The following is a 288,358-nucleotide window of genomic DNA, read 5'->3' as shown; positions in this document are numbered from 1 at the left end:
TTTTTTTTTCTTCTTCAAGACAGGGTTTCTCTGTGTAGCTTTGTGCCTTTCCTGGAACTCACTTGGTAGCTCAGGCTGGCCTCGAACTCACAGAGATCCACCTGGCTCTGCCTCCCGAGTGCTGGGATTAAAGGCATGCGCCACCGCCCGGCTTGCAGTGTCTCCTTTAACCCCACAAGAGCCCCATGGCAGTTACCATTTTTCATTCCTATTTTATAGCCAAGAAGATCAGGGTTCCTAGAGAATGGTGATTCATTCCAGTATCCCAAGTAAGTAATGGGAGAGCAGGGTTTCAACTCATCCACGTGCACGACCTGCCATTGTGGGCGGTCTGTACCACTATCCCTCCTGTTATTTGCAAGACTTGACCTTAACCAGTTGCTGAAATACTGGGGGAAAGAGTCCTCAGGCTTCTTTTCCACACACACACACCCAAAGCCTTTTGGGACCAAATGCAGGTGGACTCCATCTGTGTCTCTAGGGAGGATCTTACTAACCAGAGATGCCAAGACTTGAGCACAAGACAAAAAGTATATCCACAGCTCGGAAAAGATCCCCCTGGGAACTCCGGTAGAAGCCAGGAGGGTGAGTGTCTCATGTGCCTGCTGCAGGAAAATTCCAGGGGCTCACAACATTCCACTTGGACCCTAATGGTTGAAAATTCCATTCTCTTTTGCCTGAATTTCTGTTTTTCTTAAACTTCTGCTGCCCGGAGATGCAGAAGTCATCAGTGCCTGGGTGGGACAACCTGACAGTTGGTGATTCTACACCCTCCCTGGAGCTGCTCGGTGACTCGTTTTAGGTTTTATAGAAAAACCAACAAGTACCATGAGGGACAGGTGGTACAAACCTGCCGTCCCAGAACTCCAGAGCTGAGGCAGGAGATCAGGAGTTCAAGGCCAGCCTAGAACACATGCTGAATTCCAGGCCAGGCTGGGATACATAGAAAGACTATGTCAAAGGAGGAGGAGAGGGGGGGAGGGAGGGAGGGAGGAAGGGAGGGAGGGAGGGAAGGAGTGAAAGAGGGAAGGAGGGAAGGAAGGAAGGAAGGAAGGAAGGAAGGAAGGAAGGAAGGAAGGAAGGAAGGAAGCAGACACACAGAGCACTGCAGAGTGAGATGATAAGATAGGAAAAAGTATGTATCAATCCTCATTATACTTACTTCAAGGATAAAAACAAAGCAATCAGATGGATGGACAGAAGAGAGTATGTGAAAGGAGGGAAGGTGAGAGGAAGCCACTGATGGAAACAGAAAGGAGAGAGGAAACAGAAGAGGTCGGATACGGTTCTGCTCACCACAGTGCTGACTTTGGGGGAAGAAAGAAAAAAAAACCACTTGATGATACTCAAATGGACAAAAGAAAATCTTCCTGTAGTGAGAGCATGCTGTACTTTCATTGGCCAAAAAAGATGCAAGAAAGTTTAAATCCTTAATGCACAAAATTCCCCAGGAGCCCCCGAAGAGCTTCCGAGCTCACTCTATCATGTATAATTGAGTCCATTTCGGGCGGCCCCACAACCTTTCCTGTTTCCACACAGATTAGCTTTGGAGCCTCCAGCCTCAGCTAATGTGCCGCTCCCTCCCTCACGGAGCTCTCCGCAGCAATTAAAACAGTTCATTCTGAGTGGTGGCTGCGGCCCATCCCAGCATCTGTGTGGGTTGCAACAGCACTCAGGGTTACTCACTTCAACTGTGTCTGCTCATCCAGCAGCATCTCTTCAGGTAGCACTCCCTGGTTGTGGAGGGGAGGCACGTTAAGTTTTTTCCTTCCAAAAAGAAAAAAAGATTGTTTTGGATAAGCCTTTCCGGTTTCTCACTTGTCGGATGGAGGCAGAGAAACTGCATTGTGTGTGGTCCTGACCCTTCGGGAACAGTTTACTTCCGAGAGATCAGTGGTGGAACCCACCTTCCGCACACAAAACCCTAACTCGGTCCACAAATGGTGTGTTGATTTTTACATCGTAACTGTGACACCGAGTCTCCAAAAGCAGAGAGGGAAAGTGTTGCTGGAGGGCTTCTCTCCAGGTTCCCCAAGCCCCGCAGTCCCACAATCCACTTATAAAATGATCACTCAGACGCTTATATCACTTATAAACTGTATGGCCGTGGCAGGCTTCTTGCTAACTGTTCTTTTATCTTAAATTAACCCATTTCTTTAAATCTATACCTTGCCACGTGGCTGGTGGCTTACCAGAGTCTTTACATGCTGCTTGTCCTGGTGGTGACTGCAGTGTCTTCCCTCCTCAGCCTTTCGCTTCCCAGAATTCTCCTCTCTCCTTGTCCCACCTACTTCCTGCCTGGCAACCTACTTCCTGCCTGGTCACTGACCATCAGTGTTTTATTTATATAGAGCAATATCCACAGCAGGAAGGGCTGTCTTATTGGGCTTAGAGCAGAGTTATTCCGTGTCCAGTTCCACAGACCAGTGGTAGCTGGGGTCTTCTAGAAGTGCAAAACACTATTCTAGCATCATGACACTAACTGAGGTGACTGCCTCCCAGGGGACACTGGACACATTTGATTGACACAGCCCCTGGCAACCAGGAGGTAGGGACTCCTCCAAAGCACAGGACACCCCCCAACGAGAGAACCACCCTGCCCTAAAATATCAACAGAGTCAAGCAGAGAAATACATATTTAACCCATGTAAAAAGCCGGACATGAGGGCTGGGGATTTAGCTCAGTGGGAGAGTGCTTACCTAGCAAGCACAAGGCCCTGGTTCGATCCTCAGCTCCATAAATAAATAAATAAATAAATAAATAAATAAATAAATAAGTAAATAAATAAAATTTTTTAAAAAAAGCCGGACATGGTGGAACATGGGTATAATCTCACATTCCTGCAAAGGGACGGACGGTAGGGAGAGACAAGAGAATTACCTAGAAAATCATGTGCCAACTGGTCTGGATGGAGAACGCAGCTCTGCAGAAACAAGAGGCCTGTCTCAACCAAGTGAGAGGAGAGAACCAACTCCTAAAAGTTGTACTCTGACTGCCACATGTGCCTTGTGACACACACACACACATACACACACAGAGAGAGGCATATACACACATGCACATACATGTGCACACACATTCACACATGCACACACTACACACACATGCACACACACGTGGACACACATACAATTATTGTTATTATTATTCACCATTATGTGATCTTCCCAAGACGCTGAACCTACAGTCAGTTCTGAGTTAGATGGTTGGTTAGTGAGGATTACATGGTTAAAGGTGCCTTAGCACTGATCTGAGACTGTCCGTGACTATTTAAATGACCTTATACCCTCCTGGCAGCATGCATGAACACTTGGAGGATGATGGTGTAGAGACAGGGTGGGCAAGCTTGGCAATAAACTCCTCTGGGTCCAGACCCAATCCCATGCTTCATTAACAGTGGGATGTTGGGCAGGTGGCTTGAGCTCCATGAGCGTGAGTTGCTGTGGAAGTCAGAAATAAGAGTTAAAGCGCATGTCAGTGTCTGAGGTAACCTCAGGACCCCCAACCAAGTCTTGTCCCCGCTATGTGCCTCCACTTCAGCCTGTGACGGACCTGATGACTTGCTCATCAGCAACAGGGATGCTGCAGCAGTGATGGAGTCACTTCTGAGACTAAGCTGTAGAAACGCTCTCCCGGTCCCCCTGCCTCCCTCCCGCTGGGGGATGCTCTGTATGGCAAATGTGTTGCTCTGATTGGTCAATAAATAAAACACTGATTGGCCAGTGGCCAGGCAGGAAGTATAGGCGGGACTAACAGAGAGAAGAAAGGAGGGTACAGGAAGAGAGAAGGAGTCACTGCCAGCCGCTGCCCGGACAAGCAGCGCTGGTAAGCCACGAGCCATGTGGCAAGGTATAGATTTATGGAAATGGATTAATTTAAGCTGTAAGAACAGTTAGCAAGAAGCCTGCCATGGCCATACAGTTTGTAAGCAATATAAGTTTCTGTGTTTACTTGGTTGGGTCTGAGCGGCTGTGGGACTGGCGGGTGACAGAGATTTGTCCTGACTGTGGGCAAGGCAGGAAAACTCTAGCTACACCTCCCCTTCTCTGCCCTTGTTCTGAGAAACTGGGCTGCTATGACTAAACACCTATAATGCAAGAACTAATGCCTCCCCTCAACAGTTAGCAAAGACATGGGAACCAAAGAGCAAAAACAGCCAGACAGGGGGAATGAGCACTCTCTTTGCTGTGACTACAGGGTAACAGGGGTCTAGTCCTAGAGGGCTCCAAGTCTGGGCAACTTGGCTTTGATGTATTTCAAAAACAAGCTTGAGTGGATATAGGAGGGAAATGTCCCACTTTCTTTAACTTTGAGACACTAGAGTCTATTGTACAAATCCCATTTTAGGGTAATTACAACAATTTAGTCTTTCATAAGCCAACTCGGGCACCTTATAGTTGGTTATGTTGAAATCTATCTGTGTCTGGGGCTGCCCTAGAGGCTGCTAACCTGAGCACTGGGTCTCATTACTGACTCCTATAGCAACTCAGGCTTAAGAAGATTAAGTCCAGTTGCTTCTCTCATATTATGTGTGTGTGCATGCACATATGTGTGTGTGGGCACATGAGCATGTGAGATACATAGCCAAGTATGTACATCCATACCTCTACCCTGCTCACTTCCATCTCTCCTGCCTAGTGAGCTTCTATCCTGATCTTTACACACCTACTTCTTCTCCCGCTACATGTCTCAGCTTAAATATCCAGCTAACATCTGAGTGAGACCTTCCCAGTTTCTTGTTTTCTCGCCACACTTGGGGATGGACCCCAAGACCCAGTGAATGTGAGGTCAAGCATTCCACCGCTGAGCTATATCTCCCACCCTCAATAAGCCCCTGTTACTAATCGGACGCTTCCCATTTGGACCGCCTATTCCCAAATACCCAGCAGCCACCTCCCAAATTGACCACCTGGTCCCAAATAACTGACTCAAGGGCTGAACATGAATTATAAATGTTCGGCCAATAGCTCAGGCTTGTTATTTACTACCTCTTACACTTCAATTAGCCCATATTTCTACTTATGCTTTTCCATGTGGCTCATGGCTTGTTACCTCACTTTCTACATACCCTACTTGCTCAGAGGCTGACTGGCAGCTCTCCTGACTCAGTCCCTCTTCATCCCAGCATCCTTAGTTTGGTCATCCCGCCTATACTTCCTGCCTGGCTATTGGCCAATCAGCATTTTATTAAACCAATTTGAGTGACAAATCTTTACAGTGAACAAGAGGATTACTCCACAGCACTATGATTTGTCTCTGGATGCACTCTAATTTGATTTTCTGTTGCTGTCATATGAATGACACCCCCAGTAACACACTTCCTCCAACAAGGCCACACCTCCTCATCCTTCTAATCTTTTTAAATGGTGCCACTCCCTGGGGACTAAGCATTCAAATATATGAGCCTATGCGGACCATTCTTATTCAAACTAGCACAATTAGTAATCAAGAAAATGTCCCATAGATATGCTCACAGACCAATCTGATGGAGGGGATTTTTCAACTGAGGTTCCCCCTCTCCAAGTGTGTCAAGTCCATGACTGTAGTGGATAGCTGTTCTGTCTATGACCTTGAAGCACTACCCCTTAGAAATATAGGACGTAACTGCTCTAAGTACCTGCCCCTGAGGTGTGGCTCAAGGCTACCCTTAAGACCTGAGATGCATGTAGGCCAGGTCTCTTTGATCCCTCATGGGACTTGAAATTCCCAGGCTGTCTGCTGTCTGATCTTGCCAGAAGAAAAAATATGGAAAAAAAAAAAGGAGGGCTGGAGAGATGACTCAGAGGTTAAGAGCACTGACTGCTTGCTCTTCCAGAGGTCCTGAGTTCAATTCCCAGCGTCCAAGTCGTAGACAGAACAGCTATCCACTACAGATGACTGAAGGTAACTAAGATAGGTTGTCAGCTTACTAAACCTCACCAGATATCTACCGTATGCCAGGCATGGTTTAGGCTCTGAACAAAAGCCAGATCAAAGCTCAGAACTGAGACACATTTTGAAGTGATTTGTTCACACATTTTGAAATAATTTTGATCGCTTTTTTTTTTTTTTTAGAAAGGAGCTCACTTACATCCCCCCACCCAAAAAATATAACTTATTTTATCATGATACACATCCCTAGCTCCTAACATAGTTCAAGGCATTTACAGTGTTTGCAAACAACTCAAGGAAGAGGTGACTCCTTACTTCCTTGGGCTTCTCACCTGCTCATTAGTAGACTCAAGACAATGGCCCTGAGTTGAGGGAAACTCTCTCCCAAGGGGTTGGAGTTTGATCCACAGTCACTGACTAATCAATCACTAGGAACCAGAGTGGGTAGGCGGGTGGATCGGACGAAGTCCTCTGGTGGGTCCCTAGCTTTGTCTGCTTAACCACTGGTTAAGCAGCCTGTCTGCTGTCCTGGGATCTGCTTGTCTATCTCTCCTTAGAGCCCGTGGAATAAATCTTCCTCTGGATAAATTTCCCCACGTCAACTTTAATCACTCTCCAGATCTGACAGCTGACTAATGCAACTAATTAGCACAAAAGAACATTAATTAACTCATCTCCAGATATAGTTTAAAACTCTTTAAGGATCTCCTGATGTTCTTGGAATAAAAATCCAGACTACACCCAGACTGGAGAGGCCTGACCTGACGCAGCACCCCTCATCTCTCCGACCTCATCTCCTTCCCTCAGTGGTCTTCTCGCCGGTGTTGGGACATTCAGAGTCCTCCCCGCTACTTTTTAAACACTGAGTTCTTTTCCACCTCAGGATCTCTGCATGTGCCATTGCATCGCCTGGGATATTCCTTGTGCAATTCTTCAGGTGCCTGGCTTTTCTCAGTCACCGGATCTCTACTTAAATTGATGTTACTTCTAGGATAGAAAAACAGCTCATTAGGTAAAGCACTGGTCATGCAAATATGAGGGCCTGAAATTAGACCATAGAAGTCATGTGAAGACAGACGGAGTAGTGTAGTTCTGTAATCCCGGCATGCCTCTAAAAGACTGGAGGCAGAAACCTCACCGTTCCAAGGCTCATGGACTATCACAGAAAAGGGGACAGAAATATTCTAAGAGCCAGAGGTCTGGAAGAGCTGGACCGAAACAGTGACTTCTGGTCATGACAGGAGTGATTGCCTACATAAGATCAAGTCAGTCACCATTCTGCGTGGAGGAAAGAGGAAATCATGAGCCCCCATCCTGAGAAGTTATTGACATTTAGTAGCTTTCTTCTGGAAAGGAGAAAGTCAGATCTCTTTAAGGGTGTGGTCCCTGGTAGTCAACCACATCCCAGTGGACAGCCCCATACCCATGACTATATGGGCATCACAAATTGAACTCAGTGGATTATCTTTAAAAGAGGACACAAAGGGAGGTAGAGGTGGATCTGGGAGGAGTTACAGGGAAGAGCAGAGTGATAATGATCAAAGTACACTGAATGGGCCGGGCGGTGGTGGCGCACACCTTTAATCCCAGCACTCAGGAGGCACAGCCAGGTGGATCTCTGTGAGTTCGAGGCCAGCCTGGGCTACCAAGTGAGTTCCAGTAAAGGCACAAAGCTACACAGAGAAACCCTGTCTCGAAAAAAAGAAAAAAACAAAAAAACAACAAAAAAAAACCACTGAATGGAATTCTCAAAGATCAATAAAAATATGCAGAAGAGAGGTGGGAAGATTTTAAGAGCCAGAGGTGGTAGGTGACTTCAAAGAAATGGTGTTTTCTGGACCATGTAGAATAAATATGCAAACTCAGAGATTATGACAACTTGCACAAGACCTATAAAGCTCAATCCAGACAAAACCCTAGCATAGAGGAGGGGAGGTAGGCATGAAGTCCTGCCCCTAGACAAGGAGCTATTGGCATTTGATTGATGGTGGAAAGGAGAATGTCGGTTTCCTTCAGTGGAGTGACACCATTATACATCAACCACACTACACGGTAGGCCTTGTGCCTGGGACTGATAACACAATCTGAGCTCCATCATTTGTTTTTAAATAAGAAGGAGAAGAGAGAGGAGAAGGAGGAAGAGGAGGAGGAAGAGAAATAATATGTAGCTGGGTGGGTGGGTGGGTGGGTGGGAAAGGATCTGGGAGGAGTTGGGAGAGGGAATGAATATGATCAAAATACACTGTATGAAATTCTCAAAGAATAAATAACAACATTATAAAACACCTTTTATAAGACAAATCTTTATTTACAACAGCAGACAATAGGCCATAGTTCTCAGGCCTTTATTGTAGAACATTAATGGTGATATTCTGGAGCAGAGGATAGGGTAGAAATAGGAGAGTAATGCCTGTGGAGTTGAGAGCTAAGTCTATCTAGCATGCTTCCCCAACCATCTTATCTAAAGCTTTCGATATAGTTTGGATGTTAAGTGACTCCCAAAGCCCCATGGGTTAAGGCTTGGTCCTCAGTATGGCATTATGGAGAGATGGCAGGATCTGTAAGATGTGGGACCTGTTGGGAGGTGTTTAGGGAGATGGAGGCATGTACTCAGAGAGCAATGTGATGTCCAGTTCCTTCTTCCTCTCTTTTATGTCCATGTCCATGAGATAAGAGGGTTTGCTCCACCACACACCCCTATGAGCCAATAGACCATGGACTGAAACCTCCAAATCTGTGAGCCAAAGCCAACCTTTTCTACTTACAGGTCGATTATCTTAGGTGTTCGTTACTATGACAAAAATCTGTCTAACACTGGGTTGTAGCCATAAGTTTTCTCCTGTCCCACCTGGCCCCGCCAATCCTGCAGCCACTTATAACATAATCATTCAGAGGCTTAATATTATTTACAAACTGTATAGCCTATGGCAGGCTTCTTGCTAGCTAGCTCTTATAACTTAACCCATTTTTATTCATCTATAAGTTGCCACGTGACTGTGGCTTTACCGGTCTGTTGGCATCTTGTTGCTCCTTATGGCTACACCCGGTTTCATTTTTCTCTCTGTTGATGTGATAAACCATCTGAGCAGACACAACCTAGGAAAGGGTTTGTTTTATCTTACACTTCCACCTCACACTCCATAGTTGGGACAAGTCAGGCTTGTCCCATGTAGTGATACCTCGGACCAGGGAAATCATTCACAGCCCAGGATAGTACAGCAGGAGCCATGGAAGAGCCTGCGTGCTGGCTTGATCCCAGACACACACTTAACTAGTTTTATTATACAGACAAGGACAACCTGCCAAGGGAACGGTGCCACCCACAGTGGCATGGATCCCCCTACGTCGATTAATAATCAGGACAATCCTCCACAGATATGCCTATAGGCCAATCTGATCTTGGTAATCACACAATTAAAACTCCCTTCTCAGGCGGCTCCAGGCTGTGTCAAGCTGATAGTTAAGTGAGGATACACAGTACTCCCTTCTATCAATACAACATTATCTTATTTTATACCCTATATCAGAAGTTATAAGTATCTTGTCTATGTAAAGGCACAGGAATCACGAGTCTCTTCCTCTCCACTCTATGACTGGCACCCAAAATAGTGCCTGGTAGATGGCAGGCAAATAAACCCCTTTGGATGAGTAAGTAATTAATATAAAGACACAGGTTGACAAAAATCCAGACTATCTGGTCGACCTCGAGTTATATGCACCAAGTAATATGTTCCAAAGGCAGAAACCTAACTCTCCCCTTTCCTGGGCCACACTTAAGTACAGTTCTCGTTGATTCCATTTCTATCTTCTCTGCGCCAAGATCGCCCACCCTCACCCCTGTGCCTCCACTGTCCATTAATGAAGGCTGCAATTCTCCATGTCAGCGTTCAGCCTTTTAGGCTGTAAGTGGTTGGGAGTGCAAATGTTTTTTAAATAAGTCTGCTTCGTGGGACCTCTCCCCCATCCTCCTGATGTGGCTAGCCAGAGCAAGCCTGCTCTTACGTTGCCATTTCATCCAGGGAAGCCAAGGCAGCATCCTGGGCAGGGCAGTAGGGGAAAAAAGAAAAAGAATGGGCTGATGAGAGTCTCTGAAATTCCCCACACCCTCTAACACAAAAGGGAGCACTCTCCAACATTGTTCAGCATGAAAGAAACAGTCAGATCATCGTAAAATATCAAAGTCCTTAAAAATGATTAAGCAGAGAATAAGGTGGGAGATGGGCCCTGGGTTATAAAGACTCAAGACACAGAACGGTGCACGCAGCTTCACGGCAAGGATGCAGAAAGCCGTTCCTGTAAACAAGGATGGTGGGGAGCATGGGAAACATCAGTGGCTGGAGTGGTGAAGTATGAGTGATTTCCGTCTGTCCGTTTCTCCCACCTAAACAAGTATCTTAGCCCTAGTCCCAACCCTGGCACTTCTGACCTCTGGGACCTTACCTAAGTCTTCTCTAGTTGACCCTAGATGTCCCATCTGTAAGAGGGAAATCTAGCTTACAGAAGCTGCTGTGGGAACCAAGGGTGTGCACACAGAACACAGAGGGCACAGAGTAGGTACTTAACTAGATGTGAGGCAATTCTTGAGTGTTGAACTCGCACTGAGCATTTGAGCAGTCCCTCACCACTGTCCTGTTGGGCTAATTATCATAAGGACTGTAGAGTGTGGTCCAAGGTGCAGGGGTTTTATGCCATCCAGTCCGCAGGAAGAGCAACGGGGTGGATAGGCACTTTATTATTGAATACAGTGGAGGGTGAATGAAGAAGAATTACAGTTTAAGCATTAGCGGGTTTGGTTTTTATGTCCCACTGTCCTGAACTGGTTTTACTAAATTGCTCGATTTAAGAAATTAATATCCAGAAGACTCTTTGCTTTCATAGCTCCTTTCTCTCGATTTTGCTTTTTTTTCCCTCCCTTGTGAAAAGTTGCTGGAAACTGGGAAGGTGTTCTAATAATATTAGCCAAAAAGCCATTGTTCTCTTGTAGCAACCCCCTGAGACCACAGCAGTTACTTTACGACTGCTAAAGGCTGGTGCTTGAGACTAATGTGAAATTTGGCAACAAATACACTCGACCTCTTATACCATTTCCTAAAGATCTGGACTCTCTGGCATTTCATAGATCAGCAGATTCATAGGGCAGTCTCTCCCTCCCTCTCCTCCCTCCCCCCTCCCCCCCACTCTGTCTTCAGTCTCACTAGCTAGCATGCATGCTTCCTCTTGTTTTCTGGCATCCTGTGCACATCTATTGCCTGAAACCCTGAGTTCCAGCATGACCCGTTGCATATCAGGGGTCCACCAAGAACTGTGACATCAGTCTCTGCCTCCTTCTCTTTTCCTCTCATCTCATTTCCATAGTACACTGAATCCAGGATCATTTTATTTAACCTGATTTTTTCTGGCTCATGTCTTACCACCTCTCCTCTGTCAACCATCCTGTTTTTCTTGCCCTTACAAAAGTTGCCTGGGTTCCAGCCAACAATCCCCTGCCGGAGCTCACAGAAGCCACCCTGACAGAAACTCAGAGACCCAAAAGGAGAAAGACGTGGGAAAGGAGGAGGACTGGTCGGGAGGAGGAGGATTCACGGAGAGGGCAGTGTGAGAGAGGTGTTGAGGGTTAAATAGATGAAAATACACTGTGCATGTGTGAGAAACTGTTAATAAACAAATAAAAATAAGTTAAGAGTACTTGCTGCTCTTCCAAAGGATCCCAATTCAGTTACCAGCACCCATATCGGGGGGCCCACAACAGCCTGTACCTTCGACCCCAGTGGATTCTACATGTGGGCCCCTGCACTCATGTGTACACATACACAGACACACATACTACAGAATAAAATACACATTTTTCAAAGATTGACATTTGTCCTGTAGGATCATGAGTCACAAAGCAATTGTCACAAATGCAAACCCATGGGTATCAACCCTGCTCACCGCAGTGTTTTTCAAAACTGCGACAACAACAATAATAAATACTAAGACAACCTAGCCCTCGTGGCCAGGTCATGGCGGCAATAATAAGAAATAACCCGTGTAGTCAGTGGGAAATCCCAGGGACAATGACAGCAAATCCGCAAAGAGTATTTAGTAGCCAGATTCTCTTGAGGAAGACAAGGGGAAATAAGAGCGTAAATCCCATTTTAGTGAAGAAAAGTGTGTACACGTTAGAAGGCAAACTAGAAGCGAACAGGCCATGCCTCTGTGGCAGTCACCATTGTAACCCTTCTTCTTCATGCCGCTCTTCATTCCCTGGTTCTCTAGGATGAACTCAGTTCCCGTGTGGATACAAAACTCTCAGCAAACATCAGGAAGACGTTTTGCTCCCGGGGGCTCCAGGCGCTTCCCTCTCCAGCATGTTAGGAATTGCTTTCTCCCATCACCCCTTAAAAGGGAAGGCAGTGCCACATCACTAAGCAACCAGCCAGGAGGGGTCCTCCAAGAGCAACAAGCTGACCTCTGAAAATCAGTGAGCCTCCGGATCCTGCACCTGGAAACCCCAGCCGGATGACCTAACGCACATCCCTCAAGAATCTGCACCGTGTACATTATACTTTCTGGTGTGAGCACTTTCTTCTCAATTTCATTTTAAATGTTTCAGGTCACTGCAGTTTCACGGCTACACTTTCGACCAGCCAACAAGCTATTAATCCGTCTTCCCTGAGTAGAATAGAACAATGCCAACAAACTTCCAAGATGTCCATCTAACTTTCTTGTGTGGACCTTATAGCGGGAGAAAATGTCTTAATCCTAGTTAAAATGCCTGTCCTTCCACTTGGACCCTACAGGAGACTTCTTATCAAACTCATCCTAGGTGTCCCCATTTGTGAATGGATACCTCACCATCTAGCTAACAGATGTTGCAGGAACTGGAGCAGGGGAGAAGGCTCAGCAGTTAAGAGCACTTCCTGCTCTGGCAAAGGACCCAGGTTCAGTTTCTAGCACCCACATCAGGCAGTTCACAACCACCTGTAACTCCAGCCCCAAGGGATCCAACACCCTATTCTGGCCTCTGCTTGTACACACACAGGTAGCCATACATACACACAGACACACACAGGTAGCCATATATACACACAGGCAGACACACACACTCACATACACACACACTCACACACATACACACATAAAGTAATTTTTTTTTAGTTGTAGGGATTAAATGACATGGTGCACGTAAGGAATTCATTGTGTGCATACAGGAATCACTTATTAAATGTTTGATAAATTTGATAAACTGGACTGTTGTCTGGCAGAGGCACCAACATCTTGGTTTTCAATTCCAAGTTGATACTAGTAGGTTAGAGTTGATGGTACAGCTCGTGACCTTGAAAAAGCAAAATTCCACTTGGTATCCTAACAAGATGAAATTGCTACCAATCCATGGAAACAGCTTAATGATTATAGGAATTTATTGGGGGGGGGGTTAACTCACGATACAGGAAACTCACAATATAGGAAATAGGTATTGAGGTACGATCCAGCACTGTTCTCCAGAGAGCTTATCAACCTAATCTGTCCTAATCGGGCCCCAGCATCCAAGACTACAAGGTCGTGATGAGAGGACCAGGTACTTCATCCCAGGTCTTAAGGGGTCCCTGAGAGAGCCACGCCCCAGGGGGATAGGTACATAGGAATTACTTGCTGCCTCACTAGGGGTGGTAAGGCACAGACAACCACCCCTACATCATCCAAACCTAAAGTTTGGTCACACTACTAAATTAGCCAGCCTTGGATCACAGAAGGGGTACCATTGAGCCTTCCCATTATTGGTAATAGAAAGAACTGGGACACTGGCTCTAGCAAAGGGGAAAAGAAGACAGAGTGAAGAGTCACATTTGAGATAGAATCAATAGGGTTTGATGAATAGCCCTTAGAGAGGTTGAAGGAAAGAGAAGAATGGAGTCCCCAAGCATCTGACTTGGATGATTAAATACAACTCTTATTCACTCAATGAATTATCTACTGTGCACTTACCACGGTTCAGGTGCTGTTCTGGGTGCTGGGGCAATCATAGTCCACCAAAGAGGAAAAAGATCTGGAGAGTTTCCTGGTATGTTGGGGAGACCAGCAAAGAAACAAAGAAAATGGCTGACTGTGAGAACTTAGACAGAGACAATAAACAAGTTAATGAGGTGGCGAATAATAAGACAGGGTCTATTTAGGACAGGATGGTCCCCTCTGCAGAGGTAACCAACCCGTGAGGTTCCTGAAGGAGGTGGAGCCAAGAAGCAGGGAGGAAGGGAAACATTCAGCAGGTGTAGAGATCGTGGGGTGGGAAAGGCACTGTATTTGATAAGGGTGAATAAAAGCCTATTCAGCTGAACTAGAAAGAGGGAGAGACTAGCAGAGAGGCTGGAGGAGAAGTCAGGGGCAGTTAGTCAAGGATGGGCCTTGAGAAGCAGGTTCTAAGATAGATCTTATAGTACTTGTGGAAATCTCCAGACTAAAGATTCAAGGCTACAATGTAAAATCTACAGCTGATACTGAATTGGAGAAAGTATCTGGTTGCACCAGAACTGCCAGATAATTTCAGAAATAACGGATTTCTCAGGCACCAAAAATATAGGTTTCTAGATCTAGAACTGCCCAAGACCTGGAAATCAGTTTCTTCAATGCTCTGGTCCACTCCTTCAGTAATGTTTCTTGTCTCCCTCCCACATGCTGGGATGCACCTAAAATAGCTTCTGAGGTAGAGAAAGAACACACCGTAAATGAGCATTATGACCCTCACACACAAAAATCGCCAATGCTAATAAAATATCACCCAACAGTAATCGGACCTACTCTTGATAAGACCAGTCTTGAGAAAATGACTTTGAACTGACAGATCAAAAATAAGGACAGGCTGTCTGAGAGGAGAGCGTTCTAGGCAGAGGGAGCCACCCTGGCAAAGGGCAAATGGAAGGCTGGGTGGGTGTGGTGGTACACCTCCCAGCCCATGAGATATTGAGGCAGGAGGATCACTGTGAGTAAAAGGCCATCCTAGGATACAGAGTGAGATCCTGTCTCAAAAACAAAATACAACGAACCCACAAAGACTGGGTCTAATCCTCTGGTTTATCCAAACTCAATTAACCAACCAAAGTAAGAGAAGAAGGCATAATGAAGAAGATGCCAGTCCATCTCCGGGTGTTTCTCAGCAAGCTCGCCCTGGGCAGTGTTCCCCGCACTGATACAAAAGGTCAGAAGTGTGATTGTTCTCTCCCCTTTCTGTGTCTGTGTCTGCATCTGTGTGTCTCTCTATGACTCTATGACTCTCTGTCTGTCTGTGTCTCTATATCTCTGTGCCTGTCTCTGTGTCTCTCTGTTTTTCTCTCTCTGTCTCTGTCTCTGTCTCTCTCTCTCTCTCTCTCAGAATTGGCAGTTCAGTGAAGCAAATAGGTAAGTGCAGTCCAATAAGTATGACCCCCATGCCTTATAAGCAAGAGCATCCTAGACAATGACGCTCGTGTTCTGAGAAAGCCGTGATGATTAATACCTTTGGGTATGGCGATGTAATTGCTTTTGAAACCGTGGGTTAATGTTATTGTTTTATGGTCCTAGCAAGCTCCAAATATCTGGATTTCAGATGGAATTTCTGCAGCAGTGAATCCTGGGTCTGAAATACTGTATAAACATTTCTACTTTAAGAAATCAGAATCCTGGAAAATGATAACATTTATTTATTGTGTGTATAGATTTGCCTGGTTTAATGTGCAATCTCATGCCTTCCTTGCAATGTCCAGGTAAGGTATGGACCATAACACTCCCCAACACACACACACACACACACACACACACACACACACACACACACATACACACACACACACACACACACACACACACACACACATACACACCTTTTTTCAAATGCAGAAACTGGGTAGGTGATGGGGACTTCCTTTCCTGTGACCAAGCTGCATCTGGGCCAAGAGTCTCCATTTTGATTTCTCAGGAATGGCTAAGATCTTAATGTAGCTGCTCTCTTGGACCCAGGACCCAAAGCAGATCTCTCTCTCTCTCTCTCTCTCTCTCTCTCTCTCTCTCTCTCTCTCTCTCTCTCTCTCTCTCTCCCCCCCCCCCATCTGTCTGTCCAGGTTGTATGCACCAGCCAAAACTACGCCTCCCATGTAAAAGGGAAAGTAGAGAGAAGACCTCCTTGTTTCTACTGGAGGATACCAAGGTGCCTACTCCAGCCTCCTGAGCCTCCTGTGGAGTGGAGGAAGTGTACTAGAAAGACTTTTTATCAGCTAGGTAGGAGGATCTTATTCCCTCTAATGATTCAAATTCGGTGGTATTTTAAAAGGTGAGATGGTCCTTTGCAGCCTGCACAACACACACACACACACACACACACACACACACACACACACCAGTTTAAAACTTAAAAGGCCTTGTTTCTTCTTTTCCTGATCCCTTTCTTGCAAACTTCTCAGTGCATCCACAGAAGGGTCTCTAGATGTGAGGGAAGTTAGTGTTTCCCGCTGCTCCTCTGCCTCCCAGAGTCTGTCTGTCTGTCTGTCTATCTATCTATCTATCTATCTATCTATCTATCTATCTGTGTGTCTATCTGTCTCTCTCTCTTTGTGTGTCTGTATGTGTGTGTGTATTTGTGTGTGTATGTGTCTGTCTGTCTCTCTCTCAATCTCTGTCTGTCTCTCTCAGCCTCTTTCTCTGCCTCTCTTTGTCTCTCTGTGTGTATCTCTCTGTCTCTGTCTCTCTCTGTCTCTCTCTCTCTCTCTTTGTTCCCCGCCTTCCCTCACTTGCTTTCTCCCTCCCTCCCGCCCTCTTTATGGGGAGGCTCTTGGCCTAGGTCCCTGAGGCCAGGCGGGCGCAGGCAAAGGACCGACCTACAGGAGGAGTGAAGTCACATCTCCCTTGAGGCTGGAGCTACAAGCTTTTCAGAGCCTCTGCTCGCCATGAGCCGACAGCCACAGCCCCAAGCTGCGCGGACAGTGCGCTCCGCGTCTCTCCCGGTGTCGCCGACTTTGCCCATGTCCCAGTATGCGTCCCGCTCAGACTCCAAGGGCGCTTTGGACAGCAGCAGCCCCGATGCCAACACGGAAGATGACAAGACCGAGGAGGACATGCCTGCGCCCAAGAACTATCTGTGGCTCACCATTGTCTCGTGTTTTTGCCCAGCGTACCCAGTCAACATCGTGGCTTTGGTCTTCTCCATCATGGTGAGTGGGGTTGGTACCAAAAGTAGCTGCAAAGGAAAGAGCGGGCGGCGCTGTCTCTCACGGACCTTGTGCGCTGGGTTTGGAGGTGCATACCTCCTCCTTGCCTTTCTTCGGCTCGGCTCGGGGGCTCGGCTCTCTCTCTGAGCTCTGCCCAAGACCATCAGCTCTCTGCTGCACAGCGCTAACCAAGCCTTCCGCAGAAACAACTTTGCGCTTCGTTACCCCAGCGCTCCCTCTCCAAGTTCCCTGTCCCCAACTGTTTTCCTAGGACCTCATTGCGCAAGCCCTGGCAAGCCCCAGTGCGCCCCATGCTGTGCGCTGCTTGCAGGCTGTGTGTCCCGGGCTTGGCCACATTGAGGACCCCTGCCCTCCAGCCCCCAAAAGTGCCCCGATGATGGCGGGTTCTTTCTTTTCGCTGCACGCCGGGCACTGCCTCCATGGGGTCCCCCGGAGATTATTAAGGCTCCTCCTTGAGTTTGCCGCTTTTTTGCCCAGAATGCTTTCTCTAGTTTCAAAGTTCTTTCTGTCTCTTCCTACACCCAGAACCTCTCCCTTGCTTCTCGCTGGCACCTGTTTTCCAGCTCTCTGGAGGCTGTCACCGGGACATTTCCACAGGACTTTCTTGATTGTACCCTGCGCTCCGCTCCTCTCACAAGGGGAAAGCCTGTTCGCTCTTTACTCTCCCTCAGGTTGCCCCAGTCCGACCCCACTTGGCTGCACGGGAACCTTGTCGGACTATTCCCAGGAGCCCCTCCACCGCTCTATCCTATGCCTAGGGCCTCCAGCCAGTGCACTTGGGGACTCCTCCATGGAGCGGCACCCTGGGGCTCCGCTCCGTTGCCTTCTTCAATGCTCCCAAGAACCAGATCCTCCCTTATTGACTAGAGCAGCTGGTCCCGGGTGGTGGCGGGGGGGGGGGGAGGGGGTGAAATTCACACAGACACTGTCCCGGGACAACCCCAGCAGTTTGCGCTCCCTCCCCCACAGGCTCACTTCCCCAGCGGCTAGCCAGTGCGACTCCCACCAAAGACAAGACTCCTTCAGCTGGGCTGAGGTTCGGCAGCCTGCATCAAGTATTACCCGCCCCCCGTAAAACCTTTCCTGGGTAGAGCAGAGACTCCATTTGCACCCACCCACTGCCCTTCCCCAAAGCTGGCTTCCTGCACCAGCGTGCAAGTGCGCAATCGCTGAAGTTTTGGACTTGGTTCAAACCCCAGTGGCACCACTTCTTAGTCCCAAGGTGTCCAGAAATCGGTGCAGATCGCTGAACCCGGGCTTCTTTATAAAACGGAAATCATCATAGCCCCGTTTTACAGCGATCCTAAGTATGAATGAGATAACTGTGACGTGCCTAGAACGGTGGCCAGCACAATAATATTAATATTATTTACCTTAGCCAAATGTCACTTTGTGAGCCCTGACTCAAAGTTTAAAACAGAAGCCCTCCCCCGAGCTGTAGGTGCCTCTTCCCTGTTGCTTTCGGTACAAGGTACTTCTCTCCACCTGATACGGTATTTAAGACTTCTAAGTTTTTATCTGGGGGGGAGCACATGAGTGGAGGTCAGAGGACAGCTTTCTGGGGTTGCTCTTCATCATCTTCCACCTTCATGTGAGTTCCCGGGGATGGAACGTGGGTCACCCGGCTGGCACAGCAGGAGCCTGTACTGGCTGGGCCAGCTCTCCGGCTGGCCCTTATTTCATTTTTTAATATGTCTGTTGCCCCCTCATTACACACAAACTGCAAGCTATATGAGGGCAGGGATATTTGCCCTGTTTATGAGTGGGTGCTACAGAAGCAGTCAGAAGAGAATGTGACACGTGAATAATCTTATGAAACCAATGCATACTTGAAGGGAGGTGTTGATGGATTCACATGTCCATTTTGCCCCTGTTTCCAAGTCCCGGAAGTTGAAGCTATCACACCTGTTTCCGTAATACCAACCAGCGGACTTCCCCACTTCCTTCCTCTCCCTGGGTATCTGATCCTGGGTTGGTTTTGGGTTTTATATTTACTTTTAGAGAGGCTGGAAGAATTGTGAGCAGCCAGACTCTGCCAGCAGCCGACTCCCAGGCTGAGCACCAGTGCCCACATTCCATCCTGGTTTATTCGTGAAGCAGCTAATTTATCCTTCCCGGTGCCACGTAGGGAAAAGCACCTACAGAGACTTGTTCCCTCTCACTCGTCCAGAATCAGCTAACAGCTGGTGGTGACAGGCTGGATGCTAATGATGCAGCTGGGGTGTCCTGGGGGGTGGGGGTGAGGCTTAGGATGGAAGCCTCTCCTAATCCCCTCACTTCCCAAGCTTTTCTCCAAAGTTTCACAGCATGATACTTGACCCTCAGAACACAGAAGGTTTGGGGAACGTTCCCTACATTTTTTTTTTCTTTTAAGCTTTAGTTGTTCATTTGACAAGTGGGGACGGGATGTTGGTATGTGCTGCTGTCGTTTCCTGTGGTTTGGAGTTTTAATTTAATTCTATTTGTTTGTGTGAGTGCCCCTGCCCGTGATATCAGATGCCAGCTCTGTGGAGTTGTTTCTCTTCTTCCACTTTTACGGGGCGTTCTGTGGATGGAACTCAGGTCATCAGGCTTGTGTGGCAACCACTTCACCGGGCTGAGTTGTCTTTCCAGCTGTGGTTTTGTTGGTCTTGTTTGTTTCAGGCTTGGAGGTTGCTGGTAGTGATGCTGGCGTGGCTGTTTTTTGAGAGGGAGTTTCACTTTACAGTCCAGGCTAGCTTTGAACTCATGAGCCTCCTGCCTCGACCTCTTGAACTGCTGGGTTGACAGGTCCAGGCCACTGTGCCTGGCTTGTGTACGTTGTTTAACACTGAGTAGTACAGGCATGGGGATGAGACAAAATGTATGGTGCCCATCACGCCGAGCCCGCAGCATTGTGCTGGGCACGTCCAACCGTCATCGCACCGATGGGTAGATTTGGTATCTGGAGGCATCACATGTTCCATAGGGAAACGGGCAGAAAATGAAACAATGGAAGCCCAAATTCTAAACAGCACCTCTTACATGCTTGCTATTGTGCCCTCTCTGAAGTAGGATTGGAAGTCATGTCCCATGCAAGCAGTGCAAACCTGGGCTTTGATGAATTTCATGACAATGATTACCAAGGGCAAAGAGAAAGAAGGTTGTGCAGGGGGAAGGGGGGAGTCTGGCTGTGTCAGTTGTTGAAAGGGGAGAGGGAAACTGTATTTGTTCCAAGGTCAAAGCAAAGACCTTCTGGCTGGCAGGACATCATGAGAGTAGAGAGATCGAGAAAGACCCAGACACATTGGCTTTCTGTTAGACCCACTCTCAGAATTTCTCATTAACACACCAGTCTATTGATCATGTGATCAGATTCACTCATTCATGAGGGTAACACCCTGCTTACCTTCTAAAAGCACCAACCTCTTGATGGCTGGTAACGGGGCCTGAATTCCAACATGAGGGCTGATGCGACACCATATTCAAACCATAACAGTGATCATCCAATCCTGCCATGGATGCACAAGATTTAAGGTGTCATCTGATGTCCTGTCCTGGCTGTTTTCTAATCTCACTCATCTATAAATTCATGGCAAGTACATCAATGTGTCTGGGGGTCTCAGCTGGGAGTTGCACATTCCCCGTAAAGACATTTGGAAATGTTGGGGTCATCTGTAAGAGCCACAGTGATTTGGGGAGTTTGGCATTGATGAAAAGAGTCAAAATACAAATGTCCAGCAATGCTTCGGGTTTTCTCCCAGTGCTGAACTAATATACCCCAAGTACCAACAGTACCCTAACTGTTGCTCTCTGTTCATGTGATCAAACAGTCTCACCAAAGGCAACGTGGGGAGGAAAGGGCTTATTTCAGCTTGTAATTCACAATCTTCCTCCAAAAACAACATAGTCAAGTCTATCACAGTTTGATTTCTATTGCTGTGATAAAAAAAAAAAAAAAAAAAAAAACTTGGGGAGGAAAGGATTGATTTGGCTTTCACTCCCAGGTCACAACCTATCACTGAGTGGAGTAGGGGCAGAAGCTCAAGGTAGGAACCTGAAGGCAGGAACCATAGAGAAATGTTGCTTGATGACTCTCCTTGGTGCATGCTCAGCTACCTTTGTTATCAGCTGAAGTCCACCTGCCTAGGGATGATAACACCCACAATGAGCTGGGCCCTCCTACATCCAATAACAATCTAGACACTTCCCCACAAATGTGCCTACAGGCCAAATTGATCTGGGTAGCTCCCCAGTTGAGACTCCCTCAAATGACTCTGGGCTGTGTCAAGCTGACAGCCAATGATAACTAGGACACACTCTAATAATAATAATAATAATAATAATAATAATAATAATAATAATACTGTATAATGGAAGATGATGTAAACATAGTGTGCTGAAATTATTGAAAAGACTCCAGACAACCAGTTTCAATGGTGGTTAATATTCATATATATATATATATATGTATATATATATATATATATATATATATATGCAGTCTCAAAACAATCAACACCTATACTACTAAGCCAAGCCTGAGGTGCATTCTATAACATGTACATGGGCGTAAAACTACTTTGAAAAAATACAGAAGATTGTTCAAGCTGTGGGGATCTGTGTTCTTTCTAACACCCATTGTGGAACCAATGGAGTCCTGGGTTAAAGACACCACACTCACAGGTAAGCGGCAGGACAATACCCATGCGATATTGGAAAGCTGATATGCTTAGCATCCCCTGTGGTGGAAGCATGGACGTTCTCAACACACTGAGAGAGTACTTGTCAGAAGTATATTTCACCTGTGTTCAACGTGGAGCCTTGTACTGTGTGACTTTTCCTAGGGTGACATGAACAAATGTCTGTTCTTCCCAGACAAGGCACCAAAGACAGACAAAAGAGATAATTCCACCCAGGTCTAGCTGAGTGAATCTGTTGTAGCTAGAGTTTTCCTGCCTTGCCCATAGTCAGGACAAATCTTTATCACCCGCCAGTCCCACAGTTGCTCAGACCCAATCAAGTAAACACAGAGACTTATATTGCTTACAAACTGTATGGCTGTGGCAGGCTTCTTGCTAACTGTTCTCATAGCTTAAATTAATCCATTTCCATAAATCTATACTTTGCCATGTGGATCGTGGCTTACCGGCATCTTCACATGTTGCTTGTCATGGTGGTGGTTGGCAGTGACTCCTTCTGCCTTCCTGTTCTTTCTTTTCTCCTCTCTGTTAGTCCCGCCTATACTTCCTGCCTGGTCACTGGCCAATCAGTGTTTTATTTATTGACCAATCAAAGCACACATTTGACATACAGACCATCCCACAGCAATCTATGAGTGAGTTTGAGGGTACTTCCAGGAGCATGGATGACTCAAAGACAGCTGCATTACTAAAAAACCCAAAGTTTAAGCTGGGCAGTGGTAGTGAACACTTTTAATCCCAGCACTCGGGAGGCAGAGGCAGGCGGATCTCTGTATGTTCAAGACCAACCTGGTCTACAAAATTCCAGGACAACAGCCAGGGCTACACAGAGAAATCTTGTCTGGAAAAAACTTTAAAAAAAAAAAAAGTTTCCCTCCTCCCTTAAGGAGGCAATGTTTCAATAGCAAAAAAAAAAAAAAATGACTACAACACATATATCCCAAGAATTTCCCTCTAGAATGAGTTATGGCTAACCCACACGGTGTTCGCACTTGAATTTGAATACAGCACCTTCCTCAGCATAGGCTGAACCAGGGCACACAGCTCAGCAAGTGGAGCACAGGCTGGTTTTCAGGTTTCATTCAGCATGCTCCCTTCTGTCCCCACTTATTTCTATTTATTACATCTGAAAGGAGCCCCATCACTTCTCAGCATAGCCCTCCACCCTGGAGAAAGAATGCTTGCCAATTCAACAAACATCTCTATGCTGGACTTTCTGCAGATACTGGTACCATCTGCTATCTCTATACTAGACTTTCTCCAGGTACCAGTACTTCCCCTGTCTCTATACTAGACTTTCTCAAGATACTGGTACCTTCCCCTATCTCTATAGTAGACTTTCTATAGGCACCAGTACCTTTCCCTATTTCTACAGTGTTAATAAGACCAGCAGCCGGGCGGTGGTGGCGCACGCCTTTAATCCCAGCACTCGGGAGGCAGAGGCAGGTGGATCTCTGTGAGTTCGAGGCCAGCCTGGGCTACCAAGTGAGTCCCAGGAAAGGCACAAAGCTACACAGAGAAACCCTGTCTCGAAAAATAAAAAAAAAAAAATAAAAAAAAATAAAAAAAAAAATAAGATCAGCAAAGATCTCTGTGGATCTGTAGATCTGGAAGAAGTGAGGTCTCCAGCGAGTTGTAAGACTGCTGACAAATTTGGAGTTCACCTTCTATCGGTATTAGAACTAGAATTTGATGGCTGCCTCAGAAGACTGTGGCTGAGTCCACACTAAGCCTCCATCCTTCTTGGCATCCTGATGCAATGATTTCTAAACGGTCACTGCAGTCATGGATACAGAATAGCCCCTGACTTCTGACTGGATGGCTTTCAATCTTCTTTCACCAGGGAATCCTCCTTCACACCTTCAGAGCCTCCCTACAGACTCCAGTGAGGGTCACATCCTGTGCTGCTTATCCTTTATGGTTCCATATAAGTGTCTCAGTCTTTCTGAAGCTTGGGGTTTTTTTAACCCTGCAAGATGGGGGCTGAGATGATACTTAGCCAAGTGCACTTGTGTGGAGATTAAAAGATAAACATTTACAAGTTCCGGTTTACGACCTAGAATCCAAGCAGAACACAGTACTGAAAATGATGACGGTGGTGATGGTGACTAAGGTGATGGTGATGATGATAGTGATGGTGATGGTGGTGGTCATGATGGTGATGATGATGATGATGATGGTAATGGTAATGGTGGTTGTGATGGTGTCTATAGACTAGAGGCACAAGTCATTACCTTTCCCAGTGGAAATTTCGCTGATTTGCTGTGTGACTAGCAAATCTAATATTAATAAAAGCAATGGCACACCTCCTGAATAAGTATTTCTTGCAGCCTCAACATAAACATTAAAGCTAAACTAAAATACACTAATAAGCCTTCATCTCTGCATGGAATAACGAAAGTTCTTGTTTTTCTTACTCTGCTCTGAAACCACTCAAAGTGCTGGTCAGGGAACTTAAAAGTGCATACACACCCAAAGACAAACTAAGAGTACAGGAAAGGGAGAGAGAGAGAGAGAGAGAGAGAGAGAGAGAGAGAGAGAGAGAGAGAAAGAGAAATGGTTGAGCACTGATTAACTACACAGGGTGCCACTGTGAAATCTAGATCCTACGGAGTAGCCAAGAAGAAAAAGTCAAATTTCCCTGCAAAACTCTAAAGAGATTCAGAAATTAGAGGTATCCATGAATATATATTGCCTTTGGAGGTAATTAAAAAATGGTATGGCCAAAGAAAAGAGAAATCTTTGAAAGCCTGTTCAAGAAGTGATTAAGGAGCTGGGGAGATGGCTCAGTGGCTAAGAGAATTTGCTGCTCTTACAGATGACAGTGTTGTGATTCCCAGAACCCACACAGAAGCTCGGCAACTCCCTACAAATCCAGTTCCAGAGACTCCGACACCTCTTTTGAACTCCAAAGGTGCCAGGCACTCAGGTGGTGCATGGGCACACATGCAGGCAAAACACTAATACACATAAAAAAATAAATAAACAGCTCTTTTTATGAACAAGGAAGACAGAAGATACCTAGACATCATTTATGGCCTTATGAAGTCAGGCAACTGCATCCTTAGCATCTGTGACCGAAGGTGGATTTGCTCTCTGTCAAGAATTAACAGAAGGTGTCTGTCTAGACACAAGTCAGGGCAGAGAGTAGCGTGCAGGAGCCTCCTGAAATCGGGATTAACGGAGAGTCACTGTGTTCAACAAGGAAGCCTGTGACCCTACTTCACTGATCCCTTACTCTGGCAACCAGAGAGGGGACGGGAGAATTTCTCTCCAAGGATGTGACCAGTTCAAACACAAAGTTGTGTTAATGGCTGATCTTAGTGCCATGACCAACACACGACGTAAAGGAAAGAGTGCCTTATTTCGGCTCACAGTTGGAGGGCACACTCCATCACGGTGAAGGAGCTGAGGCAGAAGGTCACATTGTAGCTGCAGTCTGTGTCTGAACTGTGCCCCACAGACTCACGGTTTGAACCGTCGTCCCCAGCTGATGGTGAACTTCTGGAAGGATGTGGCACCTTTGTGAGGTCAAGGCTGTCCTATGGAAGGAGGTCAGTAGGTGTGGGTCTTCATAGGCTGTAGGGGGCCTCTGGCTCCTTTACACTCTCTAGGCTTCCTGGTCTGCCATAATGTGAACAACAACCGTTGTACATCCCGCTGCCGTGAACAGAGCTCCACTTTCCTGCCGCCGTGGGCTGAACCTCAACGAGACTGAGCCAAAACAAATCTCTCCTCCCTTGAGGCATTTCTAACAGGTGTTGTGGTCACAGCAATGTGGAAGTAACTAATATACATGGCGTCCAGCAAAGCTATCCAATATAGAAAAGAAGCAAAGAGACACACTACTGAGGGCAAGACAACTGGCTTGATAAAACAAGAGAAGACGTCGTTGATAATGGACGCTTGGGCCACAGTCATTTGCAGGAAGCCACAGACCTTCCCTGAACTCGACCACACCTTCTCAGGATGACAAGATTTGTGGTCACGGAGAAAATAAATGCCCACAGAATGAAATACAAACTGAACTGTGTGTTCTCTCCATTTGACCTAGGATCTACCAGGCACTGGCTCATCCATCAAAACTGAATTTCAGGTGAATGACAAGTAGTTTGCCTCATCTATATAGTGACTCCCAGGATAGTCAGAGATGTGTAGAGAGAACTGCTTCAAAACACACACACACACACACACACACACACACACACACACACACACACACACCTAAAAAATTATGGATACCTGCCAAGCATGGTGGTGCATGCCTTTAATCTCAGCATTAAGGAAGCTGAGGCAAGGCAGGTCTCTGTGAGTTTGAAGCCAGCCTGGTCTACAAAGTCAAGGCTATATAATGAGACTGTCTCAAAAATAATAAATAAATAAAAATAAACAAGATTATGAACAGCTGTGGCTTAGTTCCTATTTATTTCTATTTCTGAAGTCTAAAGCTCTGAGGAACATGTAGGTAGTTCCAGAGGACAAAGACCTGAGTGAAATCCACCATCATATCAAATCATTCCTCTAGACACACACCGAATTTATGTAGCACTGTACATTGTCCAAGCAGCTCCTGCTTCATTATTTCCAAAGTTTGATCACCGTATGGGAGAGTATCAGTGAACATCTGTACTTAAGAACCTAGAATTAAGTTGCTATGGCAGTCCTTTTGATCTGAGATCAGAGGTGTGGAATACATACATTGCAACATGATACTCCATGTTTCTCTACCAAAGAAGACATGTTTTTAAGTCCTGTTTGGATTTACTGACAAAATGCTGATACAGATGGGTCTGTCATAACATGCATGGACATGGACATATATGCACACTACAATGTAATATGTGTGTATGTATGTAATACATATTTATACATGTGATTGGCCACTAATGGATGGTTATTGAAGTGGGATTATAGGAACATTAAAATGCATTCTGTTATGCCGTCAATGTTTACGTACCATTGGAATTACACATAATAATAGAAGGAAAGGAAGAAGGACAGATGGACAATGGGATTAGAAAGAAAAAGATGGAGGGTTCTTTCCAAAGGCAGTAAACACTGTCTGGATGATGAGCAAAATAAGAGCAAAGTATCAGTGGGCTGAGTCACTAACCAGGCCATGGCTGAGCTGAGGTTGGCCATTCCTTAACAAGCAAGTGGTTTCCGACTTACCGTGTGTGTGTGTGTGTGTGTGTGTGTGTGTGTGTGTGTGTGTGTGTGTGTGTGTGTATCGTTCTAATGGAACACCAAGGACAAGGACGCTTTCAAATGTTCAAGAGAGGGCCAGGGAGGAGTCCCTCACTAAACAATGCTTCTCAAACTCCAGTCACCCAAGGAGCTCGTTAGGTCATGAACGCCACTGCTCTTTTAGCGCCCACTTGGGAAATCACCTCCTCTGTGGCCTCTCCCGTCTCTCTCCATGCCCCACATGGGGAGCTTGTCTGTTTCTTCCACTCTTTATATCACATATCCTATATGAATAGAGAAGAAAGTGTCTATATTTAGCTCCTTTTGGGAAAACTATCTATTCTTTGAAAAGTCTGGGGTTACTGTTGTCACATGCGTTGTTCTTCGAGTGGTCTGGAGTCGCCCTTGGCATCGGTGTGGCCCTTTGTACTGTGCTATTTTACAACATACAAAGTTCTGCTTTTGGAAGCACTTGATATGCATGAAAGTTTCTCTCCCTGTTTAGGCAGACTCAGGAAGGCAACACAAGGGGGCCAAATCAAAAGCCATCATCCTTCCACATTCCACTCAGTCACTTGGAACGCTGCGAAGAGATGGTCATGCACAGCCCTCTGACAGGAACATGGCTCCGAACGCTGTCTCTTTTAATAGACATGCCTTGTCAATACGGGAGCATCATTTATTACTCTCCCTCATCCCCGGCTGAATTCCTCCCTGACGTCTCGCTTTAATGATGGGCAAAAGGACAATTCTCATTTGTCCTTGAAGATATTTATGGAGCAAAAAATACTAAGAGCCTATGAGGGGACAGATGAGCATGAATGAGTTCACGTAATAAGAGGAAATACACCTTGCCCTCTGGAAGCCCGGTCTCAGAGTTCCCAAGAATACTTTCAGGCTAAGAAACTCAGGAGCAAGCAAAATCTAAACAAGAAATTCCCAAATGATGAGAAAATTCAGGCATCATTACTAAAAATATCCACTAAGTACCCACATACATCAAGATGTTTTGATGGAAGTCAGCTGTCTAGGGGTTTGGAGTTCAAAATGCTGATCTACACAGAGTTCTTGCATCCGGTCCAAAGGACTCAGGTTGTGATAAGGTATTAATGTAACTCTACCTGCATGCTGAGAGGATGCAAGGAGAGAGAGAAGCAGAGAGTCAGGATGACAGCTGCAAAGAGAAAAACCCACTCCTCACCAGCCGCATCCACGGGGAATTAAGGGGTAAGGCAAGGCAGTGCCTTTGGTTTAAATAAGAGGGAACATATTACGACATTAAGACTTCAGTGTGGCAACTCACATGATCAGAGGGGTAGTGAGATGGCTCAGAGGGTGAAGGCACTTGCCGACAAACTAGACGATCTGAGTTCAACAACTTCATCCCACTTTGGTGGAAGGAGAGAACTAACATCCAAATATAGTTCTGACATTTACATACATGTTGTGGCATGTGTGAACCCAACACACACACACACACACACACACACACACACACACACACACACACACGAGAGATAGAGAGAGAGAGAGAGAGAGACAGAGACAGAGACAGAGAGACAGAGAGACAGAGACAGAGAGACAGAGAGAGATGTTTAATTAAACATCGGTTTTCTTTTTATTCTTAAAGGACAAATATTAGTATATTTAAAATAGCCAATAAAAAATATTAAATACTCATGACTGAGGCTACATGGCTACAGCCCTTGCTGAGTAGGCATGAGGACCAGACTTTAGATCCTCAGAACCCATGCAGAAGCTAGGCAAGCGTGGTGGCCACTTCTATTCCCAGCCCTCAAGAGAACCTCTCCAGCAAGCCGGCTAATTATACTAGCCAATCCATGAGCTCTGGATTCAATTGAGGGACCTGCCTCAGTCAAAGCAGAATAATCCAGCAGGACCCCTGACATCAAGCTCAAGTCTCCACACACATGCACACATGGGACCATACATACATGTACAAATGCCACACATACACACAAATGCTTTAGATTCTCAAAGCAAATGGAGGATACGTGTCAGACTTATATTTTAAAAAGCTACTAAGAGATGAAAATTGAAAAAGAGCAACTGAGTGAAAAGCTATCCCGTGACATGCTAGAGATTCAACCAGCGTTGGCAGTGGATTATAGTACATGCCAATAAATTTGTAAACAGAATGCTTAGAATAGTAACTCGTTGATATTTTTGGTCTCCTTATTAGAAGTATGAAAAAGCTTTAATAATAGCTTGATTAATTCTTTGGTAATATAATATATATTGATCCTATTCAATCCCCTCCCCCAACTCCTCCCTCCCAGATCCACCCCTCCACCCTCACCTCCCTATCCATCGAACTTGGCATCATCATCATTATTATCGTCATGTTCCTCCTCTTCCTTTTCCTTCTCCTCCTCTTCTCCTTCTTCCTCCTCCTCCTCCTCTTCCAAACCTACTAAGTCCAATTTGTGTCACTGAACTGCTCTTGAGATTGGGACTTGCTCAGGGGTGCTGTCACCCTACCGCAGGACACATTAAAGAAAAGTGACCCTCCCTCTCTCTGCAACTATCACACACCAATATCTCCTCAGCTAGAGGTGGGACTTCGTGCCCATTCCTTGTCTTAGTTAGGGCTTCTGTTGCTGTGACGAGACACCATGACCACAGCAACTCTTATAAAGGAAAACACTTGATTGGAGCAGCTTATAGTTTCAGAGGTTCCGTCCATTATCATCATGCCAGGGAGCACGGCAGTGTGTAGGCAGACATGGTGCTGGCTACATCTTGATCAGAAAGCAACAGGAAATGGTCTTAGATACTGCATGGTATCTTGAGCATAGGAAACCTCAAAACCCACCCCCACAGTGGCACACTTCCTCCAAATAGGCCACACCCACTCCAACAAAGCCACACCTCCTAATAGTGCTACTCCCTATGAGCTTATGGGGGCCGATTACATTCAAGCTGCCACACCCCTCCATGCTGGGACTTCGTCTTGCTGGAACTTGCTTAGGCTTCGTGCATGCTGTCATAACCACTGTGAGTTCCTATGTGCAACTGTCCTTCATGTACAGAAAACTGATTCCTGGAAGTTATCCATCTCTGGCTCTTCCAACCCTTCTGGCCTCTCCTGGGGAAGAAGCTTGAGAGTTGAGGGAAGAGGTGTGATGTGTACGTGTGGTTTAAAGCTAAGCACTCCACAGCCTGCTGTTCTCTGCACTCTGAGCTGCTATGGGCCTCTGTGTCAGTGGCCATCCACTGCAAACAGAAGCTTCTCAGAGGAGGGTGGAGAGGTGCGTGGTCTGTGGGTACAGCAGCAATCCTCAGGGTCCGTTTAGTAGAAGAGTACTAGGTTCCCCCTAGGGTCTCTGACCTCTCTAGCACAGGCCCTTGGCCCCATGGTGCCAAGTATGAGTTCCATTTTAGATCCAGCAAGTCTTAGATTGAATTGGAAAGTGGTCTTGAGATGGATATAAATATTGATTCCAGTATAGAAATTTTACTCAAGTGTAAAACACCTATGTGCGGCATGAGACCTCACGTAACAGTGGGCATTACATGGGAAGCTTAGGGTGAAGGATCGAATGGGAAGGCAGGTCAGAACACAAAATTGTCTGAACAGTGAGACCCCCACATAGTTCATCAGTAAAAAGTGTCCATTCACCTCCATCACTCCGAACACGGACCGAGGAATAAAAGGCTGGAAGCATTTCCGAACGCTTGTTGGCCATGCACATTTTACCAAGTCAAGGAGATCCTTCCAGAGAGTGACGAGCCATGGAAGGAGAACGAACAAGCAGCGGGAGAGAAGGACAGGCGGGAGCAGTGGTGGAGAGGGGGTTTTATTTAGAAACAGTGGTGGGCAAAGGCTAGAGGGTGAGCTGAGTCTCAGGGGCAGACACAAGCTACGTGGACACGAGGGTACATGCGTCATCCACAGCATCACTTAGAACGCGCTTGACTTCTTCAGGAAGGAACCGTACCATAGAACGGGTCACAAGGAGCTGGGTCTTCAGTCACCTGGTGGAGGGTCCCAAAACAGTTTTTAACAGGCCTTCCTTATGGCCTGCCCTCAGTACAATTCTGTTCACATATCCAGTACCACGTCACAGTTTGCTCTTTCTTCCACCCTCTTTCCAACCTGGACCTAATTACTCTAAACTAATGTGCTCCTGGCGGAAGCAGGGTCTATTTTTGCATGGGTGCTGGTTAGCCTATGTGTTAATGAGCTGCGATTTAATGGGGCTTACGTTAATCAACAATAGCTGGGCTTGGATGGTTCTTGTCCTTCACTGCCAACCCTGCTCCTGGTAAAGCACCTGTCTCTCTTCTCCGGGGGTGTTCTAGTTAGCTCTGACTGACAGTGTAATACAGTTTAGAGTAACCTGAGAAGGAAGTCCCAACTGAGGGATTGTCTGGGTTAGACTGGCCCGTGAGCGTGTCTGTGGGGAACTGTCTTGTTAATTGATGAAGGAGGGCCCAGCACACTGTGGGCGGCACCATTCCCTGGGAAGGTGGTCCTGGGCTGTAAATCGAAGCTAGCTGAGCATGAGTCAGAGTGAGCCAGCAAGCAGTATCCCCCCCCCCCCCCGCCCTGGTTTCTGCTTCATCTTCCTGTTTTGGCTTCCCTTGATGATGGACCGTAACCTGTAAACTGAAATAAATCCTTTCTCTACCTAAGCTGCTTTGCTCACAGTATTTGTCACAGCAACAGAATGAATCTAGAATAGGGGGTGTGTCTCAGGGGCTCCCACAAAAGTCTAATCTGCTCATTCTGGCACCTGCTGGGTCTTGCTGCAGCTCCCAGTGGGCACCTGAGGAAGTCACTGTGCCCATGGGCTGTTTCTGAGCCCTGCCGCCATCTCAGGAAGTGGCTAATCCCTGGAGGGCTTTGAAGACGCTGACATTCCATCACTGGACATTTTCCCTTCTACCATCTGCTAACACAGTGAGGTGAGGTGTAATATATCTAAAAAGTTGTAAAGCCATCACCACTATCAGATTCCAGTGAACTTTCAGACCCCCAAAAAGAAACTTTCATCCAGCCAGGTGTTTGGCTCAGACTAGGAAGGTTGAGGCAGGAGGAGCCTGAGTTTGAGACCAACTGGATTAAAACAAGAAGAAGAAAGAGAAAATATAAATATTGAAAATTCTATACTAGCATAGAAATTCCATTTTCTTAGTCAGGCATGGTTTTGCGTGCCTGTAACCACAGCACTTGGAGGGCTGAGGTAAGGGAGACTGCTACAAGCCCAAGGCCAGCCCTGGCTGTGTAGAAAGACCTTGTTTCAAATAAAGAAAAGACTTCTGGATATGACAGGGCTGTTAGACTCATGGACATAGTGGCTATGGCTGCCTATGTAAGACCCACATAAGGTCAAGTCAATCAATGTTCCAGCTTGGATAGAGTGGGGGGTCACAGGCACTACCCAGAGCTGAGAGCTATTGGTACTTGATGGCTGCAGGAGGTAGGGGTGAGAACCAGTTTTCTTCAAGTGTGCCCTCCCCTAAGTTGCCTATACTTCGGAGAGTGGCTCTGTACCATGTGAATATGGGTAGTACCAACTGGACTCCGTGGGTTATAAAGAGAGGGAAAATGAGGACATGAAGTTGGAGGGGGGAGTCGGTGAGGAGTTGTATACACAGACACACATGTATGAAACTCTCAAAGAGTAGATAAATAAAAATACAATGTTTAAAAGAAAGGAAAAGATCCCATGTCTGTCATCATTCGCTCCCCAACCCCACCAGGCAACACCAACATGTCTTCTGTCCCGATACATTTCTTTACGCTGGATATCCCCTTAGGTGGAGCCTTACGCTCCGTGGCCTTTCACATCTGGCTTCTGTCATTTTGCACCCTGATTTTCAGGGTCCACTTACATCGCCCAGCAGCAGCACTCTCTTCTTTTTAAGGCTCGACAATATGCTGAACCCTTTTTTAAGGCGAAGCCCCAGCAAATTATACCTCTGATTAAGTGTTGGATAAATTGGAATTGCTGTGGGACTCCACTCAGCACTCTTAATGAAGAGGGAGTTGTGTGTTTAGTTACTAATTTCATCATTGTTCAAGTGTTGCAGGATCATAATGTGCATCCACTCCTGTGCCAGCCCTGGGGGCTAAAACACAATATATACCTTGATGCTGCTTTAGATATTGATTTCTTTCCAATTTTTCTTTTTCCTCTATCATTTGTTGATAGACATTTGGATTAAATCCACTTGGGGCCTATTATGGTTTGAGTCTAAAATGTCCCCCACCGGCTTGTGTTTGAATACTTGCTTCCTAACTGGTGACACCGTTTGGAGAAGCTGTGACATTTTGGGATGGGAGGCATGGCGTGTGAGGTGAGCCACTGGCCTTTTGGTTATAGTCCAGCCGCACTTCCGGTGAGTTCTCTGGTACCTGATCAACTGAGATATGGCAAGCTGAGCTGCAGCCACTGGCAGGACCCCTACCACCATGCCTCCCCCATCATGATGGACTGTGCCCTCCACACCAGGAGCCGAAATAAACCCTTCCTCCCTGGGCCTGTCAGGTGTCCATCACAGGGACACCTAAGGAACCAATGCTGGGCTCGAACAGATAATGCTGTTACGCACCTTTGAGCCCAAGCTCTGTGTGGTCACATACTTCAGTCTTCTTGGAAGCATCCTATGAACATCCTTGTCGAAGCATGTGGCGATTTGGCCTTCTGAGGACCTGACAGACTGCCTGAAGAGCAGCTGTGGTGATTCCGATTCCCACAAGTCCTTAATGAGGGCTCCAGTGCCTCTGGATCCCCAGCAGTCTTTCCCATTGCCTGTCTTCTCCAGTCTATCCCAGTGAATGTCAGTGGTGTCTTTTTGTTTGCAGATGACCCATGACCTTGAGCATCTCCTTATTTATTTTTATTGGCCATTTGTCACCTTTGAAGAGATGTCTATTCAGGTCTTCAGTGTACTTTTAATCTGGGTTAGTTTTGTTGTTTAGTAACTAGAGCTCTTTACATATACTAGTCATAAGCATACATTGCTAGCAAATGTACCCCCTCCCCCATCTTATGGGTGATCTGGGATTTCTTGTCTCTCTGATTTGTGATCCTTGGAGAGGTCTGGTTAATCATGGAGAGGTTTTAGTGCAAGTGTTGCTTTCATTGTTTTGTTTATATACTTCCTCCCTCCCTCCCTGGGCTCTAATAGATACACTGGGTTGGGGACAGACTCAAAGACACTTGAGGCTTTGGACGCAATGCTAAAACTCTGAATCCCAGCTCTGCCCCTTATCCTAAGTTCCCTGAGCCTGATTTCCCACCCATACGTTGGGCGTGTGGATACCAACCTTGCCTGCACATTGTTTCCAATAGGAAATGAGACAGAGCCGGGCTCCATTCTGCTCTATCTCAGCCTCACGACTAGCTGGCACTGCACTTCGGACGCTTCCCCCATCTTACAAGGACGGAAAACTCTGTGCTTTCGTGAGCACAGCTACTACCGTCTCAAAGATCTGTATAACTCATTTCTCACATCGTTCTCAAACAGGGCTTAGTGTAATTCACATACACAAACACCAGCTGTGGGCTGTGGGGTGTGGGGTCTGGGGTGGGGAGAGTCTCCACTCCAAAGAAAATCATCAGTAACTCAGGCTTAAGAAGCAAAGATCCAGCAACCTGTGAATTCTCCCCCCACGTGGGGCTCTGTCTTAATTCCTTCACAGCCTTATTTCCTTCTGAGCAATTCTCATGTCGTAAGTTCCCACTTTCTTGTAGGTACTATTTGAAATTTGTTCTTGGTGTTTCACCGGGGCTTGTCTTGAACCCCTGGATTAAGCAATCCTCCTGCCTCAGTCTCATGAGTAACTGGGACTACAGGCACACATCACCACACCCTGCTGCCATTGTTAACGTTGTGTCTGGGTGATAAATGTACGGTTCACCTCTTTGAGGGCAGGGACCGTGCCTGCCTCGTTCGTACCTGCCTAGTGTCCCCAGAACTTACTGCACTGCTTATGAAATGGCTGTGACTTAATAGTTTTGAGTGGATGGAGAATGTGGCTTGCAATGTCTTCACGCTCTGGGGAATGTGCTGATAGGCCAGCAGTCTAACTTCCTTCTGGTGGCTGGAAATAGAAAACAGTTGCTATTGGTTGAATGTTCGTGGCAGAGCAGGCATTGAGAGCCCATGCATTCATGGAATATGCTGGAAATTCAATGAAGTGAACACCCACCCATTTGGAGATGGCACACAGAAGTAAGGCAACTTGCTCAGAATTCTGAGTAAAGCTCTGGGGTGGGGCTCAGATATGGAGCACTTGCCTCTCATCTTCCAGGAACTGGGTATGAACCCTAGAGCCAACAATAACAACAACAAATAGTCATTAGCAATTTCTCAGGCGTGGCGGCACACTTTTCTAACCCCAGCACTGGGGAGCTGGGGCAAGAGGAACATTGGATTCACAGTGACCCTGGGCTGCAAAGCAAAACCCCACAGTACTCCTGTAAACAACACTGATGAGGCTTACCAGGTCACACACACAAGTGCACAGACACACACACACACACACACACACACACAGACACACACAGAGAGACACACACAGAGACACACACACAGATACACACATAGACACACACACACAGACACACACACATACAGACACACACAGACAGACACACACACACAGAGACACACATTCATACACAGACACACACAGAGATACACACACACAGACAGAGACACACACACGGAGACACACACACATACAGACATACACACACAGAGACACACAGAGAGACACACTCACACACAGAGACACACACACATATATATATACATACACAGAGACACACACAGACAGAGACATACACAGAGAGACACACATACATACATACACAGACACACACAGAGACACAGACACACACACACAGGAAAGCAAAAATAAAGGCTAATTAAAAAAGGAAAGGCGGTTAGTGGAAGGTGAGGGGGGCAAGAAAGTATCACGGGAACAATGAACGTGACTGAAAGGCATTAAGAATACATATAGAAAGTCAGTGAACCCCATAAGTACGTATAATTAATGTATATTTAAAATGTGAGTCCCAGTCTCAGAATGGTAGCACAGGCTCCTGACTCATCTACTCAGGAAGCTGACATAGAAAGATGGCAAGTTCAAGGCCAGGCTGGACAACTTAGTGAGAGCCTGTCTCACAAAGAAAATACCCAGAAAGCTGTGGGGGTGGGTTCAGCTCAGTAGAGGGCATCTGTTTAGCACTCACAGAGTCCTGGGTTCACCTCTCCCCTCTTTATGCTCCCAGGCTTGGCATTACCCAGTATCGAGAAGCTACTGCACATTAACACTGGGAAGGATTATAAGAGAGAAAACTGGACGAGGGGAATGTGGAACATGAAAGTGTACATAAAGGAGCTGGAGAGATGGCTCAGAAGTTCAGAGCACTTGCAGATCTTGCAGGACATGTGGGTTTGGTTCTCAGCATTCACATCGTGGCTCACAACCATGTATAGCCTGTAATTCCAGTTCATGGGGATCTGGTAGCCTCTTTTAGCACCAGGCATGTATGTGCTATACATACATACATGTAGGCAAGCACGCATGCACATAAAATAAAAACATGCAAATTTTTTTTAAAAACATATTTAGAGCTAGAGAGAGGGCTTGGTGGTGAAGTACTTTCTGGGTAAATGGGAGACCTGAATTCAGATCCCAAGAATGCACATAAAGCTGGACATGGTAGCACGTGTCTGCGATCCCAGCACTCCTATCGCAAGATGAGACACAGAGACAGTAGAATTCCAAGAAGCTCACACGCCGCTGCCTGTCCAGCAGCAAACCACAAACCCTGCCTCAAAAGCATGATGGAAGGAAGAACCAATATCCGATGTTGTCCTCTGAATTCCATATGCACAGCTCAACAAGCGCCTGCCCACTTATGCACACAAGCATGCCTGTGCACACACATACACATGCACATCTCAGCACATGCCTGCCCACTTATGCAGACAAACATGTATACACACACATATACACATGTATATCTCAGCACATGCCTGCCCACTTATGCACACAAGCATGCCTATGCACACACATACACGTGCACATCTCAGCCAGTGCCCGCCCACTTAGGCACACAAGCATGCCTGTGCACACACATACACATGCACATCTCAGCCAGTGCCCGCCCACTTATGCACACGAGCATGCCTATGTACACACATACACATGCACATCTCAGCATGTGCCTGCCCACTTATGCACACAAAGATGTATACATACACATATACACACAGTGTTCTTTTAAATGTGCATTTATTTTCCTCTTTGCCAACACTGGGGAGGGCTGAGGCTATTAGCCTATTCATGAGACACAGTCCTGAGCACTTGGCATGAACTGGCTCTCTTAAACCAGAATGACCGGGCAGCTAAACTACAAAAGACCTCTTAACGTCTTTCCATCGGTCACATTTAGTGTTCGAGAAACCTGTTTTGCTTGAGGGTGAACATAGAAATTTCACAGCAGTTAAGGACCAGGAAAATGAACAAGCTGTCAATACCGTGAGATCAGAGGCACAGCTTAGAACCATTTTTCCCTGTTTCCTTAACCAGTGGACCACACTGTCCGAAGTCAGAATCCAGTCAGCTGTGTGGTATGGATTCCTCTCCTAGCTTCTGGCAGGAGGCAGGCTGAAGTAGTTCAGGAGAAGGCTTGGTCAATGGGGTGTCTTTGGCTTAAGTCTGTGGCCCCCACCACAAGTCACGTTACTTGTGTCTCTCTCTGAGCCTTGACTTCCTGATGTGTGCAGAGGGCTAAAATTCTTTTTCTCAGCCCCACGAAGTGCCTGGCACAGCACTTAGCACATACAAATGATTAGAGCAATATTATTATTACTCTGAACATACCCCCTTCTCTCTCCCTTACATCTCAGCCATATTGAGTTTCCCAGCAGAAGGGGGCGGGGGGGGGAGGGGGGCAACAGCTCTTCCCCACCTCTGCCCCTGTTATCCTCCCAGCCACGGCCCCTCCCTCCTGCTCTCTACACACCTGACTCCTCAGCTCCCCAGGTCCAACATCCCTGCCTCTTAGAGTTCCCTTCTCCTTATTATTCTTGCCGTCCTAACACTGTGCGTGTAATCCTCTCATTCATCAGCATGTTTACTAAAGTATTCTCTCTCCCCGCCGTGGAATGTAAGCTCCAAGAGGGCCGGAGCAGTGGAGGTGTTTACCTGAGAATCACTGGATGAGTGTATGAATGAACGCCTATCCGTCTGAGACAACAACTGTCAATCTGCCACTCCCCAAAAGGACTTCCCAAGCTCCCAAAAAACCATATAGAGCATCTAAGTAAGATGGCACAAGCCAGTCATCCCAACTCCCTGGTGGCAGGAGGCAGAAAGATCATAAGTTCAAGGCTAGTGTGGACTCTGTCTCCAGAAAGCAAACAAGCAAAAATCATCGGAGCCTATTGGTGAAATTATTAAGGCCACTCCACGTAGTTAAAAGGGAGGTTTATTTTGTGGGGTAACTTACAAGTGAAGGGATAGTTTACAGGGTCTGGGAAAGGTGTGGTGCAGCCCGGCAGTGTTCTCTGGAGAACTCTGCTCGGTCTACCTCCAGTGTCCAGGGTCCAGGAACCAAGAGAATTGGCACATCTGGATCTCAGGTCTTCAGGGTCCTCCCTTGGCCCCGCCTTGTAGGCGTGACAGTTACCGAAGCCTCAATGGGGGTTGGAACTTCCAGATCCAAGCTGAAATGGCTACCCACTACATCTCCCCCTTTTGTCTAAATAAGAAGGTTCTAACCTAATACAAGACTATATACAAAGGAATGGTTATCAAATATTGTCCAGGAGTAATGAGGGATAATGACCTAGATAAGATGAAACTACAATCAATGTGAACAATATCAAGCAAGAAACACATACTAAAATCCAGAGAAGTCTAGAGCATAGGTAAATGGCATGTTACAAAGATCATTCCAAAAGGTGTCCTATCCTAAAGAACCTGAATCTAATACTTAATATGTTCTATCTAAGATAATATATATACTAAGTTGTAACTATAACTGCTAGTGTTCAGTCCCATCAAAGACCTGAGAAGGAATATAATGGTACCTGAAAAATGGAAGGTGGATGCAAGCAACTTTCGGGAATCTTGCAAGAGTAGACAGAGACAGCTGGCAGCCTGGACAGTCACATAATGTTTCTCAGCATTGTTGGTGCATTCAAATTGGCTACAGGCCTAGAGTATCTGACAGACCACTTTCAGAAGCAGGAATTCTGAAAGACCATCTTACCCTGTCTTGGCAGAGTTCAGAAGTCACTTTTCCTTGTGTCCCACTTGTCCAGAAGGACAGCACTCGTATTGTCAGCAGTTGAGGCAAGGGCAGTTCTTTGCCCAGTAGGCCATTTTGTGCCAAGAAGACAAACTTCCAAATGGAAATGTCTTAGAAGCCCAACATTCTCTCGGGATCAAATTGGCGCAGCCAGGAGTAATTGTGTCTCATGTCAACAGAATTCTAAGTTATTTAAATGCCATATTCTCCAGGTCTATGAAGTGTTTGAAGATTACCTGTCCATCTGACCTATGTATATGTAAATCTGGATAACCTAACTAATGTAACTATAGAGATGATAGGCATAGGTGACTATAAATCTATAAGTCTTATCTACCGAAATAACCTAAGGACTAAGGCTTCATGTAAACAAGGTAAACAGTCTATAAGCAAATGTATGGTAAAGGATGATGACTTCAAAATTGTGACAATACACAAGATATTTATAACAGAGGTAGGAATGTATAGTGTGATATGCAATATGACAATAATCTTAAATATATATCAATATACCGAATATCCTAAACAGAAGTAGAACATAAAGTATGACAGATATAAATCTATATTTGTATCAAATATATATGTACATTATAACAAATATAGTTCTGTATTTGTATCGATATACAAATTATCTTAAACAGGAATATAAAAATAGTTTACATTTGTATCAACATATAAGAATCCATAACTGTGCAAATTACAGTGCAAATTATCTAAGGCTGCTATTTTACTAAATTTGTTTACTAGTACATACAATAATCTACCATAATATCTTATACCTAGGTGTGGTGGTGCACACCCTTAATCCCAGCACTCAGGAGGCAGAGGCAGGCAGATCTCTGTGAGTTTGAGGCCAGCCTGGTCTACAGAGCAAGATCCAGGGCAGGCTCCAAAGCTACACAGAGAAACGCTGTCTCAAAAAACAAAAAAAAAAAAAAAAAAAAAAAAAAAGATCCTGACTTAGTCTTAGTCTTGAAGAAGACTTGAACATGGGAATGTTTTAAAGCAGACCCCCGCCCCTCCCCCCACCCCCCCACCCCACCCACCCCCCCACCCCCGCCTCCAAGCAATCCTAAGGTTCAGCCAGCGTTAGAAATTACTGATAGAAGGGAATGTAAAAACAGCTTTGGAGGACTTCACTTCTTGTCTCTATGGTAGCAACCCCACAGAGGATGCTGTCTCACCCAGGTACCACGTGGGATGTAGCAAGAGCTCTGCTCTGAAGAGCAGAGGGAATGGACCTTCACATTTTCCTGGCTTAGAGCAGTGTGGCAGATGCGCCGTTCAGCAGCAAGTGTCAGGAATTCCTAGACAGTAGATCCACTAACATTGAGATGCAGCTACCAATATTTATAGCATCTTTGAGATGCCCTCCAACGGGAAGCCAAGAGTTGCCGCTGCAGGACACGATGGACTTGTTGTTCTCTGCTGCAGCCTTCTCGAGGCTCAGCATAGAAGGAGTCCTCTCTTCTGCTTCCTGACCAACTCCCTTTCCCTGGTTATGAGGTTCACGTGTCTACCCATGGCAAGTGGGTGTGAATAAGCTCAGAGTGACCATGTGAGGTGACCATGACGTCATTAGATTACCACGGGAGAGGTCCCTTGGCCTGGGTTTCTGTTGAAGTGTGTGCGCCGTTTACAAGTTCACAGCACCTGACCAAGATCTGCATGCTGTGGTGATGACTGCATTTTGCCTGTAGGATCCCACAAAATAAAGCATGTGACAGAAATGCACCCCGTTCTACACTTTGGTAAAGTTGCGTTATTACCCCCAGAGGGAAACATACACCGAGGGGACACTAACAGTCTCTCTCTATCTATCTCTCTCTCTCTCTCTCTCTCTCTCTCTCTCTCTCTCTAGCATTTTGAGATGGATGAGACTCAACTGACGGCTGAGCTTAGAGTTGTTCATTTGTTACTTTTCAGGCTTTGGGCTAAGATGGAGGGAAGAGTTATTCATTTGTGAAATTATAAAATCTATAGCTTAGAAGGAAATCCCATGCCATGTTCAGGTCCCATGAGTATTAGCTTAAAAATAATGGACACAGAGGCCGAGACAGGAGGATCCCTGGAGCTCTCTAGCCAACTAGCCTGGCCTACTTGGTTAATGCCAGGCCAGTGAGAGACCCTGTCTCAATAAAAAGGTAGGCACCTGAGGAATAACACTTGGGGCTGTGTTCTGCACCCTCACACACACTCACACATGCACACTTACCACCCCCTATATACATACACACAAATTAAATAAATAAATATAAAGACTAGATGGCCAGGCATTGTGGTAGACACCTTTAATCCCAGTCCTCAGGAGACAGAGACAAGAGTATCATTAGTGAGTTCAAGGCCAGGCTGGGCAACACAGGAAGTCCTTGTAATAATAAATAACTTCTCCCCAAGAATACAACGATGGCAGGACATGAAGAGGAGGAAGTCTGTCACTCTAACTCAGTCTCTTGAATTATGAATGGAAAACAGAAAACAGAAGCAGGGAAAAGCTAGAAGCACCAGCCTGGAAGGCTGTCTACCCTGGGGCAGGTGGAAGCCAGCAAGTTATATAAATAAAAAATAATAGTAACCAAAGGCCCATCTCTCTCTCTCTCTCTCTCTCTCTCTCTCTCTCTCTCTCTCTCTCTCTCTCTCTCTCTCTCTCTCTTTCACACACACACACACTTAAACAAATAAGCCATGCTAGCTTTTTTGTGAATGGCTTAACCTTGTGCCTCAATTTCCGCATCAATAAAACAGTAGTGATGAACTCCTTACCTCAGAGAGCTGAGGAGAAATGAGACAACCCTTGGAAAGCATTTAACGTGATGTCAGGCACTAAGCAATGCTCCGCAAATGCTGTCCATTATCTTCGCTATTTCGTCACAGGGTAAGCCGGAGGCTGTGCCAGCCAGCTCTCCACTCACTGCAGCAAAATACCTGCCATCAACTCAGAAGGAGAAAGGGTTTGCCTTGGCTCACAGTTCTAGAGCATTCTGTGCACTGTCTGTCTGTCTGTCTGTCTGTCTGTGAGGAGTCAACTGCATGATAGAAACACAAGGTAGAGGAAGCGACTCTCCTCACGGACGCTGGGGAAACAGAGAGAGAAAGATGAGGAGGAGAAACCAGAACCCCACGAGTCCCTTCGAGGACACACCCTCAGTGACCTGACGCCTCCCGGCCTCACCTCTTAAGGTTCCACCACCGAGCCTGCAGCACGTGGCTCATTGTGGAACATTCCAGAACTGAACTATAGCAGGAGCCAAAACATACAGAAAAGGAGCAGAGAAGGGAAGGGAAAAGAGAAGAGAGAGGGGAGAGAGAGGAGGGGAAGGGGGAGAGAGAAAGGGAGAGGAGACCTACTTAGAAAGACATGCGAGGAAGTCCAATTCAGAAGTTCCAGCCAGCCAATGAAAAGCACAGACGAGTGTTTAAAGGAAATGCCAATGGCAGATCTGCCAAGTCCACCAGGATTTACAGTCGTCTGCTCATAGTGAAAACAAGACATCCCTCTACAGCCTATGCTGTGCCACCAACCTTGCCTGAGGGAGGATGAAGCTGCCTTCACATGTGAGGGGTCAGGATTAGACACGCAGACTTATTACCGTGGCTTTATCTTGGGGTGCGAATTTCCTTCTCCTAACCTCCGTTGAAGCGCGCTTAGTCATCACGGAAGCTGGAGCGAGTGTCGGGATTATTTTCGCAGGATTTGTGGACGCGACATCTAAAAGGCATACCAAGCTGCTTAAGACTGAGAAATGAGATTAAATGAAGTTTTATGTTCTGTTTGTTTCTGTGGTGTTGAAATGATTGGCATGTATCCAGATGGCATTCATAATTTTTAGAGGAATGAGTAAGATCGTATAAATTGAGCCAGGGAGGTGGCCCAGCAGGCAAAAGCACTCGCCGCCAAGCCTGATGCCCTGAGTTCCAGCCACAGGACCTAGACATCAAAGGAAGCATCCACTCCGACAAGATCACGTACATCTTAGACAGCTAAAGCCATCCAGGCTTCTCTCTCGTCCTTTCCTATCAGATGGCAGAGTTTGCCTTCTGAGCTCTTCAGAAGAAAGGACTTACAGAGCATGCATTTTCTCCAAAACCCATTTCCACCACGTCAGTCTGCCCCCGCTGCCAGGAGACCCTTAGGATGACACTCTAATCGGAAGGAGGACAGAGTTACTGCAGCCAGGGCTGGGGAGCACTTATCCAGCACCGGGCAGGGCCGGAGGACTCCTCCCTCTGTTACTGGCTCTCCACTGTTAAAGGTTGGGGTGTGAAGTGTCCACCACAGGCTCACGTGTTCGAGCACGCGGTCCCCAGCTGTCGCTGCTGTCCGAGGAGGCTGTGGGAACGTTTAGGACGAGGGGCCTAGCTGGCAGAGGTGGGTCATTAGGGGCGGCCCTTGGAGGTGGTATCCACCTCTGGTTCCAAGCCCTCTCTCTCTCTCTGTTTCCGATCTTTGCCACAATGTGAACAAGCCACCACCCTGATTGCCCTGCCACTGCAGGAGGAGCAGCCCCAGCCACCACGCTTCCCGGCCATGTTGCAGGGAGACTTTTGAAGCCATGTGCCAAAGGAAACCGCCCCTCTTTTAAGCTGCTTCCGTTGGATATTTTGTCACAACTATGAGCAAAGTAACTCTGGCGTCAACCCTTAAGCTGATCCCCCTACCATAACACAAGTCCCTCAGACTGGAATCTGGGAGTTCTATCGTCTTCTGCCCTGATCCTTCCCCCCCAATCTTTACAATCACCCAGCAGATAACCAGGGAGAGCCCTTCTCCAAGAACCAGAGGGGAGACCAGACTCAGAGTGGGAGTCCTGGATACAGAGGAGAGAACCCTCCTTGGCCCTGAAAGGGGCTTCTCAAGGGTTTCAACTCAGTGGTGGCCTCACTCAGATTCTCTCTCATGAGTCTTGGAGAGAGGGTGGTACCAGAGGAGGAGGGTCACAGGCAGGATGCCAGGCTGGCTGCAGGTGAGGAAGGATGTACCATAGCTTGTACTCAAACCCCTCAGCCGGGTGGTCAGTGTGGCTTCGCTGACCTGCACCAAACAAGCCAAAGAGCCCACACACACACACACACACACACACACACACACACACACACACACACCTTTTACCTGAGCCCACAGGTGATGCCCTGAAGATACCTATGACCTTCAGTATGCCCCAGGCTGGCTCTCTTCCCTACTGCTATTAGAGAAAGTGAGGGGTTTTTTTTTCTTCTTGTCTAACAGTCAAGAGTTAACATTGTTTGGAGGTCTCATTATTTTTCCTTTTCTTAATCAAATCACTATGACTGATCCGTAGATTACGTTTTCCAAGGACACGCAGAAGAATGATGATTTGTCAGAGGTGGGTGGTCTGAATTGTCATCACCTTAGGCTAGATTATAAGGACTGAACTTGAACTCCTAATGTTCTGGACACTGACTTTGACTGTGATGCCATCTAAAACACTGCCTGAACTTGGATCCTTGTGATCACCGAGGTGGTCAGAGGTAGAGAGGAGCCTGTCACACCCATCTCCACCCAACGACTTACAATAAGAATGAGGTGGAAGTAGCAACCAATTCACAGTAAAGGCCGGAGTGCATCGAGCACACAAGGTCAACGCTGCCCACTTCACCCGTTAATTCACGGGATCCTCTGTGTCAAGCTGCTGCCATTCCTGCCCCAATGCACAGACAAGGACAATGGTCCTTGGAAAGGTTGGTGACATTCTGCACTTATCACTGCTTCTCAAACAGAATCTGAACTCGGGCCTCTAAGATGAGATCTTCAGCTTTCTCAAGCAGCCCCAGGCGGGCCTAGAGCTGGCTGGGGGCAAGGACTCGCCTGAAGTCCTGATCCCAGACCTTTGTGCCTCCACCACCCCCATTTTAGGTGTCTCTGGGGATCAAACTAACCCACAGAGCAGCGTTCCTGATGGAGTGGGAAAGGAGGCTCTGCTGAGCTCAATAATAACCCTTAGCATGCCAGTTCCAGGAGAAGTCACAGGTGATACAGAGAAGGACCCAGGATGCTGGGGGATGAAGGAAGGAGGAGCAAGGCGCAGGGTAGCATTTCTCATCCACTGCAGCATTTTAACAGCCTGAGAAGCTGTGTCTGTGGGGACTACTTAAAAGGTGGCCTTGTAGATCTCATCCATTTCTCCGTCATTGGGTGATCCCCGTGTCTTTCTTGGAGTCCTGTTTTCCAGGTAGCCTCACTGGTGATGTGAGTAGCAGTCCAGTCATCCTTGTTCCACATCTAGTATCCTCCTATGAGTGAGTACATACCATGTTTGTCTTTCTGAGTCTGGGTTACCTCACTCAGGATGATTTTTTCTAGATCCATCCATTTGCCTGCAAACCTCATGATGTCATTGTTTTTCTCTGCTGAGTAGTATTCCATTGTGTATATGTGCCACAATTTATTTATCCATTCTTCAGTTGAAGGGCATCTAGGTTGTTTCCAGGTTTTGGTTATTACAAACAATGCTGATATAAACATAGCTGAGCAAGTGCTCTTGTGGTATGATTGAGCATTTCTTGGGTATATGCCCAAGAGTGGTATAGCTGGATCTTGGGGGAGATTGATTCCCAATTTTCTAAGAAAGCGCCATATTGATTTCCAAAGTGGTTGTACAAGCTTGCATTCCCACCAGCAGTGGAGGAGAGTTCCCCGAGTTCCACATCCTCTCCAGCATAAAGTGTCCTCAGTGTTTTTGATCTTAGCCATGGACGTGAGTGGGATCAATGAACGGTCGAGGGAAAGAGAGCGGGAGATCCCAGCTGGATCATGAACAGAGAGGGAGAACAAGGAATAGGAGACCATGGTAAATGAAGACCACATGAGAAAAGGAAGAAACAAAGTGCTAAAGAGGCCCACAGAAATCCACAAAGATACCCCCACAAAAGACTGCTGGCAATGGCCGAGAGACAGCCAGGACTGACCTACTCTGGTGATGGGATGGCCAAACATCCTAATAGTTGTGCCAGAAACCCCATCCAAGTACTGAGGAATCTGGATGCAGACATCCACGGCTAGGCCCCGGGTGGAGAGCTGGGAGTCTAATTAGCGAGAAAGAGGAGGGTTTATATGAGCGAGAATTGTTGAAACCAAGGTTGGATAAAGCACAGGGACAAATAGCCAAACGAATGGAAACACATGAACTATGAACCAATGGCTGAGGGGCCCCACTGGATCAGGCCCTCTGAATAGGTGAGACAGTTGATTGGCTTGATCTGTTTGGGAGGCATCTAGGCAGTGGTACCAGGTCCTGTGCTCATTGCATGAGTTGGCTCTTTGAAACCTGGACTTATGCAGAGACGCTTGGCTCAATCTGGGAGGAGGGGACTGGACCTGCCTGGACTGAGTCTATCAGGTCGATCTCAGTCCTCAGGGGAGGCCTTGATCTGGAGGAGGTGAGAATGGGGGGTGAACTGGGGGGAAGGGGAGGGGGGCGCGAGCGGGAGAACAAGAGAATCTGTGGCTGTTATGTAGAACTGAATAATATTGTAAAATAAAATTTTAAAAAATTTAAATTAAAAAAAAAAAGGTGGCCTTGACTTGGGCATAGAGGTGAATAATTGAGGCAAAGTTTTTAGTGTAGGAATGGCTGGATGTCTTCTGTGAATAACCCAACAGCAGATAGTTTGGGTTTGGCAAACGCTACGACTTCTGTCCCAAGTTCCTGACGCTGTCACTGTAGCTCAAAAGCGGCCACTGGCAATAGAAAAACGAGTCAGTGTGGCTTTGATCCAAACGGGCAGCAAGCGGGCCCGGGCTGTGGGTGAGACTTGGCAATGACTCCCTAATGCCTGACACAGGCATGTTCTACCCATTCTACAGACATGTGTCTTCCACTTGACAAGTACGGCTCTGGGGGCTGACATGCTGGACTGAATGAAAGAGACGAGCGTTACCACCCACATACTCCCTAGAGGGGTGGGCGAGACAAAAAATCAGCCCTCTGGTGGAAGGAAGGAAGAAATCCAGAGGCCTTGGGAAAGCTTCCTGGGAGATGACGGGCTGTTTTCTCAACAGCCCGACACTGAGGGGAGTGCTCACCAAGGGCTCATTAAGGGTTGTTCCATCAGGACAGCCTGAGAAGGCCCACGCCTCTCCTCCTGGGTTACCTGTGGTCACTGGCTTTTCCTTTGTGTGTCCTCCCCCCCTCCCCCCAGTCTCAGAACAGCTACAATGACGGAGACTACGAAGGAGCCAGGAGGCTGGGACGCAACGCCAAGTGGGTGGGCATCGCCTCCATCATCATCGGCCTGGTCATCATCGGTGTGTCATGCGTGGTGCACTTCTCCAGGGCGTAAGTAGGCCTTCTGAACCCCTCCTTCTCCTGAGTGCTTTTCTCGAATGCTCGTGGGAATCTACTAGGTGAAGATTGGCTTTGATAACAAAATCGACAGGGTCTTCACGTTCTCCCCATGTTACACAGACCAGGCAGGGCGGGTGCAAGGTCTGCCTCCAACACAGTCATTCGGAGACCCACGCTGTCAATCACTCCACTGTATTCTAGCAATTCCATCAGGGAAGAAGAGATGGGTTCAGCTTGACATGACTGTAGCCATCTTGGGTCATGGCTGCCATGACTGTCCAAAGAATGACCCGAGTCAGTTGTTCCTGCATAGTTTCCCATGAAACTACAAGTAGACAAAACCATCAAAGGAGAAAGTCGAACTTTACAATCAGAGCCAGGCTTGAGGGGTACACCTGACCCTTCAATAGCATCTGAAGAGAAACTAGGCACACCCCAGCAAGGATGAAGTCACCTCTTCCCTCCTTGTTGACCCAAGAAGTAGGAATCCAAGTGTTCTTGTGCTGCCTGGAACCAAGGTTTCATCAGCAAGTCCCCCCAGGAAAGTGCACTCCGCAGTCCTTGATCTGGCATATCAAAGCCGGTCTTCCCACACGGGGACTAGATCACTTTGGCGTGGCAGTAAATATTCCAGGCCTTGCGGGGCGTGTGGTCCCTACCACCCCGCTCTGTCATAAGCACTGAGCTTGCCGCTGGGACGAAGCAGCAGCCATAGACATAGAGCGAATGATCGGTGTGGCTATGTTCCAGCAAAACTTTATTTACAAAAGCAAACATTTTTATCTGTGGGTTGTAATTCCCCAACCTTCGTTTCTAGAACAGGAAGTGATGTCAGGCTAAGGCGGGGAGTGAGGAAGATCAGAGAAGCTATGCGGGGTTTTCCGCTGCCAGAGCAAATGTCACTTAGGCTCACAATGGGATGACTGAAGCCTGTCTCGTGCCCCACCCCCCGGCTGTCAGAGGGTAGGAGATGGGAAGGTGTAAATGGAGCATCTAACACCTGCCTCACCACATGTCTGCAAAAGTATGCCCTGCGTGACTTTGCATTGTGCTTGCCTCATTCCTAGCTCAAGGGCGGAAAAGCCATGGGCTTTGGGGTCACCCCTGAGCTCTCCTGTCATAAAGAGAGGGACGTTGATGCTTCTCTCTGGACTTAAACATATTTTTTCTGAATTCTCTAATAAGCTGAAATGAACTTCCCCTGATAGCATCAATGCCACTTTCCATCAGAGTTTTGACAAGGGCAAAGGACACGTGGTGTGTAGCCTGGGCCCAGAAAAAAAGAAGCACAAACCCACGGGGCCAAGAACACGTTAGCTTTTCTTCCTGGGCAACTAATTCTTCCACATCCTTGACCAAAGCACTTTGCCCCTTAACCTGAGAAGGCCAACCTTTATTTTTTGGCTTCGTTGACCAAAGAGACTCACATGGGTGGATGAGGGAGGAAGTCATATCCTTAATCTGGATAGATCAGCCAGCCCAACCTTGGCAATCGAGGGGACAGCGGATGCCACAGGAGATCAACTTCCTGTCAGATAAGCCAGAGATCCACCAGCAATGAGGACCGGGGGGATGTGGGAGCCCACGTCCTAACAGAAAGTGTCCCAGGGGAAAAACAAACATATTGTGTGTCCCAAGAAAGGGACACTAGAAGAGCAAAGGGAACTCAGAAGTTCTGTTTAGATGACACTGATGTCATCATCAGGTTCTTTAAAACCTGCTGATGTTGCCCTGGAATCAGGGGAAGATGAGAATGTTGGAGCACAGATGAGAACATGCCGGACATCGTTCTTAAAGAAGGCACTGTGTGTGTGTGTGTGTGTGTGTGTGTGTGTGTGTGTGTGTGTGAGAGAGAGAGAGAGACTATGGAGCATGAGTAATAGTACGAGCTTAGTACTGGCTTGCCTGGACCTAGGTCGTCACTTACCACTTACCCCGAACCAACTGTTTTAACTTTCTCAGACCTCAGTTTCCCCAGCTGTGACTCACTGTCAGTCCATAAAGCTATCGTAAACATGAAGCAGGTGACAGAGAACGTGTACAGCTTGGGGGCTGCGTCTTAGCACACTGAGAACGCAGAGCACTTGCTGAAAGTTATTATTACTCTCGCTATAGACAGGGCAGGAGAGGGCCTTGGGTGTTAAGAAAACTCTAAAGAGAGTTCAGGACTGTGTACCATGAGCCAAGCTCAAAGGACAGTGTTCCGGGGGAAGGAAGCCAGCCTCGGTTTCATTTCTGAGGACGTGTGAAAACACACACTGCCCAGATCAGACTTAGAACTAGGTAGGTTATAGTAATAGCGGCTGTCATTGGCACAGATCCTGTCACACCCCAGGCAACACTCGGAGCTCTCACGGGACAAACTCATGTGAACACTCCAAGCAGCCCAAGAGGTATTGCCATGTTGCAGAGAAGGAGACTGAGGTACAGATGGTTGGCAGAAAAGATAGGATTTGATTGCAGCTCTTTGTGCTGGGTTCCTGTGTGTGTGTGTGTGTGTGTGTGTGTGTGTGTGTGTGTGTGTGTGTCTGTGTGTGTGTGTGTGTGTCTGTGTGTGTGTCTGTCTGTCTGTCTGTCTGTCTGTCTTTGCGTGTGTTTCTGTGTGTGTGTGTGTGTGTGTGTGTGTGTGTGTGTCTCTGTGTCTCTGTGTGTTCTCGGGTGTGTATTTCACATGGATGCATATGTGTGTGCAGGTAGATTCACCTCTGCAGCTCACATGGCAGTGAGGGGTTGATGTTAGGACATGCTTCTCACCACCTTACCACCTTATTGTTTGACACAGAGTCTCTCTGTGAACCCAGACAGATATCTGTGACCCCGGCGCTGGGGTGACCGACTCACACTGCCACACCCGGCTCTCACACTGGTGCTGGAGGCCTGAAATCATGCTTACAGGGCAAGCCCTTTACCCACCGGGCTGCATCCCAGCCTCTGGGCTGGGCTCTTAACTACAGCTTCACACGCTCTCCATCCATGCCTCCTTTTCTGGTCTGCCCATGGACAGGGATAAACTGTCCCTCTTTACGGTCAACTCCAGCATCCGTGGGTGGGGGTGACAGTACCATGAGGTGTGTAATGAGTCACAGCCAAAGCACACAGACGTCAGGGGTCGGGCAGGGAACACACACGAATGCAGTGGCCTGCTGAAGAAACACTAGGGAGACATGGGACTGGGGAAGCATTGGAAAGGGAGCAACCATCCCTCAGGATGCTGACCCCATTTTTATTTTTGGTTGTGAGCCTAGCCTTTAATGGCTGAGCTATCCCTCCAGCCCAGGGGTCAGAAATCTGATTTAGATGTTGACAAGTACACTGTTTAAACCCGTGATTAAACATAAAACGATGACCTCACCTGTGGTTGGAACCCGTCTGCTTGGCAATCTGAGGTGGACGTTTCGATCAAACATCAGATTGCCGGGGCTGGAGAGACCCACAGCTCGTTGGTGAGGGTTGCCTCCTGCTCTTAACCAGGAACTGGGTCTGGTTCCTAGCACCCACACTGGGTAGCTCACAACTGCCTGTAACTCCAGTTCTGGGTCATCACACCTTCATCTGGCCTCCACTAACACATATAACACACACATAAACACGCACACACATAAACACATACACACACATACTTAAAAAATAAAATAACTTTAAAAAAAAAAAGATGTTTGTCCCTAAGATATCACCACCCAAGATTTTTTTGAACAAGGGATCCAGAAGTCATCACACATGAGGATTCCCACTATTCATAATATAAATGTTTCCAGATGGTGTCAAGGCGTGTGTGCATGCTTATGGTTGAAGCTCTCCTAATACAAATAAAAGCTATCAATTGGAGGTCACCTCCCCATTCTTTCTTCCTCGGGGGTTGTGTCTCACAATGGTTAGAGCATGGATTTTGTCATCAATTTTTACCAGGATTCAAGTTCTAGTTCTGACCTGGGTTGGTGATGTACACCTTTAATCCCAGCAGTCAGGCTGCAGAAGCAAGCACATCTCTATGATTTCAAGGACAGCCCGTTCTACATATCGAGTTCCTGAGCTACACAGTGAGATCTTGTCTCAAAATAAAACCTCCGGCTCACACGCAGACCATCTGGGCAAGCTGTTAAATTCTCAGACGTCTTTTTTTCCCTACCTATCTGTAAGGTCGGATTCCTTTTAGATACATTTCTGTCCGAAGCTTTTGATGAAAACAAAAGAGGGTTTCTAGAAGTTAGAATCCCAAGAGGAAACTCAAATGACTTAGAGCTCTTTGCAAGGGTGAGATGAGGAAGTGTAAGGCCAGCCCAGGCTACATACTAAGACCCTGCCACAGAAAAATGTGTTGTTCTTTGTGGATGAGAGACAGAGAGAGAAAGGGGGGGGGGCAGAGCAGCCTATAGAGAAAGAGATCAATTGAAATCTTCTAGTAAGTGGAATAATAGGGCTGAATTCTCTGTGATCCCTTAAATAAAATATCCCTGCCCTACTTTATGGGAATTGAATGGCCACATGAAACTATTAAACAGGGGTCCCCAAGCTTCACACCACCAAAGAATGACCTGGAAAGGTTTATAGGTATTCTTATCCAAAACATGCCCAGAGGATTCCAACTGGGGAAATCAGATGTGAGCCTGGGGATCTGCAATGTTTCAGCTCTGAACACCAATTCAGTGTTTAAGAGATTCCTTATGGTCCAATCCTAGCAGCCTTCTTCCTCCAAAGTCCAGAGGAAGAGGCACACTAAGGGTAGCCCTCGGCACAGTGGTCAGTTTTCCTTTACATCAGCAAACTCACTGCCCTAGTTTGCTCTAAGTCAATGCCAAGGAGGGGAGTAGGGTTACGGACATGTGCCTGTCCCCACGGCAGGCTCTGCTGGAACAATCTGGAAGCCAGCAAGGACTTCATGGAAGGGAAATCTGACAGCAGAGGACACTGAGGCTGGGTGAGGCAAAGCCATGAAGGTAGATTTCTGAGTTTAATTCAAAACTCCTCTCTAAAGAAAAGGAGAGATTTTTAAAACCGTAAAGTACTTACTTGTCTTTTAAAAACAAGGGAGCCAGGCATGGTGGCCCACACCTTTAGTCCCAGCACTCAGGATGTAGATATGGGAGGATCTCTGTGAGTTCAAGGCCAGCCTGGTCTCTATGTAGCTAAAGAGCTCTAGGACAACCAGAACTACATAGCAAGACCCTGTCTCAAACCAAAACAAACAAAAAACACTAACAGGAGCTGGGGAGATGGTTCAGTGGTTAAGAGCACTGGCTGACCTTTCAGAGGTCCTGGGTTCCGTAGCACGAATCTTAACAGGTCTTATTAATAAAGCAAACTCAGGGCCTGGTATTGGGGTGAATGCTGGAAGATCAGAGCAGAACAAACCACAGCCACCTCACCTCGCCAGTTCCTCAGCTGATCCTGTTTCCTCAGACTGGAGGCCTCTGAGTCCTCATCCAGAATGAATCTCAGCTGAACTGCTACTAGAAGCCTATAAGCTTAACCAGCCAAATGCTGCTAGTTTCTGGTCCTCATGCCTTATATATCTTTCTGCTTTCTGCCATCACTCCCTGGGATTAAAGGCTCACTTTCTGGGATTAAAGGCGTGATGCTGGCCGCTTCCAATGTGGCCTTGAACTAACAGAGATCCAGAGGGATTTCTGCCTCTGGAATGCTAGCATTAAAGGTGTGAGTGCCACCATTTTCTAGCCTTTGTATCTAGTGGCTGTTCTGTCTCTGACCCCAGATAAGTTTATTAGGGTGCACAATATTTTGGGGAACACAATACCACCACAGGGTTACATTCCCAGCACCCAGTCAGGTGGCTCACAACTGTCTGTAAATCCAGTTCCAAGGAATCTGATGTCCTCTTCTGGTCTCCAAGGACACCAGGCATGCACACAGGGCAAACACATATATGCAGACAAAACACTCATACTCAGAAAATAGAAGTAAATAAATCCCAACAAACTAATAATAAATGGGCTGGAGAGATGGCTCTGAGGATGAGAGCATTGGCTGCTCTTCCAGAGGACCTGAGTTCAGTTCCCAGCACCCACATCCAGCAGGCCCACAATCATCTACAACTACAGCTCCAAGAGACCCAATACCCTCGTTTGGCCTCCAAGAGCACTGCACTCACATGCAAATATACACATCCGTAAATAAAAATAATAAACTTTTTTAAATAAAATAAACAAAAATTTGATCTTGGTAGCTAGCATGCTGGTACAAACCCCAGCACTTGAGAGGCAGAGAGACAAGGCAACAAGACCAAGAGCTCAAGGTCATCCTCAGCTACATAACAAGTTCAAGATCAGCCTGGGCTAGATGGGTGCTATCTCAAAAAAATTAACCTAAAAAAAAGTAAAAATTAATGTAGCTCAGTGTTAAAGTATCTGCTTGGCATGAGCAATATCCAAGGTTTGGTCCCTGGCAATGAAAAATATTATCATTATTGTTGTTATTATTATTACTATCATTATTATTATTATTACTAAAAATAGTTAGTCTTTATCCTCATCAAGATAGAGAATAGAACTCAAATGGCCTATGTCTTCATTGTGTTTCTTTAAATAATCCCAAATCGTGAGTCTTTAAGCAAATTCACAGAAAGTTCTTGTTCATTTAGTTCTATAAACTACCTAAGTAAGTCACGTGATGTTTGAGGACAGTTTTATGTCATCAAATTCAGAAGATCTGGGAAGCATGCAAATATTCAGTAAGTTGCATAGAACAATGTCTTATCGGATGGTTCTGGTCCAAGCAGCTTCAGAAACTTGAAGTCTCTCAAAGTCAGGGACTTCTCTGCCCTCAAGTTGCCAGAAAAAAGTGCAGAGATGAATCCCACAGATGAAAGGTGGTATTTCTCATCCTGAATATATGTAAATCCCTGGCCCAAGCCAACATGGCTGCAGGGTTTAGCTTTCTCCTGAGTACCTTGAAGATTCAAGCGAGCTTAGGCTAGTCTCAGTGGTCATGTTTTTCAAAGCACCCTCAGCTCTCAGACCACCTGTAACAGATTCAGCTGGGGGCCTTGTAAATGTAGATCTCTGGGTCTCAGACAAGCCCTGGAGTGATCTTAAAATATGTATCCTCTCACAAGGGATTGATTCTAAATATTCTAACATCACATAACCACTGCCCTACAGTTTTCACTTAATGAAAATCATTCTCGCCCAGGAGCGTGTGCCATAAAACCAGACTGTTTACGTGCCTAACATACGAGATAAAAACAAGTTTTCCTTTTTCCTCTACATTCCAGGCAGCACACTTCTGTAGCCAGATGTAGCTTGGTAGAGTACCACACAAAACAAGCAATTCCTTAGCAAACACCAACTGGGTGCCCTGCAATTCAGATCCCCCCTATCAAGAGGTACAGCCAGATCCCACCGACGGAGTACTCAACTGCTCAAGATGTCAGTCCTAAGCCTCCAATTAGATGTGGCTTTCTACCAGACAGAAACCAGGGTTCCATGACCCCTCTTCAGACTCCTTTTGTTTGTGTAGTTGGCTCACAGAACTCAAGAAACACTAGTGGGTCCTTACTCGCTATGAAGTACCTCACTGAGGGAGTGTAGATGAGCATCCCGATGGAAGAGAGGAAAGGTGTGGGAGATCCCCTGCCACTCGGTGTGCACCATCCTTCAGGCACATGTGGGCGGCAATCTAGAAGCTTCTCAGACCCTGTCTCTTTGAAGGGTTACAGGGGCTTCATAATGCTGGCATGAAGAATTATATCAACTCAGCTTTCAACCTATTTCCCTTCCTAGGGAAAAAGAAACAGGACTGAAAACTACTGACCTTTCCATCACATGATTGGTTTCCGTGGCAACAATCCAGCATCACTAGGCTATCTAGGACCAACCAAGAGTTGTTTGCTAGAACAAAAGATAATCTGATTACCCAAGAAATTCCAAGAAAACTTGAAGCTCTATGTCAGGAATGGGGGTCAGAGAGGATGAAGGATTCTCTAAGTGACGCTATCTGCAAGGGCTTAGGGGATTTCTCACCTACCTGGGGCAGAAGTCATGTCACACCCTAGACACCCGCTGACACTTCATCTCCCGCATCTTCTCCTCCTTCCTCACATGGCCTGTCTCACGGCCACATGTCTGATGTCCCATGGGACCAGTGGAATTTTGTTAGCAGCAAGACAAAGCTTGGGCATAAAGGTAATGACTGTGCTGTGCCACAAATGTGGGATTTTCGGGTGACCCAACTAAGTTTAAGGCACATCTTACATCTTCTCTGGTGTTGAGTGCAATCGAACTTCATGTTGGAAGTTCCTAGAAGAGGGTGCCATTTTACACACTCAGGTAGATCTGATCAGCCCCAGGCAACTCCCACCTACACACACACACACACATTTCCAAGGATGGGAAGGGACTGCAAGCCAAGTCACTGGCTGTGTGTAGAGCTCCTGGTGGCTGCCTAGGCACTACACACTTTAGGCTCACATGAAGAGGGTAAGGGCTGCATTCCCATCCACGATCATGAATACTGAGTGTCGTGGCAGCCAGGTTCTCAGGTCTTTGTGGAACAGCATGGATTTGCCATTAAGTAAAATAAATACACAATATGATCCCCAGACATTACCTCTATGTGGTCTTGGGGATGTCCAAATGGCTAAAAATTGCTTCCTAACTGTATCCAAAGTGATCGCTTGGCTGGGCATGGAGTCACATTCATTTCAGTCTCAACTGAGAGTGGAGGATCAGGAGTTTGAAGCCAGTCTGGTATAGCCAATGAGATCCCGTCTCATAAAATGAAACACTTCCACAAACTAGTGTTTGCTTGTCATTTGTAGCCACAGAGCCTTTGTGCCCAAAGGTTCCTTTAAGGACTTGCCATCTAAGAAGGGTAGGGGTCCCAGTGCCCCTTAGGAGGTGCACAGTAAGGAGGTATTGCCATCTAAGGGGGCCCCGTGTCCCGGGTACCCATCAGGAGGTGCACAGAAACTACTAACCTACTCTCCATTGCGAAAGCGTCTGTCTTGTACAGCTGTGGGCAGGAACCCATCCTTTCCTGCCCTCAGAATAGGCTGTAGCTGTATCAGGAGTGAAGGGACACATGCCACGTTCTGAGGTGGCATAAAACAAGAACCTGGTCCTTTTTTTTTTTTTTTCCAAAAGCCCACAAGCAAATCTGGGACTGACAAGATGGCTCAGTGGTTAAGGGCATTTGCCTTCAAGACTGATGGCCCGAGTTTGATCCCCAGGACCACACATGGTGGAAGGAAGGAACCAGCTCCTATAGTTGTCCTTTGACCTGAGTACACACACACACACACACACACACACAGAGAGAGAGAGAGAGAGAGAGAGAGAGAGAGAGAGAGAGAGAGAGAGAGTGTAAATAAAAGCAAAATTATGTTCTTTATTGTGTAACTGGACACAGTAAAGACTTCCTGGGTATTGTTTTTATATAAATATGTCTTCACTGGAGTTTTTCTATTCCTAATAAAAATAGGGATATGACCTATTTCTCAAAGATTGGGCAGGCTCAGATAAACTAAGACAGGGAAAAATCCAAAGCTTAAGTATCCCACAGTAGTAGTTGTTTTTTTTTTTTTTAATTTTGAAAAAAAGAATATAAGCCAGTGGGATATGATGAAGAAACATAATACATCCCATACAGTAGCTAAGGCCTGTAATCTTAGCATTGGAGAGGCTGACGCAGGAGGATCGCCTCAAGTTTAAGGACAGCCGGGGCTACAGGGTGAGAGTCTGTCTCCAAAGAAAAAGAAAGGAAGAATCTCACTAGTGAGCAAGGAAGCGCGGTTTAAAAACGTGAGTTAAATGCTGCGTTATTTCCTCGGCCAGCTGGAAGCGGCTGAAAAGACGGATATCAAGGTCGGCAGCGTGTGAAACACTGGCCACTTTCCTATGGGTACAGGAGCAGCTTGGGGCTGTCTTCGCGGCTGTCTCTCTGGATGGACAGTCAGGCCTCTGCACCTGTGGGTCCCTCATCCTTAAATTCAACCACCCTCAGGCCCAAACCCTCTAGAATGATACTGCATCTTCATCACACACGAGCTGAGGACATTTTTCTTGTGGGTTCCTAAACGATACAGCCTAGCAACCATCTCTACATTGACATTGTATATTCAGAGTGATAAATAATCTAGAGATGAGAGGATGCATGCAGGTTCTACATGAGCGACAAGCCACTTTATGTGGGAAACTTGGGCTGTCTGGATGGATGCTGGTATTCCCGGGAATGGGAGGACCTAGAGCCAATCCCCTTGGGATACAGGGAATAACTGTGTTCCCATGTACCCACCAACACTCCCATTCCGCACCTCAAAACCCACCCTGAGGGCTAAGGAGATGGCTCAGCCAGTAAAGTGCTTGTTGTGCGAGCCTGATGTCCCGAGTTCAGATCCTCAGCACCCATGTGAAGATCCAGCTGCCACAGCATGCTCCTATCATCTCAGCACCGGGAAAGCAGAGACAAGAGGATCCCTGGTCTTGCTGGTCTGTCTGTCTGCCTGTCCTAGTGGGAAGGGTTCAGTAGGAGACCTCAACTCAAAAATGAAGGTGAGGAGGTGATTGAGGATACCTGGTAGAACCCTGACCTTCACAAGGATAGATGAACACACACGCACGCACGCACGCACGCACGCACACACATGCGATGCAAATGCACAGAGGTGCATGAGAAGCAGTGATTCTCTGCTCTTGCCATGCTGGGTTGCTTTAACAACTGCTAGCCCATGGTTCACCCTAGGCTAAGCTAGAATCTCCAGCTGCTAGGGCAGGCGCAGTGGGTTTTAAGGCTCTCTGGGTTACTCTCCTATGCAGCCAGGGTTTCCAGCCTTGCCTGTGCGAGGATGCTCCAGGAGGCTTTGTCTGGAACAAGGGAGGCCCTTAAAAGAATCTAAAAATGTCCAGGGGGAGGGGCTGGAGAGATGGCTCAGAGGTTAAGAGCACTGGCTGCTCTTCCAGGGGTCCTGAGTTCAATTCCCAGCAACCACATGGTGGCTCACAAACCATCTGTAATGGGATCTGGTGCCCTCTTCTGGTGGACAGGCAAAGTTGCAGAAAGAACACTTTATATAGTAAATAAAATAAATCTTTTTAAAAAAAGAATCTAAATGTCCTTCATGGCACAGGTTAAACAAGCAGTGCTTTGTTTAGGAAGGACAGCCACATGGCAACACAAACCCGGAACCTTCCTTTCTAAGGCTCTGTGCGGCTTGGTTGCTGCCTGTCCTCCCTCCTCTCACAGAACCTCTCCCTGCATTCTCTACTCTAGCCAATCGCATTCTTCCGTGGGAGCACCACAAGCATCCTCCTGCTTTGTGGCCTTGGCACTTTCTGTCCCCAGCACCTGGAGCGATCTTCCTCTTTCTACCCACACACCTTTGCTTCGATTTCTCCATCAAGTGCTTGTCCTGAGACCAACCCCCAGTGGATACTGAATGCAACATGATCCCATTAAGTACACACACACGTGTACACACGCTCACACACAGGCTACATACACATACACGCTACACACACACACACACACACACACACACACCTGCCTATTCATGGATTTAAATGTGGAAGAAAAATGCCCACAGGATATATACAACCCAACACTGAGAACTAAGAATCATGAGTGAAGAGAACGAGGCACTGGGCTGCTCAGTGAATGCAATTCCATCTGTATCATTCAGGGTTTTTGCACAGACCACACATAAAATTAAATACATTTTTCAGGTGAAAAAAAAATTTTTTTCCAAAGTAAGCCAGTGCTTACAGTCAAAAGCATAAAAGCCTGCTAGCCCACGACAGCATCCTCTAGTCAGGGACAGTTCATCAAAGAAGAGCAGCGAGCCCTGAAAAATCTATCCCAGAAGTTCAGCCCATTCATTGTCTTTGTCTCTCTCCTCCTCTCTGTACCACACAGTTCCTGAAGAGCCAGCCATCAGCCGGGAGCGTGGAGGATGGTCCTCATCCGCACACAGCCCAAGAAGTTTCTGAGGAGTGGATCCTTGATTTTTAGACTGTGAGATCTTTTCCTCCAGGACTCTCCAGAGGCAGGCCCCTGGCGAATGAACACCAAGTCCGGAACATAGGGAATCAGAACGGCACAGACGTGCCCATCCGCGTCACTGACTGATAAAAAACAAGAAAACGGTGTCTCGATGTCTCAGTTCTCGACAAACCCTTTGCATCCATTCCTCTTCTGTGGGGATGAACTCCAGAAACCTCACGACATGTCACTGGGAGGTCTGGATTTGGGGGGAGCAGGTGGTTTCCAAGGAGAGCAGTGAATGCCGGTGTTTACAAAATCAAGTACAATCTTTGTAGCATGCTAAGGTTGTCTAGTAAGTTGAACCCATAGATTTATTTTTCCCATGTTGTAAGTTCTCTCCATCTCCCTTCGCAACCCCAGAGTTCACGCAAGACTTTCTAGACCTTTGTCCCATTTAAATTTTTCCCAGTAGTCCACCCCTTTTGCTGGTATATGTATTGACCAGTCGGAGCCTGAGAATGAACCCAGATCCTAGGCATAGGTGCACCCTCTCCACCCCAGATGTGGAAATAAACTGGCTATTTTATGGAATGTGGCTTTCTTTTATACCTATTTTGAGCAAATCTTGAGCAAGAACTTTGATTTTCCTGGATGCTATCTGGAAGAGTTTTAACCTTGCATTTTCTTTTCCTGTCCAACCTCAACTGTGAATGCCCTGGCTTCATGATACCATTACCCCACCTGCCAGAGCATGCTAGCAGAGAGATCTTGCAGTGTGCAAAGCATGTGCCATGGGTGGTACACAAGGTGATTTCTAAGTAACTCATAAACACAATGGTAAATAACACTGAATTTTGAAGAATGCTTCATGCTTTATTTTTTTCTCATTCCTGGTTGCTGCAAGGAGAATGTCTCTCTCGGGTACCTGTGGGTCCTTTGCACCTGCCTGCCAGTACAGACACAGCACTCAGTCTAGATAGAATTCAGTGTTATTATTAGCTTCAACTTTGTGTTTCTCCATGGACTGATGCTCTGTATTATTCGAGTAAGTAAACTCAGTGGTAGATATCAAGTGATCAACCTAATAGGCAATATTTATGGCAAAAAAAATCTCCAGAATTAATGTCAAAAACACAGTGACAATGAATTTGAATAAAGAAAAGAGACCCTGTTCTAATTGAATGAACAAGTGATTGAGAGTCCAAACACCTGTTTCAATGCCTTTGGGGGGGGATTTTCTTGAGTAGGGAGCTCTCAGGCAACCTAGGCTGGCTTTGAATTGCTATATAGCCAAGGGTGACTTTAGAAATGATCCTTCTGCCTCTGCCTCCTGAATGCTGAGATCACAGGCTTCTTCAGCCATGCCCGGCCACTCTGTGTTTACTTATTTGACACTGTGCAAGTCGATTTTAGGTGAGTTTCTTCTTCTGAAGAATGGAGACAAGAACGGCTACCTCCTTCCCTCACACTGCTATGAACATTAATTGCTATGACAGACGTGCCCCTGGGGGGGACTCTATGCACTAAACAAATATGAAGCATGGTGATCGTGGATCTAAGGCGCTTGTGGAAACGCTGGCCCCTAGTGACAAGAAGAAAACTTGGTAGGCATGAGAATCTATCGTCATTTCACCCAGGTGTGTCACGAGCCAGCCCTTGTCCCAGGAGGAGACTGACTCTGGGACAGGATTCTCAGTGTACAGGGATGCCAGCGCCATTCCAGCATATTAGATCCTGTGTCTCACATCTTGGTGTCTGTGTACGTTTGGGTCCCTGGTCTTTTGCCCAATGGAAAGTGTCGCTGAGAGCGCAAAAATAAAAATGGCTTTAAGTAATTCCATTTACCATGCTGTATGAGTCTGTTTTTCTTGCTGTGTTCATCCTTCTAGAAACTTCCATAATCAAAATGTGCTCATCCACCACAGCCTTCTTCCATAGAGAAAATCATAGAAAGGACGGAGGTGGGTAGAGAGAAGCCCCCATCACTAAACTAGCTTATGCCTGACCTATGAGGCATTTAAAATGTTACTTTAGCTAAAGTCAAAATAAGATGAAAGTCTTGTCAGTGGGACCTACAGGGTTAAGAGGGGCTCTAAGCACTGGGATCCATATGGGACAGTTCTCTTCCTTGGAGTATTTTTATAAAGTCTGGATGTCCCTCTTCCCTGGAATGTATAACTGTGAGGGATTATCTCTATTCGGTTAACTGAGATGGGAAGGCACACCCACTGTGGGCAGCGGGATTCCTCCGGCAGGGTCCTGGAGTGAATGAAAAGGCGGAAGTCAGGGAGAAGGGAGCTGAGCACGTTACCCAGCAGGACTGATAAGGGGATGACTTGACCACGGGCGTGGTTACCAGGTGTTTGGAAAGGTCTGCACTTGACTGTGTGGTGTGCTTTGATCTAGCAAGGAGGAGGTCTTTCGCCCCGCCCCTTGGCATTGTTATAAAAAGTCCTTTTGAAGAGACAGAAGGGGCCGTTGGGTATTGACCCAGGTCCTCCCAAAGCTATCCTGTGTTTCCGTCTGTCTCCTCTCCACTATTTTTTTTTTTTTTTTGAAATCTAAAATGTTTCTTATTCCTCTCAACTCCTCATAGGAACCCTATAAAAAGGTGGGAGCTGGCCTCCCACAGATGGGGCCCTGAAGAGGGACTTAGGTTCAGGGGCCCCCCACACCCCACTCCCTGAGGAAGGAATGTAACCAGCTCTCTCTCCTGGTGCTGGGATCGCCTGACCATGAGGGGGCTGCACCCTCTGTGAGCCAAGAACAAGCTCTTCCTCTCTTCAGTGGCCACTGTCAGGGAATTTCATCACAGCAACAGGAAAGGGGCTGGGACCGATCAGCCAAGGGGACCGGTCCACCAGCCAATGATACGGACAGGCTGAAGCAAAAAGTGGGGGCCACTGTTCGTGTGACTGAAAAACTCCAGGGAGGGAGAATGTGGAGAGTGGCTAGAGAATGGTGTTCTGGGTTGTTGGAAACATTCCCTGACTTTTCTTCAGCCCCACTCCGGGTGTTTGCTCTAGGTTCATAGCAATGAGATGGCTGCAGACAGCAGCTTTGGACTTTTCCCTACTGTCTGAACAACACCCATGGAGCTGAAGCGTTTCCTTCCATAATGACTGGGTAGGAGGAGAATTAACTGTACAAGATAATGGACAATTGGTCAGGAACAGGGGAGGGAAAAAAGCCCATAGAGTATCCAACCATCATCAAGCAGGTATGCCCAATAAAAATTGATGCTGCAGTCAGGAGTGTGAAAGTCTCTCCCCTCCCTTCCTCCCTCCGGGTCACCGGAGCTGAGTGGGAGGTTAGGGCCACACCATCTCCACAGATGGAGGGTGTGGGAAAGGTGACTCCCCAGAGAAAAACCAGAGAGCTTTTACCAGAAGGAAAGACAGATGCTGGGCAGAAAAACTCAAAGCACTGTCCACATCGGGCCTTCTGCTCTAGCTACACCTTCCAAGAGCAGGAGCAGAGTAACGGCTCTCAGAGCCATTGCCCAACTGTGTGGAGACTCATCTCATCCGGCCGGCATTCGCTGGGCACCTGCTCAAGCACAGACACTGGACTCGGCTTTGAAATTCGAATCCCGCTATGGGAGACCCCGGGAAGTCTGCCTGATGGGGACCAGAAGCAAAAGCAGGCATGGGAGGAAACTATGAGGGACGCACACACACACACACACACACACACACACACACACACACACACACGGCACCCTGCAGCAGGGAGAGTCGGCTGGCTGTGAGGGGCTGACGTCCAGGGAGCACAGTTCCCATCCGCTGCCCGCTCTGAGCGCAGCTCAGGCGGGCGGACGTCTTGAAGCGGCTCTGTCCCTGCCCACAAGTTATGGGCCGAGGCAGATGCAGACATAAAATCGCTGGCCTCAGCTCCTGGATCAGCAAATTAGCTCTGGCAAACGGCAGGACAGCTGCAATCAGCAAAACAGCTCCCTGCACGTATCCTGATATGTAACCCTAGACCCATGCTGCTAAATATAAGAGACAGTTTAGGGCGACCGACTACTTCCCTGATCTAAAATAGCATCCATATTCATGGTTTACTACCAATCCTGGAAAAAAAAAATACATGTTCCTGTTATTATTAGCCGCTGGGAGTTATCTTAAAAGTAGATGCCTACATCCAGACATTTAATCCCTGTTCTACTGAACCCAGAATTAGAGATGCCATTTAAGTGCTACTTGTCATCACAGAGAAGTCACACAGAAGGAACCCCCCTCCCAAACACTGATCGTCCCTTATCAGAGGTGTGGAGAAGGAAGCAGCTTCGAGCCTTGTAAAGCATCCGAATTTCGGCCCGGTACCTGTTTCCGAAGCGTGGATGAGCCCCCAGTCAAACTGACAGTGGCTGGACCATGATGCTCTTCCCACATATAGGTGGTTCCCAGTCCACACCCACACAGCGGGCCATGGACGAGCCCTAGCAATTTCCCAAGGAGGCCACTCCTAATGCTGCCTCAAAGTGTTCACTCCCAGGGGTCGGGGGGGGGGCAGGTGACACAGAATTCACGGAAATAGGAATGAGTTGTTTGACTGCTTAGAAGGGTAGCAAAGGGTCTGATGAGCAGTATGAAAGAGGACCTCACACAAATTGCCACACATAAGAGAGAAGGTAAATAAAAAAATTTTTTTAACCTTTTTAGAGCTTTATTAGGAGGAAGGAGAGAGAGAGAGGCAGAGAGGCAGAGACAGAGAGACCTCACGGAGGGAAAGTATAGAGAGAGCTTAAATAAAAATTCTAATGTCCATATTTTTTCAAAACAGAGTTTCTCTCTGTAGCTTTTAGAGCCTGTCCTGGAACTCACTCTGTAGACCAGGCTGGCTTCGAACTCACAGAGATCCACCTGTCTCTGCCTCCTGAGTGCTGGGATTAAAGGCATGCGCCACCACCGCCCAGCAATGCTGGTCTTATTGGAGGAAATGTGTCACTGTGGAGGTGGACTTTGAGGTCTCCTTTGCTCAAGTGTCCCTCAGTGTGACACTCTGACCACATCCTATTGCATTCATATCAAGCAGCCAGCACCATCTCTGCCTGCACGCCGCCATGTCCCACCATGACGATAATAGATGACCCTGACACTGTAAGCCACTCAATTAAATGTTTTCCTTTATAAGAGTTGCTGCGGTCATGGTGTCTCTTCACATAAATAGAAACCCTAAAACAGGTTCCCTCCTCTCAGATGACTCTAGCTTGTATCAAGCTGACATGATTGGCCAGTTGAAGAGAACCAACTCCTGAAAGTTGTACTGTGGCCACCACATGAACGCCATGAGACAGGGACATCCACACTATGCAACATACACACACATGCACACATACACACATATGCTAATAATAGATAAACACAGTAAATGCTAGATACAATTTATGTAATTTTCATTTGGCGCCGGTTTTCTCAGGCATAATATAGGCTCTCTGGCGGTAGGGGCCATGCTGAGTGTGTTCACCTCTGATTCCTAGAAAAGGCAGGAGGTGGCACAAAGACTTTCCATGAACATTCATTGGATGGATAATGGATGGATGATGGATGGATGGATGGATAGGAGGATGGATGAAAGGATGGAAGGATGGATGGATAGATGATGGATGAATGAGTGAGTGAAGAAGAAATGGAAGAGAATGTAATTGAAGGTTTCTCCACCATCTTGTCATTGTTAACCAACAGAAAACCTAAATTTTAAGTCAAGGTGAAACTAAATCTAAGTGTTAGCTGAACATTCCATCTCAAAACACATTCACTTTTTTCTTTATCACTTATCACGACAATTCAGCAGAAGGACGAAATGAAAATGCATCTATACAGAAGTTATTTCAAGATAACGTGCCTATAAATCTCCTGAGTGGCCTTTCCCAAGCCTCCTTTGAGTTTAGGCTGCCCTCTAGTGGGGAGCGATGGAAAAGGGCACTCTAGGGTATTGCTTTGCTGAATGGCACTGGAAAGAATTGTGTTGTCAAAGTTCCTTCCCAGGGGGTGGGGGGGTGAGGGGTAAGGGGGGCGGGGGAGAGATGTAACTAATATCTACCTCTTCTCCTAAGGACCCAACGGCAAACCCAGGCCCAAATCAGCCAAAGTTCACTCTGGGGAACCGATGAGTTTATCGGGCTTCCTTACAGAGCATAGGTGAGGGGTACTTACAGGGGTGCGGGTGTTCCCCCCCTGAACATGCCTCACCTGAAAAGCCTTTACCCAGAAAGGACAAAAGCTTCCTCTAACATAGACTCCCTACCCTACTCTTTCCTCCATGTGTACCCTACACACACACACACACACACACACACACACACACACACACACACACACACAAATAGCACCTCTCCCAGGTCACATGCAATGAGGCTGGGCTGTCTAGCAGATGGGAGTGCACCTCACTTGTACCCACATGTACACCTGTACCCACATCCTCACCTGTGCCCCACCCCACCCCACCCCTATATGGAAACCAACAAGCCCAGCTGGGATGATCTGCTAAGAGGGGCAGCTGAATGCCCCAAGATGGCAATTACTTCTCTCAGAGGGCGTCTGCTCAAACAAAACGGCATGGCTTTGATACGGCAAAGCAGCAACAGGAGGCTAGGCATGTGGGTGGGTGGTTCAGTGCATGTTTACATGTGCAGCTGAACCCCAGACCAAAGGAACCAGAAAATGCAAATTAGCCTCGATATGTTTTTGATGTATCAGTGCTGGGAAATGGCTCTACAGCATCGGGTATTAAGTACTTGGTGATGCGCTACAGCATCAAACATGCTTGGGAACCAGCTTGGGGGGCGGGTCTCATTTGCTCACCTGGGTCACTAGTGAAAAATCACTGCGGTACAGGCCAACACTTTTGAACTAGACTTTAGGCTGATCACTGCAGTGGTTTTCAGTCTCACTGATCGGTCTCTAGCCTGGAATGCCACAAGAGTGGCATTCACACTGCTGTTCCTTAGAAATTCCTGATGTAGGACTGGAGAGATGGCTCAGTGGTTAAGAGCACTGGCTGTTCTTACAGAGATCATGAGTTCAATTCTCACCAACCACATGGTGACTCCCAACCATCTGTAATGAGATCTGGCGCCCCCTTCTGGCATGCAGGCAGAATACTGTATACTTTATTTTAAAAAAAAAAGAAAGAAAGAAAGAAAGAAAGAAAGAAAGAAAGAAAGAAAGAAAGAAAGAAAGAAAGAAAGAGAAAGAAAGAAAGAATGCCCCATGTAGATAAGGTAATCAAATGTCCAGTATTATGGAAGACAAAGGCCAGCCACAGAGCTGGGGGAGGTGGTGAACTCCTGAAGAGGACCTGAGTTCAATTCCTCAACATCCACATAAAAGCCAGGTGTGGCTGTATACAAACTCTTGCAGGCAGAGACGGGAGGAAGGAGAATATAGAGGCTTGTTGGTGACCAGCCTAGCTCAGGCTCCCTGTCTCCAGGAAGCAAAGAATGCTGGAGCAGGATGCCCCATGGCCTTCTCCGGCTTCCACGGGGACAGGAACACGCACATGTGCCTGAACCCACGAACCAATGCACATACAACACACACATTTCAAAACAATCGACTCCATTGCTCTGCAGTCTCCATATTCACCAACAGTGTTTGTGATGTATCTTTCCAGAACTTTCCATCCTCAAGAACGATGATGAGGTACCAATCATGGAGTGTTTTCTAGGGTCAAAAGCTAACCCCCTCTCATGAACGTTGACAATTTTGTGTCAGGACCGCATTCACGACTGGATCGCTGGCCCGGACTGCAGGGGGCAACACACCGGAAGGTTTTTATTTGGGCAGGGGTTCAAGAGAGACCCCCAAAATGGATTGCTGGGGAGTAAGCATGCATTAGAAGAGCTATTAGCGCCCTGGGCAGAGTGGTAACAGCATGTTGGAGCCTCAGAGGAGAGCTCAGTCCCGGCAGCAGAGACCAATAGCGGATACCCATTGCAGAAGTAGTCTCTCCTTATACATCTCTGAGGATGAGGGAAGCTTTCACAGCACAAGCCTGAATCCAGACTCCCCGATTCCCAAGCAGGACTTGGGGACAGTGAAGCGGGGAAGGCAGGGCTCACCAATACCCCTTTATATAAACTCAGTTCCCGTGGGAGAGATACTGGCAACAGGAAGTCTGTTAGCCAGGGACTCACCAAAGGTGTCTCTGTAGACTGCCTGTGGGTACCCGTGAGATGAGCAGGCTGCTGGGTTCTGATGTTACATTCAGAGAAGTACCATGGGAGGCATCTTTAAAAGCATGCTGTCTGTGGTCTACCCATTCTGTAATTTTTGTTGTCTTGGCAACTGTCCTAGTTAGGGTTTCTATTGCTGTGAAGAGACACCATGACCACAGCAACTCTTGTAAAGGAAAACATTTAATTGGGGTGGCTTACATTTTCAGATGTTTAGTCCAGTCCATTTATCATCATGGTGCGACATGGTGGTTTGCAGGCAGACACGATACTGGAGAAGCAGCCAAGTGTCCTACGTCTTGGCTTGCAAGCAACAAGAAATGGGGCTGGAGAGATGGCTCAGCGGTTAAGAGCACTGATTGCTCTTCCAGAGGTCCTGAGTTCAATTCCCAGCAACCACATGGTGGCTCACAAACATCTGTAATGATATCTGGTGCCCTCTTCTGGCCTGCAGGCAAACGTGCAGGCAGAACACTGTATACATAATAAATAAATAAAGCTTTAAAAAAAAAGAAAAGAAAGAAAAAGAAATGGTCTGAGACACTGGCCGTGGCTTGAGCATATATGAGACCCCAGAGCCCACCTCCACAGTGACAACACACTTCCTCCAACAAAGTCACATCGTGCTTATGAGATCATAGGGGCCAGTTACATTCAAACTACCACAGCAGCCATTTGCAAAAAGCACCCCCAAGTTCTTCTGCAGTTCCGGAGACTCGATCTAATTCTCTTACTTTTGGAAAGTAACTTTCATCTCAACGCATACATGAAGGAGGGAAGCAGGTACGTGCCCCCTTACTAAGAGCCAAACACAGCTCAGAAAAGACCTCACTGTGTAAAACCTCATCGCTCTGTACAGAGTAACTGCCAAATCAGAAAGGGGATCCCAGGAAGAGTTAGCTGAGATGCCAGAAACGAAGAAACAAAACCAAACAAAACATACTGTTGAGGTTTTCAGCTTCAGATATCTTTAGACTACTTTTCAGTTCTTAAAAGCTTGTATTGAATGTGTGTGTGTGTGTGTGTGTGTGTGTGTGTGTGTGTGTGTGTGTGCTCAAGGAGGCCAAAAGAAGGTGTCCAATCCCCCAGAACTGGAGTTATAGGTAGTTGTGAACATCCCTACCCGGATGCTTACATCTGGTCCTCTTGAAGAGCAGCAAGTGCCCTTGACCCCTGGGCCATGTCTCCAGCCCCAGACAACTCTTACTTTTTGCATCGGAAGTGACCACGTTAAAATAGTGAGCCAGTAAAAGCCGCACTCCCTTCCTACCCCAGTGCACACCAGGCAAGGCCCTCCATCACTCACTCCCCGACCGAACTCATCCATCTCTACCCCTTCCCTGACCGCTCACGAAATGGATAACACCCACTCAACCATGAGGTGACTCTTTAGCGTTCTCTGCCTCCTGGAAGGGAACAATCATTATGTCTGTGGCCTTGATTCAGTCATATGAAGTCAGCGCATCAATCTGAATCTGCACTCTCTCTCCAAGTTCGGCTTTGTATCAGTCATCACTGGAAAAACTCTGAATAACATTTGTACAAAACTGTTAAAACAAATCTTATTATTTTGAAACTTTGCACTTTGGGGGACCCAGGTACCCCGGCCACCCCATCTGTCTGTGAGGATTCTCTATGGCCTGTGAGCAGACAGTGTGCTGCTTTTCCTCACCCAATCTCTACTTTTTAAAACGATTTATTTTTATTTTATGTATTTGGATGTTTTGTCTGCATGGATGTCTGTGCACCACATGTGTGCAATGCCCGTAGAGGCCAGAAGGGGGCATCAACTTCTCTAGAACTGGAGTCACAGATGGTTGTGGGCAGACATGTTGGTGCTGGGAATTGAACTCAGATCCTGAGAAAGAGCAACCAGAGCTCTGAACCACTGAGCCATCTCTCCAGCCATCAACAAATGCTTTGTTCTGTTTTGTTTTGTCTCAGACAGGGTTTCTCTGTGTAACATTCCTGGCTGTCCTGGAACTTGCTTTGTAGACCAGGCTGGCCTTGAACTCACAGAGATCCAGCTGCCTCTGCCTCCTGAGTGCTGGGATCAAAGGTGTGCACCACCACTTTCTGGCTCAACAGATACTTTTAGGTGAGGTTTCTGTAATATCTGTTAGTAGAGCCTGAAGGTTATTGGCTTTAAATGTGTTCACTTTGGTTGAGGTCTCTTTGGAGTCAATGGAGAGAACTGAAGCTATTTTTGATACTGAGATATTGACAAGTGTCTTTTTTGAAAAAAGAAAAAAATAAGTAACACAATGAGCTTGGGCACAGCCTTGTCTAGCATGCACAAAGCCATAGATTTGATCTCCTGTACCGTAAATAAAAACAAGTACCACAAAAAGTGACCCCACAGAGACACTAAGTAGACATCTGTAAATGGGGAGTCCACCCTACCTGGACTTTCCACACAGGCCAGCAGCTGATACAAATGTTAGTTCTCCTGTCCATGAAATGTAACATAATACAGCAAGATTCCAATCAGTAATGATCCAGACCTCTGATCCTCAACTCTATCTCTTTGAGATCTTACAGGGTGTATGTCTGTGGGGGGCCTGCCCCTACTTTTTCCCTCGGGGTACTCTTGAGGAGGAAGAAGTGAGAAATATGTAGATAGAAATATAGAGGAGAGAGAGACAGTAACATAGGATAGCCTCGGGAGGGCCTGGGTCAAAAACCCACCAGCCCCTTCTGGCTCTACTAAAGGTCTTTTAAAGGAATGCCAAGGGGTGGAGCAAAAGACCTCCCCCCCCAGCACAGCCAAGTGCAGACCATCACAGACACCTGTAACCATGCATGTGGTCCAGCCATCCCCTAATGCAGCCCTGCTGGGTAAAGCAAGCTCAGATCTCACTAGGAAACCTTTGTGGGTTCCCATATATGTTGAAGTCAGTTTTGAGAGTACAGTGCAGCATTTTTTTAGATTACCTCCAACTTATCTTCTAAGTTCATTGTACATCTATCCAGTGCCTTCAGGGGATGCAAGAACAAACAGACAAACTGAGCCTTAAAATACTCCGAGGTCCGAAATAACCAAGATGTCTCTCTTTGAAATTTCAATGTGATTTCCTGGAATTTAATTATTAGAATCATGTTTAGGGCAGATGCCAAGCTACCTCTAATACTTTAAAAAAAAATTACTTGTCAACTATTGGGAGTTAGTTCTTTCTACCAGTTAGGTCCTGGGGCTTGAACTGCAGTCATCAGGCCTGGCTGTAAAGGCCTTTACCCACTGAGCCACCTCTCCAGCCAATCCCTCTGACTCTTAGGTTGCTTGGTCCTCTTGGAAAGGGGCTAGTGGCTAGCATTAGCCTATGAGGTATAGTTCTACAAGTAAGGAAGACACGCCCTTTCCCTCAGACAACACAGTCTTGAGAAGAGAGCTGAGCAAAAATCTCAGCACCCACTTACCTTCTGCAGCAGGCATCCCTGAAGCAGGGCTCACCTGTGCAACCCCGGGAACCGGATTGTCTCGTTGACTGGAAAACACTGAGCACATCTTCGGGATATGCGCACGGTGTTTGGCATCGTGGGATTGTGCTATTGCCGTTATCTGAGTAAGAGCAGAGGCTTCCTTGGCACATCAGAGCATGTGCGGAGCTCAGAGAGACTCCTGCCTTCGGCCCTGTTCTATTCTCAGCTGCCCAGCTGTTTCAGAAAAGAACCCATAGCCCCGGGGCTCCACGCCGATGACGTGAGGATAAAATATAAAAGAAAAGAAAAGAAATAAAATATAAAATAAATAAATAGCCAACCTCAACCTCACTGCGTAGGCATAGCATACATACATACATACATACATACATACGTACATAATACAGGAAAGGCCAAATGGTCAACCTCCTTTTTAAATAAAAAAAAAAAAGGAAAAAAAAAAGAAAAAGGGGGCTGCCGTAAATTTTCTTTTTAATATCTATCTATCAATATCAATAAATTTTTATTAAAAAAAGTCCAGCAGGGATGGATGGATGGATGGATAGATAGATAGATACATACATACATACATAATATAGGAAAGGCCAACTGGTCAACCTCCTCTTTCAATAAAAGAAAAAGAAAAAGAAAAAAGGGGCTTCCGTGAATTTTCTTTTTAAATATCTATCTATCTATCTATCTATCTATCTATCTAAATTTTTATATTAAAAAAGTCCAGCAGGGATAAATAAATAGATAAGTAAGTAAATAAGTAAATAGATAATAGATAGATAGAGAGAGATAAATAAATAAATAAATAAATAAATAAATAAATAAATAAATAAATAAATAAATAAATAAATCTAACTAATCTCGCTGATGACGTGAGGATGTCGTCAGAACCACAGTTAGAAAAACAGCTCATCTGTTCCAGCTTGGCTTATTCAGTCCAGCAGGCACATTCAACAGTCCTGACTCCACTGAGTAAATTCGGATTGTTGGTCATTAGTTCCAGAAAATCTTCCCTGGCCCCCACACAGCCCTTGCCCTGGCTGAGGCACAATCCTTTGCCTTCCTGTGACCCGCTCCTCTTCTATGCTGTATTCCTTTAGAATTTGGAGCATATCTTATTTATTGTTGCTCATAGCCTCACTGGCAAAAAAAAAGAAAAGAAAAAAGAAAAAGTATATAAACATATAAACTAAAAAGCAAAAGCTGTCCTTCTGTCTTTTCCAATTTTAATCTCACTCCTCTCCTCATCCACAGTATTTGTTACATATTCTTCCAGAACTTTCCATCTTCAAGAATGAGGATACTAATAAAAGTGCCAACCACTGTGTGTGTCCTCGGGTCAAGATGCTGGCCATTTTTCATGAATGGTCTTTTTGTTGTTGTTGTTGTTGTTGTTGTTGTTGTTGTTGTTGTTTGTTTTTCGAGACAGGATTTCTCTGTGTCATTTTGGTGTCTGTTCTGGATCTCACTCTGTAGACCAGGCTGGCCTCGAACTCACAGAGATCTGCCTGGCTCTGCCTCCCGAGTGCTGGGATCAAAGGCGTGCGCCACCACCGCCCGGCTCATGAATGGTCTTAAGTGAGTTACAAAGCAGGCCTATAAGACTGGCGTTGTTTCTACGGCCATTTCCCAGTAGAAGCCACTGTGGAACTTACCAGATGTTAAAATCAGAATTTGAGATCAGGCAGGCTGACTTCAGAGCCCATGCTCGCCTGTTATTTTGTCAGTTAATACATTTTCATAATTTTTCTTTACGCTTATAAAGAGTGTGTGTGTGTGTGTGTGTGTGTGTGTGTGTGTGTGTGTGTGTGTTCACCAGCATGTAGGTGCAGTACCACAGCACATGTATGGAGATCAGAGGACAACTCTGTGGAGCGGAGCTCTGGGGATGGAACTTAAGTTTGCCACACTGGCTTGGCAAGTACCTTTACTGAACCATCTTGAAGCTCCCCAACCTTCACACACACACACACACACACACACACACACACACACACACACACTTACCCATCTTTGACATTAGTTACCACTATGTAGCCCAGGCTGGCCCCAAACTCATGGCCACCCCCCCTGAGCTAGGATTTTAGGGGTGTCCCACTACATCCTGCTATTGACTTTTTTTAAATGTTGCCTCAATATGTTGTAAAAAGCAGTTAGCCGTTCTTGCACCAAAAAAACTTCTGGGGTTTTAAATTTCTCTATTTCATCAAATCTAAGATTTTTTTTTTTATGGCTAGAAGCATCCAATTTCAGAGAGATAAGATGTCTTAAAATGTGCATCTTAGAATTGGTATAATAATTAGAATCAATGCTTCAAAAAAGCATGCTTGTACATAATTTTCATGTGTGAATTTTTATAGTGATTCACTAGAAGTATAATTGTTCATAAAAATGAAGATTCTTTTTTTTTAAACATAGATACTGTCAAATTCTCTCTAGAAGACCATATGTTAGTCATCAGGGTCCCTGGTTCCCTTAACGAAAATGTGTCACATTGCAAGTAATAAAAAAAAATACTAAATAAATGTTCAGTGGATGAAATGCAAGGCATGGGCTAGGAAATCCAATGCATTTTTAAAAAAATAATAAACGCACGACAATGTTTTTAAAACGTGAGTGACAGTGTGGAAGACGAGAACATTTTAGTAAAAGGGTCTGTATCTCTACCGAAGCCCTAAACACTAACACATTTCATGCCTACTGTGTCCAAAGTCGTTCCAAGGCACCTTTCAAAATGCCTCATCAACAGGTCTTACCCTCAACTTCAAAGACAACAAAACCACACCGATAACCTTGTGAGCTCGGAATCGAACCCGGGAACTCTGCAGGACCAAGCGCCCCCGACCGCCTTGCCATCTCGCCAGCTCCTGGTTTCTTAGTTCTATTTGCCCTTTACAAAGACCCCCCCCATTAACTGGAGAGCGCACACACTGGGAGTGGGGTAGGCGGCCCCGGTCAAGGGCATCCCCGCTCAATCCGGAGCGGGACGAGGCGGGCACACGAGCGCCTCCTGCCGGCCGTCGGGAAGCTCGTCCTGGGAGCGGCCCGGAACGACCCACAGCGACTGCGCGCTGCGCGGCCGGAGGAGGCCGCGGGCGAGCGGAGCCCCTCTCCCAGGACGGAAACGGAAGTGACGCCGGGCTCGCCTGGAGCGCTCCGTCCGTGTCCCCCGTCCCCCCCGTGACCATCCTGCCTGCGCGGGGCCCGGCCGGAAGCGGAAGCTGCTAAGGGGTGGGAGAAGTTTGCCCGACAAGTGTCAAGTTACGCTCCGGCTCTGGTCGGAGTTGTAGCCGCGGCTGCCGCCGGAGCAGGTACAGCGGGGCTGGGCGAGCGCGCGCGCGCGGGGGCCGAGGGGCGTGGCCCGCGGTCCCGGGGGTCCCGGGGGTCCCGGGGGTGGGGGGTCCCGGCTCGTCCCTTCCCGTTTCCCTGTGTCGTCCACCCCCCCGCAGATTCCCCGCCATGGGCAACACGAGCAGCGAGCGCGCCGCGCTAGAGCGCCAGGGCGGCCACAAGACGGCGCGGAGGGACAGCTCCGGGGGCGCCAAGGATGGGGACAGGCCCAAGATCTTGATGGACAGCCCCGAGGACGCCGACATCTTCCACTCGGAGGAAATCAAGGTGCTGAGTCGGGGGGCCTCCGAGACCCCCTCCCCCCTTTGCGCCCCCTTTGCGTTGTTCCCGCCACATGCCCAACTTCGCACCTGGAGGGAGCTGCTGGCCCCGTCACCGCCCTCGTTGGCTGTCCGGGAACCTGTGCCTAATTACCGATAGGAGCGTCACCCAGGGCTCCGTGGAACATCATTAAGGAGAAAGCAGCTCTGGGACCGGAGTTTCAGATTCTTAATTAATTGCGGGGCGAGCGAGCTGTAATTGAGCACCGGCGTTTCCTTTCCCTCTTAGATGTAATTGATTGCACGGCTTTGCGGAAACTTGGCCTCAGCTTCAGGCCGATCGGGCGTTTGCAAAAGTTGGGCGGGGAGTCTGGGTGTTCGTTTTGGAGGTAAAACAGGGAGCACATATGTTAGGCTGAAAATGAAGTTGACTAGCTGACTGGCCCGGGGTGTTTGGTTCCAGACACTCTTGGTCCACCTTGCTAACCTCCCTTAGACCCGGCTGTTGCATTTGAGGTGGTCAGTGGCCAAGAGTCACTCCGAACAGCAGCCAGCAGCTAACTGCTACTCCACCTCTCCTTTACTGAAACAGTGACCTGGACTGGAAGCAGACCAGAGCAAACCATTTTTTTTGCAGGTCAAGCCTGAAAGTTCCTGCTTGAGCCACATCCTCTTAACCACAGCGATGTGGCCAGTGCTTCCGGCCCAGTCCAAGGACATTTGGTGATTTAGTGGAAGGAGCTAATTCCTTAGAATAAACTGCAAGTGGGAAGGTCGACTCTGACCTGCACAGTCTGTTAGTGTCTTGTTGCCTATAAATCCCCATTACTTAAACAGACTAATTTTCCTGGTCACTCAGTCGGCTTTTACTCACCCCCGCCCCCAAATTGGGCTAGGTAGATCGACATTATTATTCTTTGGCTCTTGATTTTGAGTCTAACTTTGAAGAACTCTTATGGAGACTGCATCTTGTTACTGTAACTCATTTTCCCGGCTTGCTGCTTTGGGGGAAAGGTGTGTGTTGTGATCTTTGGAGTGGTGTTTTCTCCAGAGTTGAGATTGTCCCCACCCCTAGAAGTAATTTTGGCCCGAGGCTATTTAAGAGGAAGTAAGTGTTGTGGCAGGTGTATATTCACCGTGCCCTCTGCTCTCCTTGCTGTGAGCCAAGTAAACTTTGTTTTAAAAAAGAAATGGGGGTTGTTGCTGTCCAGGGAGTGGGGATTTAAATGGCATTCCTTCTCATCTCATCAGTAGTAACTGGGCCGCCTGATCAAGTCAGAAATTCCTCCCAATTGTGGTTACAGTGATCGCTCTAAGGCTGTGGGTCACGACCCCTTTGGCAGCCTTCTGTGTAATATATATGTATGTGTGTGTGTGTGTGTGTGTTTACATTATGATTGATAACAGGAAATTACAGTTATGAAGTATCAGGGAAAACAATTTGATGGTTGGTTGGGGGTCAGCACAACAGGTGGAACCGTGTTTAAAGGGTGAGAACCACTGCTCTAAAACAATTGTAGATCCAGAGACTGCAGGCATCTTTTAGATAAGAGCAGATCAGCATCTGGAAGTGAAAGCGATAGACGCTCCTAAACTCCCCTCGGGGCGGTTTCCCATCCTAGAAATCTAGTCTTTGGCTTTTCTTCTGACTAGAGAACTGTTTCACCCCAGGGCTGGCTGTCGTCCTTTCTCTCTGTCTGGAGTCAGTCAGTCACTCTCTGAAGTCACTGGATAGTGTCGTTTGTCATAGTGAAGGGACCAGGGCGTCTTACTAATCTGTTTCTCCGGTGCTTGGTGAACAGCTCCTCCCTCGCCATCTGAATTTGCCAGTTGTAACAGCTCTGAGAGCGTCCATACCCGGAAGTCTTGCTTACTGGAGGGAAATCACATGTCTTAAACTCACCTTGGATTCATGGCAGTCTTCTTCCAAGTAGACCGTCTGTCTAGCTTCCTCTAGAGTTTTTGTGAGGTCCAGTCGCAGTAACAGGAGCTAATGATTAAGCACCCAGTGTGTGTGTCAGACTATCTCAGTCTTCACAGGACTGACAGAAGCCGTTGTTTTTACTATCTCCAAATGCAGGTGGGGAACAGACGAGTAGGACTAAGTGGTGAGAGCCGCCTGATTAGAGTGTGTGGTCGATCTTAGGCTGACAGTCTGGTGTGGGCATGCTGCCTGACCCTGAGTAAATGGCTCTGCTTCTTAGGCTCCAGAGAAGGAGGAATTCCTGGCCTGGCAGCATGACCTGGAAGTGAATGACAAAGCCCCCGCCCAGGCTCGGCCCACTGTGTTCCGCTGGACAGGGGGTGGAAAGGAGGTCTACTTGTCTGGGTCCTTCAACAACTGGAGCAAACTGCCCCTCACGAGAAGGTAACTAATGGCCTGGGACTCTCCTCCTCGTGTGGCCTTAGCTGTGGGTCTGCTCTCGTTTCTCTGGGTGAGCGGCGCAAAGTGTATTTTCCTAAGATAGATGGTGAGTGAGGAAATAGTTCACTCTATGAGGTGGAGTTCAGATCTCCACCCCAAGGGTCTCGGTCTCTAGTGCATGGTTGTGGAGGACAGCAGTGTCTCAGGAGGACATTTCTGAGCCATCCTCGACACTCAGCTGCCGTTTCTTCTGAAGAAGTTGTTCCCGGGGCAATGGAGGGATTGTGGGGCTGGGAACCTCGGAGGCCTAGATCCGAGCCCACATTGCCTGCCCTCAGCAGTCGCCCCGTGAGGGACTGTCGACCAGACCACCTCCCTTCTGTTACTTTTGGAAGGTTGGAAGGTACATGTTCTGAAGACGTTAGCAAAGATGTACTGAGACACTTCCTCAGAAACCCACACACTCACTAGTGACCACTTGTGATAAATGGAGAGCAGTGCCCTGCTGTGCCACCTGACGATTGTCAGAGCCCCTGTGTCCCCAACGGCTGACACTGAAGCGGGGAACCACTGGGCCCCGGAGCCACAAGTCAGCTCAAGTCAGGCCAAGAAATGGCCTGACAGCTAAATGGCAAGGGCTCAAGAATTGCTGGGTAGTTAGTTATACACGTTCGTGTGTGTGTGTGTGTGTGTGTGTGTGTGTGTGTGTGTGCGCATGCATGTGTGCGTATATGTGTGCATGTGTGCCCTGTTACACTGGCCGTCTCCCTGCCCGTGTATATATACACGTGTGTGCCCTGTTACACTGGCCGTCTCCCTGACCGTGTATATATACACGTGTGTGCCGTTACACTGACCGTCTCCCTGACCGTGTATATATACACGTGTGTGCCGTTACACTGGCCGTCTCCCTGCCCGTGTATATATACACGTGTGTGCCGTTACACTGGCCGTCTCCCTGCCCGTGTATATATACACGTGTGTGCCCTGTTACACTGGCCGTCTCCCTGTCCACGGAAAACTGACGAAGGGAAAGCTAGGCAGCTGTGTCTGCCTTTGTGGACCCCTCCTTGCAGATTTGAGAAGCATGAATTACCATTTGTTGACCTTTCGGGGTTAGGATTCTGGTTCCTAGTGTCTGAGCAGAGGGAGTTTTCTGGAAACTCTTGCCTGCTGCTTCATTAAGTGGCTGTCCTAGGTTGAGACCGAGACCGTGAATTGTCTGAATTGGTCCAACACGTCTGCTCTCCTGCAGCCGAACTCTTGGTTGTACCTGGAGCCAGAGGTCAGCCACCCCCACCCCCACCCCACCCAGCTGAAACACTGCTTCCTTTCTTTCTGCAGCCAAAATAACTTTGTGGCCATCCTGGATCTGCCTGAAGGAGAGCATCAGTATAAGTTCTTTGTGGATGGTCAGTGGACCCACGATCCTTCCGAGGTACTTTTCCTGCAGCCCTGGCCCGCTGGGTACCTGCACAGCCAGCAATCACCTCCCTTGTGACTTCCCCGCTGTGGCTCCAAGTTAGATAGCGCCAGCTGCTAGGCCGTTGGTATAATTGACCAAGAGTAGCTAGCCAGGCGGTGAGACCTTCCAGCCAGGAATTCTAGTCCTCTGGAAACTCCACAGACCTTCCATGTTATGATTTCTGCCTGTCTGTCTCTTCCCAGCCAATAGTAACCAGCCAGCTTGGCACAGTTAACAACATCATTCAAGTGAAGAAAACTGACTTTGAAGTGTTTGATGCTTTAATGGTGGATTCCCAAAAGTGCTCCGATGTGTCTGGTATGAACAGTTACTTTATCCCACGTGTGTGCAGGCTGGGGCCCTGCACATACTCTGTTTCCCTTGCCTCTCACACTTGAGCTAAAGCTGCCCGGCCAGCTAGATAGTTGTGGCTCTCTGGGCCAGAGCAGTTCATTCCTAATTCCGTCCGCTCTGGCTGTTGGAGTTTAACCCCAAAGAGGTCGTAGGTCACCGCCCTTGTCTGGGGGCTACTCGGTAGTTCTACTTGGCCGTAGAAACACAGCCAGACTGGATGATATGCCACAGGCAGGGCTGGAGAGGCCCTGGAGGACACAGCGGGTCAGAAATGAGCCAGCGCCAGGGGAGCTGCCAGCTCACAGTGCCTGGAGAATTGCAGGCGGACAGGTGATAAACGACACCTCAGTGACCTTGGCCGTCACTTGTGCAGCCCATTAGCCCCTTGTCAGGCTTCTGAGAGAAAGTGGCTCCCTGTAGAACATAGGCTGCATCGCACAACTCTCGTTTCTGGAAACCCGTTCTGTTCGGTCCTGGTAAACCAGAGTCTTCTAACCACGGAGCTTTCGGTGCCTGCGGTCCACCCACACCCCACAGGAAGAAACCCCCTGGAATGTCCCAGGGACAGTTGAGGAGAGACTGTGTCGTGGTGCAGGTGGTACACTTGTAGCGTCACAGCTGTAATGGACGGCTGGGCTGGGCTGGCTGTGCCTAACGGGTCAGAGTGTGGATCTGGCTTAGAGATCCAAAGCCAGTGCCCCTTCCTCGGGATCACTGGTTGTCCCCAGATGACCAGTCCCATGTTTCAGATAGGCAGAGGGTGTGGCAGGGAGGCCGTGCACACGCTCCTCGCACTGGCTGACTTGGAACTTCGTGGGCGCACCAAAAGCCTTTAGTCGGCGTGCACCTCGCGGCTGCTGAGCCCTCTCCAGCGCCAGACCTGTTTAGACACTTGAGTTTGTTTGTCTTATGCCATGTGCTTACTCCTCATGGCTCCGTTTTCTGCACGGAATGCTTTTCTCAGTTTTCCAGCTGAGATGTGGTTGGATCATGCAGAGGGAGCCCGACCTAGAAAATGATGTTGAGAAAGTTGGCAGTTCTGGGCCAGCTTAAGAGGTCAGGTGACCAGAACCCATCCTGCTGTTTGGATCGTGGCTCAGTACCTCAGCCAGCCAGCCAGCCAGCCAGCTGTCACTATTTGAGCTGCTGCTTCTGCATGAGGTGCTGCACTTCCAGAAGCTTCTTACTGTGTCTGCACAGTAAGGATACCCAGGCCTAGCGTGTGGAGCCAAAGAGTCTTTACCCTTAGGTCTTTATTGTTATTTATTTTTGATATGCCGGTGCCTCATTAAACCTATGTTATTCTGCCTAGTAGAACTTGTATCTTAGACGAGGCCACTTTTCCCGATTTGAAGCCTTGAACTTGCAGTGTTTGTCAAACCCAGCCTGCAGTAAGAAGGAAGCCTTTCCTCTGACAGGAGAGGTTAGTAGGTCATTAGGACTGGCTCCTGCTACTATGACCCAGACACCTGACCTTGTTACCGCTGTCTTTTCATTGGAGCATCTCAATTTTACCACTGAGGCTTATCTGAGCACCCAGATTCTAACGGTGATTTCACCCCCTGTTCGTCCTCCTTGGAGCTTGAATAGCTGAAGAAAACACGAGTCTGTACTGAGGGAGCGAGGACAGGAAGTAGGTGACGACACCATAAATCGCACGCAGCCCCCAGAGCGTGCGGTCTCAGCGCGTCCTGTCACCGTCTCCCCACAGAGCTGTCCAGTTCCCCACCGGGACCCTACCACCAGGAGCCTTACATCTCCAAACCGGAAGAGCGGTTCAAAGCCCCACCCATCCTCCCTCCACACCTGCTGCAGGTCATCCTGAACAAGGACACGGGCATTTCTGTGAGTACTCCGTCCAGACCTCCTCCGTGGTCGTGCTCACCTGCCCTCCTCTCTGCCTGCTGCTTACAAAGCAGCGGTGAGCACGCGTGTCTCCCGTTGTTGGGAGCTGCCCTGGTCCTGACACGGGGACACAGGCTGCCGGGGAAAGGCTGACGCCCATTACATTACATTTCCCGAGAAAATAGTTAACCACCTCCTCTTGGTCAGCTAGAGCTTGAGTTCCTCCTCCAGCCACAGCATCTTAGAATCAACTTTAAGGATCAAGTTGCTTTCGGAAACATCAGCCCTTCTGATGATTGAGGAGGCTTGAGCTATCTTAGCGCATTTCCTCTGAGAAACTGTTCAGTGACCTGCAGGAAGGAAGTGTGGGCCTTGAACAGCCAGCTGTTTCCGGTGGCTGACTTTCCATTCTCTTTAACCTAAGTTGTCCATTCCGCCCAGCTCTGTTCATACGGCGGCTCGGCGCGGTCTTACCCATTATCTGCTGCTGACACAGAATAAAAACTTAGAAGACCGGAAAGTGGTTTGGTGTAGGCCCAACAGCCATACGGCCCACAAGCATGGCATCTGCAGCTGTGAGGGCTTTTGTACCACATCTGCCATGGCAGAGGTGGAAAGGCAAGCAGGGGTTGAGCCCACTCCTAACAGTGCCCTCAAGATGACTGAACTACTCTCTTGACCTAATTCATCACCAGTTATACCATCTCCCATGCCACTGGGGATTAAGGTCCCAGTGCATGGGCTTTAGGGGAAACAGTCAAACTGTAGCAGGTGCTAAAATAACCACGCACTCGACACTCCACCCAGAAGTAGACTGCACATGCTGGCGAGCAGAGTGTGTCTGTGGGGGGCTTCCCTTAGAGCTATCACTCTGGACCACCAGGGTAGTTAGTGTTTGTACTCCGTCTCAGAAGACTCCCCTCTCTCAGGCACCGGACTCCCCTCTGCTGAGAGTCCATGCACAGATAGTGCCTGGTGTGGTCGGTCATCACTCTGTATCCAGGAGGAGGCCAGTGTAAGAACCAGCAAACTTCAGACCCCAGTGGCTGATCCTATGTTCAGTGCAGACCTCAGACAGGCAGCCAGTGGGGTCTACAAGGACCCTTAGCCGCTGTCCTCAAAGATCTGGGTGAAGCCGCTCCCCTCCCTCTTCTAAAACAGTGCAGAGGTTGGAAGACAGTCAGCACCCTCCTAAGCTAGGAAGGCACCTCCTCCGGCCCAGGGAGACATGACTAGGGAGAACCTGTGCCGGGACTCCTGACACAGGCAGCCCTGAGCACTAACAGACCTTGTTTCCAGTTTGGGAGTGCTTTCCACCTGGTCTTATGTAAGCTTCATGGTAAAGAGAAAGAGCTCCAGAGCTGGTGAGTGGCGTCCCAAGGTGAGGTCAAAGCCCGCTGTCTTGGAGGTTTTGAGAATTCTAGCACATTGTTGTTACTGTGGTCAGCCTCCTCTCATAGCTGTTTCTCATAGCCAACATCTTCCCTATAACTATTGTTCTGTCTCACCCATCCTGCTCTCTAAAGATTATGTACATATATGTCACACGGTTTTGTCTTCCTGTGCCTCCTGGCTTACTTAATGTCCACAGAATTCATCCTTGTTGTTGCAAATGACAAAATTCTCTTCCTTTTTAAGGCCAAGCCACATACCATGGTTGTAGTTTCTTTTCCCATTGCTGTAATAAGATTTGATAAAAGCAATTTCAGGGAGAAAGGGTACATTTGGATTCATAGTTCCAGGGTCAAGTTCATCCTAACAGGGAAAGCAACAGCAGCAGCAGCAGCAGCAGCAGCAGCAGGAGTTTGAGGGAGGTGGTCTCATTGCATCCACAATCATCCATAATAAATGCATGCCTTCTGCAGTGTCCCATCCAGGAAATGTGTCGAGTTGACAGTAGCAGCTATCACAGTGGTGTATGTATGCTACATTTGTAAATCCACCCACCCGTGGTTTAGTGTTCCACATCTTGGCTGTTGTGAATAGTGCTGCAGTGAACATGGCATATTGATGTCTCTTCAGCACCCAGATTTTGTTTGCTTTGGATGCACTCATGCATTACATGCACACGTATGTGCACACAGATACAGACAGACACATGGGTTGTGTGGCTGAATCATGGTAGGTAGTTCTGTGTCTGACTTTAAGAATCATCCATAATGCTTTCCATAGATGATACTGATCCAGTGTAGGCAATCCACAGAACTTGCATATCCCAAACATGATGTGCTCAAAGTATTAGTCAACTTTAAAAGATGACAGATAAAACCTGTAGTTCTTGGAAACCTCCCAGCAGCCTTTGGCTGAAGCAGCATTCAGCTGAGGCATGGTGGCCAATTATTCTCTTCCCGCCAGGCCTGCCCAGCAGGAGCTCTCAGGAGGACAGGGACAGAGCTAGCTAGCTCCTCCACCTCCACGTCTGTCCCTCGATGAAGCTAGCGTGTACTCTTATGACTGCAGGCTGTTTGTCCCCAGCAGACTTCCCCAGACTGCAACCAGAGTAGCTCATTAGGCTGCAGCTTGCCACCACTCAAAGCCCTCGAGACGACTGCACAGCATGGTGAAGGCCTTCCAGCTTCATTTGGAAAGGCTGGCCACACCTCCTGAGTTCGCTTTCAGCCTTCTGGGTGTCCTGGGCCTGCTGGCCGCTCGCTCTGAAGGCACTTCAGTACTGGAGTTCCCAGCGCTGAGGGAGGTGAACACTCCTCTCCGTGAGGCAGGGACCTCAGCTTTGAGCCACCACAGACTGATGGCTTTTCTTTTCTTTTCTTTTCTTTTCCATTTTAGTGTATTTTCTTAAAAGTTGGGAATGTGCAATGAAAAAACTAGCTATCTGGCCTCTTGAGATGGAACGGTGTGGCGAGGCAGCATCCACGTGTCCACTTCCAGAGTCGCCTACTGTTACCTGCTTCATTATGCAGCTGTAGAGACTCGATTTTACCATCTGCTTCTCAGGGGCATTTAGTACCCAGCATATCTTGTGTTCCTTGGAAGCATTTCAGTAGGTCCTTGATCTTCTGCCTCTTCTCTGTAAGGATGGGACAGGAGCTTTAAAAGTCAGTGAAAGATACTTGAGGAGTATTCCAGTGATGGTAGCTCCAACCTCTCAACTCAGCTGTCATCTCCACAGCCCAGCTTGGGAAGACTGGTCAACCTGTGAGCCTGTCTCCTGTCCTTGGCTACCCTGCCTGGGCCATGACATAAGGGAGGAAAATCGTCTTGACTTCCATATCTAACTTGCTCATGTCTCCCTCTGTTCTCTCCCAGTGTGATCCAGCGCTGCTTCCAGAGCCCAACCATGTCATGTTGAACCACCTCTATGCACTCTCTATCAAGGTAATAACCTGTCTGGCCTTAGAGCAGTCCCTGAGCGTGTGCTCTGAAGACCTGTCATTCTAGGACTGCCTGGACGTGCTGACAGCCAGAGCTGCTTTGGGGGTCTGACAGGCTCGGGCTTTACCCAGGAGCTTGTGTTTTCCTTAAGTCTGGTGATTCTCATGCTCTCTGGAGTCTGCGTCCCTGACTGTCCTGCCTTTTGGCATTTCCACCCTTAGGATGGAGTGATGGTGCTCAGCGCAACCCACCGGTACAAGAAAAAGTATGTCACCACCCTGCTCTACAAGCCCATATGAGATGCTAAGAGCCAGCCATGGACCACAGGGACAGCAGGCAGGGCTGGGCTCTCCACGTGCATGCAGATCCTCACTCACTCTCTGGGACATTTCACCCCTGCCCTAGCCCTCCTTGAAGGTTTGTCCAGGCACAGCCTCTCTAGAAGAGTCCAGAAATGGGAAGGGACAGCTGTTTGCAGTCCCAGAACCACAGTCCACGAGGCTAGTGTGCTCCAGACATCATCCCCCAGCTGGCCAGAGATGTCGAAAGCCAGACCCAAATGCTGGCACCTTGCCGGTAAAAGCTGGGGAGCAGGGACTGAAGCCACACAGAAATCCTCATCGTCTGTGTCCAAGGTCGATGGCCTGTCCCTGCTGAAGCCTGGCCGCGGACATGAGCAATAGTCAATCTTGCCTGCCCTTCCAAATCAAAGCAGTAGATTGTAGATTCTATGGAAACTCAGATGTCTGATTTCCGGATGCAGCTTTGCAATCATTGCCCGACACTGTGTGCACTAAGGACCTTTTTTAACTAGAGTGGCTGGCTGTCCAGTCCTACCGAAGGCAATAAGTCACCAGGATGGGACTATAGATCATGTGACTACACTCAGCAATAATTGTTGTCAACACAGACTTCAAAACCCACTGCCGTATTCTCCATTAAGCTGAATGATCCTGAGGACTGGCCACCATGGAAGGTTGTCCACTCCTTATTTCAACTGTAATGGTGACAGTGTTACCATGACAACTTTGTCAAAGCCCCACCCTCCTTTCAGTCCCAGCATGTGCTCTTCAGCTGGGGACCCGTGTCTCTAGTGAGCAAAGGAGGTCACAGTGGTTGCATTGCTTGTTCTAAAAGATCTGGAGCCCCTTCAGCAGCCTGCCGGATTCCCAGCAGGAAGAGTCCTTTGGATCAGTGTGAATGAACCTGTTTTACACTCGTCTTGGTTTCCATGGTGATGCCACAGATGTGCCCATTGGTATAGGTTCCTGTCACCTGTCAGCAGAAGTTACCATTATATCCTTTGTTCTTGCCAGAGAGGTGGGAACAGGCTCAGTGATGTCCAGTATTTGGCTGACCTGAGTTGGGTACCTTTTTGTTACTGTTTTCAAAACACTCAATTGCTGTCGTCTTGATGTGTAAGTTTCAATAAAGGTTTGTAAAACTAACTAGAGGAAATTTAGATTCTATTCAGTGTTTTTGAAGAAGATTAGAACTTCAGGCCTGCTCAGTGCACTCTGTAGTGAGTGAGACGAGGCGAGAACAATAAAGTCCCACATGTAAATGAGCTGTTGGGGTGCAGGGAGATGCTCTGGTGTTGGGAGTATGGGAACCTGAGCCAGATCTCCAGCACCCACGTGAAAGTCCCGTGTGCTTGGAATCCCAGTGTTGGGGTGCAAAAAAAAAAGCAGGTCCCGGCACTCACCGGCCAGCCAGTCTTGTTAACCCGAGTTTGAGGGACAGTGATGGAACACCTGACCTGTGGCCTCCACATGCACATTTAAAAACTTAGCTCCACCCACAAGGGGCCCAAACACCCAACAGTGCAACGGAAAACCTAGAGTCCACCCTATGAGTGACAGCCCCGGGATCACGGGTGGCTCCTAAGGGAGACGATTAGTGTATTAAAGTGGCAGAGAGCAGGCACACTCTCAGAAAATGAGAACATGAGTATTCTGTGTGCATATTTATTAAAAGATCTCATTTTCTCAAAGAGCAAAAGGGAGTCCCCAGAAGATGCCCACAGGCCCAGAGGTCCCAGACCCAGCAGTTAAAGGCAATGGGAGTAAATGACTTCAAAGAAATGGAAAAGGAGCAGCTGGGTTGCCCAACCACAGAAGTACAGGCACCTGTCCAGCTGGGTCCCGTGACCCAGGTCATACTTGCTCTGTTAGCTAGCATTCGCTACATAGATAAGGACTGGTCCCATGACTACGAAAGCTTACTTCAAGTTGCTTTTTAGTGAAGATGTATTTCCTCCCTCTGGAAATGTAAACACAAATTACTTTATAGAGCCAAAGATAAGGCCTGAAAATCAGGAAAATGTAAGGGGACTGCCGGATCAATACAGTGGTTTCTCAGTATCCCCAGGTGATGGTTCTATCTCTGCTCCCATTACGAAGGTCTCCAGCCCCTCAAAGCACAGATAAAATAGTCTATTATTTGCATATAAGCTATACACATCCTCCTTTATGCTTAATGCAGTGTAAATTTATGCAAATAGTTAGGCTGTGTTATTTGGGGAATGATAAAATATAAATTCTTAGTAAACATCTTTGGTTTGCATAGAGTGAATGAGTGGGTGCCAGGAGGCCCCTGGATGACATCTTTCTAGGCAGTTAATCTCAACAATCATAGAACTATATCTGAAAACACCGAATCTGGAGGACCCAGGCAAGGCCACTTCCTTCCCTTTGTCTCTGCTTGTGGGTGTGGACGGGAGGAAGTTGATAGTGCTCCAAGACTAGGTCACCAGCTTGACGAAGCCTCTGAGCCCACTCTTCACCCCCCAGCAGATGCAGATGTAAATCCCATGGCTTCTAGGGACGGCCTCTCCCTGAAAAACAAGAGGCGTTGGACTAGACAAGACGACACCTGGGACTCCCTTACCTTACACTGGGAGCCACAAAACGTGAGTGGGTTTTGGCCACAAACAGGAAGTCAGGGCACCAGACAAGGAAACTACAATGTAACATCAGCTCCTTAGGAAATCCTAGACATCCATGACTGAGGGCGGAGACCGGAGCATTTTAAGAGAACGAGGTTCTTTGAACACGAGCACTAGCTCACATTCCAGCTTACGGTGAGTTCTCCTGGTGTCTCATCTGCTGTGGTCTATGTCCCATCCAAAGCTCAGTTGTCTGCACTGTGATGGGTTTAAAAGGTGCTGTTTAAGAGGTGGTGAGGCCGTGAGAGCTCCTCCTCACACCCTCACGAGGGAGGCCTTACAAGAGGGCTTTGTGAAGCTTTTGGCTAGCTTGCCTTCATGGCTTCTACCATGTGAGGACAAAGCCCCTGTGGAAAGGTTCATCTTGGAAGCCTGCAGCAGCCCTGGCCAGGTGACCACACCCATAGCACCTTGTCTCAGACTTCCTAATCTCCAGAAGTGCAAGAAATAATTTGTTCTTCATAAATGACACCGTCTCGGGTGCAATCTACTATAGCAACAGTACACATAAACATCCGCCTGTGTTAACAGTCTGAACAAAGTCTGGGTCAGTCATTGAGTTATTCTTGCTTCCGATGAGTCTCCAACACGTGTACCCAGCAGATGAATGGACAAACAGAAACTTGAGCTGCCTTCTGCCTTTGAGCCTCCCATCTTTAAGAGAAAGCAAGGAAGTCGTAAATATGTCTGTATTTCTTGTAAAAACCCATCACCTCAGTTAATTGTATGAATCATCCAGTCTTCTGGAGAACTCCTAGGAACCTTGGAGGGGATCCTACAAGCTGGTCTGTGGGACCCAGCTACTGTCTCTGGGATCCACGTCAGTAGGCTAGCCCTTACTGTTGCCCCATCCCCACCCCAAAGGGACTTCAATGGTCCCATCGGGAAACTCCATAGCCAGGGAGACCGGTAGACAGCTCCAGGTGCACACAGCCTGGGCCAATTCCACTTTTCCTATTTTGTGGCTCTCTGAGGGTGCCTCAGGCATGTACAGTAGCGGAGTCACTTTCAAAGTCCTTTCCTCCACCTCTAATAACCCCTTCTGGGCAAACAGCTCTATCACTCATTGACAGATCTAAAGGAAAGCAGAAATTGCCATACTGCCATTTCCACCGCCCGCTCAGCTTCAGGGAAACAGAGTCCACATTTGATGGTTTCAGACAGAGTAAGTGGCACTTAAACCAGCAAGAAAGATCTGGCCAGAACTGCCTCTGACTGGCGCAGCTACAGCAGAGTTTCTTGGTCTTGGCACTACGGATATAGATCATTCTTTACTACTGGGGATGAAGGCTGTCTGTGAATTCTAGGGTATTTGTAGCGCTGCTCTGACCTCTCTACCCACTGGGTACCACTAGGACCCCATACTGTGGCAACTAAGACTATCACTCAGAATCTCACTAGCTATCACTCTAGCATCCTGTAGGGGAAGGAAGGAAGCTCTGTCCTGGCTGAGAACCACGGAAAGGAGCCAATGTAATTATGGTGGCAGCTCGGCTGCCCCACCCCTGCAGAGCCACCCCACCCCTGCAGGGCCGCCCCACCTTTGCTGTGGGTCTTCATGAGTGTTCTAAACTAACCTTTGGCCAAAGGTCCTTTTCTGTAGACTAGCTGTTCAGTCCTATTAAGTAGACGCCCCCCCCTCTCTCTCTCGGCCCCAGGAACCAAGTTTCATGGTCATGAAACTTGGTACAAACTCAATGCCTTGAGTTTGGTGAGAATTAAGCGGTCTAGGGCTGGGCCTCATTTTACAGTGTGACTGAGTAATTTCACAGTTGTTTCGTAGGGGTAGGTCCCTTCAGGTCCAAAAGACCTCTGGGCAAGTTCCTTTTGGAACCAAACTCTGTTTACTTAGCTTTTAAGGCAGGCCCTGGCTGCCAAGAATTCTGGGGCTAAGAACTGAAATGGTTAGCTTAGCTGACAGTTAATGGACATTTTTCTAATGTTTGTTCTCTGGGAAGAAGTTGCAACACCTCATTTCCTCCTTGGTGAGTCATTTTCTTTCCCACAATCACAAGGAACACAGCCTCTCTATAGCAAAAGCCTTACCAGATTTGACCCTCAAAGTCAACTTTTAACTACACCTGATTACCCTGTTATATTTTAATCGAAGATGAAAAGCAACAGGTATTGGGGGAGAAAAACGTTTTTTTCTGGACCAGTCCAGTTTACCTAACAAACTACAAAGCGGTGGAGCCAATCTACCTTGCAGACAGTAAATGTCTAGTCAGAACCAGAAGCGTTCAGTTACCTTCATCTGAACTCCCTCCAAAGAGAAGCGCAGTATTAAGTTCTCAGTGGCCTCAGCATAATGGGATCAGAGAAATCCTGTGTTGACCTGTTTTCCTGGTTAGCTGCTTACAGCTAAGCTGTTCTAGACTAATCCTTTTAAAGTAGCCTAGGTGGCTGTTTAAGCTTTCCAGTTCCGTGCCCTAAAAAAATGACCTTAATAATAAGTGCCCGGTTCATAAAAGCAGCCACCAAACTAAGTGTCCCCCTAACTCTTAATTCCAAGATTCTGATTCTGGCCACCCAGGTGCACGCCGCAGAAAAGCCTCCCTCAGAGCGGAAGTGCTGTACCAGCCAGCCCGCACTGGCCTTGGCCGTCGCTTTTTTGGGTCCCTGATGAGAAAAGACGCCAAGGGATCGAACATTTTGAGATCATTGCTTTATTTCACTATTTGTTCAACAACAAAGTTCATTCCTCTCGAGGTGGATCTGGAACTGTCCATGTATTCTCCTCGTTCTGAATAAAAAAGGTAATGAAGAAAAAAAGCCTGTACTTTTGGAGACCTAGAATCTTATAGATGCTAATAAGCTTCTGACTGCGATTTCGGGTTACGATTATTTCCTGCTGGCATCTCGGTGGTCACCCAGAGAGCTCCCCACTCCGGCGGAGATGGCTGTCCACAGCTACCACCGTTGAAAACAAAAGTGAGTGTTGAAAAATGCACCTTTTACAATAAAAAAGTAGAAACCAATTCAATGTCCTTTTTTTTTTTTTTTTGTTACGAATATAAAGTTTCTTGTAAATATGTACAGTCTTTTGAGCTAGTTCTATGTAGCGGGAAGCACTTCACAGATGAGACGCGCAATATACAGTCAAGGGCTCAAGGCGCCCATTTCTCGTGGTGGTCCTAGATGAAATGCCAAGACTGAAGACCAGTTATCAGGGACCATTCCGAAAACTTGTGGACCAAGAGACAAAAAACTTCAGCAGCCGGTCAGTCAGATCTGCCCTGGGGGGCGGGGGATGGGGACAGGGGACACGACCCCAAAGATTCCAAGCAACACATAAAAACACAGCAGCAGGGTGCTGGACGTGGAGGGTCACGGGCGTTTTGAACGAGAAAGCACTTAGGTTAGGAGACGAGCAGGAAGGAGCCGGCATGTCGGCCAGGTTGTAGTCTGGGAAGTGACGTGGACTGTGGACACGTGGGCTGAGGACACAGACACGGTCCACCTGCCCACCTGCCGCGGCGGGGACAGGTCTACCTTTCAGCCTACCTAGGATGTGCCTTGGTTGTGGAGGCACGCCTAAGAGTCGTGGAGAATCCAAAGCGGAAGAGGCCTTGTGGGGGGGTTAAAGGCAGAAGTAAGGCCGCTAGTTAGCTTGCCAACTGCAAAGCCTCTAAGTTGATTCTATCCGGTTGCCAGGAATTCCGCACTCTAGAGAGTGCGGGAGAGAGACTGGGCGAGCCGCACTGCACCTAAGGAGGGGGGGGACTCGCCAGCCCCACGGGGCTGGAGGAGTTGAGCTGCGGCTTCTCTCCAAGGTCCTGGCCTTAGGTCCAGCCCTAGGGAAAGGCTCATCTGCGAAGTCACAGTTTCGTGGGGGGCAGAACCGTGCTGGGTTTTTTTTGTTGTTGTTGTTGTGTGTGTGTGTGTGTGTGTGTGTGTGTGTGAACACAGTCATCCTTGAAGTCAGCAGGGAGCTCGAAGGTGGGAGGGGAAACTGAGGGAGAAGTGTGGTTTGCTGAAATCCTTCTCTGGTCGTAAGGCTTGAGCGTTTTGTTTTTGTTTTTTTGTTTGTTTGTTTGTTCAGTGCTACAGACTGCAGCCTGTCGTGGCCAGTTAGCTGACAAGTCGTCAGAGGGTCTCGATTTGGTGGGGCTATGGGATGGCAGCAGTACATTGGCAGAGCAACCCAGGGAGGAGTCAGCCAGGCCGGTGGGGGGGGCAGCACATGCAGTGAGCCGCCATGCAGGGCTTCCCAGACAGGTCTCCTCCCCATTCCAGAGGAGTGAGGAGCAGCAGCAGCAGCACGCCGATCCTCAGAACAGGAGGTGGGGGGCCCCAGGTCCCAGGCCCAACCCCGAGGCCTATTAATGCTGGGCTTGGAGCAAGTCTATTGCGTGCTTTCCTGGCCAAAGCTACGTGGAAAGCTGGGGAAGCAGGCTGGATAGATGACGCTTGCTGAGGGGTAGGGGAGCAGAGCCCGATGAGGTCCCTTGGCCGCAGGGTCACTGCCTCCGAGCTGAGGCCCGATGGACCTCCATACATTCTCAGCTGGTGGGAAGGGAAGTTGTCAAGGCCGTAAAAGGCAATGAGAACGGTAAACATTTGGCTATGATGTCACCCTGGGTGAAACAGGGCCGTCTATGAGAATGGACCGGAACAAGGATGGAGCTACAGGAACACGGGAGGTTAAGCCAACCAACGGGGACTCTTCTACGCTACGTTTCAGTGCCGAAGACCTGATGGTGTGATCTAGCTAAAAATGACTACAACAGGAAATACGTCGCTATCCAAATCTACTGAGAATTCTGTTGTCTTAAAAAAAAAAGAAAGAAAAGAAAGAAAAAGAAAAAAAAAGGGAGAAAAAAAATAAAAATCAAAGAAAAAGCAACCAACCCAAGGATCTTAGAGTAGCAGGTAGACTTCCAGCCACAGTTTGTGTCCGGGTTGGCTTCCTTTGATGAACTGGTACAGGCTGGAGCTAAATACAAAAGTCTCTGAATGCTCTCAAAGAGTAACAAAGTGCAAAGAAGATGACCGCAGGAAGGGGACCCCCCCGCCCCGGGGGTGGGGGGGTCTGAGTGCTGGCAGCGCCTAAGAGCCTTGGCTATCTGCACCCCTTGGAGATGGGGGTATCCGTGCCAAGGACGGTCTGGACCCAGCTGTGTCGAACGCGGGCCGAGCAGACGGGCGCTGGGGTCCCCTGCAGCGGAGACCCGGGGTGCCATGTTTTCCTGCAGACTGAGATGAGGAGGTGCCTTTTCTGGTTGAGACTTATACTGAAGACTGGTCCCAGACCTAGGAGCAAAATAAAGAGGAGGGGGTTTTAGCATCCAAGGCCTGGAACTGTCGGCTCCCTGTGTGAGGCAAGTATTACTTTTGGGGGCCTGTCCTGGCCCTCCAGCGGTTGACAGTGGTGTCATAGAGAACAGAGTGGTGCCAACTTAACAGAGCCAGCCCTCAAGGCATGGGGTCAGGCATGAAACAATTCACTGGAAAAAAAAAAAAAAAAACCCAAACTGAATTTGCACAGGTGCACGCATAAATATGCACACTCAGTTTTAATGGGAAAACATTTATTACGTGGCTTTTCTCCTTTCTCTAACCAGAAGTACTGGCTACGAGCTATGGAGCCTCGGTAGGAGAATGCCACTCAGAAAATGATCCCTGGGGGACAGGAAGGGCAGCACCTCTGCCTACTGTGGGCCCTAGAAACTGGACGGCCCACCAAAGAGAATGGAAGCCGGGGTCCACGTGCGCACACTCATGAGTTACCTGCTTCGACAATCACCATCTACTGATTCACACACTATCTGAAAAGTCACATGGGCACCACTTTAGACTTTCTAAAAACTCAAAGTTCTAGAAAGCAAACGCACAGTTACAAGCGTCTAGTAACTTCCAGAAAAAATATCAGTGTCTATAATGCATATATGTGCTTGCCTGTGTGTCTGAAACTATCTAAAATGTCATCATTTGTATTTACGGGGGGGGGGGGCACATATATTTGCTTATATGTACAGAATAGATCTAGAAAGAAAGCCACTAATACTGCTTCTTGGGCAGGGAACAACATGCCCTTTGGTAGCTGTTAGATTTACCTTGTTAACCTGGGACAGTGGGGTCCTCACGGCTCCCGCGGGCAGCCGGCCCCTACTGCTGTCTTCAAACAGTCTCCCTGGGGACCGCTCTCTCCTCGTGCTGAGCATCCGGCCTGGGGACTTCTCCCGCTCCAGGGGACGGCCCGGGGACTTGTCCCGGCGCAGCTCTGCCCGGCCCTCTCGGTCTCGGTAGCGGTGGGGTGTGCTTGGCTCTCGGGGGTGGCTGGGACCTTCCGGTGGCGCCGGACTGGAGGCCACGCGTTTAGTGATGTGCTCGTTGTATGTGGGTGGGCCTCGCTTGTTGGGGCTGCTGGGGACAATAAGAGAGTCGGGGGCGCTGAGAAGTCAGAGCCCCAAAGCTGGAATCCCCTTCCCATCTTAATTATCTAAGCAGGCTCCGTCTCGCCGCTGTTCCGTCTGTCTGGTTTAGTTTTTGAAACAGGATCTCACTTTGTAGCTTCAGCTGGCCTAGAACTCACTATGAAGCCCAAGCTGGCTTCAAAGTCATGGTCCTCCTGCCTCAGCTCCTGAGGACTGGGGGTTAAAGGCATATCTACCACTCACTCCTAATAGAAAAAGCTTAGACCTGAGGATGAGGATTAAAAAAAAAAAAACTAAGCTTCCAGGTGTCAGCACCAGCTCCCGCCTGCTGCGTTGGCTAGGCCCGCTAGACTTTGCCTCATGGCCTCCTAACACCACCAGAAGGGAACAAGCTCTGGCAAGTGCATGGTGGAGAGGCCGGGGAGAGGCCGGGGAGGGACCGGGGCTAGGACCTGAGAGGTCAGTCTGGGGTCATGATCTCCATGCTCTATCATACCAATTGAATATTTCCCAGAAGTCTCCTGTTAGGGGCAGAGCCTCTCATAACCCAGGAATCAGAGGCCCATCGAGGCCCCCACAAGGGAGCAGCTTTGAGAAAGGCTGTCACCATCAGGGGCCGGATCTGTGACAGCCTTGTGCTCAGTGTTTGGTCACCTTTTCCCTTCTCCCTGAAAGTGGCTTCCCAAGTTTTTGTGGCACCCGAGACAGACACTCAGAAGGTTGACAATTCCCAGTTATGGCAAGAGGATGACGCCTGATAAAACCAAGCGGGGCAGGTGGCGACAGTCCAGCTCGCTCACCCTGGCCCAGAGATTAACCATTAACAACCTCTGACCCCTCCCGCCCCCCCAACCCACTGAAAGCACAAGGCCTTTCCCCCTTTTCCTCAGTGGTACTAAAATGTGAAACCCAGGCCTTATGCATACGAGGCAAGCCATCTACTATGGAACTATTACCATCGTCACCCCAGCCAGCCACAACTCCCCCCATCGGGGACCTTTCGGGTGGTTCAATTCAACCCTCAGCCCTGTCTGGCCTGGATCAAATCCAGGCTTTACCAGACCCATGGCCCTAACGACCTGAGGGAAGAAGGCAGAGCTGAAAACCAGGCCAGCTTGCAGAGGTCAGCTTGTGGTCGTGTACGGCTTTCTGCTGTGGCCTCGCTTCCCCATACAAGGCTAACTGGCGATTCAGATAACCGCTCTGAAAGCCAGCCCCACACCACGTCTCTGCAGTATTGAATGTAAGGGAACTCATTTCTACATCTGAAACCAAAGTCCATACGCAACTCGAGCTGCAGAGCTTGGAGAGACAGAAGACGCATTAAAACAAATACATCTAAGGGGGAGAACTACATTAAGCCTATTCGCAATGAAAGAGAAATTCTGGAATGTGTCCACAGGGGCCCATCACAAGGCTAGCTGGAGGGTGCTGTGTCCAGGGAGTCAGGGCGGCTCAGAGAAGGCCATTCAGGCCCTAGCTGAGATTAATGAGAAGCAAAAGGACACCCATCATTTGAGGCCAAGTGGGCAGTCTTCCATCTCCATATCTATAATGGCCAATGAGCTACCACATCCATTTTATAGTTCTGCAGAGTTACGTTCTCTGCTCTGCTAAACGGACCAGGAAAATGGAACCTGCTGTGAATGACAGCCAGCCAGGCCAGTCACAGACACTGACCCAGGCAAGGCAGTCAGGAGCAAAAAAGACCATTCTATAAGCAGAATGGGAGCTGAGAACTGACTGCAGGTGTGAGTGGGACTTGCCTGGCACACACACACACACACACACACACACACACACACACACACACACACACACACACACACGGGAAGCCAGCGCATTATTTCTGCCCCATTCACAGCAACTGGGGCCCTTCTGGACAACAGAACGAGCAGGTCCTTACAGTGGGACCATGTGGGGTCAGGAGCAATGTGCAAGGCCACGGAGAAGCCTAATCCCAACACTTAGACCCCCTTCTGGCATGACTTCTGGCATGGGAACAACACCGAGAGTCCAGACACTTTAGGGGTGCACCCTGGCCCGCAATGCCATCACTCTGGAGATGGGATCAAATGAAGAGAGAAGCATTGGCATTGGCCTTTCAGCACACCCCTGCAATTAAAATCACACCCGACAAAGAGGTAAGGCCATCACCAAGACACGTTCAGGTTCAGGAATGTGTGCACAGTACTCTGCCACTTCCAGAACAGTGGGGCCAGGACTACACATCTCGGAAACATTGGCTCCTGTCTATCTATCAATAAGAGAGATGGCTTGTCCTTGTACAGCATCAGAGCATTAAAGATATGTCTGTCTTTTTGAACACTCGGTATTCACGCACCTAATTATAGTCCCTAGGGGAATAAAGAAGGTGCCCTCAGCACTGTTCTCTGGAGCCCCAGGTGTGATGCCTGGCACCTGGCAGGGGACCCTCACAGCTGTGTACAGAGTAGAAGTGTCCCCAAAAGTAAAATCAGAGGTCAGTGAAATCGTTCCCTGGGTTAACTCTCAGAGCTTTTGTGGACCAACATCTCCAGCTTGGATGTGGTTCTGGTTCCTAGTCTTCTGGGCCAGGATGAGGCAACCAACTTCTACGCCCAGCTGAGGGAACTCCGAGCAGGTGCAGCCCCTAGGGCGGCAGACTCAGCGACACCTACCAGAATTCTACTCACCATCACACACCCACTCACAGGGGGCCGCAGACCCCTTGATTTTCAGAGCGGGGGAGGTTCCAGCAACAGACTGGAAGCCATCCAGAGGGCTGCTGATGCTTAGGACAGGAGCATTTAAATAAACCGAGGAACAAGAAGAGCCAAGCACAAGAAAAGGAAGAGAAGGAGGCGACTTCCTGTGCTGCCCTGAAGCCACCGCCAAGACATCAGGGCACAGTCAAGCATCCCCAGCACATGGCCCCTTCTGTCAGAAGGAAGAGGGAAGGAGGCTGGAATGGAGGTGAGAACCTCTGAGGACCTGCTTCCCCGTGAGAGCAAAGAGCAGCCATACAAACATGGGCAAAACCAACTTCACCGGACTCAGAACCAACCATGGTGTTTTGAGACCTTTTGAGACAGCCTCACATAAAATCTAGGAGCTCCTGGTCATTTGTTACTTCCGGTTTTCCATCGAGGTCCTGGATGGATTAAAACCACACCGACTAAGCCTAAGGGCCAGCCAGGGGTGGCTCAGTGGCAGAGCTCTTTGATAGTATGCCAGGCCCAGGGTTCAATTCTCAGCCAGCCCTGCCAAAAAAGCACGCACACATGCACACTCATGCATGCTGACCAAGCGCATTGCAAAACCAGCTTGCAGCAGTCCAACAGTATTTTTGCAAGAAAACCAAACTCGGTATGGCTCAATGACGACTGAGCACGCCCTGTGCGCATGCCTCTCTCCGGATCTATGGTAGAGTTGAAGCCACTGGGCTTGTAACCAGACACAGTGACAGAAAAATCTGCAGTCTGGCAATGTCTGGAAGGCACAGACTGGGCTGAAGCCTATTTCCAGAAAAGGATCAACATCTGACCTGGAAAAGACCCACTGGCACTCAGGACTCTTTGTTGGACCGGACCTGGGGCTTGCTGGACAAGAAAGGCCCCTGCCCAGCAGTTGAACGGTAGCCATCCCTACATGGGATAAGTACCTGAGGCAGTCACTGAAGTAGAGGAAAACTAACTTCTTTGCGGATAATAATAAAATGTTCTAAACTTAGCTACTGGTAGAGACTGGATACATCTATAAAAATGCTGTACTTTAAATCCCAGGAGAGAACTCAGTGCCATCTAGAGGATTTGAAGGTTCATGTGTGGAAATTCACTTCCCACTGAGAGAGTAAAGATTGGATGTGCAAGTGCCCACAAGGACCAGAAGAGGGCGTCGGGATCCCCTGGAGCTGGAGTGACAGGAAGCCGTGAGCCCCCCTGATGCGGTTGTTGGGGTCAATGAGTTCTCTATAAGAGCAACCCACGCTCTTAACCACCGGGCCATCTCTCTAGTCCTCGCCGTGAGATATTCAGAGGGCTGGAATGGAGCCCAATATGGTATCTGGAGGTGGAGGCAGAGCCTTTAGAAGTGAGCAGGGCTTGATACAGAGACCCTGTTTCTTATCCTGTGATGCCCTGCACTACCCCCAAGACATTGGCAAGGAGGACGCTGCTAGATGTGGGCCCTCAACTGCAGAACAGAACCATGAGCCTCTTTCTTTAGAACTAACTCAGCACCAGGTATTTTGCCACAGTAGCAGAAAACAGGCTAATCCATGGTATTATTTGTAGGGAGTAGCAAACATGGAGTTGTGCACACATATACGCAGAAAGGTCTCTACATAGAAATGCAAAAGGCTGAAAAATTGGTTCTTCCCTGGGTGGTGGGGGAGTGGGGGAGAAAGGGAAGAAGAAGAAGCAGAGCCAGGGGCCGGGCGGTGGTGGCGCACGCCTTTAATCCCAGCACTCGGGAGGCAGAGGCAGGAGGATCTCTGTGAGTTCGAGGCCAGCCTGGGCTACCAAGTGAGTCCCAGGGAAGGCGCAAAGCTACACAGAGAAACCCTGTCTGGAAAAATTAAAAAAAAAAAAAAGCGGAGCCAGGTCCAGCCCCTTAAGGGATGAGGCAAGAGGGCTGTCTCTCCAGGAGTTCAGGGCAGCATGGCAACTTGACAAGACAATATCTCTTTAAATTAAGGGGGAGGGGGCTAGTGTGATGGCTCAGAGGTTAAGAGCACTGGCTGCTCTTCCAGAGGACCTGGGGTCAGTTCCCAGCACCCACACAGTGGGTCACAACTGTCTGGAACTCCAGTTCCAGGGGATCCAGCACCCTCTTCTAACCTCCTCGGGCTCCAGGCACACGCATACATACAGGCAAAAATACTCATATACATAACATAAAAATTGAAAAAAAAAATCAAGCTGGGAGGCAGAGGAGGATGGGCCTGTGTGAGTTTGAGGCCAGCCTGGTCTATAGTGAGTTCCAGGCCAGCCAGGGCTACACAGTAAGACCTTGTCTCAAAAAATAAAAATACATAAATCTTTACATGTTTTCTTAAACACAAGAAAGAAAAGAAACACAGGAGACTGTACTACTTTATACTTTTTGTGCCCTTTGGGTTCTACACCCTGGGTTAGATTATCAACACAAAAATAAATACAAGATTTAAAATAAAAATGTAAAACTCTGAGGAGTTCTCAGGTTCCACAGAAGCCTCTAGGTGGCCTCGGAAGCCACGGCCCACTGCCATGCCTCACACCTCTGGACCTCCTCTATACATCTTGCCTCCCAGCCCTCCTGACGCCACCCCCTTGCTGTTCCTTTAGGGAAGTCCGTCCTGATCCCCAGTCTAGGCTGCAGGCACATCAGGACTGGAACCAGAGTTCTGGTTGCCCCTCTCTCACACTGGGCTTGAGCAGCATGAAGGAGAGGCCACACATCTATCTCCCTGGGGGGTGGGGCTCAGCAGCTGGCATGACAAAGACACACACCAAAGCAGGCGAGTACAAGTTGTGTGCCACTGGACACAACAGAGCCACTGGAGACACCCTCAGGGCAATGTCAGACGCTCCCGGCCACGGCGCAGGGAGCCCTTCACAATACCTGTGATGCTTACGAACTGACGCCACACACAAAAAAGCTGGATTGCCTTGAGCACACCGTGGAGACGTTCCTTGGCCCTGGAGGGAGGAAGGTCGGTACCTGCGGGAGGTGGAGGGCACCCGGTGCTGGTCAGTGCCAGACTCCTTCACAAGGTTTCCTTTGCAGCATATGACCCTTAACTTGTCCTGGTATGAGGAGGCCAGGTAAATCGCTCCGGAGGAAATTGCGGGGCCCAGGTAGCGCGGGTTCGGGATTTCCAGATAGGCTCGGGCAGGGGTCCTGCAGGGTTCCAGGAAGAGTTGACATTCATTACCGGTTACCTCCATTGCTGCGTGGCATTCCTTAAACTCGTCTTCAAAGCATGGAGGGAAATGCTTACCCCAGGGAGGAACGTGCCTGGATCTCAATTACTTCCAGTGAGTTGAAGTGAGTCACAAACAGATAGGGTTCTCTGTAGGCTGCAGGGCCACCACGGAGGATGAGCAGGAGCAGGAAAAGGAGGTTGGGGGAGGGAGGAGAGAAGGAGGAAAATCAAGACTTGCAAAAGGACCGGTGACCCAGAAGCCAGTACCGTACCAATACTTCCCCACACAGCGTCATCACACGTGGCTGGGTTCATTCGCTGTCACGTTGCTTATTACATCATCAAAGGAATTGGTTAAGTACATTACGGCATCTCTGTGGGACTCGGCCCGGGGTAAGAGATGCACCTACCCACAGTGCACTGCCCAACCAGCGGGGTGAGTTCAGAAGGATTCGAGGAGCATGCTACCCTCACGAGGGGGAGAAGTCTATTAAATGTTTGTGTTTGCATAAAACACTGGGAAGATATATTCATGAAAGTTCTTCCCTTTGAGGCAACAAGATGAGACAGAAGAAGGTGGACACAGGGGTGAGACGTCTGTGGACTCACTTACACTGTATATGCTCTAAGATTTTGAAGATTTTCTACCCCATGTATGAATTTTGCCTGAATGTATGCCTGTGCACGATGTTCTCAGACACCAGCAGAGGGTGTTGGATCCCCTGGAACTGGAGTTACAGACAACTGGGAGCCACCATGTGGGTGCTGGGACTCAAACCAGGGTCCATTGGAAGAGCAGCCAGTGCTCTTAACTGCTGAACCATCTCTCCAGCCTCTCCAAGTAAAGTTTTTAAAAGATAGGTATTTAGATATTACTGTGGGTTTTTACTGTTATTATTTGTTTCATTTTGTAGATACAGTCTCCCTGTGCAGCCCAGGCTGGCCTTGAGATTCAGACCCTCCTGTGTGTGCAGCCACACGTCTCAGTACTCATCTCTGTGTGATGGCGTCACTGGAACTAGAGAGACAGGAGAGGCCCTGTTCTCCTGGAGGGGAAAGCTGCTCCTCACTGCTGCTCCTGTGGCAAGCCATGACTCTGCCCTCAGGCAGGCGTTGGGCTCTGAACATAGCTGCCTGGTCTGCTTGAACCAGCAGAATACCGTGCATGTGAAAGGCCATGGCCTCTGTTTATACTCTTGGAAGAGTCCACATGGAGGGGGACAGTGGCCTCCAGCTGAGTGAGTGACCCCCAAGCCCGTGGCCAACCAAAAGAAAAGCAAGAAAAGCAACTGTTTTTCCCCTCTTTTGGGGGCTGTTTTGGCACTTTCTCCTTGGTCCAGATCACCACTGACGCCACCAGGGGCAGAGCTGAGCAGACCCTGAGTCCTGGGCAACCACTGAGTTCCAGAATGGGTTACTAGGTAGCAATAGGTGAGCAAGAAAGTATTTTCTTTTACATTTATTTATTTACCCCGTGTGTGTGTGTGTGTGTGTGTGTGTGTGTGTGTGTGTGTGTGTGTGTGTCTGTCTGTCTGTCTGTCTGTCTGTCTTCTTTTGGCCATAACAGTGCTGTAGAATATCCACAGTCTTGTCTTACCGACCTGTACGTATGTGTGTTCGTTCTTTGACCCATCCACATTTAGAGACTTACAATCAAAGGACATGATCTGACAAACGTTCTGACACAATCTGACACAGTAAGTTCAAGGATGCTTACCACGGTGTTGATACTTACAGAACGAACAGGTGTGACCTCGTTCTGCCTAGTCAGAATTAACTAATGTGTGTCCCACGATGGGACACTATACAGCCTTGAAAATGACTTCACATCCACAGGGAATATCCTCTTTTGTATCATGAAATCGTAAACATTTCACAGGCTGGACTATGGCCTGGGGGACCTGACTTACACATCCTCCGTTAGGTAAACACCGCCCACGCCACTGAGGTCCATTAGGATATACCAGCACCAGCCTGAAGCCAAGAATTCCACACAATTCTTTCCTAGGACACAAACTTCAGCGAGCAGAAGCCCCCACACCCCCACCCGGCACCTCACGTACCAAAGGCCAGAGGTAAGCGACTCCACTTGAGATCGTCTGTGCGGCTACGTCTTCCATAGGAATCCACGAACACCCCAAATTCTGTAAGGTGTCAAGAGCATGGAGGCATTAGCTCCAGAGGCCATATACGCTATGACAGAAGGGCAGGAACAAACCCCTGGGACAAGTGGCCAGATTTAACTAGACTGTCACAGCCAGACAGCCTCCGTCTGCAGAACCATCTCCTAGCTTAAATTAAAATGAGGATTTTCTTCAGTCACGTTTTCTTATTAGTCAGATTTATTCCAGAAAGAGGATTCAAGCAAAGTGGGGAAGGAAATAGGAAAAGAAGGGGGAGAGAGAAGGAAGAAGAGATGGATGGACAGACAGATAGGGAAGAGACGGGAGGAGGGAAAGGAACACCCAAGGATTAAAACAGAAAGAAAACATCAAGAGAAAAAGCAGCAAAAACCAGACCAGAGGAAGAAGGCGTGGGACAGGAAGACAGAGGGGTGGGCGGAAGGAAGGAAGTATCAAGGTGGCTGGGCTGCTGTTCGGGTCGGGGAGGGGGAACCTCAGAGGGCACCCACGATGCTGGCTGGGTAAATCTCCCCTGTCCCCTTGGCAGGACCCACCCTGCTGACCAGGGGGAGGTAGTGGGCCCCGGCGGGGGAGGACCCACCCTGCTGACCATGGGGAGAACCCACCCTGCCGACCAGGGGGAGGTAGCGGCCCTGGCGGGGAGGACCCACCCTGCCGACCAGGGGGAGGACGCGGGCCCAGCGGGCACTGACCGTGGAAGCACAACAGGTACTCCTCCCGCTGCCCGGCGCCGTTCGCCTGCACGATGGAGACGGGGAAGCTGTGGGACGAGGACGCGAACACAGCCGGGGCCAGGGAGTGGTCGTTCTTGTCTAGGAACTCTGCGAAGGCAGGCGAGACGGGGCTTCAGGAACGACGCCCGAGCTCGCCTCCTCGAGGCCCGCCCGAGCTCGCCTCCTTGAGGCCCGCCCGAGCTCGCCTCCTCGAGGCCCGGGCCCCGCGGGGTGGCGAGGGAGACAGACGCAACCCTACCCTCGAGCGTGTACTGCTTCATGTCGATCTCGTAGAATTTGTTGGTGCCGATGAGGATGCTGTAATTGGTGAAGTGGATGCAGCTGCAGGGTTCCGAGGTCTCTATCTCCTGAGGAGGCACGGAGGGACGGAGATGACGCAGGGCACCTCGTCTCTGCTGCTGTTTCGGCCTGAGCCTCTAGCCTCTCCTGCTGTGCCCGCCAGGGTGACATGCAGCCTGTTCGCTACCTCCTAACCGTGAGCTACACCAGCCCGGGCTGCCTCAGAAAACAAGGCTGAACTGCAGCTTCCAAAGAGGCGAGAGACACCGTTTCCACAGACAGGCGGAACACTAACAATATGCTCTTGCAGGAGCAGCAGACCAGAATGCCACACCAACTGTTAACATGCCTGGCCTTATCGTCCTCCTTTGGGCTGGCTTGTAATTGGCTAGTTTCTAATTTGAGTCTGTATTATCCACACAGCATTACTACATCCCTGCCTTCATTGACTCCTCGTTATTTGCAGTCATTTCTAGGCCAATCCTAATATCATTAAGACAAAACAAAATGTAACTGGCATGCTTTCTTAAAGTGATGGCCAGGAATCGTATTAGCCTGAAGCCAACAGTTCAAACTTTAATCATCAGCGGCACAGAAAATATATCCACTGGCTCTCTACCAAGTCTGAAGAAACAGAGAAGCAGGATGAGAGGGTAGGGAAACCAGAGGTAGTTTTAACCTTAGAGTGTCAAGTCAGCTCTTTCCCAACCTCCCTGCCTCACTTGCCAATCAGAAAACACGGAGGTAGCCAGCTCCACCCCCGATACACAGGCTACACAGGTGGCCAGCAAAGCCCGGCTGATAAGCCAACAATGAGACCGGTTCGCTAACCACCTACGCACAAACTCACAGCTTCTTAAGCGTGAGCCAGGCTTATCATTACACAACACACTTAGTCTGGGGACAGGGAACACCTTCTCCAGAATGGAGGTAAATTTAAAGGTTGAAATGCTCCTCCTCCACACAGCACTCTGTCCTGAGGAAGAGTCAGACCCCTGACCACAAGTCAAAAGAGAGCCAGCGCTGCCTTGTCCCTCATCACCAGAAAGCTGCTTCTGTCAGCTCAAAAAGGGCGTCTCCTCCATCCACCTCCAGAGAGCTGAGTCTGCTGGGCAGATCCCAAACAGGAAGGAAAGTGAGCGAGCCACTGTGGCTACCACAGGCCCTGGCCTCTTCCAGGAAGGACAGGTCTCACTCTTTAGGCAGCAGAAAGGAACAGACACAGGCTGTGCTCAGCATAGCCCGCTGTGTGCACGGACCCCGGGGGTGGGGGTGGGGGGGGGGGGGCACTGCGCCATTAGCTTGCCTTCCGGATGCAGTACTTGCTGAGGTTGTCATTGTAGCGGAGGATGACGACTTTGCTTGGCATGGCAGCACAGATGCAGAGGCTATTCTCGATCTAGAAGGCCACAGGGGGAGGGTGGGGGCAAGAAAGACAAATGTCACCATCATGAACTACAGCTCTGCACAAAACTAGACCAGGAGCGTGATATAACAGGGTCTCGGTCTCAGCACTGGTGACATTTCGGACCCGGCCATTCTCTGTCATGGAGGTAGGCCCTGTCCACTGGAGCAATGGGGGCATCATGGCTTGGCCAGCAGATGTCTATAGCGCCCTCTAGCTGTGACAATCAAAACCGTCTACAGACATTACCAAATGCCCCCTGGGGACGGAGTCACCCCTGGCTGAGACTCACTGCCTTTGCTGGGATCCAGAGAAGGTGGAGACAGACTGTTTTGACATTACTCTGAATGGAGGAGGACAGGGTGATGGGGGGGGGGGGTAAGTGGGGAGGTCTGTGAGGTGGTTCACCTCCACTGTCAACTTGACAATGGTTTGGAGCCAGTGAGGACATTGACCTCGGGCTCTAGCCTGTCCCCAGAGGCTTATCAGAGGTGCAGCTTCTTTTCTGTTGCTGTGACAAAACACTCTGACATCACGACACAAGGAAAACAGGGTTTACCCTGGTACAGCCCAGGGCTGAAATCAGGGCGGCAGCTGAAGCAGGTGGAAGCAGAGAGAGACCGGTGTGTGCAGCAGAGAGAGACAGGTGTGTGCAGCAGGGAGAGACAGGTGTGTGCAGCAGGGAGAGACGACAGGTGTGTGCAGCAGAGAGAGACAGATGTGTGCAGCTGGAGCTCAGCTTGCTTTGTTCAGCTTTGTTCAGGTTACACAATCCAGGATGCCCTGCTTAGGGAATGGGCCAGCCCACAATCAAGGCAAAGGTTCACTTTGATTCACAAAAGGTAATCCCCAAAGGTGTGCCCAGAGGCTCTTCTCCCAGGTGATTCTAGACTATCAAGTTAGCTACTAACAATCACTGGTATAGGAAGGGCAGAAAGGAGGAAATCTGAAGGGTGTCAGCGCTCATCTCTCTGCCTTCTGACCCACACAGAGGTGAGCTCCTGGCGGGCACAGCTCCCCCTGCCTCGAGGGACTGACTACCATGGGAAGCTCATCCCTCTTTAAATATGTTCTGGTCTGGGATTTGGTCACCAACACAAGAAGATAACTAATACACTTTGTGTCCAAAGGGAAAAGCTGTTCTTCAGTGGGGTCTGTGAATATGGAGTTCTACATCAAGACTCTTTTTCTACCTCTTACTGTCAGGCAGGCCTTTGTCTTTCACCGAGAGGGAAAAGAGGTCTATTGCACGTACGGCCATAAACTGAAGGCCAGCAGTTGATGGAGAAGAGAGGAAAATGCAAATGTCTGTTTCTGGGGTCGGGGAGGCTGTGTATACAATACATTATGTGGCTTTATAATTTACATGCACATTTCATATAGTTTTGTTTTGTATTTCAAACAATAAAATAAAAATGATTTATAATTTTTTAAAGTCATTTTTGGAAATTAACATGTATATTTCTAAGTAACTCATTGTTTATAGGAAAAAACTTTAAAATATGTGGGATGGTAATAAAAAAAAAAGTCCACATCAAAAGATACAAGGTGCAGCTAAAACAGTGGTCAGAGGAAAATGCATAGCCTTGAAGTGCTTATATTAGATAATACAATGAAACCTGGTGAGCTAAGTAAGAAATTGGGAGAATAATAGGAAAAAGTCGAGGGAAATTAAATGAAAGAAAACGAAGGCAAAAGATAATGATAAATAAAATTTGGAGAGAAAAAAAGCTGTGACACAGGCAATAAAGTTCAGAGCTGAGAATGGAGTTAAGGCTGAGGCATTGGCTGCTCCTGCAGAGGACCAGGATGCAGTTCCCAACAGCCACACGGTGGCTCACAACTGGCCATGCTCCATTTCCAGGGGCTCTGACACTCTCATCGACTTCATGGGCACCAGGCATGTGGTGCACAGACATACGTGCCGGTAAAACACTCATATACATGATATAAAACATAAAGAAAAATGACATTCCATCTCCACAAAACTGCTGCTAAAGTGTATGTGTGCATGTGTGTGTGCATGCATGTGTGTACACATATGGACATGCCTATGCACATGCCATGGTGTATGGATGAAGGTCAGAGGACGATTTCCCCACCCTCCACTCCGTTGAAAGCAGCAGAACTCAGTCCTCTGAGGAAAAGGGCCACTAAGTTCATGAAGTCACCTGTGCCTGCTTGCAGACACCAGCTTGCCTGTGAAGGGATGAGGAGAGCGATCAGACCCTCACTGGGACTCCAGCCACTCCTTCTCGCCATCTGTGTGTAATTCTGCCCTAACGGTGGGATGGGGGTGTGTCTGAGGAAGTGCTAGAGCGCACAACTGGGGAAGGTTAATGCGAGGAGAGGACTCTGAGGATGCAGCTCTAGGGAACCCACCATCCAGCTCTTTACATGGGATCAGAGATCAACCCTGGATCACCAGGCTTGTGCAGCTGGACCATCTTCACCAGCCCAAAGCTGTACCTCTTTAAAGGTTAATGAAGTTGCTGGGCATGGCTGCTCATACCTGCAATGTTGGCATTTCAAAGGCTGGGGCAGGAGCATGGCCACTAGTTTGAGGCCATCCTGGACTACAGTATGAGGCTGTATTTCAAAGCGACCCCACAAACCCCCACAGGATGAGATGAACAGAATGGAATGAAAGCCAGCAGATAGACCTTCGAGGCAGCTCAGCAGGTGAGCACATTTGCTGCACAAATCTGGAGACCTGAGCTCCATCCCAGGGACCCACCCGGGGGTGAAGTGAGAGAATCCGTTCCATGCCGCCCCATACCCCATTTTTAAAAGACATGTCATAACCAGTATTCGTCATGAAGAGGGCCCTCTCCCTGCAGCCCTAGAACACATACTCAGGGAGCATGTCAAGTACACAGGGGCTCTCCAAATGCTTGACTCAAGCCTGGCGTGCTGGGGTTTTGCCTCTCATCTGCGGGTGGGAAGCAGAGACCGGCAGGTCTCTGGTTGAAGTCCAGCCTGGGTCTACGCAGCAAGGTCCAGAGGCCAGCCCATGCTCGTGAGGCCCTCTCTGGATGATGGAGGCCGGGAAGGAAGCACGAGAGACTGGAGCATCTTGCCATTTCGTTAGGTTGCAGGTGGTAGTTCAGAACCAATCTCTGGCAGGCACCGAGGGGCCGCCAAGTAACGATCACAAATTAGATTTTGGAAGTTTCTGGCAATGAGCACATTTTCATTCAATTTAGACATGCGGTTCCAAATTGTATTGCCTTTTTTCCAAATTAGTTTTGTTTTGTTTGGAGACGGGGACTCTATATTGGCAGGCCTGAAACTTGATATATAGACCAGGCTAGCCTCGAACTCTGCCTGCCTCAGCCTCCCAAGCTCACCAGTCCCTGCGTTATTATTTTCAAGAGGCTCATCATACAAACATGTACTCTAGAACCCTGAGTTTCACCATGTGCTTTTTTTTTCCCCTGGTTTTTCAAGACAGGGTTTCTCTGTGTAACTTTGCACCTTTCCTGGAACTCACTTTGTAGACCAGGCTGGCCTCGAACTCACCATGCGCTTTTATGTTTCTCAGACATTTACTTCAGATTCAAAGCCCGGGCAAACTTCGCATCCACCCAACTTATTTCACTCCCAAAAGGACGCCAAGTGCTCACGGGTTAAAAACCAATTTTCAAGGCTGAATCAACAAGTTTGGTGGGCAGAGGAGCAGATTTCCAGAACAGTCCATCAGCAAAGGCCTTAAAGGGGGAGGGGGAGGGGGGAGTTTACCTTGCCAGCAGCAAACAAGTGACAGCCTTTGACGGCTTCAAAGACATTGGGGGAGATGTCGGGCTGGGCAGGAAGGTGGGACTGTGCCAAGGACTGCTTCACTTTCTTCACATCCACCAGACAGAGGGCCCGCTCCTCCCCTGAGAGGAAAGGAACGGCTGTGGTCAGCAGGAGGCCCATAAACGAAGACACCCAACACAGCTCGAGTACCCATGACTAGAAAGCACAGGCGCTATGTGGACGAACTAGGGAGTGAGTGCCTTTTATCCAGGATGAGCGGGGCAGAAGGGGCTTCTGAGTTTGGAATATCTGCATCCACAATGAAAGACCCTGGGAACAGGGCCCGAGTCTACATATGAAATTCTTTTGTGTTTCACAAACCTCTTATTGCCTAAAGTTAACTTTACACACAAGTGTGGAGAAAGGGGGTGTGTCCTGAATTTTGATGGAGACCAGCCAAATGAGATCAAGCAGGGGAATTTTCTGTCAGTAGCACCATGGTGATACCTGAAGTTTCAGACAGTGGGACGTTTTCGGATGTTCTGATAAGGGACACACTTGACCAGTATACACACTCATCATCTGGGCCCATGCTTTAGATCGGAAATGAAAAGCAGCTCATTTCTCGGTTCAGATCCTTGGGGAATAGGGGTGATTTTGCGGGCATAAAACTGAAGAATGGTAGCTGAATTTCAGACATGCTCCCAGAACATGGAAGAAAAGAATGTGTTAGGGAGCCATGAAGGGGTCCGACTATTCTGATGCGACCATGTTGGGAGAGACAAAGGGAGGGATGAGAACCAAGCAGGATGTGGTGGCTTGCGCCTGTAATCCCTGCACTCAGGAGGGTCAGGCCGGAGGACCACAAGTTCAAGGTCACTCTCAAGCTACATAAAAAGTTCAAAGCCAGTCTGAGACACCTATCTCAATTTTTTTTTCAAGACAAAGTTTAAGCCAGATGGTGGCAGTGCACACCTTTAATCCCAGCACTTGGGAGGCAGAGCCCGGCGGATCTCTGTGAGTTTGAGGCCAGCCTGGTCTACAGAGAGAGATCCAGGATAGTTAAGGCTACACAGCAAGACCCTGTCTCAGGGTGGGTGAGGCGGGGGACACAACAAGGTTTTTCTGTGTAACAGCCTCAGCTTTCCTGGCTCTCTGTAGACCAGGCTGCCTGCCTCTGCCTCCTGAGAGCTGGGATTAAAGGCGTGTGCCACCATGCCTGGCTACCTATGTCAAAAATTAAAATAATAAATAAAATTCCAATTAACAGCATTGAGGTTACAATGCCATTGACATGTAACAGAATGACCCCAGCCCACGGGTTCATATGCTGACAGACTTGGTTGGGGACATACCTGTCATTAACTCAAATGGTTAAAAAAAAAAAAAAAAAAAAAAGTATGTGCAGAGAGGAAAGAAGTGTAAAAAATGTTGAAGAGTGTGAATCCAGAGGCAGGGTCTGAGCATTTATAAACATAAGTAGAATCTTGTGGTAGCCACATCACGATCACGGACAGGAGGCAAGTGTGGTGATATTTCATTTGTGCTTGAATAAATAAAACTTGCCTGGAGATCAGAGGAAAGGGGGCAGCCATTACAAGAAAACAAACAAGTCAGGCAGTGGTAGCACACGCCCTTAATCCTATCACTCAGCGGGCAGGATCTCTGTGTGTTCAAGGCCACACTAGGGAACAGAGCCAAGCGTGGTGACACACACCTTTAATCTCAGTACCAACCATAGAGGTCTGGAGGCCTGGACAGACAGACAGAAAGTGACAGAGCTGTGTAGAAAGAGGAAGTGATGTAGCTGGGCTAGCCAATGAGAGAACAGAACAGAAAAGGTGTATAAACGTGATATGCAGGAAGAAGCTCTCTTTGGAAGCTGCGGAGTTGGTAAGGTGAGGGTAGCTCGTGGTTTGTCCTAGTCCTCTGATCTTTCTCTCGGGCTTTAACCTAAATTTCTGGCTCCGTGTTTTTTGTTCATTAAGACCATTTAGAAATTCATCTACAGGCAAGCTCTCAGAAATTCATCTCAGGCATGGCCCACAATGGGGCTGAGGCCCAACAGGATGAAACATTCCCAGAATTCCTATGCTTGGGAAAGAGAAGGATCGTGAGTCCAAGGTCAGCCTGGGCTACACGAGACCCTATCTAAAAAAGAAAAAGTTTGCCTTTAAGCAGTCTTTGAGGCCATGGGCACGGCACTCACATGGTGCACATGTATACATGCAGGCAAACACACACACACAATTAAACAAACAAAGAGGTATGTCTGTCCGGGGTCTAATGGGAGGTCTTGAGTTTCAGAAGGCAGCTCCCAAGAGTTCATGAGAGGTCTTGTAAAGGAGCCAGCCTGGCCCTGTCCATCGCTCCTGAATGGTGATAGTCTACTGATTCCCCGCATGCTCCTGGCCATGCTATCTGCATGAGGTGATGCAGCCAAGGGGAAGTTCTCATCAAGCCAGCACAATGCCATTTGGGCTTTTGAGCCTCTAGAACTGTGGGGTAAACAAACCTCTTTTCTTCATCAGTAGCCTGGTCTCAGGTGTTTCATTATAGCAATGGAGGCTAATTCAGCATCCTCCACTTGGCATAACGGCATTGTGTTCCTTGAGAGTGTCTAAACTAAACTGGACCCTGACAGGGAACCGAATGTGGACAAAGGGTTCATCGGCTGAGGCGTCAACAGAGACACACACTCAGCTCTCCAAGTGCTGCAAAAGTCAACAGAGGCTGTGCGCCCGGCCCCCCACCTGCTATCATAAGCAGCTTCTCCAGGTCCTTGATGATGTAAATTTGGAAGACCGATCCAATTCCTGGGATGTGGGTTAAGGAGTTTTTCAAGACATTCAGTGCGTAGAGCCCTTCCTCGGTGCCCACCAGCACCACCTGCCGGGGCAGAAGTCCAGAGAGAGAGGATAAGCCACGTGACCACAGTATAAGCCACGTGACCACAATCATCGCTGTGCTTCACAGCAACAAAGCCAAAGCCAACGCCTCCCCGTCCCCATGCGCCCTGACGGTGCGTGACCGTGGCCAGCCACTGTGACGGTGCCCAGGCAACGTACCTGGTCGCTGAAGGGCAGGGTACAGTTCATGTCAAGCCGGTCATCACCTTCCAGTTTCAGCAGAGAGTTTCCAAGTAATTTCTTTCCATATGCGAAAGGAAAACAGAAAAGAGGAGACAGAGCGAGTTCAAACTGTCTACAACCAAACCATCCAGAGAGACAGAAATTTAAAGTCAGGCTCAAAAGCATACCCTGGACCAGAGCCTCACGTACGCCAGGCCAAGAACCTGACCACTGAGCCATAACCCCAAGCTCTGGCCCCCACCTTCTGTCTGAAACCCCAGTGGCAAAACAGGTGTTATTGGTTTTTCCAGGGCAGCTGTTAATTAGCTTCAGAGTCTCAACTTTGCGCAGACACACACCAGTGGGTGACGCACGCACGCACGCACGCACGCACGCACAGAAAGTTATTCTGCAACAGGAAGTAACGTAAAGCCACAGAGGGTTACCAAGCCGTTAGGAAGGCCCCTTCCCCACCTCAGCTGCGGCACAGACACAAGCACAGGCGCCCAGAGCCAGCCAAGCTTCTCTTTACCTCAACCCACACAGGCTGCCGCTCACGGGAAGTACAGTCTCGTGCCTATTGTATACACATTAACGTACATTTCAGCAGAAGGCGCGTGTGTGGAAAGAGACACAATTCATCTAAACGAGCCTCTTCAGGAGGCTCACGGTTCATGTTCCCACTGCTAAGTGTCTGAAAAGTGCTGTTTGGTCTTTGGCGGAGCACACGCCAATGAGGAGTGGGCCCTGTCTGCATCCTGGAATGTTCCCAGGAGTGATGCCATCAGGGCGCGCCGACGTTTCCAGTGTCTTAAGGGTAAGTGGGATTTCAGACCTGCCTCCCGGAGAACGGTGCCGCAGAGGCAGCCGGAGAGGCTGTGAACAGCTTCCTGAACTGCAGGAGCTCACTGGCAGACTCGCGTCTGCTGTGTGGTTCACAGTCAGAGGGCCTGGAACTCAAGGACCTCACTGAGTGAAGAGGGAGGCTAGTCCAGGCAGACTCCGCAGCTTCCCCTGCCCGGCAGGGCTGCTGAGGGAGACGCAGAAGTCCCTAGCCTGCTGCTGCCTACAGCCTGGACCTCCGACACCACAAAGCTAGTCCTGCCCCTAGCTGTAGCCATGGGCCCACAGACGGGGCAGGAGGGAAGCCCAGCCCGGCAGTGGGAGTCCCATCATCACAGTGCCCACGGCCACACACTCCACAAAGAGAAACGCCGCCCCCACGGTCATGGTCATACTCACAGCATCAGCTTCTGCCTTCTCCCTAGAAACTCTCCCACCCGCGACGACAGATTCTAAGGCGGTGACCCAGCGCTGCTTGTCAGGAAAGCTGGGTGCTAGCAAGTACAGGGTCCTCCCAGGCCAGCAGGTGGTATGTGGGTGAGACTCCATCTTCAGTATGTATGGGACATCTAGAAGATTTCGGGGAGCACGAGATTGGCCACGATGCCCCTCCCACGCTCCCCAACAGGGATGATGCCACGGCATCGGAATCCCGCCAAACTCTGAGACTCCAGTTCCCAGTTCCCGCTAAGATGGGGGACTGGACGGAGGTCTGGGCAGAGCAAACTGCCGCGTCTCCATCCTGCCCCTCTCAATTGGTCAAACCCAGCCCACCTCTGGGGCAGGGCTCTTCGGGGCCCCACTCACCTGCTTTGGCTGTATTTGCAAGTTCAGAAGCACCAACGGCACCATGAATAGATACGTCCCCGTCGGGAAGGCACAGCTCAAATTCTTCCACCGGCCTCTGTCCAGCTTGGTGCAAAGAGGAAGGGCGGAAGGGAAACCAAAAGAACAGGACCAAGAACGAGAGAAGAGAGAGGAGAGAGAAGAGGAGAGGAGGGGAGGGGAGGGAAGAGGAGGGGAGGGGAAGGGAGAGGAGAGAAGAGGAGAGGAGAAGAGGAGAGGAGAAGAGGGGAGGGGAGAAGAGGGAAGGGAAGAGGAGGGGAGGGGAAAGGAGAGAAGAGAAGAGGAGAAGAGAAGAGGGGAGGGGAGAGGAGAGGAGAGGAGGGGAGGGCAGAGGAGGGGAGGGGAGAGGAGAGGAGAAGAGAGGAGGGGAGAGGAGAGGAGAGGAGAGGAGAGGAGGGGAGAGGAGAGGAGAGGAGAAGAAAGGGGAGGAGAAGAGAGAAGAGAGGGGAAGGAAATGAAAGGAGGGGAGGGGAGAGGAGAAGAGAGGAGGAGAGAAGAGGGGAAGGAGAGCAGAGGAGAGGAGAGGATGTGAAGATGCGCACGCACAAGGACAAGGAAGGAAATGAGGTGCAGACAAGGCAGAGAGGAAAGATAAAAAAATAAGGCGTGTCAGATGAGGGGCACAGTCAACTTTCTGGTGACGATGCGGGTCTATGGGTTAGTTGACTGAGGCGGAAGTTCTCTGGTGTGTTAGCAGGTGGAATCTTCGAGGCAGCACCCTGCGGGTTCCTCAAGGGGGAGACCTATAGATTGAGTATCGCACCAATAACCTTTAGAGAAGTCATCTGGCTCTTAACTTTGAAAAATGGGAAAGCAGAGAAGGCTTGTGAAGCAGTCCAAAAAATAATAATAATAATAATTAATAAATAAATAAAACCAAAACAAAAACAAAGCCTTCACGCCAACACTGGAAGGTCTGGGTTAGCCGCGTGCAATGATATTCCCCCTGAATCATTAATTTACCTTCTCTGGCTTCATTGTCATAAATGAGGACTTTTGACCCCTCCAAGACAATGTACTTCCTGTCCCAGCCTTGCTGTCCTCGCTTATTATTCCTGGGAAAAGAAAGACGGACCAGGAAAATGTCACAAGAGGCAGGCTGAAGCAAGACAGAGGGGCTTCCTCAAAAAGACACCTCCCTAGAAGATGTGGGTGGGGGGGAATGGCTGCCGGCCCCCAGGCCAGCCCTTGCCTGAGCCCAGGCCACCCTACAACGGTACCTGGGCACTTTCATCCACCCTTCCAGGTGCAAGCCGCTGCTGGGCTCCTTGCTCTGGAGACCCGGGGAGTTCATTTTGTCCCGGCAGAAGGCCTCGGTGAAGTGTGTAGCATATTCGGCAGGCAGGCCACAGGTGGCCGGCAAGCAGGTAGAGCACTTGGGATGGCACATCACCTGACATTCTAGGAGAGAGCGATGAACAACTTCAAGACCCGCTCAAGGGCAGCGGCGGCGGCGGGGCGTGGACAGCCAGGCTGTGGGCTTCTCCACCCCCAGGAAGACCAACCACACGGGGAGCTGGGCGCACAGGTCATCCCTATGCTTTCCCAGGTGCCCGGGAAACAGGGCGGCTGCCCTCGACCCAGCTTTCCTGGCTCCAACCTAGGCTGCCCATGTGGGCGGCATACAGGAACAGGTTTGCACGTTCAGTTCAGGCCAGTGGGGGAGAAACTAGCCTGACACAAAGGGGATGGAGATTCACAAAGATGGAAGTATTCCACATGCTGACTTGGAAGTCATGTGCTGAAGCCACCATGTGGAACGGTTGCTTTAACGAGGGGAAAACAGCGCCCTCCCGCGGAAGTGAAAAGCTTTTGACAACGAATGTATGACGTGACAGTTTACAACATCGCCTCCACCCGATAGATTTTACAGATGGAGACAAGTGGTGCCCGGCACAGACGCCTGGCCGCTGCTCTTACCGAGACATTTGGATGCCTGGCGTCCAAAGTGCACGGTATCCAGACACACGGCACACTTGGTGGCCCGCATGTTCAGTCCCACGTGAAATCGGTGAGGGATGTTGTGGTGCATACGCTCCTTGAGACGCCGACTAAATTCTGAAGGGAGAAAATGGTTAATTGAAAGCGAAAAGGGAGTCTGCGGGGCGGGAGAAACAGTCTCTGGTTAGGGTTTGTGCTGAGCACCTATTAGAGTTCTTACAACCCAGTGCTTAGGCTAGATAGTTCCCCAAAGAGGAAAAAATGGCCCCAAAGAACCTGAAAAGACTCGAGGCGTCATTAGGCTTTAGGAAAAATGCAAATTAAAACCACAGCAAGCAAGGTGCCATGTCGCAGAATTGTCTAGAACCCAAGAAAGGGGGAACCGAGGTTGAAGAGGATGCAGAGAAATGGCATCCTCTGCACTTTCCAGTGAGGCTAGAATATGGTCCAGCTACTTTGGGACCCGGTTGGACATTTCCTCAAAAAGTTATCCAAAGAATACAATACAGACATTATCTTAGCAGTTCCACTCCTAGCTTTATGCCCAAGAGGACAGAAACACACACACACACACACACACACACACACACACACACACAACTGCATGTTGCTCACAGCGGCACAACTTACGGCGGCCAAAAAGCAGAGACAACTCAAGCGCCCCTCGGCAGCGTAATGGGTAAGGTGCACCACCCAAAACAATGAAATATTGTACAGCCGTGTAAAGAAAAGAAATGGGGTCGTGATGTGTGCTACAAGGTAGATGGAGCCCAAAAACATCATGTTCTGGAAAATAAGCCAGTCACAAAGGGCTACGGGTAGTGTGATCCCGTTCATTTGGAAGACCTAGAAAAGCAAACCCACAGAGAAATAAAGCAGGTTAGTGGGTGGCGGGGGTGGGGAGAGGGAGAAACAAGGAAAATCCGTTGACAGAGTTCAGCAGTTGTTTGGTTTCAGGGGTGCTGTGGATATCGTTCTATATAAATAAAACACTGATGGCCAGTGACCAGACAGGAAGTATAGGCGGGACAAGGAGAGAGGAGAATTGGGGAAACAGGAAGAAGGAGGGAGAGACACTGCAGCCACCGCCAGGACAAGGAACATGTAAAGACGCCGGAAAGCCACCAGCCACGTGGCAAGGTATAGATTTATAAAAATGGGTTAATTTAAGATAAAAGAACAGTTAGCAAGAAGCTTGCCACGGCCATACAGTTTATAAGTGATATAAGCGTCTAAGTGATTATTTTATACGTGGATTGTGGGACTGCGGGGCTTGGTGGAACTTGGAGAGAAGCCCTCCAGCAACACAGGGGTGTCCTGAAGTTAGTATGACGACCATCGGACAAGGCTGTGAGCGTACTGAAAACCCTGAGATGCACATTGTAAGTAGATGATTTCTAGAGCCTGTGAATTATATCTGCATTAAGCTGTTGAATCAGAAATCATATTATTATAGCCACTGCACATGCATCTATACGTGAGACAGTGAGACCTCTGTGACCTGATAATTACTTTATTTAAGAACACATTCCCGGTAGAAAGCTGACTATACGACGCCACCCATGTTTGTGAACATTTCGGAGGGCGTGTGACTATTGCTGTTTGAGACAGGGTCTCATTATGCAGCCAGCTCCTGGCTAGCCTGGAACTCATTCATTATGTAGACCAGGCTGGCCTCAAACTCACAGAGACTTGCCTGCCTCTGCCTCTGCCTCCTGAAAGCTGGGACTAAAGGTGTTCACCACTAGCCCAGCCCTAAAAATGCTTATTAACTGACTATTTGTAAATATTTAGTCGTGAAAGCATGTATCTAATGCTTTTCATGGGACTCAGTTGAAAAGTAATAATTATGAACTGCAGAATTATTTTGTTATTAAGAACTGACTGAAGAATTCTTTGACGCCCAGTTTTTTCATGAATGACCTTTTTAGCTCAAAACTTTTTATGTCTGAAGAACTGACTCTTACATTTCTATTGCGGTCTGTTAAATTAATAAGGCTGACTTCGCCAACTCGCCAACTCGCGTGTGCTGGATCTCCCTCAACAGTGACCCGGCGAGAGGCAACCTTATACAAAGCAAAGTTCAGAAAACACCGTGGGCTCTGCTCTGCTGGGGTCCCTGTACCACGCCACCAATGCACAGGGATGGACACCCAGAGGGTGCCACACACAGCCGGGAGGGACACAGGGAAGCGAGGTGCTCAGAGCGCTGTTCCAGGACATTGTCAGTGGACAGGTAGCCAAGGAACAGTTCTTTCCTCTCCGAATGACTTAGAGTTAAACCTTCTGACCGAGGTGTCCTATAAACACAGCAATGAGAAGGCGCCTTGGTCCGTAAGACCACAGCCACGAGACAACGTCATCAGAACTCACAACCTAGAGAAGACGGATGCTGAAGCCAGGGTACCGAACGACAACTCTACTCTGCTCCACCCCCCCAAGGCTCCCCAAACCATTTTCCTCACCCTTTTCAAAAGGTCCTTTTTCATCTCTGCGTGATATGCTTTAGAGACCACAAAGAAAACCCTGTACCCCGTCAGCGGTCACAGCCACTGGACGCAAGTCGGTCACATTTGAATGAGGCGCCCATGACCTTTCACCCACTGATTCATTTCCTAAGAAGTCACCCCCCCCCCCACCTCCAGCCACTCCTGGAGGTACAGGATGTCCTGTAAGGTGCATGTGGCATGTGGCAGTAAGGGCAGGTCTCCCGTAGGAGGGGACTCATCTACCACACATCACACCACAGGGAATCATCACACCTCAGGGACTGTTCCCTGCCAGAGGGCAGCTCTAACACACTAACGTACAAAATGAACAGAGGCAGACTGCAGTGTCCGGGACAGCGTCAGTAAGATTTTTTTTTTTAAACACAGGTTAATTTTCCCATGTTCACTGTCATAGCCCTGGCTGGTCTGAAACTCACGGAGATCTACCTGCCTCTGCCTCTGCCTCCTGGGAGCTGGGATTAAAGGTGTGTGCCACTATGCTGACTTACTTGTGTTCTTGAAATATATTCATATCATGGGACATTATGTTATATAGATAACAGTAGCTACTCTGGAAAATGCAATGGCTGACTCTGGGTAACAGACAGGGAAGGAGACTTTTAGCAGTGTCACACTGGAGTCCTGAGGACAGACTTCCATGTCTGCACTGGGGTTCCTGGGTTAGGTCTGTCTGGCCACATGGTTCCCTCTGCCATGCTGAGATGCAGTGAGATCCCCTCGGAGATGCTGGCACCATACTCTGGGATTTCTCAGCCAAATAAACTTCCTTTCTTTATAAACTACCCTGTTTCAGATGTTTTGTTACAACAGCGGAAAACCGACTTCAACATGAGCATACCCTCTGGGGTCGACGACTCCTTCCTGCGGCTGGACGGCGGAGCGAGCAGGCTCATGGCACTGGGCTGGTGCTCGGGCGAGCGCACAATGGCGGACATGGCAATCTGCTGCCTCGCAGTGGCTGGCGTGGACGGGTGTGGGTGGTCCGTGGCTTTGCGGTGGGCAGCTGCAGAGATACCACAAAGCCTTTCAGAGGACCAGACTGAGAAGCTTGCCCATGGCTGTCTTTCAAGGACCAGAGAGAGACCAAAAGGGCAGGGGTTGTGCTAACTCAGCAACACCCAGGAGGCTGGAAAATTCAGACTTGGGACACATCTGGAACGGCAATGCACGGGCCGCAAACAGATGCTGAACTAGCCTTGGCCAGTCTCATGGGGGGAAAAGGTCTTCGGCCCGGTCCGTAGCTTTGAAGGCTTCCCAAGAGCTCCTACCTTCCTCCCGGGCAGACCGGAGCTCGATGCGGGTCTTCTGAAGGGCTTCCTCCAGCTCTGCACAGCGCGCCTTCTCCTTCTCCAGGGCCAGCTTCAGTTCATTGTACTGGAGAGGAACCTGTGTGGGCAAAGCAGGGTCCTCTTTCCGTCGACTAAATAAACCCTAGCAATGGAAACAGAGATATCTCCTAACTCCTAGAAACTGGCACTGGACCCGAGCTAAAGGACAGCTGACTCAGGAGGAGCAAGCCACCGAGGCCAGGCACATACTCACTGTAAGTGTGTTTGGGGAAAAGGACATGTGGGGAGAGGGGGAGGGAGGGGAGGCTGAGCCTCAGCCCGTTCCAGTCCGCTGGGGGGAAAAAAAAAGGAGCGGGGTGCGGAAGTTTTCGCCGAGAGGGTTAAAGATGCTTCAACGGCTACCACCTCTTCCTTTAGCATTCCCAAGACAGGAGCGTCACTTCCCGAGAGTCTTTGCCCCTCAAAAAAACGCAATCAGGTTGGATGGAGGATGGAGCTGGGAGAGATGGCTATGGTTCAGAGGTCGCTCTTGCCTTTGAACTTGTCTCATGGTGCGCGGTGACAAGACATGGGGAAGGGGTGGGGGTTTTTTGTATTTTTTCTTTTTAAAGAAAGCAAAATTTGAAAATGAATGATAAAATGATATCAAAACAAGGGGCTCACTAAAAAAGAAAAATACCAACAGAAACATTTACTGTACACAAAAGAGAAAAAAAAAAGGAATTACGAGTCTGACATTAAAAAAAAAAAAAAAGAACTAAAAGAAAACCAAAGGCAAACACCCTAACTACATCAATGACACGACCAGACAAGAGTCGCTGCTAAAATTAAAAAAAAAAAAAAGATTAAATATCATGAGCATAGCAAATATGATACCATGGTATGCAAGAAAACCCTCCCGTGGCCAGCACTTCAAAAGAGGCAGCCTCGGAACACCGCACTCACCCCTCAGCAGTAAAGGTGACATGGAAGACGGACGCCAATCAAGGGCATCGGTCCTTCACTCCCTTCTTCTGGCTATTCCAGTTAAGCCCTGCCCTTTAAAACTGCTGCCATGGCCACTACAGTGTGCTAAGACCCTTGGGAGGAAACTGCCAAGCCCCTTAGAGACCTGGAACTCAGAACACTTGGCCAACCTCGGATAAGCTCTTTAGCCGTTGGGGATGGTATGGACAGGACTCATTTACACAAAGCAATCGTCACACAGGAATCTTCACATACTCTGGCCATAGCTAACTGGCCCCGGGACCCCAGACTGGGACTGGGACCTAGGGCATCGTATGTCACAGCTGGTTTCTTTGTTCGTTACAATTTAAAGCAGAGAGTGTAGGGCCGGTGAAGGCCAGGCTGTTGGGTTTTAACCAGGTCATTTCAACCTCCTGTATCCCCGCTAGTCATTTAGCAGCCGGGGGCTAGGCAGGCTTGGGAGGGCACACCCGAAATCCCAGCACTCAGAAGGCAAAACAATTGTGAGTCTAAGTCCAGCCTGAGCTACGGAGCAAAATTCCGTCTTGAAAGTTCAAAGAATAAAGCTAAGCAGAAGCACTGGACTAGATCACCCTGGAGACCTGCCCCAGAGTCCCAGATACGTGACCTGCTAAACTCCCAGAAGCCAATTGCACATGGCCTTACCCACATGAGTGTCCTAGACACACGACCTTCGAACCCTAATACTCCACCTACGCATAAGCCCTTTTCTCGGCAGATGACTTGCTCCATCCGAGCTTCTCTGCAGGAGCCAAAGAAAGCATCCTACCCCGAGCAGAGCGGCCTGCTAGTCCTGATCCATAGCTCCCTTTGATAAAGGCTACTCGGCTTACATTCGGACCCAGTGCCCAACCCAGAACAGACAGAATTGTACGTTTTTCTTCTGTTCGTATGATTAGTTATCACAGTGGTGTCCACACAGTCGTGGGTGATGGAGCAAGACTGTCTTGCTCCTGCTGTCCAGCGCTCTAACTCACCTTTTTCTTTTTAGCCGGTTGGTCCATTTTGGCTTGCAAAAAATCAATGAGTTTGGTTTGTTGAGAGATAGTGCCTTCCATCTTCACCTTCTCGTGGGAATAGAGGACCTGAAATTCATGGAAACAAAGATGACCTCAGAGCTGGGCGGAAGTGGACGTTGGAATTTGGTGGGTAACTCTTCAATCCCGATTTTACGATTTTACGGTAAGGAGGGGGAGGGGTGGGAACATGGGGCCAGCAAGATGGCTCAGTGGGTAAAGAAGCCCTGCCACCAAACCTGTTATCTGAGATGGATCCTAGGACCCACCTGGAAGGAGGAGACAACTGACTTCCACAGGCTGTTCTCTGACCTCACACACAACCCATGGCATATTTCCCAAATAAACAAACAACCAGCAAGTATATGAAGACTAAAAATACAAATGGTTAATTATGGGATTCAGATTGCGGATACTAATGAAGAGATCTTTCGATTTCAAAGAATGCTTGAAATTTTTCATAATTGAATGTTGGAGAAACACACGCAGCATACAAACAAAAGACGCTAACAACCACACAGGGGTGGGGGAGAGGAGGGGGAGGAGGAGGGAGAAGGGGTCAAGGAGGAAAGGGAAGGAGGGAAGGAAAGGGAGAAGAAGGGGGGGGAATGAAGGGGAGAGAGAGGAAGGGAGGAGGGGAGGGAGGAAGGGAGGAAGGGAGGTGGAGGAGGAGGAGGAGGAGGAGGAGGCAGCCGCTGTCCGCAGCGCCCCCTGCTGGCCCTCACCTGAATGTTTTCCAGCTGATACTCCAGGTCGCTCCTTTCAGTCTTCAGCAGATCTGCCCGGTCCAGCGCCTCCTGCAGCCCTTGCGTCAGGCGGAAGATGTGGTTCTTCTGCAGGTCCATCTGCTGCTGCAGCTTGGCTTGCTGGTGGGTGAGGCAGAGGGGCTGATAAGAGGCTTGTACCGCGCTGAGGACCACCTCCTTCCCACGGTGGTTCCCGTTCCCCAGCTAATTTCTGGTGTGACATGGGATGTTCCCTTGTCAAAGCACCTCCTTCCAGAATCACTGGTTGTTTTCTCTTCCAAGTCAGGAGGGCAGAGCTAAAAAAGAAATTTCTAGGACCTTCTGCAGGCCACATGCCTGTAATCTCACATTGCAAGGTAACAGGAAGTCCATTTTGGTACCTCAGAGCAAAATCCGGGGTTGACAGGGAAGCAGTGACAATCAGCTCCATTTGTCCCGCTCGGGGATGTCTGGGACCTCAATGAGTGACAAGGAAAGCCACTGGACAGTATGTGCACAAAGCCAATCACATCAGCCTGACTTCAGGATTGCACTCGAGTACATAAATAGCCACAACTAGAGGACACATTTCTGCAGTGTAGGAACAAAGAAGAACCTAGCTATGTAATAGGAACTGGTAAAACCCAAGGGGGGAAAAAATTAAGGTTCGTATATTGGAGATCGTTTGTGTTGAAAAAGCTCTCTAATCTTTACAGTGTTAAGTCGAGCGGCCCCTTCCTAAAATGCGCTCCATCCGGAGAGATGATGCTTGGTTTCATCTAACCTCCGGCAGTCATTCAACCAGTCAAGATGTCCCACAGACCCTCTTCCTGATGGTCTAGACTCTGCAGAACGAGGGAAAGCAAGCTAAGAAAGCAGAATGAAGAAGATCCTGGGAGCTTTCCAACAGTTCCAGGCAGACGCCCCAGTCCTCAGCCCCAGCAGAACGGGAGCCACAAAGACCTCAGACTGGACGGCTCTTGCCCTCGTAGTTCACTGTTTTCTGCCTGTGTTTACTTCACATTTCTGTGGCAACAACTGCAAGAGGCATCGAATCTGGACCCTGCACTTGTCTAGATTGTGGTTTAAATCCTCCTCGTATTGCCTTGCCCAGCCTTGGCTCCTTCCGAAGGGGTGTAAGACCCTGCCTCCCTGAGTGACCAGCTGAACACAGTGCCTATCATACAGTAAGTGCTTGATGTTGGCAGTCTCTGTTTGTCCTTCCTTCTTCTCTCCTTCCAGTTCAGTGCTCTTCACACTTTCCCATTGGCCCTTTCTCCCAACCCGGCCACATTTGTTATGCAAGTCGGCTAAACTTAATGGCCAGCTTGATGGAGAGGAGATTCATGAAGCGTATCTGAGTGTCTCTGATGAATGCCCAGGGCACTTTAGGTCTCTGGCCTAACGAGCCCCTTGATGGATTCACAGTATGACACAGTATGGTACTACTTGGAGATGTTGACTGCTAGGAGGTGTGGCCTCCTTGGAAGACGTCCATCATTGGGGACCGTATCAACTCCCCACTTTCTCCTGCTCTACACCGCCTGGCTGCCTTGGCGCGCATCCTCCAAACCCTCCCCCCATAGAGACGGGTGGTTCTGAAGCCGTGAGCTACAATAAATACTTCCTCCTGCCAGTTGCTTCTGTCATGTATTTTACCACAACAATGAGAAAAGTAACGGCTGAAGTGCGTCGCTTGGAATTTCTAAGATAAACCAGAGTCAAACAACAACAACAAAACAAAGGTGTAAACAGTCGAGATGCTGCTTGAAGGGCAGTTCCGGTGTCTTAAAATCCAAGGGCTTTCCTTCCTTCGTTTCTTCCTCTGTTTGGGGACAACATTAATTAGCAAGCAGGAACCAGGGAAACATGTCACGGCACAGTGGTCTATGTGGTGACAGCTGGACCAAAAGTACTTCTCCAGTGGCTCTCCAAGAAATCGGCTGTTTATTTACTGTAATGAAACTTATGTGTGGACTCTATGGAACGTTATTCAAGGCATCTACCTGCTGCCCAGAGAGACACAGAGGGAGCTGTGTTTGTGGGCCAGAGTTCCCCTGGGAGGTGGACTTGGGGATGTGCTTAGACCTGTCCAACAATATTATGAGAGCGACAAGAAACTGAGGGGGTGACGCAAGGCAACTAAAGACAGAACTGGAGCGCGAGCAATCGCGGTGAACAGGAAGGAAAAGCTGGGCAGGGTGGCATTTTTAAAACGCCAGCTGAATAAATACGGGGCACAAAGATGTTTAAGAACAGACTTTGTGGGCAAACAGGTGTGATTTCGTAGGTTAATTGAGTGTCAGAGGCTTGATTACTCCAAGAGCCAAGTAACCGTCAGGGTTTGCTGAGCCCAAGGGAGAGATGGAAATGCTCCCCTGTGTACAAACCACACACAGACACGCTGACAGCACACGGGGGTCCTGTAGGGTTCCCGCAAGGACGGCACAAACAGATTCATGTACAGTACTGAGGAAGACACCTGGCACAGGATAACTGTGTCAGTGAGGGACATTTGTTCCCGAGTGTGTGGACAGGTTTTGTTTTTTGACTTGTTTTTGTTTTGTGTGGGTAGGCTTTTATTTTTTCTTTTAGACTGTTGGGGATTGAACCCGGGCCCTTGCACACAATAGGCAACCAATCACTCAATCAGTAAGGCTACATCCCCCAGCCCCTAGTTACTTTATTAATCAAATATTTGGTGCTGGAAAGACAGCTCGGTGGTTAAGAGTTCTTGATGAATCCTGTCTCGAAAAACAAAACAAAACAAAGAGAGTTCTTGCTATTCATCCAGAGGACTCAAGTTCTGTTCCCAGCACCCATGTCAGGCCAACACACCCTGTAACTCTCTCTCGTTTCAGGGATCCAATGCCCTCTCTGGCTCCCGCGGGCACCCATACACATGTGGACACACACGCACACATACATAAAAGTAAACTTGACTGATAACATTAATCCTGACATCACACTAGCTTTAAAGTACTTGACAGTTATACGCTTTTCTCTTTTTTCTAAGAAAGGACTGTCTAGGAATTAGAGTTGCTAGAAAATAGGATGTGATGTCCACATTCACTGCACTATGCTGGTAGAGGTTCCACAAGGCCTGCCTGTGAGAAGGGCTGAGGAAGGGCCCTTCCACCCTGTGTAGGTCATGAATCTTAACCGATGAGCAAATGGACATTCATCTCGGGCATGACTCCCAAGGGACTGAAGTGGGACAAAGATCCCTTGTAAAACCTGTCAGGGGAAGTTAGTCATGAGAGGAATTTGGGGCTGGATGACATGAAAAACTCCTAAATCTGAGACTACATCTGTCTCTTGTCAAAGTCTCTTTCCCGATGGAGGCGATCCCTTGGTTGGGGCCAGGCGTATGAAGCATAGGCCACAACCCAGGATCCCAACCAGGTTTTTGGACAGTAACGGTAATTCTTTTTTGCCTTATGATGGTTTTCGATGGTGTGTGAATTCCATCTCAAATCAATGTTGCCCAGATGTCTGATCAAACAGCTATCTATCCATGAGATGCAGACTGGGAAACTGGAAATGTTCTCCTAAGTCACAAGTGAGAAGGTGGGGCTGAGTCAGGCTTCCAGCATGCTATTCCTGGCTTCGCCACTGACTCACCATGTAACCTTGGACCAAGCACGGAGCTGTCAGGGCCAGCTTGCCCTTCGCAGATGGAAAATAGGACACTCGGGAGCCTCGATTATTTCTGTCCTGTTTCTGTTTCCAGCATGTGCCTAATGTAGGAACATTGCCTATTCATCCCGGAGAAAAGACCACCTGGTAGATTGATGGGTTCTATTACAGGTCAAGCATTCCCAACATCAAAACCCCAGATTGGAAATGCTCCCAAACCCAAAAATTTTTGAGTGGAAAATGCCACAACTGATCTCATGTGATGGGTCGCAGTAAAAACGTGGGCCTGTTAAAAATACTGGACAAAGAGTGCAGATAGAGCTCAGGGCTATGATGCTTGCCCAGCATGCATCGGGCCCTAGATTCCAGCTCCAGTACCACACTATCATTTCTGCTAGTCTATGTGTATGTGGCGTATATGAGTGAGGGAACTTATGTTTATATCTGGGTTCTATCCCCAAGAGACTTCAATATATATATATGCCAATACTTCAAAGATCCAAAATCCAAAATCCTTCTAACTTTAAATATTTTAGTAAGGAACAGTCAACCTATACAGTGAATTTCATTATATCTGAATAATTTCATTCATATGTGTTTGTATATATAAATTTTACTTTTAGTTTTTGGTGAAAAAAAACACACTACATGAAATTAATCACTTCGGCTGGGTGGTGGCGGCGGCGCATGTCTTTAATCCCAGCACTTGGGAGGCACAGGCAAGTGGATCTCTGTGAGTTCGAGGCCAGCCTGGTGTACAGAGCAATTTCCAGAACAGCCAAAGCTACACAGAGAAACTCTGTCTTGAAAAACAAAACAAAAAAACCAAGCAGACAAAAAAAAAAAATTTTTTTTTTTAACCACTTCACTTTTTTCTTTTTATATATGATGCTAAGGATCCAACTGTTGGTTTCTTACACACTAGACCATTTAGGTGGGGAGTTGGTTCTCTCCTTCCACCATGGCCAGGGATCGAACACATATCATCAGGGTTGGTAACAAGCACCTTTTCACTGGCTGAGCCATCTCACCAGCCCCACTTTAGCTCTGGACTGTTTCGGCTAAGCTGGCCAGCCATTGAGCACTGAGACACTCTGGGCTCTGCCTCCCCAGCACTGGGTTATGGATAAGCCACTGCACCCAGCTGTGAGTCCCAACTCAGTCAGACCCTTACGCTCCTGCAGCGTAACTACAGACTGAGCCACCTCCCCAGCCCCCGTGTTGGACACGAATGTGCCGTTCGGCGGCACTGAGGACATCCGTTTTGTCATACAACCGGCACCACCATCCATCTCCAAACGCCCAGCTGCGATTCTTAAAGTGCGATTTTATAGGACGCCTCACTGTAAACAGTCCTCAAACCCGCCATGTTTTCACTGCTCCCCCTGAACGAATGGGAGGGCACACCCACATCACAGCCATCAGCAGAGCACCCCGCCTTCCCCGGAGCTCAGACCACGTGGTTACCGTGGGATTCCAGCTAACCGAGCTGCCGCGCTCACTAGGGGTCAGACAGTGCCCTCCTCCGGCTTTCCCCCAGGTGTCAAGGGGCGTGCATTTGCCCTGCTAGGTCAAGTCGAGTGTGGAAGAAGAATCACTGGTGAGGCCATGGATGAGACTTTGGTTGGGAGGTGGGAAGTCACCACCAATTTAAATAGCAATTTTCAGAGTTCTGAGACGACGAGACAGGGAATCACAGAAGAGATGCATTTAGGAGATCAGCTGGAGCTTGACATTCTGTGTCTCAGAATCAGGAGAATTTTTTAATTGAATTGAGTGCATGTTCAAAAGTCCTCCTGAAATTCGGTACTCAGAATCTGATCACACCCTTGCCGTGGGGAGGAAGGTAATTTGCATCGGTGTTCTATCAACATGAAACTTAATAAGCTTCAACTTCCAGCTCTTAAAGACAATCTCCACCCAGCCATGTGCTCGCTAAGCCTCTATCGGGCATACACTAACTCCGATGAACAGCCGTCTCCAGTGAGTGCCATATAGGAAGGAAGGCACGAATAACAGATGCTCTGGCCTTCAAGACAAACTCTTTTACTGTGTTAAGCAAGAGGAAGTGTTATGTGGTCCCTTTAGGACTCCACTTCAAAAATGCTAGTTTCAAAATCTGAATGTCTAATTTGGATCCAATCTCCCGAACATAACTACTTTCCTCTTTCAAAATCCTACCTGGGGCTCAGGCGATGGTTCAGTGAGTGAAAACACTTCTTAATGCAAGAATGAGGACCTGAGTTGGAATTCCTACCACCCACCTAAAAAGCTGGGCATGGCTGTGGATGCCTATAACCCACAGGCAGAGACGGCCAGATCTCTTGAGCTCACTGGTCTAGTCAACATATGGAGCTTCCATTTCAGAGAGAGGCAATGAAGCGGAGAGGAAGAGACAAAGCCACCAGCATGCTCCTCTGGCCTCTGCATGTGAAGTACACAGGCACACGACCCCACACATGCGCATGTATGCAACACACATGCACACTCTCACACTCTCTTGTGCGTACACACACACACACACACACACACACACACACACACACACACCCTGGCTTTCCCTTCCTAGTGGCTCACACTCACCTCCTCCAGAAGCCTCTGCTTGAGCTCCCGCTCTGTCTCTAGTTTCTGCTGTAAGCTCCGGGCGTTCATCTCAAGCATGGCGTGCTTCTTCTCCAGGTCGTTGAGCTGAGCATGTGGAAAAATTGGCCACGAGGCCACATTTGGGAATGTCAGGGGGCTGTGGACTTTTTGAGATGTCCCCAAACCTTGGCAGGTGAAGGATAACTAAGGTCTAAAAGTCACAGGTTTTCATTTGGGGAAAAAAAACACAAAAACAAAAAACAAAACAACAACAACAACAACAACAAAAATACCCCGACAAGTCCACGTGACAAAGGTGAGGCCGGAACCCCCTCTGTGGGTCATCAGGTTTTAAGGGCGTGGCTGCTCAGTTCACTTGGCATGCTTTGCCTGAATTTCATGAAGTGATCGTATTCTGAGGCCTTACATAAGAACTATAACTACCGGGATGACAAGATGGCCCAGCATCCCCGAGGATCCTCCACCTAGGCCCGAAAGGCAGCGATGGCGGCTATCGGGAGTCGCCACGTCAGCTACCGCCAGGCACACCCACCAAGGACCACTGCCTTGCTGATGAGAGAGAAAACTGCCTCAAAAGCAGGTAAGATAAAACGGCATCGGGATAGCTAGGCACACAGAAGGTGACTACTAAATACTGCAAAAATAGCCAACTAGAACGGAAACGCAGCGTTCACGTTAAACCCAGAGAGGTCCGTTTCTCTCCACGTAGCAAGTGTACTAACAATCTTGACCAGCCAGACTCTGAGTCAGAGCTGTCCTTGAGTGCAGAGTTATAACCTTGAGACCAGTGGTTCCATTTCTATGAATTTCCAGCAAGAAAATAATCACAGATGTCCACAGAGATTTATGTTCATCACAGTGTTATTCATGTGGGGGAAAAAAAAAATTGGAAGAAGCCCAAATTTCCTGTACAAAGGCAACGCTCAAATTAGATGCCTGCGTGCAATTTTATTTTTTCAGAATTACATGTTTAAAAAAATATCTAATAAGTCAGGAGAAGCCTCCAGTTACATGATTTTTTTAAAAAGATGTAAAAGTATATAAATAGTAAAAGCCTAAAATTATAAAAAAAAAAAAATGTGTGTGCGCACATGTCTGTGGGAATAAGAATAAGCAAACACAAGATTGCAAATAAACCCACCACAATAACAAGGAAACTGTTACCAGTTTTCCCTTTTCCTTTTCCTGTGGTTGTTATTTTCCACAATGGCCCCCAGGAACGACTTTTATGAGCATGAATAAGTGTTATTTAACCTGCGGAATCCCGATCGCCATTTTACATGCACAGGCGTGAAGAAGGAACTAGCGTTTCTCTGACATCTCCTTTGGCTACCAAGTGCCTCGTCTACATTTTTTCAAGTCTGTTAGACAGAAGCGCCAAACACTGGCATTATCACTGTACATGTGCTGCAGACCACGGGGCATGGCGTACGCCGAGGGCCATGTGCATTAGGCCCTACTGTGGTCTCAATGGCCCCCAAGGTTCTTGTATTAGAAGCTTAATCTAGCTCACAGGTGGATGACGCCTGGAAGTGGGGCCTTTGGGAGGTATTAGTATTACATGAGGCTCCGAGGGTGAGGCCCCATGGAGGCATTAGTGGCTCCCTACAGAGATGCTTAAGCTGGCGGGAGTGTTCTGCCTCACCACGCAGTATCTGCCATCAATACCACAGAGCAAGAGGGACCTCAACAGATGCAGGTACCACAATCTTGGACTTTCCAGCCTCTACAACTGTTAGCCAGATATATTCTTTAAAAATTACCTGGTCCCAAGTACTTGGTTATAGCAACAGAGGACGGGAAGAAAAAAAAAAAAATACGTGTGCCTGCAATCACACCAAAAAGCACAAGTCACTGCTGTGCTCTTCTGAAAAAATGAACAACATGAGGCTTATAAAGCCTTTCAGAAATAAAATAGTGTTGTGGTCCCAGTGTTGGACTTTTGGGGCCCAGATAGGTCATTGTTAAAAAGTCACCATGCAAGCCAGGTGGTGGTGGTGCATGGCTTTAATCCCAGCACTCGGGAGGCAGAGGCAGGTGGATCTCTGTGAGTTCCAGGCCAGCCTGGTCTAGAGAACAAGATCCAAGACAGGTACCTAAACTATACGGAGAAACCCCATCTCAAAAAACCAAATAAAATAAATGAATAAAAAAGTCACCATCCAATCAGGATAACTCAATACCCACCACACCCAGCTACGCCAATGCCAACCAATAATGCCCCTTAGTGAATCTTATCTGACATTTTGGGAGAGAGCAATGGAATGCTTACGAAGTAAGTTTACCTCAGGCTGTGTCTGAATTCGTGTTAGCCCTGCCTTTAAAGGGGGAAACGAAGACATTTTCCGACAAGGCAGAAAGGGATGGGCACTAACCTTGTCCGACAGGCTCTCCGCTTTCAGTTTCTGTTCTTTGAGAGCTTGCTGCAGAGCGAGAATCTCGGCCTTGTGTTCCTTCACGGCCAACTCCACCACCTGGCGGGACTCGGTGATCCGCTGATCGGCTCTCGCCCTGCCAGAGAAGCACAGGCCTGCTTTTAGGAGCCCCACACCACAGACCTGGAGGGAGGAGGCTGGTCCACTTCTAAACAGGCTGCAGGCTGGACAGAAGCCCAACCGTGGACTCTACCTTAAATGTTCTCTTCCTTCCTGACAGCTTACGGAGCAGAAATCTGACCCATTTCAGACTTGGGTTAAAACTGCCCTGAAGTAATAAAGTTCCTGTGGGGACTGACTGTGGGAAGGCTCGGGCTGGAGAGGAAAAAGCCATTCTCAAATGCAACGGGACTGAACAGGGGATGTGTCCAGAGTGGCACAGCTTCCCTGCAGGGCAGTGAGTGCAGAACGGCCCCCTCCCATACCGCCACCAAGGTTGACCGTGGGAGACCCCATTGGAATGTGAGTGACAAGTCTCCCCTAAGTGTTTTGAGAGCTCATAAAAAGTTGAGCCGGGCGGTGGTGGTGCACGCCTTTAATCCCAGCACTCGGGAGGCAGAGCCAGGCGGATCTCTGTGAGTTCGAGGCCAGCCTGAGCTACCAAGTGAGCTCCAGGAAAGGCGCAAAGCTATGCAGAGAAACCCTGTCTCGAAAAACCAAAAAAAAAAAAAAAAAAAAAAAAAAAAAAGTTGAAACGTGAACCTGATGAATGTAACCACTAAAGACGACAAAAATTCAAATGTAAAAGGGAGGGAAAACACTTCTTTCCCCACATCTAAGGCCTATGTGTTCTCACCTTGCACCTTTGGCTTATGTGTGCAACGTCTTAGCCGTCCTGGATAAACCCGCGTGCGGGCTGCCCTAGCTCCACCTCTCAGAAGTCAGGCTTCCTTGTTCTCCCCCAAAGCACAAACCCACTTCTCTCAAAGCAGGCGGCACTCTCTACTCGAGGTAACAGACATCGAAACACACAGCCAGGTAGGTGACTCTTGGCTTCTCGAGGATGAGGACAAAGATCAAAAAGTATATTTTGTTTGGCTGCGTAATACCAGACAAGCATAGAAAAGCAGCCCAGGACCTTTCACAACTGTCCCGGAAGCAGACTTGGAATGATTCGGTCCACACACTCTCCAGGTGTGGCTGTCTCTCTGTCCACTCCCTGACAGACTGAAGGAACAGCTCAGACAGAAGCTGAGCTGAGTGTGGGCCGGAAGGTCTCTGTGGGAGAGTGGCCAGCACTTCCATGGGGGAGCTCATCCCTGAGGAGCAGGAGGGACAGGACAGGCTTTGAAGACCACCGTCCTTCACATCAAACACACTAACATGTCCAAAGCAACCATTGCTCCCAGATTCTCTTGCAAGGTCAGAGTTCTCATCTTCTGCCTGCCATCTTTTCTATTTCAACTCAAATAGGAATCAGGCCACTCAGCCAGCATATGTTATTATATATCCTAAGGACCATGCAGCCAGCATATTTTATTATATATTCTAAGGACCATGCAGCCAGCACATTTTGTTATATATTCTATGGCCACCAAATCATTGTGGAGGACACTAAATTGACTGATGCCGTCTGATTAGATTACTGTGCTTATGGGATAGAGAGACCCTCGGTGAGGTGACATCGGCAGAGTTCTGAAGGATAGACACCATGGAGGAAGACACGTGAAGTCACTGGCTAATGCTGGCCCATGTGAAAAAGTGAAACAGGGCCCTGGGATTTCAAGGCAATTGCTGGTCATCTTTATGGGACATGGTGGTGTGCTACCACGGGTTACAAACTGAGCATTAAAACTCTTCAGGTGGGTGGCATGTTCCGTGAGACCAGTACTCCCTGAACTGTGATGGATCCAGCAGGGAGGGAACTGAAGTCCGGGCAGGAGTATAGAGAATAAACGACCGTTTAAAAGAAAGACAGGGGATGAGGGGAGAGACAGGAGAAGGCAGTGGGTGCAGTTCCATGCTCACCCCAGGGGACACTGGGTGACTTCTGGGATTGTTTTTAGCTGTCACAGCTTGAGAAGTAAGTTGTTGCTGGCATCTAGTGAAAAGAAGCCAGGCAAGATGCGTGCTGTCCTATAATACAAAGCGCGCACATGCATGCATACACACACACACACACACACACACACACACACACGCACACGCACACGCACGCACGCACGCACGCACCAAGGCTGATATCGGAACTCTAGAGCAGAGAAATGAGAGAGTCCTCACGACCAGGATTCAAACGGTGGGGACCTCACTACCAGGTGACAGGGTTGGGATCAGACTCTTGGTAAGGCTGTCCCTACAGAAAAGTTCTGATATTTTTATTTGCCTTGATTTCTGGGCCTCTGCCTAGACAAAAGCACACGCCAGCCACTACCACAGGATCCAGGTGACATTGGCCAGATTTACAGCCAGGATGTCCACCCCTCCCTGGCTCGCCTCTGCTGGTCATCACTCTGAGAGTCCTGCATCCGGGGAGACGGCTCAGTCCCAGGACACGGGGACAGTTGGTCGCCTTGTTGGCGGCTCTCGGGGGGGGGGGGGGGGGGATTTCAGGTGTGATCACCTGGCACTGGCTTTTTCTACAAAGGGGGAATCCCCACCTGCTCTGCTTCTCGGTGTCCAGCATCCTCTGCAGCTCTCGAACGCGACACTCGAACTGGGACTTCTCGTCCCCGAGGACGCTCCTCCAGGCCTCCCACTGCCGCTCCTTTTCCAGCAGCTCGTCATTCAGGGCCTCCAGATCCATGACCTGCTCCTCCAGCATGGTGCACGTGGTCTTCAGGGCCTCCATCGTCTGCAAGTCAGCAGCACTGAGTTGTGCCTTGTATCAGATGGGGGTCCCCGGAGGTGACTCTGGTCAAACGGCTTCAGGAAAGCACAAGTCTCCTAACCGAGGACTCGGGGACAGACCCTAACCACGGACTCACAGACAGGCAGGTTGTTTCTCTATCCCACAGCCCAAAGGGGACCAGACGACAACAGACCAGACGTCATCTATCAGTACTACCATCTGAGAGGTACAACCCAAAGCCAGTCACAGGGTAAGCAGCGTGTGTGTGTGTGTGTGTGTGTGTGTGTGTGTGTGTGTGTGTGTGTGTGTGAACACACGACACACACCTATAATCCCAGCACTCAGGAGAAGGTCAAGAGTTCACACTGTCAGTCTAGACTGTGCTAGTAAGTTCTGGCTAGGTATGTATGGTTACACAGTGAGACCCTGTCTTTAAAAACCACTCATATCCACTTTTAAAGATTTCCTATTGTTGTGTGTGTGTGTGTGTTAGTCACATGTGTGCAGGTGCCTATGGAATGTGTGTGTGAGTGTGTATGTGTGTGTGTGTGTGTGTGTGTGTGTGTGTGTGTGTGTGTGTGTGTGTCACATGTGTGCAGGTACCTATGGAGGCTGGGAGATGGTATTGGCTCCCCTGGAATTGGAGGTTACAGGCTGTTGTGAGCCACCATGTGAGTGCTGGGAACTGAACTCACATACTCTGGAAAAGTACAAGTCTCTTAACTTCTGATTCACCTCTGGCCCCAGGACCCACTTTTAAAAGCCATTTTAAAAACCATAATCCTTGGCTGTAAGACAGGATCGACAAGGAGCCTGTTTGCAGGAGCCAGCTTGGTCATGGAACCCCCAGAGAGAACACGCCAGACCCTTCTAAGGGTCCTCCGGGGACCCCGGGGCCCGGCCTCTCATCTTACCTGCTTCTGGCTGGTGAGCTGCATCTCCCTCTCCGTGATCTCACGGCGGAGGTGGTCCACCTCGCTCCGCAGCTGCACGATCTCATCATTGGCGCCGGAAGCCTCGTCAAGTTGTTTGGACAAGTAGAAGTTTTGGTTGTTGAGTTCGGCGTTGTCCTCGGTCAGCTGGTTCAGCTGCTCCTCCAGGTCAGTGATGACCTGTGGGGGTGGGGGTGAGGAGGGGGGGTGTTATAGATCAAAACAGGGGGTCGCTGTCAGCAAGGAAATGCTTCCGGAACTAGCGGTGTTGAAAGCTGCGGTGACACAGTGTCCCGTGGCATGACAACGGGACCCAACACGCAGCTGTCTGACTTGATGTCCAACCCAAGCTCCCTCGCCAGCACGCATATTGGGGGGGGGGGGGAGGCGTCGCCTCTCTCTCTAACTTGTGGTACATCTGGAAAATATGCCAAGAGCCAATCAACCGAGTGCTAAACAGACAGGGCAAGTTCAAATGAGATCCAGTTAATAGCAGGAAGAGTTACGCAAGGAGGGGAACGTGGGTCACGACAGAGGTCTGTCTGGTATCGCAATTGTCTAATTAAACTGAACTTGACCTTGACACCACCTTACAGGGCACCACCACCGCAGACAGCCACGGTCTGAGAAAGCCAAATCACGTTTTATCGGGGACGAATCACGAGGAAAGATACTCAGGGTCATTTGAATAAAATCACAGGCAGTGAATTTAATTCTGTGTAACAAAGACGGGGAAGAAATCTTAAGGGGAGCTTGGATAATTCTGAGGATACAATACTGACTGCATCACGATGCAGCTTTAATGGATTCCGCTACACAGTGAGGTCTCCAAGTATATGAAATTGTCGTTTTATTGAGAGAGATTTAATCTGGTTTTACTAAATTATTTCCCTGTTCAGCGGCAGAATGACTTCAATTTCAGTTCAGCTTGTCTGTTCTCTTTGTCGAGGCTTACCTTCAGTGTTCGTAGAGAACATTTATATAAAATACTTTAGAAGTTTAAGGGTAATTTTCTCCTAATAGTTAGGATACGACATATGAGCCATAAATTAAATTTTATGTAACAAAAGAAGTAAATTAAAAGGAAATGTCTTTAAGCCTACAGTTATTAACTGTTTCGGGTTTCCACACCCACAACAGACATAGTTCGTGATCTGTTAGCTTTGCTATCACGCCTAATACCTTACTTCAACTCTCTTGATCAATTTGAAACTATAGAAAGTCTCCGTAGGCACACAGAATTAAAGAACGTAAACTAAGGATGTTTCTTCGATGTACCCCGGAAAGCCCATTTTAGTGGGCAGCTAGCCTCTCAGGGTAGAAGTGGTCCGGTGACCTGTTTGGACCGTGGAAATCCACGTTGATCCCTGTGAGCTGATTAGAGGCGCACTGTGAGCTATGAGTAGGCAATGAAGAAGAGTCTGGCCGGGCACTTGGACAAGCTTCCTTAGAAACCCGGAAACGGATCCGTGCGCTGGACCACTCCCCACAGTTAGTTTTGCCTCAGGTGGTCCCTAGGTCTCCCTTCCGGTGCCATGGCTAAGTTGAGATCGACAACTCCACGCATTCAACCTGCCTTCATCCTACATGAAGGAGGTCCTTCCCCTAAACTGTAAGCGTCTCTATTTAACCATTTCCCTCTTCCTTTTTTCTTTCTTCCTCTCCTCCTCCTGCTCTACCTCCTCCTCTCTTCTTTCTCAGAGTTTCTCTGTGTGGCCCTGGCTGTTCTGGAACTCTGTACAACAGCCTGGCCTCAAAGCCTGACTCTGCCTCCGAGCGCTGGGAGCAGAGGTGTGAGCCACCACCCCCTGGCTAACGGTTTCGTTTCTTTCTGTCCCTTCCCGGGAGACAACGAGTAGAACGGGACAAACAAGCAAGCCTGGAAGATTATGGAACTCAAATGAGTTTGAACTTGGGTGGGTTTCTCCATCTGTGACAAGGAAATAAGTAAGATATTTACTCTCGATCTTTTATTTTTAAATTGTCTGCAGGACTCGAGTCCTGCAGCATGAGAGAGAGACGAGATATAAATTAATGACCAAAATGGTGTTTCATTCTGAAAGCCTCTTGGGGAACAGACCAACTGCAGAAAATCTATTCGCAGAGAATATATAATTTCCTTGCCATTCAGGGTTATATTTAAGCTTTTAGGCACCTACTTCCTTTCTTTGATTCACAAGAAAAAAAAAATACAGTTTATTATGAACCCATTCCTGTCGTCTCTTTTGCCCCAAATAAGATTATAAAGAGCTGAAGAAGAGACCCGCGAAAAACTAATGAGGTGGCAGAGTCCGGGCTCTTCTCTGTCTTGAGGTAGGTCTCTTAAAGAGGGAAGGGTCCCTCCATTCCAGTGTCATCCGGTCTGTGAGAGACCTGTCTTGGCTTCTGTTCCCAGCATCTGATGGTTGGTTCTGTATCTGCCATTTTCTCCATTTTCCTCATTTGACTAGAAGAGGGTAACGTGTGCATTCGTGCATCTGTGTGCACTGGGCGTCCCCGCTCTTTGGACTGTCCCTCCTGCCTAAGTCAGAACACTCTGGCTTCTGCCCCTTTCAAGCAGCTGAGGTGAGGTGTGGGACCCGTCTCTGCCTGCTTGGAGGTTATAGATACGGAGCTGACATGAGACGCTGTCACTGGGCTGAAGTATAACGAGCAATCCCTCCAACTGTTCTGGGAAGGGTTGTTTTAGTTCCATTTTATAGATGGGAAAATTGGGGCAACCAGGAGGCTAAGTGACTTCGCCGAGGGCACACAGCTAGCAGGTGAAGAGGTCAAACCTTGACCGCAGCCTGAAACGCAAGCCTCGTCTCTTACCCCTCCGTGATGCTGTCCTTGGAAACGGGTGACGAGGATGCACAGACCACTTAGGCCTTCTCTTACTCTTGTTTCTGAGACATATATAACCCAGACTGGCCTCAAACTCACCATCCTCCTGCTTCAGCCTCTCTGTGCTGTGATTACGGGTGTGTGCCAATATGCCTGGTATCCTTGCTTTTCAACCAGGTCATCTTTGTAACCATGAGTAAATTCTTTCCACGCTGAGGGCAGATGGTCTGTTTACTGACAGACTCAGTTATGAGAGTTCCTTAACTTTTAGGCCCCAAGAACAGAGGGTTAAAAAAAATTAATGGAAAGCCTAATTCTATCTTCACAAGTTAAAAAAAAAAAAAAAAAAAGACAGGGCAGGGGGCAGCTTCCCCACACGAGGCCAGCCAGGTTTTCTTGCAGGCTGTTTTGCAGACAACAGATCTTGTTACGGTTCTAAGAGCAAGTAAGAATATCAAACTGTCTACTCTTAATGTCAGGAAAAATATATATATATATCACATACCCCCAAGCTCTCTATTTGGAGTTACCCGTGAACCTCACCACCACAGAACCACACATTGACCCATCACACCTAACCTAGGAAGAGGGCCAATGGCGTTTTAGGGTGGGAGGGACCAGGCAAACAATGAGCATCAGTAGAAGGCTCAGGACTGATCCTATTTTAATGCCTACTTTCCCGAAGGCAGCTATTTGCATATTATTTATTTTTAATCTTATAGCTGACAGATTGATTCATAATTAAAGCTGTGTCATATGCTTGCCCACCAGCTCCCCTCTAAAACAGACTTAGGGAGGGGTTTGGGTGCCAGATTGAATCGAATCCTTTTTTTAAAATCCCTTCACAACACAGAAATGGTCTGAGCCTGGAAGTCTCCGGCCCTCCGAGCTTTGCGAGATCGCTAATGGGCGCTCCTGAGTTAGCATAGAGCTCTTACCAGTAACAGAGGTGACACTTCCTGGAAGGGGCCATCTTGGAGAGCATCCAAAGGGAAGGGATACCCAGGACAAGCTCCCACAGCCTCTTTAAAGTGGCCTTGAACTTGACTGTGTCATGGATACCCACTACTGTGGCTAAATGCCTTGAAGCAGTAGTTCCCGGGGTTTTTAAAATAGAAAGGCCAGTTTTCCAAACCAAAGATAATGCTAGGAGCCTGAGGTAACCGGAGAAGCCACCATCTCTTGGTCCTTTCCAAAGGTGAAGCCCATGCACCCACGTTGTACACCTCATCTCATTTAATGACTGCGGAGGTGAGGTTGTCTCCAATGCCAACGGGCCCCTGTTCCCGAGGTCTTTACTGATTCTGAAACTCAAATACTTGTCAGAACCGGGCAGCTTCCCATTTTCCCTCACCCAGCACCCAAACCACAGTCGTTAACTGTGAACCAGAAACATCGGTGTCATGCCGGAGCGAGGCTACACAGGCTAGCCCCATTTTACAGCGAGGAAATGGGAGCTTCTAGAGGCCACTTTATAATATGAACCCTGTCTGCCTGACTCCAGAGCCCATGGGTTGGACCACTGTGTCTCCCAGCTGTTCCAGCTGATATGTGGAGTGGAGGACCCTCTGTTTGGATGCCTACGCCCCTCCCCGTCAATTTAGGGCCCGGAGGCCTTGCCACCAAATACCAGTGGTAAAGGAAACAAATATTAGACATCATTGTCTCACAGAAATCAAATTTAGAAAGTATAAACATGACATAAGTTAAACCAGAAATCAAATTAATTCCACATACCGGCAGGTTCCCTTATGGCCAAACTTGCAATTTTAAAGTATGGAAGGAATTATTCCTCATGGAAAGGATCCAAAGCCCATCAGCTGAATGGACCTAACTGAGGTTCTAGTCACACACTGAAAATACCACGGAAAACAAAAAAAGAGCAAACTGTCGCCAGGTCCACATGAAAGACCCCCACAGACAGCGCAAAGCGAGAGGAGGGAGTCTCAGCCCTCTCTCCAATCCCACTCACATCAAGTTCAAGGTCAGACAAAACCCAGCTCTGGCGCCAGAATGACGGGAACCCTGTGGGACCAAGGGTTCTCACAGGTGGATCGTGGGAGCCGTCTAGGGCTGGGATGTCCTGCGGCTGCATCTACATGTGGCTGCTCAGGTGGCTAAGATGCCAAACTCTGACAGTGCACCCAAGACCGAGCGCCCCGTTAGAGCTGGTGACGAGGTCCTTGTGAAGATCAAGGACAGATGTACACACATGTGGGAGGGGGTGTTTCTGGAAATTCACAGGCGTATATAGTACAAGCAGAGACAGGACCACGGAGGACCGAGAAAGCGAAAAATCCACAAAAAGACTAAAGACACGGAAGCACCAATCAGGACGGCGTCCTGTCTCCTAACGGGGGCCTATTTCTGTCCTTCATTTTGATCAAAATAGACTCTTGCTTCTTCACTGACTTGACTAGATTATGTAACCCGTGAGTGACGCTCGCCTGCTGATGGGATGCTCACAGAAGTGATGTCACCCACAAGGGTCTTAGATGGTGAATTTGCATATTAAAGGAAAGACTTTTCCCGTTAGGAAGATTCACTTTCTTGGTCCACAGCTGAATTGGCCCTTCTTCTCGGTAGAGGCCACAGGCTGGAGAAGCCATGTGGGGAAGCAGTCCCTGGCATTTGGATAGTTTCTTGCCCATGTGGGGAAGGGGATGGGCTACCTGGAGAGCATCATGGAAGCTACTAAGTCTATTTACAGTTTCATAGTGAGGGTGAAAAGAAAATGTTTTTCGCTTTCTGTTTCGAGGTTAAGTTCTCATCTGTAGCCTGGCCTCACCCTGGTCTCACCAGCCTCCTGCCTCAGCTACCTGTACAGGTGTGTGCTCCCACACCCAGCTACAGTGAGAATTGCTGGACTGGTTTAACCATCCCAACTACCTTCCCCTCCCAAACCTAAAGAATAGTTTCAACATCCTTAAAACCAGTAGCCCCCTGAAAAACTAAAACGAGACAAAGCACTCTGGTCTGCAAGCTGCAAGAGTGTACGGAAACTCAGTCACCAATAAATGACACCGCAGAGAGACTCCCCTCTGCCCTCTGCTCCCGTCTGCTCATCTCTGGCTTGTTTATACTCACAGTGCAGCTGTTGCGAAGAGCATCAAATTTGCGCTGGATTTCATCTCTATGTGCCTAAAAGGTAAGAAGCGCATTATAAGTTTTTCATAAGGTAGGATGCAATGCTACATGCTTTGGGTGGAATCCAGAGACCAGCAATTTGCTTGGGAAGCCAGGTGACCGGCTGCAGCAGCCCCAGCAGCCGCCTTGCGGAGAGCTAATCAATCACCTCATCCCCAGCACCAGCCATCAGTAACAGGGACAGACGGCTCCATGTTAAGTGAGTTCAGCTCCTCAGACCACATCACAAACACCAGACAGACATTTTCACATTCACACTAGCACCAGGGGAGAGCTGGGGAAGGGGAGGTAATAAAGGACGATGTCCATACTCCTCTTCATTGGCCCTAAACCAAACCCCAAATTCTGAAAATATGAGCAACTTTCCCTCTTCCCTCCAACTGACCCCCTTTCCAGCCTAGTAGACAGACAGACAGACAGACAGAGACACAGACATGCATGAGAAAGAGACATTGTGAGGAAAAGCAGAGACTTTTTAAAAATTAAAGCTGCTGAGATTCATAAAACTTGACACTGACCTGGAAGTTAAGAGTCATACAACCTCACACTGACCTGGAAGTAAACATGCACAAAACTTCATACTGGCCGGGCGGTGGTGGCTCACACCTTTAATCCCAGCACTTGGGAGGCAGAGTCAGGTGGATCTCTGTGAGTTCGAGGCCAGCCTGGTCTACAGAGCGAGATCCAGGACAGGCACCAAAACTACACAGAGAAACCCTGTCTCGAAAAGCCCCCCCCCCAAAAAAAAACAACTCACACTGACCTGGGAGTAAACACCCCAACTTTCTCTGAGACAAAGCTATCCTAAAACAGCAGAATTTCTGCTATAGTTTCAATCTTAAAGGCCCTCCAGAGGCCCTGTGTAAAAGACTTGTAGTCAGCCTGCGGCACTAATGGGAGGTGGTAAAGCCATCAAGGCATATGGCCTAGCTAGAAGTGAGGCCATGGGAGGTTCTCAAAGAAGATATCGGAACCCTGAACTAACACATTCTCCCTCCCTCCCTCCCTCTCTCCCCCTCCCTCCACCATATGCCCCACATTGATAACACCAAACTGTAGCACAGCCAAAGGATCACGAGCTTAGAATCTCAGGTACCATGAAGAGCAGTCACTTTTTCCTCAGGTTGCATAACCTGGGTATTTTGTCATAGTAACCGGAAGCTGACCGACAGACACAATTCCTATCAGCGCTAAGATCTGATATGCGCACACATAACCTATGTCTTCATTCTGGTGTGGGAAGACAGCGGCAAAGACCCCGAGGCAAGAAAGGCCTTTAGACTTTAGACTCTGACCCAGAAGCCAGCTTGTCAAGGAAGGATGCGGTCTGTCTGTTGGTTGCATTCCATTCAACAGGAAGGGCTTGACAGGAGACAGTACCTTGGGTGGTAAAGGCGAGCACTGACTTCAAAAGCTTTGCTTTAGACCCATAATCCACCCAGTTTAACAGGCATCGGCTGTCTCAACTTTATGTGACATTTAGAAAAGGGGGGGCCCACTAACCCCTGGCGTGTCCGTGTGTACATATGACTCTAAGACACATCCTGACTTGAGTTACCTTAGAATTCATGAAACATAGGTAGCGACCCCCTGGGGGGGGTCTGCATCCATGCATTCCGCCAGCCATGAACAGAAAATATTCTGGGGAATGTGCTGGCTTGTTTTATGTCAACTTGACATAAACTGGAGTCATTTGGGAAGAGGGAAGCCTCAATTGAGAAAATGCCTCAGTAAGATTTGCCTACAGGCGAGTCTGTCTTGATGATGCTGGTGAGCCCAGCTCACTGGGGGTGGCGCCATACCTGGGCAGGCAGAAACCAGGCCGAGCAAGCCATGGAGGGCAAGCCAGTGAGCAGCGTTCCTCCACGGTCTCAGCTTCAGTTACTGCTTTGAGTTCCCGCCCTGACTTCCAGGGATGGTGGGCTCCAAGCTGCAGGATGAAAGAAGCCTTTTCCCTCTCCAGTTGATTTTGGTCACTGTGTTTTATCACAGCAGAGAAGCCCCAGCCAGGACAGGGTGGGGGCAGAGCGCTGGTACTGAATATAACGTGGGCTTTCACTATTCTTGAGAAAACACAGTCTCCTATCTTCACAGCATCTGTACTGTATTAGTATTCTAAGCGCTCTAGAAATGGTTCACAGCACAGAAGAGGACATGCCCAAGGTCCAGGCCATTGCATGGAAGGGACTTGAACACCTGCTAATTGAGGTATCGGTGAGAAGTCCTGAAAATCAACCTCCAAAGGTGACTGTATATACTCTCTTGCACTGGACTGCAAGGAAAACTAGATTTTTCTTCTGAGTCGTGGTCAGTTTTAGAAAAAAAAAATCAAAGCAAGAGAAAGGGGGAAAAAATAGCTCAGAAAGGCATCTGGGGTTCATTCAAAGTCCAAAGAACTGGAAACCAAGGACAGGAAGAAGAACATGGTCTCACAGTTGTCTTAATAGTGCTGGGATGTCATGGGAATCAGATCAAAATGGGACAAAGGGACCATGGAGCAGGGAAGCCCCTGAGGAGGGCAGGGTTGCCAGTCAAGAAACAAACGATGGTGACTTAGAGCAGGACGGCAGCAGAAATCGGCAAAGCTTTCAAAGGACAACAGACGGGGTCTGAGGGGAAGAGGAGGCGGGGCTCCCCGGGGGACGTGAGACCCCAGAGACTGTGGATTAGAGTCAACAAACCATCCAGTCTCAGGCAGAGGCAAAAGGAGTCATTTTCCTATACAAAACAAAACTTGTTCTCCATCAAAGTCTATAAGGCAACTTAAAAACCTTAGAACTATGAGGCTCTCTCTAATGTGTCCGTTTTCCAAGACGTTTATAATAGGTTAGAGACACATTGATAGAGACCAGTACACCCGGAGGCATGGCAATAGAAATAAAATACAAAATAAAACCCAGCGATGACTGTGAAATAAAATTTTCAAGACTTGTGAAAGCGAGCAGAGAGCTGAGGCAGCTGGGAGCAGAACACGTGTTAACTGGAGTCTCTGAAGGGGTTTGGGGTGAGCTGGAGAAAATGCTGCAAGAAGCAACGGCCACAAATGTCCAAAGCTGCTAAGAGCTTTGAACCCACAGATACAAAAACTGCAGCAAACTCTTAAGTCTAAGGAACATGAAGACACCAGGCGGCTGTGGCGCCCGCCTTTAATCCCAGCACTCGGGAGGCAGGGCCAGGTGGATCTCTGTTAAGTTCAAGGCCAGCCCGGTCTACAGAGCGAGATCCAGGACAGGTACCAAAACTACACGGAGAAACCCTGCCTCGAAAAAACCCACCCAAAAAAGAAAAGAAAGAGACATGAAGACAATTATTCTTAAGTGCATCACAACCAAATTGCTTAAAACCAGCAACAAGAAACTCATCAAAGCAGGCAAATAAAGACCATTATACACAGAGCAAAAAGCTGAGTGCTGGGCTGCTGTCTTCCAGGTTGGATGATGATAGGTCCTCAGAGGGCTGGACGTATCAACATTCCCCTTCATTGGCAAGGGGAAGGCTTTCCTGAGAATACACAACAAATGATGGCCGAAAGAAGGGAACTGGATGGTACAGCTGTCCATAATCTGCTGTCCATGTTCATATGAGCAACCACAATAAAATCATTGGGTCGCCGAGCCAGACATGGGTGGAATGTTTTTTTTCTGGTCTGCAGTTGCCCTACTAGACTCCCCAGGAAGAGATACTGCCTTGGGGGGGGAGGGGGTTTCAATTGCTATGGTAAAACATCAAGACCAAAGCCGTCCTTCACTAAGGAAGTCAAGGCAGGAACTCAGGCAGGATAGGAAGCTGGAGGCAGAAACCGAAGCAGCCTTGCTCCCCCGTGGCTCACTTGGCCTGCTTTCTTGCACAACCAGGGACCACCTGCCAAGGGGATGGCACCACCCACAGTGGGCTGGGCCCTCCCGCATCCATCGGTAATGCCACAGGCCCAGCTGATGGAAACATTTTCTCGTTGGATGGTCCCTCTTCCCGGATGACCCTGGATTGTGTCGTGTTAACAAAGACAAAAAAAAAAACCCTGAGCAGCACAGCCACGCGTGAACAAGGACGTCGGATGTTCAGACGGTGCTGTGGGAGGGCTGGGCCTGAGGACAACAGAGGAGCGTTCTCAGGTAGCCAGCACAAGTATCTCTCCCCAGGGAAGACGAGAGGAAGGCCTGCCACGGACACAGGGTGAAAGGGACGTCTCCCCAGCAGACCCACACCACACAGACATCCTTCAGGCAGGACCACGGCAACTAGAAATCTGTGTCTAGATGTTGTCCATGTAGACCCACTACTGAGAGTTGCCGAGGGCCTGGTGGGAGGTCCCTAAAGTCATGACCTTGAAAGTGATTGTGGGTCCGGTCCCTTACTCTCCCTGTCCACCCTTGCTTTCTGGTCACGAGGTGAGCAGTACGTGTTCAGTGTGCACCTCCGCCACACACACACCACCACCACCACCACCACACGCTACTCTACCACGGTGCCAAACACAAGGAGCCGACCAGTCACGGACAAGGGCCATCGAAACTGTGACCCCAACCCAATCACTTTTCTTTATATGTGAATTACCTCGGGTACTTCGTACCGTGATGGGCTGCTGACTAAATATACCCAGCATCAACAACAGGCTGATTTGCTGGGGCGAGAAGAATATTTACCCAGCTTCAGGACAAAGCCATCTGTACTAACTACTGTTGAGATCTCATTTGCAGCCAATGACCAAGCAGAGTTTGGCCCATGACGCGCCCCCCCCTCAGGCCACTCCGATGCTCGCCATGATCACCATGGACAACATGAAGGCTTTATCCAGGAAGAACAGTCTCTCACACTAATCACCTCCTCATGGGGGCAGCAAGACTTGTGGGTGTTGTTTTGGTCGTTTATTTTGTTATTATTGTTGCTTTTTTTTTTTTTTTTTTTTTTTTTTTTTTTGGTTTTTCGAGACAGGGTCTCTCTGTGTAGCTTTGCGCCTTTCCTGGAGCTCACTTGGTAGCCCAGGCTGGCCTCGAACTCACAGAGATCCGCCTGCCTCTGCCTCCCGAGTGCTGGGATTAAAGGCGTGCGCCACCACCGCCCGGCTATTGTTGCTTTTTAAAGGGAGAGATAGTAGAGATTTTTGGTCTGCGAGCCAATTCGATCTATTTAAATATGCCCTCACCAGGCTAAGGTCACTCTAGAAAATATGAAAATGAAGGGGGGGAGAAGGCTTAAGTTTGTTCTCCGGCACCCACCTAAGAAGCTGAGCACCCGTGAGCACAGCTATAAGCCTAGGGCTGGGCGGGCAGAGACAGGAGGATTGCAGGGACTCACTGGCCAGTCAGTCTAGCCAATCGGCAAGGGACAGGTTTAGTGAAACACTGTCTCAAATAAAATCAAGTGGCGAGCACTAGAAGAGCACCCTTGATTCAGACCTTTGGCCTCCGCTTCACATGGCATTCGTACGCATGCAGACACATCCATCCATACACCACACCTCCCCCCCTCCCGCCCCTACCCCCAGTTGGTATAAACTCCCAAATAAGAAACAGAGTGTGTGGAGTGAGTTCTTTCAGAGCTAAGGCTCCCTGGGCCACACAGGGGAGCCGAAGCCCTTTACACTTTCTACCTTGTTCCACTTTATTAACAGCAAAGACTCCGGGAAGTCTACGCCATTAAAAACTCATTCAACTGTCCCGTTGGAATCTGACGTTTCAGTCATGGATGATTCATTCCCATTTAAAAAAAAAAAAATCACCATTATGGGGGCTTTGGATCATCTGGACCCATCAGACACCAAACCTCGCTGAGGCCAAATGTACTGAGTCGCCGACATCACGGCTCTGCTTTATCATTGATGGGGAGGCAAGAATACAGAATGTAAAACTGACCCTGTTCTGTGTGTCAGCACCGCCATCTGCTTTACTGACCACCCCACTGACCCCAGAAAGGAAACAGTAAGAGGGGCTGGAGACGTGACTCGGCACTTAGGAGCCCTTGTTCTTGTAGGGGGATTTGATTCCCAGCACCAATGTGGCCGCTCACAACCACCTACCACTCTAGTTCCAGGGGATCTGATACCCTCTTATGGCTTCCTCCAGCACTGCATGCACGTAACGCAGACAGACGTGCAGACAAAAGACGCATAGACATAAAATAAAAATCAATAAATCTAGCCGGGCAGTGGTGGCTCACGCCTTTAATTCTAGCACTCAGGAGGCAGAGCCAGGCGGATCTCTCTGAGTTTGAGGTCAGGCTGGTCTACAGAGTGAGTTCCAGGATAGCTAAGGCCACACAAAGAAACCCTGTCTTGAAAAACCAATAATAATAATAATAATAATAATAATAATAATAATAATAAATCTTTTCAAAAACTGAAAAGAAAACAGTACAAGATATTTAAGTTTCCTTTAAACTTGGAGAAAGAAACCACACAACATGGATTTAAGGTGATATACCTGAGACAAGCTTTGGATTAGGCCAATGAAACCAGTGGGTGCTAATTAAGTATTTATGCTCTAAAAATTATCAGGGACCCCAGAAAGTAAAGATGTTAACATAGTGAATGTAGTATAACAGAGCGAACTATGCCACGTAGATAACATTATTATGAAAACAGCCGAACCTCAAGAACTCGCAGGGATCCCCAGGCCCATTGGGAACCCCAGGACTAGAGGCCTGGCCCAAGGGCCAGGGACACTCTAGTTGTCTCTGGGAGTCTTTACACATTCACTAATTGGAAGGAAAGTTATGAGCAAAGGGAACTGAACCCCAATGGCAAGAGGGATGGACTGCAGGGTGGAGGACAGGAAGGCAGTGCTCGGTGGCTGGCCACCTTCCGGGATCCACAGCCCTCAGGCCTCCAGCCTCTCTGGTTTCATGCCTCAAGTTCACATCTTGACCATTATGCCAACAGCTTCCTAATTAAATACGAAGCTTGATGTTCTCGTGGAGGGATGAGAGCCCGCACTGATTAATGACTCCAACAAAGCAAAGGCGACGGCTTTGGCTTCTGTAATCGCACTGCGCAGTGAGGAGGATCTTCTCATCAGTGCCCGAAGCTTTCTGCCGCTTAGTATTCAGCTCGGTCTCTTGACCAAATGAGTAAAAGAACATGGGGTCGGGACCACAGCGCCACCCACGAAGCCTTGCTGGTGCATACAAAGTGCACGCCACTTCTCTCCCAGGCTAGCCAGAGGAACTCTGAGGTCCAAAACACAGCTGTGCACTACGAAGTCTGCAGACCCAGTTCTGCAGGAAGGGGTGGCACTGTCTTCTGGGTTGCAAGCGGGCAGAAGACTGTCTTCTGTTAGTCAGGAGCAGTCTGTGAAAGCGCGGGGTTACAGTCTGACTCTGCTGCAGGTGTCTGGCTTGATCCAACCTCAGTTCTTTGTGGCCAATTTCAACGGAAAGGCGATCAACAGGCTGGATAGCGTGAGAAGCGGAGAACAAAGAGGGCACACAAAGGCCTCCCAGCTGCTCCTGCCATGATCCTTCAACGGAGAACTCTAATGGAACAGTGTTCCATCCAATCTCGCCCAGGGGTGGAGGCCGGACCAGGCAACTGCTCCCTTCCCAGCCTGGGTGGTGACCCGCCTCTTTGAATTAAGCCATAATAGCCCATTTGACCATTCCCTTTCGTGGATAAAAAACATCACGCCGTGAGGCTCACACACCTCCTACGAGGTCGCTCTAGATCTGGCTGATTTAATTTGATTGATGCTCATGTTGGATCTAAATGCGGGCCTTAAACAATGAGAAAGTAATGAAGTATTGCATTTGTGGCCGTTTTTCCTTTTCTTAGAAAATACGCTCTTCAGAACCAAGCCAACCAAGTCCTTTACTTGGCAGCCACACGCTGTCCATAACCAGGTCCGAGACACAATCAAGAAAGAGCCAAACAGGCAAAGGCTCAAGACCTCAGCAGGGAATGGAAGCCATGCGGGGATGAGGTGGAGGGCTCACCCAGGACAGGTCTGCCGACCAGCTGTCCGACCCATGACATTTCTGCCTTTTTCTTTCTTCCTTGGACCAAGGTCTCCTGTGTGGGCTCAGCCTCTCGTGGGCTTAGCCTCTCGTGGGCTGCTGTGTCGTGATGACCAGCGTCGTCTACCATCAGTATGAGCAAGTCCTATATTTCCATGGACCTTCATGTGCAAGAGAAAGCCCGAGTTCCTAGAACTAGGGACGGCTTTTGCCTTTTGGTTTTTTTGTAAGGATTGTTGAAGGCAGTGATCTCATCCGACTAAATTAAGTCGTGACTAGCTTCTGTTCAGGGCTCTAAGAAGCCAGTAGACACAGCACATTCCAACCAGAGCGGCAAGGCAGGATTTAAGGGACTCATTTCCCACAGATAAACGGCAGTGACGCACGCTCTGTTTTATGTCCTCCTCCGTCCACACGGGCACAGAAAGATACATGACCACTGCCTGTCCCCCCCGCCCCCGCCCGATTCCCACAGAGCAGAGAAATACATGTGTCAGCCTTGGGCCCTGCAGAGAAATATGAACCGAGGATCACAGGCTAATATCCTTGGGAGAAAAGGCTAACGACACAGCCTTAGGCACACAGCAAGTGCTCTGTCGATGGATTAAGGCGCTGATGTCTCGGGCTTTGTTTCCGAGCTTGGATGTTCTCAGAGTACATCCAAGAAAACAGATGACAAAATGCATTAACTAACAGTGGTTCTTCCAATAGCAGCTAAGAAAGTCTGTCTGTCTTCCTTGCCATTCACCCAACTAGAGTGAAAATTTACATCTTCTTGGCATACACTCCTTCAAGGTCATTTCCTTCCTCCCTCCCTCCCTCCATCTTGTCTTCTAGGCGCCTACCCCACGGTTGCCTTTTCATTCTTACTGGGTCCAGCTCTCCTGCTTTGTATCTTGCCAAACTACTTTCAATCCACTCTCAAAGCAGAATATAAACAAAGAGATGGCATGACTTTTTCCCCCAGACTAAATATCAGGGGCAAGTGGCATCATAATGAGTTTTCTGGTAGAGATGATAGAACTTTGGGGCTCGATCAATATCCAGACTTGGCAGAAGTCCCAGAAACCAAGGCGGCATAGTTCCTTACAGGAGTCATTCTGTATCCCTGGTATCATGTAAACCATTGTGGCGTCCACTGGTCGGTCTCCAGAGGACCCTGTCCCTGGAAGATCACATTCTCAATCTTGTTTAAATAATGGTATCCCTAAACTCAACAGCAGGAGGCAGCTTGTAACAATAAAACTAGTTTAAAGATGGACAGACACACACAAACACACCTTATTAAACAAGGTAAGTCATAAGCAATGAATGCAAACAACCTATAAAAGTAATTCTCCTCTAAGAGATGCAGAGATACTAGCTGAAGCAGACAGGGCCAGCATCCAAGCGGGATTGGAATTGATAAGGCACCCATTATAAAAAAAACAAAAACAAACAAACAAAAAAGAAAACATTGAACAAATCAGCTGCATTGTGCCCTGCCCACAGAAAAGGGTACCCTGACCAGCAGGCGTGACTGCACCCATCTGCTTGGCAGGAACAGTGTGTTACTATGAGAAATGTGTGGGCTGTCTAATATAGCCACTAAAGCTCATTCCATTCGGAGTCTGTGCCCACCATGCAGCCTTCCAAAAGCAATGGGGCATGCTTTCTTTAAGATTGATTTTATCTGTGTGTGTGTGTGTGTGTGTGTGTGTGTGTGTGTGTGTGTGTGTGTGAGAGAGAGAGAGAGAGAGAGAGAGAGAGAGAGAGTCTATAAAGGGCCTGGGAAGGCCCAGAAGAGGGCATCATATCCTCCCCTGGAGCTAGAGTTACCCAACACAGGTTCGGGAACCAAACTCAGGTTTAGTTTGATGTAATAGATGTTAAGTGCTCTTAACCATGGAGCCATCTCTCCAACCTTCAGTAATGAGGTCTTCTAAGTAATCTGCCCTGCATGGGGAGATGTCAGGATCCCCCACCCAGGGAATCCCAGTCAACCAACAGGTGCTCCTCTCTCCGGAAGTTGATGAGTTGGCATTCCACAGGAAAGCCTCTCATGAGTTCCGTCTATCCATCTATCAGCCTGGTTGGGTCCCTATGGAATGGTCAGTGGTAATGGGAATGGCCAACAAAGTCTTCCAGAAAGAATGGAGTGATGCCTTCCCACACTGACCCTCGAGAGAACTCTCTCCAGCTTGGTAAACATGTCTCTCAGAAATGTCAGGGATGTTAGGTTGCTGTTAGAGAAAGGGTGACATCTCTCATCCAGGAGACTCTTCCCCACCCAGATCATACCAGAGGCATACAAAAGACATGGATAGGGATGAAGAGATGGCTCAGAAGTTAAGAGTGTGTACTGCTCTTCCAGGACCCAAGTTTGGTTGCCAACACCCAGCCAGGTGGCTCACAACATCCTGTGACCTCAGCTCCAGGGACTCTGGCGCCCTCTTTTGGCCTCTACAGGCACTGCACTCACGTGGCATATATTCACACAGACACACATTAAGTCTAAATAAAAAGGAATCTTAAAAAAAAAAAAAAAGAAAGAAAGAAAAAGCACATGAAGCATGGGAGTGTGTACCCGAGACCCCAGCAATCAGGAAGCACAGGCAGGAGGATTATAAGTACAAGGCCATCCTGGGCTACAAAGCAAACCTTCATCTTAAAACGACTCTTGCTCCAAAAATAAAATAAAGACACAAAGCAGAATCTATGGCTTAAAAGAAATAGCAACACAAATGAGACCAAGCAGGAACAAAAGCCAAACCAAAACCAAACCAAAGCAAAAACAACTCCCAGGGACAAGGTATAAAGACTACTGTAAGACAGAAATGATTAATTTCTTATGATTATTAAACACCAAGGTAGAAGACTCAAGTGCACAGACTCCAGCTGAAAATGAATTTCGCATGTAACAATGATGGCTTGAAAAAGAGAACAGGAAGAATTTTCCAGAGTGCTCAGGAAGGCGGATCTTACTGGGTGAGCTAGTCAACAAAAGCTACACGAGCTATTTTCCACCCACTATCCACACCCATGAATCGGTTTTTCTCTCTCCCTCTCCTGACATCTCTAAGAGTAAACAAAGACACTTGGCGCCTACTCTCCTCCCGGCTGAGACCTCCTGAACCTGCCGGAGATGCTCAAGACTAACCGTGAGTGCCTGGATCTCCTCCTCCGCTTCCGCCGTCGTCTCCTCCAGCTCCGTCTTCGCCTGGCGGAGCTGGCTCTCCAGGGCCGCCCGGGCTGCCTGCAGGGCTGTCAGCTGGGACTCGCGCTCCTGCAGAGACAGCTGCAGCTCCGTGAGCTGGCGCTTCAGCTCCAGCTTCTGCTCCTCGTGCTCCAGGCTGACCTGAGGAGGAGGAGATACACGCTCAGTGGACTGGGGAGAGAGACTGAGAAGACACAGCAGAGCCGGAAGCTTAGACCTGGTCTTGGACCGACAGCTCAGCCTGGTCAGAGAGGACCACGTGCATCTCAGAGCAACAGCACTGAGAAACACAGCCAGATGTGCAGTGAGCTCTCCCTTGGATTCCGCCTCCGTGGATTCATTCGACCATAGACTGAAAATATTCAGAGAGAGATTGCGTCTGTACTGAACATGCCTGAACACATAACACATAGAAGAGAATTGTCATCTTCCCCTGAACAGGACAATGTAGTGTTTGTTTTTCCAGATAGGGTTTCTCTGTGCAGCTGTATTGTTCTAGATCTCTCTCTGCAGACCAGGCTGTCCCGAGTGCTGGGATTAAAGGCGTGTGCCACCACTGCCCGGCCAGTATAGCTTCTTGGAGAGTAACTGCATCTCAGTGGTGTTTTATGTGAGATGTGTGTGGGTGATATGAAAATGCTTCCCTGTCTTCCAAAGGGCACTTGAGCAGCTATGGGTTTGTCTATCACTGAGAGGAGTCCTACAGCCATGACCCAGTGACCACCCCTAACTCACACTCAGATGCAGCCACGGGTTTGGGGATCACTGAGAGGAGTCCTACAGCCATGACCCAGTGACCACCCCTAATTCACAGGAACGCAGATGCTTAGGAAGGTTTCCAAAGAAAGACAAGATGGTGGGAGTCTCGGATAAAAACTCTAATAATCATCCAGGTGAGAAAAACATTTAAGGGTAAGTGGATATAAATAACTCTTATTAATAACAAAGATACCTTTATAATTAGAATGCCATTGCCACAAGGGGCTGGATTCTATTCTCCTGAATATTCTCATGCTGATTTATCCTCATTACATGCCCTGCCTGAAGGTCCTGTCTCGAGGTAAGCACTCTTCTCCCTGTCTGCCCAACCATCTATCCATCCATCTACTCAATGTTTTAGGCATTCATTTTAGAAAAATTTAAGGAGCTCTTTCGGTGTGGAGGAGACTATGGAGAGGCAAGACAGTCTCTACCTTCGAGTTGAGGAGAGAGATGACGTCAACCACCCTCACTCTGTAGTCACGTGTAATAGCTGGGACACGAAAGGACGCAGTAGAAACAGCCGAGGTATGGAATCTCTGAAATTCTGCTAAGAATTTACAGGAGTTGGGCTGGAAGTGGAGAGGGCTGAGCAGGGAGGAGCACTTGCTGCTTCTGCCGAGGACTGAGCTCAGGCCCCAGAAGCCGCATCAGGCAGCTCACAAGCACCTGTTACGTCAGCTGCTCTGTGTGATCTGACGGCCTCCACTGGCCTCGGCAGGCACAGACTGATTTCAAAGAGCAACAAGCTTCCGGGGACCCTGAGCGCCCAGATGAGCTCCCTGGGCAGAGCAGGGTCAGGAAGATGGACTTAGATGGAAAGACAGAGCAAGTGACTTTAGTTCTGGGAGCTCTGATGCCCTCTTCTGGCCTCTGCGGGCACTGCAGATGCATGGCACACATGCACACAGACACATCCACATAAAGAAAAACCAATGGTAAAAATAATAATAACAATTTACAGGAGTCAAATCAGATGGGAAAGGGAGACCTAACACAGGGTTTTGCTTGAGCCCAGCATGCACAAGGCCCTGGCTGAGTTTGACCAGGATTTTTTTTTTTTTTACAGACAGGGAGAGTGAGGCGTCCGAGAGGAATGGAAGATAGGAAGAGGAGCACGGCAGGTGAGCTGACGGGCATGGACAAAGTCATCCCAGGACCACGCCAAACCAGCAGGAGATGCTTGCCGTGATCAGCGGCCATCTACGGGGACTGACGACAAGGGTACAGGATGAACTCAGTGTACCCACGGGGAGATATGGGGACACAGCCAGCAGAGGAGGCACCCCAGGCCAACCGAGTCCCAGGTCACCAGAGCAAAGAGAAGAAAGAATGGCAAACTATTTAACCAACAAGACGTGTGGCTAATTTGAACGGGGCCGGGAACAAAGGGGAGAGGAGAGCTGGGTATCTGTGGTGTTTCCAAAGAGGTGGCTTCCGGAAGAGGCAGAGGGCCAGTGGGGGGAGGGAGAGTCAGGACCAATGTACGAACACACTGAACTTCACCCTCGTGGGAGGCCGAGCGCAGAGGTCTAAAGTCCTCTGCAACAAGGACTCCGACACTCCAGAGAACAGCCTGGTTGCGGCTGCCAGTCTAGAGCTGTCAGTCCTTAATGTGTTGATGAGAGCCGAAGCCAAGAGTCCAAGATCCTCAAGTGACCATAGCGAGGGTGATGGAACTGCAGAAAACAGTGCTTCCGAGACACCAGGTACTGGCATCCTCGCTCGGAGCAGCTCCCCAAGAACCTGATGAGGGAGGTGTTACTGTTACCTCCACTCCACAGATAAGCAATCTGTAGCACTCAGAGATCAGGCAATTATGCAAATGTTACACAGCTTTTAGAAAACACAAAATAAAAAGATGGCAGGGCTGGCGTTCGAACCCAGGAAGTATGGTGGGAGTTCATGTTTGCAAACACCACATCTTACTGTTTGTCTCATTAAAATGCCAGCTGTCAGTGCAGGCTGGGACTGCACCAGTGAGCCTGAAAATTCCCCAGATGTCCTTTGGCAAAACCATGAGACACGGGTGGCAGTGAGTCGGGGAGAGGTCCGGGAGCCAAATGCTGGACACTCAGAGCACAGCCCAGAAGTCCTGAAGGTGTCAGAGAAGGAGCCACCCCTGTATACCGGGGCTAAAAAGAAAAGCGCGGGGCCCTTTAAGGTGGAGCGGACTTGGGGCTGAGGCCTCTGCCCTGAATCTCGCACCAGCATGTCGTCCGGGGAAGATGAACTGGCCTTATTCTATTTAGAGCTAAAGTCCAAACCTCCCAGGGAGAATGAGAGCTCTGAGCCTCTTTTGGAACATTTTAAGTTTCTCCTATCATCCTGGGGGTGGGGGAAGCAGTGAGCTCTTCGAGAAAGAAACACCAGCAAGCTTCCCCGAGGAGACTGGTTTCCCAGATGACCTACTACACTTGCAGGCTCCGGAAGACAGACTATGTGGAAAGAAAGAGGAAAGACAGCCTGAAGGCGCCTGTCTGTCTGGGTGTCTGCACCAACACCCTCAAGGCTGACTCTACTGGGAAAAATGTAAGTGTAGCCTGGATAGTTCAAGGGAGACCGATTCCCAGATGCAATCATACAGAGTACTTGTTACAAACAAACAAAAATCTAAAACACTGCAAACTCCATTCCCCTTTCCAATTCCATTTTTAAAAACAGTAAACCAGGCTTTTTGGCTCACATCTACGGCTGACTCAGGAGGCTGAGACAGGGTGGTCACTGTCTCAAAGAACTTGCAATAAAAAGCTGAAGGCAATGCCAAAGAGTGCATTATAAAGCTCTGGATGATGCTACTGATGCACCCACACCTTGACAAGCCCTGGAAAGGGGATTATGGTCTGTCTTTGGAGCCCAGTTTTAACAGACACGTGTAGCCATGAGTCTTCCTTCTCCACAGGTTCGTCTTCCAGTGCTCGGCAGTCTTTTCCTTGAGACAGACAAGCTGCTCTTCGACAGACCCCACCGTAAATATCTGAGCACCTACTATGCACGAGACACTGTCCTCGCTCCTGGCCCAGGTGTCTGACTTTAAAGAACAGCTTCCCATTCTCACTTATTTGGGACCAGCTCACTAGATGCCCCCCCAGGTCAGGAACAGTCATCTGATATTACCGCTGTATACCCTGGCTACTAGCTGACACACAGTAGGTGTTTAATAAATACACAATCGATACCTGCATCTAACACTCTGGCTTAACGAAACTCAGCATTAGTCCCAACCAGACTTGCTATATTCTCCTCTGAAAAGCATGGCTTCTTCCTATTTTTCTCCATCAGGCAAACCTTAGCCTGGTTGTCTTTCAATCTCCTGTCAGAATGAGACAGACCTCCGCCTCAGTCACAAGCCTGTAGCCAGCCCATGCATGTACTGTACATCTCGTGGCCCTCACTAAATCCTGCTGAAGGGGGAACTCCTCAGCCACTGTGGGACAGACGCACCAATCTATACGACCCCCACAGAGCCCCAAAAGGGAGAGAGAGACATCACCACCGACACTTTAGAGATAAGGAGTCTTGAAGCACGGACGTATCAGCTATGAACAGAAAACTAGGGGGCTGGCAAGAGGGCACAGCAGGCTAAAGTGTGTGTAGCCAAGCCTTAGCAACCTGAGTTTGCTCTCCAGAGCCCACGTGGTAGAAGGAGAATCCTAAACTCCCCAAAGTTGTCCTCTGACCGCCACAGTCGTACTGTGGTGTGTGCAAAGATCCAAGTGCGGGCACACACACACACACACACACACACACACACACACTACTGTTTTCTAAAGTAGTAACAAATAAAGGTGAATTCAAACCCGGAACCATGCGGCCCACTCTATATTCCTAGTCACCATGTGCAAGGCCTCTAGTGTGCACTGATTTACGCTTGGGAGCCGGCTGGCTCAGGGATTGGATTCCCGCAGCAAAACCTCTCCAGGGACCACCCTTCACCTCACCTCCCTCAGCCTCGTCTCCAGCTCCAGCAGCCGGCTCTTGTCGCTGTGATCCTGATGGCTGATTTTCTCCAGTTGCTCTTCCAGCTTTCGGTTCTGGGCCTCCAGTTTCCCGGCCTGTGTCTCCAGGTAAAACTTCTGCTGCCTGAGTTCTGAAATCATCTCTTCCTGGGCCTTCCTGGTAGGGGTGGGAGAGGGGGGGAATCCAAACAGAATCATCAGAGGTAAACATGTCTCCTTGGCACGGCGGGCAGAAATGGAGTGGGAAGGTGAGTCTTCGGAAGGTGGGCTGTAGGCATTACAAGGCCACCGCCCTTCCTAATCCAGCCTCATAGGCATGGGCATAGCACAAGGAACCGGAGCCCTTCTAGTCACGGGTGCTCCGAGATCCTCACCTACTGGATTAAGGATGGTCAAGCAACAGATGCTAACATTTCAATCCTTGGGTAGACCTTTTCCTTTTTTTCTTTTAGAGTCTATACACAGAGTAGAAAGAGGCCTCATAATGCACACTCTGTGAAAGACGGCGCAATTGAGAAAAAAGAACTTTGCTCCTTCTAGAACCCTGTGGTGCATCCTCGCCTTCCCGTCAGCTACGACAAGTATCGGAACCGAGAACCCGAGACTAGAGAGCACGTTCCCCGACTGCTTCATCGTAAGACGGGAATGTTTCCAAAGATCTCTGAAGGGATGAGGCAAGGGAAACCATTTCCGGAGATTGTCATTTCAGGCAGGGAGACTGTGATCGGAGCACTTGTGAACTCGGCCGACCCTTGCTGACCCCACCCCCAAGGCAAAGCTCCCTAGAGCAGGACAAACGGCTGAACGAGGTGCACACAAGGTCACCTCCCATGACTGACTGACAGCAGCAGGCCAGGGTGGGGAACAGGGACAGCAGCTTTCCAGAACCAAACTCTAACCAGCCTCATAGCCACAGGAAAGTACCCTGTGGTCTGGCAGGAATCTGAGGTACGTAAGAAAACCTGACTCATGCCAGGTGGTGGTGGCGGCGGCGGCGCATGACTTTAATCCCAGCACTCAGGAGGCAGAGGCAGGCGGATCTCTGTGAGTTCGAGGCCAGCCTGGGCTACAGAGTTGAGTTCCAGGACAGCCAGGGCTACCCAGAGGAACCCTGTCTCGAAGAAACCAAAAGAATGCCTGACTCAAAAGAGAGGCCGCGCAGGAGTGAGGCATTCAAAGGAGACCAAAACTACGCAAGTGTGCTCAGGAAGGCTGAGCCGATGCGCACACGCGACTGCGGTTCCATCAGAGCAAAGAGGAGCGGAGGCGAGCGCAGTAGTTGTGCTTACATGTTCCTCTGCGTGAAGAGACTGCTGTTGGCCGCAAGCTTGTTGGCCTCGGACAGTTCCACAATCCTCTGCTCCAGGGACCTGATCTTGGAATCCATAGCGTTGATCATCTGAAACACAGGAGACCCGAGAGCTCACACACACACATACACACACACACACACACACACACACACACACACACACACACACACACACACACGGACGATCACGGCAGAGAGGGGTGGAGCTGAGCCTTGGGAGCCAAACTGAAAGCGCCCTTACAAACGCCCACTGGCCGGCGGGCCAGAGGGACCCCACGGGGCTGTGCCCTGAAGGTCACAGGGATCGCTGCTCACCGGATGGTGTTCGTCAATGGATGAACGGATGAATATGGATGGTATTCAGTTGTTTTTCCAACTGAAACCAGCGTCTCCACGCTTGTATCAAAACCACACAGTTGCCGGGCGGTGGTGGCGCACGCCTTTAATCCCAGCACTCGGGAGACAGAGGCAGGTGGATCTCTGTGAGTTCGAGGCCAGCCTGGACTACAGAGTGAGTTCCAGGAAAGGCGCAAAGCTACACAGAGAAACCCTGTCTCGAAAAACAAAACAAAACAAAACAAAAAAAATGGCCCACACAGCAGGCCGATCTGGGAGCTGCCATCCTGCACAGAAGCAGGTCTCTGCACATTCCAGTGTCATTTACATACGACCTGGACCTTTAGGGGCTTCGAACTTGAACACTCAGCTACATAAATATTATAACATATTTCTCTACAGGAGCGTTTTCTCAGCTTAGTTGAGGGTGGGGTCAGGTTAAAAATATAACTTGGACAGGACCCTCCTTTGGCGAGATTAGGGGAGGAGGTCATCAAACCCCGTGTCCTTACGCATACAACGCCAGTGCCTGAGCTTGAGCTACACCCCAGTCCTTCTCTTGGGGGGTTCCGGGGTGGAAAGCCCCCATGGGCATCAGGGATAATATGGATTTACATGCATCACAGGCCAGTCCCATGCCCCAGCAAGTCTGAAGGGAGAGAAATCAGCAAATTTAAAAAAGGGAGAGACGTGGGAGACTGAGGGCCACTGGGTGCTGTCTGAGGCAATCTGAAGGACCACCCTGCAGTGACAGTGATCACGGAGCATAAATGGGCCACTGTTCTTTCGGGACAGGAAGCAGTTTCTGACAGAGCTTCCTAGTACCCATAAACCCCATACGATGCCGTGGAGAGAACAAGTTACCAGATGAGATGGAGCGACTTGGCTTGGAGTCTCGCTACCTACCGCCTTCTGCTCGCTGAGGATCTTGCCCTTCTCATGGGCCTCCTCTTCGTGTCTCTGCATCATGTTCTCCAGGCTCTCCTTGTCGGCCAGGTCTTTCTTTATCTGATTGTCCAACACCTACGGAGACATAAGATATAAACATCCCGGGAAGCTAAACTGGGGGGGGGGGGGGGAGGGAGTCAGCAGAGGCACCAGGCCTCCAGACTCTGGGGCAGAGAGAAGGTGAAGCCTATTTATTCACCAAGATGACAGGAAGAACTGAGCATCGCCACCAAATGCCAAAACACAGGTGGATGGGAATGAGGCGCCTGTCGTCAAGTCGGGCAGCAGCTCCCAAGACCGAAGGGCAACGACCAAAACAAAGCTGACCCCAGAATGAGTGGGAAGAGAGAGAGAGCACTCAGCACCCAGGCCTAGACAGTGAAGCTCCTAGCCTCTGAGAACATTACCTGGGGGCGTTTTTCTCAGCCAATATACCAGTGGCTTTCAGAACATGCCTTGCTCCTAATTTGCACGAAATGCATTCTGGAGACTCCCAAGCCATGCATCTCGGAAAGAGAAGAGCTGAAGGGCCAGAGAGTCTGGATGACTGGGGCTGATGCTCTGCCACAGCCAGGGACAAGAGGGTGCTGCCCGCTGTATGTGGGTGGGAAATAACATAAAAAAGAAGAGCAAAGATGCCTTTGTCCCGTGATGTAACCGGGATCAGAAGTCCCTGGAAAAAGACGCTGTTCTCAGGAAGGGAGAAACCCTGTGTTCTCAGGGCTCAGGCTGCTAGGCCACTGTGGGCACCTATTCCCAAAGAGGAAAATAAAACAGTACAGTGTCACCAACCACCAGCTTGACCTAATGTTCTGCAAGGCATTCGGCCCTCCTAATCGCCAAAACCCCGAGGGACAGAGAGGACGACACTGAGCTAGCTCCCGAGCCTTTGACCAAGCAAGAACCTCTGCTCCTCACCACAGAGAACACACTTTGCTTTTGTGAGTGACACCCACTGCCATCCAACCTCCAACAGGAGACTGGGAATAAAGCTGCCAGAATTGGGGTCACAGATGGGATCTGAAATATGCCTCTCCCACAATGTCTATTGTGAGGGGCCCTCTGCGACTTCGAGGGACATCGTCCCTAAAAGAGAGCCAGCCAGTCAGCAGGGAAGGGGTCCACACGATAAAGGAAAGGACAAATATCAAAGAGGGCTTTAATCTAGAATTCACTGATGAAGAAAGAAGAAAAATAGAATGAAAGTTGGTGGAGAAGACCGGAAGGTGGCGAGCAGGGTCATGAGGGAGCAGAGCGCTCAGTGGGACAATAAAGTTCTGTTGGATGTCTGAGGGAGATTCTAAAATTATGAGCAAGAACACAGTGGATCCGGGGTATGATCAGAGCTATGACCAAAATGGCCCTTACAGAAGCTGGAATCAGCAACCAGCAGCACAATACAGAAGAGTTCACAAGGAACAGTTTGTCTGGATCCCAGTAGAGAAGGCAGAAGAAAACGGAGCTTTTCCTGAACATTCCCTGGGTTCTATAAAATAGAGTTCTGCCGAGCTAGAAGGGACCGGATGCAGTGTAACACGCACAATGCCCAGGTTAAGGAAGCCCCCTCTCCAGGGTGCCTAACGCAAGAGAAGATGGCTGCTCAGGACGACAGTTCTTGGCAGCGATGGGTCCCCACACGACCTGCATGCGGACCAGGAGGGACAAGCCTCCACCCAGAACGAAAGCATCTCGGCTTTGACGCAGCTCAACTGGCAGGAAGAGGATCACATCGATGGGGACAGAGATGTGAGACAGACATGGCTTTGCCGGGCCCTTCAGCAGCAGCATTCAAACCGCCCAGTGGATTCCGCATGGTGGTCACTGTCACCGCGCAGGCGTGCTGGGAGACTACTGTATACAGTCTCAGTCGTAACATTAAAGTCTGGAAACCACCACAAATTCTAAACTAAAAGTTGAGCTCGATAAACTTAAGAGGTTACACTGCCTTTGAGGCCACATCTGGACATTTTTCTATAGTCCTTTAATAAAAAGTAACTGAAAATTGCCACAGGTAAGAGAGATGGCAGGGCGGTGATGGTGATGCCACTGGGTGAGGACATACGTGTTGGACTTGCCAAGAGAGGACCTCTTAATGCTGACGATGCAAACAAACCCAGGACAGGATCATCAGAAACACTAACAGCCTCTTGCAATGTCTGGGCAGAGAAGACATCAACTATGATATAATGACCAAAATCGTGTGACCTAGGCTGAGTTCTCAGGGGGGTGGGGACGGGGCAGGGCTGACAAGAGAATGAAAATATTTCAGACCAAAAGCCAAGCAAAAGCAGACCAAAAAGAACAGCTAAAACAGAGCTGTTTCTAACTGGAGGCATCTGCTGAACCAAGTGAACTGAAGCTTGTCGATAAGCGTCAAGCAGGAGGGAAAGACTGAAACGGGCAGCCTGACAGACACACGGAAGGAAACAGACATCACGAGAGAGAACAAGGGAGGCGCTAAAGCCAACCTCCGAAACACTACTCATCAGATAGCCATGCCTAATTCGGTTCGAGAGAGACGCACCTGAAGGTAAACACACAGAATCAGAAATATTTTCCATCATCTAGTAACCTTGGGAATTAAGCAAATAGAACATTTGCCTAGAAATAAAACATACTCCTGAAATGAAAACCCCAACAGGTTGGTTTGCTGGCAGTTTAGACACAGTTACGAGAGGGTTGGCAAAGTGGAAAGCAGCGGTAGAACTTACCTAGGGTATAGCTCAGAGAGACCAAAACGGAAAACAAGGGAGAGGGTGGATCCCAGGAGCTCTAGCCCATGTCTATTTAAGTTCTCAAGAACGGCAGCAAAGACAAAAAGATGGATGGCAGAAGAATACTTGAAACATATTCAACACTGATTTCCTGGGTATTGAGTACAAATGTGCCAATCTACTCAAAATTTCAAGTGGGATAAATTAGAGGAAATCAACATCCCGACAACTGAGAGCAAGACTTCAGAAGAATTAAAGTCAGAAGGAAACACACACACACACACACACACACACACACACACACACACACACACAAGCTTAGGTTCATTTTCAAGGAGGTAACAACAAGATTGACAGATGACTTCAAAATAAAAGCCAAATGGCTGTGGGGTTGGGCAGCCATGGAGCATCGTGGCAGCCAGTGGAGAACATGATGCCCCTAAGAATGAGGTTGGCATGTGTACATGAGTAGCACAAACTGAACTTGGGGGTGGTTGGGGAAAAGTATGGACGAAAATGATAACAATGCATTGCACGATTATATGCAAGTATCAAATTCTCAGATAATAAAAAGTATTTTTCTTTAAAAAAAAAAAAAAAAGAAGAATGGGGATGGACACTGTTACACACAACAAATACACTAATTTAAAATGCACATTCAAGCCGGGCGTTGGTGGCGCACACCTTTAATCCCAGCACTCGGGAGGCAGAGTCAGGCGGATCTCTGTGAGTTCGAGGCCAGCCTGGGCTACTAAGTGAGCTCCAGGAAAGGCGCCAAAGCTACACAGAGAAACCCTGTCTCAAAAAATACAAAATAAAATGCACATTCAAAAAATAGATAACACGAAAGTGGAAGGGAGACTGTTTGAGAGGCAGAAGGAAACCAACAAGGGTGCCGAAGACACAAGGGAGGGAAATGGAAGAGATGTGAAAAAAGCGGATGATTAGACATGTAAAAAAATGTCATGATGAATGCCATTATTTTGTACCAGAAATCTATGCTATTTCTAAAACATGACACTAAGGAGCTGGAGAGATGGTCCAGCAGTTAAGAGTGCTGGCCGCTCTTGTGGAGGACCTGGCTTTGATTCCCAACACCCACATCAGGTGACTCATAACCACCTGTAACTCCAGCTCCACAAAAATCCAATGCCCTCTTCTGGCCTCCTCAGGTACTACACTCATAAGCACATACCCAAACTCAAATACACACACACAAAATTAAAAAAAAAAAAATTTAAATGAGGATAAAACAAACACACTTTCAGAACAACGTTAGATCTTCACAAAATTAAGCTCTCAAGGATGTACTTTGAACAAAAGGAAAAGGTACTGAACGAAGTCAGAGGCACAGAAAGAAAATTAAAAGCAAAGAATATGGTGAACACATGGCCAAATCTAAATAATCATGCCCTGAATCACCGTGGGCTAAAAATGAATAAATAAAGATGGAACCACAATATGGAATGAAGAACATTTTAAGCTCCCGACTTGAACATCTCGCATCATGCAGTAAGGACAGTGTTTACCCTAAACCGCCCTTTGCTCTAGCAAGCAGGGAACCCAAGTGCCCGAGGATGCGGGGAAGCCACACACGTGCTAGGGAAGGCTGGGGACAAGACCAAGAGGGTGGCTTTACTTTTATCTTCTCCTCATAGTGCTGTTCCTTCTGCTTCAAGTGCACTTCGAGGTGTTGGGCTGACACCTGGGCCTCCCGGTGCTTCTCCTCCAGCTCCTGGACACAAGACAACAGTCAGTCAGGCGTGCTCAGGGAAGGGAGGGCACCGTTGCACACGAGACACTCACAGAGAAACAGGACCCCCGCTACAGGCACCGCGGGGGGACAGGCAGCCGCTGCTCCTCCAGTACTAGACTAAGGCTCTTGGGAGGGAAACCGCCGCCACTGTGTGGCTCTGGCTCTCCCAAGTCCAAGCAGACACACACACACACACACACACACACACACACACGCACGCACGCACGCACGCACGCACGCACGCACGCACGCACGCACGCACGCACGTAGACACAGCTGGTGGGCTGTGAGGCAGGATCAGTTGGTGTGACAGGTCAGACAGGGGCAGCGGCTCCACTTTATACAGAGAAATAAAGGAAACAAGGCGACATTCGAGAGTTCAGCATGGCACAGAGACCCTGACCACTGTCTTGAGCCTTGGGCTATTTTCATTGTTAATGTTCATACGCCTTAAATTAAAAAAAAAAAAAAGATTTTAATGTATTATGAAGATAAACAATACTTTGGGTCTTCCCCATTCATAAAAGCATTGCTCAAGAACCCTCGCTAAAAAGGAAAGCTAATGTTACAATTAGCATAAGTATAAAAATAACCGTGGCGTTTTGAGTGATTACTGTAACTGGCATGTGGAGAGTGTGAACGCTGGAGATGGACACGTGATGCAATGTTTATGTGAAGCAGCGCTAACGGTTGGGAATGGAGACAACACGAAGCATGGGCAGTGACGGTGAAAACGCATGCGTACACATGAGAAGAGAGGCTGGAGTCACACACGCGGCTCAAGCTGAAGGCTCTCTCGCTTCCTTTACCGCTTTTTCTGCCTTTAAACAAAATCGTGATTCATTTGAAAATTATACCAACTCATTTGCCTGTGTATTTTAAACCGACCTTTGAGGAAACACAGCATCCAATTCACTAAAAGACACGCTAAATGCAGACACGGTTGCATCTGAGCCAGGACTCGGGACCCATTAGTTAATTACTGACACCCAAGCCATGACTCCCAAGTTCTCTTCTCTTCACACTACTGTGAGTTTCCTTCTGTGAAGTGGAAACAATGATAAGGAGTTTTGAGGAATGAGGAAATCATATGGGATGTGTCCACAAGACAGAAGGTGGGGGAGTACTTTTGAGAATCGCATGCACACAACAGCCCGCAAGTCTGTAGATGCAGGCTTTGCTTGGAGGGCCATTGAAATGGTCGGTCTCAAGACCAGGTGCGCAAAACCCACTGCAATCTACCAGATGTGCTTGTGGGAAGCTGAATGTGAACAGGAGTCCAATTAATACAAACATGTTGCGGGCTTTGTGCACGTTCACTAAAGGACCGCAGGCCTTTGATTAAAGCAGGCGGTGCCGTAAGGAGGCCCCGGTTAGCTATTTTGAAACTGCTCATCAGCACGGCAAGTGTTTTAAAGCAAGGACGTTTGGGGACCCGCTTGCCAGCATCATCACTGTGTGACAGCTCGATGGGCCGTTCTTGGCCCACGTCCCATATACGCCGCAGCCTGAGCGCAGGGTTCTTGAGCAAGAGGCACACTCTGTTAAAACAAGGCACAGCCAGCCGCACACAAAGGCACTTGGGCAGGTGACGAGATACATTCGGATAGAGAAACTTTACTATTTGGTTACAAGTCACTTGGTGATCGTCTTTTCTCAGGCTCAGTCCTCAGAAGACAGCTCAGAAGTGGGGATAGAAATCTAAAGACAGGTTAAAATAAAAACCCACCACTCAGACAGCTGAGACTGACGACCGTACGAGCGGTAAGTGACAATCCCGAATCCGACTAACGCCTCGCTACTTGGTAGATTTACATTTTTGTTGTTGTTGTCCTTTTTAAAAACATATCTTTTACGGTACGTATCAGAGCAACTCTTCCTTATGTCACAGTTACTGGTGTTCGCTGTTATATTTCTAGCTCCTGGAACAGTGCCTGGCACATAGTAGAAGCTCATTAAATATTTGTTGAATGAATGAATGAACACATCGCCATTAAAGAGAGAAACACTTTGGAACCTCAAGAGGTAGGCCCTTCTTTTAACTGCTTGTTAGTCACGTAAGGGGTAACAGTGGCAGGATCTACCCTCGTTCACAGTAAAATTCACGTGCTTGACAACAGCCGGGAGAGATTTTGATGACAGAACAAGATCAGAAGAGAGAGGACAACCACATCTGTCTTGTGTGCAGACACACACACATACGCACATAGATATAAAGACTGGGAGGCAAAGCCAACAATTTAGCCGATTCCTCTTTCACCCCTTTGTTCAGGTGTTGAAGACTTTGGTATCCCGTACTATTAGACAAGCCTGTGAGTCAGCCGTTCTTGAGTTCATACACTTGCGGGAACCTCATTTCCCAGAAGCGGCGAAACGAAAGGAGAGACCAAGTGGCCTATTCACAGCCCCCACCTCCTTCTAGTGGACAAAAGGGGCTGTGCATGAATCCCAGGCCATCGCTGAGCCTCTTAAATATGACCTCAAACTCCTGGCTTTGGGAGCAAGACTCGGGAAGGTGCTGCCCACCCCACAAACACACACTCCACACCCCCCGGCCGGGGAGGCGCATCCTCACATCTACGGTCTCAGCCACCCAAGTGCACACTCCCTGATTAAGTTAATTTGGTCATCAGTGCTGAAGACAGAATCCGAATGATGACAGACCTAAAAAAAGATGCTCCAGCTGAGGCAATGGGGTAAAGTACTAATAACAGCCAACCCGGCAGAGACGGTGAGTGGGTGAACAGCGATCTGTGGCAGATACTACTCTGAGGAAAACAATCCGAGTGACTCACTTCTTTCGTTTCTAAAATCAAGAATCCGGGCTTTGGCCTTAGAAGTCTAAAACCCCAATGGATTTTTGCACTGGTTTTGCCACATGAATGGCCAAACGAAACTCTACAAAGAGGAGAACATCAGAATAACAACAACAACAAAAAGAAACCCACAAATGCACGATTTCACTCTTTAAAATGCCAGGTGAGAGCAAACAGAGAAATAACAGCCACAAGCCATGATGGGGTCTGTTACCGGTGCCGAAATGTCCAGTATTGGCTCATCCATGCTACTCTCCACGTGGCTCTCTCCGAAACCACCTCTCTCCATTCACCTACTTGGTGATACCTCCCATGGGATGGCGTTCAAGCCTTCTTGCCCCCTTCCCTGTGAGACCTCTGACCTCTCATCTTTGAACTTTGCAACTTGCGTTCCTGCTCACCAGAATTTTATCAGCCATCTGCTGGATCTGTTGGGACTTTGTCTGGATGTCATCCTTCAGTCTGTTTTCTCTACGCTCCATGGTCTCTAGTCTCTTTACCTTGTTCTCCAGAGAATGGCGGCGTTCCTGTAGGTCGTGAATCAATCAGAGAGTTTTAATGGAGCAGCTGCTGTGGGCATACCACCTGCCCCGAGGAAAAGAGCCCTCAAGAAGCAGACACTCGAGTCGGGAAGAGGAAAAAAAAAATCTCGGCCACCTGAAGCCACGGCGAGGAAGACAAGTCTAGAATTCGGGTGCTCAGCTGCGCGGATTGCAAGAGTGCATTCATTCATTCAAATATTTACCAAGCACCTACTATCTGCAAAGTACCACACTAGGCATCATGGGAAATACAGAGAGGAAGATGATGTCACTCTGCCCTTGGAAAGATAAGACAGACAACACACAAACACAACACGGGTGAGGCGGGGAGAGCCACAGAGCGAACAGGCACAAAGTCCCCGTGGGGACTGAAGGGCGGGAGGGGGGGCATTTAACGCACAGGTGAGGCGTGGGGTGAAGAGGCATGAGCTCTGCGGAGCATTTGGAGTGAGGAGGGCAGCGGGAGAGGACGGGGGTCGGGGAGCAGGCCACTGACACACACAACAGTCTTATGAACAAAAGAAACACAGAGGTGGTCATAGGGCATTTGTGGGTCAAATGGCTGTTCCGTGGGGCTCAGGGGCACCCAGCCTCAAGGGCGCACCTAAGATATACAGAGACCCTCAAAGACTGGGAATGGGGCAAGAGTACTTGGGGGTCCACAATTTTTTTTTTAAGATTAATGTATTTATTATGTATACAGTGTTCTGCCTGCATGTATGTCTGCAGACCAGAAGAAGGCACCAGATCTCATTACAGATGACTGTGAGCCACCATGTGGGTGCCAGGAATTGAACTCAGGACCTCTGGAAGAGCAGCCAGATGCTCTCAACCACTGAGCCATCTCTTCAGCCTTTATCCTATGTAATCTAGGTGGGTGAAGATTTGGAGCTGGAGAACAGGAAACCACTTCATCGGCTTATCTAACAGGGAAAGGGGTCTGGACCATCGAGGAGTCTACAGAGAGGGCAAAAGAGGAGAGTAAGCTTTGTTTGTATTTACAGGCCTCAGTGGTTCACTAACAGGCAATCAATGGCCACGGACCAGCAGATGATGCCAGGGTTTCAAGAATGGGGCAACCAGAAGAATGCTGCTAGCCCCAGCTGGCATGAAGAAACTAGAAAAGGAAAGCCAGTTTCCGGAGACAGTGTGGGGGTCACTCTGGACTTGAGGCACTGTTCACACACACATACACTTGGGATTTCAGGACAACGGTGGGCAACGGCCTGGAATGCAGGTGAGGACAGACCCCAGACGGCCATGAGTCGGTCACATGCAGACTGCGGTGGAGAAGTGGAGGACCCCGGGGCAGACAGGACAGTGAGCTGGTTATGTCACAATCGATGCGTGGAGACAAACACTGGGGAGGGCAGCGGAGAGGCAAAGACAGGGAGTGGAGTCTCACTTGGTACTCTCTCTGTTGGTGTGCACTGTTTAAGTTCTGACAGTGAAAAGCCACTCGGATTTTCAGTATAATTATATAAATGATTTCAACAACAACAACAAAAGAACCTGAACGGGAAAAGGGCCCAAAGGACAGGCCCCGAGTCGCCGACCAGGGTAGCCGGCGAAGCCGTGGAGAACGATCTGTTAGATCCGCATCGTGTTAGAGACAGCAAAACACAGGGAAGAAAAGAGAAACCTGGGAGCAGCCGCCAGTGAGCCTAGAGAAAACAGAACCCACATCAGTCCGGAGGCCGCAGGGGCGCAGTCGGGACAACCCGTCCAGGCGTCGCTCGCCTCGGAGCTGCTGGGACCGGCGTGGGAGGGATCTTCGGAGGGGAAGAAGTTTGGTCAGACATGAACAGGTGCTGGCTACGGTTTCTTTGCCTCGGCACGACCAGGGTCTAACTCAAGGTCAGCCGGTGTCAGGCCAGCTCCGGCCGAGGAAAGGGCCCCGCTCACCTCGGCTTCTACCAGCTTCTTTTTGATGCCTTCGGAGGAGTCTTCCCGATTGTGCAGCTTCTCCAGCTCCCGCTCGGCTCGCTCCTTTGCCTGGCGGATGTTCTGCAGGAGCTCGGTGGCCTCTGTGCTGGCTTTTACAGCCTGGCGGGAGGAAGGGGACAGGACACTGATGTCTACATGTATTTGTGTGTATGGGGCCGATACTGAGCACATCAGATCCATTCTTCAAAACATAAGCATTCATTTACTGCATATTCCGTATAGATCAGGTACACTGTTTTTTATTATCACTGTTCGGAACAATCCCATAGTGACAACTGATGCACTCCTCTTTCGTGGGGTGACTGACAATCTTTCATCTCTCCAATTCAATGCAACACAGAGAACCAAACAAAAAGGTGCCCAGCATTAATCTAGTTCCCGCCAACTACTCCGCCCGTGGGGAATGTGTAAACAATTACAACAGGAAAACAAGGTCAAATGCTAGCCGAAACGTGACCTTTCAAAGACTGGAATAGTCTCGGGTCAGTGACAATCAACAAGGTAAAAAGAGCCTCTTAATTTTGCAATTTATTAACTTTTATTTTGGTCTAACCTGCACTACAGCTCTTACAGCACTATGGATGACATGTGAATTTAGGAGACAAATAAAATGTAAATATATATATTATATGTACATTTTATTTACTCACATATATAGGATGCATATGTATTTATATATGCATGTCTATATGTCTGTATATAATATATATATTATATATAAAACATTCTCATCTGTATCACTTGAACTGAGATTTTAACAAGTGCAGCCAGTTGGCTGGTACAGGCCTGTGATCCCAGCATCTAGAAGAAGGATAAGGAGTTCAGTGCCAGCCTGGGCTACATAGCAAGACTCTAGTAAAATAAAAAAAGTGGAAACTATAAGAAAACACCAATTCTAAGACGGGCAAAATGTCAAATGGGAGCGGCCCTGAAATGTGATAGAAAATTTTTTTAAGCTAACTTTAATTATTTCACTCAAATAAAAGGATGGCGTAGACTTTCAATGGTAGATGGTGAAAATTTCCCAGAGATGCGTCGTCCAACCACATGGATGTGCTTAGTGACTTGGAAAGGACTAAAACGGAAACGCAACACCACTGCTGTGGTTACCACAGTACATTTTTAAAGAACTGTCCTTATTAAATCAACCGGCAAGCATGCGCCCAGACAATCTGATGTAGAAACCATGTCACGAACCGCGGTCCCTCTGCCCTTCTGCTGGGCACTTGTGGCGTTCAGCTGGAGAGACCTTAAAATTGTGGGGCGTGAACCTTAAGGGTCCCCATCACAGAACAGGGAGAGCGATGACGGAGATGCTAATTAGCCTGACCACATCAAAACTGAATACGTATATCAGGTTTCTGTCCCAGAGTCTCACACAGGTTTGGTTTTTAAAAACAAACACTGCAGACATGTCCCAAAAGGAAAACTTAAATCCAGACCCCCCTGATATCTGAGTAACAGTACATCCATCCATACACACACATATACACACACACACACACACACACACACACACACACACACACACACACAGCCTTTGCCGTCACTAGTGCTGGTGACTGCCAGCTTCTCCCTTCTTTACAGCTCCGGGGTGAGGCAGACAGGGACTTGGGAAAGGGGGAGCCCCCTCACAGCCCCCTCACCTGGACCTACCTTTTCCAGCTTCTCCTGGAGCTCCTGGATCTTCAGCTGCTGCTCAGCATTGATCTATAATTAAAGCCCGGGAGAGAGAGAGCAGACGGCGATCAGAGCCTGCGCCTTGCTACCTGCAGCGTGGTCCTATTTCCTCCAGGGCTCGGTGGAGCCTCCAGGGTTTGTTTTCTAGAACTTACTAGCACTGAAAGAACATGGGCCTGCCGGAGAAGCGTGGGGGTGTCCCAACATGAACTGTGGGGTGGACTATTTATTTCTGTAGGACGAGCAACATCTATGAAGAGAAAGTTGCCCAGTGCTTTAACACAATAAAAAATTTACCAAGTGCCTGGGTTAATGTGTTAATGTGAATGAAGTATGACAGCCCCCTACAAAAAAAGAAAATGAAGGAGAGAGAGAGAGAGAGAGAGAGAGAGAGAGAGAGAGAGAGAGAGAGAGAGAGAAAGACAGGAAAGAGGAGGGTATTTCAGCTAAGCATGGTGGCATGTGCCTGAAATCCCAGCACTTGGGAGATGGAGTCAAAAGGATCAGGAGAACAGGTCATCCTCAACTATACAGTGAGCAGGGGCTTACCTGGACCACATGAAACTAACTCACTCTCAATCTCTCTCTCTCTCTCTCTCTCTCTCTCTCTGAATGTTTTTATCTCTTTAGAACCACAGCTAAAAGTTAGCATGGTCATTGAGAAGCCATTAAAATGGAGGGGCAGTGGTAACAGTACATGTTTACATTCATGAAATCCCCCTCACCAACACCAAAAAATAAACAAGATATGATAGATGTATCAAGTCTCTACAAAAGTGTTCTTTCTTATGTGGTAAGCAGTCACTGATAATCTTACAAAAACAACTGTTCCAAACAGTAAACCCAATCACAGAAGACATACCTTCTCAAGTTTGGAATATTCTCCCACTTCAGGCTTCCCTTGGTCCTTAGCCTGTAAGTAAGAAGAGACAACACACTGGGAAATCTCAACGACCCACGTACATTACCCGTTGTACGTTCATTCTTGGCCTCAGTGGCCATCATTAACAAACAATAATAATGTTATCTATAAATAAAGGCGAGGAGTTTTCTAAAGAATCTCATTGTGTCTCCAACCTACACTCATCGAGCCAGCGTGGCCTTGCATCTTGTGAAGATCATCCGGGGCTGTGCCCCCAGAGTCCCCTCTCGGAGGGTGGCTGACTACCTTCATCAGTTTGTGCTGACATTCGGTCGCCTTCCGCTTGAATTCCTCGGCGGCAAGCCGAGACTCTCTCAGCTCAGATTCGTAGAGATCGCTGCGTCTCCGGGCGGACACGAGGTCTTCTTCCAACTGGCTCATCATCAGCCTCATCTCCTCCACCTGAGCCTGGTACTCCTAAAGAGCGGGCAGAGGGGCGGAGGGTGAGCCCTGGAGCAGCGCCACAGCCAAGGCTGGACGGTGGAGATGGATGCAGATCAACCACGGAGGAGGATGCACGTTGGAAGAAAACGTGTCAAAGGACAGATGGGCAGACAGAGAAAGATGTGAGTGGAATGATCTAGAGACAGAGGCAGAACGGGGGACGGGGGGTGTATCGGGAGACGGGGAAGGGGGAAAGAATATTAAATTGTTTTAATGCAGGACACGTGTCTAGAGCAACCCCACCAGGAACACACGTGCTGAATTAGAGACCGAACAAACAACCGCACAGACTCAGAACACCCCTAGGGGTGAGCGGACACGCGGAGAGAGCTGTGTTCTCTGCACGAAGATGAAGTGCCTGTGTGGTTCTCCTCCAAGGGTGCTCATGTCTACAGATTTGTCCTTCGGACGCCACGTGGTCCTAACACAATTAGATATGGTACTAGCTTTGAAATTAACCTTTCAGACAGCACCAGAGGGTAATTGGAAACCTCAGAGGAAATCATCTGGGAAGGTGAAACTCATCATTGTCAGCCTCTCACCATTAATTTTTCTGGGCTCAAAACGGAAGGCTGAGCTTAGCGTCGCTCCTGCAATGCAAGTCACCCTGAAATCTGGAAGAGTCACAAGACGCTGGACCGAGACAAAATAACTTGCAGGGGAAAAAAAAAAAATTGTTTCCCCAAGAAAAATTATCTTGTTCCCTGAAGCAAAAAGCCTTAAAATGATCCAAACAGTCCGATGCTTTCCAAAATGAATTTTAAAACCAAACCAGAACATTTGAATCAAGGCTTCCCACCCCCTACCCACCCACACACAATGAGATTTACCAGAAGAAACAGGCAACAGCCTTGAGAACTTCGGAGCCAAGTATAGAAAGACTCTTCAATAGCAAAACCAAGGCTAAAGTATGATGCCCTGTCTAACGGGGCCAGGATAGGAGGGGGTAGGTAAAATACGAGAAGGACAAGACATTAGGCCAGCACTGTCGTTGGCATTCATCAGCTCCAGTGACATCCGCAAGGTGAGGCAACAGCTGAGACAGATGTTGGCTGCTGTGCTTTAACTCAGCATATTGCAACATCATCTTGGGTTATTTTGTTTTGTTGCTGGAGATGGGAGCTACCTTGGCGTGTGCTAGGTAAGTGCTCCACCACAAAAGTACAATCCCAGCCACTTATGGTAGAACTTTCTCTCTCTCTCCCGCTCCCCACCTCCCTCCCTCCCTCCATCTCTGTTTTCTTTCTCTCTCTCTCTCTCTCTCTCTCTCTCTCTCTCTCTCTCTCTCTCTCTCTCGTGGGTTTTGGTTTCAAACTAAAGTCATCACACTTAAGTGGCAAGCGCTTTTTAACTCCTGGGCCATGTGGGCCAGTCCAATTTACCCTTTTGTAATAGCAGGGCGTTAGGGACCTGTTTGAGCTCACGATAGCAGATCTTCCCTCACCCTATGAGAAGTGGGGGGGGGGCACAGACATCACCACACCCCCTCCCACCTAGCAGTGGTTGCTGAAGGCCAACCTTGGACTCATGGGTGGGCACATGGGTGTCCTGTGTGGTATACATACACAAAGCAGCCAGTGCCAGATGCCAGAACATCTTCAGACATCTGACGGGGGGAACACAGGCCATAGGTGAAATGGTAGAGCCTTTCCTTGGGGTTCCTTGAGATTCCCTTAGGTTTCCGGGGATACCTTATAACTCTCATGACTCTCGACCCTTCCATCCATTAGGAAAAAAAACAAAAACAAAAAACAGTAGGAGCAAGAGTCTAGTGAAGTGGTACATGTCTGTAATCCCAGTACTTAGGAGCTCCAGGCAGGAGGATCAGGAGTTCAAGGTCATCCTCAGCCACATAGCAAGTGAGAGGCCAGCCCGGGCTATATGGGACCCTGTCTCAGAAACACCCCCCCAAAAAACATATATTTACATATATGTAAATACACATACACACACAAATATACATTACATATATACACTCAAATATATATTTTATATTACTATACTTTAAGACTACATTCATATAAGCATTTAAATGTTAACATTACCTTATAAAAGTAATACTTATGAACTAGTAGCTCAATTTTTAACATTCAAATTAAAGGGGAAAAAATTCAGCCAGGTGTGATGGCACATTGCTGTTATCTGAGCACTTTGGAGACAGAGGCAGGAGGATCCTAAGTTGAAGGCCAGCCTGGGCTACATGTAAAAGAAGATTAAAATATTTGAGTCTTATGTGATATTTATTACTCCAAATTATGTCCCCGTGTCTGATATGTCATTGTGCCCCCTTAAAAGTACAGTGGTCCCCTGTCCCCAAGCCTGTTGTGCTGAAGGTAAACAGGAGCCTGCCAGCAGACAGACAAACAGACAAGAAGACCCTTCAAGGCGTGAAGACACAAACATCTAGACGATCTTTGGCATATTTTGTTCTCAAACTCTTCTTTAAAAAAAAAAGTATGACATTCATTTGTGTGTCTGTCTGTCTGTCTGTCTGTCCCACGGTGTGTGTGGCCTGTGGAGGTCAGAGGACACATGTAGGAGTTGGGCCTGTTCCTCCACCGTGCGGGTCCCAGGGATCAAACTCAGGACACTACATGCTCGGAGGCAAGCGTCTTTATCCACAGAGCCATCTCACCTGCCCTCAAACTCACATGTGACTTTTGTGTTTTTTCCAGAGCAAGGGCGAAAGCATCTGGCCCCTACCCCTACCCGGACACCTGCAGTGTTAGGAAAAATAAACATCAACAGCATCCCTTGGAGTCATGGCCAACCACTACAGGCCCCAGAAAGCTCTGTTTCATCAGCCGGACTTCTGTTATGATGCAGACGCCAAGGAAATCCTGTAAAGCCAACAGCTTAGCAAATCCGGGCTTCGTGAGGGAGCTGAGCCCAGGCCATTAGGTCTGTTTGCTACTGTAGCTCAGCATGGAATGACTCACAGGCACTGAACTGAATGGGTCAGAACAGGGAAACAGAGACCACTGACTGTCCATCTACAGCAAAGTCTTCCGCACAGAGCCTCGGGACGTTGTGGGGAGGAAGGAGCCCATGTGGTCCTATCCCCAGAAGACGTGGGGGACACAAATGACTTCCGAGAAGAACTGTCACTGTTCTGTGGTATTGGAGTCCAACTATGAGAAGGACCTGCTAGGCATGCTCCAGAAGAAATAAGTGGGTAAAAACGGGATTAAAAACAAAAATGAGCAGGTGTACAAAAAAAATAAATAAATAAAAAAAATAAAGAGCTGACTTCTGAAAGGAAAATCTGGGGACTCATCCTAAATCCAAGAGAAGTCAGTGTGCCAAAAACTAAATACTACGTGTTTGTCATAAGCCTTAAAAGCACTCTTTGTCTACAAACATCCCTCGCCTACAAAAACACGTCTTTTTAAACATACCCTTCTTTAACGAGAAGTGAAATCCGGAACCGAAAAGTTTTCTCTGGCCCCGTCGGAACTTTTCCTAGTCATTAAATCTGAAACTCCACATGCACGCCGGCTGTGGTGTGACTCACAAAGGACATCGCTTTGAACTACACCACCAGCACAGAGCTTTTCAAAATGTCCTGATTAATTCTCATTCGCTGGAACTCACGGACACCAGCTGCTCCCTCTGGTGGCCAAAGGCAGCTTTCATTTCCCCAGGATGTCCCCAAAATTAATTTCCAAACACAATGGACTGATGGGAGATAAAGAACCCTGCCTCCCACAGCCTTCAGAACAAAAAAAAAAGAAAAGAAGAAAAACCATGTTGATAACGCAGCGTGAGTCACCTGTCAAAGCAGAAGTCTCAGAGCATGCGTGTGCCCTTCAGAGCCTCCCAGGGGATACCATGCAGAGACGGTATGACCCATTTGCAAAGTTCCCTGTGCATATTGATTTATAATTTCTTACACAGCAGGAGGGCATCAACCCACCATCTAAAAATTATTGAAGCCGAGCAGTGGTGGCGCACACCTTTAATCCCAACAGAGGCAGAGGCAGGCAGATCTCTGTGAGTTTGAGGCCAGCCTGGTCTACAGAGTGAGATCCAGGACAGCCAGGGCTACACAGAGAAACCCTGTCTCAAAAAAAAAAAAAAAAAAAAAAAAAAAGAGGTGACAGGGAGAATATGCCAACAAACCTCCCGAGATAATCCATTTATTTAAAGAACAGCGAACGGGTTGAGCTATCTGCAGGAATTTCTTTCACTTGAGTCACCCAGATGGCCAAGTTTGCGCTACCCAGAGATGAGAACGCACGCTCACTTCCGTCAGCGCTCCCGTTAGGTTTCCTGAGTGAATGGGAGTTGCCTGGCAGCTGATAGTTCAGCTCTCCAATTACTCATTTCCATCTCTTCATTAAAGTTTCTATTTACAGTGTCTTCAGAAGACAGAAAAAAAAAAAACCCAAGCTAAAAAAGAAAACAATGAGGCGATAGAAAAATGAGCCTCTAAAGAGAAAACCCTTTTAGAAAGGTGGAGGGTGAAGGGACTATTTAAAGGTCTCTGCTCTCTTCTCTTCTGGAAACTCAGGGGACGGGTTTGTGTACTCAGATTCGCTGTGTTCATTCTGAACGCTCTCAACGGCTCAAACTTTTCTTCTAGGATGTGTGTGTGTGTGTGTGTGTGTGTGTGTGTGTGTGTGTGTGTGTGTATGTGTGTGTGTGTGTGTGTGACAGAGAGAGAGAGACAGAGAGAGACAGAGAGACAGAGAGAGACTGAATGATCTTGGTCTCTCAACAATGGAAAGCGTATCTGAAAAGCTATAAAAATACCAAATTCTTTTGGGACCATCCAAAGAAGGGGTTGGTAAACTTGTGGTAAAAAGTTACAATAAGCAGCCTTAGCTTTATAGACACACACTCTGAAAACCATTTGCTTTTGCCTCTGTAACATAAAGGTCACCATAAATGAAATGAGCATGGTTGTGTTCCAATAAATCTTTATGCAAACTGACATTTAAATTTTAGAAAATTACATGTCACAAAATACTTTTTTTCCTTTCCTTTCCTTTTCTTTCTCTTTCTTTCTTTCTTTTTATTTATTTATTTATTTTTTTGTCTAATCATTTAAGAACATAAAAGTCAGTTTAAGCACAAAACTACACAGAGAAACCCTGTCTCGAAAAATCAAAGAAAAAAAAAAAAAAGTCAGTTTAAGAGATGGCTCAGAGGTTAGGAGCACTGACTGCTCTTCCAGAGGTCCTGAGTTTAATTCCCAGCAACCACATGGTGGCTCACAACCACCTGTAGTGAGATCTGGTGCCCTCTTCTGGCCTGCAGGCAGAACACTGTATACATAATAAATGGATGGATGGATGGATGGATGGATGGATGGATGGATGGATGGATGGATGGTCTGGCATGCAGGCAGAACACTCTATACATTATGGATGGATGGATGGATGGATGGTCTGTCATGCAGGCAGAACACTCTATACATTATGGATGGATGGATAGATAGATAGATAGATAGATAGATAGATAGATAGATATAGATAGATAAAATAGGAAGGAGACCAGATCTGTCCCCTAGGCTGGTTTGCTCGCTTGTAGTCTTTATAAAAAGCAGTAGATATTATTAGTTGAGGCCTTCAAAAGGAGCAGAACAAGCAAGCTGGAGTGATCTACATAATCATAATCATGGAGGAGCTGAAGACTCCATATGACCTGCCTGCCTTTCTCACTCCCTCTCTGTCCCTACCCTTTACTCTGGCAACCTCTGCCTCTCAAACGCGCCTCGAGTCGGTGGTTCCAGCCACCTGCAGGGCCACTGGGCTCTGAGTGAGAGGTCGGTCATACCTGCTCCTTGATCTCTTGGAGCTTCCGGCTCTGCTCTCGAATGTCGTGGAGAAGCTGCAGCGCTTTGTCATCCTCCTGGGATACCTCCATCCGTGCTTGCTCCAAACTTCGCTTTAGACTCTGCGGAAAGCAAAGGTTTTAATAGGGATGCCCGCGGATCCTGTTACAGTGGAAGAGGTTCGTTAGGACAGGAGCCAGCTGCTTCCAAGACACCAGGATGGTCTCGGGCGACAGACCAGAGTTGACAACTCGAAGCGGTTGTTGATTCCATGTTTCACCCTGTAAAGGCCACTTGCTGGAAGAAACGTCATCGAAAGCTCACCACCTTACGGGCTGAGCCTGAAACTCGACCAGCTAAACCGCCTGGTGGCGGCGTCTACCTATGCTGGCTGGTACTTACTTGTATGTTCAGGACTGAAAACCAGTAAGATCCTGTGTCTGTCACAACCTCCACCTCCATGGCTATCTAGTGTATTCTAGACTAGGAGAAGCTCTTCCGGACTCTCAAGGCCACACATCTGTCTATCCAGCTGTCGTTTCAGAGTCCAGTGGACTACCTAGCTCCTGACTGGCCTGCCTAGCATCCCATCAGTTTCCCTCCACACTTCAGTGGCACTGATAGAGACATCTGAAAGCCACACAGCTGAATAACTTCACCCACCACTGAAAGGCAGCCAAGTCTGGAACACAAACATAGCAGTTATTCTTAATCAGCCACAGTCTATAGATTTCCTCTCCCTTGTGAGGAAAATTAAAAAAAAATAACAACTTTATAAATGTGTGGTTCAACCTCTTAAGATTGTTTAGTTGGGCACATTAGAAAAACACCTGAATGAAAAAAATTCCACAAGACAATGAAGAAGACAATCTACTCTTGTGAAGGAAAGAAAAAAAAATGGAGTCGTATGAGAAATAATGACAGAGGGTCTGAATCTCAAAGGCTGAATTTCCTCGGCACTACAATGCTGCTAAGGGAATGAAAAATTGATTTCAGACAGATTCGAATTATGTTTTCTGGTACAGATTTGGGAGTCTGGTCCTCAAGGCTGATCATGCCAGACAAAGCGTAGACCAGAGAGGGTGGGACAGGAGATGTCAGGACCCTCTGCAGAAGGTCACCTTGGGTGACAGGTGACTCCCATCTCCAGGATCTGTGATTAATGCCCAGCAGCCCTCCTGGGCTTTCTGTTGAAAAGCAGTTCCTTTCTAGGGGCCTCACACCTAGCTCATGCTACTCTGCCAACCACAGATCTTGCTTTTTTTCCCTCTCTCTCTCTCTCTCTCTCTCTCTGTCTCTCTCTCTCTCTCTCTCTCTCTACTCTCTGCCATTGGCTGTGATGTGCCTCATGGAGCTGTCATGGAACAGGATGAGACACACAGGACAGGAAGTGCCGCCTCCGAGGGAAGGGGGCTTCGGGGGGGAAGGCTCACACTGCATTCTGTGATGTAGGTGGCAAGGTCCTGCTCCAGGAGAGATCTCTGAGTCTCAGAGGCCTTCAGTTCCACCTCCTTCTGACTAAGCACAGCCTCCACCTCTGACACTCTCCGATGTAACCGGGTCATTTCCTGCTCCATCTGAAATAAACACACGGGACGGGTTAAAAAAACGGCCCGGCGGGAGGGGGGAGGTTCCGTGGGAGCAAGTGCAGGGCAAGCAGGCCCCTAGGCCACCTGGTGGTCTGGGGTGGGGGCGGGGGAGGGGGGGTTACCGCTAATTCACCAAGAGCTGGGATGGAAATACCATTGCTTCTTCGCCCAGGAGCATACAGTTCTTCAAAAAGACAGTCACCAAACGCTAGGTCACTCCTGTCATCCAAGTCCCGCTTCGAGAGATCACTTCTCTAACCCCCTTAGCAAAGCCACCGTCATCCTTTGTCACCTGTTTGCCTTGCTTTTTTTGTTTTGTTTTGTTTTTTGGGTATTGGTTTGGCTTATACAGACGTCACTTTAATTTTATCCATCGTGATCCCCCCCATCTCCTTGCAAAGATCTAGAGGACAGATCCAGGACAAGGCCGAGAGATAATTATTCCTCTGCACTCTTAGGAGTCCCACACAAGCAGTGGTGTTGTGTGTGTTTTTTTTTTTTTTTTATTAAGTTCTCAGAGAGTTGCCTCTGGGCAGGAACAGTGAGTATTAAGAGACGTGGAGCATAATCAACACAGTGGCCGCAGTGACATAGGCAGGAGTTTTAAAAGACTAGGAAGAGAGACGCTGCCTCACTCCAAGCAGATGGGATGCATCTCAGCCACAGGTGAGGACCCAGGCCACCTGCCGGAAGAAGCAGACATCGGGCTGGGTCATGCTGAGACACGGGCCGGGCCGGGCCGTTTTAAATCCAGGGCCTCCTCTGGTTAAAGATTTAAAGGATTTATGGCAAAGTCTAGGCCCGAATTCATCTCCCTCTGAGCTGCTGGAGGCGCGACTTCGGCGAGGGGGGGGGCGGCACCTCGCTCTCTACGGATCAGGAGGCTCAGTGCCGGCGGCGGCGGCAGCAGCAGCGGCCCCCGACGGATCCCTTGGTATATACTGACGGGAGGATCCTGGAGCAAGGACGGAGGCCGGCTGCGGAGATAAATACCTTGTGACACTTGTCCTGAGAGTCTTGCAGCTCTTTGCTTTTGATGAGAAGTTTCTTTTCCATGGAGCTAGTCTTGGCAGGGGAGTCCAGACCCGACACAACTGACCTAAATATAAAAATAATAATTAAAAAGAGAGAGAGAGAGAGAAAAGTCAAGCGGTGTGCATGTCAGCCTGGGAGCTGTGTTTGGACACTGCGGCAGGAAAGGCAGACCCGCCCGCGTTCTGCAGCGAGGCTGGCTCAAGCATCTTCTGGCGGCATTAAAACCACGGGGCAAAGAGGCAGAAGGCAGGCTGTGGCGGGTAAACTTGGTGCAGATGCAAGGGAACCCAGGACCAAAACTGGCTTCTTGGAGCCCCGATTTATACAGCCTTCCAGTGGAAGGATGAGAACAGAACCAATTCACACAAGAGAGTGTGAGCATTCATTGCACAGCCCTGGGCCTGGCCTGGCGGCTCCCTTCGCTGACACAGGCAACAGGTAATGGATCCAACAATCACTCCGCGCCCCCGGCACCCAGCGGAATGCACATGGCACACAGGGTCCCTGCTCCTCCCGAAGCTGATGCTCTACAGAGAGCAGACAGGACGCATCAGGAAGATTCAGAAACCCAAAGCTTATGGCTGAGAAAGACTTCTTGAGAGCAGAAACAGGGATGGGATCTGATGATACGGTGGAATAAGTGAGGCTGGGGACCTGTCTTAGTGGAGAGAGGAAGTGTGACCCGGGAGGACTTCTTTAGAGAGGGTGGCATTTGAGACCTGAAGGATGAGAAGGTTCTAGATACCCAAGGATCTGGGAGGAAGGAAGCTATGGGGTCAGGGGGTGACAGCCATGCTGACCCTGAGGCAGGACAGACAAGACTGAGTGACTTTAGCAACAACCCACTGTAAAGTTCTGTCTGTACCTCCCCCAAGCTAGCCAGTTCCATTCTGCCGTGTTTTCTGTAAACAGCTCATGCTTATGATGGTGAGCCACACGGCGCTCACACTCCCTTCCCCAAAGACGCTGATGTCCAATCCAGAAGCTTCCAAGACCTTACCACACGTGAACAGACTCGGCCCTTGTGATTAAGCTAATGGTCTTGAAATGCAGGGATTATCCTGGATTACCTGGAAAGGTCCAATAGCCTCAGAAAGGTCCTCATAAGATAGACGTGGAGGTGTGGGGTACAGAAAGGCAAACACGGAGGAGGGCGCAGGGCCAGAGAGGTGAATACACTGCAAGATATTGAGACTGAGGAGGGGTACCTCAGTGGCTGAAGTGCTTTGCTGTGCAAGGGTGAAGAACCGAGTTAGAATTCCCAGAGCCCACATGAAGCACCACCCATGTATGGACCACCCAGTATTCCAAGGCCGGGTAGGGGACAGAGACAAGAACCTCCCTGGAAGCTCCCAGGCTTGTGGAGCAGCAAAGGAAGAGACTGATCTCAAACCAGGTAGAGAGCAAGGACCAACAGGTTGTATCCTGTCTTCCACACAGGTGTGATAACACATGCACGCATGTATGTATGTATGTATGTATGTATATGCGCACGTACACACGCACTATACACAAACATAAAGATGGGGAACCACCCGCCACCAAGTCACAAATGGGGAGGGGGGGCACTCCAGGAGCTGGACAAGACAAGGAGGCTGATTCTCCTCAAAGCCCGTAGGCAGAGCACACCCTCATCTGGGCTGACTTCAGCCCAGAGAAACTCACGTGGGATTCTGACCCCAGAACTGCAAGATGATAAGTGCCTGTTCTTTTACGCCTCTGGGTCTGTGCCGACTTGTTACAGCATCGGCGTGAAACTCATCCGCTCTCTGAACTCTGGGACACACCTGGTGCTATCTGAATGCTAGACAGGTTTTAACTCAACTCTCTGGGGCAGACACAATTTACCATCCTCATGCTGCCCGTGAGAAAAGGGAAGCCCAGGGGGAGGAAAGACCCCGCTGGCTGATAAACAGTTTCTGGTAGTCTATAGGAAGTGAGGGACTGAACGGCTGGATGCACCTGATGCCATGCTCGGGAAACGTCACAAAAATCTGCACGGCAGGCTATGCAGGGAGCAGACTAGAAGAAACCCTCTCGCACCCACGGAGGTGTTCCGGGGTTAACTGCGGATGCAGAAGAGAACGAGGCCCCTGGCGGGGAGGCTAAACACCGGGTGAAGGACAAAGCCAAGGCCACCGCAAGCGAAGGTTCTTACGCAGGGAGGGACATGGCGGTGACCACTGCGGCCCCACAGTCCCATCTTTGTTGCCTTGGTAACAGGACTGCAGAAGCTGCTTACTGATGAGCACTCGGGGGTCTTCCCAGCAGGTGGAAGTTCTGTTTTTCTGTTGCCCCAGACTACTTTTCAGCCTAAAAGAGATCAGCCACCCCACCCCCCCCCCCCCCCCCGCCACAGCTGCCAACCCGGTGACAGAGAGGTGTGACAGCTCTCTCTACACTCGGTGGCAGGCAAGAAAAGCAACCAGAGCCAGGCCGCTCTGGGTGCAGTCTGACCCATCCCCTGAGGGCTGGGTGGCCTCCCTGAACCTCAGGTTCCTCACCTGTAAAATGGGGGCAATTCTCAAATCAGCTGGGAATCCTCGGGACAATTAAGCGAGACGTGCACGTGGAGCCCTAGGCACATCCCTGGCACCCTGAGGGCTTGACAAACGTCAACCATTACTATGGCTGTTGCCATTTTTATTACGGTCCCTGCCACTGTGCAAACAGCACATGCCTCACAGGCCTAAAACAGTCGCTTGAAATGGTAACACTCAGGGGGCTGAATGTGCTGTGTGCTGTTATTCACATCAAGACAAACAGTGATTATTCATAGAAATGGGCCACAAGGATTAAAACCCAGAAATAAATCTTTTTTTTTTTTAAACTCTTACATTGGGCTGGAAATTTTAACACTTCTCACAAGCCTACATTCTAGCCAAAATACACACAAGCACACACATGTGCACACGCATACATACGCCCACACATGCACGCGCCCTCCTCCTGCCTTCATAGGGATTGCTTGGGGTGGCCTTGAGTTTCCCTCATTGCCGACTGTACGTCGGTAGGCAGACTAGAGACAAGCCCCAGGCCACCTGAGGAGGCAGAGATGGTCCCTGGTCCTTTAGTAATCAAGGGTCACCCACATGTCACAAAGGGGCACACATGGCACACGTCAGGGATGACAACACAGGTCGCAGTTCTTGGCCCCTGAACATGAACCGGCGGCGGCGGCACCCTTTTAGAAAAACGACGCCATGGTGCTGGGGGATGTTCTGTATGTCAAGTTGCGCTGATTGGTCAATAAATAAAACACTGATTGGCCAGTGGCTAGGCAGGAAGTATAGGCGGGACTAACAGAGAGGAGAAAAGAAAGAACAGGAAGGCGGAAGGAGTCACTGCCAGCCGCCGCCAGGACAAGCAGCTTGTGAAGATGCTGGTAAGCCATGAGCCATGTGGCAAGGTATAGATTTATGGAAATCGATTAATTTAAGCTATAAGAACAGTTAGCAAGAAGCCTGCCACGGCCATACAGTTTGTAAGCAATATAAGTCTCTGTGTTTACTTGGTTGGGTCTGAGCGGCTGTGGGACTGACAGGTGACAGAGGTTTGTCCCGACTGTGGGCCAGGCAGGGAAACTCTAGGTGCAGCATGGGTTTTGTGACGGCAGAGGGGGACGTGTGTGGCTCATGAAGCTTGATGACACGTAGAGGGAGGGCTCCGGTGGAGCTTCGTGCTGAACATTCACTGGTGTGGGTACAAAACAGATTGCTTATTCACCGAAAAAGCAAGCAAGAAAGAAAAAGCGTTTCTAGGTCACTGGTTAATAGGGCCCAGGATCCAGGAGGCAAGTGCCCGGGGAGACAATGCGGCAGTCACCTCAAGTCCACTCGCTCACTCTGCTACTTCGATGCCTGACAAATGTTCACGTTTAAGAGTTCTAAGTACGGCAATTAAGAGCTCTTCAGAATAAATATGCTAAAGAAAACCTTTTTTTTTTTTTTTAAGGAATAAATAAAAATCACATCTAAAAAAAGCTCTGGTAGGAACGATGTGACTAAACTCGGCCCGTGGCCACAACTGCAGAAACTATGAGAGGGGATGGGGGGGGCGAGGGTCATCGAAGCTTTGGGCAACTTCCTGTACCCAGACGAACAGCAGCATCCCCTGGAGATGGCGTGCATGCGAGCGTGCGTGTAACCCAGGCTGGGGCGGGGCCCACCCAGACCAGTTCAACCTGGAGCAAGGACCTAGCGCTCATTTTCATCTAACTCCATAATGACTCGGAAGGCTGGTTGGGATGGGAAACCCGAGTGCTGATGAGAACCACGTGCTGTGGTGTCCAGTCGAGGCTTTCGGGCCTCCAGGATGGCCGGCCTCAGCGTCGGCTTCCGTGTGGCACTTTGGTCATTTGAAGATGGCACTTTGTGTCACTCTCTGAGTGGGAACTGGGTTCTGAGTTTAAGAACAGCATTCCATACCGTTTATAATGCCTTAGCTGTGGAGCAGGTGTGCTGTGTACGTGTGTGCACCGTGACGCACGTGTGGAGGGCAGGAGACAACTTTAGGGGACTGGCCCTTTCCTTCCCCCACATCGGTTCCGACAATCAAACCCAACTCCTCATTTGCCAGCTGAGCCATTCTACTGGCCCTGTTTTGTTTTTTTTTAAGACAGGGTCTCACTACGTAGCCTTAGGCGGGCCTCAAACTCATGATCCTATCTCAGCCTGCAAAGGGCGGGATTATAGGCACGGGCCATGATGACTAACTTTGTAAATTAATTTAAGAGTCTCCGCTGGTTTCTAGAGAGAAAAAAATATATACATCGAAGCCAGGTATAGCTCAAAACACTTACATGCTCTTTATCTTTCACACAACGAAGGCGATTCAGTTCACAGTACCAATGACGAGCCCCAACAGAAATTGTTTACAACGTTTTGTTTTTTTTTTTAAGTTTATGCGTGTAAGTGTTTTGCCTGAGGGAGTTTATGTCTACCAAGGACACGCAGAAGCATGAAGAAGCCAGCAGACAGGTCATCTGATCTTCTGGACCTGGAGTTAGAAGCGGTTCTAAGTACCATGTGGGTGTGCTGGGAACCAAACCTGGGTCCTCTGCAAAAGCAGGAAGTGCTCCTAAGCACGCAGCCATCTCTCCTCCGGCCCCCATCCGCATCTTTTGACGCAGCAGATCCACGTGCCCCACCAAACGTGACCTCAAGTGATTTTCTCTAGGACTGCCACTAACCATCCTTCTGACTTCCCAAGGAGCAGCGGACGGTGACTGACAATGGCATTTCCTGGAAGGAACCAAGCTCTCCTGAGAGCAACCAAACTATCACCTCACACAGCTTGGTTGTTCAAACATCAAGTCTAAGGTCTTCCCAAAACTCGAGCACGGCATTATTTAGAGGTTATATCACTGAAGGAAAGCCAAAACGAGGCCACTCCCCTACACAGGGCTCTTCATCAGAATTTCTGAGGCCTGTGGCCCGGAAGTGAGGAAATCAGACATACGTGCATTAAAACACTCAACATAAAATGAACGAGTAAATTTAGTTTTAAAAGAAGTTTAATCCTCTCTTACAGCCCAGTGGCTCTTCCCCAGAATACACTTGGTGATATTTAGAATGTTCTTTGATCTTAATGGCGGGGGTGGGGTGGAGGTGGAGGGTGCATTAAGGGAGAAGTAGGGGTGGGATGGGGGGGCGTGTTGAAGGTGTGGGACGTGTTGGGGACAGGGTGGGGGTCAAGGAGGGCTGGGGCAGGATGGGGTGAGAGGGTGTGTGTGTGTGTGTGTCTATACCATATAGGAGGGACCTGTAGGAGTTGCCCAGTCCACAGTGTCAACACTTAGAAACCCTAGCGTGGAAGCTGTAAGGTAGGAAAGCCACTATTCCACACCTCAGGGAGCATCTAGGAGGGAACATCATGAAACACCACTTATGAAACATGTTCTTGTGTGCAGGCACCTCGCAGACGACCTCACTGATCCCTGCAAACCTGTGAGATGAGTGTTCTATCCTCACAGCACAGGGGGTCATTTAGAGCTCATCTTACAGTCTCTACACACACTTAACCTGTTTGTGTGAGTGCCAGACAGTTAAAAGTGGAGGGAGGTCTACAATCAATGAGTTCAAATCTCAACTCAGCTTCTGCAGGGCTGGACAGCACTGGACGACCCGACAGATAGGGCCAAGGACGTTCAGAGGGGCAGAGTCACGGAGGAAAGAGAGGGGTGGGCCGTACGGGATAAGGTGACCTCTATCCACGAGTGGCTGCATCTGATGCTAAGCCTGAGCTCAAAACAGTCTAGGAACCCAAAAGCATCCACAAGCCATGTCGGTCCACAGCCACCCCCAGACACAGTTAAACCCACACACACAAAAGCAACTCTCTGCTTCCACTGCTCCATGGCTTGGGGGGCAGGGGACAATTAAATGAGAAACAGGAAAGATGTCGGAAGTCGAGGCCAGCTCGTGCTCTGGATGGGATGCAGCACAATGAAGATGCTAATAAAAGGACATGCAGCCTGCCCACGCGTTCCCTGCCTGCCCGCCCTGGCCACATCTTGGATGCACAGCAGTGGCCCCCATGGAGAGGAGCCGCTCCTCGGAGAAGCGGGTGCATGCAGCCACCCGCCCACACACAGCGGTGCGGCCTCTTCCAGCGCTGAGCCAAGTTTGGGTTTTCCTTTTTTTCCTCGGCTTCTATTTTCTAGAAAATTTTACTCTGAAATCAACATCTCTTCCTGTTATATACATCTGCTTTATAATTATAGAGGCCCAGAGAGTGGAGAGAGAGAGGGGACGGACAGTATAAGACAGAGCGAGAAAGTGGGGTTTGCCAGTACTTCTACAGCCTAGAGAACGTGTTTACTTAACATTTGACCCCAAAAACTGTTTTACATGGGACCTCCACATTTAAGAAAAATGATAAAATGAAGTTTTCCCAATCGCGTGCCTATAAATAATCCATATAACTTAGAAAAAAAATCTGTGAAAGCTATTAACAGAATACTTCATATCTAATGAGATTACGGTACTTCCACCCCACAAAGCAGAGCATGGATTAGGTCATATCTAACCTACAGGCCTAGAATCTTGTGTGAGTATCGAGCCATCCGTCTGCTTCCTTAGGAAGCAGACCCCTGCCTGAAAAACCCGTCACCCTAGCACAGACCACAGGTCACACATGCTTCAGAGACAGCCAAGGGTAGAGACTCAATGCTAAAACCAGAGTCATCGAAATTAGCTCAGCCGAGGGCCTCACCTTAATTGTGGCCAACAGCACTAAAAATATATGTAACTGCAAGCTGTAACGTGGTACAAGAGAATTTAAAAACCATCAGCATTCTGTTTCCAAAAATACACTGGCTTTTAAGATTGTACATTCTGAAATTTATGAACTAACTTTATAAGCCCATTTTAAAATACACAGTGGTGCCCATCACAAGCTCTTGGAAATGTGAAAAATGCCTCTCTCCTGAAGAGCTGCAGACTCTGGCCCGGCTGTGGGGTGATACACTCAACTAGATCGAGATAACCCACCCCACACCCTCCACCGCCACTGCCGCCGCCAATGGGTTCCAGATGAATGGAAACATTTGCTCTAGAATGATTAATAGGTAGCTCAAAAATCATTTATCAAAACTCTCACTACTCATTAAAATATAGCCAGACATGTGGTTTTTTAATACCGTTCCCAGCTCTGTGTGAGAGCCCCACTTTGAGGATTTTGTTGACATATTCTCACCATTTCTCTGAATGAAGACAACGGCCTAATTAATCCTCCCTGAATTCAACTCTCGCCCGCTCTGCTGTCTACCCTCCAAGAATGGTCAAAGAGATCCTTCATCAGATGAGCTTTACCATGCTCCTACTCAAAATCCTACCAAGCCTTCCTACTCAGTGTGATTCCACACTTTAAATCCAGGCTCTTGACCTCAACCAGGACCACGCTGTCCAAGGAGCTGGGAGCTCCAGCTTTCCAATGCTCTGACAGGCTTTCTGTTGGCTGGGTACTCACAGGAGTGTCGTCCTGGCTTCAAGGTCTGCCTCTTCCCCTCTACCAAGGAATAACTTATCCACTTGCCACCAAGAACCAACTCTCTGACATTGACAGATCAGACTCATGTAGGCAGGAATTTTTGCCTCCTCATATTCACTGCTGAATCCTCAGTGCAGCCTAAAAAGGACAGGGCACACAGTAGGCTAGCAGGACTGTTGAGTGAATGATCAAATGAAGGATGTTGACCTGTACCACCAGGACATGAGCCTTGTGAAGAGAGCGACTGCCATACCCAGTCTCTAGAACAGAGCTCAGTACCTCACAGAACCTGTGTAGACTTGTAGGGCAGCTCACGGGTGGCCAGAAGTGTCACCTCAGGTGACTCAACCTTCTCCAACAGACCCCTGGTGCTCATGTCAGGGAGGCCGTCCTGAAGCGTCTAAATTGGCCATGCCACTTTGGTCCCCATTTGGGTCTGACTTCTATAGAACCCCTGCCAACATATGACCCTGTCCCTTGTGTATGGTGGCTTTCTGAAGACAGGGATGCCATCTGTCCGGCTCACGTGTATGCCCATGAGGTCTAGAACTATGGATCCATTAGGTTAGTGACTGAATGAACGAATGAACGGCGTGTGGGCATCAGGCAGTACAGTATACAGATCATCATAGATAAAGGGATCCAAAATGAGGCTCTCTGTGCAGGGTCAAGGCTGTACAGAGAGGTTGCGAGACCCCACATCAGAGGTGACATGCTTGGTCCTAAGGCAGCAGCATCACCATGACACACACCCATCTGGGGGACACTCAAGTGCCCAAGGGGAGGAGGAAACAGATGACATCTTTGTTGGAGACAGAGCACAAGGCGCAGGGCCCACCGTAACTAGATCTTGACAAGAGTGTTTTATGGGAAATTCAGGCTTCACTGATGTACCACAGACTCTGCGAAGAGTCCAAAACTGGATGCAGACACTAGGGCCTCCATCGGGCACCCCCACACGCAACTGAATTCTCTCAACGGACAGAAACCAGTGAAATGTCTTTATAAAGTGGAAGCGGGGAGGGGAGGGGAGCCGGAAGCGCCGCGGCTCCGTCCGCACACCTCGACAACAAGAGCCAACATAAAATGAACACCTGCCCTGCTGCGGGTGCGGGCGCTGAGCCTGCCACCCGGCTCCGCAGGAAACCTATCAGACAGACAGTCACAACCCCACGCGAGAGATGAGCAAATGGGATCTGAAAGAAGTTAAATGCCCCGTTCACAAAACTGGGTAGGAAGGGGTGGATCCTGGGTAGGAACCCCGGCCTGTCCGGTTCTCAAGCCTGGGCTTTTCCCAGGGGTGCTGTAGTCAGTCCCCTCCCCAACAAAGACCGCTTTTATGAGCGCTAAAGCTAAGAGGTGAGCTATGTAAGCCTCGGAGGGGAACCCAGGCTTGGTCGTCTCCAGCTCTAGTATCGAGACATGGTGGAGACAACTGAGCTATGAGATAGTGCCTACTAACACTTAGCCTGGGTGGAGGACACCCCCAAAAGCTGTCCCTTCACCCTGTTTAGACAGATGTGTCATTCTCACAGGAACTGGCAAAGCTGTGACCATTAGAGGTTCAAGTACAGAGGTCTGGCGGTCACCAGACACGGGCCGGGTCTTAGAGCTGTCTCGGCCTTCAGAGGGACATCCTTGAGTCTCGGTGTGTAGCCGTGTACCATGGCGGGGCTGCGGGACAGTGTATGGAAAGTCCTTAGAGTAAAGAGTTCTAGGCCCATGGGAAGCGCTCTGCAGATGCTGTATACTCTGTGCAGAAGGAACTGGTGGTACAACCCTGACCACTTTAGTCTAATTCAATCTGACAGAAGTGTGACCTGCCAGGGGCAAAGCACTGCTTGTGGCAAAAGGAAGACAGGGCCCTGTCCTCAGGGAGCCCTGGGCCATTTGGCCAGACACAGGGGACAAGAGGAGGTAGGACTGGGAACACAAGCTAGGGTCTTGGCACACTGAGCTTGAATGTCAAGTTCAGGAGAGGCCATTAATTCTGTGCACACCAAGATGCTGCTGAAGGTCCCCACAGGAGAATGACATCATCTAGCCTGGGCTTTGGAGGAATTCCACTCTCCGTGGAGAATGGATGGCAGCCAGGAAACCCAGAGGCAGAGGGCTTGTTTGGGATGCTGCTGCAGCAGTCTGAGCAAACGTCTATCGGGTTGATGTTGAGGACAGAGCAATGGGCACAGATGTGAGCGGCCTCAGAGGAGCAACTTAGAGGCCTTGCCAATAAAGGGAGGGGCAAGAGGCAGAGGCGTGCTTCAGGTGACACCACTTTCTTGCCCAGAAGGGTAGGGGAAGTGGTTTCTAGGCTGAGGAAGAGCAGGAGAGGGGAGAGAGGGGAGGAAATAGGAGGTAAAGTCAAGAACTGAATGGGATTGCTCACGGGACAGTGGGTGGTATGCACGTTCCAAGGAGCCTAAACAAAATAATGAAGGAGTAGTCAGAGGTGGGGGTAAATCAAGTGTCTGAGATGCAGAGGACGAAGCAGAAAGCTGTCCAGGGACGGGATGATTAACAGCGTCCAGTGGCTTGCTTGGTTGGTTGAGGGTAGTCGATAGCTTTTGAGATGGTCCTTGAACTCTGGGGGTGGAGGAAAAAAGAGGAGCTGAGCATGTATGACTCTTTCGGGAGGCCCATCGGAGAGAGGCCAGGAGACAAAAGGCAAAGGGAGAGAAGAGAGACCCAAGAGGAATTTGCTCGGCCAGGCTTGGGAACACAAAGCACACTTCGTCAGACTACCTTCTTAAGGAACCCAAGACAACCACACAGAGGAGCCGGTGGGGGCCACCAAAGCACACACTCGCCAGACCTTCTAGAGCCGGATCTTAAGGACTGGGATGGGACTACGTGGATCTGAGTTCCTAAAGGTGTCTTTAAGACGAATGAGAAGGCAGGGTGAGACGAGCCGGAGGACAAGGTGTGCTTGACTAGAGGGAAGAGGAACTGAAGGAGCAAGAAGAGAAAACCCAAGACAATCAATCCCCAGAGGCGAGAAACCAGCTCAAGATCCAGTGAACAGTGGGAGACAAAGAGCCCCAGGCACTGGAGGGCAGTTACCATGAAGTCAAGGGAATATAGCATTGGGTGCCTTTAGGAATTGTAAGAGGAGGCTGCCATTGCTGTTGTTGACCATATTAAAAAAAACAAAAAACAAAAAAAACAAATCACAGATGAGATTCCTTGCAACAGGGATGTGGGTAGAAAGCTCAATGCCAAGGAGCTTTTGGCTGGATGCAGAAGGAAAACAATTTCTTCTTTTCTCTCTCTCTCTCTCTCTCTCTCTCTCTCTCTCTCTCTCTCTCTCTCTCTCTCTCTCTCCCCCATGTGTCTGTCTCTCTCTGTTTCCACCTCTCTCGTCTGTGTCCCTTTCTCTTTCTGTCTGTCTCCCCCTGTCTCTCCCTGTCTCTCTGTCTCTCCCTGCCTCTCTGTCTCTCTGTGTGTTCAGTGTCTGAGCGTTGGTTTGTGCATGCACGCCACAACATGTATATGGAGGTCGGATGACAGCTATGGTGTTGGTCCTCACCTTCTGTCATCCGCTCGGAGAGTCTACAGAGACTCTCCGTCTCAGCCTCCCCTCTCGGCAGCACTGTGATTAGACACTATGCTTCCTTTCATTCTGGGGGAAACAGTTTTTCAAAGAAGAGTCCCCCTATTCCTACTGGTAAGACTCATGGGAGAATCCTCCCTCCATCCCCTCTCTGGAGTAAGTCACAGGAGGTGAGACGGGAGGCGCCTGGAAATACAAAGGAAACTCTGAAGACGCTCAATCACAGAGTCACCATCTGCAGCCATGAGGGTGATCTGACTGGACACAGTGAATGTTGCACACCTGTAATCCCAGCACTCAGGAGGCTGAGCCTGGGCTACATAAAAGACACTACTACAGAAGTGGGGGGGGGGGTGACTTGGATCACCCTCTGGGATGTTTACTGTGCAGCTTATGAACAATCAGCCTCAAGACCAGGGGCAGTGCCATTCCCTGTCCTAAACGAACTTCTCTAGAGAGTCAGAATGTGAATGAGCGCTCTCTCTCTCTCTCTCTCTCACACACACACACACACACACACACACACACCCCAAGTAGGTGTCTCTCAATGAGATGTCTGAGACCTACATACTAACTCACCTACTCAATAAACCCATAAAATCCGAAAACAAAGGCAACACTATGGCCAGCTTGTCATCTCTCTTCACACCTGCCCCAACCTCATGGCTCTCCATTCCCCAGAATGGCGTCTACTTCGTGGGCATCCTACAAGCATTTCCTAACTTCTCCCACCCGGGGCGTTTATATGGTACAGCATCACAGTACTGTGGGCAAGGGCCACCGAAGCTCTACATCATCTGGACTTGAGGACCTTGGACAAGTTCACACTCTCCATGCCTCAGTTTCCCCACATGCAGAGTGGGAGAAAAGTGACCATGCCTTCCTCTTGGACTGCTATGTTGTTGGAGTGAGTTGATCTGTGTGCAGTGCTTAGAACCGAGCCTGAGCACTGATCACCCTGTGAGAAATAGGCTTTGGTTAACCCCCTGTCCCATGAAGCTCTCTCCACCTTCTTCTCCACTGTCTTTTGCAGAGCTGACCCCTAACACCCACCCTCCATCAGGACGTGGGTGAGCTCATTCCACACGCATATTCACTGAGGGCCTGGCATGCCTTCCTGTGTCCGGGACCATGAGGACCAATGAGACCCAGCCTGCCCTGCAGACCCCAGCCTGCCTGGGGAGATGGACGGGCATTCCAAGGAGGAGCATCGCCGTTCATTAGCAAGAAAGCATGGGTTGACTTCACTCCTGGTACCCTAGCAGTCCTCAGCTAAGTGCCTGCTCAGGTCTATGAACTGTTTCAGCAAATCTGCTTTGACTAGTCAACCTGATGGGAAAGCTCCTGTCTGGGACTTAATCTTGTCCTTCTGTCCTCTAACCTTCTCCTCCACAAAGAACACCGCTTGTCCACCGGATGTTAGCTCTTGTAGCTAGCTGGCTTGAACGTTCAAGAATTCCACGGAGAAAAACTCCCAAGGCCTGGGGAACTGAGTTTGGGTCTGGCCAGACTTGGAACTCCCTAATTACTGGTGAGTCCTTTCCACAGCCTGTTGGCACACATGCAAGAGTTCTACGTAAATATAGACTGGTATGTTAGAGATCGTAAGAAACAGAGCAGCAGATATTTACTAAGGTCTTTTCACGTGCCAGGTATTAATTAGCATAAATGCTTTATATGTTTTGTTCCATCCTCTTAGAAGCCCTTTAGAAAGGCATCCTGGTTACCATGCTACCATTGAGAGAACTACCGTGGAAAGAACTCCCAACCACAAAAGGAAGAGGCACTGAAAACTGGCCGTCCGAAATTCGGGAGGACAAACGATATCAGACAGTCTTCATTCCTTCACCACGCCTGAAGGGATGGCTCGATCCTTGTATCTCCAGATCCACTCGAAGGAAAGGAAAGTGCCCAGAGGAAAAAAGGAAGAGAGAGCACCCTTCCTCAGACAGCTCACCCAGAACCCAGAACCCACAAACCCACAAATCCAGCGCCATCAAGATCACATGGCCTTGCAGGAATATTCTGACTCGGAAGAAGAAGGAAGGACTGGAAGAGACTCACCCCGCACTGACAACCCGGGGAAGAGGCCGAAAACCTCCCACGTCCCGATTCCTGTTTCTACCCCACTATTGTGAAGTTCAAGCAAACGGGGGCTCAAGGCAAAGCGTGGAAATCGGGTCTGGGTCCTTGTTGAGCAAAAGGGAAGCGAGTCTGGCTGGGGGTGTGGCTCAGTGGTCACTGTGGTAGAATGCTTGCCTAGCATGGACAAGGCCCTCGGTTCACTGCCCAGCACCACCACATGGGGTTGGGGGTACATGAACAAACTCACTGGTGCAGGGGCTCTCCAAAGACAACCAACCAAATCCATCTGCTCCCCTGCTCTCAACTTGAGCAGCAAGGAACTCCCCCCCTACACCTCATTCGTCAACACGCCGAGATCGGGCTTCTTGCTCAACCTAAAATTAACGATGCGCTCAATGGCTGGCTTAAAAATAGCCTGGGGTCCCTGCAAAAAAGAGAAAGAGCCTAAAACGTGAAGAGGGACCGCAACGCAACAGTATGAATCGTTCTCGCGGCCACAGTCTCCGTGGAAAGCCCTCGCTCATTCAGCCCCACCTCGGAACGTTTCATTCAGTTCACTGGCAACAGATCTGGGGTCAGTTTCTCCCTAGCACGGCGCGAGCTAGTGTCTATGGTTTCCTCAGTGGTGTGAAGAGTAACAGCCGTGTAAATAAAAACCTGTGATGCTGGAAACGAGAGGCGGGAGAAGGGAAACTCGGGGAGAAAACTGAGGTCACCGCAGGGCAAAGGTGGTACCCAGAGACAAGCCCACACTGCCTGCGATGGGTCTCGTGACTGTACATCTATGAAACGGCAGGAGGTGCAGGGCCATTTCACCTCTGAGACTCTTGGAGCGGCTTCACGATTAACTACGCCCCAGCACACGCAGGCTCACCTACAGACAACATGCCCGAGGTCACCTACAACCAACAGGTGGAGAGGAGTTTGAAAAATGCAGCCACCGGTTTCACCCACTGAACCACCTCTGGCGAAGAGGCCAGGTCCAACAGCGGTACCACACACCGAGACTCGAGACGGAAGGGAAGCTGCTAACTCCAGCCCTGAACTACCGTGGGAAGAGCATTGAGTTCCCCAAAGATAAGACGCCTCCGGTTATATCTTCCAGGTAACAAATGCACGGCTTTGTTAAAGGGAATTTTATTTTTTATGAGGATCTTATTAAATGTTCTGCCGGGCCACAAATGGAAGCTCAGCTGCTGCTGCATTAGAGATTTCTGGACAGCCAAAGGTGAAATCACAAACCTTCAAATTCCGAAAGCAACACACACACACATTCTGGGGGATATGGAAGGCTCATAAGTAAATTCAGTCAACAAACATTTATCCAGTGCCTGGGCCCTAACGCTGAGGCGTCCCTTTACTCAGCTTTCTGGGAAGCAGAAAGAAGCAATTAGGGTCTTCCTGAACAACAGGCAATTAATCACCCTCTGCTTCAGATCAACCTCAGTGCCTGAGCTCCCTCACATCATCCTCCCTCTGCCCCCGAAAACCTGACTCCCCCAAGGCCTCCCAGGTTTTTTGAGATCACTGATCAACACCCTCCGACAGCTTTCTCTCAACACATCCAGCCCATTACCGACCAGACCCGCAACTCCCCGCACATCTTTTCCCAGTTCAGATCTGTGACCTTCAGTGTGCTGACTGTATCAAGGTTACTCTGCCCACTATGCATCCTTCCCCACCGGGCCTCCACTCCTTCCTGGATCCTTGAGACCAACGCCAAACCTCCTGGCCCTGCTTGGGGCCATTGCAAATCTGTCTGATGCCACATTCAACAGCTAGTTAGATTTTTGCCTCCCTTAACCATCCTCTGGGCTGCTTTGGGTGGTGGAACAGATCGGCAAGAAAGGCACATCTAATAATACCAACATCGCCTGGATTTTAAACCCAGACCGCAGGCAAGGCAAGAGAGGAAGCCCACCTTGGCATCTTTCATTGTAAAAGCCCCTGTCAAAAATCAAGAACAGCCCACACTCTCCTAGCTTATATGAAATGCTCAATTCCCGGCAGGAAATCTGATAGCTTTTAAAGAACCTCAAAACTGCATCTGTGGGGTGACACCATCCAGGAGCCAATACTATATCTCTTCAAATGAAATATCGAAGCTACAAATACAACAAACAGGTATGAATGAATCTACCAAGGAGAATTTTTAAAAAATTAAAATGTGTTCTCCTTTAAGTGGGCAGCAACTAGTTACCCAACATTGCCCTAAGAGGCTCAGCGCGAGGGCGCCAGGGAATCTGGGGAATACAGCTGTGCTGAGACCTTCCGAAGGGAAACTTGCTCCCCTGAAAACAGAATGTCTTCAAGCTCCCACAACCCAGGTGACTACATTTTACATAAATTCTAAGAGTCTGGAAAGCAGGACCCTCCAACAAGCCCTGGGTGCCACATCTTCTAAATGCATCCTATACGACTAGGGAATCATTCCCAGGTCAAGAGGTTTACTAAAATATTTCTATTTCTAATTCTAGTCTCTTAGTTTGTTTAAGGTTTGTTTGTTGTTGGTTTTTTTTTTTTCCACCCTCTTGTGAAGCCCAATTTCTGTGAATCAGTGGCGGCTACATCACACTCCCTCCTGGGGGCTCACAGGAATGGGGCTTCCTCTGGCCGCTGGTGCTCTTCCCTGCTCAGAACGGCTCAGCTGCCAGATCTCTGATCTTGCAGCATACTTGGACAGGAGCCGAGCATCATCTCTCAGCTAGAGCTCTGGTTCAGCCACTTGCAGCTCAGTTAAACCCATCGGGAAACCTTTAGCTTGTGAGATACGGCGTTTAGGATCCCTTCAGTACAGCCAAGATACCAGCCATCCGCCCTCCCGAGATGGATGCACAGATATGGATGGGCAGCTCAGTTTAACTCAGACACGGTTCCCCTTTGACCAAGGAGCTACAGGGTTAGAGATCTCCCACTCTCTCCTCCCTCTAAAGAAGACCAAAGATGGGAAAAACTAACCCCAAAGTACCCAGTTGACCACTAAGAATGCCACAGACAGGAACAGGTACCTAACACACCATGCCAAACAGAACATCGACAGTCTAGCCCCACAAGCCCCAAACAGGTAGACTGCTTTCCAAAAAAAAAAAAACGCAGGCAGCTCGGAGGCTTCCCTCCACTGCACTCCCCCACCCTCCCACCGCCGCCACCGCCACCGCTGCCGCCACCGCCACCGCCACCTTTGGCTCTGTGTGCCAGGCATCCATGCAAGTCCCCCCAGAAAGTCACATTGTCACTTACTCAGCTCTACCAAGCAGCCCTAGGGCTTTGCTGTATGAAAACCCCACAAACGGCAGTTCTTCGCCCGAGAAACCCGAGGGGCTCAGCTGGCACGGAGAGGATGAAACCCACGAATTCTTCTCTGGTTCATCAAAATTGGAGGTGTCATCGTCAGACTTGAGGGTGGGAACGAAGGGGGGAGGAGCTGGTTAAAAGAAAAACAAGAAGGGGGGGGAGAGAGAAAAATTCAGACGAATTCCACACTGTTGCGGAGAAGAAGAAAAAAAAAAAAAGCGCCTTACTCCTTCGGCGTTGGAGGCACTGCAGCGCCTGCTGCTTTCAACCCAGCTCCTAGCGCAGGCAGACCCAGCCTCGGCTCCTACAGCAACAAGAGATTAACCCCTTCACTGCCAACATGGCCACCAACCCGCAGACAGCTTGCCTTCCCCGGGCAGGGGGTAAAGTGGGAGATGAACTCCAACAGGCCACTCACTGGGTTCCTACAACAGCAGCACCTGGGTAACTAACTCACCGGGGCAGGCAACTCCTGCCTGCTCTCTCCAGGAGGCTTCCACTCCATGTCAGCTGGCTAATGCCAGGATGCCAGATGACCTGAACCCATGGAGCCCCTCTTCCAGACGGGTCTAAATGATTAATAATCAGGGATGTTCATCGCTGTCAGGATGGAAGACGTGTATGTCTCATGACTTAGCCAGAATGAGAGGCGAGGACAGGTCAGGGGGGCTTGGGAGGCTTTGGAACTGCTGCTGGGTTACCACTGCAGTCTGGTTCATTCATAGCCAGATGAGTCTACTTGGAGATCTTATTAACCACTTTTCTTTTTAGTTCATCATCTCCCCTCCCCAGCACAATCCTGCCCATTGAATCCACCACGGCTCCATCGGTATAATCAAAAACAGCCAAATAAAGTTGCCGTGATTTACAGCACCCAGCACCGAGGAAGGGACACAGAGACCCACAGACGCACATCTGCGGCAAGGCTCCTACCTCCTTACGGCATGACTCCCAGCTGGGGGGGGGGGGCATCACATCGTCTCTGCTGCCTGCCGACCTACTAGGCGCTCTCACTCAGGGATGTGAGCAGCTGTCCATCTGTCACCAGGAGGCTGCCCATCGTAGGGGGGTCCCGGGGGCATTCCCAGCCAGAAGTGTTACCATGGTTGCAGGCTAAGGCGTCTGCAGTGGACCAGGCAGGGGGAAGTCGGCAAGCCGGCATCCCATCCCCCGCAGTGCAGGCTGCGTGCTCCCCACTCCTCAGTGCGCACTCTGGCTGTAACCCCACCTGGCCGCCTGCGTGGCAGGGGCCAATGCTGATCTGAGTGACAGAGCAGCATGAGTCACTGCCCGCCAGGGCTCGCTAGAGCTCCCCCTAGGACAGCAGTCACAGCCCTTCACGGTCCAGACTTCTTTTTTAACCTCTTATCTTCCGGACAGAGTTCTGTGCTGGGTAAAATGAGCAGCAAGCGTGTCCCCAGCCTACAGACTGGTAAGAATCTGGCCGTTTCCGAGGCTTCCCCAAGGACAGTAGCCAAAGCAGTGCAGAGAAGGAACTGGAATGTTGGAGGGATGCGGAGGAGAGGGAGAGATGAGCACAGAGGGCTGGCTGCTTCTGGGAAGCAAAAGAACATTCTCGGGGCTTCAGGTGCACTGAGGTGAGGTGGAAAAGAGAAGATCAAAAATGTAAAATGTGCACTAGCAGAAAATGATTTAACACCTCCAGGCTCTCTCGGGAGCATCTTCCCTGCTGGAGTCAGAAGCTACAAGCTTGAAATGTTAGCTTACTGGAAGAAAACAGATTGAAAAAGCATCAGCTCACATCCCATGTGCACAGCCATCAACTTAAGTGCAAACCAATCGGACCGTGATCATCCAATGGCTTCTTTAAAAGGAAAAGATTAAAATTAGCCGGGCGGTGGTGGTGGCGGCGGCGCACGCCTTTAATCCCAGCACTCGGGAGGCAGAGGCAGGTGGATCTCTGCAAGTTCGAGGCCAGCCTGGGCTACAGAGTGAATTCCAGGAAAGGCGCAAAGCTACACAGAGAAACCCTGTCTCAAAAAACACAAAAAAAGATTAAAATTAAAATAACAGAAATTAGATGTATGAGGATCAAAAAAAAAAAAAAAGTGTTTTCCATCCCAAAATAAGGAAACCCAGATAAAGACTGGAGACTTACTGACAGAAATACATAGGTGGCGCTAATACACATGTGTGGTGGCTACTGGCTCATGGCTTGCAATGGGAAACTGAGTCCCGGTTCCACCCACTCACCACCCACTCACCAGCTGTGTGACCCAGGGAAAGTCACTTGACTTCTCTAAGCAGCGCAGGTTGCCAGGTCATTTCCGGTTTTGAAAAAGTCTCCCTAAGCATTGCAGCTGCCCTCAAACTCGTGACCCTCTTGTCTCTGCTTCCTGGGCATTGGGGTGACAGGTGTACCCCCACTACATCTGTTGGTTTCCTTTTGAGTTTTATTGATCTATCTAAGGTGCTTATGATGGCTCTTTACACACAACAAACACCCACGGAGGTGACCTGTGGTCGTTACGATTGCTGCTGGTGTAGCGGGCACGCGGGTGGCAGATCTTACGGTGGCGGGAGTCTGGTGAGTCTAGACACAGCTGCATCTGCATTGAAGTCTCTGCTGCACAAGGCACAGACACATCAAGGTGGATGTTTGTGTTAATTCTATCATAGCGTTTAGTTCCTCGCAGAAGTTGAATTCCCTTTCCACTATATACTAATTTATCTGTTGGAGACTAAAATAGAATTCCATTTCTGCGTGAGGAGGATGATTAATAGAGGGTTAGGAGCCACCCTCGGTGAAGTAATTATGATTTTTGAATTTCTGTACTATGAAACAAGATTCATCTGTAAAACTCTGCCATGCTCAAAGCTAGCTAACTGTGGTCAAGATTAGAAAGAGGGCCAGGGCTGACAGCACAGGCCTGTCACCCCAATTACTCATGAGGTGGAGGCAGGAGGATCACAGGAGGACCACCTGCCTGGGCTACAGATGAGCTCCAGGCCAGGTAACCTGGGTAACTTAGTGAGACCCGTGTAGTAGGCGAGGGGGATAAATCAGATGATAAAGTGTTTGCATTAGAAACATGAGGACCCGAGTTCAATCCCTATATGTTAAAAAACAAATATACAAACAAACAACAACAAAACCAAGTAGGATGGCATAAACATATCAGTGCTGGGAGGTAGACTGGAAGATCTCTGGTGCTCCATGGCAGCCAGCCCAGCCTGCTTGGTGAGTTCCAGGCCAGCGAGAGATCCTGTCTCAAAAACAAAAAGGACCGAGGCTAAAGAGATGGCTCTGTGGTTAGGAGCACTTCCTACCCTTCCAGGACAGGGGTTCAACTCCCAGCACCCACACGGCAGCTCATAACTACCTGTAACTCCAGTTCCAGATGAACTGGCGCCCTCTTCTGGCCTCCACCAGCATCGGGCGTTCACGAGGTGCATGAGCAATATATGTAGACAAAACCATATACATTTTTCTCATTTTTTTTTTAAGTGAATGGTACCTAATGAATGACACAGGCTGTCCCCTGGCCTCCGAGTGCATAAGCACACATGTGTACACACACACACACAAAGGAGACTGAGATTATAGTTCAATGGTAGAAAGCTGCCTAGCATGAGCAAGACCCTGGGTTCAATCCCTAGCACACAGAGAGAGAGAATACAAAAAGATCAGTCAATTTTCAAGTTGCGAAGTTGGAGAAGTCACAGTAAAAGCTAGAGACGTCAACCACTAGTCAGGACAACAGAATCCTCTGAAAACAAGCGTCTTTGTGGGGCATCATTCACACAGCGTGAAAAGCCACAGCCTCAAAGCCAAAGAGAAGTTAGTCTCCTCTCCAGGAACGATGAGGATGCTCCCCTTCTCTAGGCCCTGTGGAGAGGAAGAGGTGTGGCAGCCAAGGAAAACAGCAACTGGGCCAGCCTGTCTACGTTTGTAGTGTCCCGGGAGCGGGCACCAGGACTTGGGAAATGAACGTGAACGCCGGCAGACACAGGTCGGGAAAGACCGCACAAACACACGCAACCCAGGACACACAGGAGGGCGCCCCTTCTTCCATACAAAGCCCACTGGGACTGGTGAGAGAATCAGTGTGCCAGGGCCTGAAAAGAAGAGCAATCTAAGCCGGGTGTGCCGGTGTGTGCCCGCAGTCCACAGACCAAGAGGTGGGAGTCACTGGAACTCTGAGACACAGGCAGAATGAAAAAAGGTAAACACCTGGATGCCACATCTTAAAATGACCCTGTAGGGCCTGGCCAAGTCCTTAGATGCAACAGGGGGAGTCTGGTGGTCCCGTAGGACTACACCCACCGTCGGCATGGAAGAATCCTCGCCCTCCAGTACCATGGACCACAATTCTCCGAGGGAACAGAGGTGGGGGGACAGCGAGAGGGGAAGTCCCAGAGATCAGCGTATGGGAGGTCGCACAGGGAAGTCTCCCTGAGCTTCACTCAGCCAAGGGGGCACGCTCCCACAAAGGTCACCTCGCTTTTGTTTCCCTTCTTGCCAAAGGAGGGGTGAGGCGGCCCTTAGTCCTCTCTGCCCCTCCCCCTCCCTTCTCCTACCTATAGAAACAAACCACAAACCAAAACCCGGGTCAAGTCTAAAGCCTACCATGTAGGAGACCACACTGAAGGGGGAGGCAGGCAGGACGCGGGGAATAATTCGTAGACTTCGTACGGCACGTGGAAAGGTTTCTTTTTCGGCCTTTATACACTTTGGGAGGGGAGGGGGAGGCTGGAGGGAGCCCAGAGGGTAAACGCTACCCACGTGAGCCTGGCCACCCGAGCTCAGACCCCAGGAACACACGTGCAGTCTCAGCACAAGATGCAATGGGAGATGGCGACGGGAGAGCTGTCTAAAGGCTTACAGGCGAGGCGGCCTGGAGACCGCAGCAGGGTGGCCAAAAAAAACGGGAGAGAGGGCGGAAAGCGGCGAGGGCTGACCGCTTGAGGGGCCCTCTGACTTCCACACGGAGCACCCACACTTCCACACACGTAAATAAGTAAGATTATGTTTTTCCTTTGGCTTTAAAAAAAAAAAAATTGCCAGGTGGCAGAAGCGCACACCTTTAATCCCAGCACCAGGAGGCAGAGCCGGGAGGATCTCTGCGAGTTCGAGGCCAGCCTGAGCTACAGAGCGAGATCCAGGACAGGCACCAAAACTACACTGGGAAACCCTGTCTCGAATCTCCCCCCCCACACACACCCCCAAAAAAGAAGAATTAGTAGGTCATTGAAATCTTCTTGATGATTATTAGTCTTAAGTTTATGCTGACTCGGCACACAGCAATACTGCCAGGCACGTAGTCGGTATACAGTGAAGGTTTAATGAGCGAATCTATGACCGAATGACTTGATCATGGACCTTGCGAAGAGAAGACGTAGCGTAGTGCTGAACTTGAAGAAGATACCTGGTGTTTGGATCAAATGAGAACGCTTTAAAGTCAAGATTGTTCTGTCTGAAAAATATGTTAATGAGCCCCTATATTAGTATTTTCCTATACAGTGTCGTGATATCGACGGCTCTCCGCATGCAACATGCCTACCACACTACCCCAGGACAAACGCATATGAAGTCAGATATTAAGCTCTTTGTCCATCACAAAAGACAAGAAGAAAAACAAGGTGGGGGGAGTGTTTCCCTGCGTTTTTAATATTAATTAACATGTTGGAGGTGACAGTGGGGCGCTCTCTCCTTAGTGACAGAGGTAACTTTGAGGGGAGCCCCACCTCCATCCCCAGTTACAAGACAGACAGGAGAACAAGGCTCTCGGAAACAAAGGCTATTTTAAGAACCGAAGTTAATTTCCCTTCATAAATCCCCTCTCCCTCTCTGTCCCTCTCTCTCCCTCTCCTTCTCTAATCCTGACATTCATTAAAAGCTTTAGGGGGAAAATTTATTGTCTTCAAAACTGTTTCCTTTTCAACAGAAGTGAAGTAAGAGGCACGTGCCCTCACCTCCCGGCTCTGCCTCTTTCCAGCATGCCCCCCCCCACCAGCCCTCCCATCCCCACATTTAGTTTTTCAACCTAACAGATGAAGACTGCGATTGTCTGGTTTGGGCCTAGCGTTCCAAGCTTCCTGCACTGGACTCTAATTTCTTTGATGGCACAGCTGCATTCTTGCTGCTACACACCTATCAGAGCATCCCGTGGCCGCCCTCGGTGTTCATTTAATATGGGTTCCAGCGGAGCAGTTCGTGACGGCAACCTGGAGTGCGGTCTAGTTTCTCTGACTTGCTCCTCCAGGAAACGTGCCCCTTTATGGAACTCCATGCGTGATATACTTCACAGTATCCGACCGGTCGTGAAGAACTGACACATTTAAAGAGAGGATGTTGGGAAACCGCCGGGCATGGTGGCGCGCGCCTGTATTCCACAGCTCGGGAGGCTGAGGCAGGAGGGTCAGGAGTTACAAGGCCGACGAGGACTACACAGCTTTAAAAAATAAAAAGAAAGAAAGAATGGAGGAAGGAAAGAAAAAGGGAGGAGAAAAGAGGGGGCTAAGCCTACTCCGAAACTCTGAGTCATCATCAGTCTGAGCCACTGACAGATTGCTGTATTGTACCGAATTGCAAGATGAAGGGCAGCTAGCAAGCGCCATGTCCCAGAGGACAAAGGCGCCTAAGTAGAGTGTATGATAATGCCACGAATCAGGACTGGGGACCGCGCTCGATAATGTTCAACTAATGCGCTACAATCAAAGGCACTTTCAGTTCGTCCCAGCTACATGATGTCCTGCTCCTCACTGGACAAAGTAGATGCTATACTCAAAAATGAAGATTACAAATAATAATAATAATAATAATAATAAAATTCAAGCTTTCTTACCTGTATGAGGAAGGAAGCTTTGGCACTAGTAAAAGGCTGATGGCATCACTTAGGTGTTGGACAGTGGGTCTGAGAAGCAGAGGGTACACAAAGAGAGAGGTGGCCAGTTTGGCTAATGAGGAAGACGTGGATTTCTGCATGTTCCACTAAGCAAGGAGCACGGAGAGGACTGAATCTCAAGAGTTGGCTAAAAGGTATCCTCATGAGCTCAAGTGGGGAAAAGAGGTACTTTTAAAAGGCTGGTAGGTGGAGCAGTGGCCCCAAGAAAGCCATGGGTAAGTAAGGAGGCTGACCTCGAAGAGGGAGCCCCGGATTCAACGAGATTGAAGATAATACCAGGGAAGGTCTTAGCGGACTGGACAGATGCAATCTTTCAGTAGTCATGGTCAGAAGGGGTCAGTGCTAGAATTCCGCCCATAATGGACAGGTTTCTAATAGTCAACCTGACACATTCCACACTCAGGAAGCGAGTGATAACAGAGAGGGAAGATGTGGTGAGCAGGGAAAACTTGATGATTGCCTCAAGAGCGAAGATCTTAGAAATACCCAGTGGCGAGCTCTTACTCCGAGAAAAGGGGCTGTGATGGAAAGATGGGAAAGGCAGACAGCATCTGAGGACTCATGGGAATGACGCAGGCAAATAAGTTAAGTTATGGGATGAGCAAACAAAACTGGTTCACCAACAGACACATGTAAATCAGCCTGTGAGAAGAGATGGCATTGCCCAGAGCCTCAGACCCACCCCCTGATTTCTTTCTTCGGGGTAGAGAGTATGGTATGACCACCCAACAACATACAATATCATACAAGAAATTCGGGAATCCGACAGAGCAGATCCAATTTACAGCAGCCACCTTAAGTAAAAAATGACTTCAGCTCTTTGACTCCCCAAAGAGACAGAAGAAGGCTTTATTGAAGGTAACACTGTTTTGGGGATCAATTTTTTGCCATGCTGTCTTCAAGATAAATGAAGAAGTTAGCATGGGAAAGTGTGCGTCAATCAATTAATCCATCTAAAGAACGCTGGCACCTGTCTGTAACAGCTAAGCCAACCGCCCTACGGTTGGCGATTGAAATGGATCTCGGGTTTGTGTGTCCTGACCTACCGTACCCCAAGGCCATGCTCCTCCTCCAAGTCTGCTTAATATTAAGTGCTTAGGGGCTGGAAAGATGGCACAGTGGCTAAGAACATCTGGTTCTCCCAAAGACTCACAGTTCCGTTTCAAGCACCCACATCTGGTGGCTCACAACCACCTGTAACTCTGGCTCCAGAGGATATGACGCCCTCTGCTGGCCTCTACTGGCATCTACACTGACATGTGCACACACACCCACACAAATAAATACACCCCCCTACACACACAGACAGTGATGATTAAAAATCAAATAAATCAGGCTGGAGAGATGGCTGCTCCTCCAGAGGTCCTAAGTTCAATTCCTATCATCCATGTGGCAGCTCGCATCTGTAACTCCAGTCCCAGGAGATGCAATGCCTTCTCCTCACCACCAAGGGCACCGATAGCATGTGGTGCATAGATATGCATGCAAGACAAACACCCATATACATAAAATAAAAGGTCTTAAAAATAAATAAATCTTTAAAAGTATTAAGTATTTTGCCAGGCGGTGGTGGCGCACACCTTTAATCCCAGCACCCAGGAGGCAGAGGCAGGCGGATCTCTGTGTGTTCAAGGCCAGCCTGGTCTACAGAGTGAGGTCCAGGATGGGCTCCAAAGCTACACAGAGAAAACTGCCTTGAAAAAAACAAAAAACAAAAAAACCAGTATTAAGTATTTGTAATTGACTTACATTTTTCCCAAAAGCTTATACACTTGGAGCTGCATTCCCCCACCTCCGGGGTGCAATTGAACCAGATTTCTTCTCTATAGATTGACTTTTCCTCCCTCCCCCTTGGCTAGGTAGTCAGCAATCTGTGAGCCACCTACATTAGGCTAGAAATACTCAAAAGAGGAACATTTCCAGTGGAAAGAGTCATGACTGCACTTCTCTGGGGGCCTGGATTCGGAGTGTTTCCATCAGGGGATGTCCACGGGGACACATTTCAGAAGGAGGGAGGGAGGGTCTTCGCGGCTTCCATGCCCTGGGACCTACCACCGCAGACCCCAGCAATCTTGACTTCCGGCACTTTCCCCTGAATCCCCACATCCACAAGCACAGATGCGCCTCGGTCTCTGCTGTGCCGTCCTCTTTACCCCGGTCTCTGCTTCTCCAACACTTAAAAGGTTTTACTCTTTTTTCGAGACAGGGTCTCACTCACTCTGTAGCCTTGGCTGGCCTGAGCTCACTGTGTAGGTCAGGCTGGTCTTGAACTCAATGCCTGCCTTATCACCCTCCTGAATGCCGGGATTAAAGGCATGTGCCACCACACCTGGCTAAAGCTTTTTACTCTTAAATGTTGATTATAAACCAAAATGTTCATGCCCTGAAGTAGCTAAGAAGCAAAATGACCCCCTCACGTGTCCATCACCCAGCTCCATCCTCGGCAGTGCCCCTCTCATTTCATCCCCCCCCCACACCCTCACCTGGCTTGTCTGCTGACCCGAGACGGCACATCCACTGTTACTGCAGCTAGAAAGCTCTAGTCCAGGGTTTCCCACCGGTGGTTTGCTGACATTCAAGAACGGGAAAGTCCCTGTTGATGGGGTTGGCACAGTTACACTTATCAGAGTGCTCAGCAATAATATCCTTGGTCTCTGCCCGCAACGGCACCCCCAACTCATCAAAACTGTCTTGAACACCACCATGTCCACCTCCTCTACAGATAAGGATTTTTAACAAGTAGCGTTGCGATGGTTATTCCATGCACATGTAGTACGTGTGTGGGGTGCACAAGAGCAGGGGTGGTGTGGAGGTCGTAGGACAGTTCTCAGGAGTCAGCTCTCACCTTCCACCATGTACACTCCAGAGGGTGTTTTCACGTGCTGACCCGGGTCGCCCGTCCTAGAGACGACCTTAGAAGAAACATAACCAGTGCCTGTGCAGTGGCCCAGCAGGTGAGAACACTCCCGTGAGGGCTGACAACCAGAGTTGTCACAACACTCAAAAGCTGCCCTTTGACCTCTACATGTACACTGTGGGACACAGACACAGACACGCACGCACACATGCACGCACGCAAATGTAATAAAAAGCTTAAAGACAAAAGAAAAAAGATGCATAACCACAGGTCCAGCACCACACCCACTGAGACAGCTGTCCGCTTCACACCCACTGAGACAGCTGTCCGCTTCACACCCACTGGGACAGCTGTCCGCTTCACACCCACTGGGACAGCTGTCCGCTTCACACCCACTGGGACAGCTGTCCGCTTCACACCCACTGGGACAGCTGTCCGCTTCACACCCACTGGGACAGCTGTCCGCTTCACACCCACTGGGACAGCTGTCCGCTTCACACCCACTGGGACAGCTGTCCGCTTCACACCCACTGGGACAGCTGTCCGCTTCACACCCACTGGGACAGCTGTCCGCTTCACACCCACTGGGACAGCTGTCCGCTTCACACCCACTGGGACAGCTGTCCGCTTCACACCCACTGGGACAGCTGTCCGCTTCACACCCACTGGGACAGCTGTCCGCTTCACACCCACTGGGACAGCTGTCCGCTTCACACCCACTGGGACAGCTGTCCGCTTCACACCCACTGGGACAGCTGTCCGCTTCACACCCACTGAGACAGCTGTCCACTTCACACCCATGTCTTTGCTCAATTTTTCCCCCATGTTCCAAAAGATGCCTCTTTAAGTCATGAACCAGCAAGCTGATGTCTCTTTTAACCTGAACACTCTTCTTCCTTGAGAAAGGAAGGAAGGAAGGGAGGGAGAGAGGGAGGGAGGGAGGGAGGGAGGGAGGAAGGCAAGTCATTTATTTGTTTAAGGAACCGTGCAGAATTTCTCACATCTGGACTTGGCTGGCGATTTCCTTGGAGCATCATGTGACGTGTCTCTCCATCCCCTGTGTTTCTTATAGACTGGTAGATAAACCCAGGGCCTTCTGAATATTCACATGCATTTTTTTTTTCTGTGAGCATCACCCGGGATTGTCACCTTGCTATCATATGACATTAGGGAGGACAGAGCACCTGACCTCGATTTTTGTGATGTGAAAATCGATCCATTAGTTTGATGATACCACCCTGACTCCCCCCACCAGAATGTTCTCTCCAATCCTTCACCTAATGGGTTCAGCAGCCACGGCGATCATTATCTCTGAGCCGCTACTTCAGAAGTGGCTGCCAAGAGGAGGCTTTCAGACACCCCCCTTCAGCCCACATGGATTAGCACATCAACAGTTCGGCTGCTCTGTCACACGATCAACTGGAAAGATGGGATGGATGCTTGGCTTTCTGTATTTACATCAGAGCAGTGAAATTGGGGTCTTGGCAACCTCGAAGAGTGACCAGCGAGATTCCTTCTGCGCATCATTATGCACTCATTTTTTTTTTTATGTGTTTGGTGTGTTTCAAGACATTGCAGTCTTTTTGACTGTTCCAGGCTAGGCCAGTGGAGTTAATGTTTCAGTTTACAGGCGCCAGAAGAGTAAGTACCAAGCCTCTCCACCCCTTCCTGGGGTGAGGGAGACCAATCCAGAATGTGGGGATATCTAAAGGACAATGACACAGCTTCTTTGCCAAGTCAATGTCATGAATACATATACATATGAATGTTCAGGAGTTCCCGTGTGTGTGTGTGTGTGTGTGTGTGTGTGTGTGTGTGTGTGTGTGTGTGTTTTGTATGTGGGTATATGTAATTGTGAGTACAGGTGTGTGTGTGTGTGTGTGTGTGTGTGTGTGTGTGTGTACATGCATGCAAGTGTAGGGCCAAAGGTCAATGCCGCATGTCTTCCTTGATAAACAGTCTGTCACTAACCCTGGAACTTACCAGTCTGGCTAGACTACTTGGCCAGCACATCCCAGGGACCCCCGTGTCCCCACCTCCCCAGCACTGGGTTACAGCAGCATTGCCAAGCCTGACTTTTGACATCCAGCTGGGACGCAAACTCGGGTCCCTCCTGCTTGCACAGAAAACACTCTGCCAGCTGAGCCGTCTCCCCAGACCGCTAAAACTTTTTAAACCAGGGGTGTGGGGCAGACGACGTAAGCCTATCTCCACCGCTGACTGTATCCCAAGACCCCAACGACTCTGGGTCCAACTGTTCGGCATAATAGGGAGCCTCACAGACCCTGCTGCTGAGGATGTAAGACGGAGCAACCACTGTGGGAAAAGTCGGTGGCCTCTCTGAAAGTTAAACATGCCTGCCATGTGGTCTGGCCGTTCCATCCCTGCTCTAATCCAGAGAAATGAATGCATGCGTCTGCAGATGGGTGCCCACGTGATAAGAGCGATCTTATTTCAAGTGGCCAAAAAAACGGGAGACAGCCCAAACGTTCACTTGCAGGCGGTGAGATAACCAGTAGATCCCCCACCAGGGACGAACTATGACTCATGCATCAGCATGGAGGCACTTGAGAACGGTGACACGGGATGGCTTACAGCACACGCTGCACGATTCAGTTCACAGAACTCTAGAAAACACAACGAAACTACCCATGCTTGGAACTAGTTCTGTGGTTTCTAGAAACAGAGGAAGGGATGGGGGAGGATGGCAGGGAGAGTCACGGGGCACATCAAGTTTTGGGACATGTTTGTTTTGCTTAAGCCTGGTGGTGACTTCACAGGTCTATACACATATCCAAGTTTTAAACTGTAAAGCTGTGTACATTTTGTAGACTTTGTACGTCTGTTATTCCCCAACAAAGCTATGTCCAACTGCTGGGAGATCTTCTATTCTCTATCCTGTCCTGGCTAGGGAGTGACTACCCCATTCATTTCTTCCTGCAAGGCAGAAGTATTAGACAAGCACACCCAGTCTCTTTCCCCCTCACCCCTTCCACGAGGGAGGAGGTCACCACGAGGGAGGAGCTCACTGCATTCCCCAGAGCAGAGGGGTCACTGTTTTACTAGGAAGTAGGACTGTGTGCCTCCTAAGATCCCAGCTCAGCAGCCCCTCTTCTCCATGCCTGCATCCAGACTTGGCAGGCACTCAGCCAATTGGCCACTCTTGTCCTTGCTCCCAGAGGCCTCTTCGGCAAGGCCAACCCACCTATGAAGCAAGGTTTAATATTCTTCTGTGGGATGGGCAAAAAGGTTACTGAACATTAACGTCTCGGGGGTCAGTCCTTTGCATATGTCCCAAACCATGAGCGCTACAGTTGAGCATCCACTCTCGGGGTGCGTAGAGCTGGTCACATTTATGCACTGGAAACTGTCCCCAACCCTCAGTCATGGACACCTGTGCCTCCCACTGTGTCCTCACGCTGTCATCTCACGTGACTCCCGCCAACGGTCCCCTTTAGTCCCATCCAACCTTCACCCTCAGAAAATGAGCGTAAATGCAATCAACACACTTCACAGAATTGATTGGAAAGCTGGCTGCTGAACAGAGTCCCAGATGTTTAATATCATTTTGAATCGTGGGCCAAATCATCTCCATGCTTGCTTGTCTGTGAAAGGGCTTTCAGCGAGCAGGAACTGAATGGTGGGGGACTCCAATTTCTCTGTTCCCTAACAAACCTATTCCCATCTCCCATCTTCTCCATGGAAAGGCATTATCCTATCTCATTTATCCAGTTGAAACCTGGCACTGTACCACAAAGAGGCACAAGAAAACGGAGACTCATGGAGGGGCGCACTTTGGAGGGATATGGTCCATCATATCACAGGAAGCTTTATTTATGGAACATCCAGTGTGGAAATTCTCCAAAGGTCAATATTTGGAAAACCACGTTGTTGAAAAACAAACCACTCTAGACTCCTACTGACTCCTACTTAGGCCACCAGGAAGCTAGGTGATCATCCTCAGCAACATACTAAGAAATCCCTTGTTTTGCTCTGAACCAGTACTTTATTTCCTGAACCAGATACACCCTTCACTCAGATGCCCTACACCCACTCCATCTTAATATTGCAGTTGTCTCTAGAATAAGTTACCTCCATTTATAACGTAGGATATATACTTTTAATATCTCTGGCTGTGGCCTCCAAACTCACGCTAGAGGAGAAAAGGCCTATAATCCTAATTCATAAGCATTTAGTTCCCTTTAGCCTATTTCTCCCCTTAATCACTTACCCTCTAAAAACAGAACAGCCCCCAAGAGGTGCATAAATATTCCCGAATATTCCCTAAGAGGCTAGTCTGCCTCTCTTCATCATTCCTTCTCTATGTTCTGGCCGGCTGGTTCCTGCACTGCTCAATGGCAGCCCACTGTCTCCCTCGGCTCCCCCTCCCACTGCTGGTACCCAAGGGGCCTCAATTCCTCTTCCTTCCTTCCTCCTGTCCCTACAGAGACCAGGAGATTGGCAGAGGGACACATGTCAGCGTCAACCAAGCCTAACAAAGAAGCTCACCTCTGTCCTCCTCCAAATGGTTATCAAAACAAAACCCTGGCCGGGCGGTGGTGGCACACTCCTTTAATCTCAGCACTCGGGAGGCAGAGCCAGGCGGATCTCTGTGAGTTCGAGGCCAGCCTGGGCTACCAAGTGAGTTCCAGGAAAGGCGCAAAGCTACACAGAGAAACCCTGTCTCGAAAAACCAAAAAAAAAAAAAAACAAAACAAAACCCTGCCAGATACCTGGCTCAGGCAACGGCAACTTTGAATCTGGCAGCTTTTAAAGGGGTTGAAAGCATGTGAGCAATCACGTCACATGTCCCATAGAGATAATGCTATCCTACAGGCAAAATGCTGAAGTACAGAAATGGAAGACAAGTGTTAAGACTATAAGGGAATTTTTTTTTTAATTTTTATTTATTTTTAATTTTACGTACATTGGTGTTTTGCCTGAATGTGTGTCTGTGTGAAGGTGTCTGACCCCCTGGAACTGGAGTTACAGAAGGTTGTAAGCTGCCATGTGGGTGCTAGGACTTGAACCTGGGTCCTTTGGAAGAGCAGCCAGTGTGCTTAACCACTGAGCCATCTCTCCAGCCCCAAAACTATAAGGGAATTTTATTCGAGAGTAAGACAAGAGCTGTCCACAAGAAATTGACTTCAGAGCAGTAGTCTTATAAAGCCTTGGCTTCATTCTTTTCCAGTGATACACGAAAACAGCCTGCCAATAAGAACGTCTATATTTTTGATTGTCTGGTTGGCTGGTTTTGTTTTGTTGTTTTGTTTTGTTTTGTTTTGTTTTTTTGTTTTGTTTTGTTTTGTTTTGTTTTGTTTTGTTTGAGACAGGGTTTCACTGTGTGGCCCTGGCTATCCTGGAACTCACTCTGTAGACCAGGCTGGCCTCGAACTCAGAGATCCTTCTACTTTTACCTCCCGAGTGCTGGGATTCAAGGTGTGCACCAACACTGCCCAGCTGAACACCTATATTTTTAAGAAGCAGAACAAAGATGCCATCTAGAGTACAGGAGGCGATGATAATTTATATCACCATAGAATTCTCCAGAAAGTTACACAAGAAACTCATAAAAGGAGAGACTTGCTGTGGGATGGTCTGTATGTCAAATTGCTCTGATTGGTCAATAAATAAAACACTGATTGGCCAGTGGCCAGGCAGGAAGTGTAGGCGGGACTAAAAGAGAGGAGAATTGAGAGAACAGGAAGGCATAGGGAGACGCTGCCAGCCGCCACCATGACAAGCAGCATGTGAAGATGCCGGTAAGCCACAAGCCATGTGGCAAGGTATAGATTTATAGATATGGATTAATTTAAGCTATAAGAACAGTTAGCAAGAAGCCTGCCACAGCCATACAGTTTGTAAGCAATATAAGTCTCTGTATTTACTTGGTTGGGTCTGAGCAACTATGGGACTGGCGGGCGAGAGAGATTTGTCCTGACTGTGGGCAAGGCAGGAAAACTCTAGCTACAGAGACTGGACATGAGCTGGGAGATATTACTGACCCTACAACTGTCTGTATCAATTAGTTTTTTGAGATTTATTTATTTTTTTTAGATTTATTTTTATGTGTGTGAGGGTTTTGTCTGCATAATGTATGTGCATCACATGTGTGCCTGGTGTCCAAGGAGGTAGGAAGAGGATGCCAGCTCTCGGAACTAGAGTTGAGTTAGAGACCATTCTGAGCTACCATAGGGCACTGGGAACCGAACCCAGCTTCTCTGCAAGAGCAACAAGTGCTCCTAAGTGCTTAGCTCTATTTCCAGCCCCTGGTATCGCTCAAAACTTCCACCACTCCAGCATCCTCAAAATAAACAAAAGCTAAAGAGGTACGTTTTATTTAGTGGTACTTGAGGTAGACTGGTGGTATATACTGAAATTCCTAGCACTTGGGAGGCTGAGGCAGGAGGATCATAAATCTGAGAACATCACAGGCTACATAGTAAGATTCTATCTTAAAAACAACAACAATAAGCAGCCTTCACAAACAACATAAAAGCAAAATAAAAAGGCTAGAGATGGAAGGACCTGAATTCCACACCTACCACAGACAACTACACGATCCGTGACCGTCACTAAGGGCTCATGTCTTCAAGCCCCAGTATCATTGTCGTCATGTGTATTGTGGGATTCATTCTAGGCATTAATTGGCTCATTGGAGGTCTGGAGAGAGCAAAAGGGGCAGTAAGATGCACAGTGTGCTTTGCAGAGACTTGGCACATGGTGGGTGCTTAGCCTTCCAATAATTTGCCTAAGAAGTATTAATGAAGGGCACTTAATGCATCCTCCATCAATAGGGATCTAGACAAGAGTAAATGGGAGAGATACGCAAATTCTCTTTTGCTATCAGACGAAGAAGAGGTACACCATCATCTTGAGGGATGTGAAGTCTACCTGAAAGAAAAGCTTTAAATTCACTCCTCAAAGGTATAGCATAGCCGGGCAGTGGTGGTGCACACCTTTAATCCCAGCCCTCGGGAGGCAGAGGCAGGCGGACCAAACAACAAAACAAAGGTATAGCATAAAATCCAACAGTTCTGGGCCATGGAGATGGCTCATCAGGTAAAGGTGCTTGCTGCCAAGTCTGGGAACCGGAGTTCGAGTCCCAGGACCCACAAGGTGAAAGGAAGAAACCGATTCCCACCAGGTGTCCTCTGACCCCACACACATACTCACGTAAATAAATAAATGTAATTTTTAAAAATTAAGCCAACAATTCTAAACGGTTACATCCACCATGGGAGTCCCTAACCAGAGAGCAGCCTCCTCTCATCCTGAGCCTAGAAGTCAAAACGAGAAAGACCCACAAAGATGAGCAAGAAATGCTAGGTCTGACACATCTGATTTTTCTCCTCCTCGGTAGCTTCGTACACTAATATGCACGGGGATCACCGAGGGATCTTATTAAAAAGCAGCTTCTGACTTAGGACCGAGTCTCCGAGTCTCTAACAAGCTCCCAGGCAATGACAATGTTATTGGTCCATGGACCACAACTCGAGCAGAAAAGTCCCACTGAACCTCCACAACAGTTCTGAACTTATTAGCAATAGCTGTCTTGAGGGATTAACATTACTGGAATGTCGTTCTTCCTCCTGAAAATTCCCAACTGGGGCAACTGTCTCCCTTGAGTCCCGCCTCAAGGGACCATAAGCAATGTATGGAGACGTTTTTTGAGTCTCACAACTGCAGAATGGGATGCTAAATGACGGTGTGGGTAGAGGCCAGGGATGATGAGAGGCACACTGTAATTCACACAGCAGACCCACAACAAAAAAATCATCTGGCCCCGAATGTCAGCAGGGCCAACGTTGGGAGAGCCTGCTCTAAAAAACATAATGTCCTTTCTTCACCATGCACCTGAGGCTACAAATCCTAATGGTAAAAGCAAGCCATCGATCCAATGTCCTTGCCCAGGTTGGCTCTGAGACATGAGGGATCACAAGGTGGCGGGCGGATGCTGTAAGTAGAGAAGGGTCTCCGGGTCTGTGTTTTGTTTAAGGTCAGGCATACGGGATTCAGGAACCCGGTGGGGGAACTGACAGCACATGAAACCTTACAGTTCTAACAACTGTTCAGGACCACAGCTCTATTCAAGCTTATCCAGGACTCAAAGCTCCGTGCAGGCAGGAGGACCACATTCAGATGTGCTCATGCAGGGCCGAGGACCTGACACAGCACCTTGCACACTGCAGACGCTCAGATGCCCGACTGAATCTTGCCACTTCCAAAGTTACTTCAACTCCAAACATTCCCAAACAGGCCCAGAGGCTAACCGGCTCACTCCAGTGCGGCCTGGGCTGCCATTCACCGGCATCACTACCACTACCAGCACCGCTTACCGAAACTGCTCATTTCGGAAAGAGCACGGGTTTTGAATCACGTGGATTTTGACACAAATCCACACCCATTCGCTGATCTTGAGTAAGTTACCGTATCATCCACATCTGTAAGATGATCTAAAACCCACGGGTTTTAAAACAATACCATGTCATACATTAGAATTTCTTGAACTGGGATAGAATAAACGTAGCCTACGCTGCTAAAGGACTGCAATTTTTAAAAGAGGAAGCTACACGGTACTATTTACATTATACACAGGATCTTCCAACACTGTCACTCAGGGATGGGTAAGCACGGAATCCCTCCTCTTCAACCAGATGGCCCCACCCCTCCCACGGGTTTACAGTCACGTGACTAAATGTTTGCAGTCTAACTACCAACTGCCCAGGGCCAGGCAGAGCAGGGAAAGGGACATCTATTTGGAAAGGGAAGATGATCTCAATGGCGTGCCATCAGCATGGGCTCGCCACCGAGTCCCTGCTGGAGCAAAACAAAATGTACTCTCCGCTAACAAACGCTACAGACCTGGAAGACAGGAAGAACTTGGCGAGAACTGCTTCGTGTTGAAAACAGTGGAAGACCCAAGAGGAAAGGCCCGTGTCAGGAGTGATAACCAACGCTGGTTCTCCAGGACATGAGCCAGAAACACTCAAGGAGAGACTTCACGGTCACCTCTCGCACTGACGCCATCCTTGAGACACAAAGCCCTGGGCGAAAGGTGTTAAGTATGCCAGTTCCGTTGGGGGAAAATATTTTAAAAGATGTGATCTGGGAAAGCGCCAGACAGCAAAACCTTCCCGCTGACAGGACCAGAGAGATGCCAAGGAACGCCAACAGTATGAGGGTGGAGAGCGCTGACTGGCTCCCAGGAGGAGAGAAAAGTCAAGCTGGGTTAAGACCGGAATCTGAAACACGGGAACTGAACCGCCCAGGGCAGCTGTTAGGATTCAGGAGCCCCTGGAGCGCAGCCCTGAAATAATGACAAAAAACTGCAGCAGCAGGAAACACAACCTTGCAGAAGGGTGGGAAGGAGACATAGAGTGATGGGTGCCTGGACACCCAACAGCACAGCGCCGCCATACAGAGTCCTCCATTGGCTGGGAGAATAAAACCCCGAAACGGGTCAGATCCCCAGGTCACATGCTCTTGCCCACGACAACTCCAAGGGGCAGGGCCTAGGAAGGGCAAGGATGCTCTGCCTGGCCTCCCTCACTGAACTTCCTGTCCTGTCACTCATCAAGCTGCCTGGACCCTTCATAAACTGCATTTCTGCATCCCGCCGAGATAATGCGCTTTCGACGATTATTACCTGCTGTGTTAAGCAGTACTTTCTTTCACTGGCTACAACAAGAAAACGAAGAAGAAGGGGTGAAAAGGCAGAGAGGCTAATGTCGCTTTCATCAAGGGACAATATCATGTTGCGGGAAGCGGAAACACTCAATAGCCGGGATCATAAGGCATTGAAGTGGTGACCGTGAGCTCGGGAGACTTTGATGACTGCAAGGGTTCTGGGCTGAGGAGAGTCACTCCATGTGTGTTTGTGAGAAACGGAATTGGACAAAGACGTAATTTATGTTAGAAAACAGCTCAAATCACCTGGAGTAGAGCAATGTTCTGATTCACAAGGCCCTGAGCTGATTGCAAACACACACACACACACACAAAAGACAGAAACCTGCTAGCAGACACCGGGTAAAGACCATGCCTCTCCGCATGGTCAGGACCCACCAGGCACTACCAATCCTCAGTGAGAACGAGGATTCCAGCCCCGGCTGAGCGACCTAACCTGACTGAGCCTAGCAACATCCAAACAAACACCTTCCTGTGTATGGGCCATAACAGAAGAGGGACCCGAGCTGGTAAAACTGGTGAAACCTGTTGAAAGTCTCAAGTTTAAGTAATAATATCATCAGAAAACTTTAGTCTGGGCTTTGACAAGTGAGACATTGTTCTGTAAGAGCTATCCACATAAGGGACTAGGAAGTGAAAGGTCCAGAGACAGGGCATCAACTCGGCAATTTTTCTGGAAGTCTGATAGTACAAAACACAGGCTGATTGAAATGAAAAGAATTTCTTTATTTAAGCAAACTTATTTTGCTGGGTCTTTGGAGCCATTAACTAGACCGGGAACGGGCAGTCAATAAAAATCAAGTGCATATGTGTGCACGCGCACAGGTGAGCATGTATGTGCAGGTGGCCACAGACACTAGAGAGGCCATGGGCTCCCCTGGTGGTTGTGACCTTCTGACATGGTGCGGGGGGGGGGGGGGGGGGGGGGGGTTATGAAACTCTGGTCCCCTGGGAGAGCAGCAGGCTCTCTTGACCACTGAGCCACACCCCCCCCCCCCAGCCCTGTCTCCACCTTCTGAATGAGCACCGGAGTCCAGTCCTCTAGGGTCTCTGCACACTCCTATGTGCACACCCCCACCGCTGCTGCTGCTGATCACTGATTCCCTGAACAAAAGAGCACAGCACCGATTCACGGCATCTCCTATCAGGGTCAGAGTTCACCCAGGCGTGACGTGAAGAAGACACGAAGGGTGTTTACACCAGTATATGCAAGGGGTGTGTCAATTTATATAAAGATGAACCTGGGCAGCCTCGGATGTGGGTATCCAAGAGGGAGGGGGGTTGTCCCGGGAACCACCCCCCCCACCCCACCCCCCGCAGCAAGGAAGGGCAAACTCTCATAGCAAAAACAACATCAAGCCCCTACCAAAACACAAAATAAAGTTACTCAGATAATTAACCGCCATTCACCGACTTACCTCGGTGGAAATGTGTTGTTAGGCATAATTAGCAAGCTCATGCATAAAAACATTAATTGCTTGTTCAAGAAGATGAGATAAAAAGGCAAGACAAGAAAAGATTAAGTGCCTGAATAGCATCTAAAGGATACTCTATCAAATCTTTCTAAAAGCGCTAATGGAAAGAATGAAAATATATTACTGATTAAAAAGTCTCACCTTTGGAAATTTGGAGGGAATCGGCGGAATACTAAGAAAAACAAACCCGTGTGACTACCAGAACGCTATGGTTGGGCCGTCTCTTTTAAAAGGCCATGTGCTGAAAGCTTGGTTGTCACACTGTGGTGCTCCTGAGAGGTGGTGGCACCTTTGCAGGTAGGGCCTAGTGTCACACGACCCTAAAGGGGATGTTGAGACACAGGTCCTTCCCACCCATCGGGAGGAGAATAGGCCTCACTGTGTGCGTGTGTACCTCCCACAGCAGTGCACTGTGCCACCACAGGCCCGACGCGTCAGAGCGGAGACCACGGGTTGAAACCTCTGAAGACCATTAGCCCTGATCAACTCTTTCCCACCTTAGGTTGATTTTCCTTGGCTATCTTATCACAGCAAAGGCTAACACTCGGAAGAAGCCGTCAAAAGGATTTCCAGAGATACAGTCTACCACCAGGTGTGGTGGCACATGCTGAGTTCGAGGCCAGCCTGGTCTACAGAACACCCTTCAGGACAGGCAGGGCTACACAGAGAAACCCTGTCTCAGAAAAAACAAAAACAAAAAAAAGAAAGTATTCTAGGCCTGGCGGTGGTGGCGCACGCCTTTAGTCCCAGCACTCGGGAGGCAGAGCCAGGCAGATCTCTGTAAATTCAAGGCCAGCCTGGTCTACAGAGTGAGCTCCAGGACAGTCAGAGCTACACAGAGAAACCCTGTCTTGAAGAAATACGGTCTACTGCAATACCTCAGCAGGTGTTAGAGAAACAATCAACATGGCTTTTGACTCAAAAGACTGGATCCCAACAGTGACAGTCAGTGTTAACGGTCAACTTGACAGAATCTAGACTCTCTGAAGAAGTGGGACCCTGGGCACACCTGGGGGAGACTGCCTAGTTGGTGTTAACCGAAGTGTTAGGACCTGCCCACTGTGGGCAGCGCCATTCCCTGGGGAGAAGCCTGGACCGTAGGAGTAGAGAGAGGAGCTGAGCCGGGCAGCAGCTTGCACCACGTGACTACGAAATGACCAGCTGCTTCAAGCTCTTGCCTCTTTGATTTAGAGGCCATGCTGGTCTGGACCCTCGAACTGTGAGCAGAATAAACTCCTGCTCCTTGAAGTTGCTTCGGTCAGAGAATTTTATCACAGCAATGGGAAAAAGCCCACACACCAGCTACTCTTACTTCTCAGCTGAAGGCCTAAGAGCTTACACAGTCCTTTGTTCTAAACAGGGACAAATTTCTCTGAGTTTAGAATATTTAGATGTAGGCTGAATGAGATACCATGAAGTTGGGACCCATAACTAAGCATAGATTTCCCTTATGTCCTACACACATAGCCAGAAGGTAATTTTATATATTTAATGCAACCCCTCATGAGGGTGCACATGGAATTTCCATTTGGGATATCAGATTGGTGCTCAAAAAGTTTCAGATTTTGGAGTATTTCGGGTTTTGGTTTTGTTTTGTGGGGTTTTTCGGTTTTTTGGTGTTTTTTTGATTAGGGACGTTCAACCTGTAATCAGCACAGCTCCAATTAGAAGCTCAGAGTTGACGCCTAAAAACAGCTTCCAGTTCCCCATCTCCCATCAGCACCAAAAATAAACACACCCAACACCGCCATTCTAATCTATGCTGATCACTGGGCCAGGTCATGGGGTGACCTTCAATCAGCAACAGACCAAAAAAAAAAACAACGTTTTCAAGTCTTCAAAACAAAATCACCAATTCATAAAAATGCATAGATAAATAAACATGTTTCTTGGTGTTGTTGACAAATTGGATTCTTGTCCTTAAGGAAGTGATTCAGTTTATACTCTGATTATCTGATTACATACACAGTGAGGTGTGACTGGGGCCCTGGATGTATGCACTGGAGACCTTCCATGCTTGGGAGCAAAGAGGCCCACACAGTGGGAGACACATGAACACAGCCAGCCGCTTACGGTTCCAGCCCGGGCTTGGCCCTCCACAGAGCCCCAGTGCCCGACCTCCACATCTTTTTCTCTACTGAGGATGAAATAACTGCGTCTGTGTTTCCTCTTGGAAGAAACTGTCACACCGAGGGACCACCTTTGAACGCCACCATCTGCACCTCGAACTCACTCCTAGAAATGTTCTGAAGGTCACGGACAGACAGAGCTTGGCAGGTGACCCACTTCTCTGCAGACAGTGATTACTCAAAGACAGGTGCACCATTAGCTCTTTCTGCGGCTGGAAATAACAAGAGCCTTTATGCCAAGTCCAGACTGCCTTCTCAATCCCAAACCCAAGCCGAAGAAGGAGCACGCTCTACTTACAGTCACGAATGTTATTCCAGTCGGTCCTGGCAAAGAAGGGGTGACAGCACAGACCCTCAAACTTCAGTCTCTCTTTCTGGCCACACAGCAAACTCTGAATCAGATCAAGGAACTCACTGCTAACTTTGGGGTCATCCGGAAACTTCAAAAACCGCTATTCAAAAAAACAAAAAAAAAAAAAAATTTTTTTTTTTAAAATTATTTCCTTAGCAGTGTTTCAGTGTATAGCCCTGAAGTGAAGAGAGAATTTCTCATAACATATAACTTCTTTTCATTCTTCTTTTTTTTTTAAATAAAGTTTGGTGCCCTCATAACTTTAGACCAAAGGCATGTTCCTGAAATAAGTGGTCTGCACACATCAATAGGCCCTAGTTCCTTTGTTGGGGTTCAATGGCCTTCGTGGCTTGACCTGTGCTTCCTTCTCCCATCTAATCTCACACACCCCCATCTCTCTCTCTCTCTGTTGTCCAACAGTGACGAGTTATTTCAGGCTCCCTGTTCATCTCATGCTGTTCTCTCGGCCTAGAACTCCGTCCACCAGCGCCAGCCCCCAGCTCTCGCCGGCTGCTTTCCTGTCTGGCGTTCCCTCCCACATACACCCTCTATAGGCCACCTTTCCTTGCCTGCTTTTGGTTTTTTCAAACAGAGTTATCATATAGCCCAGGCTGGCCTGGAACTCAAAATATAGCCAAGGATGCACCTGCCTCCAGCCGCCCAGCGTGTGTTCCCCTTTTGTACAGACATGATGTGCTACGGTTTCTGCGGGATGATGGGAAAGATGGTGGAGATGGTCCCCTGGCTCATCACTGCTGACCTGGTACCCAACAGTACCTAGTACAGTTCAGCTAAGCCTCAATTACTGAATGATCAGACTGAAATGGAGGATGAAAATTAGCTCTAGAGGGAAATTTCAACTCAAGAGAAGCCTCAGTAACAGTGTTTGTACATTAAAAAAATATATATGCATCAACCATTCCAGGAAAATGAAAATTGGATGAGATATAAAATCCAAGGGAATGAGGCCTCTTTTCTCCCTTAAGCCGAAACTAAAAAAAATGGGTTCATCATGTTCTTTAGAAATGGGCTTAATGGAGTGCAAGTATACTTATTAGAAAGTGGTTTTAATTCTACTTTATGCATATTTGTATGTGTACACATACATACATTACTTCAATTCTAACTGATCTGCTCACTTCTTCCCCACTTGAGAATCATGGCCTCAGAGCCAAACAGCCTGTGATGTTTCAGGCAGTTCGCTCAGCCTGTCCTGTCTGGTTTCTTCATCAGCGTGTGAGGCAGTAACATCTACCTCCCGGGGTTGTTTGAAAAAGACGGAAGGGAGCTAATAAGCTATCTCATTGACTCCAAGACTCACACTTATGCACATTTAACAACAGTGAACTCAAGATGCATTTCACAATCAATAAAAAGATGGAATTAAAATGGCAGCCATTTTTCCTTTTCAGAGCTACGGAAAGCGCTGAAGTGCCCTCACGATGACTGACAGCTGCAATGCCGAGAGCTGCTGTGAAGAGTGTGCTCAGTGAAGAGCATGCTCAGTGAAAAGCGAGCTCACTGGCGCTTTCGGCAGAAACCAAAGCTGTCTGCTTGACACGGGACCACTGCTTCAGATTCTAATGAGCCTTCACCTGGAAGTTCATGATGTTGTTGAAGGTGCGGGCAGAGGTTCCCTCGGTGAATGGGGTTCTCCCGTAGACCATCTCATAGGCGACCACTCCCACGGACCACCAGTCACACTCCAGGCCATAGGTGCCTCTCCGGTCCTCATTCATCATGGTCAACACTTCGGGAGCCATGTAGTCTGGGGTCCCAATGGGGAGTTTGGCATCCACCTAGACACCCGTAAATGAAATGAACATATCACACTCTCAATTACCCACCAGAAGGTGCCAACACCAGCATCAGACACCAACCAATTCGCCAACGATTACTATCCACCCATGCCCTTAAACCTTCTATCAAGTGGTACACTATCAAGAAATGCCAGTGCTTTACTAACTTTTAAGGGGGGAGTAAGGGATATCACAACCCAAAGGCAAACAGATAAGGTTTGCTGATGACATATACTGTTTCAGTATACAACTGAGTGAAGATGGATTTCCTGGTACAAGTTACTGATACAACAGAACTTTCTGGCCAATACTAAGGAACTGAACCCAGGACCTTATAAAAGATAAACAGCATTCCATCTCCACCCAAGCTACATTCCCAACTCAAGAGAACTTCTTTATATGGCAACGTTGGACTGAGGAGATGACTCAGTTGGTAACATGTCTGTTGTGCAAGCATGAAGACCCCAGTTCAAATCCCCAAAACCCACATACAAAAACTGAATGTGGGGGAACGCCTACAAATTCCAGCACTGGAAAGACTCATATGAGGGGACCCCAGGAGCTTTCTGCTAGTCAGGCTACCCAAATTGGTGAACCCCAGGTTCAGGGAGAGACTCTGCTTCAAAATATAAAGTGGAGAACAGGAGAGGAAGAGACCCTGGGTTGACCTCTGTTCCCCACATCCATGCACGCACATATGTGAGCACACTCACATAAACCACACATGGGGGAGGGAGAGAGAGGGAGACAGAGAGAGACAGAGACAGAGAGAGACAGAGACAGAGAAGAAGAAAAAGGAAGAGGAGGAAGAGGAGGAGGGGGAGGAAGAAAAAGAAGAAAAAAGCCTAAACATGAATCTATGATATAAGATCAATCTATTAATGAAAAACTGTAGACTAGCTGGCAACACAAAGACAGCATGAAGTCAGGCTAAATCTCAAGTCTGGGGAAAAAAAAATGGAAAATGGCCTTGGGATCCATTTCCTACTTCGGCCCACCAGCAGGGCACAGCCTGATGAGTTGAGTCCCACCCAGGCTGCATGTTAATGAGTTCACCTTTCTCTCTGGCTCCCTGGCCCCCTCGCTGTTCGGAAACCAGGTCTCGCCAATCCTCCAGCGCCCGAGCTGAGCTCTGCCCGTGGCAAAGGCAGACCAGGACACCGCAGGAAGTCTTCTGACAGAGCCAAGCACATTCCATTACAGGGACCATCCTCCCTCTGTGTCCTGAGAATTCCCATTTTCGTGTTTAAGGTCTTTGTTTCTTGAAATGATGCTGATCAAAGAATTAGACCCCCTGACCCTCACTGGGGGATTCGGCAAGTCGGTAACCCCTTTGATCTTCAAAACTGTTTCTCAAGTTTTACTGAGCATGAAATATAAAGGTCTGAGGACGCCTGTCATCAAAGCAGAGAGGCCTGACTTCGGATAGCGGTGTTGACCGAAGTCTGTCCCCCACAGCACTTATGGCCCCCTCCCGACGGTGCCAAAAAAAACCCCAACAACTCCTCCTTAAAAAGGATTAAGAAGTGCCCCCAACAGAACCCAAAGATGTAGGGGACATGGCCACACTCCCTTAAGGATGGACTCTCTATTAAGAAAGCGGGCCGGATGGTGGTGGCGCTCGCCTTTAATCCCAGCACTCGGGAGGCAGAGCCAGGAGGATCTCTGTGAGTTCGAGGCCAGCCTGGGCTACAGAGCGAGATCCAGGACAGGTGCACAGCTACACAGAGAAACCCTGTCTCAAAAAAAAAAAAACAAAGAGAAAAAAAAAAGAAAGAAAGAAAGAAAGTGGATTTAGGCCAGGCGTGGTAGATTAAGAGTTCTGGTCTAGGCCAACCAGGGCTTGTATAGTAGAGCCTGCTGAAGAAGAGGAGGATGAGGACAGGGAGGAGAGTGAGGGCAAGTTTGCTTTGATTGATTTCAAAGTCTTGAGAGGAAGGGGTGGGGGTTGTGTTTAGAGCCAGGCACTACAAAGCCTCCCTCCCCAGTGATGGGGTCGGATGAGGCTCTTTCAGCTGTGACATCAAGCTTGTCCATCCCCTACCCAAGAAGTAAGATTTCCCTGCAACTCTCTCATGCCCTCGCTTTTATTCTACTTTTGTATGTGTGTATACATATGAACATATAAAACATTCCTGTGATTATCCCACACTCTTTCTCACACGTATATATAACAGGAATATCAGAATATTCCTCTAACTTCCATATTCTTTCTCTTATTTACACACACACACACACACACACACACAGTACAGGAATACTGAAATCACCCCTGTACATCTCCCGTTCCCTCTCCCTCCACCCCTTTCCCCGGGCCCACTCTCTCACGTAGGTTTTCCTGGCCTCCCAGGAAACAGCGTGATGCCGGCACTTCTGACCCTGAGCAACAGCGATGTTCTCCAAGAACCCACTCGAGAACGCTCACCAGTCACAGTGCATGAGAAACAACAGGCAGGCCTGTGCTGGGACCCAGTGAAGGCACAGAGGGGACACTGAGTCTGGACAGAGGCGCAGTGTGACTTAACCTCAAATCCAAGAGTAGCTGACGCCGGGCAAAGGCCTTGATGTCAGCAGTTTGGGCCTTGTTGAGGTAATGTCTAATTCTCTTGCAAGCAGGGGAACCACACAGCTGTTAGGGGGACGTCATTTGCTGTGGTTAGGGTCTCTTCTGCTGCCACACGGTATGTTCTAGACTATTCTGCCCTCCTTGTTTGCAGCGGACGACATGATCACTTGTTCACGTCCAGTGAGCTAAACCTGACTGGGCCAGGTTTATTAGGATGGCCAAATCCAAGGGTATACACCGTCAATACCTCATTTCTAAACTAATGATCAAGACGAGTCAGATAATAACCCTGCAACTGTGCTCATCTCATAACAGAAATGTATAAACATTTGTACTTATTATACTTATTTATGTCCAGTAACTATCTAAATTCTATTAGCAAGCCACAAAAGCGAAACGACCTGCTCGTCCGTCATGCAACTTCAACCACTGTGCTCATTAGCAGTTAACAAAGGTTTTTAATGATTACCAAGTTTCCATTAGCCACTGACCCCCAAGCATCACATGGGCTCTCCCATGTGACCATGAGGGCTTCCCCACACTCCTCTGACAGAAACTCAGTAGCTAACCTGGGTGAGATATTCAAAGTGACCTAGGCACCCACGGGCCCACAAAGGGCGCTGTCTGACTGGGTCCGGGCATTCCTCACCTTTAGTTTTAATTCTCACACAGCTAACGGAGAAATTAAAACCCCTGCGGCAGAAGACAGAAGAGCAGGGCAGAAATGTCTGCCACAGTTTAGGAAGGCAGGGAAAATGAAGGAAGAGGGAGGGGGGAGAAGTAAAGCAACTGAAAATCCGGCAGGTTCTTTTAAAAATAAAATGGCCTGGGGATGGTGGCGCACGCCTATAACCCCAGCACTCGGGAGGCAGAGGCAGGTGGATCTCTGAGTTCGAGGCCAGCCTGGGCTACAGAGCGAGATCCAAGACAGCCAGAGCTACACAGAGAAACCCTGTCTCAAAAAACCAAAAATAAATAAACAAACAGGGAAGTGGAGAGAGGGCTCTGTGGCTGTGAACACGTGATGACCCTGCAGAGGGTCCAAGTCCGATTTCCAGCACCCACATCAGGATTCCGGAGGATATCCAGTGCCCTCTTCTGGACTCTGCAGGAACCGCACACACATATGCACACCCCCACACATATACACAGAATTTTTAAATAAATATTCAAAATATGGGAGGGAAACTATTCTCTTCTTCCTCGAAAACTACCACCATAAAAAGCTGAGATGTGAAACTAAGCAACTTACCCTCACAGCGCGCGCGCGCGCGCACACACACACACACACACACACACACACACACACACCTGCAAAAGTAGGCGTATATTTTTATTTCTCTAAGCTCTGGCTTTAGGACTGGGAAAACCTACATTACCAGAGTGTGGGCCTGGCAGAGGGGGTGGAGGGAGATAGGAGGGCAGAGACACAGGAGTGATTTCTGTATGTCTATATTATATGTGTCTGTCTATAAATACACAAGAGAGAGAATCGGAAAATTACAGGAATGGAAGAAATCTTTGCTCCTACATAAATCTGAAAAGAATGTTTGCCTCTGGGTCTCCAGCTCCTCAGGAGGTGACTAGTACGCATGCTCTACTCTATTTACAAACCCTTTACAGCTGGTTTCCTGAGGGCCAGAAGAGCCGGTCCGCTGTTGGCCCTTCTCTCAGACTCCAATAAGGGAAGTGGGACTGAGTGTCAGGGAGGGTCCTGAGGTCGCTAGGCACATGGTCCTGCTGACGAAGGTAAAATACAGTAACGCTACCTTCTGAATAAGAAGCTGGAAATCAAGACAGCAGGAGCCGGAACAAACTCAACGCGTGTAAGACTCATAAACATCCAAAGTACCAGGGAAGAGAAGGAGGTCAGTGGACTTGGGGGTAGCAGGCAGCAAGTTCAGTAGATATGGACTGGGGCACGTGTGTGCATACGTGAGCAGAGGCCACAGGACAACTTGGATGTCTCCCCCATACTTTCCACCTTACTTTTTGTTATATTCATGTGGGGGGGTGCACCCTCACACACAAACATACCACAGCACCGAGGGTCTGGAGGTCATAGGGCAACCTGCAGTACCCCCTTCCTCCAAGTGGGTCCTAGAGATAGAACTCAGATAACGGCAGCAAACACCTTTCCCTGCTGGGGCGTCTTGCCAGCCCTCCACCTTGATTTTTGAGAGGTCTCTTACGGAACCTGGAGCTCACCGCTTCAACTAGGCTGGCTGACCAACCAACCCCAGAGGGCGGTCTGTCCCAGCCTCCCCAGCTCTGGGATCTCACGTGGGACTGAACTCAAGGACTCATGCTTACCAGGCAGGCGCTGTACCCAGTGAGCCATCCCCACAGCCCACAGACTGTATTTTTATAGTATCTTTATAGTGGAGAAAACAAGTAGCACCTACGTCAGGCCTATAAAGCACCCTACTCGACACACACACATTCAGCTTGCCGGCAACCGATTAATCAAAAGAACAAAGCAAAATAATCTCTAATCCTATATCCACACTTGATGTGGACTGTAAATTGCCGCTCTTCTACAATTAAAAAAAAAGACCTTTACATTTAAGACGCTGTAAAAGGGGCGGGGGAGACAGCCCGGAGGGTAAAGGGCTTGCAGTGTAAGGACTTGGATTCTAGGCTCAGAGTCCATGTAAAGCCGAGCACTCCTACCGTGAGAGGTGGGGTGGAAACGGGAGAGACCCCCGGACCCCGCAGGCCTGCCAGCCTCGCATCCACAGAAGCGACAACAAAGAGATGCCAGATAAACAAGAAAGACATTGAGCGACACCTGAGCATCCTGGCTTTCAGATGTGCACACAGTGTGCACACATGTGCACACACAAGCATAAAGACGCGTGCGCGCGCGCACACACGCACACGCGCGCACACACGCACACGCACACGCACGAAATAAAACAGTAAAAAACGTGTTAGATTTGTCCTCATCTGCTTTTCACACTCTGGCCCTAAAAGCATGGGAGGAGAAGAGTAGTGCTCTCATGTGTGTCTGAGTACCCTGACTCTTCCACCAAAACGAACCCGAGCATCTCCGCCCGGGGTGAAGGCTGCGGCAGTCAGAGCTGAAGAAGGCGGTCTGAAGCACCACAAGCTGAACTTAAAAATGAAGACAGCTCTAGAGAGAGCGACTCCAGCTGCAGGGTCGAGGATTTCCTTTTTTTTTTTTTAAGACAAGAGCGCATTATGTAGCCCTGGCTAGTCTAGAACTCACTCTGTAGACCAGGCTGGTCTCTAACTCACAGAGATCCTTCTGCTTCTGCTCCCCGGGTGCTGGCATTAAAGCATAAGCCGCCATTCCCAGCGCGGGGCCTTATTCTTCACCACTCTTTATTTACAGAGCAGCAATGATAAATCATAATCTCCTGTTTCCCGCGGGCTTTTCTTACTGCGGACACATATCGCCAATTCTAATTATTTCTCCGATGCTTTGCCATCCACAGACATTCTTAACCCAGGGTGGTTTTCCTCCCGCCACCCCAGGGTACTCTGAAAGTGCTGGAGACACATGGGGTTGTCATAACTGAGCGGAGGGTGGTATTTGGATCTAGTGAGTAGAGACCAAGGAACTAGTTAAACATCCCATAATGCCCAGCCCAGCTCCCACAACAAAGAATTATCCAAACCCAAACGGCAATGGTGAAAGGTTACACTGTCAGACTATAAACCTAGACTATAATTTTTTTCAAAGCACATTAGTTTATTAATGTCACCAATATAATTTGCGAGTTTCTGAACCCTACGAAAGTTTTATGCTGTTTAATTTATCCTCTGCGCAGTGCTCCACTAAATTCAATGTCTGCGCTTTCACATCTATCTCTGAGTTATACATAACCTGGGGTGGGAAGGAAGTAAAGGTGGCGTGGATGCAGAGTGCATTCTCTACTACTGAGCTGGGCCCTCAACACCCACCCAGCCATTTTTATTTATTTTTATTTTTTGAGGGGAGGTGTTTACAAGGCAGGGTTCCTCTGTGTTGCTGTGACTATCCTGGAACTCACTCTGTAGCCCAGGCTGGCCTCGAACTCACAGAGATCCGCCTGCCTCTGCCTCCCGAGTGCTGGGATTAAAGGCGTGCGCCACCACCGCCTGGCTAAGTTTTTTTTTTTAAGTATTATATACAATTTTTTTAATAAACTTATGAAATAAAATGCTTCCCTGAGGTTTTTCCAAATATCCTTAATGCTATTTATTTTGGAGTTTAAAACATAAAATGATTGGATTCTATAATTTTTTTTCCTAAATTTTTGTATTGTGTTTATTAATTTATTTTGTGTGTGCACACGCACGCGCCACCGTGCACATGCGGTGGTCAGAGGACAATCCGTGCGAGTGAATCGAGTGTCCTTCCTTCTTCCGTGTGGGCCCAGGGATTGAACTCAGCTCATCAGAAGTGACGGCGAGAGTCTGAACACACTGAGTCATCTCACCAGCCCCTGATTACACAATTCTTAACGTGGCGACTACATAAATAGATGATACGAATGTCACCCGGAGAGAGGGCCCAACTGTTCACATTTGCCGCTCTTCTGGAGGACCCGAGTTTGGTTCCTAACACTTACAGCAGGCAGCTCACAACACCCTGGGACTTCAGCTTGTGGGGGGGGGGGGGTCTTACGCCCTCTTCTGGCCTCCTCAGGCATGCACACATTCACAAGGACACAGACACACAATAATAATAATAATGATGATGATGATGATGATGATGATGATGATGATAATAATAATAAAAAATCTTTTTTTAAAGAATAGAGCCTAAAGGGGAAAAAAATGATGCCGGAGTTGAGTTTGGACTGCATCTGCATCGAGATTCTGTTTTCTAATGGCCTAAATGCCAAGTTAAGTTACCTGGAGAAGTTCTCGGGGCTGCAGAGCACACAGGCCAGATTCCAAAGTGCACAGTGCTAACGCAGCTCTAAGCCTTTCCTAATATCAACCTAATAATATCCACCTTTCCCAGAGGAATCTGGGGATGAAAAAGTAATTTTACATATTGTCCTTCATATAAAGGACTTAAATCTCAGATCTGGGAGGCGTTCTGAAGAGGGTTTTCTCCAGCCTCCGATTTTATGCATTTTAAGTAGAATCTATGTCTTCTAGAGAAAGGATGAACAGCCGAGTTCCTCAGGATTTGCCCGAGTCACTGAGAGGCTCAGTAGTGAAATCGGGATTACCGCTTAAGTCCACTTTTCCCTCAGACCGATCCTTTCTACATAGCTGACCTTGAAATTCCCATTTTAGTGTGAGCCAACTTTAGTAGAGGACTTTACATCTTTTCCTCTATAACTTTGTCATCTTTCTTGGAAGTAGCCTCAGTGTTGATCTGCTCCTCTCCTGGCTTCCTAATCAGCATGTGGAACACTATTAAATTTTTACCAAAAGTCCAAGACTCAAAAAATGGCATTTTAGCCGGGCGTTGGTGGCGCACGCCTTTAATCCCAGCACTCGGGAGGCAGAGCCAGGCGGATCTCTGTGAGTTCGAGGCCAGCCTGGGCTACCAAGTGAGCTCCAGGAAAGGCGCAAAGCTACACAGAGAAACCCTGTCTCGAAAAACCAAAAAAAAAAAAAAAAAAAAAACATGGCATTTTAAACATCAGTTCTTGACACTCCGAGAGATTGAGCTCAAATCTCTATCTACTAATTTCAATTTTGCTGCATATGAAGAACATCTAAGAAAAAGAAGGTCATGGATCATCAAAATATTTTAAAGTACACCAAGGTGATGTAACAGGAAACAGTCTCTGTAAGAGGTAAGGGGGAAATAAAATGATTATTTTCCTTTTTTTTTTTTTTTTAATGAAAATGTAAGAATATTCAGAGAGACAGTTGGCAGGGTACTAGCAGGTATTACCAAAGGGTGCCACTGTCTGGGGAACATCTCTGCACCCTGACACCCTGACCCCACTCCCTACAAGAGTCAAACACTAACAACAGTTCACCATTGTATCCTAACATCTGCCAAATCCACGAGGACCACAGAACACTCTTTAGCATGACCCCCTGAGCTAGCCCACGCCATTTTCCAATCACCTTATTTGAATTCATTTTAGCAGCCGATCCAAAATCCACCAGCTTGATGTGTCCCGTTCGGTCGATGAGGATGTTCTCAGGCTTGATGTCTCTGTAAGAAAGGCAAGGCCTTAAACTGGTGTTGTCTTTCTGTCAATCAGCAAGCAATCACAAACCTCAGGCCTCAATTCAGCCCAAAATCTTAGTGTATGTGTTATACTACGCAGAACTTCCCTACTGGTAGATATGAATGATTAGCACCCACCTTGAAAAATATATTTTTTTAAAGGGAGGGAGAAAAAGAAAGCAAATATAATGCTATTAGATGGATTATTCCTACTAGAGGCTCACATTTTTATAATTAAAATCTAAGACCAAAAAACCTAAAGAACTCATCTGAGGTCATGTGGTTGGTTCACAAACGGAAAAGTATTTTATCCCAAATTCTGCATCCCCACTATATATATATACATACATATATATATATATATATGATATCTCTGTATAACATTCTGAAATAAAGTGAGGATATGAAAAGAAACCTGAGGACAGAGACTTCTGCGGAATGTCTTTGCAACTTACTAATGCTGGCGGTAAAATGCATGCTACAGTGTGGACCTTGAGTGCCCTGCAAAGGACCCTGTGTTAAGGGCTTGGACCTCAGCATGACACAGCAGGGAGACAGAAGGTGGAATCTGTAAGAGGTAGGACCCAGTGGGGCACCGTCAGGTCACTGGAGACCTGCCTTCCATTCCAGACACTTCTCATCAACGAGAAAGCAACTTAGGAAAGACAAGTCGCCCTCATTCCCAGATGCAGAGTTTTGAGTCCACCGTTAGGCGGCTTTGGTGCTCTGAGCCAGATGAGGGCGGAGGTTCATGGCATCAGGCATGTTACAGAGAGAAGTAGCTCCCTTTGTGGTGAACAGAAAACAGAGCCAACAGAGAACAGGGACAAGGTACACATTTCAAAAGCGTCCTCTGGGGCTCTACTTCCTCCAGTGGGTCCTACCGCCGGTCACCAGAACCCCATAAACACCCTCAAAGAATGACTCCCAGGCCGGTGGTGGCGCACGCCTTTAATCCCAGCACTCGGGAGGCAGAGTCAGGCGGATCTCTGAGTTCGAGGCCAGCCTGGGCTACCAAGTGAGTCCCAGGAAAGGCGCAAAGCTACACAGAGAAACCCTGTCTCGAAAAACCAAAAAAAGAAAAAAAAAAAAAAAAAAAATGACTCCCCAGTATAATTAATCCGTGAGTGAAATCAGAGCCCGCACGATCAGTCACTTTAAGCAACCAAAACACAAGAGCCGTGAAGGTGATTTCAGAATCAGACTGTTGGTGGGAACCGTCTCCTCCCATCTCTTTTTATGTCTAAAGGTGAGTGTGACTGCTCTACCATAGGCTTCTGCCTTACGCCCAAAGCAACAGGACAAACGAACCGACAGAACCTGCAAATCGGTGAGCCAGAACAGACCTTCTCTCCGATTACTAGGCGAGTATTTGGTGCAGCGGGGGACGCTGATTAGCAGCTGTTGTTAATTATCATCTTTTGTTCCCTGGACAAGCACAGCTAGTCCCTCTACCAGTCAGTTTTCCTACCAAATAACCCAGAGGGCCCAAAAGCAGGCTTTCCAGACCTACTGGCTAGATCTGATAGCCAGCTCTTACCAGCAAACAGGCACATTGCAATCCTGGCTCTGTTCCATGGCTGAATGGGCATGCTAAGATGCCAGTCATTTTTGGAAAGCTTTTAGCCAATCACAGGCCAGGCTGGCTACATGACCATTTCTTCTGACCCCAAAGTTACTCAGCCACTCATTTCTACGCAGGGACTCGTGTGTGATTCAGGAAAGTTCTCAGTACGTTCCTCGGCGTCCCACTTACCGATGCACGTATCCCATCTGATGCACGCTGTGAACAGCCAAAATCAGCTCAGCAAGGTAAAACTGAATCATATTCTCATCTAATTGGTCCTCATATCTATTCAGGAGTGACAGCAAATCCCCTCCAGGCTGATATTCCATGACCTGCAGAGAATGCCAAAGTTATTCATTTTTCACACACCCCAGATAGAGAACACCTCAACTGAACCCTCAGAAGACACCTAACAATGATGTCATCACGAAGCCTCTAGAAAGCAACGAGGATGTGTGGCTCGCATCCCGAGACACAGGATACGGTCTCTGCCCTACATGATTTGCATGCGTGACCCAAGAGAATGGAGAGGATACAAGAACAGCCAGACGCCGCGCATAACGCTTGCAAGGCAAGCCTGAGAAGTTGAATCAAATCCACCCCCTCCCACACCCACCCGAGTCGACACCCCAGACCTTCCCTAGGATCAGGTACACCGCATAGATGGATATTCCTGGAGGGCAACACACTGGCTAACATTCATCTTGCATTCCCCTCGGCACACAGCAGACTACAGGAGGCGTGTGGTAAATGCAACACAGTCCTTCCCTTTAGCAGTCAGTGTGGAAGGCCGTCGATGCTCTATTAAACATTTAACAATGAATACACACCCTTTGACCCAGCTATTCCACTCTGAACAATTTACTTGATTGGTACTTACGATTCACAGATAAAAGACAGATAAGTAAATAGATTCTCTACTGGATGGTTTATAACAAGGGAAATATACTTGGAAATCATCCAAACGCCCATCCATAAGAGATCAGCTAAATTATGATACCTCTAAATCTATGACTCAGATATTAAAAACACATGATTCCAGCTATTCATGCTACTGTGGAAAGCTGTCCATATCACAGAAAGTGACATTCCGAACAGGATAAAGAATAACCTCCATTTTCAATCAGAAAAAAAATTACATTTTCTGGCGCATATGAAAAATAAACCAGAATATATAGCTAAAATCCTTGATTAGAAAAGAGGCCAGGCAGTGGTGGCACACGCCTTTAATCCTAGCACTCAGGAGGCAGAAGCAAATGGATCTCTGAATTAGAGGCCAGGCTGGTCTACACAGTGATTTTCAGGATGGCCAGATATGTACAGGGAAACACTGTCTCAAGAAAAAAAAATCAAAAATAAGAAAACTCCATGTCAGGGAAGTGAAAACCATCAATGCAAGCATACATGCATATGCGTGTGTGTGTGTGTGTGTGTGTGTGTGTGTGTGTGTGTGTGTGTGTGTATTCGTGTTCACAATTTGCACACACAAGCATTTGTACATGTGTGAATGTGGGTACATGCCTGCTATGACACACAGGTGGATGTCGGAGGACAACAGGTGTCATTCCTTGCCTCCAATCTTGCCGGGGTCTCTGTGGTCTACAGTACACAGCCAGGCGAGCTGGCCCTCCGGCTTCCAGACGGTCTCCCTGCAGGAGCCCAGGGCTGGTGAAGCTCACACTGTGCATCCCGCTATACACTGACGCTACAGCTTTGAATTCGGCCCTCACGGCTGCACAGCAAGCACTCTCTCCCCATTAGCTCAGTCCCCAGACCTCCTTCCTCCTTTCCTGTGATAACCAGATGTGACATTCCTGGAGGCCAGTCAGCTGGGTCTGACTCACCTGCTGACTTCACTTCCCAACTTTTCATGCTCTTCCTCTGAAGACTCCAGATAAGACTAATCCCCTTGCAACACTGCGTGAGGCTTGAGCAAGACCTGAAAGGGCCTTGGCTCGGGGCCTGGAGCCAACTTGCAAGCCACTCCTCCGTCCCCTGCCTCCCTTGGCAGGCGGGAGAGCAGCTAGGGCCCCCTGTGGCTGCAAGTGTTCTCCTGGGAGCCTGCCCTTTGCTCCGATGTCCATGTTGTCCAAGCCTTTCCAGAAAGGACAGTTTTCCTTGACGTCTGTCAAGAAACTCTAAATCCTCCGTGATGGCTCGTCTCAACTGTCAACTTGATTGCACTTAGGATCACCATGGAAACACACCTGGGGGTGGGAGGGAGGGAGGGAGCTTCCAGACAGGTTTAAGGGAAGAGGAAAGAGCCCCCTTGGCTGTGGGCTGCACCACGCCCTGGGCTGGGGTCCTGGACAGAATAACATGAGGATGCGTGCCGAGCACCAGCCTTCACCATTTCTGACTGCGGCTCCCACCTCCTCCTGCTGCTGTGCCGCCGCGCCATGCCTCCGCCACCATGACGGGCAGTAAAGCCGAAATAAAGTCCTCCTCCCGTCAGCCGCTTCGCACCAAGGATTTAGTCACAGCAATGAGAGAAGTAATCAATACTCCTACCAAACACCGAACCCCAAAGGCCCATTCTGGGGGGTGAGTTCTGTCACCCTCCCAACTGCTGTTTGCTTTTCTTGCCGTCTTAGGAAAAAAAGCTCCAGGCAAGTGTGATTGATGGCTAACCATGACTGCCAGCGCCTAGGAAGAGGGTCCCTCAACTGAGGGATTACCCCCATCGTACCTCCATCATGCCCCCCCATGGCTGGTGGGCCCGTCAATGGGGCCTTTTCCTGATTCCCAGCTACTGTGGGTGGGGCCATCCCTAAGCAGGTGGGCCTGGGCTGTGGAAGGAAGGGAGCTGGTTGTCGGCCTGAGGGTCAGCGAGCGAGTGGCATTCCTGCCTCAGCTCCTGCTGGAGTTCCCTTCAGTGGTGGACTGTGACCTGGAAGCATTAGGTGATATAACCTTTTCCTCCTCCGGTTGCTTTTGGTTTGTGGCGCCTATCACAGCCACTGAGCGCTAACGAGAACACGTCAGATGGAGAGCCAGCCTCCGTACAGGTCCCTAGAGGCCCCAGGCTGGCCCTCATAAGGACTCCAGGACGTCCACCCGGCACCAGGCCAGCCCGGAACCAGATAGCCCTAGCAAAGCCGGAGACTTGCACATCCTCTCATAGCCCTGGAACCAACCTGGTCTCATGGCTTCTTATGCTCGGCACACATTGGGCAACGGCCCGGGGGAGAGCAAGATGCCATTTCATACCACAGTTGCTCAAAGCAAACTGATTCACCAACAAGTACAACACCTAGAAGGGGTGAAACTATTTCCTCCAAATTCACAGCCAACAACGATGACGTCAGCCACTCACCTCAGCCCCGGAGGAGCCCACAGGAGCCACCTGGCTTGCTGGAGCTCACCCACTCATCTCAACCTGGTTCTCCACGGGCCTGGGGATGTGGGTGAATGCTAATTTGTAAGTCTGCTTTAAATATATATTGCCATTAAAAGGGTCTTCAGCAGCAAAAGGAAATTCACAGATAATAGCAGACGCACTCACACTTTGAGACCGCAAACTAAGGTTTAAAAATAAGAACAATGCATATTTATGATGACGCACCACTGCTACAGCCTTCCTTGGGCTCTGTTACGTGAGAACCAGAATGGCTTCTAAGTTTAAGGCTGAGAAAGTCAAAACTACGGCAACCGTTGGCAACTTTGGTGAGCTCACACACCAACTGCTACTTCGTATTTAGCGTCAACTCTTCAAGATTCCTATTTGGTAGAACCAGCGGGAATTTTCCAGAAAAGTCAGCGTTTCTTACAAAGGAGAAAAGATACATGCTCTTCACTCCTCGCTGCAAGATGTCCACCCAGACAGGATCGCCTTTTCTGAGGGCCAAATGGCCTCCATGTCTTCAGAAGCCAGGACTGATTGAGAAAACAAACCACAAAAATTGCAACAGCTGCTCGCCTGTGCTCCACGACTCAGGGTCAAAACTGACACCCTAAATGACGACCGTCTGAATAGGACAGATCTTTATCAGAAGCCCAATCAAACCACATGACCCAACACGTTCCCCGAGTAGCATACTAAAATCTCCCACTGTACCACACCGAACTGCTCTGAACATTCGGAGTCACTTTGAGGAGCCCAAGGCATTCTCCATAGTCCACAGCTACACTATTAAGTCTCATAAAGAAAGAATCAGGATTTGGGGTCTTTCGGAAACACTCTGGGACTGTGAAAGAGGGTACCAAGCTAAGGGGCGATCAAAGTCCTCGTTATGTGTCACAAACTAAGAGTTTTCAAGACTGGCTGTGATCCAGAGACAAGGACTGTAAACTAACCCAGAGATGAAGACTGAAGAGCATTGTAAACTAACCCAGAGACGAAGACTGAAGAGCATTGTAAACTAACCCAGAGACAGGACTGGAGAGCACCGTAAACTCACCCAGAGATGAGGACTGGAGAGCATCGTAAACTAACCCAGAGACGAAGACTGAAGAGCATTGTAAACTAACCCAGAGACAAGGACCAGAGAGCACCGTAAACGAACGAAGAACAAGGTTGCCGCCTATGTTCTCCCAGAGTCCACATACGCATCTGCATCTCTGTCCCTGACTTTCGATGCTCAGATACCTGAAGACGCACTGATCTGCCCATCACCCCCAAATCGTGGCCGCTAACCCAGGAAGGCTGATAAGTCCTCTACAGAGGGTTTTCCAAGTCTATTTGCCATCAGGATCACCGGGAGGAGTGCTTTGTAAAAACACGACTCAAGGTCAGAGAGGTGGCCCAGCAGGTAAAGACGCTTGCCACCAAGCCAGACAATCGGAGTTTGATCCCTGAGATACACAGCAGAGGGAACTAACTCTGCAAGTTGTCCTCTGACCATGCGTGTGTCAGAGTGTGCACACACATACCTAATAAACAGGTGTTGGGTTGTTTTTTTTTTTTTTTTAATAAGACACACTCGTCCATAATGTTTGAAAGCCTACTATTTGCTAGTGTTCTAAATATCAGGAATGAAAAGGCAAAAAATATAATAAAATCCCTGTGCTTCATAGAGGTGGCACTCAAGTGAAATAAGAAAGAATTGAATTATTATTATAATGGTAATAAGAAAAATCAGGGTGAAAGAGTATTTCTCCCTTTCATTCCTACCTCTTGGAGAGCTTGCTAAAATACGAGTTCCAGAGACTGACTTCATGCACCAATGCTCAAGCTCCACGAATCTGTGTTGTTCTGAGTCAGGATGCCACTGGTAACCTCAAACTTGCAATTCTCCTGCCTCAGCCCCCTGAGTCCTGGGCTTGTGGGCATACATTACTACATCCAGCTGAGGAATGTACTTCCCCAAACTATGTATTATATTACTTATTATTGTTGGGGGGAGGTACACGTAAAGGTCAGAGGGCAACTTGGCAGAGTTGGTTCTCTCCTCCCAACTTTACCCACGGTTTCCAGGGATCAAACTCAAGTCATCAGGTTTGAAGGACAAGTGCCTCACTGGCCGGACCATCTCACCACCCCGGCCATCTCACTGAGGGAATGCATTTTTAAGGACTGACTCTGAGGCTGCTCACCCGGCACGGCTCCGGGACCATTATTGATGACGTTGCACAACCAATTCGGTTTCCTAATCCAGTCACAGTCAAAGTTTCTGCAGCACCGTGCCCTTGAATGGACCTTGGCTTTAATACAGCCATCACTTCCGCTTACATTTTTTTTTTTTTTTACAGTGACGACTCGAAGCTTTCTGAATATCAAGACAATATCACAGACAATAAAGGGCTGGGAAATAACCAGACCGTGGGCACTGAAAGAAGCGATGATCTTCCACCTTCTCAAGGACCGGGCACATCTCCTACCCAGAATCGGTGCATTTCATCCAAACGGGGAAGTCACCAAATCATAGCAATCAAACGCTGGGAAGATGAGATGGGGAGAAAAGAGCCCTTCGGCAAAATAGGCCTAAACGGGGTGGCAACCTCATTGATGGCAGAGGCCGCCGCCGCCGCCGCCGCAGCTGACAGCCGAGCCTGGCTCGGAGCTGTGAAGGACTTGCTCTTTCAAAGCAAAGACTTGCCGGCCAACAGAGACAGGCCCTTCCACGGCAGCAGCTGCAGATGCTAATTAAAGGGCAGATCTTACACGTGTTCGGTTTGGAAGGGGCGGAGGCTTCTCTGTTGGGTTCTGCATCTATACGCCAAGGACGGCAGGGGCCATTTCCATTCACGGTGCTGAAGTCAAAGTGAAGGACAAATGTGTGTGTGTGTGTGTGTGTAGTACATGTACGTGTGCACATGTGTGTGTGTGTGTGTGTGTGTGTGTGTGTGTTGGGGGGGTATGAACATTTAATAGTTATTTGGTATTGATACAGTTTGAATGTGTCCTCCGAAGTCCACATGTTGGGGTTAGTGAGCTAGCTCATCCCCAATGGGCACTTGGCACCTAGTCTGATGGCCAGAGTTCATTCCCTGGAATCCATGTGGTAGAAAGTGAGAACTGACTCCCAGAAGTTGTCCTCTGACCCCTACAAATATGTCAGGAGACAGACAGACAGACAGACAGACAGACACACACACACACACACACACACAGCTCACATGATGGGGTTGGGGAGATGGCTCAGTGGGTAAAGCACTTGCTGCCCACATGAGGACCACAGTTTGGACCCCCAAAACCCACGGAAATGCTGGGTGGGGGAGACAGGGCCTGCCTGTAATGCCAACATTTGGAGGACAGAGACAGGGGATCCACAGAGCAAGTTGGTGCACTCTGGGTTCAAGTGAAAAACCTTGCCTCAATGAATAAAGTGCAAATCGATCAAGGAAGATTCCGCACATCACCCTTGGACCTCCACATGCATGAACACGTTTGTGTGCATACAACCATATACATGTGCGCCCACACACATACAAACACACATACGCATAGGGGAAAAATGTTTACACGTTGGCTATTTAACCCCAAATTTATTCAATGATGCTATCTGGAAGGTAGCGCCTTTGGGAGGTAATTAGGGCTAGATAAAGACATGTGTAGGTGTGACGATAGCATTAGTGGCTTTATAAGGAGAGAGAGACTCTCATGGTGACTGTCTTAGCATGTGACACTCTCCACCATGCTATTACACAAGAAGAAAACGGACCAGATGCCGACCTGATGCCGGTGATACGCTCTTGGTGTTCCCAGCCTCTAGAGTCATGAGCCAAATAAACATCCAGTCCTCACACGGGCTGGGATTTTGTTCTAGCACAGGCAAGCAGACTGAGGCAAGGTCTACTCCAATCTGCACAGAGCATGAGCAGACACATGCTGCACAAGCCACCTCCTTGAAATGCTTGCACACTCCATGTGCGCCATGACAAGACGCCACAGTGCCCTTGGCATCACAGTGTGCTCTGCCCAGTGTTTCTGAACTTTGTCATGGGGAGGAGGGTGAAAATCCTCTAAGCAATGTGGGACCTGACAAGAGACCTTTCATTACTTTCCTGGAAGGTCAAGGAGATGAGAGAAGGCCTTTATCTCTGAAAGTATGGATTCCAGCCCAATTCAGCCATCTATTAAAAAAAGAAAAGAAAAAGGAAAAAAAAAAATCACCCAGCACTTGGGAGGTAGAGGCAGGCCAATCTCCAAATTTGAGGCCAGTCTGGTCTACAGAGCAAGTTCCAGGACAGCCAGGCCTACACAGAGGAAAAACAAAAACAAAGCGAATCAAAAAAACCTTTTAGAGCACTGAATCACACTGGGCAAGAAACAGTTCAGCCGACCAAGTAACTGAGGACATGAGTTAGGGAGGCCACTGACTAAGGGTGCCGGTCAGTTTAAAGGAAATAAATGCAGAATGATGGAGTAGCCCTAGGCTGACAACCTACGGGGAAGGGCCCATCCCTGGGCCTCGAAGAACGAGAGATTTCAGATGTGTACATTAGGTTACCGGGTAAAGGAAGAAGCAAGTCAGAAACCAGAGGGCCTAGAAGGCAACCGTTCTCAGAGCGACGCTGTGGAACCAGCTTCAGCAGCAGCTCCTCAAAGTGTGTGAGAAATACAAACCGGGTTACCCACCCCGCCAGACCTCCTCAATCCGAGACTCCAGGAGCGGAGACACACTGAGGCCACCCGATTAAACTGCGGCTCCTAAAAAGGACAAAACTCTGAATGCACGCTCTCGAAACACGCCTCAAGACCTGGACGTGGGTCAACTCTCTCGAAGGCGAAGAACCCGGATGGCAATAACGGGCCCCAGCAATGGGACTGGAGCCAAAGGAGGAGTTACTGCCTTATCCACCAATGAGAGAGTTCAAGCTGAAAAGGACGCCGCCGACTCTGGAGAGAACCGACAAGGAACAGCCATAAAACAAGAATGTGTCTTCCAAGCGCCAGGTTTTCTGACGGGCAGCAGCCTCCGAAACCCTGGCTTCCAGAGCAGCAACTTGCGAACACGCGCCTGAAATTCAGATAATCCTAGCCAAGAGATCAAAACAGCACATGTCTCGTTGTCAAAGCTATCGTCAGCTGCCACGTCCTACTAGGGTAAACAACGGTGCTGCCCTTCGTTAACTCCCTCCTGCCTCAAGGTGGAAACAGATGCCGATGTCCCCAAAGGCATCTGAGGTCGGTGGCACAGACAGCTCATTTCCAAATTGTTCCTACTTAATTGTCCACAAAATTGCACAGGTGTGGGTTGAAAACTGAGAGAATATGAAAAACCAACCTTGAACAGCACAACAAAAGCCAGGACTTCATTAGGAGTCATTCTGGACACAGGTGTACAGCACTTTGAGTACGGATACAGAATGTGGATCAAGGAGCCTGAGGACTATTGACTGTTCTCCCCAGTCTACCCTTCCATTCTTCTGTAGTACGATGAGCAGATGTTTCTGCCAACTTGATTGGACTGAGAAGCACTTAGAAGACCGTAAAGCAACATCTAGATTTATCTATGAAAGTGTTTTCAGGGAGGGTTATCAAAGTGGAGAGACCAACTCTGAATATAAGTGATAGCATCCCACAGGCCTAGGGTCCTGATAGAAGGAAGAAGGGAGGCAGGCCAGGGACACAGGTGTTCTCTCTCTCCCTTTCTCTCTGCGTCCTGGCAGCCATAATAAGCTGCCCCTCTGACCACACCCTTCCTGCCATGATGGACTGAGAATCTAAAACTGTGGGCTGAAATAAATTCTTTCTCTTTAAATGGTTTCCCCCATGAATTTGGTTACAAAAATGAAAAACTAGCAGTAGGGACTTTTAGCCGCTAGACAGCATGTGTCCACGTCTCCCAAGCAAGGGGGGGGACGGGGATGGACACGGACGGACATTCAGTCTAAATTCTGGCTAGCAGAGCATGAGAGGAAATAATTTCACACATAACTCTGTGTGGAAGGAATTTTCTTTCTCTAAATTTTTCTCTTCTCTTACTATCCACTTGGAAACCATAATATCAACAGCAATCACGTGAAGGACAGCCTCTTAAGAGACAGAGGAGCCACAATATGGAAGGAACCTGGGTTCTGAACTAATACATACAACCAAGCAAGCCCCACCAACATGAATTGTTGGGCTCTCTTTGTTACCAAAACTAGTATCTCTCTACACGCAACTGGGAGGAAATCATTTGGGATAAATGGAGAGAAGAAAATGTAAAGTCACAAAACAGAACATCTTCAAGTTCAAGTTCATTCTGAGAGGCAGGGTATCCTGGAGAAGCCCTTCAGCATGAAAGATATCAATACAAAGAACTTCTCAAGAAAATTCAGACACCATACAGCAAATGGTGAATTGTGATACAAAGTCTTCTTTGTAGAAATCAACATCTTTGTGGAAGGACACTGGTGAAGGCTTCTGCTATGCAGGATGCAACAGATTATTTTCATGAGGCAGATCAACAAAGCTCTGCTTCCATAGGCCACCTGCCAGAATTACATCCTAGCATTGATAGATGGAACCAGAAACCGGGATGAATTTTTGCTACCTCTGCCATGCACCAGAAAATGGCAAGCCATGCTCAACGGGATGTCACTGCAAATAAGGATTTTTTTTAAGCACCAAAATTCAAAACATCCCAAGTTCAACTTCCTTTTGTGGTACTCCAAGTTATGGGAGGGAAAAAGAAAGAAAAAAAAAATCTCAGGCTTATCCTGAATTGCATACTTTAGTCTAAACTCCAATATGATTTGGATAAATCTGTGTGTAAATCTGAATTATATGGAATCGATCATTCATCCAATGAATACATCTTAGGCATTTACTCAGTAAACATCTACTAAGAGCATCAAGACATAATTGTTCCCATTAGGAGATTAGAGTACTGGAAGGGACTCACCATGACTCATGGGCATGGGGGTACAGGCTACATAACAGATGGTCCCCCATCCCAGGAGCAGAAGGCCCAGGAGGGGTTTCTAGAGCGAACAGCTGACCCCAGCCCACAGAGAGAACTAGGGGACATTTAGACCACCCGAAACTGAAGGAGCAGGGAGGAGAGAAGCAAGATCAAACAGCAAAGGAAGTCCTGGGACGAAGGCAAAATGAAGGAGATGCTTGGAGGGACGGGCTTTAAAGCCTGGTAAACACAACCATGGGGCTAGCCTGAATTCACCCCGAGGGGAGCAGGGAGGAGAGCTGGGGCTCTGACAGCAGGAGGGCCTGGTGACACGTGAAAGACCTGAGGGAAGGACACACGGACGGCAGGGAGGTTGACACAGAGACACAGGTGAATGAAAATCAAGGTGGGGGACAGAAGAGATGGCCAAGCCGAGAGGTACCAGAGGCAGAATCTTGTTTTGTTTTTTTACTAACTAAAATACACCTGTGATTGCACTGCCCTTAGATTTACAAATTAGTGTTCAGTTTCAGAAGAAGCAAGCCATAAAATGCTGTTTCTCAAACTTCTGCGAGTGCTCAGTGGACATAGTGGGATTATTTTAGTGACTGAGGAAGCCCCTTATGTTGCTGAAGAATTCGTTTCTGGATTCAGAAACTCTCTGATTTTGGAAAGATAAAGCAACTCATATACTGTATATCCTACAATCTTGGTCGTCTGGGACACAACCTCAGATGCTGATATGGGTCAGGGACATGGCTCAGGTGGTCAACACTTGCCTTGCAAGTGTAAGGACCTGACCTTGATCCCCAGAAGCCACAAAAGGATGGTGAATGCTGGGCATGGCAGCACGTGCTTGTAATCCCAGTGCTAGGGAGGCACACGGGAGGATACCTAGGGCTCAATGGCCAGATAGCCTAATCTAATCAGTGAGCTTCTGGCCAATGAGAGATTCTACCATAAGGAAGTGAATGGCTTTCCTGAGGATAAAACCTGAGGTTGTTCCCTGGCGCGCGCGCGCGCACACACACACACACACACACACACACACACACACACACACACACGAGAGAGAGCCTTTTTTTAAGGAGGGCATGAGAAGATGGCTATCAGTAAAGAGCTTGCTATACAAGCATAAAGACCTGAATTCAGATGCCCAGAACCCATGGAAGAAGCCATGCACTGTAGCACACAGCTTAACTCCAGCACCAGGGAGACGGAAGAATCCTTGAAGCCCAGGTTCAGTGAGAGACCCTGTCTCAAAAAAAAAAAAAAAAAAAAAAAAAAACAGAGTGGAACCAGGTGGCGCATAGCACTCAGGAGGCAGAAGCAAGTGGATCTCTATAAACTTAAGGCCAGCCTGGTCTACACAGAGAGTTCCAGGCCAGCCAGGACCACGCAGTGAGACGCTGTCTGAAAAATAAATCAAGTGGAGAGTGACTTGAGGTAGATACCCAACCTCTGGCCTCTGGCACATGCGCACACACCCACATGAACATGTACACACACCACAGACACGCAGGGAAGCTCAGTGGCCTAGGCATGCTGATGCAAGCCTGCAACCTTATCTATAAGGAAGGCTGGGGCAACAGGATCCTTGAGTTCTGTGCCAGTCTGGGTACATAACAAGACTTATCTCAAACCACTAAAACCAAGAAAGCAGGGTGGAGCCAGGGAGAAACTTCAGTTCATAGGAAACCAAGGCAAATAGACTGATTCTTCCAGATCAGAAACAAAGGCAGTCACATCATCAAAAAAGAAACAAAAAAAAAGATGCCCAGCTGGAGTTCAAGACAAAAACAACTCCCTGCTCCCTTCCACAAGCCTCCTTAGCCCCACCCATGGTGACATGAGAGTCTGATCAGGGGCTGATCCAGGAACGAAGGTTGTTTCTAGAATACACACTTTACATTTAAGAACTTAATCCACTAAGAACCTAAATAGGGCCCCAAAATGAGCTTTGGCATTCCATAAGCTACGCTATATGGACACCAGGGAAAACTATGCCATCATCCAAAGGGCTGACCTGGAGGTCAGGGTTGTAGCTCAGTAGTAAAGCGTGTGCTTAGCGTGCTCAAGGCCCTGAGTTCAATCCCTGACACCAAAAAGAATGAAGTATATAGCACTATGTAGTAACATCAAAGATGTCTGAGACAGGATCTCACTATGTGGCCCTGACTAGCCTGGAACTCACAGAGAGTCACCTGCCTCTGCTTCCAGAGTGCTGGCTTTCCTGGAGAACAAAAAGAACAAAAAACCAAACAAACAAAAACCCCTTTTGGTTATATATACATTAGTGTGCTCCCAGTAAAACATAGTTAAGGTCAGAAAGAGACTATATCTCCATTAACATTTGTTCTCCACAGAGAACTAAGAAAAGAAAGCAGAGGCCCGTGGTTCTACTTCGCACATCTTCAGTGTACACACTGTTAAACTTTTTAAATTAATTTCTTTATCTGTGTATGCTTATATGTGGATGCCTGTGTGGTACATACACCACACTGTGTGTGTGTGTGTGTGTGTGTGTACACATCAGAGGACACATCTTGCAAGAGTTAATTCTCTCTCTCTATCTTGTAGGCCCCAGGAATCAAACTCAGGTCTTCAGGCTTGGCATCAAGCAGCCTAGCCGGCTGAGCCATCCCATTGGCCCGGTATATGCCTTTTTAGGGTGGGATTGGGGAATACTGGTGTGCATTTTTAATTTACCCTTAACAACTGTGTGTAGCCACGGGGTACAGGATGATAGTCCAATAAATGCACACAATGTACGGTGATCAAATCAAAACAATTAACCAATTCACCACCTCCCATCGGCTTTGTCTTGGGACCATTCAAGCTCTTCTCTTTTAGTTATTGTGAAGCGTGTAATAATTATTAGCGAGAGTCGCCCTCCTCTGCTACAGGACACCAAAGCTTACCCCTTTTACCTAGTACTGCTCATAGTAGACTACTCATGGTAGACTACTCATGGTAGACTACTCATGGTAGACTACTCATGGTAGACTACTATGGTAGACTACTCATGGTAGACTACTCATGGTAGACTACTCATGGTAGACTACTCATGGTAGACTACTCATGGTAGACTACTCATGGTAGACTACTCATGGTAGTCTAACTGGTCTACCCATTAGCCAGCCCTCCTCTACCTCTCCTCACCCCAGTTCCCTGGCAACCGCCATCCTATTCTCTACTTCTACGAGACAAACTCATCCGGCTTCCACACGTGTGTGAGAGGGGAACAGGGTGCACTTTCTTACCTCAACCATGCATTACTACCTTAACTCTTAAAAATTAAGAGCAAGAAACGAGCATGGTGGCCCACACCTTTAATCCCAGCCCTGGGTAGGCAGAAATAGGTGACTGATGGTCTGCGAATTCCAGGCCAGCCTGGTCTATGCAGCAAACCCCAGGCCAGCCAGATCTACCTAATGAGACGTTGTCTCCAAAACTAAATTAACTGACTTAATTTAATTAAAGCAAGATTCTATTAAAGGTAGTTAGAGACCATTCCCAATTAAATCCCTTTCCATTGCTGCCATTTGTAGCCGCAGTACAGTAGGCTGTTTCTAAGTGGGTCAGCTCTTAATCTTTAGAACAAGGAACGGGAGACGTCTAGTCAGGAAATCGACTGAATGAGTGAGCGGTGTCACAGACCACATCAGCAAGAACCGCTTTCAATCTGCGCTATCATCTGAGTATCAGGGCCTCGGCTGGTTCCGCGGGGACGGATGAGAAGACTCACCAGGTAAAGGTTATTTTTGTCCTGAAAGGCATACTGTAATTGGGGGATCCAAGGGCTCGTGCTCCGGGATAATATGTTCCGTTCCTCCTCGAAAAATGAAACCTGGAGGGAAAAGAAAACTCTTTAGATAATTGTATTAGAACTAAATGTGAAGGGGAAACGGCCTTTGTCCTGCCGTTCAGTCTAAATTGATGTTTCCAGGTTTTTAAAAAAAAATCACTTAGCATGACATTCACCAAGTCTGGTAACCTGCTAGCCTCAGCTCTGGCAAGTCCACGTTCTCCATTGTTCAGTTAGGTCTGAAACATCTCCCCTTAAGTCAATTCACTTTATCCGAGCTGAAGCATCTTCCTCTTCCTGTCCACCTTCGCTTCCTGGACGGTTCTAACCGATGCCGTGAGTCCAGGCCAGGTGGGAGAGTCAGAGGGCCGCGGGGCCAGGCCCAAGCCGAGTGAGGGCAGTGGCAATCCCGTGTGGCGGCAGGCAGGGTGGACACCAGAGGCTCGAGCAGGGGGAAGACGGACGTATCTGCACATGGTGGTGGATGGCGTAGGGCGGGTGAGGAGACGAGGCTGCTGCCACAAAGATTCTGAGAGGGCTGGAGATGGCTCAGCGGTTAAGAGAACTGGCTGCTCGTGCAGAGGACCTGGGTTCGACTCCCAGCACCCACATCATAGCTTGCAACCACCTGTAACTACAGTTCCAGGGACTCCAACACCCTCTTCTAGACTCTGAGGACACACTCAGGGTGCACATACATACACACATGCAGGCAGAACATTCATACACATAAAACGAATAAATCCAAGTTTTTCTTTTTAAAGAAGAAAATGGTAAAGGCAGAAATGCCCCTGCCAAAGACCCATGAGTTAAGGGCTTGGCCCTCAGCCCATGGCATTATAAGGAAGTCTTTCAGTCATTGGGGGGGTTACCCCCCGAAAGGGGTGATGGAACCCCAACCCATTCATCTTTCTCTATATTGATGCCAGCCACAAAATGAAGTTTTTCCATGTACTCTCTCGCCAATTGTAACTCTTCACCACAGGCCCAAGAGCAACGAGGCTGGGTGTGGCCGGGTGACCTTTAACCCTAGCACTCAGAAGGTAAAGGCAGGCAGGTGGATCTAGAGAGGTTTCAGGCCAGCTGAGCTGGGATTGCGAAGTAAGAAACTGTTTTTGAAGAAAAAAAAAAAAAAAGACAATGTGGCCACCCAGCCCTACACTGAAACTTTCGAATTATGAGCCAAAATAAACGTGTTCTCTTTATATGCTGATTGCTGGCTCAAAAGTCACAAGCTCAGGGAAGAGAAAGACTCAGGGCAGGGATGCAAAGTTGGGCTGGAGTTAGAGGCAATTGTGTGAACCTGGTTCCCCTCATAAACACATGTAAACATACCTATGTGTACATCTCCGCATATCTGTATGTCTGTGTGCGTGAGCGTACGTGTGGGAACATAAAGGCAGCTATACTGTACATATAAACATGCATTCCTTAGCCCGACCCACGAAAGAGGTCCAAGAGCCGTGACAGCCCAAAAGAAGCACAAAACCCAGGGTTAACATCTTGGATTTTGGCCAGGCAGTGGTGGCGCATGCCTAATCCCAGCACTCGGGAGGCAGAGGCCGGCGGATCTCTGTGAGTTCGAGGCCAGCCTGGTCTACAGAGCGAGATGCAGGACAGGCACCAGAACTACACAGAGAAACCCTGTCTCGAAAAACCAAAAGAAAAAATCTTGGTCCCTGTTTCTTTGTCTTTACGTGTGTGTGTGTGTGTGTGTGTGTGTGTGTGTGTGTGTGTGTGTGTGTGTGTGTATGTTTATGCAGTGTGTGTGCAGATGCCTGCAGGGGACCTGAAGAGAGCAATGGCTCCCATGGAGCTGGAGCTCACGGGAGTTTGTGCAGGGAGCCAAACGCAGCAGGAGCAAGGTCCTATCTGCTGCTGAGCTGCCCTCAGCTCCGAGATCTAGCCTCTAAGGACCATTTCCACTGAACAGGGATCCCCGGCCGGAGACACGCTTGTGCAGGGGAAGTGTGCAGGGCAAACCTGAACGTCTCTCACCAGAGAACAAGAAAGGTGTTCAAGAATGGCGGGGATCTGCCGGAAGGAGACGAAAGGCAACCTGAAGAGCCAGCCGCCTTGGAGACACTCTGGATAGGACTGATGGCACCCACTGGCCGTAACAAGGAAAGGCCAGTTCACACAGCACAAACCAACCAGTAACTGAGGGTGGCAGAGGACGGAACAGTTCTGTCTCTGTAAAATATGCCAGAGCCAAGGGGAAAGCGGCTCCGTCGTGAAGAGCAGTAGGCATCCTCCTCATCCGGCCAGCTATGTGAGCACATCCCGAAAGTGGCCGGTTGGAACTGAGTCATCTGTTTCGGGGAACGGGAAAAGAGGCCCTTCTTTGTGATACTTCTGTCCACGCATAGCACCTAAGTCTGAATTGTATGGAATAACTGGCCTGCTGTCATAGGAACCATCGAAGGAACCAACTCAGATCAAAGAGACAGAAGGACTAAATGCCTGGGTCCTAGTCTAACGAGGCGATTGGTATGACTGGTAAAACATGAACGGGGTCAGAGGAATGTACTGTTGCTAATGTTCTGGTGGCGTGATGGATCATGGGAAAATATCCCTGTCATTGGACATATATACTAAGTACAAAGATGTATTTTCAAGTCAATTAGTTGTTGTTGTTGTTGTTGGTGGTGGTGGTGGTGGTGGTGGTGGTATGTGTGTGAGATTTTCTGGTAAGTAATTTTACACAGAAACCAGGAAAAGCCAAAACACCAGTTACTCAATCAAACACTAACCCAGGTTACTAGGTGTTGCTATGGAGGTGCTGTGTGGCTATAGTTGATTGACATCTGCACTCAGCAGCTTTAGGAGACTACCCTCAGCAGTCTGGGTGGGCCTCATCCAATCAGCTGAAAGGCCTCCAGAGCAAAACTGAAGGGTAATTCAATGGTAGGGCACCGGCCTGCCTAGCATGCTCCAGACCCCAAGGTCAGTCCTCAAAACCACACAAAAAAAAAAAAAAAAAAAAAATTGAAAAAGTCGGGCAGCACTTCTTAAGTGGCTCAGCACTTAAGAGCCTTGGCTGCTCTTTTAGAGGTCCTGAGTTCAATTCCCAGCACTGACATAGGATCCAGGACCCTCTTCTGGTGTGCAAATGTACATGTGGACAAAACGTTCATTACATACACACATACATACATACATATATACATACATACATACATACACACACACACATACATACATATACACACACACATATACATACATACATACATATATAAACAAACAAATAAATAAATAAATCAGTAAATCTTAAAAAGAAAAAAGGAACAAAATTGCAGTTTCCCTTTGGGGGGGGCAGTGCTTCAAGACTATCATAGGCTGGAGAGAGGTTCAATGGTTAGCGCGCTTGCTATCGGAGCATGAGAACCTGAGTTGGTATCTTAGCAGGCACACCAAGTAAACAAGTTAACTATTGAAAAGCTGAGCGCAGCAGCTGCTCCTATAATCCTGACACTGTCGGAGAGAGACAGGAAGCTCGCCGGGGCTCATGGACTGGTGGCCTGGCTCCAGGTTCAGTGAGAGACCCTGTCTGGAGGGGACACCATGGGAGGCGGCAGAGCGGGACACCCAAGACTCTGTGCCAAGCCTTTACCTCCTGAGTGCCGGGATGTGTGCCACCACACCCAGTTTATGCAGCGCTGGGGACTGAACCCAGGACTTCGCACACACGCTAGACACACATTCTACCCACCCAGCCACACCCCTCGCCCTGGAATGTTTCCGAATAGCTTGCCCGTGTCGTCCCTAAGCTCACCCTGGAAACCTCAGTGCTCAATCCGAGCCGCTTAGGAAGCGGCAGCCCAGCCCAGGGCTTGGCAGTGCTGGAGGGCTGGTCCTGTTGGCTCACACGAGAGAGGAGGTCAGGGAAAAGCCGTAGCTCAACAGGCCCCAGGCTCGCTTGCTCACCGTGGATTCTGCCTGAGCTCTGAAGACTCCATTAAAGCAACTGGTCTCTGAGCACCATTTCTGGCTGTCACGGCACTCCATCGAGCACGCCGGTCTCTCCCAGGTGACGGGCTCTGTTTGTGAGATGCATCACCTCTTCACAGCCTCTTCCCCTGACGCCCTTCTCTCTTATATCCTTACATCTCCATTAGGAGCCCCGCTTTTCTTTTATACTGACCCTCTTAAGCAGTGATGCATCTACCAGTGACAGAGGGTTTTATTAGCTCCTCTATAAACAGGATTTTTCAAAACCCAGGCCCACACCTCTGCACCACGGTCACACCTCAGGCCCTTGGCCTGGAGGAAAGTGCATCTGCTGGAACCTCGACTGCGCGCCCGCATGTGGCGTGGAGGATTTGTTTTGTCTTATATGCGCGAGCTCCCACCCAAAACACAAGCAGTGCAAGGCTGGGCTAACATCATGCGCCTCTACCCGAGGACCTAGAGACATGCCAAGCACGAAGAACGCTCGGGGAGCGAGCGGGGATGACGGATGGCACCCCCCTGGATGGGGAGGCTGAGGGAGCACCTCCCACTCCTGACGCGCTAATCACAGGCACTGTCTTGTCATTTTCCCCCCCTCCGATGTCGCTCACACTTTATTCTGAATCACAGAAGCCACATCATGCTTGGACGCTGACAAGCGGCTGCCCACCCTCTGCTGCAGTTTCTGTCTCGAAAGTCAAAAAAAAAAACACAAAAGGGACCTTTGGTTTCTGCTTAGGAGTATGATGATTTGGATCTGAAACGTCCCTCAAAAGCTGGTGTGTGGAAAGCTTGGTTCCTAGTACGGCGGTGTGCGGAGATGGGGGCCTCGGGCAATGATTGGCTCATGGGACTGTGACCTCATCAATGGATTAATCCATGTATGGATTGATAACTTAATGGGCTACTGGGAAATGGTAGGAAATGGTAGGAGGTGGGGTCTAGTTGGTGGTCACTGGTGGGCGTCCCCTGGGAAGGACCATTTTGTCCCTGGATCTGTCTCCTCCTCTCCTTTTTCTCGCTTCCTTTTTCCCTGTTTCAGTGGCCACAGGCCCTGCACCATGATACTCTGCCATTCCACAGGCCTAAAGCAATGAAGCCAGCTGACCTGGCGGGGGGGGGGGGGGGGGGGGGCTCGGATTCTCTAGATGCCGAGAGTCAAAACAGCACATTTTCCCCGCTGAGTTGGCTTCTCTCACATCCTTTGTTGCGGGGTGGGAGACTAACCCAGGGATGGTGGCAAAGTTCTAGGAATGGATGGTGGCAGTGGTCTGCAGCACGGTGGAACTTCTTAATGCCATTGAATCCTACAGTGAAAATGGTTAACGTGGGAAATTTTACCTTATGTCAAGTTTAACACAATGGAAAGCTAAAGTTGTGGAGATCTCCCACCCGGATGCCTTCATTTTTTCTGTTAGGTCTAAAGTGCCAAACACTTCCCTTCTACACACACACACACACACACACACACACACACACACACACACACCTGAACAATACCCCAGAAGCCTCACCTCCAGGATGTCGCCCTCAGCCACAGGTCGGCCTGGCAAGTTCCCATCACTTCTCCGCCTCCATTCTCTCTCATCCTAAGGACTTTCCCCGACTGCCCTTGGCTTGCTCACGACATCGCCCTTCACACCACCGCTAATGACTCTGCTAATTCTCTCCCGCTCCGTGGTGCTTTCACTGCTAAGTGCCTGCTTTGAAGATCTGCATTTTCCCTCCACGTCTGGGGGTTGCTATTCAACCTGCAAGGGACAGCCAGGGGACTTAAATTCCTTTTGCAGGCTTCCCACGGAGCTGGGGATGTTATCGGACACACAATGTGCACTAGAATGCCTGTAACTAATGAATGACTGCCTGGGCTCCAAGGGTGACGGGTGTCTCTCACACAGCCAATGAATCAATATGTCTGGAGAGAGCAGCCTTGCCTCAAAGGAAGAAAAAAGACAACTGAAGAGACAACTTCGTGACCTGTTATCAGACAAGCGTCTTGAAGGCCAGGGAACACGATTTTATTTTGACTTCTGCAAAGGCCTGCTGGAAAAAATGAAACACGTGTGCCCAGGCTGGGAACACCTAAGCATACACACGCAGACACTGCCCAATCTGCCCCATCTTGAGGCGTGTCCCCGAGACCGAATCTTGCAGTCCCGAGAGATCACCCTACGATCGTTAGTTGAAAAGCCCAACGTGGTTCTAAAATAAAATACCACGACAGACTCACGACAGAGAAACCGGTGGAAATTTCTGAGCCTGCAAAATTAATCAGCACCGGTTTGAAGGACATGAGAGGCCTTTTTGCTCATGTATCTGTAATTAACATCTTACTTGATCTTAGACAGAAAATTAGCAGGTTATTATCTTTGTGGTGAACATTTGGTACAGACAGAAGGAGGATCAGAGATTCAAATGCTCCTACCTGCTCCTGGGCCAGCAGAGCCTTCTTCTTCATGATTTTCATGGCATAGACGTCCCCTGTGGCCTTCTCTCTCACCACCTGCACTTCAGCAAAGTGACCACAACCCACAAGACTTCGGACTTCAAAGTCTTTCACTGAAGGCTGGAGCTCCCGTAATTCGGCTATTGTGTCGGAGTCTGTGGAAGATGGAAGATTTACACCCAGGTGGAAAAAATACACTTCGAATGCATGCATCTTTGCAGAAGAGGGGAAAAAAGAAAGAAAAATGTGTTCTGTCTTCCTTCCCTGTCAAAAGACGTTTAGTCACTTTCTCATCCATCATGAATAATTATAAAATCGGCACAAAAGTGTTTTTATCTGTTAAAATTAAGGGCTCCAGAAATTCCAAAGTACGGTTTCCATGGTAGCTATAATTCGAATCCTGTAGACTTAGAAAATAAGAAGGGAGCACACATGCCATGCTTTTCTTCTTCCTCTGAGGGCTGCAGGGCAGCGTTGGGGGCCAAACAAGCTTGGCGGTATTTAGACTGGCATTACAATGTAACATAAGCAACATGACCCCTGATTTCCCATCAGCCTTTGAGTTGATTCCAGATCATTCCATGCTAGCTAGATGTGCTCGGCCTGGATTTGTGCCATTGGCCCTTGCACTGTTTCAGAGGACTGCTTTCCTGGCCTTAATCTAGGGCAGTGCGTGAAAGCAGTACACAGCTAGCCCCCAGGCCCAGAGGCCCGACAGCTGCTCTGCTGGGTTGCCAGCCACACACCCCATGAGCCTACGACTCTTTCTTGACATGATCTTATTCCTTTCCCAAGTGCAACGACTCAGGCTGAGATCAATGTAGGAAATACAGGACTAATGGAGTAGTGGTGCAGGATTTTGCACGCAGTTATTAACACTGTGAGGCAGACATCTCTAGATGACCGAGGACTCTACTGACTTGCAAGAATGTAAGGAACAGTGGTGATGACCTAAAAATGGAACCCTGTGATGAACAAAGGAGCTACATCAGAAATAGAGGTTACAAACAAAGGAAATCAGGAAACACTTATAACCCAAATTATCTTAGGCTAAGGGTACAGTCAGTAGTAGAACATGTATTCAGCATGCAGGAGGTCCTGGGTTCAAATCCCAACACCAAAAAAAAACTTACCCTGGAGAATCCCATAGTTAGGTATCACATTGAAAGCTGAAAGACTAGGCCTGGGGAGATGGCTCAGTGAATAAGAACATTTGCTCTGCAAGCATGAGGTCCTGAGTTCAAATCCTCAGCACCCACATAAAAAGTCAGGCATGGTGGCACATGCCTGCAACCCTAACACCAGAGGTGAGAGACAGGTGAATCCCAAGGACTTGCTGGCCAGGCAGCTTAGCCAAAATGGCAAGCTTGTGGTTCAGTGAGAGACCCTGTCTCAAGATAATAAGGTGAAAAATGATAGAAAATGACATCTGATATCCTGCTCAGGTTTCTGTGGGTTCGCACACCTGTGCACTCAAATGCATGCCACATTGAAAGAAAGATACACACACCAAAAAGAAAACCAAGAGACTGTTCTGAAATGTCCCCTAGACACTGAAGTTAGACGCAGTTGGTCCTCCGTATCCACAGATTCAACCAACTAAACACAGATCAAAAGCATTTTGAAGGCCAGCATGATGGTTCAGTGGGTAAAGGAGCTTGCCATGCAAGCCTGAGAATCTGAAGCCCATCCCTGGATGAATGACCTAGTAGAGAAATCAGCCCCTAAAAGTTGTCTTCTGGGTCTCTGTACCTATTCACATGTATGCCATAATAATTAAAAAAACATTCAGAACAGAAAATATTCCGCAAAGTTTCAAAATGCATAACTTGAGTTTGTGGCACACAGAAATCTACGCTGAATCCACACAAAGGCAGCCTTGCAAAGGCACTGTGGTGAGCGTCCCAAGCAAGCCATAAAGACGCATGTGCAGGTATATGCAAACGCCACACTAGTCCACAAAAGGGATCTGTGGCTATTAGTTTTACGGGGGAAAGGGGCAGTTGGAACCAGTTCCTTGTGGGAACCCCAACCTATGGCCACATCATCTCCCCATGGTATTCCAGAACCAAGAGGAAGGCCCTTTTGCTAGAAATCGGGTGCTCCCCCAGCCTGCCCTTCAGGGACTCAGCCCTGGCAGCCACCACACAGGTCATTACCCTCCACCGCCAGGTGTGGCACAGTCCCTATGTGGTTCTTATACCCTGTAAAAGGTCCCTCCCGACACCATGGCTCTCGCTTGCTCATTCTCTGTCTTCTGGTCTTTCTGTCTCTCTGTCTCCCTGTCTCCATCCTCTAGATCTTTCTCGTGTCCCCACTCAGCAATGGCCTTTTACTCCCTCTCCCCCAATACACCTCTTAGGTGAGGTCTGTTGCATGGTGTGATCTCTGCAGCAGACCTTTGCCTAGACCCACCAAGGTACCTCTGCCACTAACCCTAACATCGGTTCCTCAGCACAACACGGTCATGAGCGGCACTTGGACGAAGTATCCAGCACCAGGTGTTCACTTCATCATCCACCCCCCTTTCTCTCTTGCAAAGGTGGAGCTGAATTCTCTCGGACGGAAGGCAAATATGGTCAACTCCCCGGTACTGGCTGTCTTCTGACCCCCATTCTCACGTTGGCCAGTCATCCAAAGCTCCCTTGATCCCTTGGGGACCCACCCTGGAGGAGTGGGTGGATCTACGTGCATTCACTGTGAGCACTGTTTCAAAAGGAGATCTAGGATCATAGAGATGGCTCAGTGAGCAAAGGCACTTGATGCCCTGAGTTTGATCCTTGGGACCCACACGGGGGACAACGAGAACTGACTCCTGTAATTTGCAATTTGTCCTCTGACCTCTACACGTGCACGCGCGTGCGAAATAAAGTAGAATTGACGTGTCTATGCAGAGCACACAGCTTGAACGCAAACTTGGGCACCACACAGCATTTCCCCTTCCCTCTCACATTACCATGCCAAGCCCTGTCTGCCTTCCCCCTCATCCCTTTCCCGGCTTCCTTCATGTGTCAACTATTTGAGTACTGAATTATAATCAACCAAATGTGCTGGCTTGCAGCTTTCTGTGTTTGAACCTGACTCCGCTGCCGCTGTACACAAGGCCAATCTCTCTTCATTTTCTTTCAGGCCTTGGGCCCCCAAAATTGCTTACGGTGTTGCCCAGCTCAGTAACACTGGGCCCATCACTGGGGACGATCAGGCATCTAAATCACACACATTAGACAAACTGCTTTGTGAGAAAAAAAAGATGATACCTTCAGAACTGCAAGGAAGCGTTCCAAATCTCTATCTTCTTCCCCAAAGGCTTTTGCAATATTAGGGTGAATAGGAGAGATGCTAAAACCAAGCCCCTGGGTGTTTTAAAAGAGAGATATGAGAGGAGCCCTTCACAACTTCTCCCCAAGCCAGCTGCTTCTATGACCCCAAAACCATATGGACTCATCATCTCTCTGAACTTTTAGTTAGTGTTTATGGGCCCAGTGGGTACTGAATACGGAGGCAAACCAAAAGATAACAGAGCACTGTAATGAAAACGCAGCCCAGGTCGTGGCTTTGTTAGACAGACAACTGGACCTGTGGGGGTGAGGGGTGGGGAGCAAAAAAACCAGCTCAGCAGAATCGACAGCTTCCTTCCCTGAAATTCAGTCCAGCCTTTCAAGGTCTAGGAATCCATCCTTCACAGAACCCTCAACACATGCTCGGAAGAGATGTGCATGAAGAGGCCCGTGATGAAAACTTAAACAGGAAACACCCAGAAGCAACCTGATCCTAAACCCCCATCAGCAACAGCATGGAAATAATCTAAAGATCAACCCAGGGCAGGCAAGGCTACACAGGAGGCCCTGCCCAAAAAGAAAAAAAGGGGGGGAGGGCTCATTTATTTTATTTTATGTATATGAGTGTTTGCCTGCATGTGTGCATGTGCACCGTGTTGCACTTGGAGGTCAGAAGAGGGTGCTACATCACCTTGATGGTTGTGAGCCTCTGTGTGGGTGCTGGGATCTGAACCCAGGTCCTCTGGAGGAGCGGCCAGTGCTCTTAACTGCCGGGACACCTCTCCAGCCCCACGCCTGCATACTTCAATGTGTAACCATTAGATCAGGGTAACACTTCTCCATCACACTGAGCATTTATCATTACTCTGTCCTTTCAGCAGAGTCTCCTGACTCCAACACACGCATGAGGCTGCTGCCGGCGGCGGCGGGGCCTGGCACACGCTTTCATACTCACCTGAATAAGTGTACACTGAGATGACAGGATAGCGTAGCAAATACATACAACAGAAGGAGAGTCATTTATCACTATTATCAAGTACTACATATAATTACATGTTATGTTCTTTCTCATGGGGTTCACAGGTCGGTAGGTTTGTTCAGAACAGCACCGTCATAAATATGTCTGATGCATGGTGCTACAAGTTAGGGCTGCAGGGTGCCTGGGTGGGAGACATCGTTTAGCTCGTTATAATCCTGTTGGGTCCCTAACTGTCACATAACTGTGTTGTTCTCGGGACATTGAGGTATGACGCCCATTTGTCCCCTTGTATCTGGAGTATCTAAAGCATCGTCTGGTGCATGTCAGGCACCTGACATCTATCTACTCAATGAGTGTACTGCTGAGCAAACAAGGTAAGTGGCAAGAGGCCACGTGTGGTGCATACACATAGACATGCTCATGCACGTGTGTGCACACACTAATACTCAGACACACAGACATGCTCATGCACGTGTGTGCACACACTGATACTCAGACACACACATAGACATGCTCATGCACATGTGGTGCACACGCTGACCGATGCTCAGACACACACACAGACATGCTCATGCACGTGTATGCACACACTGACTGATGCTCAGACACACACATAGACATGCTCATGCATATGTAGTGTACATACCAATACTTAGACACACACATAGACACATCAAAATTTTAAAAATTAAAAGAAACAAGCTACACAGAGAAACCCTGTCTCAAAAAACAAAAAAAAAAATTAAAGAAACAAAGTAAATGGGAAATATTATATCACACACTCTATGTAAAGATAGGCAAGTGTGTTTTGGTTTAGTTTGGTTTGGTTTTTTGAGACATGTCACCACACCTAAAAAAAGAAATAACTCTTTAAAAAAAAAAAAGTAAATAAGCAGGTATTGAAGGTACTGAAACACCATGCTATAGCTCAGATATATGCAATTATATGTCACTTAAAATGTATAAATTATATAAGCATTTATTTTATATAAGAGGGCACCAGGTCCCCTGGACCTGCAGTTAGACAGCTGTCACGAGGATCCTGGGAACCAAACCCAGGTCCTCTGTCATAGAAGCAAATGCTCCTAACTGGTAAACCATCTCTCTAGTCCCACGAGAGAATACTTTAAAAAAAAAAAAAAAAAAGAATTCATAGGCAAGGTGTGGTGGTGGCACATGCCTTTAATCCTAGCACTTGGGAAGCAGAGGCAGGTGGATCTCAGTGAATTCAAGGCTAGCCTGGTCTATATAGTGAGTTCCAGGACAGCCAGGGATACACAGTAAAATCCTGTCTCAGAGAGAGAGAGAAACAGCAGCCATATAAAGTGGCTAGCCTCTACCACCTCGGTTTATGTGAGCATCCTATGATAGCCACACGATGGCAAATAAAGTGGCTAGCCTCTACCACCTCGGTTTGTGTGAGCATCCTATGATAGCCATACAAGCAAATAAAGTGGCTAGCCTCTACCACCTCGGTTTGTGTGAGCATCCTATGACAGCCACACGATGACAAACTCGTCTAATGATGCAATCAGAACACATGTCCATAGTTAATCAACGCAGGACTCCAACAGAAGACAATAATGCCTCCCCTGGTTCTCATTCCTTGCCCTCAAGGTCAGGGGTTATCTGTGGGAAGCACCAGTTCTGACGACCCGATCTAGCTCGTTTCCTCTGGCAGCTCTGGAGAAAACCCCCACTCCTACAAACGTGCGCAGTGGCAGCTGAAGGACCGTCTCCACAGGGAAAAGCACAGCTCACCTTCCCAAACAGAAACTCAAAGGGGTCGGGGTGGGGGTGGAGCGCGTAGGAACATAATCACCGGATTTCAATCACGGGCTCTTCAGGGTCCTCACCAGGAAGCCTCTTCAAAAAATATGAAACGGTTTCCGGGAAGAACATCTACTAGAAAAAAGATCTCCACTCCAATACCAGCCCCTGATTACACACCGCGTCTCCATGATTGACTGCTCTTAAGGGTCCCCGAGGTCTCAAACCTAATGGAGGGGCTGGGGTGAGTTCCTCTAAGTTCGGCCCCTCCCACTGCCTACTTGATGATTTACATATTCAAAAGAGGGAGGAATATTCAAACAAGTGCAGAGTGATGAGTAAATACCTCAAGGACATTTTAAAGATACACAATGTGTTAATTAATCACGGTTGACGCTTGTGGTTAACGTTCAGTGTCTATCCACAAGCCTGGTGTTCCAGTGACTTCGCCCTTGCTGTGGTGAAAAACCCTGTCGAAGTGACTCGGGGCACAGTCCCAGGGTCCAGTCTCTCACAGTGCAAAGGGCAAGGCAACGGGAGCTCAGAGAAGCTGGTCACAGCGCACCCGCAGTGAAGGAGGAGGGAGAAGTCAACGTGCTGAGCACACTCGCTCCTTTTTATTGGTCCAGGATCCTAGCCCAGGAAGTGGTGCAATTCCAGAGGACCGGTGTGTCCCTACAGGAAATGGTGTAATCACAGGGGCAGGTCTCCCTACCTCAGTTAAACTAAGGAAGATAATCTCTCCCCACCACCACCACCACCACCACCAAGAAAGGGTTTCTCTGTGTAGCCCCAGCTGTCCTGCGACACGCTCTGTAGACCAGGCTGGCCTCGAACTCACAGAGTATCCACCTGCCTCCGCATCCCGGGTGTTGGGATTAAAGGCGTGCGCCAACCAACCTGCACCAGGCCTGGTGGCGCCCGCCTTTAACCCCAGCACGCAGAAGGCAGAGGCAGGCCGATCTCTGTGAGTTCCAGGCCGGCCTAGTCTACAGAGTGAGTTCCAGGACAGCCAGGGCTACACAGTAGTCTCAAAAACCAAAATGAACAAAGCTAACCCATCTAACTGGGCAGGTCTCTAAAACTAGTTTCTCCTGAATGTGACGCTTGGGATTCATGTCCAGTGAAGCTTCTTCACACACAGAATGAAACCGCTCTGGTTTAGAACTGGAAAAATCTCTCTCAGAGGCCCATGGGTTAAAGGCTGAGCCTCAAGCATGGTGCTACTGAGGTGGTGGAACTCCCAGTGAGGAAGATTCTGTGGGACCTCTCAGACTGTACACCCTATCCCCTGGTGGATGGAGACCACGCAGAGCAGTCACCATAGGCAGCAAAAGCCTGCCTCCCGGCAAGAGGCGTCCCTGAGGGTCCGCCCTTGAAAAGGGCCTGTGGGGCCCTGACCCCTCTTCCTCTTTCCTCTTCATTCCTAGCCATGAGGTAGACATGAGGATGTGTTGCCTGGTCAGGGGCACTAAAGCAACCAACCATAGACTAAAGCCCCCAAAGGTACAGGCCCAAAGGAACCTTTCATGGTCTGCACATTGCAGATATCCCGGATGTCTGATTACGGTAACAGAGAGCTGACTGGCAACAGCCAGGAGATCTTAAATCCTCAATAAAAAAAGCCTTCAAAAGAGCCTCCACTTCAGTGCTCCTGGACACTCAGGGCCACTATGGGCAAGTCTGGCCTTCAAAGCTAGAGCTTACATAGAGCCCAAGTTTTTTTTTTTTTTTTTTTTTTTTTTTTGGTTTTTTTGTTTGTTTTTTGGCTTTTCAAGACAGGGTTTCTCTGTGTATCTTTGGAGCCTGTCCTAGAACTCACTCTGTAGACCAGGCTAGCCTCGAACTCACAGAGATCCGCCTGCCTCTGCCTCTGCCTCCCGAGTGCTGGGATTAAAGACGTGCGACACCACCACTCGGTATCTTTTCTTAAAAGGTCAGGTGGGAAACAGTTTAGGCTTTGGGGAGTCACATGATCTAATCTCTGTTCCAAGTATTCTAATATGTGACTAAATTACACATGGGCGTGACTGGTTCCAATTAAGCTTTGTTTATAAACAGAGTTTACAGTTTCCAGGCTCCTTGCTATAGAGGCCACATAGAGAAACCACAGCGAGCATAAGACTCTGATCTCCATGAAAGAGAGAGGCATGGATGGCTAGGCTGAGACCCCTTTCCTACCAAAACCTCAATGGAGCTCAGCTTTCCAGCCAGGGCTATGGAAATTCCATAATCACACTGAGCAAGCCATCTAGAACATTCCAGCTTAAGAGAGCCTAGAACCTGCAATTTTAGCCAATACATCACAGAGCAGAGGAATCCCTAGCTGAGTGCAATCAAATCACTGACTCGTGAAGAAGCGATACAAAACCATCCCTTTCGGCCTCTACAGTTTGGAAGGCTTGGTTAGATGGCCATTTTGGATGAGGCAGTTTACACACGGTCCTGTATGTTGCAGCGGATGCTTCACAGGACCTGGCTCACCCAGTAACGCCCTCCCCTGCCCCTGGCTGCAGCAACACAAAGGGTTTTCCCAGTGTTTCTCTAAGAGATGCCGGAGGAGCAGGACCCCCACTGACTGAAAACACTAGTGGAAAACGCTAGAAGCTGTGGCACCAGCACCCAATGGCCCCACCACGTGAGCAAAATCAGGAGTGTGGTCAGAGTCAGCTGATCCATGGCATTCCCGGGCCCTGGGGTACTCCGCCTTCATCAGTTGCTTTTCCGCCTAAGAAAACTTAAAGATGGCATCAGCGGCCGGGCGGTGGTGGCGCACGCCTTTAATCCCAGCACTCGGGAGGCAGAGCCAGGCGGATCTCTGTGAGTTCGAGGCCAGACTGGGCTACCAAGTGAGTTCCAGGAAAGGCGCAAAGCTATGCAGAGAAACCCTGTCTCGAAAAACCAAGAAAAAAAAAAAAAAAAAGATGGCATCAGCGGTATAAATAAAACAATCCAGTTAGCTAGCGGTGTAGCTCATTGGCAAAGCTCCATGAAGGAGAGGGGACAGGAAGAGGAGGAGGGAGGAGAGAAAGGAGGAGAAGGAGGAGAGGGAAGAGAAGACACCCATTCAGAACCATTACTGTGTGTTCACCTCTTATCATGATTTTAAAATTAAGCGACTGGAAGAAATTATCTTATTGACTTTAAACACAATGGCGCCTAAGCGCTGCACCTATCCTGCCTGAAGGACAGGTTAGCTCAGCATGTAAGAGGGGAGCCAGGGGACAGCATCCCCACCAAGGAAGTCCCTGGAACCAGCTATGCCTGAAGCACCCTTGGATTTCTGTCCCACGAGTCAACATAGTTCCCTTTCGTCCTGAATTTCTGTCACTTGCCGGGAGAAGCCGGACGTCAGTCTGGTCTCCAGGCTACGACTGTGCAATCTATGTACGCTCCTGGGCCAGCGTTATGCAGACCACGGCTTTCTGCGCCTCCTACCAATGTCTTCTGCCCCTAGCGTCCTGTCTTCCTCTAGAGGGAGGGTTGTCGAGACTTACACTTGCGGACAAAGCTGCTCACGTGCTTCATCTTCATCAGGGCGGGCTGGCTGCACTCTTCGAAGAGAGCAAAGAGGGCATCTAACATCCCTTCCCGGGAAATAGCAGCCTGCTGCTGTTGAGTCGTGAGGGGCGGTTTCCCCTAAAAATGGCAAACAGCAGATGGAGATTCTGTCAATAATGAAAAGCTTCGATCAATAACATCCACGCAGAGTAAATCACAAGCGGCCGACTCAGCTAACTGCTCACGGCACACTGGTAACGATTCCGGGGCCCGTTAAGTGATTATTTGCAGGGGTCCATGGCGGCAGGCTTTCTCACCTGCATCTGGGGGAAAAACGTCATGCCAAGAACACCAGCCCTGTAAACCTCTTTCCTCCCTTGAGTCTGAGCTTCACGGACCCTGCGAGTTCTGAGATGATGCCACATCTCTTCAACGGGAATCAGTGATTGACAGTCCTTCCTCGTGTGGCTGCAGGATTGCTAACGCAACTCCAGCTCTTTTAGTTCGTCTCAAGGAGCAGGAATGGATGCCTACCGCGAAGCCGAATTTATTCATGATCTGTGGGATCGGTTACAGATTGGCAGACTGTGTCTAGCCCACAAACATGTTTTGTTTGGCTTGAAGTATTTAAAATAATTTGAATTATCTGCCAATATTTTTAAATCAGATTTTATACACACACACACACACACACACACACACACACACTATCTGTCTTTTCCTGAAACTCTAGCGGATCTGGCAATATTGCCCTGTTCCGCCTGGTAACACAGAAGGGGCCGAGTGATGTCGCCCTCCTGGTGGGTGCTGAAGTTCACTGTAGACTTGACTTCCGCTCTTCTGTCTGGCCAGCTTGATTCATTTATGCCCACTGTCTGGCCTCTCAAGACAGGAGTTGGCAACTCCTGGTTTAGAGCAATGTTTCCCATGTGAGGCCACGGACATTGGGGCGGTCTCTCTGTCAAAACAACTGAAGGAGGGAGGCACAGAAAGAAGATGTTTAAGAGTGCACAGGCTGAGAGAGATGGATCGGCTGGTAAAGAGCCCATCCCACAAGAATTAGAACCTGAGTTCAGATCCCCAGAATCCATGTAAAATATCTCGGTGCAGTGGCAAGTGCCTGTCACCCCAACACTAGGGGATGGGACATGGATTCCTGAAGCTCAATGGCCGGTTCATCTGGTTGAATTCATGAGCAGTGAAAGATCCTACCTCAAAACATTACAGTGGAGATCAACCAAGGAAATACATCCAATGCCTATGGCTGGCCTACACACACATACACACACACACACACACACACACACACACACACACACACGCATGCACGCACAAGCACACGCACACGCGCACGCATGCACCCACACATTTTCAATGCAGCCAGGCTTGGTGGTACATACCTATAATCATAGCTTGTGGGAGGCTGAGGCAGGAGGATTATGAGTTCAAAAGAAAAAAAAAAAAAGGACAAAAGAGACCACTAACAATTCCTGGCACACGCCACACCTCCCCCCAGCATCTACCACCCACCTGCACAGGTGCCATCCCTGAGACTCACATTACCCAGGACAGTGACAGGAATGGTATTGTGCTGGTTCACGGTACAGCCTCTACGAAACCAGACAGCCTTTGCCTTGGATTTTTTTGGGAAGGCAGATGCCATGCACAGACGTTTAGGCGGCATTTGGGGTTTGGCATGCTACAGCCCATGAGCCAAACAAGGCCCATTGCCTGGATTGTAAGCAGGGTTCTGCTGGAAAGTAGCCATGCCTGCTCCTTTGCATTGCGTCCTTGACGCCTTGGGCGCCACAATGGCAAAGGTGAATAGCTGCCACCAATGACCCACAGAATGGAAAATCTTTTATTATTTGCAGGGGGTAGAAAAAAAGGAGCCCAAGATAGCCTAGGTAAATGAATAAGTAAGTAAATACATGGAGAGGCCACGTGAGGGCGGGATCATGGCTCAGCAAGCAGAGGCCTGATGACTTGAGTTTGATGCCTGGAATCCACACAAAAAGCCAAATGTGGGGGCACGTCTGTAACCCTAGCATTCCCCCTGGACAACGGGAGACGGAGGAAGGAGAGTCGGCAGAAGTCTGTAGGCCAGTGAACCAGGAATAAACTGTTGGCAAAACAAGAGAGACCCTGCCTCAAAACAAGGCGAGAGGACCCCTGACTCCTCCAAGTTGCACTCTGGTATCCATGTGCAATGGCAGGTGCATGCAGGCGCCCACGGTCACAGGAGCATGTGAGCACATGTAAATAAGAACAAATAATTCCATTTAAAAAATAAGGGGCCGGGCAGTGGTGGCACACGCCTTTAATCCCAGCACTCGAGAGGCAGAGACAGGCGGATCTCTGAGTTCGAGGCCAGCCTGGTCTACAGAGTGAGTTCCAGGACAGCCAGGACTAAACAGAGAAACCCTGTCTTGAAAAACCTAAATAAATAAATAATAAAAGAATAAACAGGGGTGCCTTAGTGAGCAGTCAGCACCTAAATTCTACTGACCCAGGTGTAACCCCTGATGCCGTGGGGTGGTGCAAAGCCACCCAATGAAGTACAGCCAACCAGCTGGAGTTTGATTGTTTGTTTGTTTGTTTATTTGTTTTGAAACAAGGTCTTATTTTGTAGCCCTGGCTGGCCTGGAACTTGCTATATAAACCAGGCTGGCCTTCCACTCACAGAGATCCACCTGCCTCTACCTCCCAGGAGCTGAAATTAAAGGCGTGCGCCACCACGCCTGCTGGAAAAATCTGCAAAATCCAAGGCAAAGATGCGACTGTTCCTTTAAGCTTTAGGGCCTGTTACACAACACTGGGCAGCATAGAGGAGCAGCTGCACTTGAATCACTAGAGGATCACAAAAGAACGGATTCTTTGGCCCTATTACCAAGCCCCTCAATTAAAATGTTCTAGGTTGCGGTTTAGAACTGATTTTCACCAGTTCCCCGGGAGACTCAGTCAAGTTGGGAACGGCTGGGCCTTCCTGCCTGAGCCTTCGCTTGCCTTTAACTCTGTCCACCGGAGAGTTGAACCCACGTAGACGAGGGGTTCCCGGAGACTCACGGAGGCTTACGCTCAGAGCGCCCTATCATACCTTCTCCAAATGCTCGAGAGACTCAACCCTGAAAATGGCCCTTTGTTCTGATGCTTTTTCTTACTCTCTCCATGTTTCTTAAAATGCCCTTTCTTTAGGAAATGAAAAGACCAGAGAGTAACAGCTTTTTTTTTTTTTCCTTTTATTTGTTTTCTACATCCTTGCTTGGCAAAAAAAAAAAAAAAAACTGGCAAAGCCTTGGCCGCCTGGTGATCTGTTGAGATGTCTGTGGCTCTGGCAGTCTGCCAAGCACCCGAAACACAAGTGCCCTGTGTAGGAGGGAGCCACACCGACCGAGACCTGGTCTAGAGGACATACCTTAATACAAGAAAACAAACCAGCCACTGGATCTGCCTCAGAGCGACAGACAGCCCTGCATGGGGACGGCACAGCGGCCTCGGCAGGCACATGAGGTGGACCTGAGGCGGACGTCTGGTGTACCCAGACACTTTGCCACCACACCTTTCCCGGAGCAGGAGGCACTAATTGCTGCTGTCTGCATGTGGTTTAACCCCCCAAGGTTCATGGGTGTGGCTACCATGAACTGGTCTTCAAGAGAGGGTGAGACACCTATCTGGTCTCCGAGAGACAACAAAATGCTTTCCTTAAAAACCTCAGGAGCGGGGTGTTTAGAAAGGAAGTGGGCCTGCTCTTTCACTTCCTGTCTTGCCTATGTGATTTCTCTGCACATGCTCCTGCCAGTATGGTGCCATGGTTACCAGGCCCTCAGCAGAGCCGCGAGGAAGCCATTGGTGTACTCCTGGGCCTGCAGAACTGTGAGCCATGTGACCTCTTTTGTTTATAAAGCACACACCCTCAGGAACATTATTATAGGAAAAAAACAAAAATCAATTCAAGTCACTCAGCGTTAAAAAGAGATGTCATAAAAGTGTTTGGTTTGCTTTCTACTGCTGGGATCAAAGGCCAGAAGGGCAGGAAAAGGTTCATGTCAGCTTACAGCCCATCATGAAGGCAGGTCAGAGCAGAACCGGAGGAAGAAACTGAATCAGAAGCCATGGAGGAACGCTGCTCACTGGCTTGCTCCTGGTGGCTTGCTCAGCCTGCTTTTCTGATACCGTTCGAGATCGCCTGCACAGGGGATGGCACCTCCCACAGTGTGCTGGACCCTCCCACATCAATTGTTAATCAAGAAAATGCATGCCGGGCAGTGGTGGCGCGCGCCTTTAATCCCAGCACTCGGGAGGCAGAGCCAGGTGGATCTCTGTGAGTTCGAGGCCAGCCTGGGCTACCAAGTGAGTCCCAGGAAAGGCGCAAAGCTACACAGAGAAACCCTGTCTCGAAAAACCAAAAAAAAAAAAAAAAGAAAAAGAAAATGCCTCCAAGCTTGCCTACAGTAGGCCAAGCTGAGGAAGCATTGTCTCTGTTGAGATTCCTTCTCCCCAGGTGACTCAAATTGACAAAAAAAAAAAAAAAAAAAAAAAAAACTAAACAAAAAACAACCAGCACCAAAGGTTTTACTCAGAATCCTCCCCATTAAGCATAAAAGATAGCGGATCAACTCTGAGACATGCTAGTAATGCCGCCCTCGGGTCACGTGATCAGCCCTTGAAATCAGACAGTCCCAAAATGTCACTCACCTGAGTGTCTTACAAGCTGCGTGAGTTGTTTTTTTGTTTTGTTTTGTTTTGTTTTTTAATTTTTATTTTGCACATACAGGTGTATTTCCTACATACTTGGTACCCTCAGAGGCTAAAAGAGCACATCAGATCCCCTGGAACTGCAGTTACAGACAGTTGTGAGCCACCATGTGGTTGCTGGGAATTGAACTGGGGTCCTCTGGAAGAGCAGCCAGTGCTCTTAATGGCTGAGCCGTCTCTCCAGCCCCAGATCACAGCCCTTAATAAATGAGTACTTGTTTTGTAATTAGTTGGGCACGTGTCCTGTATGCAACAGCGTTCAGCCATTACGGTCACAGAGCATTCATCTGTGAGAACTGTCTCCTGATTGAAAACAAAGGTTTCCACAGAACAACCCAAGCTACGAAGCTGTTCCCACTGTTTTCACAGTCCCCAGTACTAACATCTGAGGGGGGGGCAGACAAATGTCAGCAAGAATATTACCATTCATCATACAGGCATCCCACATGGAAGTATTGGTAAGTACGCGGAGATCATCGTGATTAGGACCACAGTGTGTGTGATTCATGTTGTCAATGGCTTTCTGCACGTGCCTGTGAGGGACTGATTACCTTGATCACATTCACTGACTGTGAAGACCCATCTCAACTGTGGGCTGGACAGGACTGTTCCCCAAGCCGGGGACCCTGGACTATGTATATGAGGATGGAGACACAGCAGCCTAACTGTAGAGGATGGCATGTGACCAGCTCCCTCAGGCTCTTGGCTCTGTGACTCCCCTGCCCTGATGTCATACAGAGCTGTGAGCCAAAACGCTTTCTCCCTTAAACTGCTTCAACTGTCAAGAGCATTCTGTCACAGAAACACACAGAGAAACTGAGACTATTGTACCCAGAGTCCCCCAAAGACCACCAAGAGACCTAATCCGACACCAAAGCAGAGTCTCTGTATTGTTACAAGTTAACTCGGGACTCTCTGTCAGTCTGAGAAAGCAGCAGAGCAGGAGAGGCCCCAAGCAGCAATGGGACAGGGTTTTTCAAAGCAAGTGGGGGTTGGGGTCTACAGACTACATGGGAACAGACTCAGGATTGGTTTGTGTAAGTGGCAATCGATGTGAGTAACTTTTAACTGGTTAGGGATAGTTGAGGGTTACATTTACCATTTTGGGGCAGGCCCAGACAAGTCCCAGGCTTTGTCCTTGAGCTGCCATGGAGGCTGGCTGGCCTAGCACGTACTGACTGTGGGGGCTGGCTCAGTGGCCCAGGCTTTCACACTGACCCATGCACGCAGTTCTAAGCTGGTGAAGGGTCCCAGACAGTAGACAAATGGCTGAACCTTGAGCAGTCAGAATACATGCAGAGAGGGAGTCCCTACCGCAAGGATTATGTCTTGTGTTCATGGCCCTTCAAGAAACTGCTTGCTCAAGTCTCAGGACACTGAAATTGAGGCCTGATCTCTGGGAGAAGACTGAGCAGCCTGTTATGGAGTCTGCCTGGTCCTTTCAAAACAACATCATGCTACAAGTAGTATTAACACCAAAGACTGGGGACAGAGGACGCCTCAGCAGTCCAGAGCTCCAGCAGCTCTTGCAGAGGATGACTTCGGTTCCCAGCACTCCTGTCAGGCAGCTAGCTGCAGCTCCGGACGATACATACAATTCATATAATTAAAATAAAACGTTATCTTTTTTTTTTTTTTTTTTTGAGACAGGATCTCACTATGCAACCCTGACTGAAATAAAACTCATTCTGTAGACCAGGCTGGCCTTGAACTCACAGAGATCCACCAGTCTCTGCCTCTGGGTGCTGGGATTAAAGGTGTGTGCCATCAAGCCCAGCTAAATCTTTGAAATCTTTTTAGAAAAAGAATTAGCATTCTTACTTTTTTTTTTTTGGTCTTTTGTTTTGAGACGGGCTCTTACTACTTAGCTCAGGTTGGCCCTCAAACCCACGAAGCAGCCCAGTATAGCCCCAGGGCTCGTTTATACAGGATATGCCCGAGAGCTAGCTGGGTAAGGCCCAAAGCGTTTCATGTGGATCATCTCAGTACTCCATCAACAACCCTGTGGGAAAGGCACCAGGGCTCCTGTCGTAAGAGTAGATCTGAGCCTGGCCTGATGGCCCACGGACAATCCCAGCGCTGTGGGGGCTGCAGCTGGAGGATCATGGGAATTTTCCAGGACTGCCTGGATGCCATCCCATTTCAAACATGAACAAACTTGATAGAGTGGATTCAGCAGGACACGACAGGGCATGTGGGTCACCACGGCATTCAGAAGGCCAAGGCGAAGATAAGAACTAGGCATGGCGGTGCATCCTTGTAACAACTCCAGCACAGGGAAATGAAGGCAGGAGGGTCGTGAGTTAGAGGCCAACCTGGGATACAGGAGTTCGAGGCCAGGCCAGCCCGGGCTACATAGTGAGACCCTGTTTTTAAAACGGGTGGCTCAGAAGACAGTTAAAAGTATTTTTAGACAAGCCTGATAAGCTGAGTTTGGATATGCAGAACCCACCTAAAAGCCAGATACAGTAGCCCAAGCGGCTTTAATCATAAATGTCCCCGTAGGGAATGGGAGACTGAGGCTTGAGAATCAGAAGTTCAGGAGACGGCTAGTCTGGAAACCACGGCAGTGGACAAGAGAGAACTTGGTCCAAAAAAAAAAAAAAAAAAAACACAAGATGCGGACAAGACACCAAAGGCCATCCTTGGTCTTCCACTCGAGTCCCTTGGTGTATGATGTATGAGCACACACAGACATGAACATGCACACACACAGAGTTGAGGCTAACCTGTGCTCCATAGCAAGACCCTGTTGCAAAAAGATAAGTAAATAAATAAATCAAAAATAAAAAGCAGATTCAAAGAAGGTGTGATTAATTTACCCTAAGCCACACAACTAACACGTGCTGGACCATAGTTTCCCAATGTCAGTTTTAACCGTTCACTCTCTACTTGTCCTCTTGACTTGTGAAGATAGAAGACAAACAGGGACCCTGTTTCACCAGTGATCCACAAACACCAGAAACAAAAGAATTAGAAAACTGCTCGGGGGCTGGAGAGATGGCTCAGAGGTTAAGAGCACCGACTGCTCTTCCGGAGGTCCCGAGTTCAATTCCCAGCAACCACATGGTGGCTCACAACCATCTGTAATGAGATCTGGCGCCCTCCTCTGTATACATAATAAATAAATAAATCTTAAAAAAAAAAAGAAAAAGAAAAAAAAGAAAACTGCTCGGAGCCAGGCAGTGGTGGTGGCGCACACCTTTAATCCCAGCACTCGGGAGGCAGAGGCAGGCGGATCTCTGTGAGTTTGAGGCCAGCCTGGTCTACAGAGTGAGAGCCAGGACAGGCACCAAAACTACACCGAGAAACCCTGGGGGGGGGGGGGGGGACTCTAGGAAATAATTTCATCCGTCCTTATAGGATGAAGGAAATGTTAGTTCTCAGGAGGGATGTGGTTACACAGGTGTGGTATTTAATCTAAAGAGCAGACGTCAGCCACCAAGTGTGGTGGCGCACGCCTTTAATCGCAACACTCGGGAGGCACAGGCACATGGATCTCTGTGAGTTCGAGGCCAGCCTGGTGTACACAGTGAGTTGCAGGACAGCCAGAGCTACATAAATAAAAAGAATAAAAAGAATTTGTCTTTTAAAAAAAACAAATAGAGCAGACGTCCCTTGTATGAACAAAGTTTATGTCTACACTGGGGCCAGAGAGATGGCTCCGTGGTTAGTGTGCTTGTTCACTACGCTATCCAAGGACCAGCGTTTGGATCCCGGCATCCCCATCAGGCAAGCTCACAAACACCGTTAACTCCAGCTTCAAGGGGTCTGAAACCTGTTGCTGGCCTCTCTCTGGGCACCCAGACAGAAAGACACAACACGACAGACAGACAGACAGACAGACAGACACACGCACGCAGCATGCACACACGCACCGGAAGTAATTCGGATTTTAACCAGTCCCTTCGTCCCTTTTCTTCCTTTAACTGAGGGACAGGGTTTAGAGCTGTGAAGTGTGGGAAACAGTGAGATGTCCCGAGGGCAGGTCCAGCCATAGAGCCGTCAGCACAGTGGCACCTTTGTCCAACTCCGTCAGATCATGTAAAACAACAACAAACGGGATTCCCCCAAGAATATTAGTCTCAACACACGCTACAATCAAAGGCGGTGACCACAGCCCTCGCGGGTGCGCACCGCTGGCAGGCAACCTCTCACCTGGAAGAAGGCATTTAGCCTGGAGGCCCGACTAGCGATGGGATCGGAGGCACTAGCATCCATTGGGTTCCGTACTCCATACTTGAACTTCAACATCTCTCTGCTGACGCTGAAGGACAATGGAGAAAGTTAAGTGTGTACATTGAGGGCAGGAAGGGCTTGGCGAGGCCCTATCTCCCTAAAGACATCAGGATGAGGGCGCTTCCCGCCTCCACAGCACTAGACAGGCACATGGTGCATACATACATGCAGGTAAAATACTCAGAAATAAATCTTTTTTTGTTTTGTTTTTCAAGACAGGGCTTCTCTGTGTGGCTTTGGTGCCTGTCCTGGATCTCGCTCTGTAGCCCAGACTGGCCTCAAACTCACAGAGATTCGCCTGCCTCTGCCTCCCGAGTGCTGGGATTAAAGGAGTGCACCACCGCCGCCCAGCGAAATGAATCATTTTTAAAAGAACTAACAGCCATTGTTGGACTAGCCAGACCACAGCCTGTAAGCCTCTCTAACAAATCCCCATCTGTCTTTTCATTCGGTCGGCCAGTTCTGATCCTCTAGTGACCCCTGACTACTACAAATATCTAACACCTCACACGCTAACTTTAAAAATTTTTTAAAGTATATAAAGTAATATTCATAAATTACAAAATAAAAACCCTGTCTAAACAGATGTAACGTGTGAACCAAGGCCCAGATGGGATGACCAGAGAGCCCTGCAGATCATCTGGGAAAAGAATAGTGCACTGTCCCTGGGGGGTACAGAGGTCAATGGTCCTGAGGAAGGATGCCTGGGCTAGCATGGCAGAAAAGTCAGAGGGCTTATAAGAGGGAGGAAGACACAAGAGGGAGGCGTCAGGTTAGGCAGGGAAAATGGAGACACTGGAACAGAGAGGTTAAGTGAGTGAGTTAAGATCACACAGGTAATGGGAAGTGTCATGGGCCTGAACAACACAGGTAAGGCTTACAGGAGGCAGAGGCTACAGGGACTCAGTCCTCTCTAAGGAGTCCTGGGCCCGGGGCAGAACACCCCAGACCCCCCTCCACAGACTCCAGGCTTCCCCCAGCACACCCCAGGGGCTCACCTACAGACCAAGGGCTGAACCCATAGACCCCGGGGCTACACCCACAGACCCTGGGGCTGCACCCACAGACCCCCAGGGCTGAACCCACAGAACCCGGGGCTGCACCCACAGACCAAGGGCTGAACCAACAGACCCAGGGCTGTACCCATAGGCCCAGGGGCTGAACCCACAGACCAAGGGCTGAACCCACAGACCCCGGGGCTACACCCACAAACCCCGGAGCTGCACCCACAGACCCTGGGGCTACACCTACAGACCCAGGACTGAACCCATAGACCCCCGGGGCTGCACCCACAGACCCAGGACTGAACCCACAGACCCCGGGCTGTACCCACAGACCAAGGACTGAACCAACAGACCCAGGGTTGAACCCACAGACCCCGGTGCTGTACCCACAGACCCCGGGGCTACACCCACAGACCCAGGACTGAACCCATAGACCCCCGGGGCTGCACCCACTGACCCCGCTCTGTACCCACAGATCCAGGGTTGAACCCACAGACTCCGGGGCTACACTCACAGACCCAGGACTGAACCAACAGACCCAGGACTGTACCCATAGGCCCAGGGCCTACACCCACAGATCCAGGGCTGAACCCATAGACCCCAGGGCTGTACCACAGAGCCAGGATTGAACCAATAGACCCAGGGGCTACACCCTACAGACCCAGGGTTAAACCCACAGACCCCGGGGCTACACCCACAAACCCCGGAGCTGCACTCACAGACCTAGGGTTGAACCCACAGACCCTGGGGCTACCCCAGCACACCCCAGACTGCAGCCCCAGCCGACCCTCAATGGGCCCCCGCCATCCTGAGGTTCCCAGCCGCAGGGGGGGAAATGGGCATCAGTATGGACGGGGCCAGGCGGGGAGACCCGGGAAGGGGGGCTCCCCTCCTGACCCTCTCCCACACACACCCCGGACATCCACACACACCACACAACCCGGACTCACATTCTACAAACCCCCGGCTTACACTCGCCGCGCTCCGCCCTGAGCCTCCCGCCCCAGCGTTTGAGCGAAACGGCGTGGGCGGGTCCCAACCGTGCCCGAACCAATCAGCGCTCGCCATCCGTGATGGACAGCAGGGGGTCTCCGCCAGGACGCCCCGGTCTTGGAGGGCTGGAGGAAGTGAAATGAGAAAACCAATCAGATCTTGTCTTCCCTTGACTGGTGACCAATAGGAAGAGGGCAAGGGCGTTCGGGCGGGGCAGGGCTGGGAAGTTTGAAATTGGCGGTTCGCAGGATGCTGTGTTTGGAGTGTGGGGCGGCTCCTGCGGATCCTGGAGCGCGGTCCTTTGCAGTCCGGGTCCCTGCAGGGATCCTGGCCGCTCTACCGGGACTGCCTGCCCCTGATAGGGATGTTAGGCACCAAACTCCAGTCTTCTGCAAGAATGCACTCAACTGAGCCATCTCTCCTGCCTAAAGTGGGCACTCCGGTTTCTTGGGGTAACCCGGGGGGCTCCGCTGTACAGCTGAGTGTGAACTCAGAGTAGCCTGACTGCCTGGTCGCTCCTCTGGGTTGACCCGCAGCAGGAAGGGGAAGATGTTTAAGTAAATTTAAGCCAAGATCATTAAATCGCCCTTTCCTCCAAATGACAAAGCCCAGTGACCTTCGGTGTTTGGAAAGTGTCCAGCCTGGTTAGCAATCGGGGAAAAGTGAAAGGCGTGCTGGGTGTGTGTAAAGAGGCGGCGCTGTTTACATTCACATGGGGGTAGAGTGTGAATTGGCCTATGAAGGGGCAATCTCTGAGAAAGGAGATTGGTATTTGCTAACATGGAGGCTCTGTGCACTCTATGACTACTAGGGATGGCTACTCTACATTAATTATTGAAACCAAGAATACGCGTACAAGAAAGCAAGTTCAAAATAGTGTTGCCTGACAAAATAGTGCTGTTGGAGAGATGGCTCGGCCACGCTTCCAGGGGGCCTTCCTTTGGTTCCCAGCATCCGCTTCAAAACCCTCACAACTTCCTGTAACTGTTTCCAAAGGATCAAATGACCTCTTATGGCTCCTGCGGGTACCTACACTCACGTGTACACACACACACACACACACACACACACACACACACACACACACGGCAGACTGTATCACAGGTGTAAAATATTAAGACAGTAAAGCCAGGAGAAGAGGCACCTGGAATTGGAACGGAGGCTTTTCAAGGGACCATGAGAAAGGCAGTAACCTGATGAAAATACAGAGTTGTTGTCTTAGTTATACATTTAGATTTTCCTCTGTGCAGGGCTGAAGAGGTGGCTCAGCAGTTAAGATCCCAGTCCTCTTGCAGAAGACTCGATCTGGTTCCCAGCATCCCTGTCAGATGGTTCACAATCAACTGTAACTCCAGCTCCAGGAGAGCCAATGCCCTCTTCTGACCTCCCAGCATCCACACACACCCCATGTACCTCCATACAGACCCACCACACAAAGCCACATAATTTAAAAATAGCTGGGCGTGGCAGCGCACATCTTTAATCCCAGCACTTGGGAGGCAGAGTCAGGTAGATCTTTTGGTTTGAAGACAGCCTGGTCTATAGAGTGAGTTCCAGGACAGCCAGGGCTACACAGAGAAACCCTGTCTCAAAAATGAACGAACAGACAAGTATTTGTTTTCCTGTGTGTTCAGAAAAACTGTACTAGCCCCTCAAGACTTAATTTTTTTTTTTTGAAGCATACTCTCACAAATCCCAGGCCAGACCCAAACCCACTATGTTAGAGAAGTTGGCCTTGAGCGCTGAGCCTCCTGCCTCCACTTTTAAATGCTGGGTTCACAGGTGTGTGCCTCTTAAACACTAGGACAGGTGTTGCACAGATAAAGCTGAAATTTCTCTTTGAAATTTAAAGAACATTGTAACATCCGACATAACCCTGAAGCGGGCTCTCAAGTAGACATCATTATAGTCTTTCAGCTTTACCAACAGAGCTATTCAAAAGCTGCTAAGAAATTAAGCCTCGGAGATTGGAGAGACGACGGCTCAGCTATCAGGAGCATTCACATTTCTTTCAAAGAACCAGAGTTTGGTTCCCAGCACCCAGGTCCGGTGACTCACAACGCGCTGTAACTCTAGCTCTATGGTATCCAATGCCCTTTTCTGGCCTCCACAGACACCTGCACTCACAAGGCACACACACACACACAAAAAAAAAAAAAAAAAAAAAAAAAAAAAAAAAACCACAAATTTTTAGAAAGACATTTAGCCAAAAGCAGGGGTAGCATGTGCCTGCAGCCTCAACAACTTGGAAGCAAGAGGATGGGGAGTTCAAAGCCACCCTGACTGCACACTGAAACTGCAGACAGCCCGTTTAAAAGAAAAGAAAAAGGAGGAGAAAGGCAGGAAAATTAAGTCACACACTAGTAAGTACTGGGGTTAGGATTTGAACTGGGCTCTATCATTCTAAAGTCCTTTGTTTGTTTGAAGCCAGGGTTTCTCTGTCCTGGAACTCACTTTGTAGAGCAGGCTGGCCTTGAACCCAGAGATCTGCCTGCCTCTGCCTCCTGAGTGCTGGAACTGAAGGCGTGTGCCACCACTGTACTGCTCTAAAGCCCATTTTTATAACTACCAAATGGTAGTGACTTCTGTTTTTGTCTATCCCAGCACCGAGCACAGAACAGATATTTATGAGTATGTTCAGTCTGAAAGACAGACTCTAACACCATGCTTCTTGGATGACTATTTGGCTTTCTAGTATAGATATACCTAAAGCATTGGTATGCACATTGGGACCACCAGAGGAGGTTTAAAGACTACTAACCCATGGCCCAGTGAGCTGGCTGAGTGTAGTGGGTAGCTGTTCCAGCTTTGACCTGGAAGCACTACCCCTAGTGAAGCTTCTGGTAACTGCCACGCCTCCCTATGACTTACCCCTGGGGCGGGTCTGATTCAGGAGCCCTTAAGACCCGGGATCCAGACGTGCCGGCTCTCTTGGTTCCTCGTGATCCTGGTTGCTGGATGGTAGATGGAGCAGAGTTCTCCAGAAGACCCACTGGACTGCACCTCAACTCTCCCAATAGCTAAGTTTGTAAAGGTGTCTGCCGCCGAGCCTGATGAACTGAGTTCAATCCTTGGGACCCACGTGGTGGAATGAGAGAACCAGTTCTCACCAACTGTCCTCTGATCTCTATGTGCATGCCATGCCAGGCTCTCCTGTGTGTGCTTGCACGCACACACACACACACACACACACACACACACACACACACAAATGCAAATAAAATGTAAAATGTAAAACAAAAAGAATACAAATACATGGACCTTGCCCACTTCCAGTCTCCCTTCACTGTTCCAGATTTGGGGTATTTTAAAAGCCCCGAAGTGACTCCAATGTGTGTGTAATGCGCAGCCATCCCGAGGAACCACAAGCCAAGAGAGTGGACTCACTGCTAACAAAATAGCAGGATATATTGCAATCTTTTTGTGTGCACTGAGGAGTCCGTGCAGGCTAAGCATGCCGCATCCCAGACTCACCGTAAATTAATACACTAGCAATCTGGCTTCATCATCAGTCTTTATTATGGAGAATCCTCTGTAGAGAGAACCCCCTCTCAAGCTGGCTCAGTCAAAAAATTACCCACAGCCAGGTGGTGTTGGCGCATGCCTTTAATCCCAGCACTCAGGAGGCAGAGCCAGGCGGATCTCTGTGAGTTCGAGGCCAGCCTGGTCTACAGAGCGAGATACAGGACAGGCACCAAAACTACACAAAGAAACCCTATCTTTAAAAAAAAAAATTACCTATATGCTTTCAGCTTCCTAGCCTCTATCCTGGGATCTGCCACGGTGAACTTTACAGAAGGTGATGGTCAGGAAACTGAACAGGAAGAAACCAGGAGTTGAGACTACAGCTCAGTGGTGCAGTCAGTGCTGATCAAATATGTGCAGGGTTCTGAGCTTGACCTTCGGCAGCAAGTTAAAAGGTGCCAGGAGTGGTGGTGCAACAACACCTTCAATCCCAGCACTTTGGAAGCAGAGGCAGTTGGGGCTCTATGGGCTCAAGGCCAGCCTGGTCTACAAAGCAAGTTCCAGGACAGCCAAGGATGCGTGGTGAGACTCTGTCTCAGAAACAGAAAGAGGTGTATGTGGTGGGGAGGTGCGAAAAAGAGAAGGAAACTGTGCTAGGCTGGTCTCAGCCTAACTGAAGCCTGAGCACGCACTCTGTCTTGCACCTTGGGTGAGCTCCAAGAGGACAAACACCCAGCCCTTAGATTACGATTAAATCTGCCCCATGCCTTTCAGCAGAGCTCATCTTAAGTCTGAATATAATAGTAATTGTTAATAAATCTGAATTCCACCTTTTTTTAAAATAACAAACACATTTCTTTCTTTTTTTAAAAAAAAAGATTTATCCATTTATTATGTATACAGTTTCTGCCTGCATGTATGCCTGCAGGCCAGAAGAGGGCGCCAGATCTCATTACAGATGGCTGTGAGCCGCCATGTGGGTGCTGGGCATTGAACTCAGGACCTCTGGAAGAACAGCCAGTGCTCTTAACCTCTGAGCCATCTCTCCAGTCCCCGTCCACCTTTCTTGTCAACCTCATATTTATTTTTAAGCCTTCCCCTGTGCCCACCCACACTCTAGTACCAGGTCCATCTTGCTCCAGGCTGCAGTCCTCCATATCTTGCACAGTGGCTGGCTCTTAGTAAGTTTGTACTTGCTGAACAGTGGAAATGCCAACAAAAGCCATTTAAGGACAGATAGGAGCCAAGAACCGTGGTTCACACTATGACCCCAGTACTTGGGAGGCAGAGGCAGAAGGATTACAAGTTTAAGGCTACACAGAAATACCCTGTCTCCAAATAAAATAGAACAAAACAAACAAACAAGGAACCAGAAGATAAATAGAAAATAGAATAGTTTCATTACTTCTTAAGTTGGGAGACTATGAAGACCTCATCAGATGTCATGGGTTTATTCAGTCACTCACACACACTTATCAAATGTCTGCTGTTCACTGACATTGTTTTGGGTGTTAGAACAGCAGGAGGTAAACGAAACAAAACCCTCCGATCAGCCTGTGCACGCAGCTCAGCTGTAGAACACTTGCGCAGCAGGAGCAGGGTACTGCCATCCAGCAAACATAATCCCAGGTTGTGACACTCATATTCTAGTCAGTGAGGTGAACAATAATCACGGTCAATAAGCAAAATGAGCCACCACAAGAAGGCTTCACAGAGTTCAGGAGGTGGGGTGTCCAATAACATGTCCAAGGACAGCATTGTTGAGAGGGTGACATTCTACTAAAGAAACCCTCTCTCATACAGAGAAAAGGCACAGGTAGCTGGGGAAGAGCCCTCAGACATCAGGATGGTGGGGGGGAGGGGGTACAGCCCTAAAACAACATGGTGGTTTGAATAGGAATGGCCCCATAGACTCATGTATGTGAATGCTTGGTCATCGGGGAATGACACTATTAGGAGGTGTGGCCTTGATGGAGTAGGCATGGTCTTATTGGAGGAAGTGTGTCTCTGGGGGGGGGGGGGGTTCTAAGATCTCAGATGCTCAAGCCAGACCACAGTCTCACTGTCTCTTCTTGCTGCCTGCAGATCCAGATGCAGAACTTGCAGAACTCTCAGCTCCTTCTCCAGCACCATGTCTGCCTGCACGCTGCCACGCTTCCCCGCATGACGAAAATGGACTAACTCTCTGAAATGTAAGCCACTCCAATTAAATGCTTTCCTTTATAAGAGTTGCCATGGTCATGGTGTCTCTTCACAACAATAAAACCCTAGCTAAGACAAACAATGTTTTGTTTTGGTTTTTTCTCCTTTTAAGTTCCAAGCATCTGAAGATTGCTTGTTGGCAGGTTCATTCTGGAAGAATCCATTTCCTGGCCTTTTCAGCTTTGAGAAGCCAACCATGTTCTTTGATTCATGGCTCCTTTTAAATTTTATTTTCAATTTATTTATGTGAGTATGTGTGTGCATGTGTGCATGTGGAGGTCAAAGGACAATTTGTGGGGATTAGTTCTCTCCTTCACCGTGTAGTTTCCAAGGTACAAACTTCAGTATCTCAACAGTCCATGGCTCATTTGTCTGTCTTCAAAATCATCAAGTTTGGGACTGGAGGGCTGGCTGCTCTTCCAGAGGACCCAGGTTTGATTCCCAAGCCCCACATGTTGGCTCACAACCACCTGTGACTCCAATCTCAGAGGATCTGATGCCCTCTTCTGGCCTCTGCAGACACTACACATGATTGGTACATACACATACATGCAGGAAAAACAACCATACATATAAGATAAAAATAATTAAATCTTAAAAAATTAAAAATAATCTTCAGGGCTGGAGAGATGGCTCAGTGGTTAAGAGCACTGGCTGCTCTTCCAGAGGACCTGAGTTCAATTCCCCGCAACCACATGGTGGCTCACAACCATCTGTAATGAGATCTGACATGCAGGCAGAACACTGTATACATAGTAAATAAATAAATCTTTAAAAAAATAATAATCTTTAAAAAATTAAAAATCAACAGGGGATAAATCAACATTCTCTCCACCCCTCTTCTCTCCCCCTCCCTCCTCCTTTCTTCCTCCCTCCCTCTCCAACCCCTTTGCTCTCTGCCCTTCCTGCCACACTGAGCTCACCTGGGTATTGCTCTCATCGCAAGATCCTTAACTTAATCACATCTACAGCGTCTCTTTGATCACATAACTAACCTTGGCATGAGTTCTTAGGCTGGAGGACATTGACCCCTTCAGTTGACCTCCACAGCCAGCAAGTCTGGGCTGAGGAAGAGTGTGGTTATTTGAATAAGACTGGCCCCCACAAGCTCATAGGGAGTGGTACTATTAGGAGGTGTGGACTTGTTGGAGTGAGTGTGTCACTGGGGGGTGGGCTTTGAGGTTTCAGGTGCTTAAGCCAGGACTAGTGGCCTATTCTCTCTTCCTGCTGCCTACGGATCCAGATGTAGGACTCTCAGCTCCCTCTCCAGCACCATGTCTGCCTGCACGCCACCATGCTCCCTGCCATGATGATAATGGACTAAACCTCTGAACTGTAAGTCAGCCCCAACTAAATGCTTTCCTTTATAAGAGTTGCTGTGGTCATGGCGTCTATTCACAGCAACAGAAACCCTAAGACAGAGGGTTACCATTTAAAAAAAAAATAGCAAGAGAGGTCATAGACATGCCTTCTTGGCTAGTTGGTGCACTAAAAAGAACATTGTTTTAAACACTCTCGAGTCTGTTACACTCCAGATGTTGCCGAAGGGTGCCAAGTGTTGGGACCTGTGCTGTTGCCAACCCTCCATAGAAGGTGGCACTCTTCAAGCATCCAGTGAGTCCCCATTGGGGGATAAAGAGCAGAGTCTTTACCCATAGCCTGTAACTTTTGCAGGTGGGTCAGTGGGTGTTCCAGTGTATTATAACTTTTCTAGGGGCAGGTGTGGTGGCAACTGTATGATATCCAGTTCCTCTCCTTCCTTTTTATAAGGTGGTTTCATTTAGGGGAAAACCCAGATAGTAATTCCTTCTCACAATCAGACTGTCCAAGACTTCCCAAATAAATTAGTATATATATATATATATATAAATTACTAATATATATATATATTCCAGAGACTCAGCCAGAGACCTCTTTGAGGGACCTATGTCTCAAAGAGTCTAATCTAATGAGAAAGAAAGATGTATTGGAGCATGTGATTTCAGAGGTTCCGGTCCACAGGTAGCTGGACCCATTGCTGTGGGCCTGAGGTAAGACAGAGTATCATGGTGGCAGAGCAGGCTAGCCTCATTGTGGCCAGGAAACATGGACAGTCACAGGAAGAGGCCATGGACAAGGTAGGTCTTTTTAGAGGATACTCCCAATGACCTTTAGTTAAGGCCCCAACTTCCACAGTGCCACCACCTCCCAACAGACTACTCCCATGCTGAATCCATCAATGGGTTAATCCAGTCATGAAGATAAACCCTCACGATCCAGTGTCTCCTCCAGAACCCCACTCGGGTGACTAGTGAGTTGCCTCTGCACGGCCTCCAAGCCCATCGACCTGAGTTTGAGCCCGGGAACCTATAGGGTGGAAGAAGTGAACAGATTCCCACAAGTGACCCTGTGACTTCCACACGTGCACTCTGGAGTATGTGTGCACCTTCATGTACACAAAGAAGTCAATTAAAATGTAATAGAAAAGACCACAAGCCAGGAGGTGGCTCACACCTTTAGTCCCAGCACTCGGGAGGCAGAGGCAGGTGGATCTCTGAGTTCGAGGCCAGCCTGGTCTACAGAGCGTGTTCCAGGACAGCTTACACAGAGAAATCCTGTCCCGAAAAGCCAACAAAAAAGGGAGAATGGAGAGATAGTAATCATATTATCATATAAATAACCCCTGTGTCATTTTTTATGGCAGTATAGTCTTCCACTGAATGGCTGCTGCAGATTTAATAAGTCTCTAAATGGTGCGATCTTAAGGCTGTCTCTAATGGACTGTTTGGTCTAGCAGTGCTGCAAAGAACAGCCTTTGAATGTACCATTTCCCCCCATACAAGTTTATCTCTAGGATAAATTTCCAGAAGTTATTGTGTCTAGTCGAAGGACCTGCTTAGTGTAGTTTGGTAGACTAATTAAGTTGCCACACTGTATCACAGTCCTAGAAATGTGCAATGATGCCACTAGTCACCTTTTCTGACACAATGTGCTGTTAAAATATCTTGTCTTTAGCAGAGGGTATCACCTCATACCTGGTATTCAAAATACTTGGTATGCTGAGGCAGGAGGATTGCCATGAGTTCAAAGCCAGCCTGGGTAGATGGATCTGAGGGTGTAATTCTGTTGATGGACTACTTGCTTAGCCTTCTTGAAGGTCTGGGTTGATCCTCAGCCCTGAATAAACCAGGCAGGATGGTGAGCCTGAGGGCAACCCCAGCACCACAGGGTGGGGCGAAGGAGAATCAGGAGTTCAAGGTCATCCTCAACTACACAGTGAGTTCAAGGCTCTGTCTCAAAACAAAAACCAAAATGCTGTCTTGGCGACAAATTGCTGTTAAGTTTGAGTCTTCGCGTTTTAAGAGTCATTTTTGTGTGTGACAGGCGTTCGGGGGCAAGGAATGCTGGCGACTGAACCCAGGGCCTCATACAGGCTGGGTACATGCTCTGCTCTACCGCTGAGCACATTCCTTTTTTTTTTTTTCTTTTTTAAGATTGAGGCCTCATATAGCCCAGGTTTTCAGCCCAACAATTCCAGAACCTCTTTGAGGATTTTAAGTGTGTGCCACCACACCCAGAGGCCAACTTCAAAGCGTTTGGAAGTTCAGTTCCATACAGCATCGATCCTGTTGTGTCTGGATTATTTTATTCAGCTTGATTTCATATTTTGTCCTTGTGCATGAGAACTTCATTCCTTGTCATAAACAATGTTCCATGGTACGTATACCACGTTTAAAGTATTTTTTATTGTTTTGTGTGTGTGTGTGTGTGTGTGTGTGTGTGTGTGTGTGTGTGTGTTTGCACCCATGTCATGAGATGTCTGTATGCCTGTGTGGAGGTCACAGGACAACTTGTGGGATCAGCTCTCTCCTCCACTATGTGGGTGGGGGGGGGGCCAACTCAGGTCATCAGGCTTGGTGGCAAGTGCCTTTATCTGACGAGCCATCTTGCTGGCCCAATACCGGCACATTTTGCTTTTTCATTTGTTTGAGACAAGGTCTGACTATGTATCGCTGACTGGCTTGGAATTCACTTTGTAGACCAAGCTGGCCTCAAACTCACAGAGCTCCATCTGCCTCTGTCTCCCGAGTGCTGAAATTAAAAATGTGCACCATTATACATGGCCCAATACCACATTTTTTAAAAATCTGTGCTGCTGGTGATTGATAGTTGTGATGTTTCCACCTTTGGGGATTTTCTTTCTAGATCTCTTTCTCTCTCTCTCTCTCTCTCTCTCTCTCTCTCTCTCTCTCTCTCTCACACACACACACACACACACACACACACACACACACACACACACAGATGTGTGGTGGCCAAAGAGGCCAGAAGAGGGCATGGGCTCCCCCGTGGAGCTGTAGTTACAGGCAGTTGTGACCTTTTCGACATGGTGCTGGGAACCGAACCCTGGTCCTTTGGGAGAGCAGCGGGCCCTCTTGAGCACTTTCCAAAATGAGTCGTCTTGTCTCCACCTTCAGAATGAGCACTGGTGTCCAAGTGTCTGTTTGACTCTCTACTCCCATTCTTTGTTTGTTTGAGACACCCTCTCTAGGTAGCTCCAGCTCTCCTGGAACTCTCTGTAGACCAGGCTAGTCTTGAAGAGATCCTCCTACCTCTGCCCCCAAGTGCTGGGATTAAAGACATGTGCCACCACACCTGGCCCAGCTTCCAGTTCTTTTGGGTTTATGACTAGGAATGGAATTGCTGGATCTTACACTAAATCTGTCTTTAACATGTTGAGGAACCACAAAAAAATCATTTTTCACAGTGGCCCCACCTTTTAAAATTACCAGCCGAGGAAGCCAAGGCTCCAGCTGTCTCCACACCCTCACCGACATTACTTACCCTTCATATTTTAAAATATCTAGCAGCCATTCTCACGGGGTGTGAAATGGTAGCTCATTGTGCCCACTTGTTTCGTTTGCAAACGTTTGAAAGTCTTTCTTTTCGGTATTTGCCACCCCCTTGTGTATTTTTAACATCCTTGCTTAGTAATAACCTTTTTTTTTTTTTTTTGTCATTTGAAACGTAGGGATTTCTCTGGATCACACTCATCCCACGCTGTGTAAAGTACACCTATACTTCTCCAGCCACTGCGCTCCTGTCTAGCCAGACCTCCTGACGTCCCATCGCTTGGCTCTGTGTTTTGCCTCACCAAAGCTGAAGCGCTATCTAGTGGCCCGAACAAGTAGCTGCAGGGACAGCCCCGTCATCCCCTGCACAGGCCCTGATTGGGTGCTTGCTATATAGTTTATTTACCTCGTCATCCATCTGTCTGGAGCTATGAAAGGCTAGGTCTGGGTCTAGCGCACAAATATACAGGTAGGTTTTTCAGCTCAAATGGCAAGGGCTTCTCCAGTGTCCCCAAAATGGACCCCTTTCTAAAATAGGTATATAGACACAAACGATGTAAACAGAACAAGTTTGATAGACATCCTACCCAAGAAATTATTTTATTTTCCTACAATTACCTCGTTCAACCAATACCTATTGAATTTCCCTTTCTACTCTAAAAGACATCTTGAAAGTAAGGGAATGTAGTTCTCTGGGTTTGAATACCAGTTCCCCATAAAACAGGCATGGTAGTTCATGCCTGTAGGCCCAGCACCCTGGAGGTAGAGGCAGGATGGTAAGAAACTCAAAGTAATCCTGGGCTGTACAATGAATTCAAGGCCAACTTGGGCTACATAAAACCCTGTCTTTAAAGATCCAAGCTATGTCTAGTGGTGTCCACCTTCAATCCCAGCACACTAGAGGCAGTCAGGTGAACCTCTGTGAGTTTGAGGCTAGCCTGGGCTTCATAGAGAGTTCCAGGATAGCCAAGGCTACATAGAGAGATGCTATCTCAAAAATAAAAACAAAAATCACCCAACAGACAGCACTCAGGGCTGGCTTCAGAATGGGGAGGAAGAACTACCTCCCAGGGGTCTGCTGTTTAAATGGTGGTCCCCCTCCATTTAAAGTTACTCTGAGCCGGGCAGTGGTGGCACACTCCTTTAATCCCAGCACTCGGAAGGCAAAGGCAGGTGGATCTTTGTGAGTTCAAGGCCAGCCTGGTCTCCAGAGCGAGATCCAGGAAAGGCACAAAGCTACACAGAGAAACCCTGTCTCAAAAAAACCAAAAAAAAAATATTAATTAATTAATTAATTAATTAAAAAATAAAGTTACTCTGATGCTTGTGGCAGAGGCTATTTTGGGGGAACCATACTCTATACAATTTTCTGAACTAGGAAATGGGTCCCTGTTGGACTTGACCTTCAACTCACACCCCAGGTCGACTCCAAGATGTCCACTGTCTTCATTCATGTCTCCCACACAAGGAGTTAGTTCTATTGTGGAGTATTACTTGAAGATGTGTTACATTTGTTTATGCTGTGGAGCATTTGTTTAATGATGCAAAGATGTGCTGCATTCTTTTATGTTGCATTTGTGAAGCTGTGTTACCGTGCCTGTCTAAAATACCTGATTGGTCTAATAAAGAGCTGAACGGCAAATAGCAAGGCAGGAGAAAGGATGGGCAGGGCTGGCAGGCAGAGAGAATAAATAAGAGGAGAAATTTGGGAAGAGAGATTGAGGAACGAGGAAAGAAGAAAAGGTTGATGTCAGGGACCAGCCACCCAGCCACACAGTAAGACATAGAATAAGAAGGAAAGAAAAGATATACAGAAACAGAGAAGGGCAAAAACCCAGAGGCAAAAAGATAGATGGGATAATTTAAGTTAAGAAAAGCTGGCTAGAAACAAGCCAAGCTAAGGCCAGGCATTCATAAGTAAGAAGATTCTGTATATTTATTTGGGAGCTGGGTGGCAATCCCTCAAAGAGCAAAGAGGAAAAAAAATCCACAACAGAGTTCAGGTGACCACATTTGATCCCCTCTTTACGTCCTTCTAGCCCTATACCCCAACTATATTCTTTCCATTTTCCTCAGGTACTGGAGAAATAATTAAAAAGGAACTAAATCATTATTTACAGCGAATGGAACTACAAGATGAAAAAAAAATACTCCAAGAGACACACCAGAAAATTATTAAAGCCAACAAGACTCCTGAGAGATAATCAAATAGAAGATGAAAGCACAGACAATAACAATCAATAACTTTCCATTTCACAGCTAAAACTAAGGAGAAACGAGTGAACACCCGCCACCACACACCACCGCGGTCCCATAAATAAGATGAACAAGAAAGGATCGGGGCTCACACAGTGAAAACTGTGAGCGATAGATACAGGCATTAAAGTAAGATGCCGCACAGACGGCGGACAGCGGATTTCTTTTCATCTCAAATTAACCTAGAAATGAAAGAGCAAGATGAACTAACTGGGGGTCTGTCCTTGAAGGAGGAGTCTACTCAGCGGTGAGAAATCCACAGCTGATGTAAGCAATGATGTAAATGATGCTTGAGATATCATGCTGAGCGAAAGAAAGCCAGCTATAAAAGGGTGTGGGCTGAACAAATGGATCTGTATGACGTTTTCAAGAGGGAAGAAATGAAAACAGTGAAGGATGAGAATGAGGAACATTCATAGGTTAAGAGGTGTGAGGGGACAATTGGGGGTTAGTAAGAATGTTTTTCTTTTCTAAGTTATGACTGTTCTAAATTTAATTTTTTGAAACAATTATGTGTATATTTGTGTGTGTGTGTGTGTGTGTGTGTGTGTGTGTGTGTGTCTGTGTGGTTTTATGTGCACATGAGTGTAGTGCCCAAAAAGACCAGAAGAGGGCGTCTGATACCATGGAACTAGAGTCAGAGGCCATTCTTAGCCACCTGACATGCTGGGAACAGAACTCCAGTCCTCTGTGAAGCAGTTGCCTATGCTCTTACCCCCAGAGGAACAGCTCCTGGTATATACCTTTGTAAATTATGTCTAAATGACCAGGTGTGGTGATGTCTGCCTATAACTACAGCCCGGGGGAAGCTGAGGCAGAGACTTGAGAGTGGGAGCCAGGCAACATAGCAAGACTCAGTCTTAAAAACAATGTATCTAAGCGGATACTTACCTAAATATGTCCCCACAGTGTTGCATTGTATTGCACACAATTTATGACTCAATGAAGTTGGGAGGGAAATGAAGTACAATTTAAAAATCCACCAACCTTAGGGTTTAGGAGGAAGGTGGGACAGAGACCGGGATACTGAGAATAAAGTTCTTTGGGGGAAAAAAAATCAAGTTTTTGGATCAGCTGAGAGTGTGAGTTCAGAGCCCCTCAGTTCTGTGGCACATGCTCAGGGATGTCACAAGGCAATGGCTCCCTGCTAGCAGGAACCTTCCGTCTCTAAGAAAGGTTTCCCACGCACCCACCGCCCGTCGGCCATGGGGCACAGAGATGTTGTGAAAAGCAATGAGTTTGTTCTTGTTGCTGTGGTTTGAGGGCTGGGACCCACCCCAGGACGTAGTGAGTGATGTGCCTGCACAACCAGCTGAGCTGTGTCCCCAGCCCGTGTGTGTGTGTGTGTGTGTGTGTGTGTGTGTGTGTGTGTGTGTGTGTGTGTGTGTGTGGTGTGTTGTATGCATGTACACACAAGAGGGTGCATCTAGATGTCAGAGGACAATTTTTAGGAGTTGTTTCTTTTCTCCCTCTGTGGGTTCTAGGGATTAATCGCAGGCTGGTGGGTTCATGTGGTGCATTAGCTTCTGTTGCTGTGATGAAATATTGCTGTGATCACAGGGCAAGTTAGGAAGGAGTTTATCCTTGTTTATATACCCGAAGAGATGAGTCCTTCATGGTGTGAAGGCATGGTGGTAGGATTGTGAGGTGAGCCTGACACACACACACACACACACACACACACACACACACACACACACACACACACACAGAGACAGAGACAGAGACAGACAGAGAGACAGAGAGCTAGAAATGGAGCCAGACTACAAAAGGTCAAACCCCACCCCAGCAGACACATTTCTTCCAGCCAGGCTCTACCCCGGAAAGATCCCATAACATTCTCAAACAGCGCCACCAACTGGGATCGAGTGTTTAAGCACACGAGCCTGTGAGGGACATTTCCCATTTAAACCAGCAGACAGCAAGGGCTTCGGTCCGCTGAACGATCTCATCGCCTGTCTTCTGCTTTGTGTTTGGAATGGCAGCACTTCTTGGTCTGGAACTCTGCTGGGTAGTCTAGGCTGGCCCGCTGGCTTCCAGAGGTCTGCCAGCCTCTGCCTCCCCAGCACTGGGGTTACAAACACCTGCTGTCAGTCCTGGGGTTTTTACAGCGCACGTGGGTCCTGGGGGTGCAATTCTGGTCCCAGAATTTGTTAGGCAAGCGCTTTACAAAATGTACGACCTCTCCTCTGACCTCTCTTGTTCTTTCTTAATGAATAGGGAAATCTCATTATTATGTTTTCTTTCTTTGGAACACCAACCTGTTTGTTTGTTTGTTTGTTTGTTGTTTTGATTTTCAAGACAAGGTCTCTCTATGTAGCCCTGGCTGTCCTGGAACTCTCTCTATAGACCAGGCAGGCCTCGAGTTCTGCCTGCCTCTGCCTCCCTAGTGCTGGGATTAAAGGAATGCACCATCACTGCTCGGCTGTGAACTTCTTTTTTTTATTCTCATCTTTGAGTCCTAGCCGCTTCCTCCAGAGTGGTCCCAAACAAAAGATGAGCAAAGGCTCCAAATCCTTTAAGATTTTATTTTTTTTTTATTTAAACATGGAAATTGCCCAAGATATTTTATTTCATCGCACATAAACACAGACCACCTACAAGCCAAGATGGGTGAACATTAGATGGAAGACTTCAAGCCACTTTATGCAGGAAATAAGAGAGCATCAGTGAATTGATTTTGCGAACCCCCATGGTTCGCTGTTACTTCGGATAAAATTCTGAAAGGAGAACAATGCATGGATGTATCAGCATGCTCCGTGCACAGTACAGACAGAGCCGAGATGACGCCGTAATACGGCCAATTTCTCTGGGCACAGAGATTTCTCCACCACTGGTGGGACGCCGCTCTCTGAATTGGTGTGCTTGGCATATTTTTAGACCTGAAATTTCTTGCTCAGGGGTGGTGTGGTTTGAAGATGATTGCTCTTCCAAGGCAGTTTGTTCTCTCTTCCCCATTAGCCGGGTCTAAACAAGCCGTCTTTGGAAATAAAGGTTTTGGTGCCTTCGAGAGCACAATCCGCACTTTGCTTGCTTTGCCAAGTAAAAACTACGTCTAGCACAAACAGAAAGATAATATACCTGAGATTCGCTACCAGCTTTTTTTCCCCTTCACTCCACCTAACCAAGCTTATTCTATCCTTAGAAAAAGAAGTCGTCACCATTGGAAATATTTACATCAGCCCTTCAGTGACAAGACAGCAGGACTCACCTTTGGGTGGTAATTTATGTGTTTAGTCTTTGTTCTCTGAGTCACCCCAGTGTCTCTCCAGTCAGTAACGTGAGAGCAACTGAAACATGTGATGTGAGCACCAGCCGCAAAGTCAATGGAGAGCATCGGTCAGGTCTGTCTGTGTTGGTTCCTTTCTGTGTGCTGTGTAAACGATGCTACTGACATGTA

General features: G+C 48.5%; 3 protein-coding genes across 13 annotated transcripts; 2 read left to right on the top strand and 1 right to left on the bottom strand.

The window, feature by feature from the left end:
- Positions 1-16,673: 16,673 nt before the first annotated feature.
- On the top strand, positions 16,674-61,291 carry Tmem233 (transmembrane protein 233). The gene is made up of 3 exons (XM_037198636.1): positions 16,674-17,031; positions 47,363-47,499; positions 59,374-61,291. The coding sequence occupies exons 1-3, from the start codon at positions 16,768-16,770 to the stop codon at positions 59,378-59,380; spliced, it is 408 nt and encodes a 135-aa protein (XP_037054531.1). The 5' UTR covers positions 16,674-16,767; the 3' UTR covers positions 59,381-61,291.
- A 12,947-nt stretch (positions 61,292-74,238) lies between these two features.
- On the top strand, positions 74,239-85,477 carry Prkab1 (protein kinase AMP-activated non-catalytic subunit beta 1). 2 transcript variants are annotated; one of them, XM_028856557.2, is made up of 8 exons: positions 74,239-74,367; positions 74,506-74,674; positions 76,872-77,035; positions 78,377-78,470; positions 78,701-78,815; positions 80,563-80,696; positions 83,964-84,032; positions 84,251-85,477. In XM_028856557.2, exons 2-8 carry the CDS (start codon positions 74,516-74,518, stop codon positions 84,326-84,328), a joined length of 813 nt encoding a protein of 270 aa, XP_028712390.1. In that variant the 5' UTR covers positions 74,239-74,367; positions 74,506-74,515; the 3' UTR covers positions 84,329-85,477. The 2 variants fall into 2 exon arrangements, with proteins under 2 accessions (XP_028712390.1, XP_037054530.1); XM_037198635.1 differs by lacking the exon at positions 74,239-74,367 and having other exon boundaries at positions 74,419-74,674.
- Positions 85,478-89,626: 4,149 nt separating this feature from the next.
- Cit (citron rho-interacting serine/threonine kinase) lies at positions 89,627-272,235 on the bottom strand. Of its 10 annotated transcripts, none has more exons than XM_037198628.1 (49): positions 272,161-272,235; positions 270,126-270,234; positions 261,209-261,350; positions 251,664-251,839; positions 245,225-245,326; positions 231,392-231,534; positions 229,530-229,620; positions 220,712-220,915; positions 219,063-219,216; positions 195,691-195,874; positions 178,782-178,887; positions 177,633-177,776; positions 176,202-176,321; positions 170,136-170,393; positions 169,917-169,967; positions 169,031-169,084; positions 167,333-167,473; positions 165,287-165,412; positions 161,953-162,048; positions 157,558-157,674; positions 156,293-156,402; positions 154,986-155,160; positions 150,229-150,426; positions 139,083-139,136; positions 133,152-133,349; positions 132,047-132,240; positions 129,390-129,525; positions 126,994-127,098; positions 120,772-120,912; positions 120,008-120,115; positions 118,023-118,185; positions 117,593-117,757; positions 114,224-114,361; positions 113,524-113,704; positions 113,267-113,358; positions 112,265-112,369; positions 111,857-112,026; positions 111,147-111,191; positions 110,612-110,692; positions 110,297-110,432; positions 107,544-107,683; positions 103,704-103,796; positions 102,357-102,465; positions 102,077-102,205; positions 101,304-101,384; positions 99,316-99,394; positions 99,036-99,215; positions 93,033-93,342; positions 89,627-92,229 (listed from the first exon to the last, which is right to left on the bottom strand). In XM_037198628.1, exons 2-49 carry the CDS (start codon positions 270,219-270,221, stop codon positions 92,206-92,208), a joined length of 6,345 nt encoding a protein of 2,114 aa, XP_037054523.1. In that variant the 5' UTR covers positions 270,222-270,234; positions 272,161-272,235; the 3' UTR covers positions 89,627-92,205. The 10 variants fall into 10 exon arrangements, with proteins under 10 accessions (XP_037054523.1, XP_037054524.1, XP_037054525.1 ...); XM_037198629.1 differs by having other exon boundaries at positions 93,033-93,339; XM_037198630.1 differs by having other exon boundaries at positions 118,023-118,140.
- Between the last annotated feature and the right edge of the window lie 16,123 nt (positions 272,236-288,358).

The sequence above is a fragment of the Peromyscus leucopus genome, chromosome 23 (assembly GCF_004664715.2).
Source record: "Peromyscus leucopus breed LL Stock chromosome 23, UCI_PerLeu_2.1, whole genome shotgun sequence".
Lineage (NCBI taxonomy): Eukaryota > Metazoa > Chordata > Mammalia > Rodentia > Cricetidae > Peromyscus > Peromyscus leucopus.
This window is presented reverse-complemented; position numbering and strand designations above follow the sequence as displayed.

Coding starts and splice junctions, on each gene's coding strand:
- Tmem233 (XM_037198636.1), top strand. CDS start 16,768: ATGAGCCGACAGCCACAGCCCCAAGCTGCGCGGACAGTGCGCTCCGCG. Junction 17,032..47,362: donor CTTTGGTCTTCTCCATCATG/GTGAGTGGGGTT, acceptor CCCTCCCCCCAG/TCTCAGAACAGCTACAATGA.
- Prkab1 (XM_028856557.2), top strand. CDS start 74,516: ATGGGCAACACGAGCAGCGAGCGCGCCGCGCTAGAGCGCCAGGGCGGC. Junction 74,675..76,871: donor TCCACTCGGAGGAAATCAAG/GTGCTGAGTCGG, acceptor TCTGCTTCTTAG/GCTCCAGAGAAGGAGGAATT. Junction 77,036..78,376: donor AAACTGCCCCTCACGAGAAG/GTAACTAATGGC, acceptor TTCTTTCTGCAG/CCAAAATAACTTTGTGGCCA.
- Cit (XM_037198628.1), bottom strand. CDS start 270,221: ATGTTGAAGTTCAAGTATGGAGTACGGAACCCAATGGATGCTAGTGCC. Junction 167,474..169,030: donor TCCAGGAGAAGCTGGAAAAG/GTAGGTCCAGGT, acceptor TCCTCCCGCCAG/GCTGTAAAAGCCAGCACAGA. Junction 139,137..150,228: donor AGGAGATCCAGGCACTCACG/GTTAGTCTTGAG, acceptor CTTACCTTTTAG/GCACATAGAGATGAAATCCA.